The sequence below is a fragment of the Siphateles boraxobius genome, unplaced genomic scaffold (assembly GCF_051911475.1).
Source record: "Siphateles boraxobius isolate OS27281-9 unplaced genomic scaffold, OSU_SipBor_1 26, whole genome shotgun sequence".
Classification (NCBI taxonomy): Eukaryota; Metazoa; Chordata; class Actinopteri; order Cypriniformes; family Leuciscidae; genus Siphateles; species Siphateles boraxobius.
The window spans coordinates 6,694,446-6,939,403 of NW_027508876.1; the positions used below are offsets into that span (position 1 = coordinate 6,694,446).

General features: G+C 38.2%; 3 protein-coding genes across 7 annotated transcripts; 2 read left to right on the forward strand and 1 right to left on the reverse strand.

The window, feature by feature from the left end:
* Positions 1-33,037: 33,037 nt before the first annotated feature.
* Positions 33,038-55,116, reverse strand: actr3b (actin related protein 3B). 2 transcript variants are annotated; one of them, XM_077244238.1, is made up of 14 exons: positions 54,925-55,116; positions 54,776-54,827; positions 53,018-53,073; positions 52,529-52,653; positions 50,569-50,679; positions 50,087-50,182; positions 47,569-47,676; positions 47,264-47,407; positions 46,716-46,889; positions 46,535-46,627; positions 42,537-42,662; positions 35,949-36,032; positions 35,739-35,854; positions 34,549-34,648 (listed from the first exon to the last, which is right to left on the reverse strand). In XM_077244238.1, the coding sequence occupies exons 1-13, from the start codon at positions 55,055-55,057 to the stop codon at positions 35,759-35,761; spliced, it is 1,398 nt and encodes a 465-aa protein (XP_077100353.1). In that variant the 5' UTR covers positions 55,058-55,116; the 3' UTR covers positions 34,549-34,648; positions 35,739-35,758. The 2 variants fall into 2 exon arrangements, with proteins under 2 accessions (XP_077100352.1, XP_077100353.1); XM_077244237.1 differs by having other exon boundaries at positions 33,038-35,854.
* Positions 55,117-56,320: 1,204 nt separating this feature from the next.
* xrcc2 (X-ray repair complementing defective repair in Chinese hamster cells 2) lies at positions 56,321-73,280 on the forward strand. Its single transcript, XM_077244239.1, has 3 exons — positions 56,321-56,405; positions 56,724-56,805; positions 71,673-73,280. Exons 1-3 carry the CDS (start codon positions 56,367-56,369, stop codon positions 72,464-72,466), a joined length of 915 nt encoding a protein of 304 aa, XP_077100354.1. The 5' UTR covers positions 56,321-56,366; the 3' UTR covers positions 72,467-73,280.
* A 4,405-nt stretch (positions 73,281-77,685) lies between these two features.
* Positions 77,686-241,965, forward strand: kmt2ca (lysine (K)-specific methyltransferase 2Ca). 4 transcript variants are annotated; one of them, XM_077244240.1, is made up of 61 exons: positions 77,686-77,927; positions 104,304-104,474; positions 115,229-115,326; positions 126,529-126,682; positions 130,837-131,049; positions 135,006-135,157; positions 135,241-135,350; positions 144,111-144,273; positions 145,147-145,318; positions 148,279-148,393; positions 153,108-153,283; positions 154,531-154,694; positions 169,660-169,767; positions 170,909-171,732; positions 175,132-175,251; positions 178,010-178,126; positions 178,803-178,907; positions 179,798-179,902; positions 182,980-183,161; positions 184,670-184,834; positions 185,049-185,158; positions 186,783-186,860; positions 187,005-187,217; positions 189,094-189,213; positions 191,965-192,084; positions 192,164-192,288; positions 193,676-193,865; positions 197,321-197,419; positions 197,703-197,750; positions 203,791-203,928; positions 204,376-204,408; positions 204,746-204,880; positions 205,017-205,167; positions 205,284-205,510; positions 205,600-205,673; positions 205,773-205,973; positions 209,059-210,927; positions 211,035-211,366; positions 211,452-213,184; positions 214,274-214,385; positions 214,570-214,630; positions 214,715-214,778; positions 214,924-215,156; positions 224,548-226,170; positions 226,461-226,661; positions 226,999-227,163; positions 227,250-227,379; positions 228,429-228,576; positions 229,023-229,192; positions 230,688-230,824; positions 230,929-231,148; positions 231,984-232,123; positions 233,499-233,594; positions 234,933-236,085; positions 236,159-236,295; positions 237,259-237,389; positions 238,049-238,223; positions 239,186-239,302; positions 239,416-239,489; positions 239,913-240,021; positions 240,155-241,965. In XM_077244240.1, the coding sequence occupies exons 2-61, from the start codon at positions 104,305-104,307 to the stop codon at positions 240,245-240,247; spliced, it is 14,898 nt and encodes a 4,965-aa protein (XP_077100355.1). In that variant the 5' UTR covers positions 77,686-77,927; position 104,304; the 3' UTR covers positions 240,248-241,965. The 4 variants fall into 4 exon arrangements, with proteins under 4 accessions (XP_077100355.1, XP_077100356.1, XP_077100357.1 ...); XM_077244241.1 differs by lacking the exon at positions 197,703-197,750; XM_077244242.1 differs by lacking the exon at positions 175,132-175,251.
* The last annotated feature ends 2,993 nt before the right edge of the window (positions 241,966-244,958 follow it).

The following is a 244,958-nucleotide window of genomic DNA, read 5'->3' on the forward strand; positions in this document are numbered from 1 at the left end:
GTTCCTTCCCCCGGCGGAGGGCTGGGGGAGAATCTTTTGTTCTCCCGCTGCTCACCCACGGGTGGGCAGTACCCTATCATGGTTAAAGAAAGAACCGATACACCTATCACTGAGCACACAGAGCCGGTTGATAGTGTGCGACGCCCCCGGGCCTCGCCGCTCTCATCCCTCTCTGTCACAGAGTTCTCGGACCGCAGTGTGCGCCGCCCCCGGGCCTCGCCACTCCCGTCCCCCTCTGTTCCAGAGGGCGCGGATGACAGTGTGTGCCGTCCCCGGACCTCACCACTCTCGTCCCCCTCTATCGCCAGACCCCTGGCAGAGCAGACCCCCGTGGAACGCTGGTCCTTCCCTGGTCTCCTCTGTCAGGACGCGGAGCTTGACCGCGGCCCCGCCTCGGGCCGCTATGCCACCCTCGCCTGGGCCGGTCACTCCGCTTCGCTGCCCCTCCGGGGGTACGCCTGTGGTTCGCATGACCCCGCTGGTTCAGTGTCTGGCAGCTTGGTTAGAGCTTCCCAGCCTGTCCCGATGGGTCGCCGAACTATCAGGCCGGCTATGAGCAATGCCCCTATCATGAGAGCGGAGGTTGCTACCCTGCTGGTGAAGGGTGCAATCGAGACTGTCCCTCCAGCCGAGATGAAGTCAGGGTTTTACAGCCCCTACTTCATTGTCCCCAAGAAGACCGGCTGGTTACGGCCAATCCTGGATCTGCGCGTCTTGAACCGCTCCCTTCACAGGCTGCCGTTCAAGATGCTCACGGCCAAACACATTTTCGAATGCGTGCGGCCACAGGATTGGTTTGCAGCGATAGACCTGAAGGACGCTTACTTTCATGTCTCCATCTTACCTCGACACAGACCGTTTCTTCGGTTTGCTTTCGAGGGGCAGGCATACCAGTATGCGGTTCTCCCATTCGGGCTGGTTCTGTCTCCTCGCGTCTTTACGAAGGTCGTCGAGGCAGCCCTTGTTCCCCTGCGCGAACGCGGGGTTCGCATCCTGAATTATCTCGACGACTGGCTAATATTAGCTCACTCTCGAGATCAGGTTTGCGAACACAGAGACCTAGTGCTCCGGCACCTAGCCCGTCTGGGCCTTCGGGTCAACTGGGAGAAGAGCAAACTCTGCCCCGTGCAGAGGATCTCTTTTCTCGGGATGGAGATCGACTCGGTCGCTATGTCCGCGCAGCTTACAAGCGAGCGCGCACACTCACTGCTAAGTTGTCTTCGACAGTTCGATGGCAAGAGTGCGGTGCCACTGAAATTGTTTCAGAGGCTCCTGGGGCATATGGAATCTGCAGCCGCGGCAACGCCGCTCGGATTGCTTCATATGAGACCGCTTCAGCTGTGGCTTCGTGATCGAGTCCCGAGGTGGGCATGGCATCATGGCACGCTCCGAGTTCCAGTAACTCCGACCTGCCGTCAGACCTTCACCCCGTGGAGGAACCTCAGCTTTCTACGAGCCGGTGTTCCCCCAGAACGAGTTTCCAGGCATGTTGTTGTCTCCACAGATGCCTCTTCCACGGGCTGGGGCGCCATGTGTAAAGGACATGCTGCCGCGGGCTCCTGGACAGGACCCCAGCGCCTTCTGCATGTCAATTGCCTCGAGTTGCTGGCAGTACGCCTTGCCCTGCACCGTTTCCGAACGTTGCTCAAGGGTCAACACGTACTAGTCCGTTCAGACAATACCGCGACAGTAGCGTACATCAACCGTCAGGGTGGTCTACGCTCCCGCCGTATGTCGAAACTCGCACGCCACCTCCTCTTATGGAGTCAGAAGCACCTGAGGTCCCTTTGTGCTATCTACATTCCGGGAGATCGGAACTTTGCAGCCGACGAGCTGTCACGGTTTTGACCCGTCCCCGGCGGATGGCGACTCCATCCCCAGTCGGTCCAGCTGATCTGGGACCAGTTCGGGGACGCACAGATAGACCTGTTTGCCTCCCACGACTCATCCCATTGCGCCCTGTATTACTCCCTGTCCGAGGGTACCCTCGGCACGGATGCACCGGCGCACAGCTGGCCGCGGGGCCTACGCAAATATGCGTTTTCCCCAGTGAGCCTTCTCGCACAGACCCTGTGCAAGATCAAGGACGACGAGGAGCAGGTCATTCTGGTCGCGCCGTACTGGCCTGCCCGGACCTGGTTCTCCGAACTGATACTCCTCGCAACAGCACCTCCTTGGCCAATTCCTCTGAGGAAGGATCTCCTTTCTCAGAGACGGGACACCCTCTGGCACCCTCGACCCGATCTTTGGAGGCTCCACGTGTGGCTCCTGGACGGGACGAGGCAGGTTTGAGTACCCTGCCACCTGTGGTGGCGGCTACCATCACTTCCGCTAGAGCATCATCCACGAGACATGTCTATGCGTCGAAGTGGAACCTCTTCGTCAACTGGTGCTCTTCTCGCCGAGAAGACCCCAGGAGATGCCCGATCACTGTCGTGCTTTCCTTCCTGCAAGATGGGCTGGAGCGAAGGCTGTCTCCCTCCATCCTGAAGGTGTATGTGGCCGCTATTGCCGCATATCACGAAGCAGTTGAAGGTAAGTCTCTGGGGAAGCACGACCTGATCATCAGGTTCCTGAGAGGAGCGAGGAGACTGAATCCTCCTCGTCCTCCTCTCTTTCCCTCTTGGGACCTCTCTGTGGTGTTAAATGCCTTACAGAGGCCTCCCTTTGAGCCTCTGCAATCAGTTGAGCTTAAATTCCTGTCTATAAAGACAGCGCTCCTGGTTGCATTGGCCTCCATCAAGAGGGTAGGGGACCTGCACGCATTCTCCGTTGACGATGCGTGCCTGGAATTCGGGCCCGGTCACTCTCACGTGATCCTGAGACCCCGGCCTGGATATGTGCCCAAGGTTCCCACCACTCCCTTCCGGGACCAGGTGGTGAACCTGCAAGCGCTGCCCCTGGAGGAGGCAGACCCAGCCTTGGCACTGCTCTGTCCAGTACGCGCTCTCCGTGCCTACGTAGACAGGACGCAGTGTTTCAGGACCTCAGACCAGCTCTTTGTCTGTTATGGTGGGAGACTGAAGGGAAAGGCTCTCTCAAAGCAGAGGTTGTCCCACTGGATAGTGGACGCCATTGCTTTGGCTTACCAACAGCAAGGCCGACCGTGCCCCCTTGGTGTGACAGCCCACTCCACCCGGAGTGTGGCTTCCTCTTGGGCTCTAGCGCATGGCGCCTCGCTGGCAGACATCTGTAGAGCTGCAGGCTGGGCGACACCCAACACATTTGCCAGATTTTATAATCTCCGAGTGGAGCCTGTGTCCTCTCGTGTACTCGCTTCAGTCAGCTAGTACTGGACCCGCTCAGGTGTCTTCGCTTGCTCGCCATTCCACTCCACGGACTGGATACATGCGTTTATTCCTCAGGTGAGCCTTCCTCTCTGAAGCCCTGAGTTCCTCCAGCACTGTTGACGCTGGCGCCAGTGTCTATTGCCTGTGCGTCGGCTAGGTGCCTCCGTGTGCATGGTTCCTCCCTGAGTAACCCCCATATGTATATTTCCACTGTAAGCCTCCTTGAGCATGTGTCTTTCCCTTGGCAAGCCACCTTGCCACTCCTGGAGTTGAAAGTTTCCACGCCTCGGGCTGGTCACTCCAGCGTTCCTCCATATGAAGCCCTCCGGCCATATGTGTGTTCTTAAGTCCTCCCTACGGGTAGGCATGCTGTGGCATATCTCCTCTGAGATATGCTTCCCAGTGTACCTTGGTATTCCTGTGTTAAGTAAGACTCCTTCGTCCGTGCCAGTATCACGACAGGGGGATCAGACTTTCGCAGGGCACTGGAAGACAGCTGTGAAGGTGGCGTGATTTCACGGGGACCCCCATTCGTCGTCATCCGACGTAACTCGGAGTGACTACTAAAGGGAACGTTCTCCCTGCCACTTCCGCTGTACCGCTGGGTAGACGCCTGAGTTCAGTCTCGGCTCCTCAGCGAAGACATATCTGCATGTTGCTGGCGTCCTCCTTTTATACCTACGCGGTGGGGTGGAGATACGCTATGCAAATTCCGCAGACCCATGGCATTTCATCGCCATTGGCTCATTTTGTAATACACGAAGATGATTGGCTTTCTAGGTGAAACCCCCATTCGTCGTCATCCGACGTAACGTCTCCGTTCCCTACTCAGGGAACGAGGGTTACATACATAACCGAGACGATTTTTACTGCCAAATTTACCAATGCTTTAACAATGTATGTCAGAACAGATAACACCATGTTCTAAACCTAACCTTACATCAAGGTAAACAGCTTTTTATATTGTGAATTGAAACACAAAAAGATCTCCTGTATTTTATTCTATTGTTACTGAGAAACAGCTGATTGAATTATGCAAATATGGGACAATGAGGCATTTCACAATTCCAGTACAGTCACAGCCTGGTTTGATCCAATCAGAGGATGATGTCCTTTTTCCTTGGCCATTACTCCCCTTTCCCTTTCTCAGCCTGGAAGTTTTTTTGACCATCGTCCACAGGACCAAATGTCCCTCCTGGATGCAATGGATGCTGCATGCCAAGAAATCCCAGCTGAACACTGCCAGGGAAATTTGATAATGAATGCCAAATGATTCTTCCCAAGAAGCCTTGCCAGAGAAGTGTGTGATGTGGATGAGAACATGTGACCAAATGGAGAAAACCGGGATGATTAGAAGATGGCTTTTTCTGTTTGTATATTTTGTATTTTCACATACAGTAATACTGTAAATGGCAGTTATTGCATTTTTGTTATCTTGCAGAAATGTCCTGTTGCAAATAAGGCCTTTACTGCACCAATTCTGTCTCGGTCTTCTTTTTTTTCATAAAACGTACATTCTATACTGCTAATCTGAGAAGGGTCATTCATTTTTTTGTATTGAATTTCTACAGCAAAGGAAACAAAATGCACACATTGGCTAAACCCAAACAAAACAAAACTGTAGAGAGGCTTCAAAATGAACTGCAGTGCAAAACAATCTATAAACAATACAATATACTGTCTATTGTATAAGGGCAGACCTGACACATATAAAATAATGCAGTTTCTGTAATTCCATCTCATGTTAGTGTTTTTATGACATTGTGCTATGATTGACTAAAAAAATGTCCCTGTTGGAAGAGATCATGTGTTAGTGTTTTGGTAGACATAGTGTATTGTGTTAGTGTATTATTGTTTTTTGAAAATTAGTGTTGGAGTTTAGTTTACAGTGTGTGATTTTGAGCATGAAATTAACCGTTTTGCCAATTGTGTGTTGTAGGTGTGTTGGTGCGTTAAGAGTTTAGGAAATGTGTTAAAAGTATTGAAAAAATTGTCATAGCGATTGTAAAAAACTGTAATACAGCCTCAAATATTGTCCATAATTAAAAGCTATCTCTACCTGCTTTTACACCAAATGTTCATCTACGTAGGTTAGCACATTGTTTCAGCATGTACTTTAAACAGGTGCACGGAGGGGACTGTTGAGCCTGATCAATGCAACATCAAGTAATCAAAAAGTTCTGAAATTAAATTCATCTGCAATTCAAAAAAGGCTTCGTAAGCCTGCCATAAACATAACCTCTTGGCCCTCACTTGATCGGGCTGTGGAATAACATTTAATTTAGAAAGCCTTAAAGTAAAGGTCAGTATTAATATCAGAGAACGGATGCATTCTCTGAGTACGTCTACGTCTCGGGAGAGGATTGCCAGAAAACATCACTAGATCTTAAGGGCTATGCAGCAAATGCTTACAAAATATTGTAAATTAAATTTCAGCATTGAGAAACATACCTCAGCAATTGGATTTTTATTAAATTGCCATAACACTGAAAGTCAGACCTAACTTCTGTAATTTAACTGAAAGGATATTTATGCCTAAACATGCATGAAAATGTCTTGCCTTCAAGGAGAGAGAAAAATACAGATAAAAAGAGCAATCAATTGTAGCGAATAATGAATAGTCAGTAAACAACTCATGAATAACACAGAACAATAATTTTGCCTTGGGCCATAAATATAGTGCATTTGCATATTGTCTGTGTCTGATGCCAGTTAGCCCGATGAGAGTGTCTGAGTTTGGCATCTGTCGCAGTCTGTCAATACAAATGTGTCATTTGGCAGTGCCCAAGTCATGGTCGAACCTCCCGCATGCCCTCTGACAATCCTGGCATTCTGTGTCTCAGCTCCCTAGGGCCCAGCTGTGTGCCAGTCGGCCTGTTTTGTGTCGTATTACCCAAAATGCCATGGCAATATTTCCCTGGCCGTACATCCCTGCGATAATCAGCATGTTTCCACTGAATATTTAATTAATGGCTTTAGTACAGCTCTTTCTGGCTCCTGAATGCATTTGATTGTGTAAGTTGGTTCAAAAATATAATTATTCTTACCCATAAACAAACAGTAATAATATACTAATGGACAGCAGCAATTTTGTTCAGATTAAAAGCATTTACATATCCTCTCACAAGCTGCATTTCTGTTTTAGGTTAAATGACTGAACAAATAACATTTCTTGCTTCAAAGTCACCATAAATCAAAATCCAAAGCCTGTATTAAACATCTTTTTGGAATGAAATGAGTCAATGGCCTGCATGTCATGTATGTTAAAATAATTTGTCCATTACCCACCATACTGCACATCATTTTACTTTATATAAAAGCTGAATGAATACATTTAAATGACAGTGCATGTCTGTTGTGAATTTTTGTTTTTTACATGAAATCCCATGCAATGAAAACTAATATTATTTAGGGAATTTTTATTTTTCCTCTCACTTTTAATTAGGATCCATTGTCATAAATCGCATTATATGGATAACTTATAATGTCTATTGCCTTAGTCAAAGACAAAAACAAAACATTGAAAGCTCTCCTCTGACCAAGTAGACTTGTAGACTTGAATTGTCGAAGACATTCCATAAAGTTTAATACATCCATTTGTTTCAGACAGATCAGACCACAACCTGAGAAAGTAGTTACTATGTCTGATTTCGAAGAAATTGATGGCAAAAATTTGGAAGAAACCGTGCAGCTCCTTAAACCATCAACCTGCGCCCTTGATGCACTTCCCACATCTTTTTTTAAAAATGTGTTAAACAACTTAGAAGCAGATCTCCTAGAAGTGGTAAATGCCTCACTTCTCTCTGGGAGTTTTCCAAACTCCCTGAAAACTGCAGTTGTCAACTCCCTCCTGAAAAAGAGCAATCTGGATAATTAAACAATTATAGACCGATCTCAAATCTTCCTTTCATATGCAAGATCATTGAAAAAGTTGTCTTCAATCAGCTGAACAAATTCTTAAGCTCAAATGGATACTTTGACAATTTTCAATTTGGTTTCCGATCGCATCACAGCACAGAGACAGCGCTCAAAAAGATAATAAACGATATTCGCTTAAAGGAGAACTCCGGCGCAAAATGAACCTGGGGTGTAATAACACATTGGACAGTTTAATAATAATATACTTTATAAAGACAGTACCATCGCGGGGCCATCTTTGGAAAACAGTCTCGACCAGTCGAACCACGAACGCGAACAAGATAACGCCTTAAATGACACCCTTTTCACCATGTCGATGACCGCGCTGTGTATGAAGTAGCCTGGAACTCAACCGATAACGGATTTTTAAGGCCAATAGGCCTACTGATATATATATATATATATATATATATATATAGAGAGAGAGAGAGAGAGAGAGAGAGAGAGAGAGAGAGAGAGAGAGATAGGCCTATATTATTATAAAAAATGTTTTAAATCTAGAAACATATAACAAAACAAACAGATTGGTAGTTATGAGTCCTCAGCCTCACTAAAATAATATAATGCAGTTTAAAAATAAACGTCTTTGTTTTATTGTCACAACAGAACAGAGGAAAATCAAAATTTATTAAAGTTCTGATAAATACAATGTATAAAAATACAAACTTAAGATATGAAACTTAAAGTCCTTTGAACAAAAACACAATAACAAAAGAAAGCCTTTTGTTGAAGTGAATTTCGTTTTGTATTAACTGTATCTTAATTTTAATCAATGTTTCATCAACCAATTGCCTGGATTTAATAAATAAGATGTAAATATATAATCAGGTTTCAGGACTTATCAGCTGCGCGCTTGCAATAGTAACAAACTCCACGTGGTGGGTAACTTAAGTGACAGAGGCTGGTAGCAGAGCAATCAACGTCTCTACAGGGAAATAATAAGTCAATCTCAGGAAACAATGCCATTCGTGTCTCATGTTTGTCTGTCCCAGTGACATACTGCTGATACAATTAACAAAATACTGAAAAGTCACGTTATTTGATTGATTCTGAATAATGTGTAATGCAAAATAACTTTTGTCATCTGAATATCAGCCAATTAACATTTTGGCACACATATATTATATTTATTCCATTTAGGTTTTCATATAATTTTACTTCAATTAAAGATTATATTTTGAATGAAAGACTAAAAGGAGAAACAAAAAAATTCCCAATTTACTTGGCTCATATTAACTCGAGTGTATGTCATCATTTGTAAGTCTTTTTAACTGACCACATATTAGCAGATATGTTTTTCTTACAGTCTTTGTCAGTATTTCATTTAATACATTTTACATTTATGAAAATTTAATTTTCTTGCTATATGAGGACAAGTGAGCTTCTAACCATCTATCAAAATTTTAATGCTCAACCTGTATCAAAATTAATACTGTGCTTTGAGGCCTTTAGATTACAATTGGTAGCTATAGTTTGTCACAAGATGGTGCCAATTACCTCAAACTTGCATTGATTTGAAAAGAGAGAGCCAGCTGATGAGAAAAATTAAAGGGGTGATGAACTGAAAAATCAAATTTTCCTTGAGCTTTTGACATCTAAGAGGTCACCATATTATAAGAATATCCTGTAAGTTTCAGAACTGAAAACGTCCTTGTTAGTCCAATAAATGCTTTTATTGACACCAGGCTCAGCAAACGACTCGTTTTTCAAACTGGGGAACTATGACGTCAAAGAGGATAAAACACCACCTCCGCAGAAGATCAACGCCTACTTCAACACGGCCGGTTTAGCCCCGCCCATCGATTCGCGCATTACACGCATAGCTAAATAACATAGGCCTACCTCGTGATGACAAACCGGATCGAGCTACCAAGCAGTAAACATGCCGTTTACTAAATATTGTACAGTGCCTGGTTGTGGAAGAAGACAGTCGCTGCATAAGCTTCCTCTGGATTCCAATAGGAATGCATGGTTAAAATTTATTTTTAATGAGGTTCCAGCTGATGTGGGTAAAACATTGTCCGTTTGTTCGCTTCATTTCGCCGAGGACTGTTTTGTAAACAAGACACAGGTCGAGACAGGATTTGCAGACCGATTAAGATTGAAAAACGGTGCTGTGCCTTCTATATTGGATCCGACAGGAATGGTGCAACACACTTATGTGAGTAAAATTTCTATAAAAACATTAAAGATAGCCTACATTAGAAGTAGCATAAACAATTAACAATAACTTACCACGCTGTCACAGGCTGAAGTATCCGTTGTATTTGAGGTGTTGTTGGTTCATTGTCCTGCGATTCGGGATCGGACTCTGGGTCGAACATGTATGGGCGAATCATTCCGGTTGCCATTTTACAACATTGGAAGTTTTCAAAACAATTTCCCCCACGTGCACTGACGAGTGAGTTGAAACTCATTATTATGCAAAACTGTTATCCACTCACAGCAGTGGGCGTTTACATCCAAGTCTTCAATGCGAGACGCCCATAAAAACCGAGCGTTTTTGAGCTAGGCTCAAAACTAGGGTAGAAAATAGCCTATTACTTATTCATTTTGATGTTTTTGAATGTAAAAACCAAGCGAACGTCATAAGTTGACCTCAGACAACAATATAATTTTTTTTTAAAAAGCCACTTCATGAACCCTTTAAAGAAGCACTGGTATGTTGAGATGGACATCTGTGAAATATGGTCATTATACAAATATATTTGGACTTATTCCTTATCCTATAATATACACACACACACATATACAGGTGCTGGTCATATAAATAGAATATCATCAAAAAGTTGATTTATTTCAGTAATTCCATTCAAAAAGTGAAACTTGGATATTATATTCATTCATTACACACAGACAGATATATTTCAAATGTTTATTTCATTTAATTGTGATGATTAAAACTGACAAACTAATGAAAATCCCAAATGCAGTCTCTCCGAAAATTAGAATATTACTTAAGACCAATACAAAAAAGGATTTTTAGAAATGTTGGCCAACTGAAAAGTATGAACATGAAAAGTATGAGCATGTACAGCACTCAATACTTAGTTGGGGCTCCTTTTGCCTGAATTACTGCAGCAATGTGGCGTGGCATGGAGTCGATCAGTCTGTGGCACTGCTCAGGTGTTATGAGAGCCCAGGTTGATCTGATATGGCGCTTTTCCACTGCATGGTACGGCTCGGTACGGCTCAGTATGGTTCGGCTCGGCGCGGCACGGTTCGGCTCACTTCGCTTTTCCACTGTGTAAAGACTCTGGGGCGGATCTAATCCGTCGGGAATTTGCATATCATAATTAATAATTGGTAATTAATAATTATTCATACATGTTTGGATTAGATCAGTCTTACATGTTAATAAAACTCCCGATAAGGGATGATATGTCATTTTACCTGCATGCATGTTTGTGTATATTTGCACTTAACCACAAGTTGATTGCAATTAACTACACGGACCACGTCTTACAAAACAGGCTAAATTAATTAGCTCAATTGTCAGACTAATATTTGTGGGAATCCACAATATCGTCTTACTTTATAGGATTTCAGGAAAAGCAATTCTGTGGCCACAAGAATTGGGTTTCCTGCCCTATAAACACATACTCTTTAAAGTATCTTTAATTTGTAAGCTTGTTGCTATAAGATCTTTTGACACTTAAGGGACTTGAAAATGAGCAAAAAGGCAGTACATCAATCAAATGAATATAATGAATTTAATAAGGCAGAACTACTTATGTATTTACTACGGTTACATGGGATATATGTATTTACAAACATAATAAACAACAAAACACGATAAGTCATCGATGAACGAGAAATGCATGGAGTGTGGACAATGGAAACACGTGTGAGAGGGGAAGAGAGAGAGAGAGAGAGAGAGAGAGAGCATTGGCAACATTCACCCTGACAGTCCCCTGTCTGTAACAACACGAAAACATCATCTTAATGCTTCTTAGAAGCTCTATAAAGAGATATACTTAAGTTTCTGGGTCTCTCTGTGTCGCGGCATTCCTGCGCGTGCGTGTCCTTTAGGAAGCGTCACTGGGTGCTGCTTGGCGCGCGTGTTGAACGGAGTTTCCGAGTCTTTGGGGTAACATTACCAAAGGAAAATAGTTCGGCTAAGTTCGTTTCACTTTGTGGAAGTGAACAGAGTCGACTACGGAAAACAAAACTTTGACTAACAAAGAAAAGAAATAAAGATCTCTACGGGGAAATCACGCGGAGTTAACGTCACATCTTTGCATGGCTGGTGAAGAAGCGTGTGTGCGTCTCTCGCCACGTGGTCACGTGCGCGTGTTTCTCCTTCAAAACGAGCGCGCGCTCGTTTAAAGGTCCCTTGTAGATGGATTTGCTGAAGAGATATGTCACGCGGTGTTCTTTTCACTCGTCGATTGGAATTAAACACGGAGACTTATCTAAGACTGAAAAACACAAACTAAACTAGAAACAAATAAAAGAAAGGCGAAGAGCTCGCCCGGAGGCGAGACGTTACATTATGACACGAGGACAAGAGAAGTAAGAGAGCGATAAACTGGTATTCAGTCCTTTTGAAGACCAGACGTTTCCGCCTTCTTTTGGAAGCGGGTCCAATCAGGAGCTGTCCCTTTGGAGGGAGATTTTATGACCCTTTGTGTTATAACCAGGCATTTAAATCTCTAGTTTCATTGGGTGTTTAAGAGAAGAATCTTCACAATTCTTATAATACTAATGTGTCACAAAGTTTAGCAAAATGTAATGTCAATTAACAAATGGGGAATGAAGATTGGAGTTTATCGAGACCAAACTTGCCACAAATGGATTTGGTTAAACATTAGTTGGTAAAGTTTAAAAACATTATCGCATTAGAGTTGTCGAGAAACATAGACCAAACCACAAAAAGGTAACTCATGAAATAGGGAACTTAGATACATTGTTCATACAATTCTCAAGTGGATATATAATAGCATATATATATATATATGAATACAGGATTCATTTCTCCTCCTTGGTTAGAATTCAGAGAGAGCCACAGTTCTGTGAACATTCCTTTGGGTCGTAAACACTGTTATCTAAGAACACCAGTGATGTTAGTTTTGGTCTCTTTTCACCCCAAAGATGGAAAACATAGTAAACTATATTTTACTGGATATTAGTGTACGTATTCTGATTGATCACACCGAAAGCATCCTGGAGGTGTCCAGAACTATGTGTACAAGTTATGGGAATAGACAGTTATATTTGAAATGCATAATGAAGGTATTTATAATTCACTTTAAGCTACGATAAAATCATAGTCATTCCAATGTGACATGGGCAAATGGACACACATAAAAACACATCAAATATATCTGGTTAAATGTCTAAAAAGAGAAGTTTCTTTCTCTTTAGAATCACCTTCTTTGGGACATTCCAGTCAGTCATAAAAATGTCTCGTAACTGGACACCACGCTCTGTCCTGAGCGGGCTTCACTTGTGGGGGATGCGTGTGTGGTTGTGTGTGTGTGTGTGTATGTTAATTTACATCCAGGCTTTTTGGGCCTGAAGGCAATGGGATTTTAGCTAGGATGTATTTAGTTATTCAGATTCACCCCTCGCCCAGTCCTTACAGTGAGGATATTGGAGAAAGGTTCTTGTGTGTGTGTGTTTGAATGTGCTCTGGTCTCCATTCTGGCTTGGCTCTGAGGAGATAACATCTTTGAGGCCTGACCCCCCCCCCCTGCTGTGTGTCGTACACAAGTTCCTTCTCGTTGGAGAGGGGAGGCTTGGTTTTTACTCAGTTCGCCATGAAAGTGTCAATGAACGCCATTAGGGGCAGACTCTGTGGTGCCCAACCTGAGTTATGAACCAGAGTCAGAGAGGTTAAAAGCATTCTTACATGTATAAGTGCATGAGTCGTCCTGACACAGTCCAGATACCCTACTACAGCGTGGTACGACTCGGCGCGGCGCGGCACGGCTCGGTTCGCTTTAGCTCGGTTGCTTTTCCACTGCAGTTAGTACCGCTTCAAAGTGGGTGGGATTATGACTGATCGTTATAGTTTATCCGCTCCTCGGCAACCAACAAGAGGAACGTCTGCGCTTCCCGTCCACTGACCACGATTCAGCCATTTCTTTTTTGGAGGTTTTTTTTCTTCAAGCAAGTCAAGCAAGTAGTTTTAAAACAGGTGCTACAGGGGTGGCTGTTACTGGCTATTTAAATCTAGCGGGTTTGATGTCTCGCAAATACAATGAAGCTGGTAGTGACGAATCTGTCTGTCTGACCAATCAGTGATCTACAGTGTTTCCACGTCACATTTTAGTATCGGTATGGTACGCTTGGAACCTCAACAGAGGTGGTACCATTTAAAGTGAGCCGAAGCGAGTCTACCCGTACCATGCAGTGGAAAAGCGCCAATAGTGGCCTTCAGCTCTTCTGCATTGTTGGGTCTGGCGTATCACATCTTCCTCATCACAATACCCCATAGATTTTATATAGGGTGAAGGTCAGGTGAGTTTGTTGGCAAATTAAGAACAGGGATACCATGGTCCTTAAACCAGGTACTGGTAGCTTTGGCACTGTGTGCAGGTGCCAAGTCCTGTTGGAAAATGAAATCTGCATCTCCATAAAGTTGGTCAGCAGCAGGAAGCATGAAGTGCTCTAAAACTTCCTGGTAGACGGCTACATTGACCTCCAGCTGCAGTCCACTCTTTGTGAATCTCCCCCACATTTTTGAATGGGTTTTGGTTTACAATCCTCTCCAGGGTGCGGTTATCCCTATTGCTTGTACACTTTTTTCTACCACATCTTTTCCTTCCCTTCGCCTCACTATTAATGTGCTTGGACAGAGCTCTGTGAACAGCCAGCCACTTTAGCAATAACCTTTTGTGTCTTGCTCTCCTTGTGCAAGATGTCAATGGTCGTCTTTTGGACAGCTGTCAAGTCAGCAGTCTTCCCCATGATTGTGTAGCCTACAGAACTAGACTGAGAGACCATTTAAAGGCCTTTGCAGGTGTTTTGAGTTAATTAGCTGATTAGAGTGTGGCACAAGGTATCTTCAATATTGAACCTTTTCACAATATTCAAATTTTCTGAGATACTGATTTTGGGGTTTCATTAGTTGTCAGTTATAATCATCATAATTAAAAGGAATGAACACTTGAAGTATATCAGTCTGTGTGTAATGAATGAATATAATATCCAAATTTGACTTTTTGAATGGAATTACTGAAATAAATCAACTTTTTGATGATATTCTAATTATATGACCAGCACCTGTGTGTGTATATATATATATATATATATATATATATATATATATATATATATATATATATATATATATATATAAAATCAAGATTCTTAAAGATGCTGTATTTAACTTTTTAACTGTACTGAAGCATAGAAAAAAACATATGTTTACAGAGATTTAGGAAACATGCTTGTCCCAAGCACAGAAGGAGACAGACAGGTTTGAGTGCACACAGTGTTTATTAAAAGCAGAGTGGTGGTGGAACAACGGGAACCAGATGATGGTGAGAGGATGGTGACTTGTAGAATGATGATGGTGACTGGCGATGACTGAAGTGGATTCTCTGTGCAGGTGACGAGTGAACACTAATGATGGCAATTTCAAAACACTGCTTAATGAAGCTTCGAAACCTTTACGATTCTTTTGTTCTGAATCAATGGTTCAGTGTGTGTATCAAACTGCCAGAGTCACGTGATTTCAGTAAACAAGGCTTCATTACGTCATAACTGTTTCAAAATGTCAATGGTCACGGCAGAGGGCAAGAGAAAAAGTGTCTGTGGGTTTTACTTGATCTCTGACCTGATCAGTTGTATGAATTTGTAGACGTTTTAATTAGACATTATTATAATTAAAATGAATAATATATATTAGTCTCTTATTGGCCTGTTTAGCTGAGCCATATTCATACAACAAAACAAACAAACCCTGACAATTGATAAAATAACATATAGAAACAGAAATAGACAGATTTGTGAACAATATGGGGGCAAAGACAAAAGTGTTGCATTTATAATTTTGTTAAGTGTGTCAAACCGTGTTTACGCCAGAACCTGCGCAACATTCCCTTTATAAATCCCAGTCAGAGGAAGATTGTGCGCACATGCATCTTCATTAGGAAAATACATGCAAGGCATTAGGAAAATAAGAGGCTAGTTGTCACATTACATTGCTAAAAATAATTTTGTAGCCTATTCTTTATAGCCTTGTTTTTGAATAAATAAATCAAATAGTATAAAATACATTTCAGAGAAAGTTTTTTCAATCTTTTCCACTGACCAAATAGTACTTTTTTATAGCTTTATATTCTTAAAGGGTAACTAAACCCCTGGTCAGAGCCTGACTCCACCCACTGGCAATATTTGAAAAATGCTGGAAAAGTGGGCAGAGCCCAGCGGAGGGGGGAGTGCACCTGAGATGCATCTCTTTGTATGGAACCTGCCTACGTCACCTGCAACCGCTAAGTCACGAACCACCGCAACCACCAATAGAAAAATTCAACTACAGTAGCCACCGTTCAACCTGAAGAGATCAGCACTCAGACGTTTTTAAACCATATATTGTAGAATTAAAATACTTTAAACCCAAATGTCAAAAAATGTACTGGAATCAATGACCAGCATTTATGAAGCTCCATTCTTACAGATCATTAACTAAAAAAAGTTGTTTTAGTGTTTAGTTACCCTTTAAGGAAATCATTTAGCCCTTATTGTGCATTATTGATCATTCTTTGCCCTAAAATATTTTCTCAGACCATGAGTTCTGCTATTATCGGGCACTAAGTAATCCTAGCTGTAGTTAAACATTAAAACACAACATCCACAGGAAAAGTGTTCAAAAGCATTGCATCCACAAATAATTCTAATTATTATAATATAAAAAATGTTGTGACTTCTTGGCAATGATTTCATGTAATTTAAGTGCTTAATTCCATTCACACGAATGGTGTATATCAGATGTAAAATACAGTTTAAATCATTATTTTATTAATTTAAACTGTTCTTGTGAACATGGAGTGTATTTATGATTAGGACTCATAATGAATATTTAAAGTGGTTTTCCTTCATCTGCCGCCAGTCCCTCAGTTCACCATAGGTGTCGCCAAACTCCTCGGTCTCCAAAATGTTCGTACGCATGGGTCAGAGTTTGGGGCCTCATTTATAACCGTTGCGTACTCACAAAACAGGCCCTGAAAGATGTGTACGCCACTTCCGACGAATAAGTTGTGGTTTATAAAAATATCCAAATATCCATCTCTTAACCCTCTGGGGACGGATTGGGCGGTACCGCCCAAAATGACATACTTTTACAAATGTTTAATTATCTTAAACACTATTAATGATAGAGAGGTGCGGTCTTTTTTGCCGTCTTCCTCAGATTCCGCTGAAAACAGTGATAACAAACTTACACGGCTTGTATACACACTTCCTTGTTGCACAATACCACTACGTCAAAGGCCAATGAAATCGATGTTGTTTGGCAGTTTCACGAGCAACAACCAATGGAAAAATTGCCGATGGAGGAATATTTTTCTTACCCAATCAGAGGAAGGTTACCATGACGTATTCTAGCAAATCGGAGGACTCTGTAGCCTTGCAAGGGGTGGTACTATATACGTAACGGTGATCAGCTGGAGTGCCCTTGAGAGCCAGCTGAGGGCACTCCACATCAGACTATCATTGTTCACTCACAACTACATTTCCCATAATTCACTGCCTGGACTCATCTCTGATTATCACAATCACCTGTGTCTCATTATATTGTTTAGTTCACCCCATATAAGCCTGGTTCACCTCATCATTCCCTGCGAAGTCTTGTACGTTATTCCACTGCATTGCTGAGCGTTTCATTTGTTTTCTTTGTTCCTGGTTTTTGATCTCTGCCCGTGTCCTGGTTTTCCCATTCCTGCCTCACCCTCTGGATTTGTCTGTTTGTTTGGATTGCCTGCCTGTGTATGACCTTTGCCTGGATTCTGATTACAATTTGGATTAACTTTGATAAACTGCATTTGGATCCTCAAACTTCTGGTCTCTGAGCAGTTCATAACAATATACTATTGTTGTAATATACACAACAGCGTTGTGGCAGAGAGGACAGAAAGCGAACGAACGCATAGAGTATAAACAAGGCTTTACGGAGCGAGAGCGCACAGAGATATGAGAGAGAGACAGAACAATTATAATATATATATATACACATACAATTATAGCATTATTTATTGTTTTAGCACTTTTATGATGGCAAGCAGTAAACGATTTACGGTGGAACAAGCTCTGGAACAATTACTGGAGAGTGACGAGGAGAAAGCATTGATTAGAAAATTCTAAGCATTCCTAAGAAAAACGCCTGGAACTATTTGTAAATAAAGTTAAAATTTTCGTTGTTCTTTACAAATTTTATTTAACAATTACACATTTATGTCAAGCATAGGTTTTGACAAATATATTTTTTGTTCAAAAACTGTTCACTATTGTTGTGTGATGTGTTTTTTTCAGAAATAAATGCCAAAAATCGAATTTCCGTTTTTGAAATAATCTAGTTTATTGTATATTTTCACTCATACTTCCTTTATAAACATATTACATGCGTGCTTATGTTAGCTTAGGGTCTTCTGAATCCATAGATACCAAACACATAGTGTTCCATCTCCATTACATATAGTTTATAAGCCCAAATGTAAAAATAGAGAAAACGGACCAAAAAGAGCTTAGTCCCCAGAGGGTAAAGGGATAGGTCACCCAAAAATGAAAATTCTGTCAGTATTTACTCACCCTCATGTTGTTCCAACCCCATAAGACCTTTGTTCATCTTCGGAACACGAATTAAGATATTTTTGATTAAATCTGAGAGCTGGATCACTCCTCCATAGGTTTCTAAGGGATTGGAACTTGTTCCCCAAAAAGTTATTAACAATATCGTTAAAATAGTCCAAGTGACCACAGTGGCTCAGTCTTAAATTTATCAAGCGACGGGAATACTTTTTGTGCGCAAAAAAAAAAAAAAAAATAACGACTTATTTGTTTCCTTCTCTGTGGGCCTCGAGTCATTTCACTAGTTTAACAGCGTACGCTTCTGTTGTTATACGAAACACACATCACCCACATGACCAGCGTCGGCCAATAGTGAACTTACGTGTGACGTAGCACTACGCAATCACAACTACTTTAACTGACTATTTGTGGGTGAACTATCCCTTTAAATGTGTGGGCGCCAGCGAGCGCGTTGTGCCGTTTAGTGAAACTGATGCATATAGGCTATAAGGGCAGATGAAGTAAAACCGTCCTAAAAAAATCCTAATCATAAATACTGTTCACAATGACACACACACAAAAAGCATGTTCACAATAACAGTTTAAATAAATAAAATAATGATTTAAACTGTTTTACTTCTGATATAAACATTTAGATTAAATATGCCATATATCAGACGTAAAACAGTTTAAATCATTATTTTATTTATTTAAACTGTTATTGTGAACATCATTCTCATTAATGAAGTTAAACACTTAAACTACATGAGATAATTACTGAGAATTTACAAAAAAAATTATATTCAATAAATAGAAATATTTTTTGTGGATGCAATGCTTTTGAACACTTTTCCTCTGGCATGCTGTGTTTCAATGTTTTAACTACAGAGATAATTGCTTATCATGATGATAGCAGATTGTCTGAGAAAATAGTTTTGTGCAAATAATGCACAACAAGGTCAATCTGTTTCCATTAAAAATATAAATCAATTAAAAAATACTATTTGGCCAGTGGAAAAGATTGAGAACAACTTTCTCTGAAATGTATTTTACACTATTTGATTTATTTATTCAAAAATAAGGCAAGGATAGGCTACTAAATGATATGTTTTAATGTAATGTGTAATGTGACGGCACATCCGTATTTCATATTTTCCTAATGTCTTGTAGCCACGTGTTATCACGTGGATGAATAATCATATGCCAATGATATGCAGATGAGGATATGCATAGTAAAACTAGGCTTTGTAAGCTCCATATATGGTTATTTCGGGGAGGAGACGCATGTGCGCACAATCTTCCGCTGACTGGGATTTATAAAGTGAATTCTGCGCAGGTTCTGGCGTAGCACGGTTTTATAAGTCTGATTTTTTTTTTGCACGCCATTTTTGGCTTTCGGGCACACGTACACTTTTAGTAAGGATCCTACACACAGATTTATAAATGGGACCCCTGTTCTTTTCTGTTTAAATGCAGTTTTTCTTCAACTACCTTGTGAATTGACGCCCCCATGGTATGGGGTTAGATTTCGGTCACAATTCTGTGCGCACAAGATCACATTTTGAGCGTGCAAAAGGGCATTTCACACACGCGTGAACTGAGTTTTGCGGAGAAATGTTCGTCTCGCAGATAAGAAAATATTTTGAGCGAACGAAAATCACTTTTGTATTTAAAATAAGTATTTGGATGTGCGCAGGCGTTCTCTTTCGCATGTGCAAAGTTTCACTTTCTTGCTCCTTTCATACCAGCGGTAAGCGATCTCTAAGCGCAGACAGCTCGCTTGCTCAACACAACCCAGCATTAAAATATGCCATAATTACAGCCAATCAGAGATGAGGCTGCTAAATTATGATTGGCTGGCTTGACAACCAATCACAAGACTCCCTGCATCACCAACTGTGGAAGAGGAAAAATACATGGTGGAAGATGAAGATGTTTATGTTTAATTAGTTCAATGGCTTGAACACTTCAATTTAAGTTCAAGTAAACAAAAACATTCACAACAACTATCATACTAAAAAAATATACTGTATTTTCTTATACTGTATACTATTTTAGGATGGATAGTGTGCATATTGGGATGCAGGCTTGTTCCTCTCACTGCAAAAAAAAAAAAAAAGAAAGACATGTGGGTAACAATGCAAACATATATGCAAATATAACTGTAAGTGAAAATCTTGGGTGTATGACCCACAAGACTTCTACTATATAATTACTCACATAATTAGATTTTTATTTTTTTGCAGCGAGGGGAACAAGCCTCTATCCCAATGTGCACACTATCCAGGGAGATATTTGCTTTTTAAAGCAAACGGCCGGTAGGGACTACACGACATTCCTCCAGGGTTGCTGACATCACTAAACCCCTCCTCCGAGAATACTAATAAGGGGGGCGAGGCCATTTTTGCTTTGCAGAAGAGTTGTTGTGGTATAGCTGTTGTTGTCGCAATGCCGTCGAAACGCTGATATTTTAATCCGGATTGCAGGTCCACTTTGTTCAGCCTTCCTAGGGTCGGGGGAGTTAGGGATCAATGGTTAAAATTTATTTTTAACTCGGTCCCTCATTATTATGACCCAAATCTTGCTCTCTGTGCTGCACATTTTAAAGCTTTCACAATCTTCGCGAGCTCAATGCAGGATTCACACAACGGCTTGTCCTGAAAGATGGAGCAGTTCCAACTTTAACAACAGAAGCTGTTGTTTACGGGCCACAACCTGTAAGTATGATTTATTTTTCGTCTATGTGTTTTCCTGCAATAGTTCGTATTGTTAATTTTACGTTGTAGCAAGGAAGTAAACAAATGACAACGCTGTTTGGCTCTGCAAACCAGGTTGTTAAATGCTCATTCATACCTAAAATTACAAACTTTTTTTAAATCCCAACAGAGAACTTGGAATTAGTGTAAATTATTCTTTGATTAGAGATTTTATATATTGTTTATCTACATGCTTGTTTATCTAACGTTACAGGCATGCTAAACATGGTTCTGTGTTTGATTTGGCTAACTTACTGCAGTAAAGCCAATGTTTAGTGTTCATTTTGGGTTAATAGTTCTTCCGTCAGATATTTGGCTACAATCGTTCTAAAAATACAAAAGTAACGGTGCCATACAGTCAGTAACGGTCACTATAGATCCGCAGTCTTTACTCAAAAAAATCCCTTTGAGGACTGTAAGGTTAGTATAATTTGTTAGAACGATTATACGAAATTCTTGTTTATGAAAATGAAGCTTATTTTTTGTAATACTATAATAATTAGTACAAGGAGGGACAGAGCAGTGTAGAATAAATGTAAAATATTGAAAAATAATGCAAATTTTTTTTTAAATGAAGCATGGACATGTTACAGTGCACCCCACAAACACAAGGAAGCCTTCGAAAAAATGTGTTTTACCACCCCTTTAATTACATAACTTGCAGTTCAGAAAGAAGTAAGAACTACCACTTGAGGTGTAGAAAACACTGGGACATGCCATTATGTACAGTAATAGTATGATTTGATTTTGATTAAAAATAAGCTAAAAAAATGTAGCTTAAAAATAAGCTAAAAAATAAACTGTGGTCGTCGAGTTGTAGATATTTGAACTTAAATTGAAGTGTTCATGCCATTAAACAAATTAAACATAAACATCTTCCATCATGTATTTTCCTTTTCCACAGTTGGTGATACAGGGGGTCTTGTGATTGGTTGTCAAGGCAGCCAATCAGAATTTAGCAGCTTCATCTCTGATTGGCTGGAATTATGGCATATTAACGCTGGGTTGTGTTGAGCAAGCGAGCTGTCTGCGCTTAGAGAGCGCTTACGGCTGGTATGAGAGGAGCAAGAAAGTGAAACTTTGCACATGCGAAAGAGAAAGTCTGCGCACATCCAAATACTTATTTTAAATGTGTTCATTCGCTCGAAATATTTTCTTATCAGCGAGACGAACATTTCTATGCAAAACTCAATTCACGCGCGTGCGAAATGCCCTTTTGCGTGATCAAAATCTTGCGCGCGCAGAATTGTGACCGAAATCTAATCCCATACCAGGGCACGGTTGCCACCTTGTGGATAAACTAATTACTGCAAAAATAAATAAATGCACATTTGCAACCTGACCATACAAAGGAAATTATTTTTCTTTTTATTTATTTTTTATTTAACAAATGTGACCCTGGACCACAAAACCACTCACATGGGTAAATTTTTTGAACTTGAGATTTATACATCACATGAAAGCTGAAAATATATGCTTTCCATTGATGTATACTTTGTTAGGATATGGCAATATTTGGCCGAGATACAACTATTTGAAAATCTGGAATCTGAGGGAGCAAAAATCAAAACATTGAGAAAATCGCCTTTAAAGCTGTCCATTTATTCACGATTGTGCTGCATCCACTCACACAAATAAATATTTTATATAATTACGATAGGAAATTTACAAAATATCTTCATGGAACATGATCTTTACTTAATATCCTAATGATTTTTGGCATAAAAGAAAAAATTATCATTGACCCATACAATATTGTTGGCTATTGCCACAAATATACCCGTGCGACATGTGAATGGTTTTGTGATCCAGGGTCACATATATAAAATCAAATACACACACAGATACACCTCAAAACAGAATTTAACAAAACAAATATAATTATAAACAGTAGACAAAGCACCAGTAAAATAAACAAACACAAAACAAAACAAAACATTGAGCCTGGGGTAACATAAACTTAAAATAAATTCAATTTGAGAGAGAGAGAAGAGAAAAAAAATCTTTGAGTCCCTTTTTTGTAGATTGTATAAATATTATACTTTGTGCACAGCTTAAAGGATTTTAAAGCATTGACATTGCTCGTAGAAGATAGTACCTATATAACATTTCAAGTCTTTGCAAACAAAAATTTGAACTTAAATGTATAAAAACCTTGGCTAGAAAAATAAATTGATTTATTAGAAATACTTGTATTTTAGATTCTTGTCAGGAGTTACAAAATTCAAATAAGACATACTTAAAAACCAAAGAAAAATTGCCTAAGAGGGAAGCATGGACAAACAAACAAAATTTCTATCAAAAGGTTACATGAACAAGTTGAGAAACCAAAAGAATATTATTATTAAACCAATCTGAAAAGAAATTGTGTTTGTAAATTAAATGCCAGACCAAAAGGGAAATTCGCTTATGGAAATTTGATAATTTAGAGATATTACAATTACATAATGACAGAAAGGGGAGACCAGCAACTTTAGAGAAGATGTAATTTGGGAATAATGTTCCATATGGATTCAGAATAATTGAAGAATTGCCTCAACCAATTAATCTTAAATGTATTGTTTAACAAAATAAAGTCAAGAAAATTAAGACCCCCATGTTTAAAGCTATTCATGACAACAGATTTCTTTCATAAGAAGTCAAAAGGCATTCTATCAACCTCTACACAAACTTATTTGTCCACATGCAAAGACAAAGCAGGGCAGGTCAATCTAGAAACACCCTCCGCTTTGGTGAGGAGAGCCCTTCCTTGTAAAGACAAGCCTGGAATTTAACTTTTTCTTAGCTTTACTAATTACTGGATCAAAGTTTAATTTTCCTCTCTAATTGTCATCTTTATAAATTTTTACATCCAAATAATTCACTTGGGACTTAACAGGAATATTGTGCAGGAATGGAGCAGAACAAGACTTTATGGGAAGTTCACATTTATCAAAATACAATAAAATACAACTCTGGCTCTTTTCATCAACAATAAAACGACAGGGTTGTCATTTTATTTTATTACACATGTACATACAGTGAAGAGAATGTATAGTAAAATATATATACAAAATATTCTATATATTTTAGAATATATAAAATTACACAACCCTGTCTCTTTTTATTAAATGTCAGTTTTAATGATCAATAATATCCAGTATAACTGTACATTCACACCGCCGCCGACTTGAGCTTCCAAAGCTACCGGAAGTCATTCATTTTCAATGGAAGCTGATATATTCCAGCTGCAAGGAGCGTCAAATCCATCGGCGTCGCGTTTTGAACGTCAATCGGAAAGTTGAAGTAGCTCAACTTTATGGTAATGAGCTATGATGCGGTTCAGTGGCAAACAGCGGCAAAAGCCAGCAACCAATCGGAATATAGAAGTCCTTCGCGCTGGCTGATTCCGGAGAAACATACCATGTAAACTTTCGTTCCTACCAAAACATTAGTTCCAAGAAAAGGGAGGAGAAGCTAATCATCACCGTTGCTGGGTTTCCTATCATTTATGATATGATGTTGTTTGCATATAGGTCATGAACCCAAAATCTCCGAGTCCGACGTCTTCTCCGCAAATACAATACTGCAGCACCAAACACAACAACTTCGCGATTATCCATGATCCAGCGATACAAATTTGAGAATGAGCGCAACTTTTATTTGAAATATTTACGAACGCTCGTTTCCAGCGGGAATGCAATTCATTTGCTCACGATAACACCAATTTGACCAATTGCACTAATGCATAATAATAATAATAATAATAATAATAATAATAATAATAATAATAGCTAATTATTATTTTTCCCCCCGTCAAATGTGACCTAAACGGTTATAAAATTGCTATCATTATAAAAGGTTTCTTCAATGTATTGTTTGTTTTTTCTGTTTATTACATTTAATGTTGTGACACTTCTCTTCTCCCTGCTGCAAGGAGTGTCAAATCCATCAGCGTCGTTTTGAGCGTCAATCAGAAAGCTCAACTTTATGGTAATGAGCTATGACGTGGTTCAACGGCAAGCAGCGGCAAAAGCCAGTAACCAACCAGAACATAGACGTCCTTCGCACTGGCTCATTCCAGAGAAACATACCATGTAAACTTTCGTTCCTACCAAAACATTAGTTCTGAGAAAATGGAGGAGAAGCTAATCATCACTGTTGCTGGGTTTCCTATCATTTATGATATGTTATTTGCATATAGATAACGGTCCTGGAGGGTGTCATGAACCCAAAATCTCAGTCCGACGTCTTCTCTGCAAATACAATACAGCAGCACCAAACACAACAACTTCGCGATTATCCATAATGATCCAGTGGTACATATTTGAGGATGAGCGCAACTTTTATTGGAAATATTTACGAACGCTCGTTTTAAGCGGGAATGCAATTCATTTGCTCACGGTAACACTGATGTGACCAATTGTACTAGAGGCAAATAATAATAATAATTTTTTTTTGACCAAATGTGACCAAAACGGTTATAAAAATGCTGTCATTATAAAATGTTTCTAGTGTCAATGTATTGCTTGTTTTTTTCTGTTTACATTTCATGTTGTGACACTTCTCTTCTCTCGGACATAGAATGCTGCTACGTCAGAGCAGCCAAAGCCTCAACAAGCTTCCCCGTACTTTTTGACAAGTGTCCTTGACAGGGCGGCCATTGCTTCTTTGCAGCTCAAGTCGGCGGCGGTGGGTATGTACAGTAAGTTACTAATTTAGCGTAAATCAATGCGTACGGCCATCTGCCGGAAGCTAGTTATTATAGACGAGAAAGTTTTAAATAGTGCAAGACAAATAAAGTTATTTTCTCCTAAAATAATCAATTCTGAACTGCTGAAATGAGTCGTCAGCAAACCCAGTCTCACTTCCTGTTAGGCAAGGCAAGTTTATTCATATAGCACATTTCATACACAATGGTAATTTAAAGTGCTTTACATAGAATAAATTAAAATAAGCAAAAGAAATAGGAATAATTAAAACAGTTTAGAAAAAAAAGAAAAGAAAATACAGTACAAATATTTGGACGAACAGTGGCACAAAGCGGATTCAGTAAATGCACAGCTAAACAGATGTGTTTTGAGTCTGGATTTGAATGTGACTACTGTAGGAGCACATCTGATCTCTTCTGGAAGCTGGTTCCAGCTGCGGCATAGTAGCTAAAAGCAGACTCGCCATGCTTAGAGTGAACCCTTGGTATTTCTAGCCGATGTGATCCTAATGATCAGAGTGATCTATTGGGTATATATTTAGTGAGCATATCTGCAATGTATTGAGGTCCTAGGCCATTGAATGGTTTATATACCAGTAATATTACTTTAAAAACAAACCTAAATGTAACTGGGAGCCAGTGTAAAGACCTGAGGACTGGTGTGATATGTTCATATTTTCTGGTTCTGCTCAGAATCCTAGCAGCAGCGTTCTGTATGAGCTGCAACTGTCTTATGGTCTTTTTGGGAAGGCCAGTGAGGAGTCCATTACAATAATCCACCCTACTGGTGATGAAAGCATGTACAAGTTTTTCTAAGTCTTGACTGGAAACAAAGCATCTAACTCTTGCAATATTCTTCAGGTGATAGTATGCTGATTTAGTTATTGCTTTGACATGACTACTGAAACTAAGGTCTGACTCCAGAGACACACCCAGATTCCTGACTTGATTTTTAGTTGTTTGACCCCTAGACTGAAGGTATGCGTTCACCTTGAGAACTTCATCTTTGTTTCCAAACGCAATGACAGTTTTGTCTTTGTTTAACCAAAGAAAGTTTTGGCCTATCCACCCGTTTACTTCATCAATGCATTGGCACAGGGAGTCAATGGGGCTGTAAACGTTAGGCGATAAGGCTATAGATCTGTGTGTCGTCTGCATAGCTGTGGTAAGCAATTTGGTTATTTTTCATTATTTGGCGCATTGGGAGCATATACCGTTTAACCCTTTCACACGTAAGTTTAAAATATTCTAACTGACCCCCCAGCGTGAGTTTTTCAAGGCGACCGTTATTTAGAACTTGTCACTTTAATGTTTCCATGGTGACGCGTCACTGCTTGTCACGTGACACAGCGCAACCACAACACAGCGCTGAATGAATGATGATCTGCTTTTATGTTATATTCCCTTTTTTATTAAAAATATTCACAAATGTATTAGCTATGGCATGAAACACTGATTTTCCGATTGTCCAATATGTGCAAGTGGATGTGTTTTGTTGTTTAAACACCTTTATAACGATCGCGTTAGTTGAGCTGTATGCGCGATGGGCGACGCCATGTTAGTTAGTTTCACAGTTCAGAGAATAGGATCTGTTGGATTTACACGTCAATTCCTCCACTTCTCACGAAATACATGAAAGTAAGTGGCCGGTGAACTGGGAGAAGAATAGGGTAAAATGTAAATTTACTTACACAATGTGTATCTGATATGAATAAAGCGTGTCGTCTTATTATAATGTAAAGGATTATTATTGCCGCTTCCATAGACATCAGTGTGTATGTTACAACCTCAAAATCATTGTTTTGCTAGTACTTGTGTGTATTTAAATGTCTGAAACCTAAAATAAACATTATGTGGTTGAAAACACTCAATAGTTGTGATATATGACAGCACTGAGTGGGTCCTTCTCTGGCTCAGCGCCAGCAAATGCGCGAAAGCACGTTTGAATTTAGCAGTTGATCACGTGATGCACTGACAGTTCTAATTACACCGGTGTGATCGTACGCTCCAGGGACCAGCCAATACTGATCACACCGGTGTGATCGTACGTGTGAAAGGGTTAAATAGGAGTGGCGCAAGAATTGAGCCTTGAGGGACTCCGCATGTCATGGGTGCCCACTCAGACTTATGGTTTCCAATACTCATATAATAACCTCTCCCTTGTAAGTATGACCTGAACCATTTTAGGACTATCCCCACATACCTACATAGCAATTTAACACATTTGTATAATGCCAGCCTATGGACCTGAAAGAGTTTGGTTCATGTTGTCGACATGTCAAGAAGAAGATGTTTTCACTGCTGCGAATCCACTTTGCATGTGATTCAAAAGCAGAGGTGGGCTGTAAGGGCCATCAGGGCCTTCTCTGCTGGCCCTGTCAAAATCTAAATAAATAAATAAATAAATTAAATAAAAAAAATAAATATATATATATATATATATATATATAATTATTATTATTATTTATTTTTGTGAGGCATATGGCCCTGTTAAAATCTAAAACATTTTTTTTTTCATTTTTATGATTATATTTCCAGAAAGAATGTGGTTATTTTTTGTGAGGCTGAGCTGGATTCGCCAAATGTCATCTAAACGCATCATAGCTCCGTGGACCAGCAGTAGTAGTATAGCTAGCCTTCCATTGAAACTGACATTTTCCATTTGATGATAAACTTGACTGACGTGTATCAATAGCCAATCAAATTTGAGGCTCAGTGACAGAACGCCCCAGGGGGCCAGCGATGTGTCGGAGCTAGCCCCCGCTGATGTCATCAACCGTTTGAAATTTTGGCGGTTGTGAGCGCGATGTTATAGAACTGAGCTATGGCCATTGCCTTCACACCTCTTATCGATTCTGTTTCCGATCTCCTTTGTGTGCCTTTTTCAAGGCGTTCGTTTGGAGAGAAGAAAGATATAATTACAAAAGGAAGATCTACACCTAAGCTGGATGGGCTGAGCAAGGCCGGAAAAGGTTTTGGCGGCACTTTACTGAGGGTAACTACGACCGCTATGACTGGCTAACAGCTAGTACTGAGCAGAACAAGCCATTTTGCTGGCCGTGTTTGCTTTTTAATACCAGTGCGGGAACATGGAACAGCACGGGGTTTAACAGCCTTAATAGCTTCACCAAGGCAGCTATCAAACACCAGGCATCCGAGCGTCACCTCACAGCAGTGGTACATTTGAAGACCTTTGGTGAGTCCAGGGTGGATTTGCAGCTGGATGACCAGCGGAGACGAGAGACAAGCCTGCACAATGAGAGAGTGAAGAAAAACCGGGACATACTGAAGCGCCTCATTGATTGCGTCATCTTTTTGGGACAGCAAGAATTGTCTTTCAGGGGACATGCCGAGGGGAATGAGTCGATTAATCGAGGTAATTACTTGGAGTTATTGTCTCTACTATCATAATACGATGCTGACTTGCGACACCACCTTGCCACGGCCACCGTTTTCATGGGAACATCGGGGAAATTTTGGAACGATCTCATAAATGCTGTTGCTGAGGTGCTAAATGATTCCATCAAAAAAGAGATTACCAACACCAAGTTTGTCGCACTTATGGTGGATGAGACCACCGATTGCAGCAATTCTGCACAGCTGTCATTTGTACTCCGGTATGTTACTGATATCGGAGTAAAAGAAAGGTTTTTAAAGTTTGAGGATGTCACAGGGAAAAAACGAGCTCACGATCTAGCAGCTTCAGTACTTGAAGTGTTGGGCTGCTACGATTGCAAAACAAAGTTAGTGGCACAGTGTTATGACGGAGCCGCTGTAATGGCATCCGGACTTAATGGGGTACAGGCGCGCGTAAAAGAAGACATTCCTCAGGCTCTTTTTGTGTTTTTGGTCTGACTGGCGCATGAGAGAAGAGGGTGCATGTGCGCGCGTGTGTGTGTGTGTGAAGGGGTTCTTTTTTCAGGCTATACCAGGGCTCTCAAGTTTTATCAAAAGTTTAGAGTGAGATTTAGGGGAGGAGCCACCCAAATATTTGCAGGATCGGTCCCTCGACCCAACCAAATTCGCTTCAATTTTTGCTAGCAGTTCAATTTTGCCTATTGTTCATAATTGACCAGCACAAATGGAAATTATAACAATTGTTAAATCTGATAAAAAGACAAATTCATCCAAATAAAATAAATAGTTATATTTAAAAAATACAACTTTATTGAAAAATAAAAATAAATTTGACCCCAAACAAGCCAACTGAACATCAGTGCTCAATGTACAGAACATTGTGTCATAACAACTTATTGCCCTGAGCATGTATGTCAAGACCCAAACCGGTCACCTTTACAGGGGTCATCGGATGCCCATTTTCCACAAGTTGGTATGATTATTTTGGGTCTTCATGTAAAGTTTGTAACATACTTTGGTTAAAATTTCTCTATGGTTGTGTAAAACAACACCCTTTTTACCTCTTCAAAAACAGCTCTGTTCACAGTGACCCGTTTCGGTGCATGTCTCTTTAAATGATAATGAGAAACAACTTTTTGGCTTTTTCAGGATTAAAAAAAAGTGAATGGATTTTTTTTAATTGCATATGGTGATTGTGTCCACACACTGCAAAGACACATTTATTTGCAAATACCATATAAAAGTGTATTTTGCATCCGATGACCCCTTTAAAAGCAGTTGGAGAGTTTTTGAATACATCAAAAATAATTTAGTACGAATTTGGCTATACTCCTCAACATCAGCTCTCACTGTCTTTGATCACAGGCAAGAGATATCGTCCAGGAATCGTAAAATCAAAATGCTAAAAAAGTAAATGAAGATGTCCGCAAACCGCGTGTTGTCTAGTAGCTTGCAGCGGGAACACATAATTTACCCGGAAACAACTAATTCTAATTTCTGATTGGCTGGTAGCTAGCATTTAACTCTGTATAACTCGAGACAGATGCTATGAACTCGGCATAGAACTTCCCTCCGTTTGCCTGCGTCTCGTCCATTAATTGTATAGCGGGACAAGTTCCCTAACTCCTCAGCGTGAGAAATACAAGGTGTGGCGTGTGAACGGGTTGAAATGCGTGTGTGTCACGACTTGAGAGCCCTGCTATACTCTCTTGCAATTGAACGTGAATACGTTTACTACTTAAAAACATCAAAGCAAAACATCATATCTAGTCAAACCGCATCACGACATCGCTACAAATACAGTATGGGATTAAAATCAGCGAACATCATGTATAGGCTTAGGCTACGTTACCTTGTTTCAGCGACGCTTGATGAAACAGCATGGAGCGGATGTTTTCGTTTCAGATGCTGAATCATTGAAGTCGTACTGTTGTGGTATGCCAGGTCTACTTTGCAGTAGACACATTGCACCTTGTTGTCCTTTTTAAGTTTGTGATGATCCCAAACTTTAGACATTCTCTGCCGTTTATGGACATCTTTACTCTCCGCCATCGCGCCAACTAAATTCAAAATGTATCACGCGCTATGGTGTGATCCCTGCACGTATAGTGCACGTCATAGGAATTTAAAGAAGTTTTTGTCTCGAGGAATTTTTGTTATCGACTTAATCGTAAATCTTTGAATGTTTCAGCCCTAACTGAAACGTTCCTTAACTAACAAGTCCCACAATGCACTGTGTAAAACAGGGAGCATTGATGCTCACTATGTCCCATAACGGAAGTTTTGGAGTGCGAAACATAAATCATGTGAGCCAGCTAACATTAAATAACATTAAACATAATGTCAGAAGGAAAGAATGAGGATGTTGTCTGTCACTGGAAATATGGTCATCAGAGTCCCAATGTGTAGTAAGCCAGCGTCCTTTACTGTCCTTACCAGTGCCTGAATATAGGCCTACTAGGAGATAAGATCTAATGTTTTTAGAATTAATAAATGATAAAAATGTAAAAAATAGAGTGTGGAAATGTTCTGTCACAAATAGCACAATGTCTTTGGAACATCTAAATGATTTTCCAAGCTCATTGTGAGACAGTGTGGTTAAAGGCTAACACACAAATGGCTATCATAATAAAGGAGGACAGGCAAATTTTCTCTAAGGTTATTGATTTACCCAGGCCAGGCTGCACTCTATCTTATGAGAAACTGGTGTGAGCTCTCAAAGGATGAAAAACGTTCTAGAAATAAACATGAAAGATACAAATTTGAGGGCAATTCCACCTTGAAGACTTCTTCCTGAAGGTGCACTCACTCTAAAGATCACAATGAATAGATCCCTATTGACATGTGCTTCAAATCTTCACTGTTCTTTCTGGCTGTGACCAGTGATATCATGCCATTAAACAAATGCAGGCACACCTGTGGTAATGTTAGTGTACCAGCAGCTGTAGACAAGCTGTCACCCGGAGCCTTGTGTCTGATCAAAGGCGAGTTGGGTATATGAAGTCAGATGAGCAAAGAGAAGCAAATACCTTTGAGGTGTTAATGGACGTTCATAGGAGGGGTTCGCTTTTAGAAAACCTTCTGAAAAAGGCCAAATGATGCACAGACAGGCAACTACTAAACTACAGCTATGGGAAATTGTAAAGTCTTAAACCGCTTCATTTTGCTTTAAATGCACATTTGCTTTTTTTGAAAATCAGTAGCATAAAAAGAAGAACACTATTCAATACTATTAATAATAATTAACGCAAACAAACTAAAACAAAGTTTCTTTAACCATCCAACTACTGAAAATTTGCCTTCATTATTTATTTTGTGTTTCTATTTTGTTTTATATCTTTATGTATTTATTCATGTTCAATGTCAAGTGTCTTTTTTTGCTATGTTAGTGAAAAGTACCATGCTGTTGTTGTTATTGAAATTGTATTATAAGACCAGGGGGGTATTCCAGAAAGCAAGATAATCTTACCTTCAAACATACTCAGTTGATTAACCCAAACCTTGCTTGAGTTATGCTGAGTATGTTCACGGTTTAAACACAAGACATTCTCAAAAGAGCAACGGATTGAGCGCGCCATACTACTTATTTCTTCTTCTTTTGTTTAACGGCGATTTACATACATATTTGGTGGTTGTGCAATCGTTTTTTTATCTTTTCGTTTAATAATCTTTAATCACTGTGAATAAGAAGTATATTGTTTGTTTGATGCTGATTATATAATAAAAGGAAGACTTCAGAAATTGAACTAAATAATAGTATATGTGCTTGCAAAGATAACACCGCTGTATAAGGTTTTTTTACTTCCACATTGATTGAAAGATAATCATGTTATTTTTAATTAAAGAAATATTTAGAAAACATCATGTTGCAAAAAAATTTAATAAAAATCTGAATGCAGATCAACGTCACCGCAAGTGTGAGATGAGAATGAGCTGTATGTATGCATGTATACGTATAATTTATTCTAACCGAAAAATCTAATCTGGTCCTGTTTAGAACAATTTGTCTTATAAGTGAATGGTATTACTTTGAAATGTGCTCCTATCTGAGATAACGTGGGTTAATACAATTTACTTTTATGTTATAATTGTTTTTGGTAATAAATGTGTCTTGTACTAAAAGATGAAGAGTATAGCTTTTATATTCTGAATTATAAACAAGAAACAGGTTATGAAAGTAAACTGTTTCCTCAATAGAGCACCTATTCAAACTGTGTTAAGCACAGCCACCAAATGAGATGCAAATAGGGTGGGAGAAAAGACAGATTGAAAGAAGAAAAAAAAAGCTTAGGAACTGTTAGATAGAGGAGCTTTAATTCACATTAAACTGCAGATTTTTTTCTTGGCAAACATGGTTGCTAAGGTATCACAGTCCATGCTTCTCACTGCAATGTGTTGGACTAACATACATAAATAGTGTGCTATTGAATAAAATAAAGTACATTTTCTTTTGGACAAAAATAATTTAATATATATTTCCACTTATATCAGCTATATATACTATATCCAGTAAGAATATACTGTACTGCTTCAAATTCATAGTTATGTTAATTGACTGCCCACAAATCCATTTTCACTTTAATACAAATATAAACTAATTCTGAAATAATCCATATAATATAGAAAACTCTATGTATGTACAATTCAATGACATTCTACTTTTCGTTCATGACTGCTGATACGAAACAATCTCAGGCATATACATGCATACAGATCACAGCAAAAACCTTTTCTGACTTCCTCCAATTCCTTCACTTGGAATTGTCCCCTTTACATAGTGCACAATTTGAAGGGACAGCCACTCGCAGTAGTGTCCATAACCATTACTCACTCCTTGTCTTTCAAACTATGAACATTCTTCCATGCAACACAAAAGGAAAAGTTGTGTGATATAGCTAATGTTCATGTCTATCAAGCTCCAAGCCCCAGAATAGCATCAAAAAACTATCTTTTTGACCATATAAGTTCTGGACCCAGTTGTTCAAAGATTTTCAAATGGATCAGAATGATCTAGATATAGAAATCCCCTGTTTTGCTATCCAGGATCAGATAATCCATCTTACTTTAGTGCTGGTTTTTGAAAGCAACATTGGATTAAATCAGCCTGATACAAACTTCATCACCAAATCTGGAGGTGCATTCACACCATGTTGTAATTACCACAATTACACGATTTGAACTTGTAAAAAGCGTTCACATTCTAATAGAGCGCGTAATTAAAGCCTGTAAGATGTTTTGAGGAATTGTTTGAGAGGTCCTACTTGTACCACATGACCATTGTACCACCTGACTGCTTCAGATTCATTTAGGCGTTGATAGTGGTCCGATTGAAGCGCATAATTCCCAATCCGAGGACGTGAACAGCTCCGAAAAGAACGTCACGTGCTGTCATCTCAAGACAACGATAATTATGACATGCTGTAAATGTAGCATGGATTTTCAGTGCTCTAAATGGGACTACATATCACAATGTAGGCTACAAGATATGTAAAAAACAACAGGTAGAACACTCAGCGTAAAATTTGCATTTGAACACTCCACTTCATTTACCTGGGATAATTTTTGGCTTCAATATCTCGAGAAAAGATGACTTTACCCGTAGCGTAAGCAACTTACGCAATACGAGAGAACCTCTCGTAAGAGAACTAAGATGAAACGCATAAAAAGCAATATTTTGCACAAATACTGCTGAAGTATCATGTCCACATAAGTGATAGTACTGTGTGGGCCACTGAGTTTATTGAGACACAGACAAACAGAAGTGCTAATAAACAATACTTCACAACTGTTTCCCTATGGTTGATGTGCTGAGCAGCCACGTCGAGGTTGTTGCGCTTCCCCTGATTTCCCCAGTCACAAATCCTACTTGAGGGGGCGTTCCAGTTAAAAGTTCCTACTGGGGCCTGTGAATTTCCCATATCCCAACAGACCATTAGACCCCTCATCTGATCCACAACAAACAAATAAAAATATACAAGCAATGGGGGATGCAATTGTTAGAAACTTCTTTTGACTGCTTCATTTCTAATGATCATCAGAGTTAAAATGACAGTTAAAATGAAATGCGTTTTGACAGCTATAAATATGCAATAAATTTGACAGCTATAAATGTGTCAAAGATACAAACATTGTAATATCTGACCAAGTTCTATTACATTTTGTTCCTGAAATCCATCCGGAATGCACCCTTCTGCTGAGATCAGGATAATCCAGATTTGGGGATCAAAAGTATCTTACTAAAAAGTTTTCAACAACACAAACAGAAGGTTTGATCCTAATCAAAACCAAGAGTGGATTATGTGATCTAATCCAATTTAAGAATCCTTTTTTGAACAACCCATTTTCAAGATTTGATCCAATCAATTAACCGAAATCTGATCAAACTTTCGAACAACTGGGCCCTGATCAACTAGCTTTGATAGAAGAACTGAGCAAAATTGAGGTCCCTATACACAAATTTAATATTATTATTATTATTGGAGCTTAACAGCCACTAATCACTGCATGCTTTCATTATATGAAAAATAGCAACTTGGACATTCTCCTAAACATCTTTTTGTGTTTCATTGACAAAACTAAGTCATATGGGTTTGAAACAACACAACAACAGAATTGTCAAATATTTTCAAACTATTCCTTTAAAATCCAAACAAAACACAGAAACTGAAATGAGTGGCAAAGTTAACAGACCCCACTGTATAGCTTCACCTGCGCAGCCTGCAGTCAATGTGCAATTCTTCAATTCCTCTCTTATGCTGCATTTAGAGTATTGAACATTCAGCGCTTGCTATCAAAGCACAAGCCTCAAGTCTCCAGATCCAATCCACATAATACCCTTGTGCCAGGCTTTGACCTTTTCACTGATAAACAAAAAGCTTTGTTCTTTCTATTCTAAGCTTGTCAAAGCCTGAATTATTCCTTTTCAAAGAGGAGTGACAATCAAAGTGTAGTACGGTGAGGTGATAAATCGATTGAATTGATATCTAGGCTTACAGCGGGGTGCAAGACCAGCACTAGGACATGATGCCAAAGACTGGGTTGTGGCGACAGATTCTGGGTCCATATTCCTCGTAGTCCTTCTTAGAGTGGCACACTTGGAAGAACTCGGGCTATAGAATGTTAAGAAAGGGACATGAATCAGTGGTTAAGTGATAAATATATTTCAAAAAAGAGATATAATGAAATATCCTGTGTGAGCATTACCGTAGAAGCCAACATGGATCCCCCAAACCACACGGCGTATCGCTGCATGTGATGAGATATTACCTGCACCTCCATGGGCTTGGGCTGGATGAGGAATCAGATGTATTCAAAGAATTTCACTATGTATTCAACAACGTCTCTAAAAACATTTTAGGAAATACATAACGGATCTGCAATTTATGGAAATTAATTATATCTTGTTGCAAAAGTTCATAAGGATACTAATGCGACTACATGTACAAATACCTGTTTTTTATGTTCTTACGGGACTAAATAATAAAAACATTTCAAAAGCATCCAATGAAAGGTACCAGACAAATACTTTATGCATTAAAACAATTTTTTGTTTTACCAGCTTATTTGTGTCTGTATATGTACACGTATATATGTATCCAGTATATTTAAAATATTTCCACTCAAAATTTACAAATACTTGAAATGAAAAGCGAAATGAAGGGAATCTAAGTAAATGCATATACAATATGCATATACAAATGCGTATGTGTGCTCTTTTAGAAATGTAAATACTGTACGATGTTATTAATTTTTACCACTTTTCTGTTACAAAAATGAAATGTGAAATAAAATGTGGGCAAATTGAGGCATTATAAGAAGCTGGATAGTTGAGCTGGGTACACGACACTGTTTTCAACTAAAAACTGAAAACCTTTTATGCATTTTAGCCTGAAGATGCTAACTTAAAAAAAAAAAAAACAATACTGTTATCATCTCTCTGTAAACTACAAAACCAGGAATTTGTGAAAACGGTCTATAGGCGGGTAGTAGGGCTGCACAATTAATCGAATTTCTAATTGCGATTACGGAGATCATGCCAAGATCGTTCAAAGCCGCGATTACAAAAGAAAGTCCACTCTGCGTGTGTGTGTTTAGAGCATAATTATGTTATGAGAGGCGAATCACGACTACCTCAGAAAACCCAGAACAATATGACATACCAGGCAGTGACGTAAGTGTACGCTGAAATAAAAAGTCTTTCACCTCAGAAAAACGGACTTTAATGTCCTGTCAGCCGCTATACTATGGCAAGCCAAGAGAGTCAGAATTACGCTATAGATTAATCGCGTTTACAGCCAAACGCCGTCTAATACGGCGTTTTAAACCGTATTTCGCGCATTTTTTATGCCGTTGTAATTACAAACGCCGTAAAAAACTCGCGAAATATGTCAATGACGCCGTATTCCACGGCGTTTTAGTGTGCATGGAAAGCGCCGCTTTTTACGCCGTTCATCTCGCCATATGACGCCGTAAAAAACGCCGTTTTGGTTGAACAGAGCGCGCGTTATTTTACGGCGTTTTGCTAATAGTATAATGAGCCACGCCCACTGTTTTACACAGCCAGTGAGTTTGAACTGTTCTCTCCCAATCAATGATGAACTGAGTCAGACCAGACCAATTCAGCACGGATCATTATAGCCAAGGATCATTCGAATCTGTGAATGGTTTATTATTTTTTGTGTATAGCCTACCTACACTTACTATAAAAACAAAACATTGCTTGTATAATGAAGAAAACAAACAGCTTTCCTTTCCGTGAACTTGCTTCTCAAAAGCGATCCTTTTCACCATGAACCGAAATAAATTTCGTGTATAGATAGGCTATTTATTCCTTTTATATGATTTTATCCTGTTTTTTTCTTGTTCACAGAAGTGCTACAGGTGCATACGATGATGATTCTGTTCTTTATGCAGCTATTTGTGCATGCAGGCTAAAACTAAACCCCTGGAAAAAAATGTTTGTGTGTTTTTAATGGGTCACAGACACTTGTAAATTTTAATTTAACATAATCTTGTCGGTTAATGAATGGAGATGATCGCGTCGGTTGAAGGTCGCAGGGAAAAAAAACCTAAATGAATCCAATTTGTTGATAAAAATGAACATTTTAAAATTTTCGTTTAGTTTAAGTTTTTCAACTAATACTTATATTTTCCTTTATTTCCGGTTTATGTCGATTAGCATAAATGTTTTTAATAGTTTTAGTTTTAGTTAACTAACCCTGAACATCCACAGATCTGTAGCCTAAATTTTGCTCTTTTAAGACACTAATATTTACAAATATATATATGTTTGTCATAAAATAATTTATCAATGTATTATTTTTATAGGCTATAACCTAACCTTTTACAGTTTTGGATAAAATAGGCCTAAATTTTTTGCATAATTTTTGCTTAAAAAATAAAGCATTCATAAATTATTTTATGATAAACATATTACTGTCTTAAGTGAACTCGTTTATAGTTATACACTCAAATAATAATAATAACAATAATAATAATTATTATTATTATTACATTTTAGGCTACATATTTAGAAGACACTTTTGTCCAAAACTTAAAAAAAAGGAACAAAGCAATTCGTCAAATGTCCGTCATAATAGAGTCACAGTCAGTCAGTCAGTTAGTCAGTCAGTCAGTCACAATGTCAGTCTAATAATTTATTAATTAGACAATAATAATAAAGGGCTAGTATTATCACAAATAACCACAAGATTTTGACGCTCATCATTCATATTAAATCGTCTATTCCAACATATTCCACCATTGTGGAGCGCGCTTACTGCATGACATGGAGGCGCCGGCGACTTGCATCACTTGCATTTTCCTATCAACAGTGGAAACAACTTAAAATACTCCCTAATTTCTGGTCATACAGAAAAGAAAAATACATCATTCGCAACTAATTCTATTTGTGTAAACTCACAATAACAAGAAAACGATGTGCTTTTGTAAAATAACTTGCATGCTCTCCGTGAACTGGAGCGCGTCTCAAATGAACTGAAAAACAGCGTAAACTAGCCTCACAGCTTGAAATGTCCACTTTTAAACGAACGAATTAGAATCGAAAGCAAATACCGTCTGATTATGTAATCCGTATGAAAGGTGCATTTCTCTCTAAAGGCGCATCCCCTTTATAGCGGAGATGGAGATATGTTAGCTGCCTGATTTAGTTTATTAATAAACAATTAAAATGCCTCGTTGTTTGTTCAGACACATTTATTATCAATAGCCTACTTTTGCCGGTGCTTTGTGGCAAGATTTATGAATGCGCTTTAGTATGGGAGGCTATATTCCTCCATGCATCCAGTATTTAAGAAGAAATTAATATAAACGTGCGATTAGTCAACTAATTACTTAAATGAATGACTATAGTCGACTAGAAAAATCTTTAGTCTATGGCAACTCTAATCAATAAGAAAAGAAGAAGTGTGAAGTCCGCACACTGAAAAAGCTGCTCCAAAGAATTTATTAGCAAGGCAACGTTTCGACCATCAGGTCTTCATCAGGCACAATAATTACTGTAGAGTAAGTTTAGCTTTAAATAGACACAGGTGATCATCATTAATTAAAATCACCTTGATTATGCACACATAAGGGATCAAATGACAGATACGTGACAAATACAAAGCACGTGACCATACCCATACATATATACATATACAAATACATATACATGCATATACATATAAACAAATATACATAAACACATATACATAATAATAATAATACTATAAAAAAGGCTTGATATCAAACTCCTCATTCAACCCTAATGGTGACAGAGTGCTTAAGGTATAAATCTAAAAGCATTCCCTCTGTAATAATTTTTTCTCATAATCTCCTCCTCTTGAGGGTTTTGTTACTTTTTCTATGCCAATATACTGCAAGGCGCTGACATTATGACCTACTTTTCTAAAATGAGCCGCTATAGGGCTGCGCATATCACCAGTCCTAATGGTACTGCGATGTTCACTAATACGGGTACGCAATTGTCTAAATGTTTTTCCCACGTATGCAAGACCGCAAGGACACCGAATTAGATAAATCACATAAGTGGAAGAACAAGTAATAGTACCACGTATCGGAATATCATGACCAGTACGTGGATGACTAAAATTCTTACATTTGTGTGTAAAAGCACACTGGGCGCAATTACCACACCTGTAATTCCCTGGGGGAAGAGTTGGAATACCATGTTTCGTGCGTGAAGGATATTCAGATTTCACAAGCAAGTCACGAAGATTATTTTGGCGTTTAAAGACTAGTTTTGGACCATTTTTAAAGACACCTGATAATTTAGGATCACTTGAAATGATATGCCAATGTTTATTTAAAATGCTACGAAACTCCGCACCCAATGCTGAGTACTTTATCGTACAAATGGGAGCATTGAGAACTTGCGTATTCTTATCGCGTTTTTTTCGCAAACACTGCATTTGAGAGGTCTCATTGATTTTCTTTTTGGCATTTTCGATCCATTCTATACGGTAACCACGATTCAAGAATCTTTTAGTTAAAACATTGGATTGGTGAGTATATGATTCATCCGTGCTACAGATTCTACGCACACGCTTAAATTGACTGATAGGTAAACTCTTAATTAAAGGTCTAGGATGGAAACTATCGCCTCTTAAAATAGTGTTGCGATCCGTTGATTTTCGGTATAGATCGGTATGGAGTTTCCCGTCATTTATATATACTCGAACATCAAGGAAACTAATGCTTACTGGATCGCATTCCATAGTGAAATTCACATGCTCAGTCCTTGAGTTAAGATAATTCAAAAACATCAACATCTCTGCAGGTGTAGCCTTAGTGATCATAAAAATGTCATCAATGTACCGCTTGTAAAGCAAAATCTTAGGAACATTAGAAACATTAAATGTGTCTGTGACCCATTAAAAACACGCAAACATTTTTTTCCAGGGGTTTAGTTTTAGCCTGCATGCACAAATAGCTGCATAAAGAACAGAATCATCATCGTATGCACCTGTAGCACTTCTGTGAACAAGAAAAAAACAGGATAAAATCATATAAAAGGAATAAATAGCCTATCTATACACGAAATTTATTTCGGTTCATGGTGAAAAGGATCGCTTTTGAGAAGCAAGTTCACGGAAAGGAAAGCTGTTTGTTTTCTTCATTATACAAGCAATGTTTTGTTTTTATAGTAAGTGTAGGTAGGCTATACACAAAAAATAATAAACCATTCACAGATTCGAATGATCCTTGGCTATAATGATCCGTGCTGAATTGGTCTGGTCTGACTCAGTTCATCATTGATTGGGAGAGAACAGTTCAAACTCACTGGCTGTGTAAAACAGTGGGCGTGGCTCATTATACTATTAGCAAAACGCCGTAAAATAACGCGCGCTCTGTTCAACCAAAACGGCGTTTTTTACGCTGTCATATGGCGAGATGAACAGCGTAAAAAGCGGCGCTTTCCATGCACACTAAAACGCCGTGGAATACGGCGTCATTGACATATTTCGCACGTTTTTTACGGCGTTTGTAATTACAACGGCGTAAAAAACGCGCGAAATACGGTTTAAAACGCCGTATTAGACGGCGTTTGGCTGTAAACGCGATTAATCTATAGCGTAATTCTGACCCTCTTGGCTTGCCATACTATACTGTGCTCGTAGCGCGCACTCTTCAATTGCACGCGCAAATGCGGCGGCGCGCGCTGTGTATCGCTTCACTGTATAGACCTTATGCACCAGAGAAACGAGGGCGCCGTCATCTTTAGAATATTGTCTTTGAACTTCCGTTTTTGCGGTCGCTCTGTATATTTCTATGGCATCGCTGTCCAGGAGTAATTAGCTGGTGAAGTGGATTTACTTATTGTAGAGTTAACAAAAGTTATCATGAGAATTTTAATGTTTATCATAAGCATTGTAAAGCAGATGTCAAATGTCGACCGGGAATTTTTTTACGAGCAGTTCATTCATACCTATGCAAGATCGCTGTGAATATACAGACCGGAAGTCAAAAGACAAGGAGCGCACCGCTGAAAAGGGGCGGGGCTACATAAGGTCTATAAAGTGCAAAAGAAACTGTAACGTCGTTACAATGCAAATTATTAAGTCACGAAATAAAAGTAAAATACCAATAAATCACGTGTTAGCTGAGAAGGATTTGCATGCAGGTATGATTTTCATTCTATTCACCAGGAGCTGTTTCATTAACAGTTCTTGTTAGTATTGTGTATTTACCACGGTAACTGTCCTTTCAAAAATGCCACTTTATTTTCACTTTGTGTTATTTTTTATATTATTAAATGACTGTGGTGGCTCATATCAACATTGTATTAACAAAAACTAGTTTGGGACTGCTATTTAATTGCTTTAGCATAGTCCTAATGTTTTTCTAGTCTTATTAGTCATTCTTACAATTTATGTGTATGTTAAGTAAAGGGGAAGAGTACTTGTGTGTGTTAACAATTTTTGTGTAAACATGTATTATAATATGCCTATATATATTCAATGTAAATTGTGATAATCGTAATTAATAATCGCAATTACAATTTCAAGGGAATAATCAGCATTTATGATTTTTGTCATAATCGTGCAGCTCTGGCGGGTAGTGTTATTTTACAAAGTGACATCAGCAACTACTGGCCTGGCATACATAATACAACATTTTTAGTAGTTTTTACAGACTCATTTTGATAATGTTATCGTCTCTGTGCGTAAAAAGCAAAGGAGAAGTTATAAAAAGTATCCAAAACGCACTACAACACATAATGATTGTGAGTGTGGCGTGAGAAATTCTGAGACATTAATGAGACCAGACCTTTATTCTGCCGCCGCTGAGCTCCTCACTCAGTCGGAGTCTGGCGTCCACCACGCGCTTCAGGTCCCGCTGCAGCCTGCGACCAAAGTCCCGAAACATGGTGGAGCCTCCCGACAGGACAATGTTCTGATGCACACAAACGCACACACAATTCTGATATATCTGTGTTTTCATTATGTTCACCCCCCCAAAAAAAGTATATAAATCATGGAAAAATGTATGCAAAAGCATCTATAAACTTGCACAAATTTGCTTCTGTTTAAATGGACTCATTATGACAAAGACAAAGCATCACCGCTCTACTATCCCTGTGCTGAGAAAAACTATTTAGATAAAAATTAAATCAAAATAAAATCCACAACACTACAGGAATTAAATCACTGAAATGAAAAGAAAAGAACCCTGCTTGGTAATAGCAAATTATTCTAAGAAATGCAATTCTGTGGAAACAAGTAATAGTTCAGTTTTTGTCCACTTATAAATATTACAGTCCACAGAATGTATTTAATTAAAAATAAATAAAACCAAAATATAGCTTTTTTCAAATATACTTCTGCAATAAATTACTGTTACATTGTCGGCAAAGGCCAGCAGAGATGCATGCTGGGAATAAATGACCATGGGCTGACTGAGATCAGCTTATAACTGGGTATCTGCAGGAGATGTGAGTTTCATTACAGGGCCGAGAGTTCAATCCTCACTTAAAGAACTTGAGAAGAGCTATCCTGCTATTTGGATTAGGACATGCTAGTTCTCTATCTAGGGAATAAAAGGCTGGCTTCCTCCATCTTTACTGATGAGTTTAAAAAAGTGGATGGACTGTGGTAGTGGACCCTTTCACTGAGGTAAACAGCTTTCAATCTACAGTACAATGCAGACCAGACGCTGGTAAGAGACGTGCACCTTCATTTCCCTTATTTCTCTTTTCTTTGGTGATCTTAAATATTCATAATTCAATTTATTCATAATTCATTTCTCTACCAGAAGACTTGATCCCCCCTGCAGAGGATAATCAAATAATGTCTCATTTAAACTGCAAAAATGGCACAGAAGTGCTTCTGAAGTGGCATTTAAGTGTCTTTACAATTTAATGCTGCTCAAAGGTGGAATAACATTAACTCTGCAATTACAGCTGCATACTTTTATACTAGTTTCAGTCAGAGAAGGCATCATTTAGTCTGGCTTTTATGTGGCCTTTACACTGAATTTTGAGCAGGCACAGAACAGCTTTTACATTTTGTAAGGTCCTTTGCATGACCAGCTCATGTATATGCTTAAAGTTGTGTAAAGCAATCATTTCAGGGCCCATGCAAGATGTACATATTATGTGAATATATAAATATATTTCCTCTGATTTGATGAAAGCCTTGTGACATTGTGCAGCTTTTAAAGTTCACATGTTTGTGTACAGAACATGTGTAAACGAAATACGTTTCACATTGACTTAATTCTTTATATAATCCAAGAAAGCATAAAAAATGCAACTGAAAACCCCATTTGCATGCTGGGAGAAATATGGGTATATTCACAGTAAGGTTTGTTATTGTATGTGTGAGCATTATGGGTATAGTTGTTCTTTTGTAACTTCCTTCAGCCCACTCCAATATTTGTTTTAAATACTTCAAGATACTGATGATATCTGAAAATAACTCCAGGTTTTTTAAGTGAACTCCTGTAGTAATTGTTATTTGTAGAGGAAATAACAGAACTGGCTTGGGGAGTTGGGTCGCCATAAACTTTGCGGTTGTCAGAACAAAGTTTTCGTGGCATAGCCTGAATGACACTGCATGTCGGGGAGATAAATATTTGTTCACAGCAAAAAATAGCACTTCCAATATGAAATATGCCTACATGCCAAACACAGAACTTTCATTATAGAGAAGAGACAGCCACAGTTATCTTGCACTAATGCAAAAGGAATTTAATAATAAAAAAGAACAATGCAAAAATGTAAAAAGTTACTGTAAAACAATATTGTAATATGTTCATTTAAGAAGTAGCATTCTCTAACACAGATGGCTGATATAATTTCTAGAGACAACCCTAGATGAGCCGATCGCTGCTCAGCGACCTTTGTTGATTAGTTTACTTTTGCTGCCAAGATTTTTTACACCTCAAGAAATGGTGGCAGGAAAATAAAATAAAAAGAATAAAAGCACATTCCACTCAAAATCCAATTCCGTCAATATAGTCCGCAGTGAAGCTTCTTTCGTAGGCAAATGAATAAGAATATTTCCGTGCACTGAGATGTAGGCTAGATGTGCACTAATTATAAGTGTGCATAATTGAATTTGTCAAGACACTATTTATTCAGGCTGAGAGTTGTGAGATATAGAAATGGATACTGAGGTTATTTCAGAGCTGTTCAGTCCCATTTGCAGGGATCAGTTGAAGCTCTCTCTATTCTAGACTATTTAGATTAATTGTGAACAGAGTGGATACACACTGACCCCTGTTGGAGAAATAAAAGAACTGATCCCACTATGACAACACATAACACAAATTGCAATATAGTCAAAGGGGTGACTGAACAAAGTGCCCTTAAATTAAATGCTAGAACAACTGTAACTTTCTTTGTATGAAGTGACTTTCTTTTACAGATATGGGTGTGTGCTGAGCTACCATTAACATGTTTTATTAAAACATGACAGTATCAATAGACAGTATAAAGGTAAGGAAAACAGAAAAATGAACAGAACAAATTGTTACTCTCAGTATTGTGACAGTAAGAAAAAACAAAAGGGCAGCACATTGCCACAATGCTCTCAAAACTATATTACAGATAGACAAAAAAAGTATCTACCATTTCTGTTTTCAACAAGTAGTGGTTTTGTTCTTTTTTGAAGTCCTTTCATTCTTTTTGGTTTCTTTTTGGACAAGCACCTGCTCTAAAGTTTTTTTTTTTTGGATGTGCACACTGTAACCTACTGTGTCGCAATTGTGAGTTCATACTTTTTTCTCAGAATTGTGAGACAAAGACAGAGTCGGAAGTCATTTTCGACAGGGGGTGCTGGGGGTGGGGGGGATTTTTTCCGACCAAGCAATTACAGGAACGTGGTTATAGGAAAAGTCCACTTCTAAACAGATCTATTAATTATTACTACCTAGAAAAGCGCTACATAAATGTAACGAATTATTACTACTCTCCCTCAAAAACTTTTTTTTCCATTTGCATTCAAGCAGGACAAGTGGCCATAGGGACTATAGGAGGAGTAAGGGAGTGATGCAAGCACGGCAACGATCTTTATAGTTAAATTCAGAAAACAAATACACACACACACAAAAATGGAATCTTTTGGCCACTTCAGGGTGAGAGCTGATGCAGACGCTTTTGCTTTCAACAAAATAGTGTCCACAACTCCTTCTCCCCTCAGTGCACCTATAATAATAATAATAATACATGTTATTATTTACGTTTAACCCTCTGAGGTCGCCGGCGCGTTTTGCTGGATTTTCTTCACATTGTAGCACAATAACGAGCAATGCAAGTTATATCGCGTCGGCGCATCCATGTCCTAATTATATTGTCTGCTATAGCCTATTTGCTTCTTATTTATTTAAATCCAGGTAATTGGTTGATGAAACATTGATTAAAACTAAGATACAATTTATACAAAACGAAATTCACTTTAAAGAAAGGCTTTATACAAAACCAAACTTAATAAAGTGGTCAAAATGATGTCTCTCGATATTGCGCATCTTATGATTAGGCTATTCACTTTTCATATAATCAACATAGATGAAATGAAAAAAATATCATATGGCTATTATTTAAACATAAATATGAAACTAACTTAGTTTACCACTCCTTTCCACTGAAACTAAAAAATCTTGAATAATCAAGTAAACTTGACTGGGGTAAATTTACCCTTCTCTTGTAGTATGATTGAATGTCAACTTTGACTCCTGTTCTTTATTGAGAATATTGGCTCCTCAACAAGCCTCACTATCAAATAATAACATTTCCAAAATATTGTATACATTTAATGGTATTGTACCTTGTAAAGTGGTCTTCTGACATCTATAGGGCAGTTCTGAATGACTTCATCCACTACATCAGAGATGGGCTGCAAGAAGTCTGGGTTGGCAAACTGCAGAGTGAAAAGACCTTTTACTACAGTTTCCAAAGGTCATTCTGGGTATACATGTTGAATAATTCAGACAGTGTGGTATTTCTACCTCAGGGTGAAAAAATATCTCTGGTCCCAGAAAACGCTCATATCCGACATCTATTAGAAAATCATTTTTGCTGATAGCATTGATTCCCTTGTATTTTTTTATCCATTTGCCAGGGTCCATGTCATATTTTGTGAATTCCTTCACTATGTCTGGACAGATGTAGCAATACCTTTCCTAAAAAAGCAAACAAAACAATAGAGTAATACAGATAAGGAGCACAAAAGCTGTATTACATATAAATATGATTTTTTTTAAATTTATTTCAAGGGTTTACAGAACATGAACTCTGATTCAGATTATTAAAAAAAGAAAACATGTGAAAGAGAGAAATAGGAGGCTAAGTAAAGGATAATGCACAGTCTGCTGGCTATTATAATAAAATTAACCCAGACAAGGTATTCAGAACCTGTGCACTGACTGTACATTGGAATGAGTGAAATATAAGTTTACTGGTCATTATATAAAAATATTTGACCACTGAATGTCACGACTAACCAATCAGAATGAGGAATGCCAGAGAAAGGAATATTATCCCTGCTGTTACCCACTTTAACAGCTTTTGCGGTCTCCAGTGACTGTTCTGGAGGAACGCCAATCTCTCTATCTCTTAGCAGCTGCTGAATAAAGTAGGTGATGTCTCTTCCTGCTATAGGGATGTGCTTTATACAGCTGCCAATCACATAACCTTCGGCCTAAAAGATAAAAACAAACAGAAATCAGCCATCTAAATTGTTGCGGAAAGCTCCAGCAGCATTTGTTTGCAGATGCCACTTGATCTAACACAATGAAATTCATGCATTTTTGGCTTATATATTACTTTTTATAGCATTGAATGTATATCTGGGTTGATTACCACTGGTATGGCATGAGTAACCCCATCACCGCTATCAATCACGATTCCTGTTAGTGTTCGTTTTCCAACCTGTTTTGAAGTCCATGATGCCGCCAATGCCAAAACAGCCTGAAAAATGGCCACATAGATAAATAAGTTGCTGTTTCCAACATATTCCATGCAGAATACAAGACTATGTCCAGTGTGAGTCCCAAAGTTTACCTTGGATAGATGACAAACTTGATTGTAAAATACATGTTTGCAGACTGTAGGTCAGTGACAAAATGGGACATGGAACTATAAGGAACTAAAACAAATAATATATTGACATTTTGAACCAGCCTTACAAATAGCTTGCATCAGCACAATCACCCTTTTTGGCGTTAAAAACTGCAGTCAGGATTTACTAAAGACACGCAGTAAAACATGACAGTAGAAATAAAGTGTGGACACGTTGGAGAAGCAGAGACTGACAATCACTTGAGCGATAATGTGCAGAAATATTTGCATACTATCAAAGTGTGAATTACTGAAATAATGGGTCAGACTCTTGACATTACCTGAGCAGTTGTTAAACACATTATGTGTTTAAAACACATGTGCATGGTTCAGTTGAAAGTTCTTTGACTTGCTATCAATGCTGCCAAGCTGAATGTATAAAACAAACTGTCTCCATCAATCAGATGAGAGTTACGGTTATTTTATGAGTAATCTGTGTCAATTTTCGTTTTTTGGGTGGGTTGGATACATGTTCTAATTTTGTTTCCTGTGTTTGAGTTCGTTGATTCGATTACCAGTTGCACCTTTTGGTCATTTCGTTAAATATTTTGACTTTTGTATTTAAGCCCTGTGTTTTGTTCAGTTTGTCTGTTCTTGTCCAATTTACCAGTTGTTCTGTTCCAGTTTATCCAGTCTAAGTACTCTGAGTATTTTGTTTCTTTGAGGTTTTTTTGTTAATAAATCATTACTGCAGTGAATAGATCAAGCTCTTTTCCTTTATTGTGGCTGTTCGTATCCTCCTCCTATCCCACGGGGACCGCTCCCTCGAGAGACACATTTTTAGACCTTCTCCATCTGGTAAACTATACGATGACAGCCTAAGTGTGTTTTTCCGGGCAGGGCTCAATGCTTCCAGGAGTTTGTGGACTGGGTCCTGGTTCACTGAGGATTCCCCTTTACCATCGTCGAGATAGTGAAGGATCATCTAACCACAGTCCACGGCGTGCACTTTGTGCCATCTGCCACCACCGTCCCAACAGGCATAGAGCCTGAGCCTGCCGTGATGCCAGAGCCAACGCCTGAGCCATATATCGCCCCAGAACCTGAGCCTATTACTATAGCCTATAATCCAATCAGAACTTAATTAATACATCGTTCGACCGGACCTAACTGTTTTATATATATAAATATAGGTTATATGTGTTGCGCACGTGATGTCAGGAAGCAACGTAATATGCACATGATTACAGGTGCCTAAAAACCCTCCCAGTTCTGATAGTTTTACTGAGATATCTTATCCTGTGCGAATTGGCCATTATTATTACAGACGTCCTGTGGTAAAATCACATTACTCCATCAACCCTTGTAAAACTAATGTAGCACTGTCCCGTCAACAAAGGCTGATGTGGATGTGCTGAACTCTGAGCCCCTGTTTGATTCGTAGGAGAGCACACTGTTAGCACACTGCCTCTTTCGCCCGCCTGCACCGAGTCTGTTTCATCACCCAGCAATGAGTTATCCCACTGCCTCCCACTCCCACCCCCTCTGACTCTTCTGAGTCAGCCAAGAGAGCCGTTCCTGAGAATTCTGCCTGTTCCGCATCTCTTTTTACTTGACTTTACTTGATTGGAAACCAAAATTTGTACATCCTTTCCATAACACATCCATGTGTTGAAACTTTGCATGCAAAGTCACAAAATTGCAGAAATAAATTGTTTAACCAGGGTTTAAAGCAGTTTCATTTGTTTAAATTGTCCCGCAACACAACATGAGGGTTACATTATATTTAACCCTTGAGCAACCTTGTGGACATTTTTGTCTTTTTCAGGTTTTTATTTTATTTTTTATATAATTGTGCCCGTGTTAATGCCAACTGCATATTTTGACACAGGTGTGTATTTTTATTGGAATTTTATTATTTCACCCCTATTTCCTTTAATAAATATATTTTGCACCAGGTACACAAAATAGTTCCACTCAGGACCTTAAGGACAAAAATGGTCCAATTGAAACCCATTAAACCTGCAATTTTTTAATCCCAGTCCCAGGCATTTAACTATAAAATGATGCAATCTTTGTTAATAGGCTTTCATTCTGTTGGCAAGGCTTCAAAATGAGACTTAGGTCTGTGCTCCCAAGCTTCAAATTTGTTTTGACTGTTTTTTGACGCATACATTTTTGTCCTCTATAGACCTATGTGTAACTTTTTTAAATTGATGCACAAGGGTTAAATGCTAATTAATTTACAAGATTTTATTTTACACATTATTGTTATTTCAAACACAATTTTCAAGCACAGTATTTAAACATAAAAGTCTACCTGAACAGCGATATACAGTCCTGGGACACTGAACGTTTCAAACATGATCTCAGCTAAGTATTCCCGGTTCTCTGGGGTATTTAGAGGAGGTTCTGTCTGAGGAGAAAATAAAAGCACTGCAACATCAGGATAAACAGACACAAAAGCCCTGTTGAATAAATTAAATGCGGTCTTTTGTAATGTAAAATATTAGTGCATATAAAAAGTGTTTTGTCATCATCAAGTGGAGCAGTGAGACAAAGACACGTGCAAAAGACACACTGGAAACATCCTGTTTGTGACATGAAAACACTGTTGCACTCTGGTACAGACAAAGCAGCATAATTTATCATTATGCAAACAATAAATATTTCATTTGGTAGCTTCAATTATGTATGTGCTTCCTCTGTTTCTCAATGGGAAGAATCTGTTTCACAAATCAATTCAAATCACTGTGCCAAACACTTCATTATCTCATATTTAAGAATGTACAGGCGACATACCATCAGGAAGCTGTGGTCCTCCGGCTCAGCTCGGAGATATTTAAATATGATCTGCTCCATGAACTTTTCCATGAGGTCCCAATCCTCAACAATTCCATGTCTGATGGGCCACTGATGTATACACAGAGAAAAGCCTGCCGCTTTTACATGACTTCTTCATCACTCTATTCTTAAATAATGTTGTTTGTTGTCCCCGTAACAACACAAACTTTGGAATAATATACTCATCAGATGACGCAACAGTTATGAAATATGATGATTGCACATTATTGTGCCAAATTTCAGTAAAATGATAATAGAGCTCAATTAATCTAGAATGAGGTGGTAAATGCCTTTTTTTGGCAAATGTCAGAGATAGATTTTATATTCACACATTTTATTATTCAACAGTCTCATCGCTGGTGAAAACAGGGATAGGGATAGTTCACCCAAAAATGAAAATTCTGTCAGTATTTACTCACCCTCATGTTGTTCCAACCCCGTAAGATCTTCGTTCATCTTCGGAACACGAATTAATATATTTTTGATGAAATCCGAGAGCTGGATCACTCCTCCATAGGCTTCTTGAGGGATTGAACTTGCCAGACCCGAAAAGTTATTACAGACCTCGTTAAAATAATCCAAGTGACTACAGTGGCTCAATCTTAAGTTTATCAAGCGACGAGAATACTTTTTGTGCGCAAAAACAAAACAAAAATAACGACTTTATTTCAACTATACATTTCCTTCTCTGTCGGCATCTAGTCAGTTAGCGTAGTGTAATAGCGTAGATCTACGTCACACGTAGGCTCACTATTGGCCGACGCTGGTCATGTGTGTGATGCGTGTGAGGTACAACAACAGAAGCTTACGCTATTACACCAGTGAACTGACTCAAGGCCCACAGAGAAGGAAATGAATAGTTGAAATAAAGTCGTTATTTTTGTTTTTTTTGCGCACAAAAAGTATTCTCGTCGTTTGATAAATTTAAGATTGAGCCACTGTAGTCACTTGGATTATTTTAACGAGATCTGTAATAACTTTTCGGGGCCTGCAAGTTCAATCCCTCAGGAAGCCTATGGAGGAGTGATCCAGCCCTCAGATTTCATCAAAAATAACATAATTCATGTTCCGAAGATGAACGAAGATCTTACGGGGTTGGAACAACATGAGGGTGAGTAAATACTGACAGAATTTTCATTTTTGGGTGAACTATCCCTTTAATCACAGTTGCTTGCGAGAACTTGATTACTGGACAATCCTTTTTTTAATAAGAATTTTATGTAGGGGTTTCTAATTGTAGGGTTTATCTTTGGCTTTTTTTAAAAACTTTGTTCTCCAAAAACAAACTTCACATTTCAGGTTTTTTTTAAACAGGTTCTCTCTCAGGATTTTCAAGTAGTTTACATCATCCATTCTTCCTTCTATTGTAAAAAGATGCCCTGTCCCAGAGGATGAAAGGCAACCCAACAGTATGATGCTACCACCCATTGTGAAAAAGAAGTGTGCATAATTGTATCATATGTGCATTTGTAGTGTGCTTCAAATTTCAAGCATATTGTTAAAATGGTACATGCAGATAATTTAATATTTGGCTATTATGGAATAAAATACCGCTTAAAGACAGTTCACTTTAATGACTGTTTCTTAGCACACTTAAGTACACTTTTTAAGTTAAAAGTTTTACTTTAAAGAACATTTTAAATCATTATGGTTTAATAATCTTTTGTTGTGCTTTAATGCTTGGGAAATCCAGTAATTTCAATAGGAATCAATAAAGAAGTTTCATGTGTTGAAAGAGATTTCTGTGTAAGCTGTGCTTCATACATCTCAACGCTATTTACAATGGACCTTTTTTTTTGCTGAAATATGACCACATCTTAAGCCTCAACAAATACGGTTATAAACTTCCTGAGGTAGATTGTACAATGTCTATAGGCCTAAAAAACAGACTGGTGCAGTGCATATCACAGCTGATCACCTTGGTTGCATAGTTTGGCTTATCAGTGGCTTCATCTCCGATGAAGAAATCGAGGTCATCCACCCCTTTCATGAGACGTCTCTGTGCCTGATCTCCAACACCCGCTGTCTCTCTGATCGCGATACCTACAGTAACAACACTACAATCAGCTTACTGAAGCTCTGTGAAGTCACAAAGCACATTCATATAAAATAAACTCAACCGACATTTGATATTTGACAGTATCCTTTGACAAAAGCAACACAATCAATAAGTGTTATGAAAGGATGTGTGTTTTTAATGGCCTCAAATTCAACAGTATATTGAGGTTGCAGCAGTGTTGAAATTACATTTTTTATAATAGCTTAAAAAAGTGGTTCCCTAAGGCAGTTTTTAATTAAATTCGTGATCCAAATATTATATCCTGGATTTCAGTGTTGGACATGCAGTATTAGGCTTCTCTGATCTGTCCGCTGTGCATTTAACAACTTCAACTGGCATGCAGCTCACAGGACGGCATGATGAACTGGGGCTCCGTGTTTCCTGCATAACCAATCTTGGTGTACCTGGAGAAGAAGAACAGTGATCATCATCATGAATGAGACGTACAGTCTATTTGTTTATCATTTTTCAATCAGTATTTCCAGTGAGTAGACAGTCTTTTTTCAGATAAAAGCTGTGGAAGTTTATTGTATAGCTATAATGCACCTGATTAATGTCTTGAAATGGCAGCCAATTAAATAAAGACCAACATATTTTATATGGAAACACAGATAATACCGAAAACCATATCAAGAATATTGCTTCCTATACACTCAGAGCCTCTTTATTTTTCAGATGCAGATGTTGTTTACATCAAAATACTGTTACTTTTGCATTTGATTTGACTAGTGCTACAAGTCTGAATTCATCAGACAGCTAGACCAGATATAAACATATGTCAATGTATGGCATTTATATGAAGGTTGATTGGGACATAAGGTTGAATAGGACAGTATAACTATACAGAGTTTATTTTCTCACCTAATGGGTGAAAATAAAAACTTTTTTTGCTGAGCCCTAGCTGTGAGACCACATAATCAAAATTGGATGCCCTTATTGGTGTGAAATCCTGTAGGTGGGCGGAGCAGGCATCAAACAGGAGATTGACCCAGAAATACATGAACTGAGGAAAATGACATTAGCTTTTGCTGATTTCATAATAAGGTCCTAAAATTGTCGTATAGCTACTATATTGTACAAACGTTTGATGCAAACATGAATGTGATGCACTACTGATACAAAATCAGTAAAAAAAATTGTTAATATCATGTTTCTATTTTCAGAATAGGTTGTTTTTATTTCGTCCCATCCACCTAAACACAATTTGGGTGATTGGGACAGTGCTTAAAGGCTTTGCTAATTAAGAAAATGATTATCCTTGCAATAGAGAACCATTGTTTATGCTCTGTATGCTCTAAATCAGTGGTTCCCAACCTCTTTATTTGAGTAAGCCCAAATCAACCACAAAAATATTCATGAACTAGCTAGATTTTTCTAAAATATAACGACCTAATTCTGAAAATAGAAACATTATAGTTAACAATTTTTTACTGATTGTGTTGCAGTGATAAACCATATGCATGTTTCCATTAAAGGTTTGTGCAGGTTAAATGCGTTTGTCAGACAGTTAATTCATGGAGGCACCCAAAATGTCATCCAAATACCCCAAAAAATGGGGTTTGGCTCAGTTTACATAAAAGTGTAGACCTATGTAACATCCTTTCATTAAAATATAAACTTTTTGCCTGTTCAAATGGATAGGTAACATCTTCAGTTTTACAGAAATGTATCATGTGTTTGGTTTGATGTTTTATGGAAAGAAACCTTGCACAAGGCAGAAATTCAAAAACTGTCCCAATAACCCTTAATTTACCCTACAACCCCCAATTCACATATCCCTCATCCAAATTTGTGAATTAATCCTCCTGACCCAAATCATAACAGATTACAACGATTCAGAAGCATTTTAAAGAAGTTTAGGAATAACGGACTGTTGAATTTTGTATGTTTTCTCCCTACAAAAAAACCCATTGCAATCAATCATGTAATTATATGTGTTATCTATCACACAGAGAGTAATAAAATGCAAAGTATGGCAATATTTAGTTACATATAGTCTGCAAAAGCACATAGCTACATGCAATATTTGACTTTTTTTTCGGGTCCAGCAGAAATGACACTGGAAGAGTATAAAGGTTATTGGTATGTGACAGTAAACAAACTCACCCTGTCCCGCAGTCAATCACGCATGGAGGGGGCCGCACTGCCATCACCAGCACTAGATACAAGCACACAAACACATCCGCATGTCACAACTACAACGACGTCATCTGCATTGAAACCATGATGTGTCGTCGTTTACAGGGTTGTCAGACCTGTGTATCTGTACCGCGGTGTAAATTGTCCCTTGTTTATGGCTTGCACCGTTATTTTTTCGCGACTACTTCCCGAGTCAAAGGGAAGGCAGAAAATAGAAACATGCTGGATCCACTCGCGCTGCCTCATCATGATTCACAGCTGACAGCGACATTTCCAATCCTACTATGGTAAGGATGGATTATTAATATTCAACACGAGCCAAGCCCTCGGCACTATACATATATAGAACGTTCGCTACTGGAAGGTTATTAAGGAACGCAAACATGGCGTAATTAATATTCATGACCTAAAAACCTCTTGCCATAGTAGGCTCCGTAATTTCACGAGCTGGCAAAGTGCCTGTAAACAGACCGCAGCGCGTGGCGCATTATGATTGTTTACTTTCTTAACTAAGTTACCCGTACAGCTTTAATGGCAGAGGTATCTGTGCATATTTGGTTCATGATCATTGAATTATTTCGGAAATATCTCCCATAAACTGTCTGATTGTTTATATAGATCAATTATCAATGAACACTGGAGAGTTATAGGGACCATTTCAATTTTATTGTGCATATTATTATTATTATTATTATTATTATTATTATTATTATTATATTATTAACATGAATAGTATTTTTTTCATGTCACTACTTTTATTGTGTGCGTTGCCAATATTGTATGTTAAAAATCATATCCCAATAAAGCACTTAGAAACTGAATAAAACTGACTGGTGACAAATCTTGAGTAGGCCTATCATCTAGAATAGAGATCTGAATGGTAAACTCTAGATGGCAGTCTGTCCTAATTTTACATTAGGATACAATTATTAATAATTTATACTGTGTTGTACACATTTGTTGTTCCAATGTAGTAAGTGATAAATATAAATGTGTATGGTGTTTCACACTTTTCAAAACGTTTCTATTGTGTGTCCACAGTATGGATTGTCAGAAATTAACGTTTTTATTAAATATCGATGTGTCATTCTTCAAATTTATTTTAGTTAGCTACTACTAAAAAGATATGTTAGAAAAACAACAATCGTTATACCCTCTGAGACGTTATATCTGACGTCTAAAGGAAGTAATTGAAGTAATCACACATTTTCATACTATAGCCTACTCTTGTTTTATGAGAAGTAGATAAAATAATTATAGCATATTAAATGATAGATTAACATGAAAGTCCAGAATAAAACTGAAAAGTGAAAGCTACCAGTTCAAACTGTGCACATGCAAGGATTCTGCACAATTTCTGAATAAATTATCTCATATTCTATTAAATACGACAAAATATAAAATAAAAAAGAAAGTTAAATACAAATGCATGTTATTGTGGGGTTTCAATATTAGGTTGTCAGAAAAAGTTTGGAGGACTCTTGTTTTGAAATGTAGTCGAACGCTTATGTATCAGGAAATAGAATCCTGAAATAATTGCGCGAAAACTAGCAACGAAATGACAGCGCGAGTCAGAATGGCAGAGAATGGCGCACAGGTACATCTGACAAATCAGTTCACATTAAAGCTGTAAGAAAACTTACAATTAAATAATAGATTTTAACGCATGTTTAAGTTTTAAACCGGCTAAAAGGAATATAAACATGAACTATTCCTGTAGATACATTACAATAGGTTCATTCAAACAATCATCATGACAGTTTTCAACTAACGTTAAATCTTTGTTGGAGTGGAAGTACAAAGGTTCAGACATGTTCATGCACTATGTATGAATGGGGTCGTACAATAGCCAGTACTGGAAAGCCACTAGCTATGCCTTTCTTGCTGTAAACACCAATGTTTGTGTTTTTTCTAGTTGGTAACCAGACTTGAGGGGCGACCGTCATTGAGGGACATTGAACCCAATATATTTCCTGTCGACAGCGGTCCACGTCAAGGTGCAGTGAAATCAAACTGACCCTTCATGCATTGAATGTGAATTGAATTATCCATAACGCACAAGTTATTGGAATTGCATTCGTACAACACTAGTTAAATGAAACAAACATACATTAATTATCATTTATTATTACATTGGCCAACCAATGGTATACGGGGAGTGTTCCAGAAACCTTTTTGTAAACAATAATTTTTGCAGTACCATTTGGTGCCACTAGTGATGACATAACACATTTTACCTTCAAATTCAAATTTATCATCCTGTCAATTCAAATTCAGCAATTTAATAGAATGCTGCAGTGATGACGTATTTTTGTTGGGCAACCTGGAAGTTAGCATCACTCTGGTTCCCTCAATGAAAAAAACTACAAAAATTGTTGCAGAAAGTAAGCTTTTGTGAACAACAAACGTTTATGATTTTTACACATTTTGTTCATCATGATAATCTTCACAGAAGAACATAGCTTTTTCAGCTTTTCAGTGAATTCAACTTTTTGAATTTTGAAGCAGAAGTTAAAAAAGGAACTACACCATGGTTGCATGCTTTAAACTCACAATGACGTTTTATGTTCCCGACAAACTCTGTAGTCCCATTTAGCCACTTGTTAGCAACTGCCTTTTCCAAGACAATTAAAATACATTATTACTCGTGTATTTTATGTTGCAGAATAGGTTATGAATATCCCTGGTCCGCTGAGAAGGGTAACAAGATACTGCGTCTTGGTATTATGGCTGTCAAAATGTCTGAAAAACTAAATTTGAATTAAATATTACTAATATTCAAATTATATTTTAATTTAAAAGGCATTCTGTCAATTAGGGGGAAAAAAAGCTTTTGGCTTGTCTCCTGATGCCACAATAGAGCGCAATGAGCAAAATATTAGTGCACTGCATTAAATTGTTTATTCAAAGCAATGACATAGGCTAACTGTCTGTAAAAAAAGTGCATCATGTTTAAACTAATGTTTATAAATCAAATAAATGGAAAAACCCCACAAAGTAATGTTTTTTTTTAAAGTTGAACTTTTAAATTTAGATGGCTTTCTAAATGGGCTCTCTTATATAAGTTACGAGTGGTACAGTCTAAGATGTCTGTCATAGAAAACAATGGAAGAACAGCAAAGAAAATGCATTCTGTCTGGATATGGTTTTGAAATTTTTTGACTCTGAGCTTCTCTATTTCTGCAATGTTCTGAATGAACAACGCAGTAGCGCCACATCTCGTGGGTTTAACTGAAAAGGTTAACTAAATATTAAAACGCAACTATTATCATCACAATATCATTTGCCACCAATAAGGCTGCCTGATCACACCTAAAATCCGAATGCGCCATTTTTGCATTCAAATGTGGATTTGTATTTTAAATTCGATGGATATTTTATTTATGTATTTATTTGTATGTGTTTACAGGGAGAGAACACATTAATGAACATGACTGTAAATGTGCCAGAATTAGCCAAATGGCTATTTCCCATCTGTAGATTCTTGACTGAATGTTAAAAAGGCACCCTAAAAAAACAATGCATCTTATATTAATACAATAACAAAAAACACACACACATGCACATTTACTACATTATCAAATACTAATTGAAAGATACAAGCACATGATTGTTTCCACGCACAGTCAATCCTATTAAATACATAGAATTTTATATTATATTATATTATATACATTACATTATATACAGACGTAACCTGAGACATAACCTTTTGAAGTGGAACTTTGATGCTGCATTTTTTTTTTTAAGCTATGGGGAACCAATACCCACTACGCCAAGCTAAGGGAATGTTGAGTTTAATTTAGTTTAGTTTATTTATTTAGCACGTTTAGTACAAGTACAGAACAATGCAAGGAGGGAACGAAGCCACTCTAGGCTTGTACAGAGTTCCACTCCTACTCCTATTGACTCATGAGACATGCAGACTAAACATCAAAAAAGAAGAATAAACAAAACACACACAAAAAACAACAACAAACAATACAAAGCAATTCAATACAAGCAAACAATACCTAGAAAAAACTACATAAAGGCGTCAGGCTAGCAATAATAGTCTCTTCAAGTGTTTTTTAAAAGCTGAATAAGAGGACATTGAACGCAACGATGGACTTAAATCACTCCAGAGCTTAGGACCTCTAAAATAAATATTAAATTGATGTCTTGTAGTTCGTGTGTATGGTAAGACTAAATTATTATTGCTATGTCTAGTTTGAAATGAGTGTACATGTGAAATAGGGATAAAAAAACTCTGAAAAGAGTCTTGTAGATCTTGTTTCCTATATATAAACTTATGCATTAGTAAACATGTTTGATAAATATTTACCTTATCAATAGGGAGAACTTTAAATTTATTATAAAGGGGTGCCGAGGGTGCATATCTATTAGAATGAGAAATAAATCTGAGATATTTCTTCTGTATGACTATTAATCTCTTCAGGTAGGTAGAATAGGTAGCTGCCCAGACAATATTTCAATAATTCATGAATGGAAACAAAAAACTATAATATAAGGTTAAAAATGCTGAAGAATGAACTAAAGGACAAACCCTCCTCAATATACCCAACATTTTAGTCGAAGTCGATGTGATTAAACCATTTAAGACCACTATCTATAATGACTCCCAAAAAAGTAGTATGCTGAACCAGTTCGATTTGAATATTTTTAATAAAGATCTTAGATAATTCTATAGGGTAATGTTTGTTAGTATTACAAAAAATCATAAAGTTGTATTTTTTTATATGAAGCGTGAGTTTATTCCGTTGAAACCATTCCACAATATATGATAGTTGTTCATTGACCGTTTTTATTAAAATATTGAAGTCTTGGTGAGAAGCTATGAGATTTGTATCATCTGCGACTAGTACTGGCAGGAGTTTGGTACAAGTCGTAGCCATATCATTGATATAAATTAAAAATAAAAGAGGCCCCAAAATTGATCCTTGAGGGACCCCAATCATAATTTTGTGACTTCATTGACGTATAACCTTCCAGGTAAACATATTGCTCTCTATTAGTTAAGTAGCTTCTAAACCATCTCAAAGCAACATCCTCCACTCCGTATCTACTAAGTTTGGCAATCAAAATATTGTGACGGACAGTATCAAATGCCTTGCTCAAGTCCAGGAAGACTCCAAGAGCAAATATTTTATTATCAAGAGCTGAAGAACTATAGTTCACAAGTTGAATGAGGGCATGCTCAGTAGAGTGTCGCTTCTGAAAACCATATTGATATTTGTATAAAATATTATTGGTATCCAAGTGATTAAATAATCTCGAATAGACAAGTCTTTCTAAGATTTTCGATATACACGGGAGAATTGATATTGGCCTATAATTACCAAATTCCTTGGAGTCACCGGTCTTGAAAATTGGTATAACCCTAGCAACTTTCAAATTCTGAGGGACAATTCTAGTTCTCAAGGACAGTGAGAGAATATGAATGAGAGGTTTAATAATGTAATCAATTGTCTCTTTAATAAGAACACTTTTAATGCCGTCATGACCATGAGCTGTATTTTTAAGTGATAAAATAATATTCCGAACCTCTTGAACAGTTGGTGGGTCCAAATTATAAAATGAAGGATATTGACCTTTGATTAAAGAACATGGATGTATATCCGAATCATTAATGTTTGATGCTAGATCAGAACCAACCGATATGAAGAAATCATTAAAGCCATTAGCAATATCAACAGGGTTAGAGAGAACCCCCTTCATACTGTTCATTACTACAGGGGCAGTAAATGAGGATTTAGTGCGATTCAATAAATGATTAACGAGGTGCCATGTTGTCTTAATATTTTTAGAAGATTCTGCAAATTGATTTGAATAATATTTTTCTTTGCTTTTCTTACTAAAAATGTAAAATGGTCTTTTACATTTCTTATAAGTTTCAACATTAATTGAAGAAGGATTAAGAATAGACCTCCTATAAAGTTTATTTTTTTTCCGGGAAAGGTTTTTTAGTTCATCAGATATCCATGGCTTCCCCTTAGAGTATTTATTTCTAGATTTTGTGCTCGTCAACGGAAATGGTAAGTCCAAGGCCTTATTAAAAGACTTTAAGAATAAACTATATGCACTGTTAACGTCTTGAGACACAAGTACCTCCTCCCATATGATATTGCCAATGACAGACTTGAAATGATCAATGTTCTTTCTAGAGAAATTACGAAATTTATTTGACCCATTCTTATGATAGCTAGACATTAATTGGCGGGATTGAATAAACTGAAAAACAGGAAAGTGGTCAGAAACATCACACTTCAGGAGACCTGAAATGACCTCAAAATTATAAGAATAAAATAAAATATTATCAGTAAGAGTAGCAGATCAGGAGGTGATTCTAGACGGTTTAGTAATAAGAGGAAAAAAATTAAAGTAATGAAGTGCATTTAAGAAATCAACTGTTTGTGGTAAATCACATTTAAGTAAATTAATATTATAATCACCAAGTAAAAAACATAATTTACTTTCTTTGCTTATTAACTCAAGTGTTGATTGAAGTGCATCAATAAATGTGTTATGGTCTGAATCTCGTGGTCTATAGATGCATCCAATCAATATGCTCTTACCATTGAATTGTTGACCAAATGGAATTTCAATAAATATAGACTCTGTGTTAGTAGTATCAAATTCTGTACTAAGATCGTTCCTAACACCAGCATCAAAGGAATTCAAAACATATAAAGAGACACCCCCTCCTCTTTTGTTTTTTCTACAAGAATGAAAAGATAAATAATTAGGTAAGGGGAACAAAGAAAATACATCAGTCAGCCAAGTCTCAGAAAAAGCCAAGACTGAGAAGGAAACATTTAAGGTTGACAAGAAAATTCTCAATTCGTCATGATTTTTAGACATACTACGAATATTCAAATGGAAAGTAGAGAAACTTTTTTTTAGAAGATTTTATAGTTTGATGCAGTGAATTAACTTGCCCTTCAGAGTAATACTTGCCAGACAGTTTTAATAAATTTAAATTAGGTTGATTTACATCAGGATTAAAGAAACTATCATAGATACCACAACTGTCTATATTCTGCTCAAACGGATTAAAAATAAAAGTAATCGTCAAAGATGGGCAAGTCAATAGAAGCCATAAAAATTAAATTGGCAAAAAAATCGACACAGACTCACGTGAAAAAAACTGACTGTCTCCTGGTTGAAAAGGCCTCCTAGATCAAAAGGACTAATAACCAAAGTTAACTGATTATTCCATCTGTCCCAGAGAATTGAATAATCATCATCCACAGTCAATGACACCAAAATAAAAAAAATAAAGTAATAGGTCCGCCCATCCACAGTTCATGTTGTGACTCAGCTCTAATCATCATTTGTACAAGTTCAATTCGTCCATTTCCTTCACCATCACAGCTCTTTCCTCTTCTCGTGTTGCACCATTCGTTCGAATATAAACTTTACCATTCCGAGACCAGGTCGCTTTAATCTTTTTAGACTTTTTCAGTAGCCGCGCTGCATAAGCAATATTCCCGTTCTTGCTTGTTAGATGTTCATTCACAAACACTCCCGTGCCTTTTAACTTGAAACCCTGCTGCAACAAGGCGATCTTGTCCTTTCTGTTGACAAAGCGAATTATGATTGCCGATGGGGTAGGAATATATTTCTTATTCCGAGGTAGTGTATGACAGGCCGAGATCTGGTTACTGCGAATGGGAATCTCCTTATTACCGAAGAATTGGATAACCTGGAATTCCAGGGTCTCCGTCTCAGCAGTTGTATCATCAGCATTGTTTCCCGCAGCGACATTGGAATAAGCACGTAGTCGTGTTTTCAATCCAGAGATAATCAGATCATCCATACGGTAATATTGCTCTACATCGTCTAATCTCTTTTCCAGTTCCTTAATCTGATCGTCTATCTTCTTTAGTTTAACTTCATAGCCGCTCACCTGAGCCTGTAGCAGATTCACCTGTTTCGTGAGCTGCAGGATCTCCGTTTGTTGCGTTGCGATTTTACCGACCTCTAGTTGGATTGAGGCCAGAGTTTTTTCAATATCTTCCATATTGACAACATTCGTAAGCTTTCTCGTTGTTGTAATGCCAAACAGGCACTTCGATTACTTTTGCTTGGTTTCTCTGGAGGATGAAATCCCCAACGGAGAAAATGTCCAATAGTCCCTAATTCTAGGAAAGATCCCCAAGCTTCTGTGCTTTACAGCAAGGAAAGTCATGGCTGTTCCACCTTCCTCCCTCCTTTACAGAACAGGCCTCTGCCTTAAACAGCCCCAAGAGCAGAGCTTCAGCTATGTCAGGCATATCACACCAGTATTTGACAAGGCTCTTAGGGAGTACCTACTGCAGGGGAGCTCTTACTCAATTTTAACAACCTTAGAGTGATTAGGGGAGATTAGCTCATACCATAACTTGAGTAGAAGCACTTATCCAGGATTAACTTTAGTTAATGACTAGACTATACTGCTACAATGACGAGGGATGCCATCTGCAATCCACCTCTACTCATCAGTTCGTAACACACTGATTATCCCTATAGAAGCACCCTACCAAAGGGGAGCATATATCCCTTCTTTAAGACCCAACAACATATGGAGAGGGAGTTAAACAAAACAGATAAACTCTTGTGAATTGCCCATCATTAGCTACGTTTACATGGACACCTTTTGGTTCAATCGGAATGAAATCAATACGATTGATGAATCCGAACACGGTGTTTACATGAAAGATAAATAAAGTAATCAGGTTGATGTGCGCGTTTATATGTCACAAGTTTCAAATCGGAATTGATTTTTTGACATGCGCACACTGCACGAATATACTGCCGCTTTTTGTGCATAACTATTCTCCTCTATTTGTTCTTTATTTGCTTTAAACAGCAGACTTAATATTTATCCGTCTCTGGTCATGATTTGGAGACAATGAGCATATGAACTGTTTTGCCGTGCTGCTTATATTTATCACGCAGTAAAACCCCACGTCCAAAACCAATTGTCTGTGGATGAGAGTCTGAAACAAGGACTGGTGGGACGTTGTCCTGCTCCACTTCACAGACGCTGACGTGCTTACATTGGACAAAAGAGACAGATTAAAACACCAGGTGTAAACTGGCATGTGTCTCCCCCGTCTACTTGTAATCCGATCAACCAAAATGCATCTTAATACCAGGTGTAAACAGGAGCTTTCTTTTAGCACATAGAATGCAACAGATAACAAGGAGGGACGCACAGAGGCATGCTTACTCTACTTATTAACATTGTCGAACCAAGGCTATAGTAGAGCACCCATCCAAAGGGGTGCATACATCTCTATTCAAAACCCAACAGAAGTTGGGGAGAGAGGTAAATGAAGTAGAGGGAATCTATACTGCCCTACATAACTCTTCAGCCCTAAGGGGATAACCTTCAGCCCTCACAGGCCCCAGAGAGGGATATATCTCCTGAAAGCTGCTGACTGAGACCTCAGCTCTTTAAACTTCTCTACGACTGCCTTGTCAGGAACACAGAAGAGGTCAGTCTATGAGATCAAAGCTTTGAGGAAAAAATTGTCCCTTTCTCCTTGTCACTGAAGCCCCTCCGGTGGCAACTATAGCAACCATAGAACGGCCGATGCACTGGTCGTGTGCATTGTGGTACAGATAGCTAGATTTGTGGCATGGGGAGATTTTTTTTCACCACGAAGTGCTGATGCTCGACTCATCCCTCGAGAGAGTCAAGGAGGGGTGGGTGATATGACAAAAAAAAAACAAAAATCGCGTTTTTTTTTTTTTTAGAACAATTGAAATTTTGATATTTTTTTATGTTTAGCTAGTCAACTTAAAAACAACTACAATATGATTCAAGTAACATTCTTTTTATTAACCATCTAGTTAAAAGTTATATTCCAAGTGCACCACACCTGAAGTGATCAACATGGTGTAAATGTAAAACAAATGACTTGTTATATCTTTGCAGAAAATATGCTTTGAATATAAAGGCAAACATTGTACAAACGTATCTTAAACATATTTATTCTATATACTCAGAAATAATATAAAATAAATATTGCTTAATATTTCTTTGCCAAAAAGTAAAAGCAATCAATAACACCCGTAATAGGCTATTATTAACAGCAAATGCTTTGTAAAAACAAAATAACAGCACCTTTCAGCCTGTCACCATCATGCAAGATGAAATATCAAACATACAGTAGTAGTTCTTTACAAGTTTTTGCATTCCATTGCGCTATTTTTCCTATTGTTTCAATGTTTAGAGGACGTGTTTGACTGTTCCGTGTCTTATGTCTTTTGCAGCTTCTCACCCATGAAACGGCATTCTAAAAATTTGCCGCTCAAGTTACAAGTAACTCACTTTTAATAACTTTGCTTTTTCCCCATTCCACTCATCAATTGATCAGCTGGCCCAGTTTGTTTTGATTGGTCAACCACATAGTATATATCGGAAATTTAACGGCCTTACTATAATGGGGTTTTAGTTTCCGAGGCTTCACGAACAGCTGTAAACAGTGTTAAATCTATGGTGTCGGTATTTGAAGTACATGAATTTTTTGCCCTCGTAGTGAAAAAACAGCGTCTCCTCAACATCAACAATCCCTTACCCAACTGATTTCATTATGTAAATATGTAACATGGTGATATAGTCACAAAAATAATAGCAGGACTTAGGGCTGGACGATTTTGGCTAAAATCATAATCGCGATTAATCGAACAAGTTACCTCGATTACGATTATTGAACGATTATTTTAAAAAAAATTCCCTCATGTGTCACTGGCAAGGCTTATACTGTAAATATGTTCACGGTTTTTTTTTTTATGAAAGAATGCATAATCCTATCTTTGTGATTCTAAAATAAGGAAACACACAGATAGCTTTTAATGCTTATTAAATATTTCAAACAATTGAATCAAACAAAGCAAACAATGCTTGAAATAAAAACGTCTTATAAAAAAAGTAATTAAGTTTTAATGTAAAAAGAAAGTTTCCTAGAAATGTAGAAAAGAGTTCTTTTTGTAAACAAAATAAATTATTGTAAATATTGCCATCTTAAAAGTAAAATATAACTTGTATAAAACTAAAAAAAATAATCCTTTTCATATTGTGTAGCATTTGTAAATGCTTGTGTTATCGAAACCTGCTTTGTGGAGTGGAGGCACGTGTTGCTGGGCGTTTGTCAGTCTCTCTCTTTTTTCGCGTGTTTCTTTGGTACAAGCGGCTCCTGTTGCTGAGTTGACTCAGTGTTTGAGTTCCCTTTCACGGAAAATACACGGATAAAATGGCCCGTGATTTGACCCGGGTTCGTTTGACTTTGGTTCATTCACACTGCCAGTGATTTTCCGGAATCAATAGAGTGCGTTCACACAGACACACACAACCCGCAAAGACACGTGAGATTTCCCAGCGGCGTCTATAGTTTGCTTGTGAGCTGCGATTTCTCTCGAGAAACCACTTGTGCATTATTTTCTCTGATTCGATCATAAACTAGCGCATTACGAACCGTTTCACGCTGGCGAACGATCCCGGCTTAGCGCCATCATTACGACACGGCATTGATTATGGCTTTTGTTCACACAGCGCGCGTTACGGGACTAAAAACGGCAATGTTACTATGTCCCCAACCTATGGAAAGCCAAGAGGGCCAAAAACACGCGAATTTTTATGCGTATTTCACGCGTATTTCACGTGTAAAATACGCGTAAAAATTCGCGTTGATTATGTCACGCGTATTTCACGTGTATTTTACACGTAAAATACGCGTTAAAAATCAGTATGAACGGGTCGGTGTCATTGGCTGCTGAAGACTTGGGTCTAACCATTTCTGTGAGCTTAGAGGGGTGTACCTTTCATAGACCAGGCTACCACCAGTTTACATTCTATAGATCAGCTTATTCAGGGTTTTTTTATAACCTATATGAATAATATATTTAAATAGCAGTTTTATGATAATTTAGATAAAAATAAAATTAACTTGTTTTTCTCAACTCATACCTTTTTGTAAATAAACACATTAGTGGACATTCTAGCTTTAACATCAAAGCATTAAGGTGTGTGGGGAAATCAGTTACAGTGGAGGTAACCAATGCAGGTTTATGATCACTGCAGGTTTAAGATACAGACCACTGTAATCAATATCTGTCTTTGGAAAACAACGTGAGCTTTTGTTGTGCTTACATTTACAGCTATAGCAAGCAGGGGGCGCTTTTTCAAACCTTGTTGTTTGGTGATGTACAGGTGATTTTATCAATTTAAAGGAATTTAATTACTTAAAGTATTTAAATATGTTATTTAAGGCTTTCAGGATTAGAATAAGAGCTTGTGCTCAGGTCAGGACAGGTATAAGAACTTGATTTGGCTTTCCTGACAGCAGAAGTAATTTACAGGTCACCTTGGTAATTGGTATTAAAGCAATTTATCTATAAAAATTATTAGACACTTTGGTTAAACACCATATAACATTTAAGTAAACATATAAACATAAAAATCAGTGACGTAACTTTGTTTTAATAAGTGGGTGGAACAGGTGGGGTGGGGGTTGCTAATAAAATGCTAAATCAGATTTATGTAGGCTACAATAACATTACGACGTCCAGCAATCGATTTAAATAGTAGGCTACATGGGGTTTAATTTGTCGTTTAATGAGATGAAGTATAATGTATGTTGTCAGTGCCATGTTGTCTCTAATATTTAATGTTAGAATATTTACTCTGCATTTTCTGTTTCTATAGAAAACCACACACTAATACACCCACAACTAAGTACAACCATTCAATCCTTGTTAATAACTGAGTTGTTGTGGTGACAAATAAACAGGTTACTCTCAAATTCCAACATATTTTCACCAAGTCTCTTACCGGACACCATGTGGCATATTTCATACCTAACCAGCAGTTTACTGAAATGAGACTGTGCTATAAAGCCAACTCGTTTTTTTTTTCAGTTCCACACTTACTTTACCTTCCTCAAGCACTGACAGAACACATCCAAGCTTGTGATCATAAATTCATACAAATCATCTGCATGATAAAAGGTACAGTGGGTCAGTTTGTTAACATATGCATTACTATTTTAAATCAGAATTGATTTCACTGAAAATGTATTACATTTAGAAAAAATGAAATGAAGCTGAACTCTGCAGGGCAGAGGGCATTGACCCTTGAGGACCGTGTTTGCCCATTGCATTCGGACCATTCCAAGTGAACCCTGCTGATGTAAAAAAAAAAAAAAAAAAAAGAGTGTAAGGGGTTAAATTAGCAATTTAAAAGGGTAGTCATTGCAGTGTCACCTGTCAATCTATCTTTGTTATCATGGGCGTCAGTTTGGTTTGAAATGTGGTGGGGACAGAGACGCATTCGGAAGTGCATTTTCAGAAGTGCTGGGTACAATGACGCATTATTTTTTTTTCTCTCTTTCGCGCAGGTTATGTTTTCAAAGACGATGTCCTGTAGCTCAGGCACGGCCCCACTTTTCAACAGGCCCACCCAAAACTTTCACACAAAAAAAAACCTTTTACTATATTCTAATTTTGTCAATAATTATAAAAAAAAATTGCCAAAAGCTCATAATTTGTGCTCAAGAGCACGACCGCACGCATAGCGCTTGCCACAAAGAACCGGTAAAAGTAATGATTATAAATGCATCTAAATGTGTCTAAATACGCTGTGAATGTGAATGTGCATTATACGCCGAGTTTCGGTTAATTTATGAGACAAACTCCAATTCACTCGCCGGCGCCTCCATGTAGTGATTCTGCTATATTTACTTCTTATTTATTAAATAAATCCAGACAATTGGTTCATGAAACATTGATTAAACGAAAATAAATGTAAAGAAAGGCAGCTGTTCTGTTTGAGGTCTCTGTTAAAGTTTTAAAGAAGTCTTTTAGTGCCGCTTTCAGAACGCTCACGTCCGTAAACGAGAACTGACACGTTGTTTTTTCCCTCATAAATGCGAACAGAAAAATCAATAAAAAATATATTATAGTTTTTTTTTTTTGCTGGGTCAGACAATGATTGCCAAATTCCTCTCTCATATTGCTCCTCATAACCACTGAAAACGGTCCACAAAAATCGAACCAAAAGTCAAATTAATATGGACGGAAGTTAAAAAGTGGTGGGTACAAAATGACTGATGACGAAATCTGGTGGTACGAAATCACCGCATCCCCGAAATCGACGCCTATGTCTGTTAGCTTTATTTTATTAAAGCCTTCTATGATAAAGTTGATAAATGTCCATGTAATGACACTGTGAGTGTGCCCCTTCTGTGTGAGGTCCACCTTGATATATGGCTGCATACATGAGGAATGGTTTCCTGAGGCTGTATTTTTATTTTATTTTTTATTTTTGTATTTTTTTTATTAATATAGAGAATTCAAGTACAAACAATTAAGGCATAAAACAACGATTATACAGTTGTATTCGTGTTGATAGATCACACAAAAATGAACATATAAGAAGAAAATTAAAATAAAAAATAAAATAAAAAATAAAAAGAAACGAAAAGAGGTGAGGGTCTTAGTCCAATAACATAAACAATTCCAAAACGGAAAGGAGTTTCCGGGCATTTCTGTCTGTCATCCAATGAAGAGATTTTAACAATAAGTTCAAGTCATTCTTCCATCCATTGAAATGGGGTTTGGTATTTAAATATTTACATCTGTGGATGAAGTGTCCTGAGGATGTATTGCAGAAACAACTTCAGTCAGAGTAATATCTTGTCTTAAGTAACCACTGTGATTTCATTTTGGAACCAATTTAAAACACTGAACTTGTCAGATTATAACTTGGGGCTTAAAGGGATAGTTCACCCATTTACTCACCCTTATGTTGTTCCAAAGTTTCTTTCTTGTGTGGAACTTCCATACTATGGAAAACAATATTATGGAAGTCAATGGGGACCAGCAATGTTTGGTTACCAATAATCTTCAAATATTAGTAACCAAACATTGAACGAGGCTCATGCATGTTTGAAACAACATGAGGGTGAGTTAATGAAGACAGAATTTTAAATTGAGTGAACAATACCTTTAAGATAGGACGTTTCTGTAATTTGGTCCCTGTGAAGCAAGGTTATGTTGTTATAACAGATATTCATTACAATTGCATTGATCAAGAACCACATCTGTAAACTTTTCCACAATCAAATGTTAACTTTTAATATTAGAAATCTTGAGTTGGGTTGATTGGTTTTACAGATAAATTCCTACTTTTCCTGTAGCTCAAACAGTGAAATGTTGGCGCTTGCAAAATTAAGGTCATGGGTTCGATTCCCAGGGAAAGCAAGAACTGATAAGAATGTAAATGTGTACATTGAAATGCAATGTAAGGCACTTTGGATAAAAGCATCTGTCAAATGCCAGGGACTGCAGATGAAATTGAGCTCTGTAGCTAATTCTGGGACAGTTCTTTACTGTCCATTGTCCCTGTTATAATAATAATAATAATAATATGTAAATGTACTAATATGCAAAAGGGGGCAATCTTGGTAAAAATAGTTGTTCATAAAAATGCAATCTATCTATTTTCTTTGGGCTACACAAGAAAACGAAGAAAAAGAAAAAAAAGAAATAGGAGGATATTTAATTTTGGTAGCAGTAAAATACTTCTGCTGTCAGGAAAGCCAAATCAATTTCTTATACCTGTCCTGACCTGAGCACAAGCTCCCATTCTAATCCTGAAAGCCTTAAATAACATATTTAAATACTTTTAAGTCATTCAATTCCTTTAAATTGATAATATCACCTGTATACCTAATTACAGTCTGTCTGAGTGCCCAATTTCAGAACAAAAAGGTTTGAAAAAGCGCCCCCTGCTTGCTATAGCTGTAAATGTAAGCACAACAAAAGCTCACGTTGTTTTCCAAAGACAGATATTGATTACAGTGGTCTGTATCTTAAACCTGCAGTGATCATAAACCTGCATTGGTTACCTCCACTGTAACTGATTTCCCCACACAACTTAGTGCTTTGATGTTAAAGCTAGAATGTCCACTAATGTGTTTATTTACAAAAAGGCATGAGTGGAGAAAAACAAGTTAATTTTATTTTTATCTAAATTGTCATAAAACTGCTATTTAAATATATTATTCATATAGGTTATACAAAAAACCTGAATAAGCTGATCTATAGAATGTAAACTGGTGGTAGCCTGGTCTATGAATGTACACCCCTCTAAGCTCACAGAAGTGGTTAGACCCAAGTCTTCAGCAGCCAATGACACCGACCCGTTCATACTGATTTTTAACGCGTATTTCACGCGTATTTTACGTGTAAAATACATGTGAAATACGCGTGAAATGCGCGTGACATAATCAACGCGTATTTCACGCGTAAAATGCACGTGAAATACGCGTGAAATACGCGTAAAAATTCGCGTGTTTTTGGCCCTCTTGGCTTTCCATACCAACCTGGCATCAATCCCGGGTCGTGTTTGCGTTCACACAGAAGGTGTTTGTTCTGGCAATTTCCCGGGATCAACACGCTGTGTGAAAGGGGCTCATGTTGCTTCAATGTCGCAGACTGGACGGGGCCGAGTTACGTGACTACACACGCGGTAATATGTTTTAAGGGGAAAGTACATTAACACACAGTCGGCGGAAATATTAATAGGATTAAAAAAACGAAATAACCGACATGGTAAAATTACGTCGGTTATAGGCTCTGAATTTCGGTTTCGATTATTTTTCGATTAATCATCCAGCCCTAGCAGGACTGCAAACGAGGTGTTTTCAGGCAAGTGTTTTCTGTTCAAGAGATTAACTATCTTAATATCTTAAGACTGCTTTGCAACTTTTCAAAACATTTACATGCACAAACAGCTATATTAAAAGAAATGTAAAATGAAAAAAAGCATAATTATGTGATCTTTAAATATCAGTTCATTTCTGCATCCGTACAGGTGACGTTGTGGAGTTTCATGGCGCGGAGGGTACCGGTAAGACAGAAACCCTGTACCACCTGATCATCCGCTGCATCACGCCTGTGCAGAATGGAGGTCTGGAGGTCGGGGTGGTCTTCATTGACACGGACTACCACTTTGACATGCTTCGCTTAGTGAGCGCTCTGGAGGGACGTTTGGCCGAAGACTTAAAGGAGAGTGAAGGCTCTGAAAATGAACCAGAGGAGAGGGTACGTTCATGTCTGCGCAGGCTGTCTGTAGTGCACTGCAACAGCTCATTACAGCTCCTCTTAACCCTGCATTACCTCGAAAACACTTTCTCCAGCCAGCCCTCCGTCAGCCTGCTGGTCATCGACAGCATCTCTGCGTTCTACTGGGTGGACAGATTCAGTGGCGGTGAGAGCACTGTTTGTCAGGAGGCTAACCTAAGAAAGTGTACCGAGTTGCTGGACAGACTCCGCAGAAACTACGGCATCGTGGTTTTCGCCACCACTCACGCCATCATGAGGAACTATGGATCTGATCCAGGGGTGTCATATGTGCCCTGCTCATCATCATTATCATCATCTCACAGGTGGAAGGCAGCTGAAAGCGCTACAGACTTTGACAAGCCCTATTTGTGCAGAGCATGGCAGAGAATAGTAACTCACAGGATGCTGTTCACTAAAAGTCCTGTGTCAAATGACCACAAACAGGTTTTCTCCACAGCATGCACCAGCATAATGACCAAAGGTGTCAAAAGATGCTCATTTCATGTCATGGAAGACGGTATTACATTTGTATGTGACAAGTGAGCATGTACTAAACCTCTCAGCACAGGACACTTGCACTTTTGGGTTGTCACAATTATGAGGGCTACTTGGCGAAAGAAAATTGTCCTAAAAATGTCCACTTATTGTCTGTCAGTGTGTTTAATGATCAGTGCAATACTTGTTCTATTTTCCTTTCTAAACTACGATTAAAGACATGATATCTATGGACCATTAATACAGAAAACAACTCTGATGTATGGTTTAGTTGTTCGATTAATGGCTAATGAAGACCTTACTGTAGCTTTCTTGGAAAAAAATAAAACATAAATTTTTGCCATTCATTGAGGAATTTTATTTTATGGATGAGCTCAATTTAAATTTGCTATTGTTTGTGAAGTAAATCATCACTAGTGTACTAATTGTAAGTGTATGCATTAGAATTCATTAGTGTACTAATACTGGTATGGATTTGAACAAACCCCTAATTCTTAAAATCGGCATAAAATTTAAGTTGCAATAGTCTTTTCTTCTCTATTGACAGCTTCTTGGACAAGTGAAACAGCTTCTTATAAAAAATGTAGTGTGGGACTGGATTTTGTTCATTAGAATTGATTGGATTGTTGAATCTTGGTTTGCCATTGCTGTCTCATGTGAGTGACAGTTTGCTGGATGTTATTTTCCCGCCCTTGAGCCAGTAAACATATCATGAGAGAAAAGAACAGATGAAGGTGCAAGGGGAGGGGAAGTTATTTTATTAAAGACTATGAGAACACATGAATGTAAATAAATATTAATAAAAATAATGATGTGCACAGATAAACAATTTATAATAAATACTGCAATATTCCATTAAGAAGAAGAATTGTCAATTTTGATTTCATGGTGACTTTAAGTGTTAAACTTTGTGGGCCTTTTCTATTAATATCTCAAATCATGCAGCTTCCAAGCAGCCATTCAGAAACCACCCCAGCAACCCAATTTAGTTACAAAGTGCTGCATAGCAACACCCTTGTTTACAACCTGGTATTAAGATACGTTTTGGTTGATCGGATCACAAGTGGACGATACTAAATACAGGTGAAAGCAGGGTCTAAAACGTTTTAAGCTTGTCCATTTTCGACCACTTCCAGAGGTATCCAAAAACACATTTGGCGCATCCGTACTGACGTAATGTAGACGCTCATGTTGTCGAATGCATTCGAACAGCCACAAAATACCTACTTTCCTAAGACCTCCGACTTTCCTTTCCTAACTAACCCTAACCCTGAATGAGAACATGGATGAAATTAACTACCCACCTACCAATCCCTCCCACCCCACCCAGCCCCACCCCGTGGTCTCTTTACAGTGGGGTACATAATGGATAGATAAGTCAACAGAAAAACAGCCACAGGAATGATAAAACATAAAAAAAACATGTGGGATAAAAGTCCTGGTCATTGCTTTGCACAATATACTTTGAGACCTTCTCAGAAGATTTAGTCCAGATTTTTAATGTTGAGATTTGTGCCGAGTTCACCCGAGCTGTGGATATTTCTAACATTATAAGGTCCCGAAGTTGAATCAACCACTTGAATATATCCAGGGTATGGGGTAGGAGCCAGTGTTGAGCTATCAGCTTTTTTTGCAGACGTTAAACCGGCCAGCCAGACAATTTTATGCAGTTTAGAGAAATCAAGCTGAGAATCATCATTCAGGAATAATGGGGATCACCGGTATCGGATATTCAATGATTTTCGATTAGACAACATACATTTATCACAAAAGGGACTGAAGGAGGAGTCAATACGATGTATTTTAAATGTGGGGTCCAATAAGTTCTCTGACAGAAGTTATAATGAATCAGTTGGTGATTAGGATTCCTATGAAGTAAAAATGTTCTGCCATACTCCTCCCCAGTCCGTGACACCCTCCTCTTGTTCACAGTCTATTTCCCATGCGTGCTGTATAGCTAGGCGATTTGCTGTAGACTCTAAGGCCTTACCATACATCCATGAAGTGAACTGACTAGAAGAGGACAACTCAAACCAATCACTAATCGGGTGTGTGAGAAGTGTTTCACCGCAGGCCTTCATGGCTGACCTAAGGCGCAAATATAAAAACAGAGAAGAGGGTTCTGTTCCATACCGCTCACACAGTTCTTGAAAGCTTAACATGCGTTTAGGACCTATCTTTCAATGTATAAATGCCCTTCTGTATCCAGTCTCTAGAGAAAAATGGTGTACCTCCTAAACGGATATTATTATTATACCGAATGGGTGTGCCAAATATGCGAATAATGAATACATTTGTCCATAAGTTTAAAATTGACTATTTTGTTGGTCGTGATTGGACCGAAAGCTTGCATACATTGCTTGTTGTTTAGCCCAGAGAACAGTATATGTTGTAACCTGTGTTTGCCTGCTAAGCTCTCCTCTATCTCTCTCCAAGGAACCCTAGAGTGCGGGTCGAGCCAATCCTTAATGAATTTTATTTGAGAGGCCCTATGATACAGAAAGCGCTAATCCTCCATTATGTTTTGCACGTTGCAGTGTTTCAATTTTCATTTCATTCCTGATTTCTAACACGTACTCACAGCATTCGAAGTAGACCCTCCCCACGAATAAATCAGGACAGAAGGGGTTGAAAGTGGACAAAAGAGGCGTAAATGGGAATGTCTCCCTTGTCTACTTGTGATCCGATTGACCAAAAAGTTCACCCAAAAATGAAAATTCTGTCAGTAATTACTCACCCTCATGTTGTTCCAACCTCGTAAGACTTTCGTTCATCAAATTAAGATATTTTTGATGAAATCTGAGAGCTGTCTCACTCCTTCATAGGCGATTGCATCTGCGGCCCAGAAAAGTTAGTAAAAACATTGTTATAATAGTCCAAGTGACTACAGTGGCTCAACCGCAAGTTTATCAAGCGTCGAGAATAGTTTTTTTTGTGCAAAAAAACAACAAAAATAATGATTTATTCACCTATTCATTTCATGTCATTCAATGATCTTTGTGGTAGATTAAAAAGAAAGTTCTCTCCTAAACTGTTTATTTTCCTCTTCACATACTTTCCTACCAATTATGAGACAAGTATCTCATTTAACTGAGGCCATGTACATCCTCTCATTAACCAGTGCATTAAAAAGAAGTCTCTGAACCGAGCGAATAGCACACAATTTACATTTAGCTTTAGTACTTCATCAGCTAACAAAAAATAATAATTAGGCCAGAAATGAGTTGTCGTTTCACTTAGAAAAAACTGAGGAGCAACACTTTATTCAGCATCAAATTGGCTTAAATTGACAAAAATGGAGAATAGGTTGACATTACAAAAACATTGACTATGTTTTTGTGATGTTTTAATAGTGTAGAAAAAGCAAAGGGCCTGATTGCTGTTTTTTTCTGCAGTTTTTGCTGATTTAAGTTGATTAAGTGTAATTAAAGTCTGCATGAAACAAGTTATGATCATCTTTTCTTTCGTATTGTGACATCCAAAGTGAAACAGCTTTTTTAACAAGAAAAATGTGGGGCGAGACTTGATTTTGTCCCTCAAGAATTGATTGGATTATTGTCTTTGGCTATTGCTATTCATTTAGTAGCCCTGACCCTTTCCATATTTTGCCATATTCAATATGTTTCGGTTTATTTTAGGCAGCAACCCCCAATGTCATTATTTATCCTAAATAGTGGTAGGTGTTTTTTAAAGTTTTTTTTCCAAGTCTACAGCCAAAATGCGCAAAATAGTCCTTGTTATCATTTGTGAAGTTATCAAAAATGTTGTGAAGTTTTTAAGGACTTCTATATATAGATAGTGTAGTTATCGTTCTTTTACTTAATTTTTTACTTTTTTAAATGACATTTTAGGGGCAGAAAATGTTCATCTATAAAGATTCAGTGTCGTAAGTGTACCGCTTAAAAATCCCTGAAGTGTTTGTTACTGAAAATAATAAATTGTATTACTTGTTCAACCAGTCCCATGCGCTAGGTCTCTCTCACACACACAGCATGGATCATTCAGTGAGCGGGAAAGAGGAAACGTGTTGAAGCAGAGTGATGAAAGCATCATTGAGACACTGTCTTTCAAACACTGGTGCTTCTTTCAGGCAAAGGAGCTCATTTCCTCTCGCACCTGCACTGCTTTGGACATCTTCCCTAGAATCCTTGACCTTTAATGAGCCTCTTTTTTTTATCAGGAGAAAAGAACAGAGAATTACTGATGTACTTATAAAACACTGCTTTTATGTATTTTATTCCTTTAACTTGGGTTGTATTTTCTGTAGTTCACCGAACGTTTAAACTTTGAGTACAAATTATCATCTGATTTGTAAATGGAATACTGTGCATTTATCTGTTGAATTTGTCTCCATTTCTGCAAAGAATATTCTTTAATTATAATGAAAGTATAAACGAAAAAAATGCCAGCATGCATGGATTAGCTTATTATGTTCATTATAAACAAGAAAAAGCAGAAAAAAGAGAGAAAAAAGCTGTTTATGATTATTACTGCATTTACATTACCAAGTCAAAATAAATATGTGGAATCTCCATTTAAATGTCTTGTTTTTCCCTTTCCCCTTTAATATTATTTAATTTTATTTATCTTTTTTGTTTGTTATTATTCACTTACAGTTTGCATTTAGAATAGTTTATAGCACATGTAGTGTAATAGTGGGTGATAGAGATTAAAGGAAATTAGAAAAACACTGCCTCTATGTCAAAGTCAAGAATGCAACTGTAATTTAAAGCAATTTACACGACATATGTAGCCTATAAACAAAGAGAAAGTACACGGTTTACTTAAAAACAACAACAACAACAAAAAACACTAGATTACACATTATTAGTTCTAACATTTGGTATTTTGTGATGTTCTAAAATGCACAATTTTTAGGCATTTAAGAAATGTTAATTCAGAACTGAAAATATTTGTTTTTGCGATAGGAAATGGTCAGAGGGTCTGAGTGAATTAACTGCATTTTCTATGCTGATAGGCGACATGGACTCGATCCAGCTCATTTCCAGAATCTACTTCCGCGTTTTACCGCCCACCGCTGACGACTGAGAAGACTTTTTACCTTGAGTATGTCCTAGTGTATCACTCCGCAGGGTCAGTGAGACTTTTAAAAAATACCTCCATGAAGTTTTTAACAGAAATAACTTACATCTTTGGCACATCACACCTCATATATTCGGTTTATATATGTTCTGTACGAGTTGTGTGCAGTTTAAAACGGTAACACTGTCTTAAACGTTAAAGTGGGTCTATTTGTCCGTTGCCGTGACAGGCAGTGTTTCGGTCTCTCTTAAACATGGCCACCATGATGGAGTAAACGCTACAACTTTAAAATTCATATAATCGAGGAAAACTATGCTTCTTTCACCCAAATGAGGAATGTTTCGACCTGAAATATCGTACCAAACGCGTAATCCACATGAGAGCTTTGGGAAAAGTTTCTTTTTGGATTACATTCTGAATTAAGTTGGCTGGAAGCTGGAAAGGAAAAAAGAATTGCATCAATTCCGTAAGCATTCGCTACTCTTTCATCATTACATACGCTTTCTGCCGTGATTATTTGTTTACATGTTAATGTTTTAGTTGTGTTTGGGTAAAATGCGCGCTATTTTGATGTTTGAAGTGAAAAACAAGTGTTGTTTTGGTTTGCATTTGAAAGTGGCGATAGTTGCAGCCTGTGTGAGTGTGAACTGTGAGAAGAGTAACATTGAAACATTCTAATGACAGATTGGTATAAAGTCTGAGCGCGCATATATCAAATCCGCGGCTTTACGTCTTTAATTTGATTGAGGTCTTTAACTAATGACATAACTCCCTCACCATTAGAATAAACGAAAGTATTACATTTCATACGGGACCTTAAAGGACAACGAGGAAGTAACGTGAAAAATATCTATATTGGTAATAAAATAAGTTTGTTTGTCGATGTTAGTTTCAGTTGAGAAAAAGTGTGGACGACGTTGTTTAGTAAACGTCACACCGACGTTTGGTGGCAGAAAGTTGTTTTGTTTTCACATGGGTCCAGCCATCTTACTCGAGTCAAGATAAGAGCTGCTAAACTAACTAGTTTCCTTCAATCCAGGCTAATTTATCCCCAGGGCTAACCTGCTGCTTTAACATGTTGATTGTATAACTGGGGATTCTAACTTCATTAGTTGTGCCAGCTTTTATGAAGTTAGTACGAAGAACTATGCTTTTCCAGCTGTACGGGGTTAGTTGACATGTCACGCAGTGACAGCAGTGTGACGTGTTATACGGCGTCTACAACCATTATTTTCTAATTCGTGTACAATTCTTGTAATAGTTTTTATGAGCTTGTATTAGTTAAGGGACTACATGGGATATTTTTCTTTCTTTCTTTTAAATCTGTTTTGTCTCACTATACAGGACTATTTAAGTGAACAGCTAAATTATTATAAATGAAATAGGAAAAATTTGAAAGCATTGTTAAAAGTTAGCATTTTAAATACACTTCTCTCTCTCTCTCTCTCTCTCTCTCTCTCTCTCTCTCTCTCTCTCTCTCTCTCTCTCTCTCTCTCTCTCTCTCTCTCTCTCTCTATATATATATATATATATATATATATATAGTTAATGTATTGCATTGCATTGTAACGTTGTATTGTCATCCACCCAAAGACACTTAAAGGGATAGTTCACCCAAAAATGAAAATTATCCCATGATTTACTCATCACCATCAAGCGATCCTATGTGTATATCTTCTTTCAGATTAACATAATCGGAATTGTATAAAAAAAAATCTTTTCCAAGCTTTATAATGGTAATGAATGGCAGTTCTGACTTTAAAGTCCATCCATCCGTCATAAAAGTAATCCATACGACTCCAGGAGGTTAATAAAGGCCTTCTGAAGCAAAGCGATGGGGTTTTTGTAAGAAAAATGTCCATATTAAAAACTAAAATAACTAGTTTCCGTCAGATGGCCTACGCATGTCGTCTTAGGCCAAAAGAGTAACCCCTGATGCGATGTAGGAGTAGCGTAAGCTCTGATGCGTCTCCCAGTTCAAATAAATAACGCTGGACAAAACACTCAAGCTCCTCTTATAATCTCTTCTATCAAAATCCTCAGACATTTCTCTTTAAAATTTCTCGTTTTGGACATCTAGGCTAATTCGTTACCGGTGTTTTGTTTTGCTCTTTCTTCTACCTTCCTCATTCGTCAATACGTCGTGCGTCAGGTCTGGGGTTACTCTTTCGCCAGAAAATGATGCGTACGGCCGTCTGTCGGAAGCTAGTTATCATAGCTAATGAAGTTTTAAATATGTATATTTTTCTTACTAAAATGCATCGCTTTGCTTCAGAAGGCCTTTATTAACCCCCTGGTGCCGTGTGGAGTTCTTTTATGACGGATGGATGCACTTTATTGGGCTTCAAAATGTCGTCCTCCTTTCACTGCATTTATAAAGCTTGGAAGAACCAGGACACTTTTTAATATAAGTCCGATTGTATTCGTCTGAAAGAAGAAAGTCATATTCACCTAGGATGGCTTGAGTGTATAGAAGCATATGAGTAGCAATATTCAATTTTGAAATGTAATATGTAATATGCTTATTTTGCCGACGTTTTGCATTGGGTGGGGGCGGGGCCAACTTCACGCAGTGATTGACAGGGGGGGGGATGTGATCGGATCGGAATGCATTTTCAATTTGCACATTGAATTTTGCTACATTCATTGCGGGACATTTAATGAAAATGCAATCGCAATTGTCTTAACTGTGAGTGTAAATGCAATTAAGAAAAAAAAAATTTAATGATAATTTTGCTACCGTTTTTGCTTGAACATGTTAAACAGATCTAATAATTTCTTAAATACATTTTAATTTTAATTTTGCAACGTATAAAGCGTTAAAATATGTATTCAATTTACATATTACAACTAGTGTATGAAATGGAAAATGTTAATTATATAATTGAATTATCATTTTGCACCAAACATTGCACAAATGTAATAGAAAATGTACTTTTAAATACAGAAATGCATTGCCAATTTACATATTGCATTGTCATTTTACATATTGCATTGTCATTTTACATTTTGCATTGTCATTTTACATATTGCATTATCATTTTGCATATTACATTTCAAATTGAATATCGCATATGCTTCCATATGAGGGTGAGTAAACATGTTTTGTTCCTAAAGTGTTCGGAGTGCCGTGGTGTGACCAGGACAGCACACCACACACTGACATATTCCATTCACAAACAACTAGAGTTCTACGGAACACTTAAGGGACATGGTGGTGGAAAGAAAATATGAGATGGAAGGAAAAACAAGAAGTCATTGCTTTTGCGTTCTCTCGCAAATGTGTTACGTTTCCCCGAGAAACTCGCAAAAACTTTGTTTTCACTCGCAAATCTTTTTTTCTTACGAGGCGAGAGTGAATGCAAAGTCAGGGCTCAACATAAAAAAAAATCCCCACTGGCCCCCAGGGCCAGTAGATCAGAGTTTTACTGGCCCCTTCTATATTTTTACTGGCCCTGAAAGAAATAGAAGGAAAAGCACTTTTCCATTAAATTGTATTTATTGTATACATTAGGATTAATTTTTCTTGTCACCTCACAATGACAGTAAACTAATTATTACTTTACATGAGTGATGAGTAATGTTACATTGGCTATATTTTCACTTCAAAATGCCGAAATTAGACAAAAGTATATTAGTCTGCCTGATTATTTTTGTCATTCATTTAACATTTATGACCTAAAAAACTGTCAATGAAGAAAAAATGAAGAACGCGCTGAATCTGATTATAACAAGACTGAAGCGAACACGAATTTGTCCAACTTACACTTAATCACACATTTTTAGGGGGACTAGGCAGAAGTTTAGGGGGGAATTTGATTACACTGTTTTTAGATAGCCCGTCGGGCAAGCCGGTTATGCATTTTGGTCGGCTTTTGTTGGAAATTTCCGGCAAATGAAACCGTACATGCCCTCATCGCCCTTCTCCACCCAGGTGTACTGTGTTTTCCATGACACTAGGAATTAGGACTGGGCGAAATGGCCAAAAAATCATATCTCTGTATTTTTTGGTTAAATGGCGATATACGATATATATCTCGGTACTTTCTACGTTTTTCTATTTGGATAAAGAAAATCTTTATTTATTTAAAAAAAAAAAATATTTCACATCCTGCTCAATGATTTCCAAACAATGTTGATATTGAAGGATATGGAAACAAATATAGGGAATGTAATGTAGGCTATGCAATATATTATGTGCAAAAAGGTGGTTAAAATCACATTACATTCTAACATTGTAACATTACAATCTAAAAACAAAAAAATTGCTTTTGTTTTTAAAACGACTAAAGGCATTTACTAATTATATTAGACTGCATTTGATTACCCCATTATAATGCTCACTTTCATAAAAAACATACCTCTGGGGTTTAAAATTCCACATATGACACATTTATTGTATCCAAAAACAAATATTTTAGTCAGAATTATTGCGCTACTTTTCTATTGTGCTCGTCTGTTTGGCTCGCATGCGCGCGGCGGCGCTCATTAATGGAAGCTTGAATTTTAGCGGAGATTCACTTGCAGAAGCTCGTCCTCTCCTGACAGTGAAATGGACACATTTGTTTGACTTTCTAACATTTACAGATGGAGAATATACCTGTGAAATGTAAGTTAAGCACTGAGGAAAGCACCACGTCTCATACGCATTAAACAGCGCACCTGTCAGTCATCAACAGTATCTGTCAGAGCATCCAAACTTGTTAACTATATCTTACCAGTTATTTTGAAGCGCTTAATATTAATATAAGCTTGTGTCATGTTTAGGACAAATTCTACTATGTTCTTTCACTGCAGGAGCTCACACTGCGGTACTCCGCTATTTTTCAGATGTGCTCGTATCAAACTACTGTATCGATATAAACGGTATTGCCTCATTCCATATCGTTTAAAAAAAAAAACGATATACTGTACAAACTCGATTCACTGCCCAGCCCTACTAGGAATGTCCTCTTTCTTGTATCAGCCTCGTAGTTCTTTGACATTTTAACACGTTATAAATAACCTGAAGTACCATTGACACTCTTCGCGCCACTGTATGTCGTTTGCTGTTTGTTTTGCTGATGGCCAGTCACTGGCCCGCACGGGCCAGTGACTGGCCAATCAACTAGCCCGACATACTCTTTTACTGGCCCCGGGCCATCGGGCCATTGCTTATGTTGATCCCTGGCAAAGTTTCTGGGAGGAACGCAAAACATTTGCGAAGAGAACGCAAAATAGGGCTGGATGATTAATCGAAAAATAATCGAAACCGAAATTCAGAGCCTATAACCGATGTAGTTTTACCATGTCGGTTATTTCGGTTTTTTAATCCTATTAATATTTCCGCCCACTGTGTGTTAATGTACTTTCCCCTTAAAACATATTACCGCGTGTGTATTCACGTAACTCCGCCCCGTCCAGTCTGCGACATTGAAGCAACATGAGCCCCTTTCACACAGCGCGTTGATCCCGGGAAATTGCCAGAACAAACACCTTCTGTGTGAACGCAAACACGACCCGGGATTGATGCCAGTTTGGGGACATTTTAATCACAAAGATAGGATTGTGCATTCTTTCATTAAAAAAATAACCGTGAATATTTACAGTATAAGCCTTGCCAGTGACACATGAGAAATAATTTATTGTAAATAATCGTTCAATAATCGTAATCGAGGTAACTTGTTCGATTAATCGCGATTATGATTTTAGCCAAAATCGTCCAGCCCTAACGCAAAAGCATAGCCAGTTAATTTTTCCTCCTATGTCATTAGTTTTTTCTTCACCATGTCGTCCCTTTAGGGGCTACGTAGAGTCCTGACTGTGAACACGGGAAAGTTAGCAAAATCTATCATATTGAAACATAACTTTAGAGTAAACAAACAGATGGACAAGAAGAAATGCCATAATAATGTTTGGACTGCTTTTAACAGAAAATTTGCTGAAAATAAAGAAAAACGTTCTTCCGAGCAGATTCAGTCACTCCTAACACATCGCACCACAGGAAAACTGATAAGATAATCTGTAGAGCCATCAAGATAATCAGGACTTTACCTAGGATTTTTGGAAGGGGAGAATCGGACCCAAAATCACCCTGATTGATTATATTGTAGTGTGCGGTAGCCTTTAGGCTATGTTTGGAATAGCATACACTGTGAAAAAAAAAAAAAATCACAGCTGTGGTTACCGTAAAAAATACAGTGTACAAATATTTTACTATTTAAAATTGTAATAAAAAAAATAAAAAAATGAACTACTAAATATGTCTTGTAACTAACACTAAAAACCACTATAACAAAACGGGGTAAAGAGAAAGCACATGTAGTTCATCAAAAGTTGCTGTTCCGTATGTTCAGGTAAATACTAATAAGGTGCACACATAAAAACCAACATCATGATAACACATAATAATGCAATAAACATTAATTTAACAACACTAATAGACAAATAAAAACTTAGAAGAAACATCAAGTGTGAGGTGTCACAGGGAATTATGGGGATGTTAGTTCATTATAAAAACAATTCAACTTCCAGTATGTCAAATGTGTAATTACATGAAGTTTTAGGTTATTACAGTGTACTATTGTTTTTGCAGTATATACTGTGCACAGTTTTTACATTTTCTGTATGAAAGGACTAGCCTACATATTTTGGCAGAGCACAATATGCACACACTGTATGACAGAATGCACATTTCATTCCCAGTGTGATTTAATTCACTCATTATTTGACTAGACTACTGACAGTTAAGACCTATTTACACACATTACAAACTAGCCACTTTTTTATTTTTAAAAATGATAAATGGGCATTACTTGCTACCATGTGCAAACTGATTATTGAAATATAAATATAATATATTGGAATATAAAATAGTAGAAAATATATTAGGCAGTATGGATAGTATGCACAGTATTTAGTAAGCATTGCCTTTCCGCTGCTTCTGCAACTCTGCTGAATGATTCTCATAATAGTAGGAGACCAATTTTCACTTTAAGTGGTTTAATGAGACACATGAGAATTGGTTGAGTTCAGTTGCATCAATGGCAGCCTCTCCAGACGAGTTCAGATCAGACCTTTTCATCACAATTCACCACAGCGAAGCTGCTTGACCTTGCACAGAATCTGCTCACATACACACACTCTGTTTAAGAAACGGACTGGAAAGCAAAAGTCGTAAACAACCAGCCAGTTTTTGTTCTTAAGTTACTGCTAAATCAAAAAGGTGTTTGTTTAAATTCAATGACACGTCACAGCGGGAATGACGGTCACATTTTCTGCAGTGATGCAGCCAGTGTTGTTTTCATAAACAAGTCCCACGGTACCTGGATGTTGTCTGGTGTTACATGCGTTCAGTGATCATTGACACCAAAAGCCCTCTGGTTTGGGCTACTTAATGTCCAGTTCCTCGCTTGGGCCAGTGCTGTTGAGTTTCAAGTTGCCATTTCGTCACATTCGTCTCAGTGAGAAGTTACCGAGACTAGTATCTGGTGAAGGATTGACTTGCCCTAGCGTGCTCAGTTTACTGTCATCTACCAGTGATACCTGGAAACGAAGTCTGAGTTCAGTAGAGCAGTGTTTGATGTGGCAGGAATTCTGTCACTGATTCTTATAGATCTTCATAGTGTATTCCAACCATGCGGGTCTTTGCAATAGTCATGCATTATTTGAAGTATAAAGTCTTTAATGTAGCTGGTTTGCTATATACATATTGACAAAAACATTTTTTTGACGCAACTGTTTTCAGTATAATTTATGGCTTTATTTGTGGGTGTTTGTATACTGACTGCTCACTGCCACAGTCTTCCGTAAGTTCTGATAAGATAAAGTCCATAATCTGATGTGAATGTATTAACTTGCGTGCGTGTGATAGAAGTTTTGTCCACTTTTGTGACTAAAACAGCAAGAGCATGTCATATCATTAAAACTGTAGGCATCTTCAATATTATAGCTGCAAGATATGGACATTCATGTTACAATGTTTTTAGTGTGAAAAGATCACTTACTTGCCTTTTGTGTGTACAGTTACCTTTTACCATGACACTGTAACACTGTCATCCCTGTAATGCTGTTAAACACAGATTTAAACAATTTTGCAGCTCAAATAATATATATATATTTTTAGTTTTAAGAGTTCATTAAATTAAGTGTTAAGTCTTATTATAATCAGATCCCCTTCCTACGTCAGAAGGAGAGCGAAATCTGATTGGTTTAGTTTTTGACATGCTTGCAGAGAAAGGCTTAACAAAATAAAGGTCGGATTATGGGGTTTCACTTTTCACGTTAGAGAGAGAGAGAGATCTAACAGTAGGCCTAGTTCTCAGAAATGTAATTAAGTAATCAAATGTAAAATAACACTGCAAATAATCTTCACTGTACAAATAAAATAATTAATCCTTATTAAAGTTGCAAAAATGTTATTCAGTGAAGAGCAGGGAATTATTTATTGTTTTTTGTAGTTTGATCAGGAGCAGAAATATTAGGCTGCTGTCACTTTAAGACATAATGCAGTGATCCATCATGATACGTTCTTTCTCTACTGCTTAAGCCATAACTGACTATGTTTACTTGCAAAGGCTGGCATTTTGAGATAAACTTGTGTGAATTTGTCCATTAAATGCAGGGAGACGTGAAAGACAATTACATTTATTATTTGCACGCTGATTAGGGCTGCACGATTAAACGCAATTAACATGACATCACACTTAAACCGTTTTGGCTTATTTCAATTATGAAATCTCTAAGGCAAGGCTGCGATTCTTTTTTTTATGCGCACTGCAGCTTGTTCAGTGAAGAGCGGCTCTGTGATCAATAGTAAATGCTGCTCCTTCTGACAGCACTGCGAGTTTGAGTCGCTTATAACGTACTTCAAACATCTTTCCAAACATGAGAAGCATTTATGAACCTCTTGTCCAACAAAAGACAACATTTAATAACATGTTTTTACTCCAAACTCTCTTCATAACGACAGTTCAGCACCCTGTCTGTGAATGACAGGGTCCGCAATGTCGCGCAAGGTAAACGAGATGATGACATTTTATGGAGACGACTTGTAATAAGATTAACATCAATCAGATATTATGTTCAATGCTAGCGGAAAAACTTTCTGAAAGTATAAAATGTATCAAAACGTGAACTATGGTTCGGACCTTGGTGCGGACTTTCAGGTGTGAAAACGCCCTAAGAATGCTTCTAACTGCCTTACTGTAACCTGTCGGAAAAAAAGAGAAGATATGTCATTAAAACCATGCACTCCGATTGACTCGAATGAGGCATAACATGAAATTGCTCATACCTCCTCAAATCACATAATTTTGTAGACAATTAATAGAAACGCTCACTCTTTCCAAAGAAATGACACGTAAACATATTTTATCAATATTTTTCTAAATGTGTAAGTCTTGGGACTTAAAAGCCTTAAAGGAACACGCTGACTTTCTGGGACTTAAGCTTATTCACCATATCCCCCACAGAGTTAGATAAGTCCATAACCTTTTCATCTCTGTGCGTGCTGCAGCTCTGACTGACGCACCCACCGCCAGCCTAGCTTAGCACAAAGACTGGAAGTAAATGGCTCTAGCTAGCATACTGCTCCCAATAAGTGACAAAATAATGCCTACATTTTCCTATTTATATGTTGTGATTTTGTGATTTGTATAGTCACAGTGTGTACAAATAACAAGGTCATATGAGACACGGGCATCTTCTAACCGTATACATACTGGGAACTATATTCTCAGAAGGCGAAGCACTACTTGGGCGGATTGATTCGCTCGCAGCGCCTGAGACGCCCCGTCGTGAGGAGCAGAGAGTTCGCTCAGAGTGTTGCGCTAATCAGTCCGCCCAAGTAGCAGTGCTTCGCCTTCTGAGAATATAGTTCCCAGTATGTGTACGGTTTTTGAATTTGAGAAACATAAAGCACTGATTTTTTTAATTTTAAGTTGTTCTATTGTACAGTAGTCAACATTTGAAGTGGATCAAACAAGTTCATCAAAGTTGTCCTAAGACAAGAACGGGCATTGTTCAAAATTCATGTATAACTTTGAGGAAAGGTTTTGATCCACTTCAAATGTTGACTACTGTATTTATCTATGTTTGTCATCAGGGGATTAGCATACATATATTTTTTATATCCTAATTGCAGATAAACAAAATATTGTGTGTGCAGGAAACCTTTGAAAATGAAAGTGAAACGTGCACGGGCATTCAAAACCACTGGCTTTATCCACTGGCATGGAGCAGAGTGAGTTTTCAGTTCATTACTAATCATAGGAATGCCTGTGCTGCCGTGCGCATTTTACTTTCGCTTCTTGTTTATTTTTTGTATTTGTATAGTGTTTTGTATAGTGTTACATTCCCGGGCAATGCAACATCAACAATGCAACAATATAAATGTCTTGCTCTTGCAAAAGATAAAATCACTCTTCTGAACTTGTTCTATCAATGTCAGTTGCTTTGGAATTTTTTTGCTTCTTTTACTTTCTACTCAACGTGGCACGTTTTGAGAATGCCGTGTCATGCGTTAGACAGGAGAGACGTTGGACGCGAGCGCAACGGTTAAAGACATCCGTGTAGCATTGTTGATAAACAATGAAAAAGTGGCACTGTGGAATGGAATAACATTATATTGGATCCATGAATTAGCCTAGGTCTTAAAGTGATAACAACAGCCTAATATTCTTGCTGCTGCCAGTGGTTTTTAATGTTAATCGAACAACAAGACAAAGATCAAAAATCGCTCACGGGTCTTGATTGAATAACTTTTGCTAGTTTTAATTAAATTTGAAACATTTGATTTATACAGTGAAGATTATGCACTGTTATTTTACATTTTGATTACTTTTATTCATTTTCTGTACCTGAAAAATACCGTTAGACCAACATGTAACACTCTTTTTTTTCATTTATATGTTTGTTCTATTGATATTGTTTGTGCTATAGCTCGTAATTTGACTATTTGTTCTAATTTTATTACTGACTGTTTAGGCTACTTTAACAATATTTTAAACGTCATATAAGTTAGGCTAGTTTATCAAGGTTATATGGGTAAAAAACACAGATAACAATAAATAGGCCTATTTTTATTTGATATATGTATAACTTTTTTTGTGGTGGGGCCCAACAGGGCCAGTAGAAAATATCCTTAGCATTGAGCCCTGGTGTGTGTGTGCTTCCAAAAAGGCAGCACATTTATACAGATAGAATGATGATAAAACTGTCCTCCGACAACACTTTTGATATTCTGCACGCTTTAAATCAGACACAGAGATCAATTTGGAATGATAAATTTTTTAACAACAGAAAGATAGTGTGCGTTTGCATTCTATGGAGCATCCCTCTAATAATAATAAAGCTGCAAGTTTAATAATATCAAATACAGATACATTAACACTTTATGGAAGTTTTTTAGCTTTTCAGTATGTTATTAAACCTATTTTATTAATAAATATAGCTTTGCTAAGTTTATGTGCATCACCTTACCCAATACCCACACCCCCTGAGAAAAAAAAAAAGCCACAGCCCTGCACTCACATGGATGTTGCTGGACATTCTGGGACTCCACCAGACTACACAGTCCAAAGCTGTGAAGTTGCTAATAACAGATTGGCGTAAACTGGCAAATAGGTGCTGGCTTTCTGGTTCTCTTTTGTGTGGAATGCAGCATGCTATATTTAGCAATTTTATCCCTAGTGTTTGCACCTGTGTTAACGTCAGTGTATTGCATAAGCCACGTAATAAACTCATGAATGTTGCAGTTACCACATGGACATGTATCCTATGTAAATGTTGCAGACTTTCATTTGGGAGGTTGGGTATACTCTTATTTAAGTTAACAAATTCAAGTTGTTTGTAGCCCAACGGTTGTGCAGGACAGATCAGATGTTGTGCTAATTTTACCCAGGAAATTGGTTTATTTAACCCATTGGTTTATTTAACCCAGCTATTTTCCATATACGTTTTGTCTTTAGAAATGAGTTGTTCACTTCTGTAAAGCGGTATGACTGACTGATGGACTTATCCTTAATCAAATTTGTTGATTATTTTCCATTGTCGATAATAATCGATTTTATGGATTAGTTGTTGCAACCTTGTAAAGCATTTTAGAAAATACATTTTTACTATAATACTAGCTTTTTTATTTTTATTACAGATTAACTTACATCCTCTAAACTTTTGTAAAATACTCAGGGTTTACATGATAACTTCCTTTATTTTCGAGTCTCATATTTTACATTAGCATATTTTATACTATTTTTAATATGTACAATATTGCCTACATTCAAGTTTGTTTAACAAAGGTTATAAGTAAAAATTAAACGTTTAAAAGTAATTAAAGTCAAGTCAACCATTCTCTTTTATCCTGTTTCCTCCTGGTTCTTGTGCCTGAGTTGGGCTTGGGTTCACCCTGCCTTTCAAATCAGTGTTGGGTGTAAATGTAAACTTAAAGTTGCAGTAGGGAGTTTTGAGAAAATGTTGATTTAGCCTGAAAATTTGAACAAGCACAACTTACAGGTCCAACCCCCTTGCTCTCTGCTGCGCTACAGCCCTCCCTCCACAGCTCCTCCCCCACAGCTCCTCCCTCCACAGCTCCTCCCCCACAGCGGAGCCTGCCGTGAACGCGCAGGCTAGTAAGCAGGACCACTGATGACGGCGGATTATAAACAGTTATGGAATATTCACTAATAGAGACGAAACATCAACAATATGCTTTGCATTGACTATGGCCATTATGTATTTTGCAATACATGTAACTTTATAACGTTGCACTCTTTCTATAAGTTATAAATAGCTAGTAAGATAACGTTAAAGGATTAGTTCACTTTTAAAAAAACTTTTGGTGATAATTTACTCACCCCCATGTCTTCCAAGATGTCCATGTCTTTCTTTCTTCAGTCGAAAAGAAATTAAGTTTTTTGATGAAAGCATTCCAGGCTTTTTCTCCATATAATGGACTTCAATAGGACACAAACGTTTCAAGGACCAAATGACAGTTTCAGTGCAGCTTCAAAGGGTTTTAAACGATACCAGACGATGAATAAGGGTCTTATCTAGCGAAGCGATCGGTCATTTCAAAAATAAATACAAAACTTTAAGTTTTATAAGCACAAATGCTCGCCTTGCTCTGTTCTGTGATGCACGTTCGTAATCCTGTTCGAACTCGTTCATCAAAATGAACGAATCTTTTTTTGAGTCATTTCGTTCGTTGAATGAACGAAATGACTCCAAAAAAGACTCGTTCAAAATGAACAAATCTTTTTTCGAGTCATTTCGTTTGTTGAATGAATGAAATGACTCCAAAAAAGATTCGTTCATTTGGATGAACGAGTTTGAACAGGAGAGTCACGAACGACGGTACGCGCTCGCGCTGTGCAAGAGAGGGGTGATCAGCGCGTACACGAGCGTGATTGACACTGCTAAGACATTCCTCCTGGCTCTGATTGGTTGTTTCTGACCGGGAGCGATGTATTTCTGCAAATGGCAGTAGGACCACAGGGAGGAGCCAGAGGAGCTTGATTTTTTCACAGATTATCCGTCTCATATTCTACTTTCAGGACATAATGACAGTTTTAACAAATATTTGTTTACAAAAGTGACCTACTGGAGCTTTAAGTTTTAATTACTGTCATTTAAATAGTTTTCCTTGAAAAAGTAAAGTTAGGGATTACTCTTAATTTTTCTGTAATTGAATTACAGTTACTTCTGATTTAATTGCACCAAATACTGTATAGACTATAGAACAATTCTAGCCTATATAAAAATAAGGCTGGGAAAAAAAAAATCGATTCTCTAGCTATCGCAATTTTTTTATTCTAAAATCGATTTTTTTTATCCCAGAATCGATATTAATTCAAATCCATTTGCTTTATTTTTGTCCTTGGTTGTAGATGAGCTTGACAGAAGTTTGCCAGTTTCCCAAGTGGACGCATGGAAGAGATGCGAGACTGAAAAGCCCTCGCGCTACTCATATGCTGAGAGAGAGATAAAACAATAGATCTTTAAAGGACTGTGATCTCGATTCAAACACCCACGCAATCTTTCAATTCATCTGTCTATTAAACTTTGACAAAATCATATTGCAACATTCAAAGCTGTGTTGGCGCTGCCGCTGACCCAGAGAGAGTTGTCATGAAACAGCTTCACAAACAGTCTTTTCAACCTCATAGTATCATTATTACTGTGATGCAGTAGTTAAAATGATAATAGAAGTACTTGTATAAAAGTTTAAAGTTCAAATATGAACACTGATGTCTACTATTGCGATCATAATCAGCTTTTGATAGAAAACTTGCTGCTTGAAATAACACAATTATTGATTGCATTGTTTCGGCACTAAGTGGCGACAAGTGACTGTTAAATTTATTTGTTATTGAATCATTTATTCAAGAGAATGTAGTATTGTATGATGCTTCTGAAATAAGTCAGAAAGATGTGATGATTTGTTTTTGTAAATATGACTCCTCTTATACATCATGTACAGTCTGTATAAGTGTATGATTTAACTTTTCCCCATGGTCTAGTGTTAAGAAAATTGCAATATATTGCAATATCGAATCGCAATACTGGTAGAATCACAATTCTTAAAAAAATCGTAATACATATCGTATCGGCACCCAAGTAGCAAAGGACACAGAGTGAGCTGCTGCGGTAAAGGTACATGATCCAATTATTCTGAAACATGAGAATGCTTTATATTTATAAGCACTTCAAACAAAAGCTTACGTATTTACCGCGTCTTGACCTGTCTTGCTTTGACAGATGCGTGTGCTTTTTAATGGCTTTGACACATGTTTTCCTCAGCGCATAACTTATATTTCATGCTTATATCCTTACCTGTAAATGTTAGAAACTCCCACGAGTATTTCCATTTAATATATTCTGACAAATGTCTTGTTAAACGTCAGTGTTCAATGCCAGTGGGTGCATGCGCGTCAAACAAGACGAAGCGCAGTAGAACAGGAGCAAATACTAAAATACACATTTTCCTTAAACATTTTTTTGTTAGAAATTAAGTTGTAGGTTTAAAATTCTTCATGTAACATAATTAATATTAATATTTATGATTAACATATTAACATGAAATGCATGAAGTGCATTATTTAGAGAGGGTAATTAATTAGTACAGTAATCTAATTACACTTTTACAGTAACTTCCACAACACTGGCCGAAATATGACTGACTCCATAACCTGCCCATAAACAAAGTGCACAGTTAGAACATTATTACATCCAAAAATACTTAATAAATAAAATCATTATTTTATGCAAGGCATGAGGCGTTTCCATCACGTAAAAGGCAGATGCGACACTGGTTTAGGGGGGTCACTTTATGTTGTTTTGTATAAAATTAAATGATGATACAGCACAGTAACAATTTTGTAGATGAAATAAAACATTCACAAATCTATATTTTAAAGAAGAAACGCACTAATTTGGTGGCACTAAGAACTGCTCTCTCCTGAAGAGGCGGCAAAAAGCCACAATAAATAACTCAACTGCTGAGTTGTTGCTTCTGACCCAAGAGCTGGATAACAACAAAAACTACCGGATAACACAAAAACTACCTGATCACTGAGAAAAAAGAAAAATTAACTCGTAGGGCTGGGCGATAAAACGTTAATGATAATTATCGCGATATAATTTTCCTCGATAAAACGATAACAACAGCTCGATAAATGCTAGATATAATGCTTATGCACTATGCGTAATGCTGCGCATGCGTTTTGCAGACCGGGCTTATGGGGGCCGCACGAGGTGTTATTGACCGTCTCACAGTTGCTGACAGGCTTGGAGGAGTGGAGTGGAGCAAGAAAATTGAGCGATAGTGAAGAAAATGCAGCGCCCCACGACCAGCTCGGAGGACACAGACATCGTTGACAAGAAAGGTCACTCAACTTCAGTGGTTTGGAGATATTTTGCAGTAGGGCTTGGCAGTACAGCTTAAAAAAATTCATATCATTCGGTATCGATAACTATTGAAACATTATAAATATCCTTTTTTAAACAAAAGTGGTTTGAATTAGAGATGCGCGGATGGGCTATTATTTCATCCGCAACCGCATCACAAAACTCATCATCCGTCCGCCATCCATCCGCACCAACGTTTTTGACCAATTTTCCCGCCCGCCATCCGCTGATACCAGGCACTGCTGATGACAGCCGCAAGACTAGAAATTCGCCCGCCACCCGCCTGAATTTAATCCAAATTTTTTTTCGTCACGTCATCCGCCCGATCCGTGGTTTATCCGCGGAGTCTGCGGCTATAACCGCCAACCGCGCACCTCTAGTTTGAATTTAACCACTGTATTTTTGTTTTACCCAATTTGTTAAGGCATAGGACAAACCGATGTATAAAACAGGGCTCAACAATAAGGATGGCCCGGGGCCAGCGTGAAACACTCGGGCCAGTTGACGGAACTGTCATTTGCTGATCGGGCCAGTGCTGCACCTTTATAGGAGATATTCACACAAAATTGTCAAATTGCCCGTCTTGTTGAGGATCATCATAAATATAGTCGGTTAAGTCTTAAATGAACATTACGAAAGTACATTGGATCCGTGCCGCTCTTAAAGTGACAGCAGCCTAACATTCCCGCTGCTCTGTTTTTATGTTAATCAAACAAAAGACAAAACAAAAAAAAACTTTGAATTAATATATATTTATACAGTGAAGACCATGCAGTCATATTTTACAGTTTTATGTACCTGAAAATCTAGTTTTCCTACATGAAAAACCTAAAAAGAACTATTTAATTTGTTTGTTTTGATTATTATATTTATTATTATTTGATTATTTGTCCTTATTTTATTACTGACTGTCTAACAATATTTAAAATGTATATGAGTAGTAGTTTTTGTTGCCTTGACCTTTTTATTAAGGTTACATGGATCAAAAACAAATATAACCCTTAGCGTTGAGCCCTGCAGAACAACTGCAATGTTTTTATGCATAGTTTAATATAAAAAGTAGAGATCGACCGACATTGATTTTTTTGTTACCCGATACCAATTATTTGCATGTTTATGTGCCCGATAACTGATAGAACCAATATTAATTTTTTTTATTTCTGTTACTGAAAATTATAACAACAGCTCTGATCTGAACTGAAAATACTGATTTATTTAACACTTAAATACTGTAATTTCATTGCAATATCAATCCCTCCTTCCATAAAAAACAAAACCCACTTCTACATCAATAAATAGTCTGAAAGAGTAAAAAAAAAATATATATTTATACATATAGTCCACTGTCATTGAAGTGTCTTTTTTTAAATAAAATATTTGATGAGTTAAAAAAAACTGATGAATATATCATGTAAAAATAATTATAACCAGTGGCGTCATGCCCATTCAAACGTGCCCCCTCAGATTTTTCCTCCCTGATAATTTTTTTGTCACAACTTTATTCCTATTATGCTCCGTAATTACCAGAGCCTATAACGACTCAAATGTATTCTTCTGGATGTGTAATACATCGGTCAGCATCAGCACGCCCCTTTTTCCTAATATGGTGTCTGTGTATATCAAATCTAGAGCGCTAATCACTGTTGAGCTGGCAATGTTTTACAGATGGTCTTGAAGTGGTAAGTGGGCAAAGCAACAAATCGGCATTGAATTAGTTATCGGATGATATTAAAAGGTAGTGGGATTATTTGTGGTTGACCTGGAAATTTTAACTTGATCAAAAAGTTATGGATTTGATATTAGCAGCGAATTCAGAGCATTAACTTATGTTGTGTCAGTAACGTTATCGATAGCTAGTCTAACCGTAAACTAGCTGGCTAACGTTACTGCCTGCCATACAAAGCTAATAAGCCATAGGTTAAATGTACAAGTTACTAGCTTTTCTGTTAGCTCATAAATTACTCTTTACTAGTTCCTTATTTAAAATATAATAATGAGCATTGTAACTACAGTATTTCAATGATTTTACTAAAGTAATGTTACATATTACATTTGATTTGATTACTTTTTTACATTTCTGACAAATATTAACCATTTTCAAATAAACGGGGCAGTGTTAACCTTATTCAGCACTGAAATCTGTCAAACTTCTTTCAAAGTCCTTCATCACATATTTATATTAAAATAACTTAATTTCAGAGCACCACAAAGTCAGACCTCAGCACCTTTATGTACCTTTAATGTAATATCGTTCTTAGGTTACATACCAATTTAAAATCATAACATAAAAACTGCAATAGTACTGTTTTTAAAATCATGTGTAGTAGGCCTAAGTGTACAGTAAGTGTGTTTGTGTAAACATGCTTTAATGAAGTAGACTTCAAAAGCTTTTGAATTTGAGCTTACAGTTCTTTCATTAACCTGTCTTTTACTTAAACTTACAAAATAGATACTTTAACTTAGTCCTCAGATAGATGAGGGTTGCTGCTAGCTCCGTTAAAGGTATTTCTGTCCCTCCCAAACTGCATTGAAATGGTATGTTTAGCAGCCAGAATTTAAAAATTTTCAGGGGGACAAACCCCCTGACCCCTCCTAACATGATCCATATCACCCGTCAGAAAACAATTGCAACGTCTCAGATTGTGCCCCCCCAGAATTTTGGCTTGCATGACTCCCCTGATTATAACGAATTAAAAAAAGCATAAATCATTCTAAACCACCTGAATTAAAAAATAACACCTTTTTATTTATAACAGCATTACTATTAAAAAGTCTAATCTTTTCAAAGTCTAATGTTTTCAAATGGAGAACATGAATGATAGGGGAGACTATCAACACCCCATAAATATAAGCATAAAATGCATCCGATATTACAAAACCGATACACGATAATGGGAAAAAATTCTTAAATATTGGGAAAACAATATATCGGTCGATCTCTAACCAAAAGCGAAAATAATACTTTTTTGTAGGGATGCACCGATACCACTTTTTAAGGGTCGAGTACGAGTACCGATATTTCTTTCCTGGTACTCGCCGATACCGATACCGATGCCTGTTGTACTGGTGGGTTTTCTCGTTTTATGTGGCAATTTTCTAAGAACAACACAATGAGACTAATGAACAAATCAGCATCTTTATTTTCAACAACTTAAATAAACTTAAAAAAATAAATCATTCTTATTGTGCTTATCACAAATTTTCAAAGCCCAAATTTCACAGTGTCCAATAACCTCCAAAGGGCAAAACCAAGGACATAATGAATGTAATTTTTACCTGCCTGTCACAAAGTTGTCAAAGTTCTAAAGAAATCACAGACAACAAGACAATCAATTTTGTCATAAAGTGCCAAAGAAATCACAGAACAAATGTTTAACATAACACTGAGTAACAATGTAATCACAGCCGAAAGTGTAAAGTGAAATATTAGAGTGTACTATTAAATCTAGCAACACTATAACTGCAGGAAGAGTGCTCATAAGAATTAAGAAATATAAGCTAAGGATATACGTGAGGTATCGGTCTTTGGTATCGGGGTATTTTTACGAGTACGAGTACAAGTACATGAGCTTGGTATCGGGCCCGATACCGATACTGGTATCGGTATCGGTGCATCCCTACTTTTTTGCACTAAAAAACATGAGATGCAGTGGAATGGAACAAACCCCCACAAAGTCTCAAGAAGTGTTTTTTTAAAAGTTGAACTGAACTTTACATGCCTTTTACAACTTTACGTAACCAAGATCGTTTCCACGTTAAGCTTCTTTATTTCTGCAATGATTTTAATAAACAACGCAGCAGCAAAAGGTCCAATGCATGTTGTGATAGCATGTCATTATTCTTTGCTTTCTAGTACAGTACTGATTTAAACAAACACAACCATAAAGTTGTAAAATCAGGGAAGAGTAAATTGAAGAACCCTTGGGAGACGAATTCCTGGATCTTTAGTATGCTTGACATGAACACGCATTGAGTTCTTCTCATTTCTTATTTGTGCATGCTTGTTTCCTTTCCTCGCGTCCCCCCCACAACACATTAACACATTAAGTGATTGATGTCCTCCTCTTAATATAAATGTCAACCTGTCTTGGTTGTCTAATTGTGATGCGATCACTTGAGACATATGTTAATACCAGTTTAGCAGCACCTGTGGCATGTTTGGCCCTCTGGGAGTTCAACTAGTTTAAAGCCAGGTGAAACGCCGATGGCACTCTCAACAACACTGACGTTGAAAACCTACGTCAAGTACCAGTCATTAGAGTACTAGTAAACTGTCTGCCTAATATCTGCTAACACTTATTTTTGATGGTCACTCTACAGGCTATAAGTAACTTGGCAAGTATGTCAACTTATCTACTAACTCGAACCCTATCATTCTAATTCTCTAATGAGAGGTAGTTTACATGTAGTTGCAATGTTGATATGTAGTTGCAAAGTTACATATAGTTAGAAGACTATGTGGACTAATAAAGTGTAACCTCTTTTGTTATTAGTTTTTGTGCATTTGTATTTGTACTAAATGTGTTTAGGCTATGGTTTTTCATAACCAATACCACAGAATCCACAAAGGTTCACCAATGGTTTTACCTGTGATTATCTGAGTACAGTAACCTGCGCATGCGATTTAGCTAATTCAACAAAACGCATGTCGGGGATGACAGTGGTGATGGTTTAACTTGGATACGAACAAGAGTGACAATGCTGTGTGTGTGCAATGTGTGTTTGCAAGCAGCAGAAAAAGCCGCCTTCGTGCGACGCACATAGAGTAAAGTGTTGTTCAAATTTAAAAAAAACCACAATATCTATTGACCTGTGTCCTGTTTTCTATCATTTACCGCGCATGTTTGTGATGCAAGGTTATTGCACCAGGGTTCGATTGAATTAAGTGTGAAACTGAGACTGTGGACTGCAGCAAACATGCAGTGTAAAAGCCCACTAATTGTTTTGTTGTTAAATTGCTATAGTGTTTCCAACATACTTCACTTTTGCTTTACAAAGCTTGTATATTGCAATACTCTTAACTCACATGCACACACTCTGCTGCTGCTGCACTTGTGTGCGCTCTCTAAACTGTCTGGGTGCTGCACTTTTTTGTTCCAACAACATCACGTAATTAACGGACATTTAGAAAATTAGTTTTTGAAACGTGTGAATACATTTGATCAATACAATGTATAATCATGATTCATATGTGTAACTTTTTTCCTTCACCCTCTGCTGTATGCTATTGAAATAACATAGTAATGTTTTATTTTTATTTATGCTTTTTTTTTTTTTGTTTGTTCCAAGAAGTTTAACATTTTAGAAAGAAAAATCTGGTAAGGCTACACCAAGTCTACTGCTAATGAAGACAGAGGGCGGATAATTAAAATCTTAACCAATCAGTAAATTTAAGGATGACATACATGTAATTGATGGAAGTTTGTGATACGAATAGAGCTTCTATCTTAGGAGTTTTCTTCATCACTGCACAGGAGTTGGACTGGCAAAGTCTGCATCTCGTACTACATCTTTGCTGTCGTCTGTCAGTTGGCGTGCATCATGTATTTGGTCCACAAATTAATAATCAGTATTTGAGAATGTCATGCTTTGTTTCCCATGACTGTTCTTCCTCTGTAAATTGACTGTGGATCATAACACTGTGAAAGTGTCCCATAGAACAGTGAGCATTATACGAACAGTTCGAACGTTTTCTCTTAGTTTTAACACAAAGAAATAAATACAATTTTAGAGGAATATGAGTAAAATGATGACACTCATCTTACTTGAGATTTGACTGTAGATGCACTCTGTCTTCTAGAAAAACTGTATTCTACATGGAGCTGTTCAGCGTTTGAAGTGACATGACTCACAACATCACAAGCACATGTCATGCCATTAATAATAATGTTTAGGCTACTTGTTGTTTTGTTTGTGCTTTGGTTCTGCGTGACTGCAGATGTATATGACCGTTCACAATAGATAATGCTGCTTTACAATGTTTAGAGAGTTAGAGATTTTAATATACTGCCATGTTCAGTCAGTGCTGAAGGCACTTTATAAAGCATAAACATGAAACTACATCTAAGGGTGCGTTCACATTTATAGTTTGGTTCGTTTGGTCTGGACCAAAAAAAAAAACCCTTTAGTCCTGGTTTGCTTAGTGCTCAGATGGGCATATAATTGAAATTATATATAATTTCTATTATTAACAAGGTCAGTTTTTGCTGTAAATTTGACTCCAAATCTCCATTTCCAATATGGCAGTGAAGAGGCAGTCTAGGCCTCCTGTGTTAGAAAGGCCCTGTTCAGAAAGACTTTGAGACCATTTGTTGTTGTCATTCGGTCTTTCTTGTGTAGATTAACAGCATTGTTTCCTCTAAGCCTGCAGAATACTGAAGTCACCCGCTGCAGAACCGATGTCGCTCGCCTTGTCTTGTTTTTTTTTACTGCCAAGCCAATACCGGCTCAGATAAGAGCGCAGGAAAGGACTGAATCATAGCAAGCCATCTCTCATCTGATTGGCTGGAGTTCTCTAAAGAGCCACAGCGAGAGAAGGCCTGTTCCTGACCAGAGCCTCTTATATTCCCAAGCGATCGAGAGCATAAACAACACTGTTTGCATTTCCATCACATACGTGATAACATTGCTGTGCTGATACCAAACACTATTTCATAATATTTTCTGTTTTGTAAGGCAAGCGTTACTCTTATTACTGCTCATATTTCAGGTAGTGATGCACCAAATTAATTTTGTTAAAGTTTTCAATTAGCAGAAAACCATTTTTTTGTGTGTGTTAATAATCCATTAAACACAATGAACACAGATTTTTGTTTTGTATAGGCTACAAATGCACACTTCACAAGATCTATTTGGATTTGCTAAAGTTTAATAGGTTTGTGAAATCAAATATTAAATGATATAAATTTGTATTTAATGAATGTTTAGGGAAGATGAGACTATTATAGAACTTGCCTTTCTATTAGTTTCTATAGTTTCTTTTACCGTTTTTTGTTTTGTTTAACAATTTTTTTAGACAACTGTTAAACAGAGACAGTAAACTAATGAAGGCTTTGGTGTTCTCCGTGCTTTTAAAATATATGTCCTGCTTCCTACACTGAAAAATTACTCTCATCTAGCAGCTCCCTAACATACACTGTAGTATCCGGATAACACCCTAGCAGCGTGACAGTGGGTTTTGCATGGCCAAGCGCCACACTTATTTTACCTGTGTGGCTGAGTTTTCCTGATTAACACTTGCACTGTTTTAAGTAATGTTTTGTTCCACTGCAGCCGGACCAAAGTTAAGTCAGTCATGTTTTCCCTATGATCTGCTGCTCCTGGACACAGTTATTTTTCACAAGTGTTGTCTTTAAAAGAACCAGAGATCAGAACTCTTTCAGTGACCCAAAAGTGAATGGAGTCAAAAAATTCCCACTTCTGATTGGTCTTTTTTTTTCTTGAGTGTGAATATGTATTTTTTGTTCACTGTAGTCCCAGTTTTTAATCACACACACTTGATTGGAAGCCAGTCAAGTGTATTGTTATATAATAGCTACTTCTTGACTTAAAGGGATAGTTCACCCAAAAATTAAAATTCTGTCATCATTTACTTACCCTCAAGTTATCAAGTTACAAAAGAAGATAACTTGAAGAATGTGGGTAACAAACAGTTGATGGGCCCCATTGTCTTCCGTAGTAAAATGGAAAAAAAATATGGGGCCCATCAACTGTTTGGTTACGAAATTCTTCAAGATATCTTCTTTTGTGTTCAGCAGAAGAAAGACATTCATACATGTTTGGAACAACTTGAGGGCGAGTAAATTATGATAGAATTTAAGTTTTAGGGTGAACCATCCCTTGAACATTATTCAATATTCGTATTATACAAGAGTGCATTTTTTTTTCTTTCAACTCTCAAGCCTTCATTTAGTGGAAAACTGAATAAATGTTTTAGTGTCTCTTTTCTCTGACAGGGGTTTTTGCTGTGTGTGTTTCTGTGCTGGTCCCTTGGCTAGTTTAGGCCTGTCGTGGACAGCTGACTCTCAAAGCTTTTCATATTCTTCAAATTCTGAGCAGTGGTTAGTTCACAGAAGTGACAGAAATGAATTAAGGAGTGATATTTGCCCTCCTAAATTGATTCCCAGAGGGATTATTTACCTTTGCAAGAGCATTTTTGTATGTAGGCCTATCATCTTTTAGGTGAAATTCTTACATTTTAATGCATTTAATTAGAATGAGACTACAGGGTGTTACCCATCGAATTAAATGAGCATCAACAATTCTCAAGCGTTCGTTTGATGGAAAACTGAATAAATATGTTTAAAATGTCTCTGTTCTCTGAATGGTGTAGCATTAGATTTGTAAAAGTGGTTAGAAATGTTCAGTATGTGAAAATAAAGGGATGCTGGAGTGCTTTGCATGACAAATTTAAATCGAACAGATCTGAGACACTGAAACGCTATATCATGAGTGTATGTAGTAGAACACAGGCAGCATAGTGCATCACATGCAGACTATATATTTCACACAAGGCCATATATTTTTTTAAATAAATGAATTGTGTAGCCCTGCAATGTAGCTTTAAGTTTAAATATTTATCTGGCAAATGCCGACACATAAACCGTTGAATGAGTTCCGTTCTTTGGGTTTGCCGCCTGGCTGTTGCAGTCAGGTAAAGAAGTGACCCTGTGATGCTGGCAGTAAAAGCAGCATTCAAATAAGCAGCGGGACAGGCCTCTCTGCTGCGTGCAGGGGTTTTCCTCTCCCCATTTCCTCCACTGTCCTCAGCATGACTGTGCTGAATAAAATCTCTAAATTAATTTGAGCTGTTCTCCACAGAGAGCGGCGGCGTCACACTGAGTAGCAGATCTCCCCAGTGTTCATCCACACACAGCTGTGCTCATGCTCATCAACTATGAGTCAACAGCACTGCTCTCTTCTCCTCACATTCACCTCTCAGCGCTGGAGTGAACAGTGCACTGAGGCACAGAGCTGGGAGTCATGCCAGGAAATAACATGCAGTGGTAGAAATGTGTCAGCCGGTAACGATTTTGCTGTATCATTTGTACCGGAGTAGATACATGAATGGTCTTATAACGTGAGGCATGACAGAACATGTCCGAGCGGGATGATTCCCAAACAAATCAAGACTTTTTTTTTTTTTTTTTTTTTTAAAGAAAGCTTAGTATATTAACGTCCAAAAACAATTCACACATCTGTCATCTATCCGTTTCATATGCAGAGACAACTGTAAATAAGTGATTTGTATGGTTGATTTCCCCAAAAAGTTAAAAAAAGAAACTTTTCAGAGCTATAAAACATTGTTTGTTTGAGCTTTCTGTCCAGCCTGACATGTCAACTTTGACTCAAACAGTGACAACCAATGGGAGATGGCGGAGGTTTTGGGAAACTTGTTTGGAAACAGTCATTATTGTAGCATCTTTGCTGTCGCGGAGCAACAGTATGCTAACATACATTAATTTTCTTCAATCGGAATGAATCCAATCTAATCGGTTTGTGAGAACCCTAAATGTTGTAATCCAATTCACATATTCATTGCATGCAGATTACATATATTCCAAACAAAACTTAAACGCAGGCGCACATTGTGCACTGCCCCATTCAGCGCGTTCAGAACTGGGGTGTCCCCTTCGGTCCGTTCTGTGCGGACATCATTGTCAATACAAGGATAGGTACTGTAACTATGATGCAGGCTCTTTGGTTCATTTACATAACCATTGAATATTAATGAGGGCCAACGTTCATTGATTGTATATTTGCTTATTTCCATGAATCCCAGTTCTGTTTGTCTGTTCCACTACTGGTGAAATTTAATGAATGGAGTAGATTGTGAACAGTTAAAAAAAAACATTTGTTTTGCTGTTTAATCTCAGAGCTGTCTGTATTTCTTGATGCAGCGGCCCAGTGCATCTTTTTACCCAGGATGCTGTGTGGTTCTCATCTCTTCTTCTTTTTTCTTTTTTCTGAAGTTTGATTTTTGTTATCACAAAGCTGTGTAAAATGTATAATGTTGTTTACTTTGTCTAAAATAATGAAATTCTTTTAAATGGAATCTACTTTTTTAAATAAAAAAAACTAAGCTTTGTAAACCGCATCTGTGACTTGCTGCTATTTACTGCACACAATAATGTCAACTTGATCCTCAGTTTGAAAAACATGCAAACGTCTTGTTTAATGTAAAGCACTTCCAATGGAAGTCTGTGGGACATGTCTGTCTGAGGAATTAAAAGCAGAAATGTCAATCTTGTATTTTTGTTAGTGTTATATTTGTAGTATTACTTGAATTCTCCTTTTTTTGTGTGTGTGTAATTTTAAAGTGTAAAGGCACAAACGTAAAGGTGACACGTTACTGATATAATAGGCTCTATGCACGATCGCTTCTGCGTTTTGTCTCAGCCCGCCCAGTTACATCCTGTGCTGCGTCAGAAGCCGGGTTTGCCTTAGGTGGAGATAATGGCAAATTACACTTGCTGTTTACAAAAACTTCCTGCGGTTGACGTGAATGATGTTAACAACACTGTGAGGCAGTTAGCTGTCACACATAAGAGTAAGAAAGAGAAGGGCTTTAAATTATATATTTCGACCTACATCGACAACTTTGAGGGTGAGTATTCTCTCATATCGTGCGAAATCCGACTAGCGAATCAGTTTCTAAAATCGTTGTCTCCGTTTATGAGAAAATGAATTTTATTAAAGTTGTGCCGCTATACACTTCGCGCTATGCGGAAGTAAAGACGCTGGCTGAGATCCTACCGGAAATACGTCAGCAGCGTTCGTGCATAGAGCGTATTCCTTTTGTTGGAGTTTGCTGACGGTAAACAGCAATAGTTTACAAATGTTTAAGAAATGACCAGATTTACTTAATTAATTTTTTATTTACTTATTTATTTTATGCACGTCACACCCAAGTATACTAACACATGTAATGTATGGACGTGTTTTTGTCTTTGTACAGAATGTCATCAGAGGATAAGAGTCTGGATCCCTCTGAGCAAGGACCATCTCCTCCCCTGAGCAGTGCTGGGGCCACGCCCTCAGGGAGCCCGGCCCCCTCAGATAGACGCCCACGGGGCCGGCCACGCAAGGATGCTAACTCTGTCACACCCACATCCAAGTCCAAAAGAAAGTAAGAGCATGTCCTGTTCCCATGCAAAGGTGTCTGCATATGATGACACACATGGAGCTGACCTTGTGTCTGCTTTGCATTTTCCTCTGTGTTGTTTAAAGCAGGAAATGAGAATATTATAACTTGACAAATCGCTGACAAGTTTATTATATTGAAGGGCTTGATGAATGAAACCATTGGCACTTAGACAATTTTCTGGTTTATTAGTCATATGTTATTTATTACGTTGTCATAGTGATATTCCACTGATTGGCAGAACTGAAGGTTATCATTTACCCAGAAATTAGATCGAATCAATAAGTCTAACACCAGGAACGATCATGATATTTATGGGGATTTATGAGGCTAGTTAGTTCTATCATGTGATTATGATGACCTGATTATTTTTCCTGCCCCCTGCCCTCCACCCTCCCCCTTTTTAGTATTAAAGTATTAGCCAGTTTTCCAGCTTATCACCTAAAATCCCTTATGCCTTATTTAAACAATGCATTATTACTTTGAATTATTTAATCGCTTTCTATTAAGAAACCTTCTGGATAAATCATGTGATTAGGGTCAGATGTATGTTAAGGCTCGGGGAATGTGTTTGTTAACAATGTACAATTTGGAGAAAAATAATTCTGATAAAAATGGCATTTGCGATTTAGACTTGCTGTGCTTGTTTGTATGGCTGTAATATATGGCCCACATGTAAAAATCATTATGGCCATTATAGCAATAATAATAGCTATTATTATTATTATTATAAAATAAAAAGAGAATTATTAAACACAAAATGAATTGCTATTTTATTAAAATATAGTATTGTACTAATCAATAACAGTATTTAATAAAAATGTTATAATAATTTTACATTTCAACTGTAAGATTACAATACTAATATTTATGGTTGTCTTTATTTTTATTTTCAAACGTTTATTTTGATAAAAAACCGCAGGACACCCTTAAAGGTTCTCCCTCATTTCTAGAATGGAAAGATGGTTGGTGCATGTTGCGTTCCCAAATGCAAAGCGACTCAAACTCGGAGCAGACGCAGAGATGAGTTCATGAGGAGCAGTATTTACTGTGAACCAAGCCGGGCTGAGATGCTTCTAAAACATTTAATTAAATCACAGCCTTTGCAACTGATAGTCACAATTTAGCCATATCGTGATTTTGGTTTTATTTCGATGAATCGTGCCCTACCAGTATGTATGCGTGTCTTTGTGTGTGTCTGTGTGTGTTTTAAGAGTGCTGTGTTCTGGTATTCTGTATTCTGCTGCACCTGAGAGAGGCTTTCAAGTATGTCGATGTGCATTAGTGTGGAAGAGCTCTGTGAGGCACACGAGGAGATGCTGCTCAGAAGGACGACATTTTCTTTTTGCCAAGTTGATTTTGGCTCCAACGTATATCTGCTCTTTCAAAGCATGGGGTGTACGAAAGGGAAAATATTAGACTGGCTGTAATTCTGAATGACACCGTCTACACCGGACGTGAGCGATGATTAAAAGAACGACTGTTTTGTCATTATAATCAAAAGAGGCGTTTCAGTCTACACTGAAAGGGGCCGACGTGGTGCATCATCAGTTCATGGACGCCCTGTTCTTTTTCTGATGTTCTGCACAGCTAATCTGCCATTTTATTTTCTCTGGTTTTCTCTAAAAACTCAATAGTTCACCCAAAATCATCACTGCAAAAAACTATCTGAATTTCTTGCTTCTGCGCTGCACAAAAGTAGAAAATTCGAAGGCCGTTTTCCAGGCAGTTGCAAAAAGGACACAAAAGCGACACGTCATAAAAGTGCTGTGAGCCCAAGTCTTCTGAAGCCATATAATAGCTTTCTGTGAGAAACATAGGACTCCATAGGAGTTACATTTTTGGGATTTAAATTGAATTTAAACCTTGTTTACTTTGTAGAGTTTTTTCTATGGAGTTCAAGTACAGTACATGGTCATGCTGACACCGTGGAGATGACTATCATCAAAGTATTTCATTCTTTAACAACCTCTCATAAAGCGCAGGTTCACACAGCATGTTGCTGAACCAGGCGAATGCTGTTTATTACGTGCTGCTAATAATGCCATGAGCATTATAATTCTCTTATAATCTTAAAATACATAAAGCTTTCATTTCTTTAGGAGTCATTTAGCTGGTGTTTGGTGAGTTTAAGCCTGTGATGGGAATACGGGGCCTCCACTATGAGATCAAGTGTTGGCCGTCAAATAAACAGTGCAGATGTAGGGCAGATTACTGAGGTACCTGATACTGCAGGTACAGTCCTCTGTGGACCTACACGCCGTGTTCACACCATGAATGTTGTGTCTCGATGCACAAACCTCACTCAATTGAGATCTCGGTTTCAAAGTGATAGTACAATGGTCTGAACTGGCTGAAAGGAAAGGCTTTCAGTTAAAGGGGAAGTGTCTGTATTCGGCAGCATAGCAACATGACTGGTTTCAAAATTAACTGCTTTTATAGAAGTTTCCCTAAAACACTTTCCCTGTCTGGCTGATGGGTATATATAAAGGTCATGTGAGCTATTTGTTTTACAATACTACTTGAGTTGTCCCTACTTCATATTTTCTTTTGAAGGTTGATTCCTGAGAAATATGTAAACACAACAACTCAGTGTGTATGTATATATTTAGACTTGATAGCTGAACTTGCAGTTGGATGCTTGATTTTGAAGATCTGTCGGTGACTCATTGGTTTACCACTAAGAGCTTGTCTGACCACCACAGTCTGTTCACTCACATGTTGAAGTGGTTCTTTGCCAGAATGTCAAACTTAAGGCTATTCTGAATGTTATATTTGTGTTTTGATGTATCAAATAAAAAGATGAATATACATAGATAGAAGTTGGTTGGTTGATTTATGGAGTTGCTATTGAAATGATAGATGAAATGCCTGGCTTCCTGTATTAAAAAACAACAACATTTTTCATGATTGAAAATTAAGAATACTGTTGATTTACTTTTTAGGCATGTTTTCCATAATATTTCAACTTCTTTTTTGTGGAACTGACTTCTGTTATTATTATGTCTCCAGCCATATTAAATCTAGTTTATAGCTGGATATGATTGTAGATCCTGTTAACGTTTTAAAAGCTGTTGACATCTAAGATTTGATTTTGGATTTGTTCTTGTCTTTCAATTCAAAACACTTGCCTCCGATTTATTTCTAATTCAGGTCCAGACAGAGTCGGCAGACTTCCTTTGCATTTTCTGCGCTGGTTTGGATTAAAACTGTAGGGGATTCTGTGGAATGTTTTTAAAATCATACAAAGTGTTCAACATATTTGATAAAAAACAAAAAAACAAAAACAAGGATGTATAGAAGTTTAGAATGATGGGTGTTAAAATTCTGGGGGATTCTTTCTGGGGATTTCTCTGGGCACAGATTCTGTGTGGGCCTACTTAAAGTGACTTTAGCCTGTTGCTGACATCACTTCCTGCATGATTACCCGGGTGTTGACTGTTATACCATGAATGTAAGGATTAAGAATTAGTTTTTTTTCCTCCAAGCTTTTAACACGATTATTTCAAAACATTTTCAAACCAGCACCAAACATTTAGTAGGTTTTTGTTACCTTCTCAGACAAAAAAAACTTCTCTCTTTTTTTTTTAATGCTAGACACTTAAGTCAATAAATATGCACTGTGTAAACATGTGTGCTGGGTGAGGAAATGGTTAAAGTGTCAGTGAAGAGAGAGTAGTGCTGTTATGCAGGGGGTGTGCCGCGTTTCAGCCAGTCAGTCCGGCCCGGGTTTTAGGCTCCGCCTTCCTAAGCTGGAACTACTTGCACTGTAAGCTTTTTCCCCCTCTCTGCTTCCCTTTTGCTCTCTCTTTCTGGCACTCTCTCACTCTTTCTCGTACACTCTCTCATGCTTTTTTCTTGCTGTCTACCAGTGTGCCGTGACTGTGGCCAGGAGTTGTTGGGGGAAGGAACATCTAAATTGATAATCACACAATTTTGACTTTCAATTAATGTACATCAAATGTACATGTTGTTGCATTACATTTGTGTGTTATTGAAATCTGGATCATAGAGTGGGGTCCAAAAGTCTGAACCAATAGAATGAACACTTCTATTTTGCAGTTTTCTAGCTTAATATTTATTATTATTATTATTTTTATTATTATCAGCATAATTTGAGCAAAAAGTTTATTTGAAAAAAGTCTGTTTGAGAATTTCCTAGTAGTTGGAAAGTGTGTGCTTCTGTGGTAGCAACGTAATCTGACCTTTTGTTCAAAGGAGTTCAAATGGTCAATGGTCAAATTTGCTTACCTTTTACTGGTGACCTAGAAATGCTGAATCTAAAGGACTTCTTTATTTTATGTCCATTTTATTTGTTGTATTATTTTTTAAGGGCAGTTAAATTTAACAAACATGACAGTAAAGAAATATATAATGTTTCTTAAGCTTTTCAAATCAGCGTATTAGAATGATATGAAGGATCATGAGACACTGAAGACTGGAGTAATGATGCTGAAAATTCAACTTGGCATCACAGGAATACATTACATTTTAAAATATATTTATATAGAAAATAGTTATTTCAAAGTGTAATATTATTTCACAATAAATAAATGTAGTCTGTTTGAGCATAAGAGACTTCTTTCAAAAGCTTTAAAAAAATCCTTATAGATCCGAAATCTTTGAACTGATTTCATTAACTTTCATTTCAACGATTTATGTGTGTATAGCCAATAAGGAAGGTGTTATTTGATATTATTTTTGAACATAGTTTACTCAAACTGTATTCCTTTCAATTCCTGACAATCTGTTTTTGGGTCCCGTGTTTTATATATTGCCGAGCTCTATAAATGCCCTGAGCACGATCCCTCCGGGAGCGTCCTGACCCTCTGTGCACCTCAGCAATGCTTAACGGCTGTTTATTTATCTTCAGGTTACTCATTACCCCAAATCCCATCACTTGTTTACCTTGTTACCCCTGATGGTAAAGTACACGTAAAATCCATTTAGTATGACCCTGCTCTCAAATCTCCAAAGGCCTTCATTTGATGTATTATGCAGTTCTTTCTTTATGTGAGTGATGTTAACTTCTTATTCTTGCTTTGATTTCATGAGGGCTGATTATTTTATTAAAAGACATATATGTAAAGGAAAAAGAGATCAGACCCTTTGATGGTTTTAAATGTAGGCCTACTCGGCAGCAAAGGATACGTGATCTTTAGCATTCACTTGCCCTACGCTGGTTACACAATACACTGCGTATGCCCTTTCCATGTGTACATGCAAAGTAATCTTATAGCCTAAAGCTAAAATAAAACATCTATTTTCGATAAGCACTTGGATTTGCAATTATTGCAGCTTTGCTATCAATTTCTAACTGTGGAGCTGAAGCTTTTTTTCTGTATGCCCATAGATTTTCACACATCTGTAGAAGTTTGCCATCAATTTATGTTAAAGATTAAAACACTGGATAGTGGCTGTTCCAAAAGTAGATATTCTATACATTCATTTGATTAGGTTCACCGTGATTTTTCCAAGTAAGAAATGTTTCTGGATCAACATATTTAGTTGATTCTGGAACAACATTCCTGTCAGAAAATTTAGTCCTATCCCTAGCCTTAAATCTAGCTGTACCAATAACTTGCCTAAAATCAGAGGGAAATGATGGAATGGTTAATAACACTGATGTAGAAGTAAAACATAAACTAAATGTGTCCCTCAAATCTTATTCTGTCAAAGATGTTGACCCAGCCAGGAACATGTTGTACTTTGGGGAATCACGTTCACTGTCTGACTAGCAGAAGAAAAAAAAACATTCACACAGAAAATGTCAGTTCGCTTTACAGAAACCAAAGCGATTCGGAAATATGCGTTGACTTTGTTTGTAATACACTCTTAGGTTTATTCTGCATCATCTTGTATGCACATTTCTATTGGGTTTTTACGTAGGCTACATAACATAATATTTTAAAATATACTCTTACAATCTACTTTTTTTTGCATCAAAGCCTGACATTCACTGGTTAACCAGCATTTCGCTCTGGTGTTAAAGGCTAAATGGCATTGGGGAAGTTGGCTAGCCTTCAGTTGTTGTGTCACTGGGCAAGATATCGCATGTAATGTGAATCTTTTGAGAAACACATTATAGAGGAGGGGGTTGTTGACCTGGATTAAACCTGTCTTAAGCACAGCACAATAGCCTGCATTTTCAATGATGTAGGTCATTGATCAGAGCGCTGGGCGCCAGGCTAGCAGGCAGCAGCAGTATCTGTCTCAATCCGGAAACCTTAGCCTGGAAATGTGATGCCTATTATTCTACCCATGCTGCATTGTGCCTGGGGAGATCAGTAGTTTGCAAGTCCCAGTTATTTGGGTTTCATCCAGTGTTTTAAGATCTTTGGACTGATGTTTTTAATAGCTATATGTAGTAAACTCGTTTCGCATTTAATGTTTTTTAGACGGCCACATTCAGTGTAAAGTTTGTTGACTTGTCTTCTATATGTTGAAAGTTGTATGTGTAAGAAGCTTAGTGCTCTGAGAATCACAGGATAATTTAAGTTTTCCAGATGCTAACCAGCGCATGTTTGCCCTTGCATGGACTTTAAATTATCCACAAAAAACAAACAAACTCAAAAACATTTGAAAGGTCTTTTTTATTTTGAACACATAATTGTAAATTTGAAAGACATTTACATGGACCCTAATAATTTTAATATAATTGGTCAGAATAAAAGTCACATTTAACCACGTCAATCGTAATTAATTTGTCAAATAATCCAATTAAAATGTATAAGGGGTGATATAAACCTTTTCTAATCTGATCGGGAGGACATGTAAACACTTGATCGGATTGTAACCCAAAACTGGAAAGTACAGTGCATGTGCAATGATGTAGAAATGTGGTAATGACATGGCACATGGAACGAGCTGTTGTTGTTGAATAAAGACTCATAAATGACTGTTGTGTCATTCTAAAATTCTCCTTCCACTCATTGTATGTGAAGTGGAGCAGGATAATGTCCTACCAGTCCTTGTTTCAGACTCTTATCAACAGACGCCTTGTTTTAGGCACGGGAAGGGACAATTTTACTGCTCGATAAATATAAGCACGGCACAAAGCTTCACGTTCTAGTCGTTTCCAAAATTAGGACCCGAAATGGATAAATAATAATATTGACTTTCATAGTATGGGGGAAAAAAATACCATGGAAGTCAATATTTATTGAGATCAACTGTTTGGTTACCAACATCCTTCAACATCCTATCTTCTTTTTTGTTCAGCAGAAGAAAGAAATTCATACAGGTTTGAAACAGATTGAGAGTGAGTAAATGATGACAGAATTTTCATTTTTGGGTGAACTAATGATATTGTCTGTTTCAACAAATGGTCAATTGAAAAGAGGTGCTTAAGCTTCAAACCTCAGGAAGTTAAAATTTGCAAGTTTAAAAAATGAAAATTCTGTTTCACCCACGCTCATGTTGTTCCAAACCCATAAGACTTTATAGTTCAAAACACAAATGAAGATTTTTTATTTTCTAATCATTTTGTGTCCATCCATTACAATTTCCAGCCTAAAAGTTCATACATACATTGTAAAGTAATCCATATAAATCAAGCTTTTTAATCCAAGTCTTCTGAAGATAAACATTTGCTTCATTTCATGAACAGATTTAATTTAGATTTTATTAGACTATAAACATTGTTCAGCGCACATAGATAGATCTGATTAAATGTGATAAATAGCTAAAATGTACTTGCTTGACTCACAAGAAAAACCCTCACTTGAAGCAAACACGTTTAAGCTTCCCATATTTGATTAGCTGTATGTGCGTTGATGTTTATATGTGAATAAAAGAATAACATTCATGAATCCTCTCATGTGTAGAGATAGTGTAGACAACAGAACCAATGTGCAGTGTAGTTTGCAGTGTGAGCTTGTGCTAAAATGTAGTGATTGACGGCTTCACTGATTATAAAGGCAGAGGTTTTTGCCTACTTTCTGTATATAATACATTCACAATTTGACAAAAATAATATTTTTTTCATTTTTCAGGTCCTAAGTTTGCATTTAAATGTGGTTGTGAATAAATTATAATGCTCTGTGTAAGTCATTGATGAAATTGCAATGATTGACATAGTTATAGCCATAGCAACATTTTTGCATCTTGTGGCTATAAACAAGAGACATGGATGCAACAGTGTATCCCATTTATTGTTCACTTTTTGGTTTTCACCCATTTGGGGTACAGAGGCAGTTGTGGCCTAATGGTTAGCGATTTGGACTTGTAACCCGAAGGTTGCAGGTTTGAGTCTCAGTTCTGGCAGGAAATGTAGGTGTGGGGAGTGAATAAACAGCAATCTCTTCCACTCTCATTACCCACAACTTAGGTGCACATAACCCCCAAACAGTTTTGCATTTTCACTGGCCACAATTTTGACATTGACATCATGGGGGGAAAACTTTCATATATATATATATATTTTTTTTTTTTTTTTAAATATTATCTCATAATTTGGCAGCATGTATATTTGGCTGTTGTCACTTCCTGACACACGGATCTATTTTACTGTTATACATGCGTTTTCTTTCTCAACGGTTTACGCTCACTTACGTACATGCTCACCAAGACCGTCATTTTGACATTATTTTGTGTATATTTAACTGTTCAAGTGCAATAAGCAATGAAAAAAACGATTTAGTACTAAGAGACGGCTTTATGTGCACGCACTTTGGGTTCGCCAAAATTCAAGCCCTGTAACACCAACAATATTCATCCTGAGCAAATGAAACTAGTGAGTGAGAGGAGTTGGGTTTGTGTGTCAACTTGCTGTCGGAGAGATGAGAGAGCGAGAAAGCACAGCTGGTATCGTGTTCTGCGGGAAAATAGTAAGCTACTGGAAGAGTTTCAGATATTTCAGTATCTATGTATCGAAAAATCTATATATTTTTTTATAACACCACATTGCACTATTATTTCAGATTCTTTCAGACTACAATTGAAAAATGTATATATAAAATTCAACCCGCCAAAGTGGGTAGTAGGAGTGACTGCGTTAGACGACACTGCTAAAATCCAACCATATTTGGCGGGTGTTAATGTATAGCCCTGATAGTCACAATTAAAATATCAAGTGAAATAATTGACAGTTATGTTTTTTGTCATATTTGTGCAGCCCTACCTGCACCCCTTCATGAAGTGCAATCCATCAGCAGGGTGGATTATTGTAATGGACTCCTCTGGCCTTCCCAAAAAGAGCATAAAACAGTTGCAGCTCATACAGAACGCTGCTGCCAGGATTCTGAGCAGAACCAGAAAATATGAACATCACACCAGTCCTCAGGTCTTTACACTGGCTCCCAGTTACATTTAGGATTGTTTTTAAAGTATTATTACTGGTGTATTGGTGTATACTGGTGTATTAATCATAATACACCAGTGAATCATGATTAATACTGGTGTGTGAATCATGATTAATAGTGGTGTATAAATCATTCAATGGCTTAGGACCTCAATACATTGCATATATGCTCACTGAATATAAACCTAGCTTCCAAGAAGAGATCAGATGTGCTCCTACAGTAGTCACATTCAAATCCAGACTCAAAACACATCTGTTTAGCTGTGCATTTACTGAATGAGCACTGTGCCACTGTTCGTCCGACTTTTTGTACTGTATTTTCTTTTCTTTTTTATTCTAAACTGTTTTAATTATTCTTAGTTCTTTTGATTATTTTAATTTCTTCTATGTAAACCACTTTGAATTACCATTGTGTATGAAATGTGCTATATAAATAAACTCGCCTTGTGTGGCCTTGCAATGGGTATAGTCCTAGTCAATTCAAGGAACTCATGTTACTTATATAAATGTGTTATAAGTTGATTCGCTTAAACAGACACAGTGACAACAAGAGTGTCATGATGACAGCAACATGGCTCTGGTGTGTAAAACTTGCAAGTGCTGTGTTTTTTCTTCTGGAAATGCAAATCTATAGAATATAAATCTATGGAATATTTGTTATAGTATACAAAACATGATCACAGTTTCTGCTAGCCTATATGTATTTCATTAAACGTGAAGTGAATTTGACATCTACTGTAAAAAGTAGGCTGCACACATTGAACAGACGTCAGTTAACCAAATAAATAATGTATCTGCTCAAAACCTGTCTAAAAGGGCTTCTCAAAAGAGCTTGTATGTTTAGTGTGCTGTGTGTAGAGTTTTGTTTTTGCTCACCTCTTGATCGTGTCTGTTGTAGGGAACTAGATTTTGTAACCATAGTGACGAGCAGCCGAGCATTTGCTGCAGGCCATACTGAGCCTCCATTGGCTGTTACACGCGTGTTGACATGTTGGTTGCGGGTGGGGGAAGGGTGGAGACTCACACATTGACCCACACTGTCATGAAGATCTCTAGCCAATATATCAGCACTCATCCTGTGAGTAAAATAGTTTTCGTAGCACCCAGTGCCAGGCAGCCTCTGACTTTTTGAAATAGAAGCGTTTGTTTGAAAATTATGTAATTGAAAAAGGAAACACTGCTCAAACTCACTGCGAAATGCTGCACGTTTACATAAAAAGCATGCAACTGACGACTTGCCATGTCTGCCATGCTTTTGGTTTCTGCCCTGCACTGTGATGTAAAAAACAGTTCAGTGGTTTGTTTATGGTGGATATGGTTAAGATCGTTAGTACACAATAAGACAATAAATACTGTATTGAGCACTTTGTGTGTGTGTGTTTGTAGAACAATGTGGCCCTGCTGTTGTAGAATATTCACAATATTATTTTTATTGCAGGTTTCATGGTCGAGGTTGTGCACAGGCCGATGATGAGGACAGTATGGACGCCTCTGATGTCACACCAACTCCAGATATTGACATCACACCAGAGATGGGTGAGGGTTTTGTTTAAAGAAAGTTTTGTATTGTTTTTATCATTATGATTTTAACTAAATCAATTGTTTAAGTTCACAAGCCATAAAAATTAATTGACCATGCAACAAAAACATTTTCTGATAAGAGAGAGTGCCCTGTTAACTTGTCTGAACCCCTCACATAATTCCTGGGCTATCTTTACTGTTGAGCCCTGAATGAGATAAAATTATAATACAAAGAAATCATAGACAACACATTGTCCTATTTTCTTCCCTGCATGACCAGTGTTCTCCAGTTTACAAACAAATGACTCGTTCTAAAAAAAACTTACAAATCGGTCTTGAAATCATGAGTTATCAGTTTGTGTAAATCAAGCTTTTGTGAGACTTAAGTCATATAGTATACAATATAGTAGTGTTGTCAAAAGTATCGACTTCGGTACCAAGTCGGTACTAAAAATTTAAAAATGTGACGATACCGGCATTTCCCTCTAGAATTTTGAGCGCTGTTGAACGGATTCTTAAACACCTCTGATTGGCCATTGTGTTGACACATGTATGTCTGTGATTGGCTAATCTGTGATCAACCCTTCAAAAACATGTTGTCTTTGATGCTCTTCATCGAGCGCTTACACATATACACACGGGAGCGTTTGAAAGCGGAGTCTGTCAGCGATATATTAGGGATCTGCTGATAGACCCCTGCTTTTAAATGCTCCTGTGTATCTGTAGTAAGCGCTCGATGAAGAGCGCCAAAGATGTCATTGTTGATCAACTTAGCCAATCACAGACATATATGTTGAGCGCGTCAACACAATGGCCTATCACAGAGCTATATATTGACGCGTCAACACAATGGCCAATCAGAGGTGTTTAAAAAGCCGTTCAATAGCGCTCAAAATGCTAAAGGGAAATGCTTGGTTCCGAAGTCGGTACCTTTTGAAAACTCTATAATATAGTATACTGTAGTATAGTAAGTGTGCACTATACTTCATAAATAGTGTCTTGTGGAAATTCACAGTTGTGTGTTTTGGTGTGAGGTGGATTGTGTGTAACTTTATAGATGTGTAATAATTAGGCATATCCCATCCCCCTCCTGCCTTTTTGCACTTTTCAGTTATATTCTGAGGTGTTAGTCAGTGATATATCAGATGATTTACTCATTTACAAAAATGCTGTTAACATCTTCATTTCATTTAGTAAACTGGAACTTTTTATTCTTGGCACTTCAGTTGTCACTGGTGCAATTTTTTCACAAATGTGTTCTGGTAACCAGTAATGGCGTCTTATCTTCTGATCTTACCCACATCCTGGAAGACTGCTGTAGACTTTCATGCTGAGAGAGTTGTTATCCCACCCAGGGCTAAAGGCATTATAGGACATGATATTTCTTTTCTGGGTGTCAGTGTGTCCAAACATGTAGTAACTACTTAGTCTTGCAAGCTGGACTTTTAACTATTGACATAAAGTCTGGTCCACTGACTGACATGTAAATTGCCCAATCACAGTTCTTTTTTTTTCTTTCTGAACATTATATAGTCATTACAAAAAGGTAGATTTCACATTAACTTTATTTTGGTCCACATGATGCATATATTCCCAAAATTAGTTACATTATGTAGAGTTTTCATCAAGTTTCCTTATTTTACTTTTTTAACATTTTGTAAATGTATTTGAGTTTATGGGCTTCAAATTGGATCTTGCCATTTGGAGAAAGCTCTGGTCAGTTTTATTTGCAATGTGCTTTAGGCAGTCTGTGAATGATACATTTTTGCGTTTTCTAAGGCTGCTGTTTTTGCAGTATCTATCTTCTTGATTTTCTTCAGTTCAATCATGTGTGACATCACATTAGTGTTTGCTGGTCTTCCTGCTCTAATATGAGGGTGGTCTTAACCCTTAACAACCTCAGAGGACTCTATCATGATCATGCCAGCGTTTTTTTTTTCTACGAAACCTTCTTGAGAACATTCATTTCCTGCTAGTCATTACACTGCAAGTGTCTGTGCTCTGGGCAGTTGGATTTTCTGAGGGAGATTGGGTGAACATGGTTGAATATAAATATATTTGCAGGCTTCTTTTGATTCAACTGTAAAGATGTAGTTTTGTGTCTAGGCAGTATGAAGCAGCACTAAAATAAAGATGCTGCTTACGCTTCAGTGACAGCGGCTGCAAGATATTTATTTTCTCCATTTATCAGCACTAAAAGTTCCTTAATGACAACAGAAAATAACTTCTGAGTCACTAAGTCACTACAACCCAAAAACAGTCCAAAGGGGATAAAACAGAGTTGGAATAACCCTCAGTCTCTCATACCAAATCTGTTCTTCACATTCTTCTTACTAAATGTATTTGAATTTTTTTCTAATTCCAAAGCCTTTTAAAAGCCTTCCGAAACCTTTCTAATTCCAAAGGCTGAATTTTTCTAAAGTAATCTTCTGGTATATTATACCGGGCTTCTTTCAGCACTTCCCAGAGTTCTTCTTTAAATTTAGGCTGTCTTTTATTTAATTTCTCTGTCCAGGTGATCCCATACTGCTTCTATAATATTCAGGTCTGACTCTGTGGAGGCTGTCAGTATGGGCTTTAGCACCGTGTAGTTCTAGGAACTTAGTTCTGGGAAATAGCCACTAGGGTGGTTCCCTGAGAACTAATGGTTCCCCTAGGAACGTTTTCCTGGTTGCATTACACACCGCCAGTAGGAACTTTGAAGTGACGTAACCCTCACTTGTTGTTGTGATTTTTATTTTGACGGTGTGGCGGACCTTTATTTTGACGGCGCTGAGAATGCCAGAGCCTGAGCACACAGTTCTCGCATTCTCCCTGTTCATTGGTTTACGATCTGTCTAACAGTCCTGTCTAATACGTTATTAGATGGAACTGTTATACATAACAAAAGTAGACCGTTATTAAAAGTTATTAGCGTATGCCGTGTGGTTGATGTCCAGTGTTGCTAGCTGAGCAGAAATGCATAATAATGTTTTGCTTGGTCCCCTCAAAGTTGCGTTGGATTTTCTCCTCAGCGTAAAGCTTATGAGGCCTATCTATCACTGTTTTCCATGTTCGTAGAGTTAGTTTCTGGAGTAAATGTATAGGCTATAATCTGTGTTTGCTTTTTAAAACGGCGGGTCCCACGTGCTTTCAGCCAATCAGCGTACACTAACGCCATGGATAGTTCCTATTGTGCTGGGTTAGACCCTTCTCTGAAGTAGGAGCAAAATTAGTTCCCCCAAAGGGAGTCTCTAGAACTAAAACTAAAATTGTTCCTAGTTCCTGCGGTGCAAACACGCCAAAATCTGGGTAATTCCGCCTATAGTTCTAGGAACTATGAAAAGGTTCCTCCGTGAAAAAGCAAAAGCCACTAGTGTTTTATCAGCTGTGATCAGCTGTTTTTCTCTCCAAATATGATTTCACTGCATTAGCAGTGTTCTTGAGATTGTTATCATGCTAAAAAAATAAAAACATTCCTAATCAGGTGCCCTCTAGAAGGAATGGCATGATGAATTAAAACATGTCTGTACATTTCACCATTCATGATCCCATCAATTTGGACAGTATATCCAAAAGTACTGGCAGAAATACAGCCTCAAATAGGACAGACCCTCCACCATGTTTCACTGAAGTCCGCATGCACTCATTCTTCCATCTCTCTCCTACTCTTCTATTCACAGATTGTTGACGATTGTAAATTTCAAACTTTGATTTGTCACTACATAATAATACTCCTTTTCACTGATCATTTCATTCTGATCTTTGTGATTTTTAGCATATCTAAGCACATCTAAGCCCCCATTTCTTGGCTGCTATCCTTCCATAATGACCATTCCTGATCAAGGTTCTTCGGGCTATAGAAGGGTCAACTTGGCATCCCAGTGAAGCTGCCAGATACTGAGCCAGGTCCTTGTTGGACGACTTCCGGTCTCTTAAAGAACAAACCCTAAGAAACTTCACATCAGATTTTGAAAGTTTTCTTGGCCTTCCAGTTCTTTTTTGTCCTTGACCTCTCCTGATTCTTCAAAAGTTTTTATAACAGCTTGTACACCACATCTTGAGTATCCAGTTTGTTTGCAGATTTCCCTTTGAAAGTGGCCTTGCTGATTCAAAATTTTGATTATGTCTGTCAAATTCATGGTCTTTGGCACATTGAATGAAATGCGATTAAATGTTGCTCTTATTTGCAAGCTTCCAATGAATTAAACTCATACAACACATAGAGGTCTAACGATTGATGGGAACAATCGGTTATCGGCAAATTCAAGCTGATCATTTTTCCGGGTTGCGTCCGTTGCTGGAGCGCCTGAGAAGAGTCCACTGTCATTACACAGCATGAGAGCGTCCTCTAGAGGCGAAATAAAAACTATCCCTGACGTATAGTTGTTAGTTTTGATGTGAGAGCGGGACACTTCAGATACGGATTTAAAACGCACAATAAAATGGTATACAGTGCATCACTGTACATGTTTTCATATCATTAAAGTAATTTTGTTGACTAGACTCTGCATTAGTTGAGAATGTGTTTGCTGTCGAGCCTAAGGACGCTAACATTAGTAGTATCTCAAGTGGTTAAAACAATGTGACAAAAACACACGCAGGCCCGAACCAAATGTTTAATGTCATGATTGTTATCGTCTATTTGCGTTAGTTTACTATATATCCAGCTGGTTGCTTTTATGCATTTGTTATGCAGCAAAGTTGCTTATTTAAATCTAGTGACATGAGAAAGCAAGCAGCTGGCAGAAACACATCAACAAATCCGAACCGCATCCGATTTCATTTTTTTATCGTCACTGTTATACATATTGTTATTTACATATTTTTATTTTCATTCTCATTAGATAACATCAAGCGTTCTAAAATAGAAGCAAACAAAGTGTGGGAGTACACATATAATATGCATGTATCTAATTCCAATGCAATGGCCTTTGTGTTGATATTCAAAAATGGCCATCTGTAAGCATGGCTGTTTGGATCTACATAAAATGGGAACACTACAATAAGAGTCCATCTTTAACATTAACTGAGGTTAATAAAATTATTGTGCATTGTTAATTACAACATTTACTAATACATTTTAAGTATCTGTTGTATCTCAGCATTAGTTAATGCACTATGAACTAACATATATGATCAAGGTATAATCAACATATTAATATTTTTTATATTTAAAAAGTACAGTACATTTTCATGGTTCAGTACTGTTTTTCAATTTATATAATATTTCAGCATTTATGTTATTTTTGTTTTCATTCAGGATCCATTTTAAAAAAAATTGCTGTGTTCAGGATTTTTTGTGCGGTGCTAAAACGGTGTCTCTGACCCACTGAGCTCCTGGCCACGCCCCTACTGTCGATGACGCACTGGAGCCCCTGAGCTCCTGGCCACGCCCCTACTGTCAATGACGCAATGGAGCCCCTGAGCTCCTGGCCACGCCCCTACTGTCAATGATGCACTGGAGCCCCTGAGCTCCTGGCCACGCCCCTACTGTCGATGATGCACTGGAGCCCCTGAGCTCCTGGCCACGCCCCTACTGTCGATGACGCACTGGAGTCCCTGAGCTCCTGGCCACGCCCCTACTGTCAATGACGCAATGGAGCCCCTGAGCTCCTGGCCACGCCCCTACTGTCAATGATGCACTGGAGCCCCTGAGCTCCTGGCCACGCCCCTACTGTCGATGATGCACTGGAGCCACTGAGCTCCTGGCCACGCCCCTACTGTCAATGATGCACTGGAGCCCCTGAGCTCCTGGCCACGCCCCTACTGTCAATGATGCACTGGAGCCCCTGAGCTCCTGGCCACGCCCCTACTGTTGATGATGCACTGGAGCCACTGAGCTCCTGGCCACGCCCCTACTGTCAATGACGCAATGGAGCCCCTGAGCTCCTGGCCACGCCCCTACTGTCAATGATGCACTGGAGCCCCTGAGCTCCTGGCCACGCCCCTACTGTCGATGATGCACTGGAGCCACTGAGCTCCTGGCCACGCCCCTACTGTCAATGATGCACTGGAGCCCCTGAGCTCCTGGCCACGCCCCTACTGTCAATGATGCACTGGAGCCCCTGAGCTCCTGGCCACGCCCCTACTGTTGATGATGCACTGGAGCCCCTGAGCTCCTGGCCACGCCCCTACTGTCAATGATGCGCTGGAGCCCCTGAGCTCCTGGCCACGCCCCTACTGTCAATGATGCACTGGAGCCCCTGAGCTCCTGGCCACGCCCCTACTGTTGATGATGCACTGGAGCCACTGAGCTCCTGGCCACGCCCCTACTGTGGATGATGCACTGGAGCCCCTGAGCTCCTGGCCACGCCCCTACTGTGGATGATGCACTGGAGCCCCTGAGCTCCTGGCCACGCCCCTACTGTGGATGATGCACTGGAGCCACTGAGCTCCTGGCCACGCTGACTGTGGATCACCACCAAAACCCGCCTCTGTAGGGATCATATTACACGGGATAGTTTTATAAACTTTCGTCGGAGACAACTGGGATTCACTGATAATCTGCTGTGAATGGGGCCGAACCGACGATCTTCCGCCTCGGCCTTCGTTCTCCGGTGGAGTCAGCGCTACCAGCGGACACGCTACCAGCGGACACGCCCCGAGCGTTTGAGAGCAGAATACTGCTAATTTTTTTTACGATTATGATAGCTTATTTTATTTACTTGTTGGCTTTCATTATCATTCAAATTTGGCTGAGTGGCTAACAACACATTTTTCTGTTGTGTGACAAACTCAAACACATACTTTAATTTTTACTTTACAAAGACTTTAAGTGTCACTGAATGGAAAGCCCAGGATTGTGGGATATCAAAGGCAGCGATGGATATATCTATGCTCCCTTCAAAAATCGATCAGATAAAGGTATCTCAGTTATTCTGAGCCTTCTTTTTTAGTTTTCAGCCCAGGTGTAATGGAACTTTTTCAAAGCAGTCATTTTGAAATATAAGGACAAATACAGGTGTTAGCAATGGCATTAATTAGAGTTCCATTCAATTTAGGTTTAAGAGAGCCCGTTTCCTGCTATTCCTCAAGTGTAAGGGCTGGTCACACTAAATACTTGCCACTTCAGCCTATAGCCTAGAAGCTGTTTTTTTTTTGTTTTTTTTTATAAGTTTCGTGTTTTCTTCCGAATTCTTAGTTGAATTCTTATAAAGAGACTGAGAAACAATGATATATGGTCATTTAACCATTGCTAAAATTAGAATTAGTGTTTGATCTTGACAGCCTGGACAAAATAAATTAACCGGAGAAGATTTCCACATTAAAGGTGGCGGATCCTTAGAACACACTTATGTCATTGCCATGAGCCAATGGTAGTTCAAAGGTGTTTTCGAGCTGGAGCAAACTTTTCTGGAATATTTGCTTTGGCAAACAGTTTCGAACGATTTTATTCTAAATGACGTCACACCAGTCCGTTCTTCATTTTACACTAAAATGCTTTTACAAATACAGCTGTGTATTTGTATTTTGTGTATTTGCACAGTAAATGTCTCAAACTTCTGTCATGAGCTCAGATGTCTGTGTTTTAGGTTGTAAATGGTGGGAATAAGACTCTACATAAGAGTTACTGTCAGTCTTCATGTCACACTGATATGTTTAAATCATCTTTAGTATCAAACTTTTTCTTCTTCTGTTCTTATGTCTACTGACATGAATGCTCTTTTGAACAACAGGAAAACAATGTTCTGCCTTTTCAATCACCTTTTTTACAAGTGCTGTGTGGGCAAGTCTGCCATGAGATAAGCCATTTTCCTTCCTTTTAAAGGTTAATCTAAAGGTCATGGCTCCCAGTGTAGTGGCTTTTTGTGATGCATCGTATTTGTGAATGTTTTATTTTTGTTTTTTTTCCGCATTGTTCTCCAGAGAAACAAAGTGTCAATATCCATGGGGGAGTTTAAGACAGTAAAGTTTTGTTGTTTTTTACAGAAATTAATTCTTATACTTATAATATGTGTTCAGAATCATATGAAGCAACACTACTGTTTTCAACATTGATAGCAATAATAAATGTTTCTTGTGCAGCAAAATCAGCATATTATAATGATTTCTGAAGGATCATTTGAGTATTGGTCTTTGAAAAATAAATAAAATTGCATTTAAAAATGTTACAATAGAAAACAATTATTTAAATTGTAAAAATATTTTTAGGGATGCACCGAATGTTCGGCAACCGAAATTATTCGGCCAAAAATACCAAAAAAAGCACTTTCGTCGGTGTTCGGCCGAATAAGTAAAAAGACTGGATAAATTTGACCGAACAATGAAGTTTTTGATGACGGGATCAAATAGTAACCAGCATAGAGTGAGAGGCGAGTACTTTATAAATTCAGTCAACATGCCCCCTTTGAGCAGATAACAAAAGAGAAGCTCATCTGATGCATCTGTGGCAGACGTTATACCCTTACGTGCAGCACTAAACCGTCTTTTAACCCTCTGTAGTTGACAAACGCGCCGGCTCGTTTTGGTGGATTTTTTTCACATAGCAGCATGGTCATACAGACTTAAGAAATATGAAAAAATAGACTGTTAACGTTAAATGTCTACTTGTGTCCACTTACAATCGAACGAAAAACTGTGCTTTTGTAAAATAAAGAAAATAAACAGGGTGTGCTTTCTGCCTCTCTGTCTCCGTTAACTTTTTTTCTGGAGCACGTCTCTAAACTTAAACAAAACTCAGCCAATACTAGTCACACAGGCAAAGGCAATATATCTTTATAATCATTTAATTGTCTACTTTTAAATGATTTAGTTCAAAGCGAAAACAAATATATTCTCTGTTTATGTAATCCGTATGAAAACAAAGAGATGTCAGTCGTTCTCAACTCCTTATCTGCTAATCGCCACAGAGCGCGCGCGCTATATTGAAACCCAAATGATCTGAGGCAATACATGCAAACCTGTCAACGCCCACGATAAAGTGTATGTAAACGGCAAAAGTAGGCATATGTCTAGGACAGTTATTCATTTGTTGTGGGTTCATCCACATTTGTTTTGCACTTTTCAATGCACTTTTTTAGTTACATTCTTTCAGCAGTCAGTTATAGGCCTAACATAGGCTATTCAAGAAGGGGGGCTTCAAAGATGGCCAAATAAAAATATATTTTTATTTTACTAATTTATTTATTTTAAGTTATATTGTGCTTTGTTAAAATAATATCTGCTGGAATGTAAAAAAAAATCAGTGTTAAAGGGTAAGTTCGGCGTTTTACAAGTAAAGCCCTGTTTTAAGATCGTTTCTGATGAAATTCGAACGGTTAAGATTAAAATTTGGACAAATGCTGCTGTCCCGAGAATTTTAGGTTTTTGTGTTAGCACCCCCCCCCCACCTCCACAATGGTACATTGGAACAATCATTTATATAAACCCATTAAACTTTAGTGTACAAAGACGTGAAACTCACCGAGTGGTCTGGGGTGTTCACTGATATTCTCACGCAAAACTCGCTGCAAAAGAAGCTTTCCAACAGGTTTTATCGTAGTTATTGGAAGAATGTCCGGTTGTGAGGCGTTTGGAAAAATAGGTCCACAGTTTTACAACGAATGGTAAAACACCTGTTGGAAAGCATCTTTTGCAGCGATTTTTGCGTGAGCATATCAGTGAACACCACAGACCACTTGGTGAGTTTCACGTCTTTGTAAACTAAAGTTTAATGCGTTTATATGAATGATTGTTCCAATGCACCTATGAAACCATTGTGGAGGTGGGGGGGGGTGCTAACACAAAAACCTAAAATTCTCAAGACAGCAGCATTTGTCCAAATTTTAATCTTAACCGTTCGATTTCATCAGAAACGATCTTAAAACAGGGCTTTACTTGTAAAACGCCGAACTTACACTTTAAATAAATTGTATTTTTTTTTCTCTGAAAAACAAGACAAAATAGTAAAAAAATATATTTTTACTATTTAATTAAATACAATAGTGAAAAAATTGGCAAAATAAATGAAAATGTGAAACACCACGTTCGGTATTTGGCCTTCGGCCAAGCGTTTCATTATTATTCGGCTTCGGCCAAGAATTTTCATTTCGGTGCATTCCTAAATATTTTGCAATTACTGCTGTGTAGCCTTGGCGAGCATAAGAGACCTCTTTCAAAACCTTATTAAAATATATATATATATATAATCTTATGAATCTTATAATCTTGATTGTGATATTATACATGAAAGCTAAGATTCATGCCACAGTGCTGAGTTTTGTAGATGTCTTTTAAAAACTTTCAACTAAATTTAAAGGAATAATTCACCATAAAACAATATCTTTTGATTTACTCATCTCATCTCATTGAAAATCCATGTAACTTTCTGTACTGTTCTCTTAATAGGCTGTACTGGTCTCTTTTTTCCATACAATTACATTAGGGCTTGTAGCTTTCACACTTTTACATTAATTTAAAACTTACACTATTAAAGTATAAAGAAATTGCACTACTATGATTATTTTGTTTTGTACATTTATATGTTGGGTAATAAAACCAATCAAAAATCCAATGCAATCCTTCAAGCAAACCCAGTTGAAAACTTCTGTTTTTATACATTTCCTCGTCTTCCTCATGGGTCATTGTAACTGCCATCTGGAGGCTCTTCTTGTACTGCTTTATTGTAGCATCAGCAGATGACATGTTCACAAAAACGAATGTCACTTTGCTGCAAGACAACATTCTTCACTCATACGACCGTTGCCATAAATCCAGTGGGCGTATGAAATGTTTCCAGGAAAACAAGCTTGTGTTTCTGGTTATGTAGGAACACTTGATCGATAATTATTGTTTGTATAGTTTTAAATTAGTCATTTAATAGTTTTAACTTAATCATGGTGTGTTTGTACAATCTGTAATTTACTAAATCAGGTCTTATGTCTTAGATTGTAGCTCCTTTCTATCCTTCAGTACTGGGGTTCATTTTAAACTTCTTATCAAGGGGAGCCTGGGGAGTGTTCCCCCCAAAAAAACTGTATGAACATACAAACATGTTTGCAATTTTTGTTATCAACACGAATAAACTTCTGGTTATGTAATTCCTGAGCTTGGAGTTTGTGGCCCGCTCATATGACCTTGGTTACGCTAGCAAAATAAATTGTTTTAGAAACCAAAAGACTTTTGATTAATTTTAAGAAAACGAATTTAATTATCTATTTTGATTTCATGTTGTCTACCTTTTGTTGTTCAAGAAAAGGTATATTACAGAAAAGAGAAAGTATATTAAAATCGTCCCTGTCCTGTTTGAATTCATAGATATGCTTGAGCCAGATACGGATGATGATGATTTCCCTGAGCCACTGGATCTCAGCCCCAGAGACGAGAGGCCTTTGTCCCCGCTCTTCCAGCGTTCCGTGTCAGAAGACTCTGCTGGCTCGTCTGCCTCCACCTCTAGAAAAGCCAAAACTAGGTTAGTACACCCACAAACACACACACTCGACTGACTCAAAGCTGTGTGTATGTGTGCGTTTAAAGGTTGAGCGGCAAGCTTTTATTAAGCTTTAATGTTGCCCTGAAGAGGGTGAGAGAGTCCACACAAACACAGTGTACTGCTGAACAATATTTGGACAGAAGAAAGTGTACAAGGGAGTTCAAGGGGGTCAATAGGGTCTTACAAAACAAGTAGTAAGTTGCATGTGTGTTTGTGATGAATTATATGTGATGAAGAGAAAGATGTGATGTCCAAATTGTGAAGGAATCACTTACTGAGGCAGTTCTGTTTGAAGAATCAGTTAAAATGATTGGTTAATCAGTTTGAATCCTACACAAGAGTTGTCATGGCGAAATACATTACCACATATACGACTGTCTTAAGAAGTATACTCGCAAAGACAGGCATTTTGACACCTTTCAAGCCCAATAAGGCAGCAAAAACAACTTGCACGCTGTATGAGCAGTGGCTTCGTGTGCGCATGTCTCTCACAGGGCTCAGAAACAGTCTCTCAGACAGATATACTGAAACAAGTCCTCTTTCACTGCTTATTGCGCTTGAACGATTTAAAATCACTTATTTTTAAACCAAACATTCAAACAATAAGCTTTGGTGGCGGTACATCAATAAGCATAACCGCAATCGAGACGATAGTCCAAAATCTGTTCTGGTTGACAAATTTTAACAGTTAATTGTGTCTGCCGGTATATCGCCCAACCCCACCAGAATGGTACGTGTTCTGACCGATTTTTGTAGGCGCAAGGTTCCACATGCACATTAAATTTTGATTTCCACAAATCAGTTGTTCCACAAGGTAGCAATACTGACCTGTGCTGTTGTTTCACAGCTGATAGCCTAACAAAACTAAATAGCAACAACTACAAAATAGTTGTTAGGTGGGGAAATGAGATAGCCGCACCTTTTTTTTTAAGGTAAAAGAGTAAAAAGTAATTTTTATCGGTCAGAACTTCTGGAGAAAAATAAAATGGACAAAGAAACTTTCTAGAGCGCGTTTTGACCACATGCGTTCACGCATGATATCAAATGGAGAGTACTGTGAAAGGTTATGCGTTCGAATGTACACATACGCTAATGTACATGTAATAAAACGAAGTATAGTTTGGGCTTTAGTTCTCTGTTGTGTAAGACATCATAACCTGCAGTTCAGTCAGCAAATGTTTTTTTTTTTTTGTTAAAAACATATTCGAAACAATGCTAAAATTACCAGTTTCAGGATTTTGCAAACACTGGTACGCATGGCTGCAGCTTGTGTGCTTTTTTGGCACACTTTGAGTGAATGCGAGCGAGTGTGGGGGGAGGGGACCGCTGAAACCCTGCTGCTGTCATTAGTAAAGGGAGGGGGTGAGAGAGTGCTCTCTTTTAGTTTCCCAATTAGCACAGATTGTGCACTTGCTAATGTGCAGCACCATTTGCAGTGTGTGAGAGGAGAGGAGACCCCCTTCAGTACTGCATTCGCATCACATCTTCTACTGACAGCAGCTCTCATGGGCTGCACAGCTGACAGAGAAAGTAAATGAACTCTACAATCACAATGTTTATGAGCAAAATGTTGTTGGCAAATACAAGTAAACGCACATACCCAAGAGAAATCATGACTGTTTAGACTGGTGACTGTTAAACTACAGAAATGGTAAAGTTAAATTTCAGGACAGTTTGGATGCAAGCCGTTTTTAGGGTGACTTCTGTGCAAGAACATGCATGGCTCCACTTTGTAACAGCTTTTGCATCCAGACAAGCCATTCATTTACTAGAGAATGAGTAGTACTAGAGAATGAGTTGCTTAGTTTTGTTAGTAATTCACCAAACCTGAAAAATTTGGGCCAAAGACCAAAAATAACTTTATATATATACATCTAAAAATGCATGCTCTTCCCTTAAAATGGTCCTATTATGCCCTTTTACAAAGTCTTGATTTTGTTTTTGGGGTGTACTAGAATATGTTTTCATGTTCGATTTGTTCAAAAAAACACATCATTTTTCACACATTTTACTTTATTACACAGTCCACTCTCCCCAGTCTGGTTGAGCTCGTCATTTTCGATGAAGCCCCTCCTTCTGAAAAACGAAATGTGCTATGATTGGTTAGCCGGCCTAGTGTGTTGTGATTGGCAGCGCTTAGCGTGTGTTCAGGAAACCGCAATCTCCACTCAGATGTAAATGATAACAATGGTGTCTATTTCAAACCATTTAAAGCCCGATTCAAGCACAAATCTCACAGGACGTTTCAGAGTGGTATGTGCTTTTTATGGTAATTTTCTTATAGATACAATGTTATCCACCATTTAATCATCCTTGTTCGGAAACTATGGTAATACGAACAGTAACGGATCACAAAATCATGGATAATTTTCCTAAGGGGCGGTGAATAGTCTTATAAAAGCAAGAGCTTACAAAAGCTAAAGTGAACACGACATCAATACTGTAATGTTAGTTAGCAGGCTAGAGGAGGCAAAGCTTTGTCCTTCGTTTACATCATAGCTATCATAGCAACTACATAAAACTTATAATTTAAACTGTTAATGGAAAACACAACTACTAATAATAAGACATACTTAGTTGTGATCCATAAACAACAGATTGTCCCTACAAAATGTTTATGGCTACGTCTTTCAGGAAAAGCTTTTGTGCGTATAGTGTGCATTGTACTCGGCCTGTCGGCTGTTTTCCGTAAAATTTGCTGCGCACAGACAAACGTTGAGGTTATAATCTTCAGGAACAGTGTTAAAAATACAGTTTAACCTCTCTCAGTTCGTCAGCTTTAGGACAAACTTTTTTCGGGGTGGAAAAACAGTCAACGCTCTCTTTATCTTCTCTAGCGCAGGCCTCGCCAACTTTTTTGCGTATACCGTGGGTGGGGGATATTTAAATGAGGAACATTAGGAATTCATAAAATCCGGAAAAAGTGTGTTGTCCAAACGAGCCATTCGTTGTAGTTCTTGAAAAGTGGATTGTGTTAAATAAAGTATCTCCCTTTGGAGTGGACTTTGCAGATCTTTTTTATGTTCAAACAGCAACATTACAGACTAACTAGAGTTGAAAAAGTTTAAAAGCATAATAGACCCCTTTAACAACATGCTTAAACATGGTAAAATAAAGCACAAAGAATACACAACATTCTATAGTGTTTCAATTTACAATGTTATGTTTATGGCAGATTGGCGCTGCACTATATTTTCATCTACTTTATCAAGTGATTCCAGTTCCGGACATCACTGCGTGTTTTTGAAGCAATTATGACAAATGATTGTATTTAAAACGTATGCCTACTGTTGGAAAAATATGACGAGGAAAAAATATTAGTTATACTGTATCATCATTGTTTTAGAAAAAGAAACATCTAAAATGAATATGACCCAATCATATTTTAGCAGATAAGCCATTCATAGTCAATGTTCACTTTATTTTGCCGGTCTGGGCGGCATGCTTTACTCTACTCTACTCTTTTTGCTAACTCTAACCAATCAGACCTCAGGTAAAGCCCAAAATGCTGCAATAACCAATCAGAATTTTTTTTTTAAGTCATGGCGATCATAGTTTTCATGATTGATCATCAGTGTCACATACAAGTACTTTGTGCACATTCCTAGTTGTGGATTGATTAGGAGCTCTTTTCCTTTGACTGATTTAAAGTGTGATTTCACTGTCAGTCAGAGCCATCCAAGGATGTCATATCTTCTCAAGTAATTGTTTTTGAGTTAGGTCACCCAGTCAGAACAGTTCCAGCACCACAGCAGGGCACTAGGGCATGAGGCATGGACTATGAACCCCTGAATAGTCAGATTGTTGCACAGATAGAGCAGTGAGGATTGGATGCGCAAATGCTTAATGACTTGGGGCAGAACAATCTACTTGAATGCAACCGCTTTTGGCTATGAAAGGTCACTTCTCTTTGGCAAACAGAACGGAATTTATAACTGCGAGTTGGATATTGCATTCTCAATATTACACTAAGTATGCAAAACAGAACAATGCACTTGCAATGTTGGCCCAGCATTTACGGCTCTGTTGGTGTGTGTATTAAGGAATGTTTACTTATATTATGTTTCTGATTGAATAGTTGAAAGTCTGAAAATTCTTATCTAAATTTTTTTTCTCTCTCTCATCCCTCTCAGAGAAAAGCTCTGTGCCTTCTGCTACTGTGGAGAAAAGAGTCTCTTGGGTCAGGGTGAGTTGAAACTGTTTGGACCCACGCCTGGTTATGTCCCATTGCACATCCGGAACCGCCGCGGCAGCTCCGAGAAGGATGACGATTACCATGATGACGACAATGATTTTGATGACAATGACAACCGCAGCCCAGGGCATCGTGGGAGCGGCCTGAAAAAGTAAGTTATTACTGCTGTTGTCAGGTGAAGGTGCTTTAGATGAATGTTTGGTTCTGCTAACACATTTTAAAAGGAAATGGAAAAAAGGAATCCAATAAAGATGCAAAATGTACACATGAATGAAATTTTGTTTTTGAATGGAAAGTTTTTTCCCCCCCCAGTGCATCATGCCATGAATGCTCAAATTTGAAGCATGTTTTAATATATAATCACAAGAACATGTCCCTAAGCCAGTTATTGTAATTGTTAATGTAATTGAGAAAAAATTAAAATCCCCATTCGTTACAGCTTACTGCATTTTTGGCGTGTGTGTATGTGTGTGCGTGCATAAGAGGAATGGTGAATGAGAAAGTTCAGTATGTGGCCGTCTTTGTGGAGGTGGTTTGGTGTGGTCCTGAAGTGTTTGATTGGCGTGGCTTTAAGCTGTGATGTCTAATGAGGTTGTGTAGAGGTGAGACTTGAGAAGGGTTTGCTGGGACTAAAAGCCCCCGTTTATAAAGTTTCATTTGGTTTTAGAATGACATGGGAGGGGTTAAATTTCCATTTTTTGGGGTATAATTTTCCTTAAATTAGGACAAAAATTCTTGTTGCAGGCTTGGAAAATGGAAAACATTGTTGTATTTCACAAATACAAATTATTTTCCAAATAAAAGGCTCTAGCTTTGCTGGGTGGAATTTGATGATTGAAGTTCTGGGTCAAACAGAACTTGTCTCTTCCATTGTGCTTTCTGATTGAGAGGAACGGAGTGCTTTGACCCAAATACTCTGGGAATTGCTAATGAATCCAACACCACAATTCAATTTGGGTCAATTAATTTGGTGCCAAAATTGCCTCATGATTAGTTACTAGATGGAGGGTTAAAGGAGAAATCCATTAGAGAGAACTCCACCGGCAGCCTTTCACAGAGCTCCACGTGACCTGTTGTTGTCAAAAGTTCCTGTCCATAGCCACCCTTGGGCTCATTGGAGGAGTGCCTAATTTGCTCAGCTTCTCTCAACCAATCAGACTCATCCCTGAGGAATGATGATGTAATGCTCTCTGTGCAGTCAATGGCAGGCTGCCAACTGGCGGTGGATTGTTGTGTTGGAGGCATCTGATTGGGTGGTCTGAGCTGGAACTGTGCCAGTTATTGACAGGGGAGTGAAAACAATAACAGCTCAAAAGAGTGAGCGAGGATCACTGCATATCATTTAAGGTAGAGACTGTTAAGGTGGACCAGACATTGCTGTGAGTTTTTTTTTTTTTGTAACACTTTATTTTAATGTGTCCTTGTTACATGTATTTACTATAGTAATAACTTTAAATGAGGCATAATTATATGCAACTAACCCTAAACCAAACCAAATCATAATCGTACCCTAACCCTATAGTAAGTACATGTAGTTAATTACTATTACTTAGTCCTTAAATGTATCATTACACTTTTACGGGGACACATTAAAATAGTGTAACGTTTTTTTCTTCTTCTTTTTTTACTATGAGACATGACTGACATTAAAAATGATTCACACAGACTCCAAATATAAGATTTTAAATATATAAGCTGTTTTGAAAACTGTTTTGAAAGCTAAGTGGAGTTTGGTGTTAGCATGTTGCTTGGCTAACAATGTGACAGTCTGATAAGTTTGTCGCAATGCATTCTAAGGTTGTCTGAATATATACTATAGATATCGTACTGGTTTAAGGATGAGGGGTGCTTGTGGAAGTTTTCAGCTGCTTCCTGAAAGTTGTGATGGTTTCAACAGTTAGGGTGGAGGTTGGCATCTAATTCCACCAGAAAGGAGCAGAGAGAGTGAAGATTTTGTGCCTCGTTATGAAGAAAAAAGGCATTGCTCCTTCAGTGACCATAGCTGAAGGGGAGGTCTTATATGACTAAATTTGTATGAGTGAATTAAGGAGGTTTCAGTTCCAGTTGCAGTCCTTAAAGCCAGAGTCAACCTTGAATTTGATTCTGGCCGTGACTGCCAGTGGCGAGAGATGACTTGGGTTTTCTTTGACTGATTGAAGACCAGACGTGGCGAACTGAAGCCAACGAAGTACTGTACCCGTGATTCCCAAGTCAAAGAGTGGGGACAAGAAGATCCGTTTACAGTATCAAAGGCAGCAGACACTTCCAGTTGAATAAGGACAGATAAGTTGGAGTTCTCTCTTGCCAGCTGAAGAGTTTCAGTAGTGGTCAGCAGGATGGTCTCTGTGGAGTGTCTGCTTTTGAATCCAGACTGGTTGTTGTCAATTAGGTCATTCTGTATGAGAAAAGCAGAGAGATGAACCCTTTTAAGAGTTTTTCAGAGAAAAGCAGGGAAACTGGTCCGCAGGTTTCAACTGCTGTAAGATTTAAGTGGTGTGTTTTGGGGTTTTTTTTTACACTAAGCAGTGGGGTTACCCCAGCTTGCTTGAACGTGGTGGGAAATTTTCTGAGGAATGTGCTGTTGATGTGAGTCAGAGTGGGTGGCAATGTTGGTGAAATCTCCTGTAGTAGATTGGTGTGGATCTACTTTGGTACAGGTTGTTGGATGGCTGGCACAGAGAATTTGGAGACCTGTTTCTCTGTGAAGATAGAGAAAGAAGAGAAGAGTGGCATGTGTGTGGGTGGAGGTTGGCTGTGGCTAAGTGGTGCAGAGAATTGGTTGCTGATGGTTGCAGCCTTATCTGTGAAATAGCTGTCGAAGTCATCAGCAGTCATAGAAGAGGTGGGATGTGAGGGAGGGGAGTGACTGGAGAGGTACCCGACAAACCTGTCTGTTGCCGTTGGTCAGGGTCTGTTGGTGCAGTGTGAATTGACTTTAAGGCTGCATACTAATTCAAAAAGAACCTCATAAGTGACTGATTTGGAATGGTCTACATCGACAGCTACTTTATTGCCAAATGGAGCTCCTCAAGTGAAGTGTGCAGTATACTCAGCTAAAATTGATTGCAGTACAGTTTGACATTGGCATCTTGCTAAACTAATAACTTTCTTTTAGTATTAAATAAAATATGTTTAATCAATGTTTATCTCTATCTGTTCTGGACTTATTTCTTTAAAGTATTCTGGAATTCTTCTTTGAAGGATACTGCCTTATATTTTGGTGCACTTTTAAGACTAACATTTAGTGCCTGCTATTTGGTCTGTACCCTAGTCTGTACATCAGGACTGCACCCATGATGCTTTAAGGAACCACAATAGGAAACTAATTTGAGAATTCAGAAAATTTCTTTATAATAAAAGGAATTGTGGTTTTATGTCATTTTGGATTTTGTGAAAAACAGAATCCAAACCGCACAAATCCTGTCCACAATATGAACTGAGTATGGAATCGTTTCTAGGAATCAGAATCGTAAACAGAATAATATTGTGTATAATGAGTTCTTCAGGATACCCATCCCTAATGTCGCTCCTCTGATGTAAGCCTTTTTAAAGAGGATGTTGCACACCAAACGGTTTATTTATATTTATGCAGATGTTCTGGACAGAAGAGGGATCACATACAGTAGTCTTTCATCCTGTCCCTGCTGCAGCCCACTTCTGGCTGGCCCTCTTCAAACCGGCTCTCTTTTTAAATGTTAATTCCTTTTTTCCGCTTCTCTGAGTCTCTGTGGCTCACTCTCTCAGCGCCACATCCAATAAGCCAGTCATTCCTGCCCCCCACCCCCGCCCCCTTTCCGGTTCTCTTTCGTCCTCTCTCTTTCTCCGTCTCTTTCATACTTTGTCACTGAACAGCCAGTCCTTGTGTTGAAGCCAAGTATGATAACCCCATACCTCGCTGTTGCAGACGGGGCTTCATAGGATGTTGCAATTTGCAATGAAGGCCTTCTTGAAACATCATTAGGATGCTGACGTCTAGAAATAAAATGCCATGTGTTTGGAATCTGACAAAAGAGCAGGCAACATAGCCGTCGCCTTGAAATGTTCTTTCGTAACTTGTTCAATCTCTTTTCAGATGAAGCTAATGTGCCGGTTCGCTTCCTTCCTCAGGGTCAGCTCTCCAGACAGTGGCCTGCACTCAACCTCTGCTCCTGGGAGTACAGACCCCGCTGCTGAGGAGCCCAGCCGCAAATTCTGGGATGAACTGGGCCAAATAGGCCTTCCTGATGACATTAACGTTTCGTCTTTATTCGACCCCACTGGTAGGTAACCCCACACTAGCGTCACATTGACTGTTTGTGTCTTTCAATGGCTGATGGTGTTTATGATTGTTTTGCACCTGCAGGCCAGTGTTGCGCTCACCTGCGCTGTGCTGCCTGGTCAGAAGGTGTATGCCGTGGGGAGGGACAGTCGCTGCTGTATGTGGACAAAGCAATTGACTCAGGGAGCACAGAGGTGAGTGACACCTGCAACAGTGTGTTTGAATGTTTCTGTGGATTTGTTTGCGCCGCCTTTAAAATGGCTGTTCCATCAACTTGTACACTTTTTAAACTAACATACCAGCACCCAATCTGGCCCTGTTCCATGTGCATATACCAATGAAAAGTAATTCTGTTTTGTACACTTGCTGGTCTCCATCAGTACATTGGAGGTGGAGAGGTGAGATCATTTCCTCTCTAAGTTTTCTGTTCAAAAGAGCAACTCGAAAACTAGAGCTCTTCAATTGCAATCAACAAATCGAATGATAAATAGACTTTTTTTTATAGTTTTTTTTAGATCTGCTAAAGATGACATTTACCAGTGTTCATTTATTAATGTTTAAGGATAAACTTTAGGTGAGCATTAAATGATGCTATGATAGATGTAGTTGATGATCTAAATGTAAAAATTGGGGGATGATGACCAATTTGGTATTAACTCCTTCCTTTTACTTTCCCGCTGTTGCGCATATTCTGAAAGAGTACAGCAGATCTGAAACCAAAATCAAGTGAAGATGATGAAATGCGTAAACTAGAAAGAGCCATGAATGTTTTGTGAAAATGATCAAAAATGCTGACGCAGGCATGCAACTTTTTTAGAAAATTATGGCGGGGAAAAAGTGAATATATTGTGCATCCCTAAAAGTATTGTTTTTACTTGATATATGTAATTGACTTATGATGTAGGGCTGCATGATTTTGTGAAGAAGAAAAAAATGCAAAAAACAAACATTTTAATTTTTAATTTTAATAAAAAAAAGTTTGCTGTACATTATTGTAGCTGCTCAATTTGGCCTAAAATGTTGTTGTTATATAATAATAATAATAATTATTATTAATTGTATGGTTTAAACATAAATAAAAATAAATAAATAAAAGATGGTTGTCACATGTTGCTTACCCAAATGCACACAAGCATCAAAAAAGGGGGAAAAAAATCAGATCACATGCAGAGATGAGTTTGTGTAGAGCAGCAATTTACTGCCAATCGAGCTGCTCTAAGACACTGAAAGCACAGCACATTTGAATTAATTATGCAGTCCTATTCTGATTATGAAAGTTAAAGCTATGTTCTCAAAATTCTCTTAGTAGTAAATATGCAAGTAAATAAAAACTGCACTATATTGTTTTTTATGAGAGGGTTTCATAGTAACATAGTCAGTGATGCCATTGTTTATCTCTGTGGACATGTGGGCTGAATTTGGCAGAGCTTTACTGATCCCTCGATCCAGCATACTTTTTTGTGGCAAAGGGCTAATAGTAGAGTTGAGTGGGCCCGTGTTTGCGCCAGTTTGTATTTTTCAAGCTATAACTTGAGCTATATCTTTCACTGAGTAATTTCGGTGGAGGAATGACAAATGCGCTGACTGTTGATAAAGTATTCAGAGTTAATCATGAATGGGGTTATTATTGGCAGTGGAAGAGACTGGAGAGGTTGTGTCGGTCCCTTGGTCTTTTAAATATTTTCTAATTAGGAGTGGAGCAGTTCAGAACTGCCACAGCCGTCTCTCTTGTGCAACTCTACTAATTAACACAATGCAATGTGGCAGACGCAGGGGCGCGCGAAACCCGGGCAGGGAAAGCATATTAGGAGTAATTAATTTTTATATCAGCTTGTTCTCTTCACCTGGGATCAGATTTTTATGGAAAAGCACATAGCATCTATTTGAGTGTGTGGATATACAAAATATGAAACAGATCTCTCAAAACTTCAACGATTCAAATAGAAACTTATTCTTTTAGTGTAATTGTGGTCCTTGTTTTCTGTGAGATGAGCAATATTTCATTGGCAGGGCTTGACATTAACACCCGCCAAACCGCCACATTTGATTTCAGCAGTGGCGTGTAATGCAGTCACTCCTACTAACCACTTTGGGCGGGTTGAATTTTATATATAATATATAAATTTTCAGTTGTAGGCTTATAAAAAAAAGCATCTGAAATAATAAACTGTGCAATGTAGTTTTGTCAAAAAATATAGATTTTTCAATTCATATTGATACTGAAATTCTGAAACGCTTCCAATACACACATTCCGCAGATACACGATATCAGCTGCACGTTCTCGCTCACTCATCTCTCTGACAGCGAGTTGACACAAACTCGCCTCTCCTCACTCCTTTGTTTTAATTTGCCTCGGATGAATAATTTTGGTTTTAAAGGGCTTGAATTTTGGCATGGGATTATGCATAATTTTACTTATTCCCACAGATTTTGTTTAAGTCACCTCTCAGTACTAAAGCGAGTTCTTTTTCGCTGCTTATATGTGCTTAAACAGTCCAAGACACACAAAAAGTAAAGTCAAAACACAGTCGGTTTTGTTTTATGTAAACATTAACAGTTGAGAGAAAAAACGCATGTGTAACAGTTTAATGGATCCGTGTGTCAGACCTTAAAGGTCCCATATTGTCAAAACTGAAATTTCCTGGCTTTTTTCATGATAACAGAGGTCTAGGGGCTATGAAACTACCATATAAGTTTCAAAACAGTAAATCCACAGACAAATGCACACAGCCTGCATAAAATAGCTGTACCTTTTCACGAGCCGCTGTGACTTGCGTATGTGACGTCAGAACTACTCCGTCACCACCTTCAGTCCCAAACACTGCCCACCGTCACGAAACTACATCATTGCACAGGCTTCCGAACCACATGAATATAAGAGAACAGTGGCTAAGTTTTATGTATTCAGAAACGCCACAGCAATTTATTTTGACCTTAACCGTCTGTTCTGCATATTTCACAAGTGACTGCTTCATCAATCAGCCACAGTTCAATGTCGGTTTTTCAAAGAAGCTTCTCCTCAAAGATGCTGCAGTCCCTACAGTTCATAGTTTTACAAAATTACCTTGGGCGTCAATTGCAGCACATGTTCTCGCTTTCTGTGGGTATCTTTGCACATTTACCACAAGTACACCTCTTACAGAAAAAAGTAACATTGGAAAAGAAATTGTAGTACGTCAACTTACTGTATCAGTAGGAAAGCAATAGTAACATAGCTTATAACATAGCAATAACGCCGAAAGAAAGGAGGTGGTTGTTTGTCCTGTCGTCACCGATTCGGGGTCTGAGTCTGGCTCGAACATATATGGCCGGAGAACATTTCCCTCAGCAATGTCCATCATTACAGGTGTTTTATTTACCTTACTTGTGAGCAACACCAAGCCACAGCAGGCTACAGCATACATGACCATGGTAACCTGTGCTTGGCCTTGCCGTGCGTCACTCAGAAAACAACAGGCCAATCAGAAGAGGGGCTCATGAATGTTAATTAGAATGGCCAAAATCGACCTGTTCTTAGCAGAGCTCCTGAGAAAGGAGCTGTGAAAATATATTGGGATGGTTTTTGGTACTTATACCATAAATATATATTCTTAAGGACATCAAAACCTGAAATAAAACTTCAGAAAGGTGTACAATATGGGACCTTTAAAGTGGCAGCAGATAATATTAAAATGAGATGGCCTAATATAAGATCATATTAAAAAGATATCTGGAAGTTTTTCCCCATGGTATCGATGTCAAGATTATGGTCAGTGAAAATGCGGTTCAGAAGACTTTCCTTTTGTTTTGGTGTATCTTCCTCTGGGACACTCTTCTCTGCTTTTCTGCAACAGCAGAAACTGATAATGAGTCAGTGGGAACCGTTGTTCACAACGTATAAATGAATCAGTTGATGCCTTAACTTTACATCATGCTAGGTTTTCCACGCTTTCTCTATACGAGAGTGCCACAGTGACCATTAGAGCTGTTGCTCTGCACCTTACCCATTTAGCAGCTTTATTTCCTCCATGTAGAAGCTGTTCAGTAATCCAAAGTCTAAAGTGGACTTTGATTGAAGGTTTTGTTACTGTTTGCCAGACAGCAGAGGGGAGAACAGTTTATGACCGGGGTGACTGGGGCCTTTTTTAAGGTAGACCTGGTCTTCTAACACTGAGCCCAGTTGATTTACCGTATGTTCAGGAGCTCAAGGCCAGCCAGTATGTGATTAGCAGTGCCTGGCCTTGTTTTGTTTGGAATATGCATGCCATTTTGTAGATATTATATTTTTTAGGGATGGCCCGATACCATTTTTTTTCAAACCGATACGAGTACGAGTATTTACATTTGTGTACTTGCCGATATCGAGTACCGATACCGATATTTCTACCGCAAAAGTAACTATAGGCTCCCAGAAAAGAAGACAGAAGACTATTTTAGAACACAGGTTAGAAGACTGTTTTTATTTTCTTCTCTGCTTGTTTTAACAAGTCTAAAAATAAATAATAATGAGTAAAATAATAAATGTATTAACACACAAACCACTGTTAATTTAGCATGAAAGCAAGCAGTTACTGCGTGCATGGTCTGACACGACTGAATGCGCCCAAAGTGCGCTCCCTTAATAGTCTAATTCCTAAAAAGCTGACAGTTCATCGCGATCTCACACATCTGTTATTATCAATGAAGCTGACTGCACAATGAATCTTTCATAATATCCACACTTTGTTTGTTATAATTAGAGGATTTGCCAGCATACAGAATTCAGCACTGAACAAAAAAGTTTTGAGCAGTGAGGGGAGTCTATCTTAAATGCTTCTGATTAGCCATTGCGTTCAAGAAATCAACACACATGTCTGTGATTGGCTACATCGCTCAACGCTGCAAACATGTTATGAATAGAAACTCTGGCCTGTAAATCGTTTCTATTTTGTTTTAGTTATTCTTCTTGCTTTTCTGCAACAGATGAATGAAAATCTATTAGTTTTAATATGTTGTATTCATAGATATTTCTAGTTTGCGGGAGTCCCGCGAATCGTTTTATTCTCCCGGAACCCGCACACACAGAGTGAGTGCATTACCGCCCGCGCTCGCGCTCGGCCATCAGATCTAGCGCCGCGCCGCACTCTTTTGCGTTGGGAGTGCACGTCCCTATGCCTCGGTTCACCTCGACAAAGCACTCGCGGCGGCCAGTTTCGTTTCGCAAAATGTACGTGGTATCGGGGCGTGGTATCGGCGAATTTTTATGAGTACGAGTACGAGTATATGAGGACAGTATCGACCCGATCCCCGATGCCAGTATCGGTATCGGGCCATCCCTAATATTTTGTGTAAAAAATAATGATAATTGTTCCATAATTTAAAAAAAGCTTCCTTTTTCTTCCTGTAATGCTGTAGAAAGGATCCAAATGATGACATTTTAATGACAAAACGCGTATATATCCAACATTCTCTGAAATTTGCTGGTCAAAAACCTTGTAACTCCATTTGAGCTTGATTTTAGTAAAATATTAATAATATAATGACACATGCAAGTGTCTGACCATTTTTAAAGCCACAATATCATCTTTGACAACACGGTGTTAAAAAATAAATATATATATATTTATTTTTTAACACCATGTTGTCAAAGATGATATTGTGGCTTTAAAAATGGTATATATATATATATATATTAAAAAAGATAGATAGATAGATAGATAGTGTTTTTTTGCATTTCCTGAAAAGAAGTGTTTTTGGAGTTTCCGCCTGACAGCGACAATTGTTCTCAAAACAAAGTCCATGTTTTTTTTGTTCCTCTAATTCTTAAGAGAGAAAAAAAGTAACCAATTTGTACCCTATTCATGGAAAGTGCCAGCTACCGGAGGGTATTGCCAGGATGGCTGCTGAATGAACTGACTAGCTCCAATAAGGATTTTAATGTAGGTTTGTCCTGGCAGTGAGACTCGCAGAGACGTGAAATAGTAAATTTCAGAGAGCTGAGGATGACCCGAACTTCACACAGTCCCTTAACTCAGATCATCTTCCTATGAATTAATCTGTATGTATCCTTTTACCGAAAAACTCTGATTGGGGGATTTAAACTAGTCTTGACATTTGGCAACCGCAAACATGAAAGCTTGTAGAGGCTTGTTTAAAAACTGTAATAGTTTGTCTCTTTATATTTGTCAAAAATAAGTAGAGGTTTTGGTCAAGTTTTTTTTTAACTGCATTTTAGTCTCGTCTTTTTTCATCAATGATATTCCATGTTGATATAGTCACAGTTATCGTTTAAAGACGTTGATGTCATCTCGCCATTGTCTCATTGTAGTCACGGGGGGGGAAAAGGGTCGTCAACAAACAATTTTCATCATAGATTTAGTTGAAAATAACACTAAAGGTTACAAATAAATTGTGCATAAAACCAAGAACATGCTTTTACAATGTATTTCAGGTCAGTTTTGTAATGTATTCTTGACTTTTAGACGAGAGAAGTCGGAACGGGTAGAAATGAGTTGCAAATATGCACGAAAAAACTTTCAATCGCTGGACTAAGGTTTTGTCTAAAAAAGCGTTTCACATGCTATAAACAGAATTGCTGCATAACACTGTACACACACTGACCGAGACACAAACCAGCTGACATTGTGCATAGTACGGCACACTCACCCAACACTTTACTGCATCTTTCATCACTGGCCTGCTCCGTTTGGAATGCTGCCATTATGCCTCTTTGCATATAGGATTTCAAGGAGGGAATGCTGTTCTACTTTATTATAGTGTCCTTGGAGTTTTGGCAGCAATAATGGATCAGCTGTAGCTTTTTCACCCTATGAAGGAGATGTCTGAGGGGATGGTTTCAATTATTTGAGGCGTGGAATAGAGATGAGATACTCAACACCCAGCCAGCCCTGAGAGTGGACAGTATGGCCATAGAGCTCTATATGTCTGTCCTTCAGAGCGGTTCAGAAAAGAGCATTGTGGGTATAGGCTGCTGTCAGCCTCAGTGGACTCACTGCCTGGGCGATAATTGCTTAAAGCTCGGTGTTAAAAGGTATTTGCAGATTGTTGCATTTGGGCCTTAGGCCAAGGGTTTCTAAAGCATGAGAGAGCTAGAGAGAGTGCTGACTAGAGACATTTTTAGTTTAGGGCCGTTTTCTCAGGCCCTTGCTTTCTCTATTATTCAAAGTGTGAGTGCTTTTTCCATGGTGGTGATTTAAATGTCTGGCCAGTTTTCATCCTAGTCCTTATTTTGAATGAGGCATTTGCCTTGATCCTGAATGCTTTACTGGATATATCTGAAAGGCTGTAAAAATACACGCTGAAAAAGGGGAAGTATGTAACGATCAAATGGACCTGTGAGAGGAACAGGGTGTTGTGACAACCTTGCTCTTCAGGGTTATGGTTTGTACCACTCTTACAGCAAAAGGCTACTATAAGAACGACACAATTAACAGATGAACGCTTTTGCCATTTACCACTGCATTTTTGATACTACATCAAAAAGAAATGTATGTTTTATTTTAAAAGATTATTTAAAAAGTCTGATGTTAATATAAAACAAGTTTTTCTATTAAGTAAACTACTTATTACAGTACGTAAAAACAAATTATTGAGAAAAAAACAAAACAATCTGTAAACCAAGAAGTGCAGGTACCACGTGTAATCTTCACAGAGAATGCAAATAAAGAAACAGAATATAGATAATAACGTCTGCAGTCACATACTTATATTACCCAAATAAATAAATAAAATTGTCAGCAGTTGCTTGCCACATCATTTCTTTCTTGCTGCTTGTCAGTGTGGCTTTTTATGTTCCTTTGAGTCCAACAGCGTATGTATTATTGGTCATTGACCTACACTGGGATAAAAAAAAAAGAAAGAAAGTGTTTCAGCACAGTTGGAATTTTCACATACTGTGTTAAGGTGTTTTAAAGGGATGTGTTGTTTTGTTTTTACTTTTAAAGGTCACACCAAATGTGTGTCAATACACCTTAAATGAGATTTCTTTTTTAGAAAAACAAAGTGTACTGTTTGCAGTGCAGTACTTGTTTGTGGCATGGTTCATCTCATGTGTCTGGAAGTATAGTAATATATTGTGTTGGGGAGTAACTAGTTACATTTAATGGCGTTATGTTATTTAATTACAAAATAAATGTAACTGTAACCGTTACAGTTACTGAGAAAAAATGTGTAATTAAATTAGTTACTTATGATAATGTTAATGATTACAAAGGGGTTACATCTGAATATTTTCTGTAAAAAAATATTGATGCACTTGATGCAGGGTCAGATTAAGAGGGGCTTTTAATTTGATTGTGCCAAAAACACCATTGCAGACGTACCGGACCTCCCATTCTCCGTCTTCATTATTTTAAAGAACTGTTAAACAAAGAAAGCAAAGGGTGTATATGAAAAAGTATTATAGCATTTGCCTTTCTGTTAGTGGTAATAGAAAGGAAAACACTGTAATATTTTCTGTTGTACCATTGGCATTCAGCAAGTACACATTTTTATCATTTAAACATTAAAAAAGTATTTGAAAATCGAATAAACATGTAATTCCATGAATCTTGCAACTTAGGTGAATCGAACTATTGCTTCTAATGAAGTTTGCATTTGTAGCCTGCATAAAAGCTTGTGTATTCTGTTGATGGCTGTCCATGGATGCGTACAGGCGCTCGCCAGAGATATATTCATAACAATAACGATGATAACAAGGGGGGGGGGGGGGGGGGAAACACTCTAGCAAATGATTCAGTTTTAGGGACCTGTGCTACTTAATCTAAAGAAAACCATAAAGAGGGTAATCAAATTATAAATGCAAAATGTTATTCACCTAGGGCAGTTTTGGAGATGTGTAAAAATAGCAGTTCATATTGGCCTGAAATTAATCTAATCTAAATGATACTGAACTGTGCATGTCTAATTGTGATGTACAGAGTACTGAACTGAAACTACACCACCAATATTTATGCATCTGTATTAACTTTTCTAGTGCTGTGCATACTGTAAGCGCCTTGGAGCATCCATAAAGTGCTGTGAGGAGAGCTGTGGGCGCTCCTTTCATTACCCCTGTGCAGCTGCTGCCGGAACCTTCCAGAACATAAAGACATACACCCTCCTCTGCCCGGATCACATCCAACAAGCCCTCATCCGATGTGAGTTTCTCTGGTGCACACGTTCCCTTCTGCTGATTCATTGTCAATATCTTAAGGCTTTTTGTGTTTTAGTTAGGGCTGCACAAATTCCCTGCATGTATGCTATAACTTATGATATTGCTTTAAGTGTGTAAAATCAATGGAAATTATATATATATTTTTTTAAATGTTAAAACTGAAAATGCTATATCCAATATATGTTTCACATCCTTTCTCATCACTTCAACTTCTGAAAGTGAACAGCTGTTTTTTTATCATTACATTAAAAGTAACGTCACAAATCTGACAGTCATTTTGACATCAATATAAACAAACAGCAACAAAATAACTATTTAATAACCAACAACTCTTTGCTCAGCTTGTTTATATATAGTTACATTAAACTGAAAACTCAAGAACATCCAGGTAAACAAAAACACCTGAAACTAGGGGTAACATTTTCTTTGCTATTAAAAATAAGAACAAAGAGGCAAATTTTAAACAACAGGACAAATACAATAAAACAAAGATGCAAAAGAAATAAACAGTGCTTTAAGTTGTAAGTTTTTGGTGTTATTACCTTAAAGTCCCTGGTAATAACACCAAATTTGGCACACCCCAGGACAAAACCAAATATCTATAGGGAAAATATATATTGAATTTTTTTACCCATGATACCACAATTGTTTGATTTTTATTTATTTTTTTATTTTTATTTTTTTCACAGACATCCTATATATTCAGACCCATTGTACCGCCGGATGTAATATAATGTTACACATCAGATGATTTTCCCCACTGTTAACCAAACGTTTATTTAAGATATAACGGATAAGACATTTAAGACATACCGTGTGCAGTTTGAGACCCATTATGTATATTTTCTCTTTTCAGCAAAAGATGAGGTGACCTGTCTGGTGTGTGACAGTTCTGGAGACTTACTCGATCAGCTGTTTTGCTGCACATGTGGCCAGCATTACCACGGGGCCTGTCTGGACATCACTGTGACCCCACTGAAAAGGGCCGGCTGGCAGTGTCCTGAGTGCAAAGTCTGCCTGGCATGCAAGTGAGTATCCAGCTCACCTGGACCTTTTTGCTCATCGCAGATTCAGACTTCTGGAGAATTTAATCACTCATCGTTCAGAAAGTTGTACTCATTACCTTTAGATTTGTGGTGGATTCGAGAATGCTTTCAGCTATATATATATATATATATATATATATATGTATGTATATGTATGTATGTATACTGTATATTTACAGTATACTGTTAGTCATTGGTATACTGCATGATCTCATTAGACATCTTCCTCTCTTTCATGTTACCTCTGTCAAGCCAAAGTTGTTTTTGCTTTTACTAACTTCATATTGCTTTTTGAATAGTATGGCAATTGTATGTATATATACGGTGCATGCTGTATCTATGTCATGGATGAAAACATGGCAACCCTTGGAGAATTGTTTGTTGCCATTTTTTTTTTCATCCCAGCCACACACTGACTGTGACCGCTGGGAGATCCATTTCGCCTGATGTCAGACACGTCTAATGTTGTTTACAAGCCTTTCTATATGTGTATATTGTTTTGTGGAGGCAGAGAATATCTAAATATTTTACAGTGGAGTTTGCAGTGCATGTTTATTCTTTTAAGGCTTCAATTGCAGTGCAGTTTAAGTAGATTGTATTATGTTTAAGGCCATGTCCACACGGACACGGGTATTTTTATAACCGGAGTTTTTCCTACAGCGTTTTTAAAAAAAAATCCCGTCCACACATGCTCGGTCTCCGTCTACATGAAAACGTAAAAACACGCAATCAAGCGCGGTCAAGAGCATGCCACGCCAGCAGGCGGTGATATAAACCTTAACCCTAAAGCCACGTTGGCCAATCAGAAGCGCAAATCTGATGTCAAACACAGCTGATAACGGCGCACACTCTGACGTCGCAAGGCAAAAACCCCGGTTTCACTGTCTACACGACAACACTGTAACCGGCGTTTCTGAAAATCCTCACCCTGGCAGGGGTTTTAAAAAATGTTCGGTTTCAGTGTGTTTTCGTGTGGACGAACGGCCGAACCGCGTAAAAAAAGTCACGGTTATAAAAATACCCGTGTCCGTGTGGACAGGGCCTAAGCTGTGTATTCTCCACTGTGATGTGCTGCTGGACTGGGAATCAGATACACCACGGCTGGGAAAGGCAAAACGTGCATCTGTCTTGATCTGGGTGAAAATTAATGTAATAGCTCAGCACGGCTGTAAATATCAGATGACGTGGATTTGCATTGGCTGAAAATGTAGGACTGGAAATGGATAAATCTCCGAAACGTCACCCTATCTTCCTCGTAGCTCTATAAATCTGACTTTCTCCTCTGATTTACCACTTGGACACATTTTGGCTCTGTAAAGCCACAGTAAAAGTGTTATTGGTCATGGGGAGAATGTAATGGGGTGTTTTTTTGCTTGTGTATATGTAAAATAAGGTTGTATTGGGCTAAGGAGGGGTGGCTGCAGTTAACAGTGCCTTTTTAATGGCTGATGTCTTGAGAGTTGATCGTTGATATAGTGTTACATGGTGTTTGACCAATATTGATTTTAAATTTGTTGCAAAAAAGTGGAAATTAAATGAACACTTCACTAAAATTCACAAACAATATTGGAAACTAGAAAATATGCGTTGTTTGGAGCAGACTTTTTGAAACTGACAGAATGGGGAACAACTCCTTCTGTTAATCAGCTGTTTAATCGATTAGCAGATGGTAGTCTCTAAATGGATCATGACAGTTAATTTGATTAAGCCCACGGTCCAGTTACAAACTTGAATCCCCTTAATAACAGTTGATAGAAATGGAAAATAATTCATTAATTATATGACTGTTTCTGATATTTCTCACTGAATTATTGTGGCATAACTACAGGAGTAACACGTAAATGTAAACGATCATCTTGGTTCATATTTGGCATACATGTTACACTGGAATCACGATTTACACAGTAATCTTCGCTCCTCTCAGCATGGTCTTCCGGTAGTTCATCAAACATGTCTACACTCTATTTTTACGAGTTTGCATTGTTTTACTGTAAAGAGCTTTAGGAAGCTCCTTTTAAAGGGTCTATATAAAATAAAACGTATGATAATTATTATTATTATTGTAGAAAATGTAAATGACAGAAACAGAGAAATCAAAAACTTGTTTTTAGATGTATCACTTAATTGAGTAAAAAAAAAATTTGTTAAAATAATATCAGTAAAATTATATTTTACAATAAAGTATGCACATAAGGCAGTTTTTATATAAACTTTTTAATAACAGAATTATTTCTACTCCAGTTTGTGTCTGAAATATATTATAACTGTAATAACTTTTCAGGTTAAGTAAAAAAATAATGAATATGTGACACGAAATGCTTTTCTCTAGAGTTATTTTTTTCTAACTAATGAGTTTATGGACATTAAATAGATTTTTTTAAGGTGAATGTAACGTTAAGTGAGATTGTACAGCCTACAAGCAGTATAAGCACACAGCTGACATGTTTAACTGTTGTAGCTTATCCACGTTGTGTGCACAAAATAGATGTTGAACACAGTCGAAACGTGCCATTGGAGAAGTGCTAATTAAATGTGTTTCGGGTCAATGATTTTGCCCCGAAACCGAAAATAGCGGTTTATGCTGAGAATTTTCGGTAGCCGAAATTACACACAAAAAAAAGAAAAGAAAATGCTAAATGAAAAAGGCTGAACTATAAAACAAAGGGCTAGATTGCAGCAGACAACAGGTCATTTTTTCAGTCACAGTCCATTTTGCTCGACATAACTATACATTAAACATTAGTTCTCTTCTGATTGGCTAAAAGCACTTTCACCCAGGATAGGCAGATTTCTTGTCATTGAAACTTGCCTACCTGGCCACTAGCTGCAAACAAACAGTTAATAGTATAATAGGTCAAAATGTCTTATTTGCCAAAGCCCCTAACCCTGTATCTGAAATCCCCCTCTGTTCTAATCTACAGTATCCTTTTTCTGGTCTGTAGGAACCCAGGGGAAGACAGCAAGATGCTGGTGTGTGACATGTGCGATAAAGGGTATCACACATTCTGCCTGCAGCCCATCGTGGACACAATACCCACCAATGGCTGGAGGTGCAAGGTAAGCTTGTGTTTGTGTATGGACTACAAACAGCAGTGTGACAGTGATGCTGGCCTGCTTTGAGAAGAGAGACACTGTGCTTTCATTTCCGTATTGAGCCTGTAAAACGCATACCCGTGGGTGTTTATGGACTGTGGGATTGAAGAATGCATTGGTTTTTCATCTCATAAGCATACTGTATATTCCCTATGGAATGATGCTGGAGCTAGATTTAATCATCATGATGAATTCATTACCTGAGTGTAATTATTCCTAATGTGCAATGCTGTACTAGATGGTCTTGATGCACTTCTCCTGTACCCTCACTTTATGGTATCGGCAGACTTTGAAGAGCTGTGTGAGTGATTTGTGGGGTAGATGTTCATCTCCACTATAAAAGCCTTATATTGTTCCCTGGTTATTTTCTCCTTACGGATTTTTAATAAATAATAAATCAAAATCAAACCAATTAGCCTCCAGATGAATCAGAATATAAAGAAGCCCTTTGATTTAACCCAAAAAATATTTGACATGTTGAAATTGAATCAGAATGTATAATACAAACCTATTGACTAGATGCCATTGATAAATGTAAAAAGGAAAAAGTTTATGCATTTTAAGTAATACTGCCAATAATATTCAGGTTGTTTGGGACTGTAGCAAAGTGTAAGGCCGTCTAACTCGATCCAATGGCGGTATTCGAATTAGCGGTGAAGGTCTTTGCGTGTTACTGTCTTTTCTCGCGGCAAAGTATTTTTGGTTAAATGCAATACATTTTCATTTTTTCATATGTATTTTCTCGTTATTTCATCTGACTCCATAAATGAAAAAAGGCTTTAATGATATCTGTGCATCATTAAATGTGAGTGAATGTTTTACTATTCCTTTAAACTCTTGAATGAAAATAATGTCCAAGTCAATTAGAATAATCAAATATCACAATTTAATATGTCAGGTAAATGTATCATTACAATTTCATAGTCAATGCAAAACATCAAATGCTCTAGAACAAAGAGTAAAATACCCGACAAGAAATACATGAGGCAGAGAGACTCGGCTCTCGACCTCACGCGCTGTTCTGGATACAGAAAAGAGCCCCAAGCTCTCGCTGCGTTTCATTATATACCTAGACCTCATTTCAAATCTAAACATCATCCACAGTGGAATTTTACCTGCAAGTCACCATTTGCTAGCAGTAGAAAATTAGCATTCAGTCAAATGGTCAGAAGGTGTTAACTCAAAGACACACCCTCCAGTGTGGAAGATATTTCTAAACTTCCTAAGAACTTTATTACCTTTTGATTTACTTCTTTGGGAATGAGACATTTGTACCAGTCGCACCGAGACATTTCAAATAATACCAAACATGTATAAACCTTGATGATAATCATTCACATTAAACCATTTAGATTCTTGTGTGAGTTTGGATGATCATTGCCAGGATGAAGAATGGGGGAGAGAAATGTAGATTAGGATGAGGGAGGTGAGACCTTCGTCTCAATAGTGCATGAGGGGGAGTTCAAATGTTAATTTCCTTTGTTTTCTCAGAGAGTGGCCCACTCTTAAAGTCCTTCCAGTCTTACAAAAGCCAACCTCAGAATGGTCAAATGCCCTATGAAATACACTTAACAGAGCACTATTGGGCCATTGAAACATGCCCTCAAGTTGGAACTTACATTTTTAAGAAAGATCTTTTTGCTTTCTGTGTGGTATGCAACAGATGGTCCATGATCTGCGAGTATGCCATCTGAGGCTGAGACCACACAACACTTTTCTAAATTGAGTTAGATTGCTAGTAGACCCCTAAATATCTTGCATATCTGAAAGAATATAAAAGCTGAACCAAATCCCACACAGATCCCACTCAGACTGCTTCATTACTCTGTGGAGGCGGCTAAGAAGCTCCACCTGTCATCCAGGACTCGGTAAAGGAGTCTGCCCATCATCAGAGGCTTGACAGGGCTTGGATTTCCTGCTAAGGGTCTGTGGGTGGTTATTAGAGATGATACTTGCCTCTCTTCAGCTGTCTGAAAAGCTGCTTTTGATGAGCTTGAAGTGCCTTTTATTTATGAATTTTTTTAATTGACATGGAGTTTTCTGGAGCTTTGCTCCTATTGAGTGCTGATGCAGACTTATGAACATGATTTTGAGGATTTATAGAGCCGCAATTATGCTGGAACTCAATTCAAATTGATTTAAGAGAGCCCATGTAGTTTTCAGTTTGCAATTGTTGTTGAGTTCAAGTGTCATTGTTCAGATACTAGTTGTGATTGTTGCTTTTTTTAAATCATATGTTTTGATCATTTAAGTTGGTCTCTGCAGTACATGAAGCAATAGGGATGAAGCAATAGTATTGCAATAGTATAATTTGCTATACTGTTTACACCACACTAGGTATATGTATATTTGCCATCACTTGGCAGAACTGCTTTACATTATGTACAGTTTATTTAAACATGGAATAGTGTGAAAATAGATTGAGACATGTCTGAAATAATCCAAGGTGAGGAAGGCAGTTCCACATGGTTATTTAATATACACTACTGTTCCAAAGTTTGGGGTCAGTAAGATTTTTTCTTTGACTGAAAGAAATGCATTAAATGGATCAGAAGTAACAGTAAAGACATTTACAATGTGTAACTACTTTTCTTTTGAACATTGTTCATCAAAGAATCTTGCAACAAAAAAAAAAAGTTTCCACAAAATGTTTCTACATTGATGTAGAAACATTTTGTGTAGATAATAATAAAGATTTCTTGAGCACCAGATCAGCACTTTAGAATGATTTATGAAGAATCATGTGACATTGCATTTTGGTAAAGCTGATTTTCAGCATCATTACCTCCAGTGTTTAATGTAATAAATTGCATATTAAAATAGAAAACAGTTATTTTAAATAACTTTGAATGGTATAAACCAGTGGTCTCCAACATGGTGCCCGCATGGAGTCTCTGAGTCGCCCGCCGAGCACGTTCTAAAAATAGCCTGAATTGTCTTTCATTTAGTTTTTTTTTTATTATTATTTATGATGATGGCATAAAATGAGAAAATAACTAATGGTAACATTTCATATACCATTAAAACATAATAAAATAATTAAAAATATTTAGAATCTGCACGTCGAGCACGTTTAAAAAAAAAAAACGTAACGTAACTTCAGTGAGTTGAGGCGGTCGCGGGCAGACCGATAAATTTATGCATAAGATAAATTGAACTATAAAAAATAAAAAAGATTAATTATGGCTGACGATGCAGGTCATGCAAAAAAGAAGACTTATTAATTTAACGAGGAGTGGGAGACAGAATTCCTCTTCACTAATGTTAAAGATAAAGCTGTATGCCTCATCTGTGGAGCACGCATTGCGGTTGCCAAGGGTCTATGGCAGGGGTCTCACTCCAACACGTCGCTCGCGAGCTACCAGTAGCTCGTTGCCTGATTGGAGGTAGCTCACCAAGGGGCGTTCACATATCGCATCTTTTGCGCGCTCAAGTTCGTTATTTCAAATGTAGGAAGCTCATAATTGAAGCGACGCACTCATTTTTTCCATGCGCAGCAAGATGAAAAATCCATTAGCTACTAAAACTTCTTTGTCATTGTGGAGAACGCAGTGCATGGTTGCATAGCAATGACAGACGCCACGGGAAAATCGGACCGAATTTTACTATTAATAATGAAAGATAAGCTAATGTGCATTGTGAACGTCAGTAATTTATCTTTTTTGACTCATTCTTTTCATAAAAATGATTTAAAGGCTGAAATATGCGAGCTTTTTATAAATCTTTTTTTGTCAAAACTTTATTTGAACTTGTAGGCTAACGTTACATGTTAGTAGATAACATTTCGCAAGTAACTCCTTTAAAATCTGACCATTATTTTTAATGTTGTTATTTTGTTAATGTAAACAAAAAGTGCAAATGAATTCTAATTATATTTGTTATTTGCTGGTTTTCGACATAAACCTTGGTGAATGGATTTTATTGTGTAGTATTAGTACTTTTTGAACAGGATTCTGTGATAACTGATCATTTTGGTCACTATAATCATGAAATGAAATTTTCAGGCCATTTCATCTCTAGTTAAGATGCACTATAAAATCAACTATAATTATGTGTTTTTATAGTATAATATGAAAAGTACAATTTTCTTTAAAAAAATTAATCTCTGATTCTGTTCTTTTCTCTGACATTTAAGGGTGACATATATAGGCCTACAAAAACTCTTTTAGGTCTAAAACAGTTTAGATAGTTGCTAATATGAGAGTTATGAGACATTATTTAAGAGATTTAAGTATTGTATTAGCCTACATGAGTAGCTCTCGGCCACTATATTTTTAAAAAAGTAGCTCTCAAATGAAAAAAGGTTGGAGACCCCTGGTATAAACTATATAAATGTTTTTTTTTTGTATTCCCAGAAAAGTTTTAATGAGAATAAAAATTGCCCATTCCATTGTATTTACTAAAATTACTCCTACCATAAGATTTTGATCATGTCGTCCATCTTTCTGAAAGAGCATTTGCAATGCCTAAAACCTTAATTTAATCAACTGGGATTTAATTGGGCCATAAAAGTTAGGTTGTAATATAATTTGTTATTAATATTGTAGTGTGCATTTATCTCATGCTCAATAAGAACAGGAATAGGAAATGGTTCAATTTGATTTCATGTTCACTTTAAATGGTTTTGCTGTCATGATATGAAATGATGCCAGAGTGAATTGAACGTTGTGTTTTGCAGAACTGCCGGGCGTGTGCTCAGTGTGGCATGAGGCCTAACGGTCAGTGGTCATCTAATGGTGTAATGTGTGAAGGATGTCAACAGCAGCATGCTTCAGCACAGCTCTGCTTCATCTGTGGGCAGAATCAGGACTCTGGCAGTCCTACAGACAAACACTCATGCTGCACATGTAAGAGGTAGGAAATGAGACCCCTTCAGCTATGACAATATCACACAGTCTCGAGTGACCTATTGCTTTAATAAATCGGTTTCTGCATAAAAACAATAGGACGCAAATTTTCATTAAAATGTTCTTTTATTAAGAAAATTCATTAAGTGTCATCCTTCAGCGTTTAAATGTTTGGTTTCTAAATGTCAGTTGAATTTCAATGGTTTCCTGCTCTCGGCAGGCGGTAATTCACCACTCTAAACGCATTGTGGTTGACACAAACCATGTTCAGACTCATTGCAAGTGAACTCATGTGTAATATAGTCTAGGTTGTATTTAAAAAGAAAACTCACATTCTTTTACTTCTTTAATTTTTTATTGGTTTTCAAGAATGTTGGCATCTGCCAAATTTGACTAGCATCTACCATGGCATAATTGTTTTAGGGTATTATTAATACACTCTAAAAAAAACTGGGTTAAAAACCCAATTTGGGCTGTTTGGGTACATATTAAACCGCGCTGCCATACTAGCACCTGCTCTAGAGTTTTCCTTTGGGGATTAATAACACAAAGAGTGTGTAATGAACGTAATGGATTACATTGATGTGTCGTTTACTGTCCATTACTGGTGTGAAGACTGGTATTGATGAATATTAGCTGATTACTTCTCTGCAGGCTTCATATAATATGATTAACTAATAGAGAAATTATCTTGCTAAAGGTCTCCATAGAACGTTGTAATTGAACCGCCAGCTTTTTAAAATGGCTCAATGATGTCTTTGTGAATGGAGAAAATGCTCATATAATTTGTTTGGCAGATGGATTTGTTTCTCTTGCTTTAACAACTAACTAGGGATCAGACATGTGATCATGTATGTCACGTTATGTGTGATGTATGTGCAAATGTTTTGAGAGTTGCAAAAACGTGACTGACATAATTCGTTCAAAGGTCATTGTATTTAAATAGCTCAGAGAATATTGTAGTCAACATCTTAAACACAGTGCTCATGGCGTATGGCACTTATAAAAACAGTTACAGATCATCATAGTAAACAATGTCTATGGACGCCAGAACTTTTTAGCTCAAATAACGAATTTCAACTTTACCAAAACCACATGCTCTACATTCCTGCTTTAGGTGCTGGTCTTAGAACTTTAGATTGTAGTAGCAAATATTGTCAGTTTACCAAAAATAAAACAATGAAATTAACGCCGTCATCTCGGTAGGTCATTGATGGTTGTCACAGATGTTTGTTTATTGTAATTGTCTATCAGATGGGTTCACGTGGACTGTGAGAGGCAGGAGGGTGCTGACCCTAACAGTCAGGTGCAGGATGGGTACACCTGCACAGTGTGTAAGCAGGTTGAAGAGGAGAACGGGCACAATCAGCCCATCAGCAGCCAGGTGCCTTCACTCGCTGACCCAGAGCCAATCGAGGGTGAGTACATGTCTCTCAGCACTCCACACACTTCTGATGTTTTTGTTAGCCTTGCTGTTGGCTGTATTATAGAGTACTAGAGTGCTGTTGTATGAAAATGTCATTTATTTTGTATTACTTTAGAGCAAATACTATCCTAGAATGTATTTTTGAGGTTGGGGAATCTAAGTGTTGGGACAAAACTGCTCTATGCAAAGACCCTGTTTACACCAGCTTTTAAAGGGCCCCAATTATGGATTTTTGAAAATGACCTTTCATGTAGTGTGTAACATACTGTAGCTCTAAGTGAATGAAAACATCCAGCAAAGTTTTAAATCTGAAAGTGCACCGTATATTAAGTTATTGTCTTTCAAAATTAAGAGTCGACTTTGAGTCAATGAAATGAATCGTTTTTCAAACGAGTCATAAGCCGTTTCGTTGTGACGTCAAGACGAAACATTAGTATATTGCCCGCCCATGTATTGCACGCGCAGACAACAGGCAAAACTTGAACCTCAAACACTTCAGTTGATTCCTGTGTGGATACTGGATAGCATCATGTTGAGAAGACGGCGCTGTGCTCTAAAATGTGAAGGTAAAGCCTTCAGTTTTGTTTGTTTTTTCACTGCCAAAGGACGAGCATGTGAAGAATCAGTGGTTACACTGTCTTTACCATGATACCACAGCAGAATAATCCTAAACTGTTGCTGTGTTCCCTTTATTTTGCTGACGACTGCTTCTCAAATCTCGGAGTTCAATGCAGGATTCACAAACCGCTTGCTCTTGAAAGATGGTGTTCAAAATACTTAGTTTTGAGTTTTATATTGTGTAGGTCTCCTGCTAACTGGCTAACTCACATTATTACTGTCTTACTGAAATACTTCTGCTGATCAGTTGTGGGCCACTATTACCTAAAACTGTGTCTATTAATGCAGATTGTCTGTCATTTTCACTACTTTAAGGAAATATTTGTTTTACCAACGTTTATGTAACATCAGATCATTCACTCTAGAGCTCAGCTAATGTACATTGCATACATGCACTGTTATTGATACAGTTTCCACCTATTCACCGCAATATATTAGAAAAATACTCTGTAAATAAATTAGTACAAGTAAAATAATCGGTTTGTTGATGGACATGCACTTGGTAATGCTGATGGTGAGGAATAACAGTTGCAACATCTCATAATGTGCCTCAAACTGATTAGCGTATCACTGAGAAACGTCCTCCTCGAGTCGTCCTTGCGATCGAGGTCGGGTTGAAGAACTAGTTCTTCCAATGTTTTATCGCGCTCACATTAATATGGTCAAATCGACGCCATTGTTCGTTACTGTGTTTAGTTTACAGTGTAGGAAGCCTCAGCACAAGCAGAGCTGACGTTGTTATGGCAATGGGCGTTTTTGTTTTCCACGCGCTGTACACGGTAAACCAATCACAACACACTGAGCTGTGTGGCCAATCAGAACAGAGTAGCTCTCGGAAAGTTGGGATTTAGAGGGATTAATTCATCTGATGAGTCGTTTGAGAATCATTGAAAATGTGATGATATACAAATGTATATTATGAGGAAATTAAACAGGTTTTTTTTACCTTTGATGCACGTAAACATGTTGTAGGAGACTCTACAACAACATTAGGTAACTTTAAAATAGCATAATAGGGGCCCTTTAACATCTGTGTCCGGTCAGCTTAGACAGATTGCAGTTTACACCTGGCATGAACCTGCATATTGAATTAATTTCCTGTTATCATTTTTGATCAGATTTCACTTACTTGCTACATCAGTGTTGATATAGCACAATTTTTTTTATTTTTTTTTAAACTAAAGCGTTTATCCCTAGCAAATTACAGGGTTTATACTACAGATGCTATGTAATCACATGCGTTTTTTGAATAGCATCAAATGTGATTTGATTGGTTCGTTTACACCTGTATTTAATGCTGAACATTTGAGATTGAAACAATTAACAAAATTGATCATTAGATCATTGCCAATCCTTTCTTTTAACACACAATTAAACATGATTGTATATCTAAAAATGTTAAGAAAAGGTTTGTTGGTATAGTTTCCTTTTTGTATTTAATTTTGTCATGCTGTGTGTTTGGTATAGAATTCAGGAATAACCTAGAATTTATTTTCCTTCCTCCTTTTTTTTCTTAAATTATGTATTATAATTTCCTTATTTTTATTGACATGTTTGCATAAAAGGTATATAATTAAAATCAAAACTTGCCTTTTGTGCCAATTACATGAATGTAAATACATATAATTATAGTTTTACAATATTAAGTTGGTCGCTTTATTTTCAGACAATTTCCATTTATTCCCATGGTTTTCAAACATATCAGTTCTTCCATGGAATAAGTCTGTATGTTTAACCAGTTCTATCAACTCTCCATGTGAGTTTTTTTTTTATAGCTGCTTCTATTATCTTATGTTGAGGTATTGTTTTCCTGTTGACTTTGACAACTGCTGTTCTATGTGTTATGTTGATCAACTGTAAATTGCTGTAGGCTGGCTTTTTGTGATGTTAAGCACTCTTCATTAGTCACAGAGGCTCTATTGAGGCTGCAGCATTTAATGTGTCAGAGATGTAAAGTGTGGGCCTCTGTGCTGTCACTGATTGTAATTACAGTGTGTTTGTCAGTTCAGCCAGAGACTTGAGCGTTTGAGCAGGTTGAGAAACACCGCTGCCATATCTTAATACATCATTCATAATCTGCCCTAAATGAGCATTTGCATTTTTCAGTGTCATGTGTTTTGGTGGAGGGACACATGGGGACTGCATACTCAGTCTCTAGAACATTGTGAAGTCAGCATGAAATGAATGTGGCCCTGTTTACTTTTTACATACTCAATCAAAGGGGAAAGAAGTGTTTGTCTTTGTAATCTCTGAAATGACTGTCCACCAATCCCTGTTATTCAAATCACGTCACTTCACGTTTTCTCATTTAACATCCAATTTCATGTGGCAATACATCACATTACTGAAGTAAAATGGTCAAGTCATCCTCATTTATATAGTGCTTTTAACAATGTATATTGTTTCAAAGCAGCTTTACAGAGATAGACATATAATTTAAGGTAACAGAGGTCCTGTCAGGTCCAGGCGAAAGTCCTTCGTCAGATCTGGAAACGGCCTGGATCCGGTAGGCTGCGGGAAAACCTCGGGATAAACAAAGACACTAAAATTAGCGTAGATGCCATTCTTCTTATGATGTAACGAGTACATCAGGATTTAAGGGAAGTGTTCCCAGTTCCTGCTGACCTAATCTAAGCAGCCTAATATTGAATTATAGAAGTCTATAGAGTGTTATGAGAATGCTAGGTCAAAGAGATGTGTTTTTAGTCTAGCTTTGAACTGACAGACTGTGTCTGCTTCCCGGACAATGTTAGGAAGATTGTTCCAAAGTTTTGGTGCTAAATAGGAAAATGATCTACCGCCAGCAGTCGATTTAGATATTCTAGGTATTATCAACTGGCCGTAGTTTTGAGATCGCAATAGACGTGAAGGACTATAATGCGTTAAGAGCTCGCTCAAGTACTGGGGAGCTAAACCATTTAGTGCTTTGTAAGTAATCAGCAATATTTTAAAATTTATACGATGTTTAATAGGAAGCCGAAGGCAGTGTTGACAGAACCGGGCTAATATGGTCGTACTTCCTGGTTCTGGTAAGAACTCTAGCGGCTGTGTTTTGAACTAGCTGTAGTTTGTTTATTAAGCGTGCAGGGTAACCACCCAGTAGAGCATTACAATATCTAGCCTTGATGTCATGAACCCATGAACTAGTTGTTCCGCATTTGTCAATGAGAGCATATGACTTAATTTAGATATATTTTTAAGATGGAAAAATGTGGTTTTACAGACACTAGAGACGTGACTTTCAAATGAAAGATTGGTATCAAAGAGCACACCCAGGTTCCTAACTGACGACGAAGACTTAACAGAGCAGCCATCAAGTGTAAGACGGTATTCTGGGTTATTACGTGTGGAAGTTTTTTGTCCAATAATTAGAATCTCTGTTTTTTCAGAATTTAGTAGTAGGAAATTACTAGTCATCCAATTTTTGATATCAACTATGCATTCCGATAATTTTGTGAATTGGTGAGTTTCGTTAGGTTTGGAAGAAATATAGAGCTATGTATCATCAGCATAACAGTGAAAGCTAATTCCATATTTCCTAATGATATCTCCTAAAGGTAGCATGTACAGAGTGAACAGCAGCGGTCCTAGTACTGAGCCTTGTGTACGCCATACTGAACTTGTGATCGATAAGACATCTCTTCATTTACTGCTACAAACTGATAGCAGTCAGATAAATATGATTTAAACCATGCTAATGCAATTCCACTAATGCCAACATAGTTTTCTAGTCTATTTAAGAGAATGTTGTGGTCAATGGTGTCAAATGCAGCACTAAGATCAAGTAACACTAATAGAGAGATACAACCACGATCGGATGATAAGAGCAAATCATTTGTGACTCTAATGAGAGCTGTCTCAGTGCTATGGTGCAGTCTAAATCCTGACTGGAAATCCTCGCAGATACCATTTCTTTCAAGAAAGGAACACAGTTGTGAGGATACTGCCTTTTCTAATATCTTTGATAGAAAAGGTAGATTTGAGATAGGACTGTAATTGACTAATTCTGTAGGATCAAGTTGCATTTTTTTAACAAGCGGTTTAATCATAGCCAGCTTAAAGGTTTTTGGTATGTATCCTAGAGACAAAGACGAATTAATGATGTTAAGAAGAGGATCTATGACTTCTGGAAGCATCTCTTTCTTTAGTTTAGTCGGTATAGGGTCTAACATACATGTTGTCGATTTAGATGAATTAACGAGTTTGCAAAATTCTTCCTCTCCTATGGCAACAAATGAATCAAATTTTACCTCAGGGAGACTATAATGCACTCCCTGATGTGATGCTGTAGTAGACGGTTGCATAGTTATAATTTTGTCCCTAATATTATCAGTCTTATAAGTGAAGAAGTTCATAAAGTCATTACTGCTGTGTTTCTTGGAAACTTCTGGGCTTGAAGCTTTCCTTTTTGTTAGTGTAGCCACTTTTTCAAATAAATACCTTGGATTATGTTTATTTTCTTTTAATAGGGTTGAAAAATAAGCAGATCTAGCAGCTTTTAAAGCCTCTCTGTAAGCAACCTTCCATGAAATCCGAAATACCTCTAGTGTTGTTTTCTTCCAGCTGCACTCCATTTTTCTGGCTGCCCTCTTAAGGGCCCGGGTGTGCTCGTTGTACCACGTCGTTGGACTATTTTCTTTAATCTTCTTTAAGCGCAACGGAGCAACTGTGGCTAAAGTGCTGGAAAGGAGAGAGTTAAAAGTTTCTGTTGCAATATCAAGTTCTTCTAAGCTATCTGGGATGCTGAGACGATGAAACTGATTAGGAAGATTATTGATAAAGCAATCTTTAGTGGCAGAAGTGATAGGTCTAACATACTTGTAACACGGAGTTGGCTTTGCAGCCTTGGCTAAATGTAATTTACATGAGACTAGATAATGATCTGAGATGTCGTCACTCTGCTGCAGAATTTCAACAGCATCAACATTGATTCCATGTGATAATATTAGATCTAGAGTATGATTACGACAATGAGTAGGTCCTGACACGTGTTGTCTAACTCCAATAGAGTTAAGAATGTCTTTAAATGCCAATCCCATTGCATCTTTTCCATTATCTACATGTATATTAAAATCACCAACAATTAGGACTTTATCTGCAGTCAATACCAATTCTGATAGAAAGTCAGCAAATTCTTTGATAAAATCTTTATGGTGCCCTGGTGGCCTGTATACAGTTGCCAGCAGAATTCTCAAACTTGATTTATCGTTTACATTATATATTTTTACATTAAGCACCAACACTTCATAGAAGTATATTTAAAATTCGATTTTTAGTGGTTTTGAAAATATTACTATAAATTACAGCAACACCTCCCCCTTTGCCTTTCAGGCGAGGTTCATGTTTATAACAGTAATCATGGGGGGTGGACTCATTTAAAGTAATGTAATCGTCTGGTTTTAGCCAGGTTTCTGTCATACACAGCACATCTAGGTTATAATCTGAAATCATATCATTAACTATGAGCGCTTTTGAAGTAAGGGATCGAATATTCAGCAACCCAAGATTTATCGTTTGCTCATCTGTATTATATCTATTTTTTTATTTGTTGAATATCAATTACATTTTTAACCTTAGATCGGTTTTGACATTTTTTGGATTTCCAAATTCGGGGAACAGACACAGTCTCTATATGATGATATCTAGGTGAAAGAGGCTCTATGTGATGGGATTTATCTGACCTTGGTGACGCGAGGCCGCTAGCAGACGGTCGGTTTAGCCAGTTTGTCTGCTTCCTGACCTGAGCCCCAGATTGTCATGTTTTGTCTCTAAGACTATGAGCCAAATTACTAGAGAGAAGAGCAGCACCATCCCAGGAGGGATGAATACCATCTCTTTTCAACAGGTCAGGTTTGCCCCAAAAACTTTTCCAATTGTCCATGAATTCTATATTATTTTGCGGACACCACTTAGACAGCCAGCCATTGAGTGATGACAATCTACTATCTCATCACTACTTCGAACAGGAAGGGGGCCAGAGCAAATTACAGTGCCTGACATCGTACTTGCGAGTTCAAACACCTCTTTAATATTAATTTTGGGGATCTCCGACTGGCGGAGTCGAACATCATTAGTGCCGACGTGAATAACAATCTTAGAGAATTTACGATTAGCATTAGCCAGCACTTTTAAATTTGCTTTGATGTCAGGCGCTCTGGCTCCCGGCAAACATGTGACTATGTTGGCTGGTGTCCCTATTTTCACGTTCCTTGTAATAGAATCGCCAATTACCAGGGCACAATCAACAGAATTCTCAGTGGTTTTTTCACTGAGTGGGGCAAATCGATTTGTTGTGGTAATCGGAACAGAAGAGTGTTTTTTTTGATCCGCGACTAGAGCGATCTCTCACCGTCACCCATCTGCCTGGCTGCACAGGCAATAATTCAGCCGGAACTGAATCATGTAAAGAGTTCACTATGCTAGGCGCGTCCAAAATAGAATCTAAAGCTCTAGCACATTTACTATCCTCAATTAAAGTTTGGATGCGTGTTTCTAATTCTGAAATCTTCTCCGTCAGCCTGACTGTTTCCTTGCATTTATCACATATAAACCCTATATTGCCGACGGGGAAGGCTATGATAAACATGTAACATGAAGTGCAGGTGACAATAACAGGACAAGACATTACTCACCGTGTTTGTTGACTGATTCTTACTCACCTGGTCTTTTTATGAACTCAGAGGCGCGGGCGCGCAAGAGAAAAACAAATAAATAACTGAGCGCACGGGTGGAGCGTTAACAGGCTAGCGAGTTACTAGCGTGTTGTGCTAACAATAACGGAAGCTAGCGATGTCAGGTTAATCTGAGATGTTGTCTAAGCTGTATTCAGTAGTATAAACAACTAGAAATGGTAGTAAATGATGGTTCAAAACAGAAAGAAATACAAAGCTAATACGAGGCTTAGACGGAGCTTACAGCCTCGACGCAAACAAAACCCAGCAGGCAGCTAGGCAGAAAGGAGCAATCGATCAGGATCAGGAACAGCAATCGGACACTACAAAATTGCACACTACAAAGCTCTCTAAAAAATACTGTTGAAGAAAGAAATGAATCTGCTTCCTTGCTTGTGGTCCCAGCTGGTGAACTATCATCAAGACCCTGGAAGCTAAAAGCAAATCTTTTTTGTTTTTGTTTTTTGGGCCCATTATTAGGAGTTGTAATGAGAATGGTCTCCTCCTGTAGCCTGATGGCAAAGAGATGAATTTGCAGTGAGCCTTTTGCGGTTGTTACATCCCCCAACTGCACCTTATTACCAATGATTTTATGTTCTTCCTGTGGGCCTGTGGTGGGGAGTTGATATATGTTGGCATGTGGTTGGCAGAAAAGGATACAATCAGACCCGGTTGTAAGGGCTCTTTGTAAAGCCAGTCATGCCAGCAGCAATGCACTGGGCCACTGCCAGCAGCTAGAGGAAGCAATCATCCCATTGTTGGGCCCCCAAGAGAGACGGCTCTAATCAAGACAGAGACGCCCACCTGTTAACCAACCCTACCACACCCCCACTTCCTGATAAACACACACTTGAGTGCACACATCCACACGTACATACTAGGGTTGTCACGACACAAGCATTTTAGTAGCTGAAATTTCACAGCTAAAATATCACCGTTCTCATTGCCAATATTAATACCACAACAAAAACTCACATGCTAATGTTTAAAAGTGTATTCAATTAAAAATAATACTAATTTAAAACATTAGCTGTCAAGTACAAAGCACTTCTCTCTCTGTGAAGTAAACATTGGTGTAACAATAAAAAAAGAGGTAATTATTGACGCAAAGAGAGTAATTAAAATTAACAAAAACAAAGAGTGTGATAAAGTCAGGAAATGAAAAACAATTGAATTTACAGTCAATAGACTAATAGTCACTGGACAACTTAATTTTTAAGTGTCATGTGTTTTGGAGGAGGGACAAATTTGGACCTCATTTCCCTTTTGTCCTTACCTAATACAATGTGAAGTCGGCATGAAATGAAAATGACCCCGTTTACTTTTTACATATTAATTCTAAGGGGAAAAAGCATTTGTCTTTGCAATTTCTGAAACGACCGTCCATCCCTGTTTTTTTTTTTTTTTTTCACATTTTCTCATTAAACATCACATTACACAAAATAGATCACTTCATGTTGACTTTAAAGGTTATTAAAAAACTGAATTTAAAATATTAGCTTTAATGAATGAAGTGCCTCTCAGTGAAGTAAACGTTGGTGTGACAATATAAATGAGGTAATCATTTATTTGAGCAGTCAGTAATTAAATAAAGCATGAAAAAGAGAGAAAATAGACAAAAATGGTTCATAGACTAAAAGACTCACTGGACAACTTAAGAAAGAACAAGAAAACAAATCTTCTTTGTGCTGTTCCTTGAGATTACAATTATTTTCATAATATGAACATGCTAATATTTGTATCTCTGCTGGCCTGACTGTACATTTTCTAACCATCTGGCTTGACCACTGAGACAGAACTCAAATACCAGATTGATTTATGTAGAACTGTTTTATTTTGGGTTTGTTTTTCCACCCTTATTTTCTGTATCAGCTAAGGACTGCACCAAGTAGTTGATTGGTTTTGTCCGTAGTTGATGAGTTGTATACTGTATATAAAACAAGTCGAAGACTGTATATACTGTATATCAGTATGATTCACTCAGTTACTACGAATGGGGAAAAACTGCAATGGAAAAAGTCCTGCTTTCTAAATAAAAGAAGCAATTGGTAATCGCGTCACTACAGCTGCTTTTTGAAGCTCCGGTTCCCATAGAAACAATTACGCGCTTAAACATGCGCATTGGCTTTACCAACCTAAAATTTATATTTTTATTGTTATTTGAGCATAAAGTTCTGTTTACATTAATGTTCAGCACAAACATTAGGTCTGATTTTCTTATGTGATGTTTCTTGTCTGTTCAGGCCTTAGTGGGGGAAAGAAATGGCAAATGGGTTGAATAAAATCTCTCTGACAGTAGGTGGCACTTGTAGAAAAGCAGTAATACAGTGGTTACACTAATTATTATGGTACATACCAAAGCTGCAACTTTCTTGTCAGAGACTTTTGCAAGTAACTCAAAAACTTTTAGATTTTTATTCACTGGTGTATGTTATCAAACCCCAGCAAATAGAGAAGAGAGTCGGTTCTGGTTTCTTCCTATGCTATTCACTATCATTTAGAAATAGTATGTTCATGAGCACCACCAAGTTGTAGTTTTATGTAAAAGCAGCGGCTCTAGGCATGCGAGCAAAATTCTTAATGGTTGGCCAGTTTTCTTCACCGCACAATGGAGACAATTTAAGAACCCTTTATGTAAAAATATTTATACTGTATATAATCTGTTGCATTGATGGCATGCAAATGTTTGTGTCAGTCTGTACAGAATCATTGATACAAATGTTTATCGCACTTAGTTTTCGCAACAAATATTAATTTTAGTGTGAACATACCTTTAAAGGGTCATGAAATCCTAAAACTAATTTTTTAAGGTGTTAACAGATACAGATTGCACATCACTGAAAACAAAAAAACACTTGTGTTTATTATTAAGGGAAAAGTGGTTATTTTATTATTATTCTGAGCTATTTCGTTCTTCAGGTTAAAAAAGCAAAGTTGAACCAACGTCATGAAAAAAGAGGTATATGCGTTAATTCGGAGTGGTGATTGGCTGCAGTGGCTTGAACAGTAAGAATATACTTCAGCAGTTTCTGAGCATTATTAATGAAGAAAGCATTATAAATGAGAAAGAGCTTGTTTAATCCAATCACTGCACTGTATAATGCAAGAGATTGCATTACAGATGAAAATTGTCACGAAAGACCGGTTTAGAGCTGTTTTGTTCTCCTGCCTGTTGACTGTTTGGGCACATGTGTCGTAAGTGTATGTTTCCTAAGCACAGTGGCACAAAAGTGTTGTTTGTATTTTCCCACGATGCTGTCAGTGCTGAAGTTTGACTATCACAACATGGGAAATATGACTGTAACAATGTAAGAGCACCTGGCGCTTGCAACGTTGATCATATAGTTCATATACAGACCGGAGCAAGCGTGTTTCAAGGTTTCTGGATATATTTTATATACTTTAGTGAAGCAGTGCCGTGTATTTTAGGGGTTTTATTGGTTGTTTTCTCCCCTCTTCCCACCTTTACAAGCCCATTTCTTGAGACTTTTTCAACTGAGTTGTGAACGACCAAGCTAAAATGGGGGTTTCATGAAACTTTAAGAAATTGAGGCATTCCCCATTGACGTGAGATATTGCCCATAGGAATTGGTCTTGCATGCTAATTTGCATAGCGAGTTGTTGGCAAACTTCATTGCATGTGCTGCGGGTGTCTGAGATGAAGTTCATTCAGAGTGTTCACATACAAACCAAACTTCATGTGAACCATCCTGAAAATAATCCAGTGTTGCCCTGAAGCGGTCATTGTGTCATTTATTACAATGCAACAAGCATGTGGCAATGGAAATATGCATACTTTCAGTTCTTTTCCTCATCACAAAGAGTGTCTGGACTTGCAGTTTCTGGCAAGTCAGGCACTAAGGTCAGCAATGTAAGGTAAACATCGACTCATCAACTATTTGGGTACTTTTCTGGATGACAGGTTGACTAGTAAAAATCAATAGTCTTTTAGGCCCTAGTCTTGTTCTGACATTGAAGTACCAATATTTTTGAGTTCATTTTGAGTATCCTTAGTACATTCATTGGCAGGTAATTATAGAACCTTGTTATGTGTTAGTCACATGTTTGAGGGGGTATTTTACCAAGGGTGTGGTAAAACGACTCCACCAGCCATCTGAAGGTTTTTGTTGCCATGGACGCGTGATGCCATCAGTGATTCATCCTGACACTGCAAAAGAACCATAGTCACGCTTACTCGCATGACCCAGTTCACAAACAACACAATCACCTGTGCTCGTGCACAAATGACTAATGGTACTACAGCTGCTTTGAGATCAGCTTCTTTCAGGAAGCTACTGTATGAAGTGTTAATCTGTCAGGCTGGAGGCCGGAGCCTGTGACCGTCTGATGTCATATACACACTGGGACTGATAAATCCTTTAAGTTCATCTGCTTTGCTCTCAGGCGGTGTGCAACGCTGCGGGGTGACACTATCAGGTGAGTATTGACGAGTGAAGTCAGTGTGAGGGCTTATGGGAGTTTGCCGACCCTGAGGCGCACCCGATCAGGAATAATAGGTGTTTGAAACCCAGCGCCAGTGTGCAGAATCAGCCAGCAGGACTTCTCTGCTCTCTGGAGTGGGATTGTGTCAGTATCCTGTTATAAGCTCCTCTTCTCCCTTGTGTGTTCAGCCGGACAGCAGTCATTGTGCACCACTGCCTCATCATGACCTCAGCGGCCTTCACTCTTGTTTGAACTCTACATGTTCACTGAGGTATCCTGAGGCATGTTTACATGCTGCCGCTCATGGGAAGCTTGGCTAATCTTGAACCTCTTTTCTTTCCTTAGTGGCACACTGCACATTTTAGAACTTCCTCTGATACATTATTGCTTTTATGTGTTTTTTTTTTTTTCCGGGGTGACACAAAATACCCTTATTGATGTGATATTGAAAAATTAAATATCAATTATCAGGCTAATGTATACTGATAATATCGGGATTTTAATAACATGCCAGTGATTGTATTGCACCTTAGCGCTGGTCGCCACCCATCATAAAATGCAAAAAAGATGACCACAGTGCAGTGTAATTAGGTTTTTTTGGATTCCGTAAAAAAGATGGGCTGTTAGACACCCCAGTCTATTTGAAGTGCTACTAGTTCTTAATGTACGTATTTGAATAGTTATGGTTATAACCTCTTTCTCCCCCCTCCCTCCCCACACACGTATTTTAATTTTGATTATGTGGCCAAAATAGAGAAACCGCAAAATAAAGTTAGATGAATTTACCTTTAGCATTGTTTATTTTATTCATTCAATTTCTATGGATATTGCGCTTATTATAATTATTGTGAATTATTTTGGCAGCAGTAAACTTGTAGTAGAAATCTTTTTGCATTTTTGTGCATTGAATTGATATTAATTTGTCTAATGTCATTAAGAGATTTATTAACTCACTTAATACATTCATGTAATTCAACAGTACAACAGTTTAAGTTTTGCATGCCAAACTACCTTGCCCATTTTCTACAGATAATGTGTAACATAAGTGTCCATGTTCAATACACATACTACAGTTCCTTAGTGGACTAGTTTATCATTAAATGATGAACAAAGACCAGACAGACGTTGCAAAGTAAAGTCATTTTGAGTCAGAATTTAATTAACATATCTGACAAGCTTCATTTAAAAAATATGTAGGTGTGTGTAGGTAAGCATATTACCGTGTTCTTTGTAGGTTTGTTGTTGTGTTCTTTGTCTGGGGGAGGGTAAGATATTCTCTAGTCTACACTATGACTTGTCTGGTTAAAAATAGCTGGCATCTCTAAACCAGTGAGGCTTTCATCTTCCCTGTGCTGCTGGTCAGTTGTAAGTATGGAGACGTTATCAGGACATCACGGTCAACCTCACTTCTCTTTAGCACTCTGAATGATGGCAGTTCTATCCTTAGTCTCTGATGGATGTCTTACACCCTAGGCTACATTCAGATCCGAGATGTTTTACTGGTGTTATACAGATTTTACATTGCCATATTATTGAAGGGGGTCATGCAAAATAGAATTTTTCTTGATCATTGAAAAAAAAAAGTAGTTTAACGTACAATTTAATACAATACTGTATTCACTTTAAGCTCCTCCCCAAACCATTTGTTAAAACTAAACTACACATTTACGTATTGCACCCCTTATTTACACACAAACACCTATTCGTATTTTTTTTTCTTAGTGGGTTTTCTTATTCATTCAGTCTACAGCCCATCTATTTAGTTTGGTGTTGCACAAATGTTTCCTTAAAAGTTTGGAATCCTGCATTTGTAAGGCTTAGCATTAGAACACTGTTTGTTTTTGGTCTAGCAGTTATTCTGAAGTCTTGCGTATGAGCGGAGAGCATTGCTTGTGTTTGTTTATTCATTTTTGTGTGCCCTGTATGAGACCATCTCAGCAGTGTCTAACAAGAGCAGGGCTCGTGAATGTGTTGTCATGGTGATGCCTGGCACAATGGACCACAGTGGCAGCTTGAGTATTTCTGTTCGTTTTTCAGAGTGAAGGAAGCGCAACAGTATGGTGGAGGAGGGGGCCGTTTAATTAATATATATGATAGATATATAAAATGTTGATTTAAATAATAGTAGAAAATAAGATGTAATTGAATGAATTATGCATTTATTTGCGATTTAGGTTTAAAAAATGGTTGTTGTGTCAAAGCAAATCTCATTTGCATCGCATCTGATTGATGGTGTGAGTGGTCACTTTAAATATAGTTGTAATATTCATGTTTAAAGATGCCAGATTTTGTTGTGGTAGAGTTTTTGAAGATAGCGAATGGTTGTAAATAGTTGCTGGTTTGATCTCTTTAAGGAGGAGGACATAAGCAATTATTGTTGTGTCCTTTGTCGAGTTATGCTACATGGAGATTGAACCTGAGATTGAAGTTTGTGGTGCCATTCTGTGGTTTAACTCATGTAAAAATCTCTGTACAAATTCCACTGCACTGACCATAGTTGTGTGGCAATAAGATTCTAGGCTACCTGCTTTTTTATCAACTGTTGTTTATGCAGTGCTCTGTGTGTCAGATTCTGGTTTGGGCAAAGATCTGATGACCAAACCAATTAATTTTAATTCTGGAAAACAATTGGGAGTTATTGACAAGAATGTCCAAGATAAAGACAATTTTCAACAAAAGTTTAACTTAATGCTTTAAGAAATGTCATTGTTGTAAACACCAAGTAAAAAGTCATGATGTTTTCCTTACACCTTACAATACAGGGTATATTCAAGCTTCGGCTTGTATGAATTGCATTTGTAAAAAAATCAAGTCAACCCACCTTTATTTATATAGCGCTTTTTAGCGCAGCAAAATAGTGTCGTAGTCCAGCTTAAGTTCCGCAGCGTAAGTTCAGTGATTTCCGTTTTAAATAAAGTTATTCATTTAGTAAGTTTATCTGTACAGCTGTTCTGGAGAAAACAGTGATGTAATCGTCCAGCTCAGTTCAGTTGTCATACAATGGAGTCAATGCAGGCAAGTCAATAACATTGTTGAATATTAAGTGTCCCCAACTAAGCAAGCCAAAAGCCAAAGGCAAAAAAGGCTTGTATTTTCCAATAAATTAGATTGAACAAAAAAAGAATGTCATTTCATTGGCCCTTGTGCCTGTTCAGAATAGATCTGAAACTATTTTGTCCCACAGTTGTTTCCTTGTGCAGCTTAACACTTCTCTTTCCTATCTAGATGTCTTCATGGGTGTTGAAGAAGTTAATGAGGCTGAGGAAGAAGGGGCGTTGGAGACAGAGCTCAGTACTAGTCCTCTTCCTACTCTGCCAGAAGAGTTTCTGTCATGTAAGTTTTTCTTTCTCAGCATAAGACTAAAGCACATCACCGGCAAAACTACGCCCAGGGTTGGGTTGACAAAAGAAATAATAAAAAACAGAAAACATTCGGCACACTAAAGCTCCAAAATATGCAAAAATTTGAATAGTGGACTCACACTGGTTACATTTCAAGCACGCAAGCTCTTCGTCAGACAGTTAGAAGTTTTAAGCAAACAAGCCTTTATACTCACAGGTGATTATCAAGAATCACATGACACATGCAAAAGAACAAAAAAAGAGAGAAGAATAAGAAAGACACGAAAAATAAATAAATAATAATAAAGTCATGGAACACAAAGGCAAAAGAAAAATACAAGACTAATGGAAGTCAAATTTTAAACATGCAAAATTAATAATAAAGAAAAACATGGAGCATGCATAAACGCATGGAAACCAAGAAAAAAAAATCTTAAAGAAATGGACGAATAGCAAATTCTTCATTTAATCCCCTAGTTGCTATAGTATACTATTCCTACTTATTGTAAGGTCGAGACTGAGTGTCTAAGTGCTGAGCTACCAGACTTTTAGAATCTTGGTATCTGATGGTAGCGCAATGATGTTCAGAAATGCGTGTTTTTATTAGATCTGATAGTTTTACCCACATAGCAAAGACTGCAGGGGAAACACAACATGTAGATCACATTGGCAGATTTGCACAAAACAGTGCCTCTTATTTTTTTTTTTAATTAGCAGTAAGAGGATGTTTAAAAGTTTGAGATTTGAGATTTATAAGTAAAATTACATTGTTGAAAGTTGCTGCATCTATAATTGCCAAAAGGCACGTCATTTTAAAAATGTGAGGGAGGGGTTAAATCTGCTCGACCCAAGATATTGTGAAAACTAGGTGTTCTCTTTTTCAAAGCATTTTTTGAGAATAGGGTCAACGTCCACTGTGAGTATAAAGGCTTGTTTGGTAAAATGTTTAACTGTCTGACGAAGAGACTGCGTGCTCGAAACGTGTGTGTGTATGTCCACTATTATTTTTTTTGGAGCTTATGTGTGGTGACTTTTCTTTTTTTTTCTCAGTAAGTCTATTCCATAAACATGCATAGTGTTCTGTATTATTGTGTTTTCTAGCCACAGAGTTCTTAGGTTTGTGTTTTTTGCAGCTGCTGAACCTCCCCAGGAGATCCAGGTTACGGTCACTTTGACAGAGGGTCCCGAACCTCCTCCATGCTCCTCTACTTTAGTGGGCGTACCCTCCCTCTCCTTTCAGGCCTCTACCACTTCTGAAGACCAAAACCAGGAACAGAGTCTCATTGGTGCTTTGGAAATGGGGAAGGAAATGGAGGATAAACTGCCTGAAGCTACAGAAGATAAACCTGAAGCAGATGTTTCAAAAGCTCTTCCTTCATTGCCAACCAAAGAAACATCCCCCAAACTCTCTCGAGCCCAAGATGAAGAGCCTATGTTAGTCTGTCCCTCAGACACATCCAATGTGAAGGATAAAACGATGACAAATGTCCCAGAAGCCCAGAGTCTTGTGGAGGAAATTGAGCAGGGACAGAAACAGGACCAACCAGAAAATGAAGAGGAGGTGTTAGATCCCGAGGTCACTTGTATTTTACCGGAGCCTGATAGTGTCACACTGGTTGCTGAGTGCAGTCCTACTGTGGAAATTGACACTACACCTGTCAGCGAGCACAGTTTCTCCAGTTTTAGCTCTCCCATTGAGGATAAGAGCCTCATTTTAAAGCATTCCCCGGGAAGTTCATCCGAGGGCTCGACCAAGTTGACCCAATCCCCGTTTTCCACTGAAGCCTCGCCCAGGGAGATATCTCAAAGCCAGACGCCAACCCACAGCCTGAATCCAGCTGGATACAGCCCCAGTGTTTTCAACACCACCTTCTTCCCTCTTACGCCCAAGATAGGTATGGGAAAGCCAGCCATCTCCAAGAGGAAGTTCTCTCCTGGAAGGCCAAGGGTAAAGCAGGTAAAACTCCTGGTTTTTGGCCTTTCTTTCCTGCTGTTTGGTGAAGGCTCCTGGTTTTTCTTGGTCTCTTTAGGACAGTGATTCTGTCTGTGATCCACATTTTTAGCTACACAGTAATTATTCCTTTGCTCTCTATGTTCCGTCGTCACATTGATTAGTGCCAGAGCGTTGCGTGTATTAATTAACATGTAAAGGCTCTTACTATGCTCTCTCTGGCTCAGTCTCTGCCTCGCTCACTAATTTTTTTTCCAGCTCTCTCTCATGCCTTCCAGTCCCCCCAATCCCCCCACTGCCCTTCTCAAATACATCACTCACATTATCCCAGGAGAGAGAGGGCTGGGAGTTGGCTCCAGAGCCAGGGTTTATGCTAGTGAAACATAAAGGAGTCTTTTTGGAGGTGTGTAATTCGGATAAATGCTCACTGAGCTGGAAAGCACAGCACAAACCCATTTCCCCTTTGAGCTCTGGAGCCGGGAGGATGCTGAGAACTCCTCCTAAGTTGTCATAAATCTAAATTAAACATGGTATTGCTGTGTCTTTGTGTCCAAGAGAGTAAACTTCAAACTACAATTAATTCACGCATTCTTCGAAACAAAGATTAGAGTGAGTTCTTTCCCGTTTCTCTGGTGGTCACCTTAGCATCTCATTTTGGGAATGCTTTCAGCATCTTTGATCTGATTGGCAGAGCATACCACAGCTCCCAGCAATGCCAAGCCATTGTACATACTTGAGGTTCACCCAAAAATTATAATTGTGGTTCCAAACCCACAGACTTTCACTCATGTTCTTGAAATTCTCATGAAGATATTTTTATTATCCATAAGAATCAAGTGGTCTAATCCAAGTTTTCTGAAGAGATTCAATCTCTTGATAAACAGGTTTAATTTATGCTTATATATAAACAACATTGATCAGTACATATACAGAGAGCTCAAATATGGTGAGAATGCTCTACCTGAATAAACCTCAGTGGTTTTTGCGGAAACTCAAACATGGTTGCCCCACAGAAAGAAGCGGCCCTGGCCGTCACACTTTTTTGCCCTTTCATTTTGTTTTGAAGATGAATGAAAGTCATATGGGTTTGGAATGACATAAGGGTGAATAAATGATGACCAAATTTTCACTTTTGGGTGAACTATCCCTTTAAAAGGTGCTGTAAGTAATTTCAGCTGTTTTGCTAACTTCCGTCATTTTGCTAACCTCTCTTACACATCCTGTCTCCAAAACTCAGCCCTCCAAAAGATTTCCATAAACTTGATGTCAGCAAACCCACCAAAATGATTCACAAGTTGGGAGCATTTCTGAATATCTAGTTTTTTGATTGGCAAAAACTTTCTCGGATAGGAAACTGATCATTCTGAAACTGATTTTTCTTTTTCCTCTTTACAAAGTGTAGGTTTATCACAGAGAATAATGTGGTATGTCAAGACATCTGATAGGTATTATTTAGGTATGATTTTTTTATGCGTGGAAGTCCAAATTAATAGCTTATGATAAAGAGCATGTTACTTTGGTGGTAACAAACCTTATTACTCAAAAGAGCAGTATAGTTACACTTGTACGTACCATTTAAACTAGATGTCATTTTTCTATAAACATGTTGACAGTTTAATAAAATGTAACCAACGGCTAAGCATTTAGTGCTTGTAGTTGGACACTGTATTTTTGGAACTATATGACGTGAAATTGAATCACTAGAAGAGTATAGGTGTCTGTATTATTCATGTTAGTTTATATGGTTCTGGTTGCATTTTCCCTTATGGAGTATGTGCCATCTGGTAACAGTGTAATTTGAAGGGTGGGCAGCTGTCATTGGCTCCAACTGAGTTTTCCGGTTTGGTGTGTATAAGTGCGTTCATGAGTATATGAACACCCCTGTGTTATCATGTGCGTAAGAGAGGGATTTTGTTTTGTTGTGCTAATGAGCTTCTAGCGTTTCATCGCTTTCTTGAAGTAACTCCCGCTGACTCTCTTCAGCGACGATCAGGCATGCTTTGCAGTCTGAATTTTGTAGAAGTTTCAGAGTCATATTGGGATTAGCTTGAGTTTATCTTTTGGCAATATGTATCTGCTGGTTGATAGAGTTTTCATATTGCCACGTATATCTTGTTAAAGTGTCTATTGGGTGCCTACTCAATAAGCTTAAAGTTTTCACCTCTCCATTTATTTTACATTTGTACCATATTTGTCCCTTTTGAAAAGCCTAAGGGCAGGAAATTAAATGCATACAAAGTCATAGCCTACTTCATCAACATACTCTCACCGAACTGACATAGCATGGTCATCAATTAGCAATTTAAGGCATCACCAATATCAACAACATTATTTTTTTTTTTTTATCTTAATCAAATTATAGTATTATTGTTGTATTTATTTTATTTTGATGTCTTTATTCACAGGCATGTTGGCATGATATTTGTTTGTTTCTCAGTTTTCCCCTTCACTCATTCTTTAACTTGTGTTAGAGGAGAGCTATTATTTTCTTTTTCTTTCTTTCTTTTTCTTCCATGATAACAATTCTTGGGTTCTGTGCTTAAGGAATGGTAATTTGTGTCATTAAGTACTTTTGTTTTATTAGGAAGCAATGTTCTGGGTTCAATACAAGTTGCGTCCAATCCACATCAAGCATTTGTTGGTTACCAAAGAAAATAATGTAAAATAAAGACAACATTTCAATGGAAATGATAAACGGTGCCCTTGTGGCCAGTTTATTTTTTTGTATAATTAATAAAAAAGTTGTCCTGAGACATTAAGTTGTATTGAAGCTCAGACATTTCTTTAAAGTTTGGGACAAAACGATACATGACAGCAAAAAAGAAAAAAGAGTTAACCAACGGCTGTTATTTATGATGTATAATTCTGAAATCATTTTCATTTTGTAAAACAAAACGGGCCTTGTGGTGTTTGTGGTTATGCATTGTAATTACAAAGACTAACCCTCATTAGCTCGTTAAACAGGCTAAATGCTCCCCATGACACTTTGCGCTTTACAAAATTCTCAAAGAGCTGCTTGTTGTCATGCTGATATGATCACGCTTGTTTTGTACAAACAAATAAACAATGTTGTTTCCATGGAGGCTGACACGTTATAATAAATGACTTAGCAGACTTCCCCTACGAAGTAAAACTCGCTCAAAGCAAATACTCACATTTGCTTCTCTTAGGACAGAAGCATTTTACATAACATCACTGTCATGTTTCAGGAATTTGCCCCAAACTTAATATCTCACTTTATTAGCTTGGTATAATGCATATGTGTAAAAGTATTGCATTCATTTGACGTGTTCTTGTTGCTGGCTTTCACATTTATGTTGCTGCATTTTGTCATCCCTCATCTTCCCCTCATCACCAATATACACCCTCCCCCCCCTCCGTCTCTTCTCCGCCGCTTTACCTCAGGGTGCATGGAGTAACCGTAGCGCAATGAGTTCTCCTTCCTGGTCTCCAGAGCACTTGGACGCCTGGGACAGCCCTAAGACCAGGCCGATGCACGGGCTGCCCATCTGGACCATGAGATTGGTAAATGAGGGGAGGGTGTTGAAGGGTTTGCCTGAGATTTTAAGGTGGTTGTGGGCTGGTTTAGTTTAGAAGGTAAGATCAAAAAAGGTTCTGAAAAGTTATCATACCTTAGATGGCTATAAGATTTTATTGCTTAACAATGTGAGTCTATTGCATGAGTTTGTTATAAGTGCAATATTAGTAGATTATGCATCTTGTTCATGATAAAATATTCATTTAGTATTTAGTTCATCCAGCAGTAGAAGCCACTTGAAAACCTCCAGTGAAAACATTAAACAGGGTTTTAATACAGGACACATTCTTGTTTTCAAAAAACGAAAATGTATCTATTTTAACATGAGATGCTGTCTTAAAAACATAATGCTCATGGCGTGAGATTCTAAAAACCAATGAGACACAGCACACTAGCCAAAGGCTTCGATCTGATACATATTATATGTGAACAGAAAATTATGCACCTGGACCAAGAGGCTGCTATTTGTCAGGGATACATTGAAAGAGGGTTGCCATAATGTACAATCTCTACTCATGCTTTTTAAACACAACATGAAATCAAAAATAACCCTATTGACCATAAATGTCCCTGGTCACAATTCATCAGCACCTGTTACTCTTCATATAAATCATATGCTGACATAAGCAAGGCCGTGTGACCAGGAAAACAGTAATATCATAGTGTTTCATCCCCTCATGATTCAGCCAAGTCCTGATAGACAAATCCAAACCTCATCATTTCTCACTGAATATTATTTTTCACTCGCATTACAAAAGTTAAATGCAATGTGATTTGCTGTGTTATGTTGTTCTCCATTTAACTTTTCCATGATCACATTGTAGATTAATATAATAAACGTTTTATGATAGCATGTTCATATAACAAACTCTGCATATCTTTACCAAAGCATGTGCATGAAACACCAAAGTTGCACCCTTCCTATTGCAGCAGTATCTCATCAGAATTGCTGTTCTACTGTGTGGCTGCACTCGGGCACATTTAAAGAAGTGCCTTCCTTAACCCTAGTCTATTTTTTCCCACTCCATAATTCATTTCTGCACAAATTAGACTCAGACTGTAAAGGCGATGGAGTGCGCCAAGCTTCCTTAGGCAATCTCTCTAAATGAAGTTGACGTCTCCTGTCTGAGTAGTGCTTCTTGGCTACAGTGAGGTAATTACCTGGGAGGAAGTGGGAATTGGGCCAGAGCTTCAGCCTCGATGCAAACGCAACGTGACACCTTCAGAAGCAGGGCAAGTTGGCGGAAGACTGGCCTGAAATGTGATCTGTAAGTCAGTGCAGTGTTCAGGAGTTGAGCTGAAACCCAGCGGGCCAGGTCTTGGGATGGATGGATGAGTTTCTATCACAAACACAGATGCAACTAGTTTGGTGCCTTCTTGAAAGTTTTCCACCACGTCAAGCTAGGTTATAGGTGGATAATTATTTCATCTAAACAGCAAAAGCATTGTTTAACCAAATCAGTCTAGCAAAAGTGCCATGTGCTGTTAGAGGATCATTTGTGTGCATTTCTATGAAGTGCAATGAAAAGGGACATTTTTTTCTTCTTGCAGAATGTTATAAAACACTGGTACAAAATGTCTTAATGTTCAAGAGTAAGTGTTATTATTAAATTCTGGGATTCTGTTAAAGAGGACCTATTATGTTTTTGTTTTTTTCTTCTTCTTTTTTCTCTTTACATTTTCAAAACTGTTGCAGCTTGATCATGAAAAAGGTCTGCAAAGTTACAAAGCACAAAGTCAACTGTTTCTAAAACCCCTGAAACACCTCGGTTGTAGTCTTGAGGTTTCTTCCGGGAACGAACAAGTCACAATATTCCTTATTTAAATAATTCCCACTCAAGGCATATGCAAAAAAAACCTCCACCACTGGGTTTGAGACACAGACAAACAATATATTGTTACTGTTTCACGATGTTGATGCTCTGAGCAGCCATATTGGATTCTGAAGTCGGGGTTGTTGCGGTTCCCCTGAGCGTTCCAGTTAAAAGTTCATAATGAAGGGAATGAAGTATTTCTAACTTCCAAGGACAAATGGAACACACCATAAATACTCTTGAGTTATTCAATAAAAGTTAGGACCTCATCAATAAAAGTCTATGAGGGTTTTTTTTTATGTTTTGAACATCCGTTTTACAAAAACCTGAAGTTTGATCAGTAAGAAAAGAAAGATAGCATACCAAGTCAGAACATCCTGAAGGTCTGTGCCGAGTTTAATGGTCATATCTTAAAAGCGAAGATGGAAGACGCAGCGTCTCAAATAGTAGATAAGAATGTTGGCTTTGTCAAGCCATCATAACTAAATATTTTACATGAATGCATGGAAGGGAGATATTTTATTATTATTATTTTTCTTCAGGAAATAGTGATGATACAAAGCTGAAATCTGTGTTTGCAACATACTGGTAAATTTCAAAATAACTCAATTGTGGAAATGGATCGAACTTCCCAACTCAATTATATATTTTTCTTCTAAGGTTTAAATCAGAGATGCTATTATAATACAATGATCAGAGACAATTGGATTTAGGGAACTTAATGGCTTAATAAAGCACATTAAATTCAACACGATATTCTCATGTTCGTTTATTTTATATCACCAACAAAACAATATTTGATATATAATCTAGCCCTGTTTGCAATGAGTATATTTGCCCTTTTGTATTACATATTCACACTCAGTTTTCAAAAAAAGTGTGTCTTCAAAGAAATTAAATAATATCTTCTCTCCCTGTCTCTGTCTGCTAGGGTCGTGGATCTGGCTTTCCTGGAAGGCGGCGACCCAGGGGAACTAACCTGTCTGGGAGAGGTGGCAGGGGACGCTCCAGGCTAAAGATGGAGAGCAGCCCCGTGGTGACCCCGGGGGTATGAAGCCCCCACCTCTACAAGCATAAATAAAACAGCACTCAGATGTGCTTAATGTTCACATTAAAGCCCGAGAAATGCACTCACGCTCAGCATAGCTTCAGCAGCAGTTCCCAGCCCAAATGGCCTTTTCAAAATAGCAAATGCTGACATTTTCCCCAACACGAACGACTTGTGATGGGGGAGATTGAGCCAGCATGTACTTGGCTGCCAATATGATAAAATAGGCAATTGTATTCTCGGCAGCCGTTCTGTAGTTTACACACATAATGAACATCTTGTCTTAACTTCTCCACCAGTCTCAATATAATCCAGTGCCACACCAAATTGTCACTTACCTTTTTACCATGACAAGCCTTTAAATATAAAACGATCCATTCCTGTGGCAGTGTTGCCAGATTGGGTTGTTTTTTCTAGCCCAAAAGCTCTTTAAAATACTAGTTTTTGACAGTTGCCAAAAACTAGGACTGTCCATAGCTGATTTTAATGTGAAAGTAGACCATATGGTATTTGGTTATCTATAAAAAATTGTGAGATTGACCACATTTGACCTTTTCAGTTGCATGATTACAGTGAAAAAATTTCCAGAAACAACCATGATAACATTAGACACAGTGTAGTAATATTTTAGAAACCGGTGGATGGGTCTAAACTGGTGTCATGTGCCCTGTTACAGGTGAGCTTTATGGATTCTCCATATGTTGTAAAAGAAGAGGAGGAGAACTCCATGCACAACACTGTGGTCATGTTCTCCACCTCTGACTCCTTCACACTTAAACAAGTAAGTATTTGAGGAAGCGTTTTTGCAGTGAAGGACTACGTTTACATGCAACCAAATAATCCGTTAGGAATCGGATCGACGGCTCAATCGGACTGAAAAGCCTTCATGTAAACACCTTAATCGATCCGATTGAGCTCGATCCGAATGACATTTTGATCTGATTGAAAGGGGTGGTTTGTTCCTTCTGTAATCTGATCGAGAGAACATGTAAACACTTGGTCGGATTGAAAACCGAAACTAAAAAAGGACTGCGCAGGTTTAATGACGTTGAAATAGCGTATAACGCTCGGAACGAGCTGTTCTTACTGTTGAATAAAGTGTCACATAATATGTATGAGTACCGTCATTCTAAAATCCTCCTTTCACTCATCGTCTGTGAAGTGGAGAAGGAAAAACGTCCCACAATTCCTTGTTTCGGATTCTCATTCACAGACGACTGGTTTTGGACACTGGGAGGGGCATTTTTACTGTGTGATAAATATGAGCAGCACAGCACAACGGTTCATGTGCTCAATTTGTCCAAATTATGACCAGAAATGGATAAATATTAAGTCTGCTGTTTAAAACGCATGTCAAAAAATCTATTCCGATTTGAAGCTTGTGACCTATAAGCGCACACATCAACCCGATCACATATTTAGCGTTCATTTGAGTTGTGCATGCAAACGTAGCCAGGTGGTGCTCACTCTGGTTTCATATTGTATTTATTTATCACATACAATGTTAATTGCACATTTAATGTCTGAATGACATTGCATTAGATAAAAATACAAAATACCAAAGTTATGTCATAAACATGCTCTTAAAAAATTTGAGCCTTATATAATCTTATTTAAGAGTGAGCATGAGAGTTAATTCACGGCTGGGTCTCTGATCTCTCGTGTCTCCAGGACATGTGTGTGGTGTGTGGGAGCTTTGGTCAGGGTGCTGAGGGGAGACTGTTGGCCTGCTCCCAATGCGGCCAGTGCTACCACCCCTTCTGCGTCAACATTAAGGTAAGCACTGCACCTCCATCAATCACAACTGACCCCATTCACGTGCACCACTCATGAGACGTAATGGTTTAAATTATGACCTGCTTTTATCTGGAGTGAAGGTTAATGGTGCGTGAGATAAGTATGACAGGTCAGTGTGTGAGAGGACCTGGATGAAAGCAGCCTGAGGGTAATGCGTAATATGTTAAGAGGATTATGAAGCACACTATAAAGACGTGTCTTATGTTGATAGACTAAAGCAGAGATCTTTATCATGTGAAGACAGCAGTAGAATACATCAGGGTGCTTTCAGTATCTATCAGCGCTTTGAGATATGCCAAGTAGAGAAACCTCCTGATCTTCACTTAATAAAAGAGGCCCAGATGGATTCTGCAGATTTTTTCACTTTCCCAGTGTGGATTCTGGACCTGATTAAGAACAATTAAAGTAATAAATCTCAAGAGGCTGTGCATTTAAAGAGATTGTTGGTTGTGGAGGGTGGCTTATTAAGTTTTTAAAATGGCAGCACCAGCAATATGATGAAAACACTAGTGTTGTAAATGTATTATTAATAATAACCACAGTAATATAGAGTAGTGTTCCAACATTTATTGTCTTAATATGTACCCCTGCAAACCCCATCAGTATGACTGAAGTACTCCTTCAACAACACCAAACCAAAAATGTATCCTTATATCTCATATTATACTTAAGATGTTTGCTACCAAAAAAGTAATAAGATTAAAAGATTAACTATTGTGATTTTTGACAGTCCTGATATTTTATTATCAATTCGAATTTCAGGGTTTTTCAAGCAATTTAAAATGCTAATCTTTACCCCCTGGTATTTGCTTAAGGGCCACCTGAGGGAACACATACCCCTTGTTGGGAATCTCTAATGTAATTCATTAGCTTATCTGCAGGCTAATTAAGGTTGCCAAGCAACATACAGTTCATCCTTTTGTTTCAGATCAGTACATTAATATAGAATTCAGCTGATCGGTGTGTGCAGGTGAACATTTATCAGCTATTTTACCAAAGCTTCAAATATGGCTTACCCCAATCAGAATGTAGAACTTGATACTATCCATTCAATAAATGTGCAAAACCTACACACGTTTTTTTTTTTCAAATTCAGTATCTAATTGGCAGATATCTTGGTCAGGTGTCTTCTATTCTGAGCGAGTCCAGCTTCTGTGAAATAGTTACCTCTCATTCATTTATCCATTGGTCTTTGCAAGCAGCTGACTAATCACAGCTGCTGAAAATAATTGCAAGGATATTTATTTTAAGATAATTGATGAAAATTCTGCTCTTTACTGACCCTCATGCTGTTCTAAACCTTTTACATTTGAAAAACGAGAAATGCTAGTTAATGCAATAGAGATGCAAGCTACTCTTTTCCATTCATGGAAAGTGGATGATGATTTATATTGTCAAATATAAAAAGCACCATATTATAAAAGTAGTCTGTTCAAATTGTGTGCCATATTCCTTCTAAATTCTTCAAAAACCATACGATAGATTTGTATGACAAACAAACTGGAATTGTAAATCATCAAACATCATTGGTCCTTAGTGTTTCATGAGTCATGACTGATCTGTTTTTTAGTGTCGAAACAGGTTGGACACATATTGAGGTGCCATGATGGAATGTGGACAAGTTTGAATGAAATTTGAGAGCTATAGCAGAGAGGAAATTATATTAAATAATGACTTAAAGGGTTGTTTTACCCAAAAATATAAATTTGGTCATAATTGGTCTCAGTCTCATGTCATTCCAAACCCATGATACTTTTATTTTCGAAACCCAAAGATATTTTTAATTAAACCTGAGAGATTTCTGTCCCTTTATTGAATGTACATTACACCAAAATTGTCAAGCTTCAAATTTTCATAATGGCATCATAAAAGTAATCCATATGAATCCAGCGGTTTTATCCAGGTCTTCTGAAGAGACAGTTGCTTTATATGATGAACAGATTTAATTTAGGCTTTTATTCACATACAAACATTGATCAACGCACGCCCCATTTCATTTTGTTCTTGCACGTCAAGCAAGTACAGTTGAGCTTCCTGTTCATTGCATTAAGCGACTGTGTCTCTTAGAAGACTTGGAATAAACTGCTTAAATCGTATGGAGTACTTTACAATGGTTTATGTTCAAACTTTTTGAAGCTTTTGAAGTTTTTGGTTGCCTGGACTTTGGAGGGACAGAAATCTAACAGGTTTCAGTAGAAATATCTTCATTTGTGTCTGCTCCGATAGCCTTGTGGGCAGCACGCCGTCATATAGCGCCGTTTCATTTCGGCGACCCGAGTTCGAGTCCTGCGACCTGTCCCACTTTTCTTCCTGTCTGCTAACTGTCCTGTCATGATAAAGGCAAAAACAGCAAAAAAATAAATATTTTAAAATATATATATCTTCATTTGTTTCGAAGATGAACGGAAAGCTTGTTGGTTTTGACCGGAATGAGGGTCAGAGTAAACGATGGCAATTTTTTGTGTGTATATAACTCTATAATGAGCCCTCATTATGTGGACTTTTTTTATGGTGCTGTTTTGGAGTTTGGCTGCCCATGGTCCTTCTATATGGAAAAGAGTAGCATGAACAACTCTGTGATTCATGGAGGAAAACAAAGTCATATGGTTTGGAATGACATGAGGCAGAGAAAATGACATAGTTAAAAAATTTATTTTGAACTATTCTGTTAACTGAAAGTTTGCATCTCCAAATAGCTGTCATGTCGAGCCTATATGTACATTTTCCTTTATTAAAATGGATAAAATGATCCCTTTCCCCAGTGAAATACAAACCCATAGGTGCCGGTGAACAGCAGGCTGACTGGACATGCTTGTTAGTACAGGACGATGTGGTTGGAATGAATTATCACCACCCACATAAATTGATCTGTAAATACCAGCAAATCCTTCTGACAAATAACTCTGACCCTAGAGACATCTAACAGCTGTGTTCTTTGTGTTTTTTTATATTCATCCAGATAATTGCCTGCTTAAATATATAACCCTCCATTGCCCTGTAGACTAGTGCTTGACCTGTGACCTCTGACCTCAGGTGTGTGTGTGTGTCCATTTTAGATCACAAAAGTCGTGTTGAGTAAAGGCTGGCGCTGTCTGGAGTGCACAGTGTGTGAGGCATGTGGGCAGGCCAGTGACCCCGGGCGCTTACTGCTCTGTGATGACTGTGACATTAGCTACCACACATACTGTCTGGACCCACCACTGCAGAATGTACCTAAAGGCAGCTGGAAGTGCAAGTGGTATGTACACACACACACACACACACACACACACACACACACAAACACACACACACACACACACAGAGAGAGGGAGAAAGAAGTCTTCTCTAAAATTAGAAGCAGCTTTGGATCACAGCCCAGTTTAGTACTTTTTAGTAGTGCTGTCTTCATCTTTGTAAGTCAGTCTTTAGGCTATATATATATATATCTCAGAGCTCAGCGCTAAAGATTTTTTCTGCTGGCAGGGTCATGCCAGTAGTTTCAATTTTTACTTACCCTGCCACAAAAATAAATAAATAAGAATAGTTGTTCTTTTCATTTTTTTGTCCAATGTATTTTAATATATAAGCCACCAAAACTTTAGATAACAGTAACATTTCACAGCTTTTGATTAAGATTTTGATACCACACCAAAAACTACTAGCCAAACTTATATATAGTTCAAACATTATTGAAGACAAATTACAAGCAATAGCACAAATAAATGCCAAAAAAAGTGTGTTGTTGTTTGTGTGTTTGTCCGTTCGAGGGCAAGAATGCACAAAAGAGAACACAATCCAGTGTTTGTGCACTATATGAGACACGAATCTCTGTGATTTTAAACAATCAATATAAACTTTTAGCTAATTAATCGGCCCAGGTTTCAGTGATAATTTGCGAATAGCTCCTAAGATTAAAATTTGTATTTATGAATACAATGACACATTGAATCCCCAAATTAATGTATATTAATGAAAGGGGAGGAAAGGTCTCTCTGGAAAGATATGACTTGCAGAGAGGAGGGAGAGAGTTGCACAAATATTGTGAGAATTATCAAAATTACAGTCTAAGAGAGTGAACAATAAAATGCATTACTTCCAAGTTGAAATTATTTCATAATGTCAAAATGCAAAGTCCTAATGATCCTAAAATGGGCTTCAGTTTCTTTTCCAAAAGCTTAATTTTCTAAAAAATTGTTTCTTATTTCTTTCTTTTGATTTTGGGGTGAAATACCCATGCATTTTCTTTAAAGGGTCCATGGATTCACGAGTCTTTGACATTCTCTCTCAATTTCTTCAATTTAAATTTCTCTCCTGATCTCAAAACTTAGCTTTATCTCTTTGTTAGCCTCAAATCTGTCTTTGTGTCCCCCCTCTATTGTTTTTTTTCTATCTCTCTCTACCCATCTAACACTCTCTTGATCTTTAGCAGCTGTTTTCAAACAAGATCGAAAGGGATTTCATACATATTTGCTGTAATGTCACGTGTAATCCTCGTTCAAACAGACTGGGTTTGCATTACATTTTGAAGCATTCGGTCGGAGCTTTTCTTGGGTTGAAGCCATTTAAATATTTATTTTTAGGGCAGCGTAGTCGATGCTAAGCCATGTGCAAACAAGAGGTGTGTCCATTCACAATAAGCCTACAAAATGAGTGTGAAAGGATAGGTTTAGACGTTTATGATTAAAAGTGTGTGTATCTGGGATAACGTGTCTTTGCACACTAATCTATGTTATATATGTGTCTAACTACATTGTTCTCCATCAGGTGCGTGTTGTGTACTCAGTGTGGAGCCACGTCCCCCGGCCTGCCGTGTGACTGGCAGAACAACTACACGCAATGCGGCCCATGTGCGAGTCTCACTGTGTGTCCCGTGTGCGCGCGCAACTACAGAGAGGAAGAGCTCATCCTACAGTGCCGGCAATGTGACAGGTGGGCGGCACTCTATCATGCCAAATGTCATAACGGCAGAATAAAAGAGTATCATTGTAAATGGCTCAGCAGTAGATTAGTATATGAATAAATGCAGGTGTTGATGAAGAAAAATATTCATTGCATTGAGCCTGTGATATTTACATCCTTTGTGACTTCTTAATAGCTGACTGGTCATTATGAATGTGGGCTAATCATTATGTATGGTCTTCAGGTGGGTTCATGCCTCATGTCAAGGGCTGAACTCTGATGCGGAGGTGGAGAATGCCGCGGATGAGGGCTTTGACTGCACTCTATGTAGAATGCACACCATGCCAACATCTGGTAAGAGCTACAAATCTCTGGGGCCGGATATATGAAACATTTTTAAGAATGTATATTCCCGTTTCTTCTTCTTCCACCATTGAATGTATGGCAGCCCATAGAAACTCTTCTGGGAAAATGATGAAATTTGAAAAACAGATAGAGGACATCCTCAACATTAAACACGGCAGTTTTGGAGAATCTAACTCAATTCCTGTAGCGCCACCAACTGTCCAAATTTTCACTCATGTTTATGCTGATAACATTTGAACGGTATGGGCTAGAAATAAAAAAATAAATTCCACTGATTCCTCGATTGCATCCTTTGATTTAATTTTCCATCATGAAAACTTTTCCGTCATTTAAATTTTTCTGATCCGGGGCAGTTTGTCCAATTTTTACCAAAATTGGCTCTCATCATCTTCAGACAGCCCTGGCAAAAAGTTATTAAAAGCTTTTTGATAAACTAAACCGTTCTTGAATAACGTGCAAACAAATTGATGAAGAGCACATAAAAATGGATGCATGGCTATTTGAAAATGGCTCTTTTTGCTAATAACTTCTGAACGGTTTGCCATAAAACTGGTCTCTTTTTATTTAATGAAGCATACCGAGTCGAAGGATATGCAATTTTTCCATTTCAGACATTTTTGGGGGTCAGCCATTTTGAATTTTGCATCATTGTATTGTAATGGGTCATCGGCACCTTGCCCTAACACTTTAATGGCATGATGCCAACCTGATTCTGAGGTTGTAACTCTGCAACGCTGTGGCATATTGACACCAAACTTTGTATTTTGTATTGTCACCTCACACTAACCACACCACATCAATTTGGTGACGACGCCACCTAATGGTCAAAAATGATAATTCCTTTTTCTACCATTTTGCCTTAAATCTAAAAAAGGTCTTTAATTACTCATTGTTGCAATTCGCCGGAGGCTTCCATGCAACTGCAACTGCCATACAATCAGATAATGCCAAAAATGTGTCTCTTTTTTATCTTAAAAATATTGAGAAAATGTTTGAGAGCTTCTTAAGACATTTTCCAGAATTGCATTTAGGAATATTCTTTCAAAGTTATTGGAATTTATCTAACTTTTCTTTTTCTAAGAAGATTTCCGTAAATCCTGCCCCTGGAGTTTTCACATTTCCGAATATCACATTTAATTGTAGTTTGGATTGAGTTTTTAAATTGATTTGATTGCTTGTTTTGGTTGTTCAAACTACAAAAAACTAAACAGATTTAAGTTGGATATGCCTAAAAATCTTATTTTGCTGCATGTCTGAACAAAAATGCCCTAACCGTAACCTCAGATGAAGACGCTTCAGGTATTCTCTCTGGGTTATTTCTGTATCATGTGGATGTTGATGCTTGATTCTTCATTAACAGATGGAAACTAGTGTTTTGGTCAATGAAACTTTGTTCTAGAAAAATGTGGTTCATTAAAAAAAAGCAGATGGCCTGAATGTTAAATCAAGCTGCAACCTGTTTGTGTGAATGAAGCAGCAGTTAATGTAATCTGCCTTTAATGGCTCCAGACTGTCCCCTTATCAATAAATAACTTAACAAATGACTGAGTATGCAGTGTTAACCCTGGAATAAGTCAAGCTTCCATCTTCCTCTTACTATATTTTATTACAGGTGGCACAGTGGCAAAGGTCATGGACATCAGCGAGCCTCCTTTAGTGACACAGATTCTTACAAAAGTCAAGGAAAATGGTATTTATAAATACTTTTTTGATCATGGCACTCTGCTTCAACTGATTTGCTGTGTAACAATTTGTGTGTTGCTTAAATTGCTGTCAAAGGGACATTCTCGGAGCACTGTTGCAATCATTATTGCTGTGTTCTGTTCTGTGCCAGAATGCCAGCGGACATATACTAAGGACGGCGTGTGTCTGACTGAGTCAGGCTTGTGCCAGCTCCAGAGTTTATGTGTCCCAGCTGCCCGCCGCAGACGGCCCAAACCTAAACTAAAGCTGAAGATCATCAATCAGAACAGTGTTGCTGTGCTGCAGACGCCCCCTGACCCTCAGTCTGAACTCTTCCGGGACGTAGACATGGATGACAGTAGAGGTAAAGAATGTGTTTGTGCTTAAAGGTGATCATATTTGATCAATTACTACTTTACCACTAGATTTTGGTTACAGGGACCAGTCCCGAATCAAACCAGTGTTTTTTAGTATCATTAATATACCATTACAGTTTTTGATAATAATTTAAATTACATTTTCTCTTTTTATTTTTCAGTGTAGTTAAAGTTTTAGTAATTTTATTGTTTTGTCATTTTTATTAAAATGTCTTTATAGTTTTTTGAGGGCTAAACAAAACGGCTACATTGGTTCCAAATGCTGTTACCAAAAAATAATTGATCTCCTACCTTATTTCCTTCCTGGGTTATTGTATGTCAAATAAGAAAGATATGTAAAATTTCCCTTGAGCTCACTTTTTTTTGTCTTTTATCAGCAGTTTCTCAGCATGAGAATGTCCAAATGTAATTCTTTTTTTTTCTAAAAATGTAAAAAGTTTTCTATCAAACGATACATACCTTTTGATTCTCCTTGCTAGTTTTGTAGTTATGAGTCTTTACTTTTGTGTATGTTTCAAAAAACAACAATGACTTCAGAGCTTAAAGGGTTAAACCTAAAAGAGAATGAGAAATGTTGCCTTGGCAACTGGCTGAAATGATTGATTAATCGATTGATTGATTTTATTGATTGATTTTATGTAGCTAATTTAAGATCTCATTTATTTTATTTCAAATAATGAAAATGTCTTTTTATAGCTTTAGTTTTAGTTTTCGTAAAAAATTTAAATCATAATAAAATACCTGGCTTTGACGTTATTCTGCCACTTGACTTTGACGATGATTGTGAATTGTTGATGACAGCCATCACACAGCTGAACATAACAGAGAAAGACAGAATAATCTAGAAAATAGATTTAAAAAAGAAAAGATTTGTTGAAAATGTAAAAAAAAAAACGAATGGAGAGAGCGAGAGAGAAATCGACAGGAAGGTGAGCCGTGTAATGAATTTGACTTGGTGAGGGAAGAGAGGCTTTGAAAACAGCAGTCAGCAAATTATACCTGCCTTTGCATTCCAGTGATCAGAGGCTGGACGGCTCTAACTGAATTAATGGCCAACCCCTCCATCAGAGCACCAGTCTGAGAGAACAGGCGGGGGGTAATGATGAGGAATTGGGCCAGCAGTTTAACCCCCTCACTGCCAGAGCATACTATATAAAATAGCAATTTACAACTTTAAATAATATCTCCATCCACTGGGTTCATGTTAAGAGTTTATTTTTTTATGTTAAGACTTCACCACATGATTCTGTTACCACATGATTTGCACCCTATGAAACAAATTATGGCATAAAAATGTAACACCCGGTCCCAATATATAAAATATATAAAAATTATAACAAGATATAATTGCACAAATTGTACCATTGTTTGTAGTGTTTCTATTTTTTGAAGATGCTGTCCATCCATTCTCTAAACCGCTTGTCCTATTTAGGGAATGCTGGAGATCATTTTATTTTATTATAAAAAAAAAAAAAATACTGCTAGAATGTAATTATCTTATAAAGAAAGTGTTTAATTGGTAATCAGAATGAACCTCATAAAAGAAATAGAAAAATGATTAGTTCCCTCTTTTCATCCATTGTTAAAAAGGAAAGGGAATACTTTTTCAAGCCCTATTTTGTACCCTATTTATGGGTAATTCTGTAATTTTAGTGCACCAGTCTTTCCACCTTCCTTTGTTTTTGTGATCTTTATACAAATCAGATTGCATTGAACTCAAATGTTTGTGTTCTGTTTTTATTAGTGGTGGTTATTAATGTCAACCACTGAACCACACTGTCTGTGTAGGTATGTATCTTTGTATGGTTTGGAGATTATTCTGTAAGCATCTACAGTGCTCTGTGTTGTTTGGCCGCATTGCAGAGGGCGATCCGATGGACTGTGATGGGAAATCTGACTCCAGCCCTGAGCGTGAGCCCTGTGCTGACCACCTGAAAGGGGCCGACGGCAACAAGAAGAGGAAAAGGAAGCCGTACAGACCGGGTGAGAGAGAGAGTGAGAGAGAGAGAGAGAGAGAGAGAGAGAGAGAGAGAGAGAGAGAGAGAGAGAGAGAGAGAGAGAGAGAGAGAGAGAGAGAGAGAAGGTGCACTTATCGGAAAGGACAGCTCCACTGGACTGTGAAATAGTGCGGCTGCAAATTCTGGACCTTAAATAGCATCCCACAGTGCTTTGCTCTTTAAAGCTCCTAGCCAGGGAGAACTCTGAAAAGAATGTGCTCTCTGGCTTTTTTTTTTCTTTTTTTTCTTCTGACTGAAGAAGTAATCTCTTTAAAGTAATGTCCTTTTTAAGCACTGCCTTCCATTTCGTTTTTTTTTCTTTCTTAAAAAACAAAAAAGCGTCCTGTATAGACATGTGTATCTGCACAGCTTTATCCTCACGTCACCCCTAGTTGCATCTGAGTTCAGTGTTTATTTTTTGAAATGCTCAATAACTATTTAGTGGTGTCATTTAAGGCAAGTTTATTTATATAGCAGATGTCTTCAACCCTTCTCCTGCTCTACTGCTTCAGCTTGTGATTTTCAAGCAATCCTGAAGAGCTTGTTTAGCTGATGAGGGTTGGAGCTAAACTCTGCAGGACTGTGGGTCCCCAGCAGGGTTGGAGACCTCTGTCATATAGCATTTTACGCAATACATTTCTTTAAAGCAAGCAGCTGTACAGTATTAAACATGAAAAAAGTAGCGGTGGCGCTTTCAATTACAACTTAAATTTCTACTGTAAAGCATAGGCTGCGTTTACACTTGGCATTAACATGCAATCTCTGTTAAAGCGGCACTATGCAGTTTTGTCAGTTTCTTCGATGTTTTCTCGCTTTTTGCTCGCAGAATTCTCTATAAAGCTCTCCCTACAGCTTCGGAATAGATATTTGACAACACTGCCGTAAAAACTCGTTGGCGAATGTCCATGTGCATTTGTTTTCAAAGAAGCCGGCGAACGCATGGAGCCATGTCCACTGAGGTATGTATGAGACACAGAAGCTAGCATATGAATGTTGAGATCAGTCTATGGTTGAGATAGTGTATGTGTGCAGTGCCGTAAAGCAATTTGTTACATCGTGAGAGCTGATATCATGCGATCCTTCCTGAAGCTGAGGCCAGCGGCCTGCCGGGCCAGAGTTGCAAGGGTGGTTTTTCCGCTCACAGGCACCAGGGGGGAGCAAGACGGCCACCATTCAACCTGAAAAAAAAGTCATATAACCATTCCAATAACTCCGAAGCTGTTGTCCTCCGAAGACAATTAGGACACGGTGCGTTTACACCTGTCCACATCAAGTGGTTTCTGTATCTGGGTCGGACCTCGTAAAAAAAAACAAAAGGATGACTCCGGTCCAAAGTCAACCTGAAGTGGTGGGTTTTCTTTTTTTAATTCAGTCAGGGGACATTTAACAAATATGCAAAATGAGGAGGATGAAGAGGCTGCAAGTACTAATAATGTGTATAGATGCTGTAATGGAAACGGTACAGAGAAACGTCCCGAGAACTTTGCCAGCTGTGCAGGGAAAAATGCACTTTCTTTACAGAAAATTAAAGGTTCTGCTAATTTCGGGTGCGAAGGCTAACTTTTCAGTATATTTTCGATGTACTTCGCACTCGACTATCGGAAAACCACACAGCTACGTGCAGTAATTCCTGGAGAGAGAGGAGGGGGAATAATGACAGTGGGCAGGTTTTGTGTGACGTCCACCTGTGAATGCAGACATGATGTCTGGATTGCGTTTACATTACACTTAGAATTGATCACAATGCGTCCTCGACTACCTCCGAACCTGAACACCCCGATCAGATAACATTCCGAATAGAAGCGCGTTTACACTAGTCTTTTCAATGTGTATGTGGACAACATACGGATACAGGTCGCATGTTAATGCCAGTTGTAAACTCAGCCATCTCTTCAGTGTGTTCATGTTTTTACTCGCATTTGACCACAGACTCAACAGAATAAATTTAGATTTCTATGTCAAAGAAGGAGGATCCCCAGAGCACACCTAGCTATTGCATAATTTCCAATGACCAATGGAAGTTTGAAGATGTTTACCAGCCAGAGAGCACTTTTCCAGAAAGTTAGCTTTTGCAAGCTGTTTCAAACCCCAAAAAAGCTTCATTTTGGCCTCATTTTGTTTGAAATGACACCACACCAGTTCATCCTTCGATTTCGCTTGAAGTACATTGGGGCCTTTAGTGTTCTGAACAAATCTAGTTTTCGTTTTTCAAAGTTCCCCTAACCCTGCATGTGCCATTTTTTTTTTTTTTGATAGAAGTAAATACATAAAGACTTCAAAAATGTTAATTAGTGAAGCCTTGTTTAAGTGCTCTTTGATTTGTAAGTATTGTATTTTATTACATTTAGTTTTCATCCCTGTATCCTACAATACAATTTTTTCCACTATTTACACTACATAAGCCAATCCAAGAGTCTGTCCTGACTCTCCGTGTCGTGGACTGTGAGGAGTTGGGGGTTGTGGGGTCAGAATCAGCCAATGTGGCACAACCAGAAATAGACTTACCTGAAATGGTTCCTCCAGGAGCGTAGCCAAGATGAATCACCCTCTTCTGGCCCAAAGTTCATACGTCCTCCTGAATTATGGAGATGAATGTCAAGACATCACATTCAGGGTGCCATGTTATTAATTCCTGATTGCGTCCGTCACCCAGTTTAGGGGTCCAGCAGCTTCCCTCTTTTTTTTACTGACTGTTTTAAGCTAAATTAGATTTTTGTTCCCCATCTTCCCTCTTTAGGTATTGGTGGGTTTATGGTGCGTCAGAGGAGCAAAGCAGGACAGGTAAAAGGCAAGCGGTCTCTTAGTCAGAAAGACTCTATAAGCTTGCTTACAGAGAACATCGCAGGAAAGGAACAAGGTATGATATAGACATCTCAGTTTTTGATTTATTTTGGTCGGTCCTCTTAGTTGTTGCATCAAGTTTATCTTCTCACCAGGTTGGAATGAACCAGATACTCCGGTGGGTGGGACTCCCATTGTTAGTGAGCCTTTGGAGAAAGTCAAGAAGAGATACAGGAAGAAGAAAACCAAACTCGAGGAGGTCTTCCCCTCGTACCTACAGGTCAAACCCACAAATATTTATATAAAATGTTTCTTAAGCTGTACCGATCACTTGTCGTTAGTGAAGAAATCCAACGGGTCCTCTAGCTGAATTTAAACAAAAAAATTGCTTATAATAATTATAATTGACAAAAAGCACCAACATAGAATAAATCAACTAATGAATCTACAATTAATTAAATAATTGTGTGAATTGTCAAAGTGTTTCTGTAGTCTCAATTAAAAAACAATTTATGTGAAAATTTACTTTAGTATTCAGTCCAACTTCTTAGCTAGTGAGCCGTTGGCCCAGTTAGTTAAAAGTTGCAGTCTGGTTCATGTGAAAAGGTTTTTAGGAAAATAAATATTTGGCTTGTTTTTGCAATCATGACTCTAAATTATTTTCTTTGGTAATTGAGAACAGACCACAGATGGTGTCAATAGAGCTTAACTTGTGTTGAATCTGAAACATTATTTAAACCACAAGCCACTCCAGGGGAATAAACCTGTAAGTTTACTACATATGTCACTTTAGATAAAAGTATATTGTAATTAATTACTAGTTCTCTCAGTAAACATAAGCAGCCCTGTATCCATGTCAAAGCTGAATGTGGTTGATCTGAAGAATGAATGTAGTGGTCAGGGATTTTGTGAGCATGTGTAGGGTTGACGCATTGCTCTTAAAAAAGACCATCATGCTCAGCATGGAGATGCAGTGATGCATTAACTGTAACAGCTGTCACTTGAGGCGTTCCTGTTTGTCAAACCTTAAATCAGACTTAAAGGTCGTCACCAGAGGGATGTCTTGAATCAATGATTTAAATTGAAGCACATTAGGCCTTTAATGTTTTAACACAGCAGGGAGTCATCACATTGATCATTTGGTACTGTTAGATATTCAGTTGTGCTACAAACTTGTGGAAGCCTTTTGACATTTCAAGCCAAAAATGACAGTTAGTGCTGCAAAGAAAAAATTGCGTCTTTCACCTGGTGGACGACAAAATAAGCAGAAAAAATGCCAGAACCAGACAGCACAATATCGTAGAGTCTTGGAGTTACCGCTCAGATCACCCTAGAAATCAACTAGCAATTACCCAGAAAACCCTAGCAAACTAGAAACCACCCATACTGAAAGAAATTGTAGAAACAATTTTCTCTCAAAAAATTGCTTGTAAATTTCACAAAGAATTACAAAGAAATGGCAAGTAAAACATTAAATTAAATGACATTTTGAAGAAGAATAAAAGGATTTTGTTGTAAACCTAATCTAATAATCTGTTTTATTTACAACTTAGATTAACTTAGTTTTTGCATAGACTGTGGTAATCGAGTTATTATTTAGTGTGCTTGTGCATGATGTGTATTACCAGAGCCTGTTTTATTAACTTGTGAACATGTATGTGTTACAGGAGGCATTTTTTGGGAAAGAACTTCTGGTTAAAAGCAAGAAGACCAAGGCGAATCTGGAAACAGAGCTTGTGGAGGAAGAAGCCGATCATGCAGACAGCAAATCACAAAGCAGAAGCTTCCTGGACCCTTTATCTGACCCACTTCTCAGTACCACTTCCACTCCAGTCTCATCTAAAGCAGGGCAACTGCGTATGTTCAGCTCTGTCTTCATATTTAAAAATACAAATAGAGCTGAAGTATATATATATAATATACATATACATATATATATATATATATATATATATATATATATATATATATATATATATATATATATATATATATATAAACAGAGTGCTTCCCAAACACCAAACAAGTTCTTCTCTCTACTGTGAATTGCTTTTGTTTAGAGTTTTTTTGTTTGTTTTCCGCTTTGACCCATCAGGGTCACATTTAACTGTTCTAGACTGCAGTGAATTCTGTAGGGAAGTAATCCACATTATCACCGTACCTCCCGCTTTCTCCTCTGCACACACTGAATGCATCACACAACCCAGCAGCACTGTAGAATCCTACAGTGGATTGCATTATAGTCTCGGCTCATATTTTTGCCACAGGGCCTAAAGAAGATGCACTGTACACATGAACTTTTTTGAACCCACTTGTGCTCATTTTGTGTCCTCTTCAGCCTTTATTTGCATACTCTTATAGGCTGAAGAGCTTGTTCAAATGCCTCATTCTTCACCATTTCTCCTTATTCTCAGTTCTGTCAACCCTCATTTACACCCAAGCCAGCAGACCTCTGCTCACAGCCAAACTAAAATGTTTTTAAAACCCAATTTGCCAGCACTTTTCTGAATTCCCCGTCGTAGCTCTCTGGGAGGATAGAAAGCTGGCAGTAACAGTTCTGTGTTTAGAAGGCTTGTGCGTATTCGTTTGGAGAGCAGTCACAAAGCTATTTGAAGGCTTTCAGGGCCGCTTGCTTGTCCTTAGAGATTTTCATCTCCCATAGAGCAAAGCCCCTTTCTCTGCTCTGCAGATTCTCATATTTAACCGTTTCATGGAGTTTTAATCTTGAAACAAGTGTTTGATTTGGGAATCTTATTATGCATGCATCTTTATACATTTAATGCAACTGAAACCTTGATTTTAGCAAAATTATAAAGAATATTTCAGTTAACATTAGGGGTGGGCGGTATGACCAAAATCTTGTACCACTGCAAGGATATAACAAAACTATTAAAGATGAGGAACAGGTGGATGCGAATGTCATTGAAAACCCCTTTTTATTTTGTTGGATGTCACCCTCAATGTTTAAGGTCGATACAGAAACACGAGCAATTTTGTTTAGATGTAATAGTGTGGCTCTGTTCCAAAATGGAGTGAGCTGCCTCGTGTTTTACAGCTACCTCTAAGTCAGCTTCTTTTCTGAAATGCAACCTCATATTGCATATTGCAACCTCATTGAATGCTCTACACAAATAGCACTGGAACACATAAAGGAGGCTCAACTCAAAATTGATTTCAATAGAGTTTGTACTTGGCATGTTGCTAAGCCATCAACGCATTTGTCTAGTTTAAAATTGCACAGTGCACACAAATACTGGGTAAACTGTTCTATATTGATAATATTTTATATTAAATGGAAATAATTATATTTATAGCCATTATTTCTTCTGCATCATTTGCCATCTTGGATTGTTTTGTTTTTTTTTCTTCGTTTTTTTACTGAGCGTGTCGCATTGTCCTTAACACACATGCAATTCTGCTTTAAAAGTTGACCAAATTAGTTGTCCTTTTGCATTTGACATTGGCATTAAACGGAGTTTGCCTGTCTTGCATATTGAGATGTAGATCTGAATTAAATGGTTTCTCGAATGAGTAAAAAATTTTAGGGCAGAACCTGATTTTGTCCATGAGGAATTGTTTGAATCGTTGTCATTTGCTAATAACTGCAATCTCATGTGAGTGACAGGTTGCTGGAATGGAGAGGTTGTTGTCCTGCTCTCGGGTCGGTGCACACTTCATCAGAGAAGTGATGTTGCGAGGTTTTTGATTAAAGATAGTGAGGGCACAAGTTTTTTTAAATTATTATGTGCACAGAAAATTTATTTATAATAAAACTGCATTATAAATATTATACACTCACCTAAAGGATTATTAGGAACACCATACTAATACTGTGTTTGACCCCATTTGGCCTTCAGAACTGCCTTAATTCTACGTGGCATTGATTCAACAAGGTGCTGAAAGCATTCTTTAGAAATGTTGGCCCATATTGATAGGATAGCATCTTGCAGTTGATGGAGATTTGTGGGATGCACATCCAGGGCACTAAGCTCCCGTTCCACCACATCCCAAAGATGCTCTATTGGGTTGAGATCTGGTCAGTGTGGGGGCCATTTTAGTACAGTGAACTCATTGTCATGTTCAAGAAACCAATTTGAAATGATTCGAGCTTTGTCACATGGTGCATTATCCTCCTGGAAGTAGCCATCAGAGGATGGGTACATGGTGGCCATAAAGGGATGGACATGGTCAGAAACAATGCTCAGGTAGGCCGTGGCATTTAAACAATACCCAATTGGCACTAAGGGGCCTAAAGTGTGCCAAGAAAACATCCCCCACACCATTACACCACCACCAGCAGCCTGCACAGTGGTAACAAGGCATGATGGATCCATGTTCTCATTCTGTTTACGCCAAATTCTCTATTCTCTATCCTCAAAAAAACTCTACCATCTGAATGTCTCAACAGAAATCGAGACTCATCAGACCAGGCAACATTTTTCCAGTCTTCAACTGTCCAATTTTGGTGAGCTCTTGCAAATTGTAGCCTCTTTTTCCTATTTGTAGTGGAGATGAGTGGTACCCGGTGGGGTGTTCTGCTGTTGTAGCCCATCCGCCTCAAGGTTATGCGTGTTGTGGCTTCACAAATGCTTTGCTGCATACCTTGGTTGTAACGAGTGGTTATTTCAGTCAAAGTTGCTCTTCTATCAGCTTGAATCAGTCGGCCCATTCTCCTCATCAACAAGGCATTTTCGCCCACAGGACAGCCGCATACTGGATGTTTTTCCCTTTTCACACCATTCTTTGTAAAACCTAGAAATGGTTGTGTGTGAAAATCCCAGTAACTGAGCAGATTGTGAAATACTCAGACTGGCCCGTCTGGCACCAATAAACCATGCCACGCTCAAAGTTGCTTAAATCACCTTTCTTTCCCATTCTGACATTCAGTTTGGAGTTCAGGAGATTGTCTTGACCATGACCACACCCCTAAATGCATTGAAGCAACTGCCATGTGATTGGTTGATTAGATGATTGCATTAATAAGAAATTAAACAGGTGTTCCTAATAATCCTTTAGGTGAGTGTAAATTTATAATAAAAAATCTGATGTTATGTTGACTTCAAAATGGTTCGTAGGCAGCTTACTAGGTTTTGGATCAGAGCTTCTCATGACATCGTTTATAGTTTTGTTCATTGTGTTTTTATAATCCAAACCGTGTCCAACTGACAGACTCACACCCCTATTATAAAGAAGTCCATCCGCCACAGTATATAAGTCTTACCGCCCAGCCTTTGGTAACATTTAATCAAGGAACACTTGGTGATTTAGTATGGATTCTCGTGCTCAGAAACACTTGTCTTCTTGATCTCTAGCCAATGTGGAGGATCCCTTAGCTGAGCTGGTTCTACATTCAGATGATGATCTCCTGGGAATGCTGTCTGATGACCTGGTCAAGCCAGGCCCTGAATCAGGTTAGATTGAGTCCTGAGATCTGGCCGATGGATAGTCTCTCTTCTTTCTTCACTCTGCAGATGCTCTAATAATCCCAGAAATCACCTGTTATCGTGTGCCTTCACAATTGCATTTCCTCTTTTCTTTCACATTTTCACACTTGCATATCACATTTTACCTGGTTTGCTCTGTTTGTCTTTATTTGTTGTCGTCTTAGCATACTCCTTTTTTATTTTACTTTTTTTTTTTCTCTGCATTTCTGTTTTATAATTATTTGGTTTTATCTGGTTTGGGTTCTTGTAGGTCTTGATTTATGCCCTTTCCAGGTGGACCGTTCCCCCTCTCCATTCGGTAAGAGCCCTGTTGGCACAGCCTTCCTGGCTGTAGAAGTAGAGCAGCCCCCATCTCCTGGCCTCTAGGCCCCTAAACAGGCCCTCAGATTTTTTGTTGTGCCAGTTTCTGCATGATCCCCTTCCTGATAAACACACGCATTTAATTTGAGCTTTCTGCTTCTATGTTTTTACTAACCACAAACAAACAAACCACATGTTTTCTTGCACATGACCCTTTTGTGACACTGAGGTGAGAACTAAACTGTCCTTAGATGGACGTTGGGTTTGGCTGCTACTGTACATTAGTTGGCAACTGTGATTGTTTGCAATCTGTGACATTTTACTGAAATGTGCTTAAAAAATGCTGTTTAGTCCTATTTCTTTTCTCCAGGGTCTAATTTAGTTGATAATTTTATTTCTTCACAATTGCCAGCTTTTTATTTGGCAAGGACAGATTCCCTTCTCTCTGTGGAATGGCCTTGCTGTGGTGAAATTAGTGGTTTGCGAGTGATGTAACTTCTTCAGTGTTAAAGCTAGCTCTAAAGGGTTTGAAAAAAAGTTTTTACCGCTTCTAATTTTCCTTAACATATAATGTATAAACCTATAATTAGAGGTTGTATTATTATTTTTTTTTTAAATTAACATTGACAGCTAATTTTTTGTGTTGAGCAAAGAAATTGAGAGTAGAATAAAAAGAAACTGAACACAGCACTTGATAGGACTACCCTTATCACTGAAGTTTTTGTGGTCTCTTGTTTAAAATACAAAATGTTACAATATTTTACAGATGGATAAACAGAACATGACAGAAAATTTACAACCCAATTTGTCAAAGTGACACAATTATTATTCGTAGCGTAACCTCTGTGTGCAATATATATGTAAATATATAAGGCTTTGCGTACCTGCTTGGTAGTAAATACCAAGGTGCTTTTTAGAGGAATTTTTCGTGTGCAACACAACTTAAGCTCTATTAACTCCATGCTGAATTTCAACTTATCCTTCAACTTCAAAAATGTATTTTATTATAGCATCAGAATAAACGTTAAAACTGGACTATTTCATAATTATAGCTGTGTGAATTAAACATTATTCACTGAAAATATATTACGTGGTTCCACAAAATTAATTTATCTTCATTTTATCACAACTTAACATATTTGAACTGAAATAACTAAAATGCATTAAGTAGATTCCAAAATATTAAAATCTGTAGAATCTTTTTTTTATTTTGTATTTTATTTAGTGTGATTGTTATTGGTCTTATTGGTTTATTTAAAGGAATTAAATGATTAAAATGGATTTAAGGAAATAAAGAAAAAGAAATAAGAACACTGTTAGACCGCTGAGGCAGAACCACCTAAAAATTTAACATTTAAAACTTTTTGTCATCCTAACAACAAACAGAGCGGTGTGTAATGGAGAAAAGCAGAACAGCATTAAGAATATCAAATATTGGGGGGAGGGACTTGTCTCCCTCTATATCTGTGGTGGTTATGGCCCTGATGCAACCCATATAAATGCAGTAGCTTTTGATACTCGCAGGGATTCCAGTAGGTGACGTGACGCAACTATCTTCAAACTACTGTTTGAGCAAAATCCACCCATTTGCCTAGCACAGTTGTCCCATTGCTAACAGCAAGATTTAGACAACTTTCGCATAACATATTTTTGCATGGAAGAATTTATACAAGTGATTAAACAAAAATACAAGCTGTACATCTCAGCCTTTAAACCCTGTAACTTTGCCCCTGTAGACTTAAATTGTAAGTGCATTAATGTAGTGTAAACATAACTGATGCCACAAATTCTGTTGATGAAGCTTAAATTGTTTTGAACCTGGAACAAGAACTTTAAAGGGTTAGTTCGACCATTTAAGACATGAAGTTGTATGGAATCCTTACCAGCACTATAGTGCATACACACTGACCCACTCTGTAGTCACCTCCTTGGTCAGAGTTCTGGCCACTGGAAGTTTTTCAAGAAAGTAGCCTACTCCCGGTTAGTTTCCGGGGCCTCAAAACTGCTTTTTTACGTGAAAAAATTATTTGCGCTTCAAAGCTTGATTAATTTAACACACAAAAAACACGCCGGTCAAAATTCATACCTCAGTTTTAATCAGCACTATTTTCTTTCCATTTCTATCAATCTGCGCTGCTGTCAGCGTCAACAGTGCGCACGTTCCGATCAGCTGTTCCATAGTGTTTATACAATCGATTACGAAACGACGTAAAAAGTAGAAAATGAACGATGGTGCGAACTTGTACATTTCCAGGCAGTGACCACAAGAATGTGCCGGAATCACCGTTCAGATTCCATCGTTTTCCTGTTTCGGATATAGCTACGAGACAGCTTGGCTGGTTGCCATCGGCTACTCTGCGGGAGCTAAAATATACAGAATCAAGGATTATCGTGTGTGCAGTGCTCACTTCAGCGAAGACGATTACATCCCCAACCAAGGAGGAAAAAGAAAAAAAACTGATTTTAAAGAGTTTTGCTGTACCAGTAGCCTACCACGGGTAAGCTCTATTTACTAACTTTATGATCCCATGTCTAAACTGTACGGTAAACAAGCTGATGTTTAGACTCCAGTGGAAAACATGTGAAAAGATGTCTAATATAAAAACAGTATATAGGGATATAGGTACAATTTGCTGAGAAAACTATTTGATTTAGTTCACTCTCTCTTCCCGTTCTATCTCCATCTGTTGAAGTTCGGCATCGGTATCCCGGTTCATAAAGGTATCCCTTTGGCGTTGTGCTAAAATTACTTTCATCCTCATCTGTTCCGTCTGACATTGTGCTAAAATTGGTTTCATCATCAGAAGTTTCATAGTCAGACATGTTGTCAGCGAGTCGCGCTATCAACAGCTGATCGGAACGTGCGCACTGTTGACGTTGACAGCAGCGCGGATTGATAGAAATGGAAAGAAAATAGTGCCGATTAAAACTGAGGTATGAATTTTGACCGGCGTGTTTTTTGTGTGTTAAATTAATCAAGCTGAAACGAAAATAATATTTTTCACGTAAAAACGCACAGTTTTGAGGCCACGGAAACTAACCGGGAGTACTTTCTTGAAAAACTTCCAGCGGCCAAAACTCTGACCAGGTGACCACAGAGTGGGTCAGTGTGTATGCACTATAGTGCTGGTAAGGATTCCATACAACTTCATGTCTTAAATGGGCGAACTAACCCTTTAAGTGAAACCTAAAGTTTAAATACATATGTCTAAATACAGCAATACTGCCAAGCTTTCCAAAGCACAACGGCTGACTCTTTGATGTTGATGACAACATTTATTATGATTAATCATTGCAATTGCTTTTTCATTGAGTAAGCTCTATTCTAGTGATGTAGTACTCGAGTCTGGTCTCGAGACCGATTTCTGCTTTCTCAGACTCGTCTCGGACTTGTTCCTTCAAAGACTCGGTCTCGACTCGCACTCGACCCCTCAAAGACTCGGTCTTGACTCGGACTCGGCCTCGGCATAGGCGGTCTCGTTCCCATCACTAATATACACTATGTGTGTGTGTATTTTGGTGTGTGTGTTTGTGGGATGGGGAGGGGAGGGGGTGTAAAAGAGTCAGTATCGTCACTAACTGCATTACACAGTGCAATTGTGTTTATGTAATCAGGACCGGCGAGTGCACTAGGCGAAAAACAATTGTGCCGCCCCTCTATTTGCAACGTTTACCAGCAACAACAAACACACAGACCAATATGCCATATACATATAACGCAAAACCAGCAACAACACACACAGACCAATAAGCCATAGGCCTAACGCAAATAGTGCGCAACGCGCGTGTGCCCAAAATGTCAACAATATTAAAGTTTATGCAGGAGGCAAATGCCTGCTGCCATTTTTCTTTAAGCAGTCATGACAGGACTTTTCCAAATAATCACATTTCACCTCCTCAAATTACTGTGGCAAATCTATTTACACCAATGTCTTATGCGCATAAAACACACACATGAAATGTCCGCAAAATGTCCACATTATATCATCAGCAGGTTCAGCATCTTAAATAACGACTAGCAAATAAAGTTTAACTTACGTTTCAGAAGCGCGCCCAGCGGGCCTTCATCGCAGCAAAGGTCTTAATTGCATCCTCTATTTCGATTCTCTGTGCCAGTCAATGTTCTATGGAGATTGTTGCCACTCCATTAAGTCTGTTCCCTGTTCACAAAACGTTCCCCATTCAAAGCAATCGGGACGTCACATATGAAACAGCCAGCCACCGCTGTCAGGGAGTCGCTGTATTCAAGCACAGTGCCGAGTGCCGCGCCCATACCTCCGGTTCAGTTTCCCGAGCCCACGAAGTGCGGCGATCGGAACCCGGAGGCCATTCTGCCCCTAGCTGTACATGTAAAAGCATGGGAAGCGATTACAGCCGGTTCTAGCACTTTGCACAACAGTTTCGCTATTTCTGCGCGGAGTAGATGTGCTACTTCCGTATTCACTTTCGTCGCGGTCCCTGCTCGAAAGCGCGGGAGACGGCGAGCGAACTGTAGTGAATAGCCCTGTCTTATTGTGCTCAGCACCCATTCTGATATCCCTGCGCTTCCCATGCTTTCACATGTACAGCTAGGGGCAGAATGGCCCCCGGGTTCCGAACTTCCGATCGCCGCACTTCGTGACGAAATGAAATAAACGAAATGAATCGAATGACTGAAGAGAGTCAGTAAAATTATCCGCACTTTCCATCACCTAGTCATGACTCGTGAGAGCAGGGGCGCACCGTCGTTGCGGGACGGCGGCAGCTCAGTAAAGCATATAAATAACCTATTTTGTGAATTGTTCATTCCCGGTTGGCACACATTTTGCCGCCCTCACAAAAGTGCCGCTCTAGGCAATTGCCTAGTTCGCCTATGTGGACCCGCCGGCCCTTTATGTAATGTTTGTGTGTGTTATGGGGGAATAACGTTTTAAAATATACTGAATTCGAGTGTATTGTCAAAATATCTAAAATTTGAAAATTTTAATTTCCTCTGCATGTCCTAACTATGATTAAAAAAGTCAGGGTGGGCTTAACATGTTGATGACAGAGCAGCACTGTTGAAGCATTTTAGAAAAATAGGCAGAAGATGATGCATGTGGTAGGGATTACCATTTTTTTAATGATAGTAAAAGCATAGTTTATATTAAGACGTTAAGACTGCTCCTCTAAACAATTCCCAATCTAGCTTAGTCTGTAGGCCCAACTGTTCTTATTAACTGGGGTGATATTAAATCATGAATATCAAAACTGACATGTCGAGACAAAATCTCGACTCGGACTTGCTTCCTCAAAGACTCGGTCTCGACTCGGACTCGACCCTTCAAAGACTCGGTCTTGACTCGGACTCGACTGTATTTGAAAACCAACGGACTCGGTCTCGACTCGGACTCGACCCTTCAAAGACTCGGTCTTGACTCGGACTCGACCCTTCAAAGACTCGGTCTTGACTCGGACTCGACTGTATTTGAAAACCAACGGACTCGGTCTCGACTCGGACTCGACCCTTCAAAGACTCGGTCTCGACTCGGACTCGACCCTTCAAAGACTCGGTCTTGACTCGGACTCGACTGTATTTGAAAACCAACGGACTCGGTCTCGACTCGGACTCGACCCTTCAAAGACTCGGTCTTGACTCGGACTCGGCATAGGCGGTCTCGTCCCCATCACTACTCTATTCTAATGAGAAATTATATGCAATGATGAAAACGTTAATTTTTAAGGGACTTTTTCACACAGTTGGGCAGGCAACACTAATTAGGTTACTGTTTTCTGGAAAATTTAGTTAGTTGAGAGGATGAGAGAGAGAGAGAAAAACTTTTCCTCATTTTACCATGACATGAAATGTCAGTCCTCAGAGTTTCCTTTGTTTGTTTTTTACTTTCTTATCTTAGCAAAGACTCAGACACAGTAGCAAATAGGTTGCGTATCAACTCTGATTTAGGCGCTTACAGAATGACAGCTCTGTTTTTCGGCAGATTTTGAGTTGTGTTGTGAGTTGTGTATTCAGTAGAGCTAAGAAACTAAGTTTGAGACTAGCTGTTTAACTTTCTTCCCAGCTGGTTTGGACATTGGCACCCTACCAGATGATCAGTCAGCTTCCCCTCATCTTGGCTCTTCTCGGGGTACTAGGACACTACAGGAGGAACCTCTGGATGTAATACTAAGTCCTGAGCTGGACAAGATGGTTTCTGATGGTAAGAGTCTTGCATTTTTTCTTAAAATAGTTCTTCTATTTTTTGTGCTGCTTTTCTCACAATGCACATGATTAATTACATGTTATCCTTGCTTTTATGTTACATTTGTAACATTTACATGATAACATAGCATGTTACATTTACATAACATTTTTTTTAATCACAGATTGATTTTCTCATCAAATTGATATTGGTATCTGGCAATTCCTCCCTTCAATTGTTCCTTCCTTAGCCAGCAAGTGTTTTTCCTAGCAGCTTTTCTCCCTTGTCAATTGTAATTGTTGTTTGTGAACTAAAATGTAATTTTGGCATGAAAAATGGTATTTGGTTACATCTTTATGGCTTTAACTCTTTTTATGCTGTGATGTATTGAGTCATCTTTATATTTCACTAGATGTTGGGTTTTGTATTGTTGGCCTACTTGTAATTATATTTCCTTGTTTACAGGGGCCATTCTGAGTAAGTTCTACAAAATTCCAGGTTTGTTGCTTCCTGAAATATTTTGACAACATTCTGCAAAAAAACATGTTTTAAATGTTATTCACTCATTTTCTGAAAATCTCTCCTATTTAGAAAGGTGTGTAAAATGTCTTGCACCAGTTTTTATTCATGCAGTGTTAACTGGAGATGTAAAAATGCATTGATGATTCATGATGCGTCATGCTCTGACAATGGAAAATTCAATGCATCAATTTAAACTTTTAACAGTATTCAAAGTATTATTTGCCAAATCTCTTATTTTGGTAAAATCAACCAAATAAAAAAAGTATTTCAGTTATGAATATGTATGGTTATACATTCTATTCATTCTGTTTAGAACTGGAGGGTAAGGATGTGGAAGACTTATTCACAGCAGTGCTCAGTCCAAGCGCCAACCAGCCACCTCAACTTACTCATCCACCCAACACTGCCCCCAATGCCTCAGCCACAGCAATGTCCCTCCAGAACCCAGGTATCAAGTTGTCTATCTCCTCATATGAACAGTCAAGTAAACCACACAGATGTAATGTTGTACTGGGCTTGAGTATCACATGTAAACTACACAGCTCATTATGTGAGTGCATGTTTCTCCATGGTCTCATTTGCAGGAGATGCTGGTGGAATGTTCCCACGCATGCCTATGATGAATGGCATGATGGGGCCAAACACACACATTATTCCGAACCCCATGATTACTGAAGCTGGAGTGTCTGGCACATTCTCTTCCATCCACCGCATGCCTTTTCCAGAAAATGTGACGTGAGTGAATTCAGATTTTGAGTAACACAGATTGGTACTGGCATTTCTGTTTAAAAATCTATATAGTTTCAGTGGCTTATGCAAAAGACACTTAATCGCTTGCTATGTCACTACAGGGAGAAGAAATTCAGCCAAATAGGGGGTGATGTGATTGGTCCCTGGGCTTCTCCTGGTCCTGTGCCTGGATCAGTCCCTCCACCAGAGGTGGAGACTGACACCATGTCCAATGCTCAGAGGAGCACGTTAAAGTGGGAGAAAGAGGAAACCCTTGGTGAAATGGCCACTGTGGCTCCTGTTCTATACACCAATATGAACTTCCCTAACCTTCAAGATGAATTTCCAGGTGAATGGATTGTCCTTATACACCTCAAGTAGAATTGTAAGCTTGAATTGGAGTCAAGTTAGAGACCAACCATCTGACTTTTTTCACAGATTGGGCGACTAGAGTGAAGCAAATTGCAAAGTTATGGAGGAAAGCTAGTTCTCAGGAAAGGGCACCTTATGTGGTAAGATGCTCTTTTATTGAGCCTCATAAATCCTAATGTTATATAGTTTTGCATGTATATCAAAAGTTTTGACTTTTTCACTTGGATCTACCCCACTAGCAAAAGGCAAGAGACAACCGAGCAGCCCTTCGTATAAACAAAGTTCAGATGTCTAATGACACAATTAAAAGACAGCAGCAGCAGCAGCAGCAGCCAGTTGATCCCTTTGATCCCAGCATTCCCATGGACACAGAGCTGCTCTTCAAGGATCCGCTCAAGCACAAAGAATCTGAGCATGAACAAGAGTGGAAGTTTAGACAGGTGATTGACATTCCAACGGATGTTTCATTGTAAATGCTAGATTTTAAGTTTTGCAAAACAGGGTGTCTCAACCTCTGATAAATGCTTTCACCTTGGGCTGATCGGTACAATTTAATCAGAATGTTGTTTAATAGCCATTTTGAATTAAGTTGAGTCTAGGCCTGTATTATTGGATGTGAAATCAATTTGATGTGATCAGCAAATACTAAAGTTTTGCTCATTTCACATAATGAAACGCAGTATGTTTGGACATATTACAAAGCTTTGCATCTTAGTTTGTGAGAAATTTTAAGTGGACATAACAGTGTTAGTCAGTGCTACTTTAAAAGTTAAATGTAAGTAAGTATAATATTTATATTTTATTATGCATGTGCATGTCAGTGGTCATTGTAGCATTATTTTCCGTTGTCTTCATATAATTTTTTTTAGATCTTTTTAGAATTTACATTCAACATTGTTAGGATCCCAGGTTGAGGTACAGTTCTGGCAGACATCTGCCAATACTCAGTAACAAATATGGTCTGATAAAGTGTTTACTAGAAAGAAAAAAGGAAGACAAAAAAACATAGTGCTGTCAATCGATAATAATAATAATTCGATTAATCACACATTTTACCTCAGTGATTAATTACGATTAAAAGCGCTTGTTTTTGTATAAGTTTTTAATATACAGTAGTCAACATTTGAAGTGGATCAAAACCTTTCATCAAAGTTAAACGTACATTAATTTTGAACAATACCCATTATTGTCTTAGGAAAACTTTGATTAACTTTTTTGGATCCACTTCAAATGTTGACTACTGTATTTTATAATGTAATAATTTCACAGTTAAATTCCAAATTAATGTCGATACAACATAAAGACAGTATGTTTTAAATACTTGACTCGTTTAATGGCATAATTTTATGAATGAAGGTCAGTATCACTATTACTAATACTGCTACTGATGAAAATGTTCTTTTTCCCCATTTTAAACATTATACCCATTCAACTTTACAGTGTAATTGAAAGCTATACAATTTTTACATGTATTAGGCTTTAAAAAATATAACAAATTTAATTTAAGTGCACTTAAAATAATCCTCACATAAAACCAGAATATATGTCATATTTACCTGTGCCCTTCCTATCTGTCTAACAGGTAGGATATGTAGTTGGAATAAAGTTATCAAACAGTCTGCACTGCATAAATTATAAATTAAATCTAGATTAATCTTTATTAGTGCTGTCAAACGATTAAAATATTAAATCGTGATTAATCGCATTAATGCCATAGTTGACTCGTAATTAATCGTGATTAAACGCACATTTTTATCTATTCTAAATTTCCCTTGATTTCTATTTGTCCCATTATTTTTTTCTAATTTTAATGCTCTTATCAACATGGAAAAGTGGATCGGCAGTAAGTTTGTTCTTAGCTGTGGTATCCATGTGCTTCTGTCTGAAGTCATCCATTGTAGAGCTTAGATCGGGCCCAAAAAATCAAGCCCGACCCTACCCGAGCCCGTGATCAGTACTTTAACTGTAATTATGAACCCGAGCCAGATTTAAACCCGACCATTTTTTTAATACGGGGGTTGTTATAACTGACGTTCTCAACTACTATCTATGTTACTTTCTCCCGCCCGCAAATAGACTTTTTTTTGTAGGCTACCTCCAAATACGTTTGCCTACGTGTCGCCACCATACACATCAGCATAAATGCTCCTGATAAATTATTTGTTATTAAAGCATTAACACACAAACCACTGTTATAACATAAAAGCAAGCAGGCTACTGCGTGCATGGTTTGGCATGACTGAATGCGCGCAAAGTGCGCTCCCTTAAAAATTCCTAAAAAGCTGACATCAGTACATCGCAATCTCACACATCACTGTTATTATCAATGAAGCTGACTGCACTATGAATCTGTCATTATATATACACTTTGTTTGTTATAATTAGAGGATTTGTCAACATACAGAATTCAGCACTGAAAAAAAGGTTAGTTTTGAGCGGTGAGGGGAGTATTTTAAATGCATCTGATTGGTCATTGCGTTCAAGAAATCAACACATATGTCTGTGATTGGCTACATCACACAACACAGCAAACATGTTATAAAAAGAAACTCTGGGCTGTAAATCGTTTCTATTTTGTTTTAGTTGTTCTTGTTGCTTTTCTGCAACATATGAATAAAAATGTATTCGTTTTTATGTTTTATTCATAGATATTTCTAGTTTGCGGGAGTCCCGCGAATTGTTTTATTCTCCCGTACCCGCACACACAGAGTGAGTGCATTACCCCCCGCGCCCGCGCTCGCACTGAGCACTCGGCCATTAAATCTAGTTCCGCGCAAGCCCAAACAAGTGTGTGCGGCGTGCCTGTTGTTTTGTTTCCGGTCTAGCTATCCGTTGTGATGTTGTAGTTTTTCTAACGTTACTAGTTGTTGCAACAGCATGTGAAAAAAAACGACATAGTTTGCTAGGCCATAAAGAGCGTTAATCTCGCGATAAAAAAAATTGACGGCATTAAAATGGGTTCGCGTTAACGCCGTTAATAACGCATTTAACTGACAGCACTAATCTTTATTAAAGCTGTTACTTTAAGACCTGCTGCGCATGACATGGATAACACACGCCTCACACTCTTTACGTTCATTTAAGACGTTATTTAACTCATTTAAGACTGCTTAATTGCTTAGAGAATACTCGATAAAACGACATTTAGGCATAATTATATGTGTTATTGTTCGTTCAAATGCGAAGGAGAACTCTTGCCTTGTCGCACTTGAATGATTTAAAAGCATTTGCATGGATAAAAGCGTGATCATATAATGTAACGCTAGTCAAAGGATGACAGAAAAAATGGATGCTGCGTTAATTGTGTAAAAAAAATGCATGCGTTAATGTTGGTAGCACTAACTATATATATATATATATAAATATATATATATATATATATATACACAGTTAAATATATATAAAATATATATAAAAAATATATATATAATCAATAATGTAGTCTTTTAAGTGCATTGGCTTAATTAACTTGTCCCCTTTTTCTCTTTTCTTTTTTTGTACTTTTTTTGTTTGTTTTCATGACAGCAAATGAGACAAAAGAGCAAGCAACAGGCAAAAATTGAAGCCACACAAAAGTTAGAACAGGTTAAAAATGAGCAGCAGCAACTTCAGAAACAGCAGCAACAACAGCAATTCAGTGGAGACAACTCAGAGTCTGGTAGTCAGAGTCCAGTGACAACTCAAACCAGCAGTGGTAACACTTCTCCTTTGCAAGAATTGACATCCAAAGATGGCTTCCAGATGCTTGAAACTGTAACATCGGGTACATCAACAGATGATGTATTTCTACGTCCCCAACCTCCACCCCCTTCATCCACAGCAAAGACCCCTACCCAGGACACTCAGTACATGCAGGGACCCTCATCTCAGCCTCAGTCTCCTCAAATGTTTTCACCAGAATCATCTGCATCCCGTCCTTCTTCTCCATGGGATCCATATGGTAAAATGGTGGGAACCCCCAGGCCACCACCATCTGGGTCAAGCACGCCTCGAAGAGGTTCTTTGTCTGATGTTCAAGAAAGGAATAGGCCCTCACCGGCTCATGAATCCTTTGGATCTCCAAAATCCACCAGCACAGACCCATATTCAAAGCCTCCAGACACACCTCGACCATCAGACCCGTTTGTGAAACCTATGTGTCCACCCAGACCAGGACCATTATCTGAGCAGCAAGGACGAAACTTCATTAGTAATGTCATACCTGGAGACAATTTTTCCAGGCCAGGCCAAAGATCGGAAGTGTACCAGCGCATGACCCATAGCCGCATGGTTCTCTCTGACCCCTACTCTAGGCCACTGTTAACACCTATTCCAGGGAGTAATGAGTCTGGATCTGTGCCAGTGTTCAAAACACCCATGCCTCCTTCCGAGTTTCAGCAAGATCCATTCAGCGCAGGGCAGCAAGGCATGAGAAGGGGGTCATCTGACGCTTTCTCTCAAATTCAACACTCTGACCCTTATTCACATCAGCCTCTAACACCCCATCCATCAATGGGAGATGGTTTCAGTAATGAGGGCAGAATGATTCATCAAGGACAAGGAGGTCCTTTTGCCCAACCATTGCCCATGAGCAGACACCCTCAACGAGATCCATATTCACAGGCACCATCTACACCTAGACCAGACTACCCTCAACAAATATCTGATCCATACGCTCAGCCTCCTGGTACTCCAAGACCTCATGATCCATATGCCCAGATGCCAGGTACCCCAAGACCACACTCTGATCAATATCCATTGCTACCATCCACACCTAGAACTGTAACAATTGATCCGTTTTCTCAGTCACAATCTCATAGTCGCAGACAATCTCCGTCTCATGCTATTGATCCATATGCTCAGACGCCAGGTACTCCTAGGCCTTTTCCGGGAGAGAGATACCCTAAATCACCAGGTAGTCAGAGATCCTCAGATCCTTTCTTACAGCCTCCTGGAACTCCTAGGCCAGTCAAAAATGAAACTTATGATCAATCACCAGGAACACCAAGGCCAGTTCTCCCTGACCCATATTCTCAACCTCCTGGTACCCCACGTCCAGGAGCTGGCCCAGAAGCCTTCTCCAGACCAAATCCTAGATTAAACTTTGTGACCCATCAAACAGATCCACTTGGCCATCAAGCACAAAGTAGGATGCAGGACCCATTTGCTCGTCCCTGTGCCCTTGATTCTCAGACCCCCAAACATCCTGTGATTTCAGATGAAAGTCTCTCCCTACAACAGACAAATCCTAACCAGACACCTATTCATGATCCTTTTGAACAAGCTTCACTAACCCAATGTTCACAAACAGGGGAAAGATTGTCACATGATGTTTCCGTAAACACAGGCAACCCATCAGATTCACAGAACACAATGCAACCACCACTTGGAGAGACTGAAGAGAAAATTAAACAGGTCTGAAAACATATTAAGTATGTTTTCCATTAGAGAATATTACCCTATCCCTTTTTCTGTTTTTTAATGATGTAATATTGATTGTATACTTTTATTTCTCTTTTTAGCGCCAAAGACTACGGCAGTTAATTCTCAAACAGCAGCAGCAGAAAAGTGCAATCAGACTAGAAAAAGGACTCCAGGAGGCAACTGTTACTGCTGCACCTGGGACTCCAAGGCATTGGTCACAGGACGATTCTGGACCTCAGAAGGATATTTTTGGTAGACCCCCACCTCCATATCCAGGTACTATGAGATCATCACCAATTAATGCAGGACAAAGATTTCCTGGAACGTTCCTTGCCGATCAACATGGGTCCATGTCTGATGAACCCCAGTGCTCCCGGCCACCATTACCCAGAGGCCTGAACAACATGGGCATAAGACTGCAAGGACAAAGGTAAGTGTTGTTTTTCTATCAGTTGTGCTGTCAAACTACTAATTAATTTAATGTTCAAGTTATCTTGAAACCTAATTCCTTCCAGATTTGGATTTCCTCCTGGAGCTCCAAACCAAGAACAGTTCATCAGGCCCCCTCACCAGTTACAAGGTGGACCCATGGTTGACAACATCCCACCACATATGAGACGACCTCTTTCTGTTGACATTGCTAGGCAAATAGGCAGTAATCATCAGATGGGCCTTCCCCAGCATTTTCCACCACGTGGCCTTTCAATGCAACAACATAATATAATGGGTCAACCATTTATTGAACTTTGTCACAGGGCTCCAGAGAACAGAGTCAGACTACTGTTTGGGCCACCTAATGCTTTGGATCATCCTAATCATCCTCAGAGACCTCCTCATGGCTTCATGGGAGGCCATAATATGGCCTTTACAGGAAATCAAGGTCCCAGAATAATGGATCCGATTTTGGGCCTTTCACGTCAAGGATCAGTCAGTCACATGCAGACTTCTGCTAATATGAATAATCTACATCACCATACAAATGCAGTTCCACAACAGACTACACTGGCAGTACCACTTCGCCATTTGGTCAGTAGGGATTCAGTTACTCCCAGGGAATCTGCACTACTCCATATCACAACATCTGGACCAACAGAGGAAATCCCATTGCCATGTAGTGATGGTGTTGAGAAACTAGAAACGGATGATTCTGCTGTGAAGGACCTTGATGATGTGGAGGTCAAAGACTTGGTCGATGAGGATCTGGACAACCTGAACCTTGATGCAGATGATGGCAAAGATTTAGACCTGGAAACAAATGACCTTCATCTTGATGATCTTCTGGAATCTGGAAAGTTTGATCTTATTGCTTATGCAGATCCTGAGAACCTTGGGGACAAAAAGGACATGTTTAATGAAGAACTTGATCTGAGTGATCACATAGAAGATGACCATGGGGATACCTCTGATCTTCAGAAGGCCTTGTCTGAAAAAAGAAATTCCAGATGTGAAGGTATATCCTCAGCACAACCTAAATCAGAGGCCATACAAGGTCCTAGTAATGTCAAACTAGAAAAAAGTCTGTCAAAAGAGTTTCTGGATTCTCAGTCTGAAAGAACTATCAAAACTGAGAGCCAAGGTTTTGGAACCTCAGTGGATGACCATCAGCCCATGAGTAGTAAAAGTGGTCAAGACGATGTCTCTGTTCTTTTTGAGGAGTCTTGTGCAGATGTACATCCTGGGTCTGCTCCTGTGTTGTCAGGCCTGTTGATCAAGGAAAAGCAAGGTGAAACTAGGAGTGAATCCATAATTTCTCCCATCTCGGGTGACCCTGATGCCCAGACAAATCTTGGCTCAAACATGAGTATGGTGATGCTGCGAGGACAACCCGAAGATCACGGGATAAACCCTGGAGTAACAATGGGGCACAGAGTAGATCCACCCCTAACCCAAGGGCCAATATTAGGTAACCAAAATTTGATGCAGTCTGGGAACCAGCAGGTACCAATTCAAGGGTTTGAAGCTTCACAAGGACAGCAAGTGGATCTGAACCTGCCTATAGTTAGTGGTCAGCAGTCTGTTCCCCATTCCTTAAACCTACAAACTCAACAGGGCATGTTCAATCTAGGGGCCACAGGGCAACAGGGGTCTCAGGTGCAACAAACTCAACAGAACAGACCTCTACTGTTAGATGAGCAGCCCCTTCTTCTTCAAGATCTGCTGGATCAAGAGAGGCAGGAGCAACAACAGCAAAGGCAGATGCAGGCCATGATTCGGCAACGGTCAAATGATCCTTTTTTCCCTAACATTGGTAAGCCTATGCTCCACTTAGACCAATTGTAGGGCTGGGCGATATGGAGCAAAAAATATATCTCGATATATTTTGCTATATCTCGATATACGATATATATCTCGATATCTTTACAGGAAAAATAACCCAACAAAAACTAATGCAAAAACAAATATGCCAAATACCACAGTCTTTTTTTTTATTGGAGTGCAAAGAGGTAGGCAGTTCATGTAGTCCAAAGTGCTTCTGCGACATTTAAAAAAAAAATCCCTGTATACAAAAATAATAATTGTATACAAATTAATTGCTGTATACAAAAATAATTGCCACCTGTCCCGTTTTACCGGGATTGTCATCCTTTTTAATTACATGTGCCGGGAAATGTATCGTTTTCGAAAGGCTGTGTGAATGTTCAAACCATGGTTCAAACCGTGTAGCGTGCGCACGGCAGATAGGGAGAGAGCACCGTGTAGCGCGCGCACGCCAGAGAGGGACAGAGAGCGAGAGACCTTGCCTGTGTTTGCTAGTGTGCGTGTGTGCCTCAAGAAGTGCATGTAAGACAGCATTTAAGACGATCTTTTTAGACGAGTTCTGTAGCCTCCGGGCTAGTTGCGGGCGCCGCCATGTTGAATGAGACAACACGCGAGGGGAGGGGGAACAAAAGCAAGGAGGCGGGGGCGAGCACAGCGCAGAGAAGACAAAGCGGCGAAATCAGAATTAAATATAAACAATATATCGATATATACGATATGTCAAAATCCATATCGTGTTTAAAAAATATCTCGATATATTTTAAATATCGAGATATCGCCCACCCCTAACCAATTGATAGACTAATTGAGGCTGTTGTACCTGTACATTGTTAATAATGTGGTTTAATGTGGTCTTGATTCTATACTGTCAGCCGCTCTTATCTTGCAGTCCTATATGTGAAGTTATTGTACAGTTGTTGAATATAAGCTTATCTTGAATGTTAAATATTTAGAATGTAGGCTTATTTGTATAATTATACTTTTTACTCCAGTAACTCGAATACTTGAAATGTGAATATAATTGTGATAAACAAATCACGATCCTGTAATTTATGTGTTGATTTATATTACTTTGTAGAATTTGATGCAATTAGTGATCCAATCATGAAGGCAAAGATGGTAGCTCTAAAGGGGATCAACAAAGTGATGGTACAGAACAGTATGGGTATGACACCCATAGTTATGAACAGGTAAACACTTTACCATATACTTTGCCGCCTCTAAGCAATTACTACAGTATTACAAAAAACTTGATTGGCCTAATTATTTACTTGTAACTAAAAATGACCACATGCAGTTTTTAGTGGTTTATTTTTAATGGTCAGTGATACATTTCCTTGTGTTGAATACTCTCCGTACTTTCCTTTGTGGCAGAGTGCAACAGATTCCAGGATCACATGCCCCAGATACAGCCGGTTTTTCACAACATTTTTTGGTATGTCCACGGGTTTTAGTCTTATTTCCTCTTCTTACCGGCATTAAACCTATTCTAATGGCATATACAATGATTTCCTTTTAGGATGGAAAGTTGCCACCACAGATTGCAAGACCCAATCCCCCTAACTTTGGACCAGGGTTTGTCAGTAAGTTGTTTTTTTCTCTCTCTCTCTTGTCAGTAGTTACCAAGGAGTTGATTAGTAAGTGTTATTTTATCATTGTAATCACTGTAAAAGTAAATCAATTGAGGCTGGACATCCCTTAAATCCTATATGTATTTTTATTTTTCAGATGATTCTCAGAGAAAACAATATGAGGAGTGGCTTCAGGAAACTCAACAGCTTCTTCAAATGCAGCAGAAGTTTTTAGAGGACCAGATTGGGGCCCATAGGAAATCTAAAAAGGCTCTCTCTGCAAAACAGCGCACTGCAAAAAAATCTGGACGGGAGTTCCCAGAGGAGGATGCAGAACAGCTGAAACATGTGACTGAACAGCAAAGTGTGGTTCAAAAGCAACTAGAACAGGTAATATAGTTATTTAAAGGAGGATAACTATAAAATCATCCACCCAAATAGTTTAAGCCATTCGAAGCCATGTTTTAACATGGGGTAAATCTTAATTGATTTTTTTTTTGTCCTTTTGCCAATTGCTTACTTTGTCATTTTGCCAAATGCTACTCTTTATCTATTTGTCAATTGAGTTAAAAAATGACATTGGTCAGTTCACACATGGGGGCTGCCAATCAACTTTCGACTTAATTTTAAGAGCCACCCCCTCACCCACATACCACTCAAGGTGGATGCAAATCAAACTGTTATTGTACAGACCATGCCTACATTAAATCAGGAAGTTTACTTATTGTAGATTTTCATTATGCATTTAAGCAGAAAAGATGAGGCACAGTGTTGTAGAGGTTCTTAGACATAGAGGTTCCAAAAGGTGAGTGAAAAAGTGTCCTATGACTCTATCCTCCTTTAAAGGGTTGGTAAAACACATTTTTTCGAAGGCTTGATTGTGTTTGTGGAGTGCACTGTAACATGTGTTCATGCTTCGTTTTTTAAAAATTGCATTATTTTTCATATATTTGACCTTTATTCTACACTGCTCTGCCCCTCCTTGTAAAAATGGTCTGATGGTTTCCTGATTCTATGAAGCCATTCCCTCAAAACTACGCAATGGGCTCAGATTGGTTAGCTGGCCCAGTGTGTTGTGATTTGCTAACCGTCTAGTGCACGTTCTCCGGAAACTTCACGCCCCGTACCTTAACCGATAGCCTACTTTGTGCTTTGGTGTATTAGGCCGGTGACACACTGGCTGTGAGCGTGGCGTTTCTCTTGCGTGTCAGCTGCGTGGCGGCTGCGTCGCGTTTTCTGTGTCTTTGCACACCAGAAACGTGTCTGACGCGGCGCTGCTGACACGGATCACCGTTGTTCGACATATGGGAGAGAGTTGTGGAAGCCCTATAGCCTACTTCATGTTAAGCATAAATATAAAGCCTACTGATAAAGACACTGTCAGCAGTATTGACAGCAAAATAGACTACAGAATATTTCGTTCTGTATTGACCGGTATAATATTTGAAAATTGATCAATATTTATTTTTAAATTATATTTATATCTGAATTTGTCAAAACCTAGACTTTCAACCGTCAAAATGTAATTTATTAAAATGTATTTGTGTACATAATAACATATAACATTTTTTCCTATACTATTTTGCCTGGAAACGCTTCCAACACGCTTGCGTGTCGCGTGAAAAATAAAACCTGTTAACATGGGAGCCGAAATAAAAACGGACACGCCATGCAGCTGAGACGCTTACTCCACGCAGCCAATGTGTCACCGGCCTTATAAACAATGAAACGTTAGTGAAGATGATCGAGCAGAACCTGTTCAAGAACGGCTGTTAAACAATGTTTCAGAAAAGTTTGTTTTTTGTTGTTCTCTCATTACTTTTAAGTATGAATGAGCATTTAACAAACCAGCAGAGCCAAACAGCGTTGTCATTCGTTTCCTTGCTACAACATACAATTAACAATACGAACTATTACAGGAAAACACATAACGAAAAATAAATCATACTTACAGGTTGTGACCCGTAAACAACAGCTTCTGTTTTTAAAGTTGGAACTGCTCCATCTTTCAGAACAAGCCGATGTGAGAATCCTGCATTGAGCTCACGAAGATTGTGAAAGCTTTTCTCCGTAAATGTGCAGCACAGAGAGCGAGATTTGGGTCAAAATTATGATGGACCGAGTTAAAAATAAATTTGAACCATTGATCCCTAACTCCCTTGTCCCTAGGAAGGCTGAACAAAGTAGACCTGCAACCGGGATAAAAATAACAGCAGCGTTTCGACGGCATTGCGACAACTCATCTCCAAAACAGCAATATAAAATGGCCTCGCCCCGCTTATTAATTATTCTCCTCGGAGGGGTTTATGTAAATAATGGAATATGCTGACGTCAGCAGATCCCATGGAATGTCGTGTAGTCCAAAACCAGCTGTTTGCTGTAGTCCTTAGAAATTGAATTTTTTAAAAGCAAATATCTCCCTTTGCTTTGAACTTTGAGCGCTGTAACTTTGCAGATGTTGTTCATGCTCAAACAGCAACATTGCACACTAGCTAAAGTTAGAAAAGTGAAATCGTGTTTTACCACCCCTTTAATTATGGGGCAACTGCTAATGAGTCTCACCACAGTAAGTCTAAAAGACTGGAAAAGTCTAGTAAAACAGATGTTATTAACAAAAAGATAAATGAGTAGCTAACACAACTACTAAATGCATACCATGAGCAATAAAATAAAGTGCATAAGATGCATAAAATGTAAGTGATTAAATTGAATGTTACTGTGGCAGAGCTACATTATCTTATGGAAATATAAACTGTTGTTTCACTGAAACTAATGAGGTTAATAACCTTATTATGAATCAAACAAATAAATGAAAGATTATTTGCTATTAACTGGCATCAGCTATATAACATGTAATGTAATTTAGAAAACCATATACTGATAATATACAACAGTTCCAGGGTCTCTGGAAAGAGATTTGGTTAAGTGATATTTACATTCCATGCAGTCCGGTGGTGGTGACTTCCACCGGTTGTGCGGAAAGAAGCCGGAATCCATTTGAACAACCTTGAATAATGGGATGTGGATCTCCCGGAGTAGTAAAAGGGTTCTAAAATCTGGAACACACAGATGTGGCCCTGAAGTATTGTGCAGAAGTTCCCTAACCATCTGGAACAAAAGTACCTTGCAGTGAAGGTTTGTCAATCCGCTTTGGTCTCTCTGGCATGCAGACTGGAGACATGCTGTATTTGTTATTGTCTCGCTGGATGAAGATTCTGGACGTTGTGTCTCTTTCCCCACAGCCTCAGAATATGGTCGTGTCTCTTGTTATCTCACAAGCTGTACAATTGTAGCATGGAATCTGTTGCTGTCTCTTCCTTCACAGTCCAGAGACACAGAACTTGGTTGTATCTGTTAAGTCTCTCTTGACAGACTGGAGACTCAGAACATTGTATCTGCTATTGCCTCCCACCACTCAAGCAGGAGATTCAGAACTTTGTATCTGTCAATGTCTCACTTAATGGCCCGAGAATCGAACAAATAGTGTCTGTTTAAAAAGTAAATGTATCCCTTTCTGATGAGGAGGAGATTGCAATTTGGCCCTTCTCCATTCCAGTCCTATGATTGGGTGCTGGCATCAGAGTGGCATCACACACAGTGTGGCCCACCCTTCTTTCCCCTTCTGGAACTCATTTGCCTAATCTAAAGCACATAGTAAAACAGTAGCTTTTAGGTTTTATCAGTGCATTACTCACTTTCCAGGCCACCACCAGAATACCTTTGGCAATGTTCAGAACACAAGTTTTAACTGTCATTCATGCATTAATTTGTATGTTAACAGCCGAATTTGTGTAAGATGTTGCACTACAAATAGTTGTCACTGAAATCCTATTTCTCTGAATAATTATGAAATGGATTTGTTGTAGTTTGTCAATTTATGGTTTCTAAACATAGTTATGAATGGATTTGGATGGATTCTTGTGGAATGTTTCAGCCACCACTGCTGCATCCAAAAGGAATTATGGCAGTCCGGCCGAAACCTTAGGAATTAGTTTCAAAGTGACATTAAAATATTATGTCCCTCACTGCAAAAACCAAACAAAAACACACCTAGAGAGTCCATGCATACACTATGAGAGAGCCTAGTATGTTATACTACTGGGTGTGCGCATTAAGACTGCATGCTTTCACTGCCTGATATAGTCTATTAAAATGCAGTTAGAATGCCTCCAAATTTAAGATATTTGGGCAAAAGATGCCCCTGTATGAGTTTTCGTCTTTTATATTTATATTAGGGCTGTAGTCAAGACCACTTTTGTCGAGTCCAAGACAAGTCCAAGACCAGGACTACTCGAGTCCAAGTCCGAACTCGAGTCCAAGACCGGACTCGAGTACTACAGCCCTAATTTATATCATATGATATAGTTAAGCAGTATCACATGAAGAGTGCCGGTTTCCCCCCGAATATCAGCACAGTTACAAATTTGATATTGATTTTATACAACAGTTCAATAAAGAAGTTAATATTAAGGGACTTCTATTTTAGACACTGTATTGCCTGTTTTTCTCTATTTCACCCACAAAAATGGTTCCAAACAAAGCCACAGAACTGTTTTGCATCTCTGAGTAACAGCTGTTTTGTTGCTGAATGAATTCGTTATTTCGTATGAATAAGTTGAACGAATGATTTAATGACTCAATGAGTCAATAGGTGTGTTCGACATCGGCTGGATGTAACCGATCGGCGAGAATTGCCACTTGCAGGCGGATGGGAGATGAAAACGGAGACGTGAAGTCGGACACTTTCCCATAGTGACGCTCACGCTGCGTTTGCATACTTTACCACAGCTGAAGTGAAATAAATGCAATATTTGCTAAATACACATGTTTATGAGACATTTTCATTTAATACTTTTACTGCTTAATACAGCGGCTGTTTGAACAAGAATAAAGTTCAACATAAGCCTATACTACTGTTGGAACGATACCAAAATTATGACTTCGATACGATACCAGACTAAAATACCTCAATACCGATTCTGAATAGATACCACAGGGAAAAAAAACTAAAACAGTAAATGTAATTTAAAAATATGACAGAACTTACAATTCATTGTTTTATAAATTAATTAAAAAAAAACTTAAAACTTACTTGACCATCATGTTCCTGCCCTGCTTTTTGACCATTCCCTCCTCTTAATAATTACATGCCAGTGTGCATGTCCTTACAGAGATGTTTGTGACATTTACATTACTATCAATCATGTTAACATACGCTAACATTTAACAATTCTGAACAGGTTAAATGAGTCATTTAATATTTTTTAACTGTAATTTTATAATTACAATATAGATATTTAATTTAATTTCATATTTATTAAAAATAAGCAAAAAAGCAAATTACACACAATATGACAAATACCTGTACTATTATAGACAAATAAAATAAATATAGGTGAAAAAATTGTTTTCATTCTATAAATTAACTAGACTGATTCTTAATAAATAGATTATGTAAGGGATCATGTACATCCAGCCGGTTGTGCTCTCAGAATAACCCCAGGGAGAACAATTGGCTGGAGGTACTGTAAATGATCCCGCTTATTACATGGCTACTTGCCACATAAGTAAATAATTAGACACGAAATATTGGTCTGAGTTGCAATATTTGATTATGTCTTTAAACGCAAAGCTTCTGTGGAGAGAGCAGTTGCTAGCACTGCAAGTTCAAACTAGACGGACATTTAAGAGATACAGTTATACCACTTGTTACACAGCATTTCGCCACAGAAATAATTATGGGGATAGGATATATTGATTTCAGATTAATCTGTTTTAAAATCATACCTATTTGTATCTGATAATCCAACAGTGTACAAAACAATAGTTACGGAATGGCAGAACCTGCGTTTGGATGAAACGAGAGAGCAAGTCCTCGATACTGGATGGCATAATTAAATAACTGTACACAAAATATTGTTTCGACTGGGTTTTAATATTTTATTAGCTCACCAAACGCAAAACTTCCATGAAGAAAAAACATTCCTAGCTGTGCTGACTTCAGTAACCCGGATGACCCTGCATTATCTGTTTTGAGCGATTGTTATCTGGGAATAACATGCTGGATGGCGCTATTGACCATATTGACTTATAGTTAGTAGAATGTCTAAAGTGACTATCGAAGTAAAGTGTAACCTATTAGGCTGCTAGTCCGGCCCTTTAAGAGCTGCATGTTCCCAATACATTAGAACACATACGATTTCTTTTTACAAACGTTTTATGTTCATTAAAGACATACCCGACTGTGTTTACATGAATACTCACCAGGATGTGAGTCCTAATCTACGAAAGAGAATTGCAAATTTCATATCGTACCGTTTTTAATACCAGGGTATCGCTATACCTTTATACGGAGTACCCATCATGCAACACTAGCCTATACTATCAATGAACTGGGGTCTACGTTTTTTTATCAGTTTTATTTTGATAAACATGACAAATATAACATCGTGACTACATGAAATCTGTTATAAAAAACAGATTTGTGAGAATTAGGGCCCGTCCACACGAAGACGCGTTTCGCTGTATACGTATAAATTTTTTATCATATAGGCGTTTCGTCCACACGGATCCGGCGTTTTGGGAGAGTGAAACCGCTATTTTTTGAAACCGGGTCCCAAAGTGAATAAATCTGAAAACGACACCCTTGCGGTTTCGTGTGTACAGCCAATCCGTATATTTTGTGAAACGATGATGTCATCACATCACGTGTCGGCGCATGCTCAAAGTCTTCTTCTCCGTGTATAGTGTATCTCTGTGGCACAATTACAGCGCCCCATACTGGTCTGACATATATACTACACCGTTTTCAGTCGGTTTCAATGGTTTCGTGTGGACGCAGATATTTCTTGAGACGACGCCGTGTTTACGGAGTTTTTTTTTAGAACGAGGGAAAAAAAATCGGATAGGGAACGCACCGGCTTCGTGTGGACGTGGCCTTAGTGGAACTGAAGGTGTGAGAATAAACACAAAACACATGTGGATCGTTGTCATGTGGTGGATTCAGCCAATCGTGAAACAGTTGTGTCGTCATCAGAGCTCGTGCAGCTGCTCTGGAGAAGCTGCGCAGAATAAATGAGCCGGCTGCTCTCGAATCACTCTTGAGGTACTTTGATGGCATAAGTCACAGTCACATGGCGTCGGCGCTGTCTCGAGTTGGACAAGCCTAATTACTGAATCAGCCATTTGAACAATTCATTTGAATGAACGACTCACTGCTGCCGGTTTTAGTTTTGGATTTAAGTATCTTTACATTTTTCAAAATCATTTCATATTTCAGTATTTTACGTTTTATTTTTAAAACATTCATCTCAAAACATTATGCAATTGTAATGTATTCATGTTTCCCCTCTAAACTGTATTTAAACAGTCTTTGCAAATACATCTAAATACCACTTCAGATGCAGCTTCTGTGCCCTTTTCTGCATTGCAAAGACAGAATTTGTTGAGACTGATTTTATTTGATTGGTATCTGCCTTATAGTGTCTTATAATTTTAATTGAATTTATTGATAACGTAAAAAAATGACAAAAGATGACATTTAAACATTTTAACTCTTTTAAAGGTAAAAATGGCCATAAATGTTAAAAATCAATTAAAACCTATAGTTAATTTTTGTCAATGCTGTGAACGAACCACCACACAGAATATGAAGAATATCAAAAGCTTTAGGAGTCAGTTGACCACGACAATCATAAACCTGCTAAGGTACCAGCACAATAACACACTCAGCAAAATATCGTCTAATTATCGTTATCAACAAAATCCCAGAAAAACTTTGTCGTTTTCCCTTTTAAGAGGTGTCTGTTGTCCAAGCATTCTTTTGTGATAGCGTTGGACATTTTTTTTGTGCTAGTCCACCAAGTTGCAATGAAATGTAGCAAACTTTATTTGTAGCAAACCCTGCTGTTGCAGTCAGAGAGGGAAACTGGGCCCTGGAATGTGTTGTTCACTACAGAGTCATTCAACAACTCTTTAATTAGATAGTAGTCTCTCAACTATTGCCAGCAGCTAATGACTTTCCCACTGACAGGCCAGAGCTTTTTAAATTTGTTTACAACTACTGTTTATTATGATGTTTATCAGGTCCTAAACATCAACAGCAAAATTATAAAGTAGCTCTAAAAGAGATTGACTGGAGTAAAGTAATTTCATGTGGGGACATACAGTAGAGAGAGGTTGTATGTTATTTCATTTTGGGAAAAATTAAAGAAGTGTTAAAGCTGTTTACTAGAAGGGGTTGGCAAACCAACAGAAAAGAGAATATTTTGCCCTGGGTGAACAATGGATGTAGGAAATTGTTGGAGTATAGAGATCAGCTCCTTAAAAATGGTTGAATTCTTCGCTTATTACTGATCGCTATACATTTACTTCAGAAAGAGAATCAGAAAGAGCTTTATTGCCAAGTGTGCTTGCACACACAAGGAGGAATAAAGTAATACATGAGGAATGTATTACTTTATTCCTCTACTTTATTCTACTTTACTTTATTTATGAGAGGAGCTATACTTTATTCTATGAGGAATAAAGTAATACAGACTTTACATAAGGCCAAAGCTAGTTTTATTATGGATATTATCGAGGGGTCAAATGGGGATGGGGAAAAAAATTCGCAATCTATTAATAAATTAGTTGGAAGACAAAATAACATGGACAAAAGTTTTGAAATTAAAAAAATTATTAAAGAATTCCTTTACTATAGCTTCTAATTTTAATATAAATGTTTGTTTGTGGCTTTGTACTTAGGTCTATCAGTAAAGAGGACTGCGAGGTGCCATATAGGCAAACAACTTTTGGTCAAAAAGTATTGTCTGTAATAGGGAGTAATTATTGGTATAAATTACTGCAGTCAATAAGACAGTGTTCTACATATAACACTTTTAAAAATCATCTTAAGTGAATCTCTAAAACATAAAACAAAGGATAAACAGTTAAACTAAAGCAGTTATAAAAAATGAGAATCTAAAAAAAAAAGCCTGTGTAAATAACAGATTTAAACAGAAAAAATCTCAGATTCCATCCCCTAGGGGTCATGAACCCCATGTTAAAGAACCTTGTTCTAGAGACCTATGAGACCTGTGTCTAAGATGGTTTGCCCTTGAATTATTTTTTAACTGTTTTTTTTTTAACTCTAACCTTTCCGCACGTTAGTGCATCTAGGGCCTCAGCGGAGCTCAGTTCCTGATTTATTCTCTGACATCATCACTAATCTACTGCAATACAGTAAACTTTTTTTAATTTATATAAACAGAATTATATCTCGTGTTGTTGGAAACTTTTTCTTTAGAGACCAGGAGACGTTGGGATATTTTTCAAGCAGAAGTTACTCTTTATTGAGAACTCGCTGTGTGTGGCTGTAGTCATCCAAGGCTAACAAAATAGCTCAGCACAGTAGAGTAGAGTTTATACCTTTCAAGGGGGAGGGATTACATAGAGGTGGAGACAATCTGAACAAAGCATGTAAATGAAGTACAGGAGTCAGCCCGTTACTGGAAATTCCCCAGCCCTGATCTCATCAGCATAACGATGTGATTCAAATGCAAAGGTGATAATCCAATAAGCTAACTATTCAATGACTGGGACAGGGGGCTCCAAGAGCCATTAAAGACAAAGAGTGATAGTCTCAGTAGTCTGACTCATTTCATTTATACCTCAAATGCTAAATTCAGTCTACTAAACTTTCTCAGTTTATATACTATTGTATTGGAACCTAAATTAAACATTTAATAAATTTATAATACAACAGTATTCACTCATATCCTTCCCTCTATTATTTCTTTAGATACGGAAGCAACAGAAAGAACATGCTGAGCTCATCGAGGAATACCGTGTTAAGCAGCAACAACAGCAACAGCGCCTTCAACCTGCTGTGATGGGTCCAATAAAGGCTATGCCTGGAATGCAAGGACAGCCCCCTCCAGTGATGCCTGGTGGACCCCCTATGGGCCAGCCTATGATGGGTCCTATGCTGCCTATACAAAAACCCCACTTTGGTAAGCCTACTCGCATGCCCAACGTGCCAAGTTGGCATCCTGGTGCTACTGGACCAATGACTGGACCCAGGATGCCACCTCACCTGCCGCCTCAGATGCCACTACCTAACCCTGCCCAGCCTCTCCAGGCACAGCCACCTTCCCCTATGGTTCCAGGAGGTAAACCTGGGCAGCCTGGCACTGTAGCTGGAGGTAATGGTGGAGGAGCCAGTAGTAGTGCCCCTCACGTGAAGTTTGATGATAATAATCCATTTAGCGAAGGCTTCCAGGAGCGGGAGCGTCGAGAGCGCCTTCGGGAGCAGCAGGAGAAACAGCGGGTGCAGCTCATGCAGGAAGTGGAGAGACAAAGGGCATTGCAGAGGCTAGAGCTGGAGCAGCAGGGCTTGGGCCTTGGCCCCAACAACAGCGGGGATGGTCTTACCCAGATGCCCTTCTATAATTCTGACCTGTCACAGGAATTCATGCAGACACCCAGGACTCAACAACAACCACAGCAAATTGGCTCAGTGTTCCCTCAGCAAGGAAATATGCCAATAGACTTTGTGAGTCCAGGTCCAGCCTTTTTGCAAGGTGGCGAGTGCAGGCCTATGCCCGGGAATGGTTCCTTTGGCCCAGATAGAAGTTCTAATTTTCAGCCTAAGAACCCCATGATGCATGGTTTCACCCCAGGTCAGCCACGTCCACCTGGGTTTGGAGGGCTTGGAATGCCACCCCACGGTGGAGGTGAAACGTCCTCATTTGGTATGGATTCCACAACTCCTTTACCTCCTAATTTCCCTGGGGCAGGACAGTCCCTTATTCAGCTCTACTCCAACATTATCCCTGAGGAGAAGGCCAAAAAGAAAAGGAGTCGAAAGAAGAAACGGGATGATGATGCAGATTCGGTCAAAACTCCGTCCACACCTCACTCTGATATCACTGCCCCACTTACACCATGTGTATCAGACACCTCATCCACACCAACACGTAGTGTTGCCATCATGGGAGACCAAGATGTTTTAGACCAAGACCCACTTTCTGGAGGTACTCCACTAGGGCGACAGTCCAGCGTGGGCTCGGAGGCAGAGCGAGGCCTTCTCTGTGATATCAAGCTGGAAAAGTTAGAAGCCAGTGTATGCCAGAAGGCTGAAGGAGAAGCAATGATTGGCTATAATGCAGGAGGAACCGGTATAGTAAAGACAGAAGAGGGCAATGAGATTATCTCCACCAGCCCAGCATGCAAGAGTCCAGTTCAGAGCACTAAAGGGGACACTGGGAATGAGTTGCTCAAACACCTTCTGAAGAACAAGACCACCGCTCCTCCTTCCTCAGCTCCTCTCATACATCAGATGTCCAATGACAGTATTCAATCAGAGGAAGAGGGCCTGACTGACAGCAAAGGCCTTTTAAGACTGGACAGCACAGATTCTTTGGTAAGAGCTCCATTGCTACCTCCCTATTTTGAGTGTAGATAGATGAAATGGCATGAAATGATGGGATGTTTAAATATGTTAAAGGTCTAAAGAATAATCTGTCCAGCTTTGAATTTAACATTCAGCTCTTAATTTTTAAGAATGCTATTTTTTATATAGTGTCAGATGTCAAAAAAGTAGCATTTGCAAAATACAGAATTGTCAAATTGTTGAAGGTAGATGTTTGGTTATTAGCTAGTCCTGTTTTCTCTTTTGTTCTTGGAGCTGATAGAATTGTTTATTGTCTATAGAGTTGCATGAACAGTCACACAGGGAATCCAGATCTAGATCCTTCAGTGCCAGAGCAAAGCAAGAGAAAACAACGCAACAAGCGGGCACCAAAGAATGGGGCTGAGAAACCGCCGTCACGCTGGAAAAAGAGGAAGAAGGACGACGAAGAGAGACAAGCAGTGTACACCAACACGGACACGCTAATGACTCAGCTCAAGCAGGTAAACACCCACTACTATATACCCAAAAATATACTGTACATCATTATGATAATAATCGTTATGTACTGCACTTTTGTTGACCTATAATCTATAGTGAAGGGTACAGTGTACAATTATAATTGAGATGTATACACCTGATGTGTAGACTTTACCTATTATTATAGTCATCTCTAGAAGTAATTTAATTGTAGGTTATCTACAGTGCTTGCATCAGTTGTGGTATTTGCTGTAGAACCCACTTATGACTGAAATCAGCCAGTAAGTTGGTTGTGGACATCATGTGCATGTATTGTACTGTTTCACTCAACTCATGTTTTCTTCACTCTCATCCTTACAGCAGCTTTCTATGCTGCCACTGATGGAACCTTTGATCAGGGTAAACTTTGCACATTTCCCACTGTATGGCAGTGGGCAGTTGAACGGTGAGAACAGGCTCTCTGGATCTTTTGGAAATGCATCATTGGATGGAGTATCTGATTACTACTCGCAACTCATCTATAAGGTTTGGCTTTTACGTCCTCTGCTTCCTTTGCTATACTGTAGTTGTAAAAAAAACACAAAAAAACAATCTTTTGTTTGTGCTTGTAGCAGAACAATCTTAGCAATCCTCCAACACCACCTGCCTCACTGCCCCCCACACCGCCACCTGTTGCCAGGCAGAAGCTGTTGAATGGTTTTGCCACTGCAGAGGAACTGGCCAAAAAGGCAGAAATTAATGGTAAGCATGAGAGTATAAATAGTTTCAAATCATTTAGATAAGAAGTTTAGTAAGTAGAGCATTCAGAGATAAGATTTATATTTAGTTGGGCTGCCCCCTAATAGTCGACGAGAAGAGCCTTAGTCGATCAAACTTTTATTAGTCGTTAGTTGCAGAAAAAAAAAATCTCCACAGGAAGTGGAAGTCATGCTCCATGAGGGACAGATCGTTAACAGCGGGTTCTTATAATTACAGTATGTCGAGCAAGAATTCCAAACGTTTGCCTATCATCCATCAACCTCAAATATGGCATATCATTTGAAACATGCAAGTAACTTGGCTGCTCACTCTAATGTTAATCTAGATAAATGTGTGCTATTATTGGGCAATATCCAAGTGTTCGTGCAGAGTGTGGAAGTTAAAATATTAGCGAGCTTACTGCATGACATGGAGGCGCCGATACGATCACTTGTATTTCTTTCCTGGTCACAGTGGAAACACTCTGTCAGTTTTGGTCATACAGAGAAGAGCAATGCATGATTTTAAACTCTACTTTTATTTGTATAAACTTACATGTGCTTTTGTAAAATAACTAAAAACCAACTCTTTCTGCCGTCTCGGTCTCTGTGAACTGGAGCGTGTCATATATGCTACTTGCCTCACTGACATGAGAAATATATCTATAGTAAGCTTGAAATGCCTACTTTTAAATGAACCAATTTTAATCGAAAACAAATATTCTCTGATTATGTAATCCATATGATAGTTGCAATTAGTCGGATTAGATGATATTGGTTTGACCTTTTCTAAAGGTTTACTTATGCTGGAGGAAAAAAAAGATACATTAGGGAACAACATTGAAAGCTAAAATAGTTAATGAACATACTAAATCTTGGCTAATAACTTACCTGTAAAATGCTTATTATAGTTCATAATAGACAAGAAAATATGAAATGTTTCATATAGATGTTGTGTAATAGTGTAGGTATGTTTCTTATAATTATACATTAGCTATACAACCAAAAATACTCTTTGGTTAACATTATTTGTTTGTGATTAAATCTCTTTAGTTTCTAAAAGTTTGGGTCAGAAGCAGCTCACTGCTCCATTCAAAGCTGAAGATGACCTGCTGGGACACACCATCACTCAGGGCCCAAAGACTGTTGATGTTCCTGCTTCGCTTCCCACTCCACCCCACAACAACCAGGAAGAACTTCGGTATGTTTTCAGGGGGCGTTTACAAATTTTTTTTAGTCTCATGTAGCCAATCTTTTGACCATTAACAAAAATCCTAGCCCATAACATAATTTATTCTGCCCTACTTAGTTCAATGACCAGCAAACAATTTAATTACAAAGCGGGTGCATCTTAAATGTCTGACACTGAGGGCCAAGCAAAATAAATATTTGTGCCAAAGATATCTAGTTTAACTACAAATGTTTTTTGGGTGTGTTTTTTGTTTTTTTAGATTTGATGCAATGAAACTTACAAAAAAACTATTTCTTTAACTTTATTAACTTTTCAGATTGCTCTTGACACATTTTTGTTTGCAATATGCATCAGATCCAAAGGTCAGCTGTCTGACTCTGAGACTTCCCATTGTTGACCTTAAAGTCTTGGTTTTATGTCAATATGTATATAATGGTTCTGTGTGTCTTTAATAGGGGTCAGGAGCATTGTGTGGACAGGGACACTCCAGACAGTTTTGTCCCATCATCTTCTCCTGAGAGTGTGGTTGGCATGGAGATCAGCCGTTATCCAGATCTGTCTAGAGTTAAAGAGGAGCCACCATCCCCTGCTGTCTCTCCAGTCATTCCTATACTGGATGGTAACGGTAATATATATTTTTTTTTAAAACTAATGAGAGAGACAACTAAAACTAGCAAGCCACCAGCTGAGAAAATACATTTTAAGACATCATGGGCACACAGTTGATGCAAAAGTTGCATCCATTCCCCCACAGAAGGTAGATATAACTAATACTGCATCCTAATTTTGGTCAAATTATAAAGCAATATTGGATGTATGCTTCACTGAAAAAAGGAAATTCTGCAATGCATTTCACAAATCTCATTGGATAAGCAATACAACACTCATATGTCATGCTGTTGTACTGAATATCATCACTGCCGGAAAACCTGAGGACTCGAGTCCTAATGCTGAACATAGCCATGCCGATGTCTAGTACAACAGCACAACTGCATGTATAAAACTGCTAAATATAATTCATTAAATACTAGGGGTTGAATGATTTTTTTAAGTTGACATTTATGCGATTAAATCCGCTGATGAAATCATTAATGAACAAATAAGCCTGAACCTCGAGCTGAGACTCGCACAGGTTGTCTTGTGCATAGCTATGGCATATGACACAGCGCTGCCCACAAGGCTATTGCCCCTACATAACAGCTTATTTCTATCAGTTCTTTTGTCTTTGGGTCGTTATATTTCTCACAGATTTCTGCTGGTTCTAAATCAGATTCAGATAGAGAAGCACAGTAAAGATTAAATTTATATAAATGCATTAGTAAGAGAGCCATTGCGTGTGAATTCATTCTACCTGGCAGCATCTCTACTAATAGTGCAGCTGTGGGTTTTAGTTTCTAAGAAATATATGCTATAACTTCAGTTTCCAAGCTATTTTATTGATAAATCACAGAACAGTGTTGGCAATACATTTCTGCTAATGTTTCTGTGCACGCAATTTGCGTTTGATGTGCAAGCTGTATGTGTGTGCGTTACAATGCAGCAGCGCATTTGAACGGCGATTAACTTACGTGTACAATAAGCTGTTTAAAACGTGCATTCACCCGATCAATTTTGAGCATTCAGATGGTGTGTGTGTGTATATATATATATATATCTTGTGGAGCGGAGTATGCATTTATTTGTCATTTTAACTGTTGGAGATAGTGTAAAAGTAGACTTCAAAGATTTTTTGTCCATTTTTTGCTATAGACCATGGTTTAATACTAGTGTGTACTATTTGTTTTTGTGCTTATTAGAGTATTACCAAAGTCCCTTTCAAAACAAGTCAGTTCAGTTTTTAGCCATCTTGGAAACAAACATTTCATTTTCTCCAATTCCTTGTAATACCAGTGTTCCCGTCTCAGCAATATGCTGTCTCATCATTTCAACATGCTGTTAAAAAAATATATTAAAATCAGTTTTGAGTCAAGTCTTCTGTGTACTTTACATGAGCAGCACTATTTGGTAGCCTGTCATAAAAGGTTGCTGCCTATATAGGTAGTAGTATGGAACAGAGCAGCATAAGGTTTTGGAGCACAGCTGGATAGTCAACTAACAAAACCTTGCTGTTTTCCCTATAGGTTCTGAAGCCAGGCAGTGGGAAGTCAAGACAGAGCCACCAAGCAATTTCTTTGCTTCGCAATTTGGACAGCACTCTACATGCTTAAGAACTGACCTGGTGTCTGTATCTGTTACTCTGAACCCAGTGGAAACACATGTGAGTGCCTGCAGTTTCTATTATCCATTCTATATCAGTAAAGACTTGTTTAAAGCAAGAATGATTACATCTCGCCTCTGACCATGTGTCCGTTTGTTTCCCAGAATATACCAGGAGTGGTGTCAGCACTGGCGAACATGCTTTGTGTGTCCATACCCAGGAACTATGAGGTGATTCGCTCTCCAGGCCAAGAGCACCGAAGCTCAATAGACATGTTTAGTGAACTTAGGGTCCCCCCTCAAACTGCTCTGTTCCACCAACAGCCTGGTATGAGGCTCCTCAGACCACCAGGTGCCCCACTATCACACCAAACATTCATTGAGGGTAAGTATGTGAAACAAGACAAGCACTCATTTCACCCACATCAACAGACTTCTAGGTGCAAACAAATCCAGTTATTGATTTTGCTTAGCAATATCTCATGGCTGCATTTTGCAGAAACTTAAAGTTCTTAATGTTTCTCTCAAATTGTTTAGTGACAGATCCCCAATTGTGAGGTACTATCTGTTGAGTTTATTGGCCGTTTTCAAAATAATGTTCATATGCATTTTTAAATCAGAGCAGAAAACCAACATAGATTTTTTTTTTTTTTTTATGTGGTTGAAGTGCTCAATTGATTTAGTTTCAAATACATTTTCTCTTTTGTGATCCAAATACATTTTCATATTTTAATGACAGAAGTGAACTATAAATTCAATTAATTGCAATTAATCCTTATTTTCTGTTTGGGGTCTTTGAGATTTAATGACTACATGCATCACTAACAAAACTTGCAGCATTTTTTTCTTTCAGATGTACTTAAAACATCATGTTTGTGCTTAGATTAAAAAATTAAGCAGTACAAATACTAAATGTACTTCACACACACATATAACACTTTTCCCAAAGTTTAGATCGTTTTTTAAAAAGCTATGTAAGATTGATAAAGGTCTTTTAAACGTCTTAACTGACAGTAATGGTTAACTACTAGACATCTTTGTTTACCTCATTGCAAGTTGAATTTATTTCAACCTATTCGTAAAACCTATTCGTACATGCAACTCACTTAAAAGGACAACAAAAATTGTCAAAATATACAAGCTTAGTCATATAATTTGTCAGAAGTTCTCTGGCAACTGCATGATTTGGAGGTGTGATTGATTTGTCTCTTATATTACAGGTTCAGTTGTGGTCAGACCAGACTATCAGATGGGTGGAAGCAGTCCAGGGCCTAAACCACAGTGGTGCTCCCATTGCAGGGTGGTGATTCTTGGAAATGGGGTTCGAAAGTCCACCAAAGACCTGCCAATAAATAAACAGGTATTCAACACAAATGTTATTGAAACTCCCAAATTACCATTGCCAGATGACTGTCATTTATTGGATATGTATTTTAATGTCTCCTGGATGCCTTGAGTCATTAGACCCCATATCACGCCCCTAAGGGTTGTGAAATTATTTGTTCAACCAGTTGTTGTGGGTCTAGACTACATCCTCTGAAACAGCACTGAAGAAGGCTGAAGCCGAGGACCATAAAGCACTTGAAAATGTGCAACCCCCTCAAAGCCCCTCAAGGAGGCACAGAATGGAGCTTCAATTATGTTAATCCGGCCCGTGATGGGAAGTGAAAATCTGCCCCGCTGCAGTGACTGAGTTAACTGACATTAGTCAAGGGAACATGTGTACCGAGGCACGTTATGTTTAAAGCCTTGTTTATAGTCGACGCGTCCGCAGGAGCGCGAAGGTGCGCGCGGCAAAAGTGACGTCATTGCGGTGTGGGCGGTCGTACGCGTTGGGTGCGCAAGACCCCATTTCGCCTGGCGGTGTGCACGGCACTTTTTGTAACTTCGCGCGCGGCGCCGCATCCGAAGATGAACGACTTCGAGCCGAATCTGGCCGAACTGGTACATCTTTACCAGCATGTTTATGATCCTTCTATACACAGAAACATTTGCATTGGTGGGCGACCATAAAAGCCTCTCATTTTGTGAATAGGAACACATTTGCATAAGCACCCAGTTTGGACTTGTCTAACGTACTGCTTACATTTACAAAATAAGCCTACAATAGCAGAAGTAAGCCCTGCTGATGAAATTAAGGTTTAAAAACTCTTCAATAAGGCTTCAGTTGTTTAACTAGTTTACATGCAGTGAAAGTACAATAAACCTACTGCATTTATTACTCTTTTTATATGAATCAGCAAGTAATAAACTACCAATAAACGGAAAACTACTTCTTCATTGCTGATTCCGGGTGGTTCAGAGGAGAATTCTCAGAGTCGCCCCCTGCTGTTTCACAGAATAGCACAACGGCGGGCGCGTCCAGTATAAACGCCTCGTCCGTTTGGGGAGGTGCGTGCGCAGTCAGCGGAGACTCGCGCTCGTGCGGACGCGTCGAGTATAACCAAGGCTTAAGGGTGTAAGATGCCCAAGTTCAAAAACAGTTAAGCCCATTTCAGGTCATTTAAATCATGGGGCACCTTTGATGTCTCCCACCCTTACCCCCCTCCCTTTTCTTTTTATAGGATGCAAATCTAATTTCCTATGTCATCAGCATAGGTTTGCAATATATGCAAGCTTTGATCTCTTGCCAGTGAGGCACTTCGATCTAATGATAATTTGCAGCAGTATTTGAAAATGGCATGCCCTGTTTCCTGCCTAGGGTGAGCCTGATCTTACAGATGTTCTTTCTACAGGGCCATGGAGGATCTGAGGGGAGCCTTGTCTTCTGCAGCCATAACTGCTTTGTTCTCCATTCAGCCTCCATGCAAAACAAATTGGTAGATGGCAAAGTAAGTATAAACCACAAAAATGTCACTAGCTGACAGTGTGGGATCTGCTGCTATATGTAGAAAGTCAAGTTATGTTACCTACTGATAGAGTGACTATTTTAATGACGCTATAAATAAACTATAAAAAACTCTTGAATCAAGGTTTACTATGAAGTGCGTTAAATGGTCTCATCAGTATTTTAAATATAACTAAAACTGCTGATGCTATTTTCTTTGAAGAAAACAGTTAGGGATGGGACGGTATGAAAATTTCATATCACGATTATAGTGACCGAAATTATCGTGATTATCAATATTATCACGGTTTTGTTAAAACAAGATGAAAGTGTTGCGAAAAAAAGAACTGATGCTCACACTGAAAACATTTCAACAAGTTTTATATTTGAGAATCAACAAACAACAAATAAAACGAGCAGCTCTATGCACTTTTTAAAGCAAGATTCTATTCTGTGGCATTTCCTTCCTTATAATGACCATCGTCAATAGCAACTCATTATAACTCAGCCCACATCCATGTATATCGCAACGGACGCGCGCTCTCATTTCATTCAAATACAACTTGTCATCTTGCGTCTCCATTTTTGATTGTATTGAAAATGAAATCAGAGTTGATTTATTGTTTACAGAATTTGATAATATTGTTGTGATCGTCTTGTCTGGACGAATTTTTTACGCTGTCACTCTTAATAGTCTTGTTTGAACTTGCTGCAAACTTTTCTTCGCAGAAGCTTCAAGTTTATTTCAAGTGAGTGAGATCAAATATTTAAACTCAAAACAACATTGTGTGCCCAATTATTCCCAGATGTAGTTTTAGTATTGAGATCAAAGTTAACTTGCCTTGCGTTCGCTACAACAGTGTGTGATGGTCACACAAGACGACTCGGCAGATTTGAAGTGTTGACCACTATTGCAGCGACTTTTTTGTGCATGTTCTGCAGAGTGACCATCTTCGATTAAGTTTCCCTCAGGATTTTTGAAAATGCCAAAATATGACCACACCTCAGATTTGGTCCTCTTTAAAGGCTGAAAAATCTCCCGAACATGGTCACCGCCTTCCGCCATTCCTTCTCGAATTAAAAGAAAAACCCTAAGATTGCGCGCCTGCGTCAGACTGGCTGGACAGGATTTATAGAGAGTTATTAAAATCGCGATAATCAAACACGGTTTTAATGATAATTTAATTTTTAACGATATTACTAACCGTCAGTATATTTTATCGTGGTTTGTAGTGAAACTGGTAATCGTCCCATCCCTAAAAACAGTTGCCCAAAGAATACAAACTCAAAATTCCTTTACTTCAGTGTTTAAGAGTGTCTTTGATTTCTCCTGCTCTCACAGCCAAACTTGCTTCCACCATCTGACTCTGAGGATAAGCATAATCCCACTAAGGTGTTTCATCAATACAGTAACAATATATCCGATCTTGACGTGCGCTGTTTGGCTCAGCTGCAGCCCAAGCAGTCTCCACCCCCAACTCCGATAATATCCTTCCCCTCCATCACTTCTGAGACACTCCGAGGAGATAATAAGTCTGATACTCTAAAGGTCACAGTGAAGCTTAAGCCTCGGCCACGAGCGGTACACAACGGTGTGGATGACCCTCGATGTTCATTTGGGAAGCGATGGAAAGCTTTACGTTGGAGAAAGTGGAGTGTTCAAATTGTGGTGCCTAAGGGTAACTACCACCTGCCAGGGGAGGAAGAGGTTGATGAACTACTGAAGAAACTGGGGACATCTCTTAGGCCTGAGCCCATGCCCAAAGACTTGCGCCGCTGCTGCTTCTGCCACGAAGAAGGTGACGGGCTCACTGACGGGCCGGCCCGTCTACTAAACCTTGATCTGGATTTATGGGTGCACCTCAACTGTGCCCTGTGGTCTACTGAAGTCTATGAGACCCAGGCTGGAGCTCTCATTAACGTAGAATTGGCCCTGAGGAGAGGCCTATCGGTGCGCTGTACATACTGTCAGCAAATCGGTGCAACGAGTGGCTGCCACCGCTTGCGTTGCACTAATGCATACCATTTTACTTGTGCCCTTAAAGCACAGTGCACATTCTTCAAAGATAAGACTATGCTGTGCCACCTGCACAGACCCAGAGGAACCGGCTCAATAGGAGGTGGGCTGGCAGGAACCGAGCATGAACTTCGCTGCTTTGCCGTGTTCCGTAGGGTCTACGTGCAGAGGGATGAGGCACGGCAAATCGCCAGCATCATCCAGAGGGGTGAGCGAGAACACACCTTCCGTGTGGGCAGCTTGGTGTTTCACTCAGTTGGTCAGCTGCTTCCTCACCAGATGCAGGCTTTCCACTCGATGTCTGCCATTTTCCCTGTGGGCTACAAGGCCAGCCGGATCTACTGGAGCATGCGTCATGGCAACCGTCGTTGCCACTACGTGTGTTCCATTGATGAGAAAGACTGTGACCCTGAGTTTATCATCCGTGTGGTGGAGCAGGGTTATGATGACTTGGTTCTTACTGGATCCTCACCAAAAGGTAAGCAATAGTTTTGATAGCGCTGTCAACCAGGAGGGTAATTGTATAATAATTTCCTAATCTTGTGGTGCAGGTGTTTGGGATAAGGTTCTGGAGCCTGTGGCGGAGAGAAGGAATGAGGCTGGATCTCTGAAGCTCTTCCCTGTTTACCTGAAGGGAGAGGACCTATTTGGACTGACTGTATCTGCTGTTACCAGGATTGTGGAATCTGTAAGTAAAAGCCAAATCTTGCTTTTAAGAACTTATCAAGTAAAGAATGCTCTGATGTTGCATAGTAATGTTTAAGATATGTTTGTGGGTATGGAAAATTCGATTTACTGAAAGCACATGGACATTCATCTCTGAAATTGGTGAATGGATGTCTACTATTTAACTTTCGTTGGCTAGGCAGAGTCTCTAAATCTTTGCAACAAAACACGATTGCCAAAGCATAAAGAAATTAGCCTGGCAAGCCAGACCTACATCAAGATGTTAGGTCTGAGAACTCACAATTGGATACCTCAATCTGAGGGGCGGGATAAACAGATGTCTTTCAATATCCCTCTGCACGCAATAGGACAGTGCTACAACCAACCAGAGCAACGGACGGCTGTGGCTGAGTGAGTCCCATGCGTTTTTCCAACAGCGGAGCTAGTTGATATATTAAACTTCACTTTTATATATAAAACTCTGAACACATCTTCCTTTTTTAAGAATGACTTAAGTGACATTCTCTAAACCTTCAAGTCCTCCAGAGTCGCGGCCAAAGCCGATTCGAAAGACCGCTGTTCGCCAGCAGCATCTTCTTTGTTTTCAAGTAGCAGGGAAATCACCTATTGAAATCACGCGGAACCGTCACAACTCTGCCGTCATTATGTTAAGCCCGCCCACCAATTCTTTACATGATGTGATTGGCCTGACCAGAGTTTGGTTTTTCCAGCTCGAAAGCCAACGGAGAGTTGCTAGACCACACTGGCTGCAAAATAATTTTTGCTGCCGCTAGGGTGCATCTAGATTTCTAGGCTATAAAGAAATACCATTGTGCAAAAAACTTCTTGGTTTGCATGTCTTATTTGATGCAATAAAATTTCATGCACTGAAACAAACATTTGTTTTACCCAAGACAATTATAGTATCTCTTAGTTTTTGTAAATGTTCCTGGTGTTGTAACATTAATCTTTTGGGTTTTTTAAGCTTCCTGGAGTGGAGGCATGTGAGCAATACACGTTCCGTTATGGCCGTAACCCTCTGATGCAGCTGCCCTTGGCCATCAACCCATCTGGATGTGCCCGTTCTGAACCTAAAGCTTGCACACATGTCAAGAGGTTTGTATTAAGGTATTCTGTATAAATTAACATTTTTTCGTCCATGTTTGCTTTGGACTTCCTGCTTTCCCTGTGGTCTGTGAGTTGAACATCCATTCATGTCCCGGTTCAACCCGTGAGCTCAGTTTACTGTTAGTCAAAGTTGGTGATTTATCAATTATTGTGCATCCATTTTAATATGATAAGAGAAAGACTAAGTGCAGTAAAGCTATATGCAGTGAAGTCAAGAACAGCAACAACTGATTCAATGATTCAAACCAATCCGATAACTCTGGTTATGAGTCATATATATATATATATATATATACTCACCATTTAGTCATTTGTCTGTGAATCATACATTGTTCATGCTGTGTGTTTGGGTAAACATGTCTTTTTTTTTTTTGTCTTTGTATAATTTCATGACAATCTTTTTCTCTTCATCACAATGAAATCAGACAGTTCAGACAAATCTTAATCTCTTTTGCTGTAGCACTGTAGATTAATTATAGGTCTAGACAAGACAGAGTATTTGTAGTAGAGCGTTTGGTCCGCTTTTGCAAAAGAATGCAATGCAAAATTAGTTAACAGAACCGAACAGCATAAACATCTTTCTGATATGAGCCAGTCCTGCTTGTTTATTTTTAAATAAAGCACATATGCTTGTGTTTGTCATGCAGGCCTCATACCCTGACCAGCAGTAGCTGCTCTAAGGCCCTGCCGAGCTCTGGGAACCCGGCTGAGATGGGTGTCGCACCATACAGCAAGCAATTTGTCCATTCCAAGTCCTTTCAGTACCGTCGTATGAAGGCTGAGTGGAAGTCCAATGTCTACCTAGCTCGTTCACGTATACAGGTAGAAAGATCATAATTATGGCTAAATGTTTGGAATAGCATGCTAACATATCTACTCATAATATTTCTTCAGTATACAATGTATATGAGCTGTTCACAGCATGCAAATGTTCTGTAAGCATAGTCCAGGGGTCTGCAGACTGTGGCACACGGAGTGACACCGCCGGTCACGCAAATTGTTTTTCAGATCTGCACGCTAGTGCAGGTTACAATCTCTCACTTTAATATTATTTATATGTGACTATAAGGAATGATTACCTCAAAATATAGATCTGTATGCAAGTTTGAGGGAATTTTTCAATTAAATACCAACACCCGTTTAGCTATTATCACCTGCCAGTGAATATCCCTCTTCTTGCCAATGTTGACACCCGTCCCATAGGTTGCCGACCCCTGGCATAGACTACCCAGTTAACCTTGCATTTGACAAAATGTGCCATATTTTAACAGAGTACACTCTGTGAGATGTTGTTTCCCATAATACAATGCACTCAACTCTATACCTTCTATTTTTTTGTGGGGGGAGGGGTTATTTTTGGCTTTTTTCTTTTAGACTGCAAGACTTAATTTAGTGTTAAAATGCCAGTTACACTAAATTAAATAAAAAAATACAAACCATTTTTATTTCCAGTATAACTGGACCGTCACTCATATCCTCCATAAAGAGGTCACGGTACAATGCCATAGCATGCTGCTATTTAAAATGAATTTTGAAAATATTAAGTGAAACAGTAGGCATTACATGATAAAGATGTATTGCCTACTATTTTACTTAATAATTTCCGATTACACTAAGCAGTATAAAGTTAGTATACTGTTACTAGTATACTGCATTGTACTAACTATAAAGTTAGTACAATGCAGTATATAGAAAGTAGTAAGCTATTATTCCAATCCAATCTTAATTGTTCAAAAATGACTCCAACCTGTAATAATTTAAGTTTTTGCATTATTTTAATCCAGGGTTTAGGGCTGTATGCTGCTAGGGACATTGAAAAATACACCATGGTTATGGAATACATTGGTACCATCATTCGCAACGAGGTGGCAAACAGGAAAGAGAAGATGTACGAGGCACAGGTATGCATTATTAAAAAAAAATATTTGAAATAATCAAAAGTCATGCTGAACAAGCACTTCTGTCCAAGTGCTTGTCAATTTTATTTATGTATTTTTCTTTATTTTTTTTGCAGAATCGTGGAGTCTACATGTTTCGCATTGATAGTGAGCATGTAATTGATGCGACTATTACAGGAGGACCTGCAAGGTGGAAAATTAACTTGAATTTCTAAAAATGGCAACACTGTTAGCTTAGATATTAAGGCCAGAAACATAGTCTACACAAGTACGCAAACACAGTTACAAATGCTTAGCCATGCCTTTGCGTTTGTGTGAGCATTTATGTAGCTTTTAATACCAACCAACTTTTACATGCTCAGTACAGTAGTTGACCTGAAAGAGAAAAAAGAAGATTTTGAGAAGATTGTGTTGATTTTTGATTTTTAGAAGATTGTGTTGCGACAACACTGAGAATGCAGTGCAATCTTGGGTTATGCTATGAATTGCTTTTTAACACGCATCAGAAAGCAACATGGCACAAAATCAAGGTTGCATAGCTTGCGTAGCATGTTTCGGCCCTTATCTGCTTTATCCAGTTTAAATTTGATCTAACAATCCTTTAACCCACTAGGTATATCAACCACTCCTGTGCACCCAACTGCATTGCTGAGGTTGTAACCTTTGAGAGAGATCACAAAATCATCATCACTTCCAACCGCAGAATCCAGAGAGGCGAAGAGGTAAACCTAGTTCATCACACCAGTCTGAAAGGCATTCGTTTCCCACATACTGTCAATAAAATGCGGCCTTTGAATCAATTAGATTGATGTCTAACATTCTGTCACGTGTTTTTTTGTTTGTTTGTTTTTTCAGTTGTGTTACGACTACAAGTTTGATCTGGAAGACGATCAGCATAAAATCCCTTGTCACTGTGGTGCAGTTAACTGCAGGAAATGGATGAACTGAAAGATGTCAGCAAAACATATGCATTCCTTTGTATTTGTTTAGGCCCAGAAAATATTTTATTACTTAAATTTTGATAAACAAAAATGTTAGGGCACGATTTAGACCGCAGAACTGTAGAGGTTTTCACCTGTTTTGGTTCAGTGGCGGATGGGATGATGTAGTTTAGGATCGAGCACCTTCACCTTAAATATAAACAGGCTGCACACTGGGAACTCTGAATTGCAAAGACAATGTAAATGTATTTTTTTCCTGCATGAGAGACGAGACAATGGCGAGCGAGGCGAGTGGTAAACAGGATTTTCAGGTGGGCTTAGGCTTGAAAGTGCTGGCCACAGCCTTATTTAGATTTAAAGAGGCAGGTCCTCTGGGTAAAGAAATATATACACACAAATATATACACACATAGTTACAGAAATGTAGACACCACTGAACAAGGAATGTACTGAGAAGACTTCCTTAGGGCTAAAGCTAAGGGACTTATTAACTTGCACTAAAACAGAAAGATACCGTTGAAATACTTGATTCCATGAGTCAGTTTATTTTTTCCTTTGTTTTGATTTCTGTAAAATAAGAGACAGCTTTTGTATTTATTATTGATTGAAGCTATTTTTTAAAGATGTGGAAACGCAGAGAGTCGAGCTGCTGGGAAAGCCTGCCGATTGGACAGACCGTTACTTTGTACGATGTGTAAATATACATCTATAAATGACAATTTTTAAATACTCGACCAAATGTTACCTTAACTTTATCATAGCTGTCTGGGTGACCTTTTGTTTGTTTTCAACAAAAATAAAATAAAATAAAAATCAAAGTATTTAAGAAGGATGTCAAGATATCATTTTGAGAGTATATGTATTGTATAAAATTGTACAGAATCTGTAAAAATGAAAGAATCAGAGTATTTTTGTTGTATTTAGAATGTAGAATCAATATTGTCTGAAATGATCTGACCACTTGAAGAACTTTTTCCTTACTTTTGCTTTTTTTTCTGTTGCCATTTTTATATATTTCCACAGTCAGAACGAGCACCAATCATGCTGAGGTGATTGTGACATCTTAACTCTGCTCATCAGATTAGTGTGTGCTGTGAATTTTCATTTGAAGTCACCCATAATGCATTTGATATCGAGCATGAGCATAGAGTCACATTTAGAACTTTAGAGATGAAGTTCAATGCCTTTCTCATTCAGAAAACTCAATGCGTAGACATTTAATGAAATGTTAAGTATGCTTCTTTCTTGTTTACATTTAAAGAATAAAATAAGATTTATTTTTGGTTTGGATTTGTGGAAAAGTAAAAATCATGGTATGATGTCACAAACTCACTGAAATTAATGAAATAGTTTAAACTTGGTAGTGCTGACCTGTTTGAAATGAAGTTTTCCATGTGCACAGCTGATGTGGACTTCTGCAACTGTTGCTATTCTTAAACAGTCCGGAGCTTGTAATATACATGGCATGATGTATTTTTTCAATTTTCAGATAAATCAATTGTACATAATTTCTCAATGACTGGCTGTAATAAAATTTGTTTCTTGGATATTTTTTCCCCTTGTACAATATTCGGACATTTAACAGTATTTGTCTTTTTCTTTGTCCTGTATAGTAGTATCCAATGTTAAAACGAAGCTTTGGAATATACAACGTGTGGGTTTTGGAGTTTGTGGAATCAGATTTAGAAACATTTACAAAAACGAAATAAAATATTTTACATCATATTCCGTTTTCTGTGTGCATTGTTCATTGAGGTTTAATCAAAAAGGTATCCCAAGTTCACGACTATATTCAAATGCACTTGTAGATGGATGTAAGTCCTGGAATCTTCATAACAAGCTAAGAAATAATCAAGTTAAGCATGCATCAGTCCTCTATCATCTCTGAGCACTGGCACCTCTACGTGTAGCTGTTAACTTTTTTTTATTAACTGACACGTTACACAACTATGGTGCACAGTGGTGTCCCATAACATTAGGACACACTATTATGTTTCTATTCCGTGTTCTCTTATCTCTCATTCATAAGGTGCATCCTTAGTAATATTGAAGGGCTTCCCGTATGCTGGACACTTTAATTCATACATTGTTGAATGTGCACATTAGGATGTCGCCATACTGAAGTCATTATAAGCTTTTGAGGTTTTTGAAAGGTTTTGGATAGTAATGGCTTCTGACAGATTTGAGTTCATTACACTGAACACTTGAGTATTTGTCTAGTGGGTTACCATGATATTCACTTTAGAATACTGATCCAAATAATTAATATAGTTCCTTTTAGAAGGATGTAGTAACACTGAAGACATTACTAATGGGTTACCATGATCTTCACTTCAAAATCAATTATACATATGCATTACTGTCATTAATTTTGAACCTGTATAGTTCTTAGTAGTCCTATGGGAAGTACTGATTAGCTAATGGTGAACTACCGCATTCAACTGAGTGCTATTACTTACTAATTCATTAATCAGAGTTTCTTGTTAGTTAATAGTAGTTTTTACACAGCTCTGTGGAATACTTGATTCTGATTGGTCAATCGCACCATCCAGCGGTTTGTTATTCCCCGATAACCGATTAGTTCCGATTAGTTCCGATTAGTTCCGGGAAACTGAAGTCAGCGCTATATGCTTGCTAGGAACATTTTTTATTTGTGGAAGTTTTGCGTTTGGTGAGCTAATAAATTATTAAATCTCAAATCAATATTTTGTGTACAATTAGTTAATTATCATGCATCGTGGATTTCTTCAACTGCTTTCTTTGCTGAAGCTTTGTGTTTCACTAATGACAGAACTGTATTCTAAAGTGTTATTGAATATTATAAAAAGCAAAGTACTTCAAATGAAAATTTATAAATAAAGCTCTGTAAAAACATGCATTTGTATTTGTTTTGCAACATTGCAGCAGTTATTTTACATCATTTTATGATAAAAACATGCATCATGGTGCATTTCTAGATGTCAAATATCTTAATTTTAATTGTTTTCCAAAGAAACAGACTGCGGATGTCAACGACAACCCAACTCAAATGATCTTATTTATATTAATCAAAATCTGATTTTAGACTGCCATTGCACAATTACAAATCAAATTTGAACTTTCTGTTATATAATGTTTTCTAAAGTGTCAGGGACAGGCAAGAAAAGGACAGAAGGAACATGAAAGTCTGTCTGAGACTTTAGAGCAGGAGACAGTTGAGATCCCGGGAAAAGAAGAGACACCAGGCCAAAAGACTAAAACCCAGAGCGGAGCGGTGTCCTATAGATGCTCTTTTAAAAATGAATGGTCACAAAAAAGGCCATTCATAACAAAGGGGACACTGAGTACGCAGTACTGGAGCTCCATATGTAGGGTGGAAAATGCTTGCTGTCACCAGGGAATAGCAGATGTTACTAGGCACATAAACCGTCAAAGACCATCAGGACAAACAGAAGGAACTGCAATCCAGCAGTGGAATTGAGCATTTCTCAGTGCCACTTCCTTCTGCCGGGCCGAAGACTGCTCCACAAATAAAGGTTTGTGATGCATGTTATGCTTATGTAGTGGAGGGTAATGATGACTCTTTAAATAATCTTAGTTCCTAAGAATAGTTTTGGCTTTTTAGATATGATTCATCCAAGGACATATTAATATTTTGTTTCTGTTATGCAAGGAGTGTTATTGGCGTTTGTATCTCTCTCTCTCTCTCTCTCTCTCTCTCTCTCTCTCTCTCTCTCTCTCTCTCTCTCTCTCTCTCTCTCTCTCTCTCTCTCTCTCTCTCTCTCTCTCTCTCTCTCTCTCTCTCTCTCTAGAGGATTCTAAGATAAAGCTGCAGAGAGAGCACAAATGTGCAAGGACCAAGACCACCTGTAAATCAAGCAGTGGCCACACATTTCTAAACCACACTGGTAATGCTGATGAGGGAGAATCCATAGACACCCTCATTACAGATGGCTCACATGACACAGGTAGGATAGAAGTGCAGTTACATCATGGTTTCCGCTGAATTATAAGCCATATTTTATAGTATGTGAGTTGCCTTTATTATATTTGTTTGATTTCCCCTAAGATAACTGGCAATTACTTTTGTAATTTTGTCAATCCAGGAAAAGAAAAGATGACCTCCTTTACTGTGCGCGTTTGATGTCAGTCCTTCCAGAAAAACGCAGAGTTGTTTTGTGATTGTTGCGGGCAAAAATCCTTGAGTATGCGGCACGTTTTCTTAAAAAATGCGATGATATTGCAAAAACTGCGGTTTGATGAAAAAGAGAAAAAAAAAGTGATTCCCCAACACCCTCTTCTCACTAGGCTACTACCTTAATGTAAAGAGTCATTTCTTATTACTTCCTATGATAAGCAAGCTACATCACAGAAAGTGCTGGAATATTTCAGTTCTCATCTTGTTTTATTTCAGACTTAAATAAAAACATCAAACTTACAAAAGATTGATGAGTCAAACAAGTTCCGTAGCTTTACAAAAGGAATATGCTACAACTTCTGTAAAAATGAATAAATAAAATATAAAAAAATAAAGTGTGCTCCTGTTTTACAGCTTTTCGATGTTCACGTTGCGTAATTACATCACTTCATAACGTTCCCATGGCAACAGGGGGAAATGGCTGCTCTTGTGTGAAGCAAACGCAACATTTTTCAACTTTCTGCTAAGATATATGTGACTTTTGCAACGAAAATGCGGGGATTATGAAATAATGCAAGCCCCGCATATTTTGCGTCGAAAT

Excerpts from the sequence above, each read along its gene's own strand:
- actr3b (XM_077244237.1), bottom strand. The coding sequence starts at position 55,057 with ATGATGAGGCAGCGCGAGTGGATCCAGCATGTTTCTATTTTCTGCCTT. Across the intron at positions 54,828-54,924 it reads ACCGCGGTACAGATACACAG|TGCTGGTGATGGCAGTGCGG; the intron begins GTCTGACAACCC and ends GCTTGTATCTAG. Across the intron at positions 47,677-50,086 it reads GACTGTATATCGCTGTTCAG|GCTGTTTTGGCATTGGCGGC; the intron begins GTAGACTTTTAT and ends GCCATTTTTCAG.
- xrcc2 (XM_077244239.1), top strand. The coding sequence starts at position 56,367 with ATGACAGCGCGAGTCAGAATGGCAGAGAATGGCGCACAG. Across the intron at positions 56,406-56,723 it reads TGGCAGAGAATGGCGCACAG|TTGGTAACCAGACTTGAGGG; the intron begins GTACATCTGACA and ends TGTTTTTTCTAG. Across the intron at positions 56,806-71,672 it reads CGACAGCGGTCCACGTCAAG|GTGACGTTGTGGAGTTTCAT; the intron begins GTGCAGTGAAAT and ends GCATCCGTACAG.
- kmt2ca (XM_077244240.1), top strand. The coding sequence starts at position 104,305 with ATGTCATCAGAGGATAAGAGTCTGGATCCCTCTGAGCAAGGACCATCT. Across the intron at positions 187,218-189,093 it reads AGACATGGATGACAGTAGAG|AGGGCGATCCGATGGACTGT; the intron begins GTAAAGAATGTG and ends GCCGCATTGCAG. Across the intron at positions 197,420-197,702 it reads CAAGCCAGGCCCTGAATCAG|GTCTTGATTTATGCCCTTTC; the intron begins GTTAGATTGAGT and ends GGGTTCTTGTAG.